The 279,432-nt window shown below is 43.9% G+C and overlaps 9 protein-coding genes and 3 gene segments (V, D, J or C); 7 read left to right on the forward strand and 5 right to left on the reverse strand.

Moving 5' to 3' along the window:
- The first annotated feature begins 465 nt into the window (after window positions 1-465).
- Window positions 466-10,054, forward strand: LOC108921004 (fatty acid desaturase 2-like). Of its 4 annotated transcripts, none has more exons than XM_018730187.2 (13): window positions 472-712; window positions 1,384-1,595; window positions 3,823-3,933; window positions 4,502-4,699; window positions 4,976-5,077; window positions 6,540-6,665; window positions 7,218-7,278; window positions 7,469-7,545; window positions 7,641-7,738; window positions 7,921-8,017; window positions 9,166-9,245; window positions 9,400-9,525; window positions 9,617-10,054. In XM_018730187.2, the coding sequence occupies exons 2-13, from the start codon at window positions 1,410-1,412 to the stop codon at window positions 9,666-9,668; spliced, it is 1,314 nt and encodes a 437-aa protein (XP_018585703.1). In that variant the 5' UTR covers window positions 472-712; window positions 1,384-1,409; the 3' UTR covers window positions 9,669-10,054. The 4 variants fall into 4 exon arrangements, with proteins under 4 accessions (XP_029102989.1, XP_018585703.1, XP_018585704.1 ...); XM_018730188.2 differs by having other exon boundaries at window positions 472-705; XM_018730189.2 differs by lacking the exon at window positions 472-712 and adding an exon at window positions 911-964.
- A 3,984-nt stretch (window positions 10,055-14,038) lies between these two features.
- ora6 (olfactory receptor class A related 6) lies at window positions 14,039-15,019 on the forward strand. Its single transcript, XM_018729880.1, has one exon. The coding sequence runs from the start codon at window positions 14,039-14,041 to the stop codon at window positions 15,017-15,019; it is 981 nt and encodes a 326-aa protein (XP_018585396.1).
- A 1,137-nt stretch (window positions 15,020-16,156) lies between these two features.
- LOC108920878 (galectin-5-like) lies at window positions 16,157-22,491 on the reverse strand. Of its 3 annotated transcripts, XM_018729940.2 has the most exons (6): window positions 22,416-22,426; window positions 22,052-22,147; window positions 20,678-21,057; window positions 20,095-20,183; window positions 18,309-18,480; window positions 16,157-16,762 (listed from the first exon to the last, which is right to left on the reverse strand). In XM_018729940.2, the coding sequence occupies exons 3-6, from the start codon at window positions 21,020-21,022 to the stop codon at window positions 16,604-16,606; spliced, it is 765 nt and encodes a 254-aa protein (XP_018585456.1). In that variant the 5' UTR covers window positions 21,023-21,057; window positions 22,052-22,147; window positions 22,416-22,426; the 3' UTR covers window positions 16,157-16,603. The 3 variants fall into 3 exon arrangements, with proteins under 3 accessions (XP_018585456.1, XP_018585455.1, XP_018585457.1); XM_018729939.2 differs by lacking the exon at window positions 22,052-22,147 and having other exon boundaries at window positions 22,416-22,491; XM_018729941.1 differs by lacking the exon at window positions 22,052-22,147 and having other exon boundaries at window positions 22,412-22,434.
- A 2,681-nt stretch (window positions 22,492-25,172) lies between these two features.
- Window positions 25,173-32,094, forward strand: aven (apoptosis, caspase activation inhibitor). The gene is made up of 6 exons (XM_018729925.2): window positions 25,173-25,513; window positions 27,540-27,717; window positions 29,286-29,356; window positions 29,535-29,630; window positions 31,123-31,429; window positions 31,796-32,094. Exons 1-6 carry the CDS (start codon window positions 25,337-25,339, stop codon window positions 31,915-31,917), a joined length of 951 nt encoding a protein of 316 aa, XP_018585441.2. The 5' UTR covers window positions 25,173-25,336; the 3' UTR covers window positions 31,918-32,094.
- Window positions 32,095-34,043: 1,949 nt separating this feature from the next.
- On the forward strand, window positions 34,044-94,085 carry LOC108920977 (signal-induced proliferation-associated 1-like protein 1). The gene is made up of 22 exons (XM_018730141.1): window positions 34,044-34,169; window positions 72,404-74,037; window positions 75,483-75,613; window positions 75,774-75,962; window positions 76,817-76,991; window positions 78,085-78,188; window positions 78,620-78,777; window positions 81,373-81,952; window positions 84,179-84,453; window positions 84,811-85,095; window positions 85,188-85,340; window positions 85,561-85,694; window positions 85,775-85,872; window positions 86,891-87,282; window positions 87,821-88,033; window positions 88,505-88,634; window positions 90,120-90,342; window positions 90,624-90,776; window positions 90,902-91,016; window positions 91,586-91,667; window positions 91,862-92,011; window positions 93,929-94,085. Exons 2-21 carry the CDS (start codon window positions 72,579-72,581, stop codon window positions 92,003-92,005), a joined length of 5,193 nt encoding a protein of 1,730 aa, XP_018585657.1. The 5' UTR covers window positions 34,044-34,169; window positions 72,404-72,578; the 3' UTR covers window positions 92,006-92,011; window positions 93,929-94,085.
- A 9,020-nt stretch (window positions 94,086-103,105) lies between these two features.
- Window positions 103,106-106,115, forward strand: LOC108920833 (arrestin domain-containing protein 4-like). The gene is made up of 6 exons (XM_029247502.1): window positions 103,106-103,180; window positions 103,248-103,350; window positions 103,487-103,743; window positions 104,066-104,228; window positions 104,782-104,955; window positions 105,242-106,115. The coding sequence occupies exons 1-6, from the start codon at window positions 103,106-103,108 to the stop codon at window positions 105,340-105,342; spliced, it is 873 nt and encodes a 290-aa protein (XP_029103335.1). The 3' UTR covers window positions 105,343-106,115.
- Window positions 106,116-107,858: 1,743 nt separating this feature from the next.
- LOC108920837 (eukaryotic initiation factor 4A-III) lies at window positions 107,859-113,002 on the reverse strand. Its single transcript, XM_018729884.2, has 12 exons — window positions 112,753-113,002; window positions 111,704-111,776; window positions 111,286-111,352; window positions 111,006-111,068; window positions 110,477-110,609; window positions 110,283-110,363; window positions 110,019-110,160; window positions 109,785-109,923; window positions 109,182-109,297; window positions 108,767-108,874; window positions 108,421-108,548; window positions 107,859-108,154 (listed from the first exon to the last, which is right to left on the reverse strand). The coding sequence occupies exons 1-12, from the start codon at window positions 112,904-112,906 to the stop codon at window positions 108,138-108,140; spliced, it is 1,221 nt and encodes a 406-aa protein (XP_018585400.2). The 5' UTR covers window positions 112,907-113,002; the 3' UTR covers window positions 107,859-108,137.
- Window positions 113,003-118,947: 5,945 nt separating this feature from the next.
- Window positions 118,948-121,475, reverse strand: LOC114909275 (Ig lambda chain C region-like). The segment is given in 3 exon segments: window positions 118,948-119,528; window positions 120,936-121,056; window positions 121,446-121,475. Coding segments are annotated over 3 exon segments (447 nt in total).
- Window positions 121,476-138,747: 17,272 nt separating this feature from the next.
- LOC114909290 (immunoglobulin kappa variable 4-1-like) lies at window positions 138,748-147,853 on the forward strand. The segment is given in 3 exon segments: window positions 138,748-139,098; window positions 139,209-139,483; window positions 147,719-147,853. Coding segments are annotated over 3 exon segments (459 nt in total).
- A 33,464-nt stretch (window positions 147,854-181,317) lies between these two features.
- LOC114909291 (immunoglobulin kappa light chain-like) lies at window positions 181,318-190,755 on the reverse strand. The gene is made up of 6 exons (XM_029247503.1): window positions 190,698-190,755; window positions 190,166-190,389; window positions 188,869-188,941; window positions 188,408-188,730; window positions 183,054-183,105; window positions 181,318-181,898 (listed from the first exon to the last, which is right to left on the reverse strand). The coding sequence occupies exons 1-6, from the start codon at window positions 190,753-190,755 to the stop codon at window positions 181,582-181,584; spliced, it is 1,047 nt and encodes a 348-aa protein (XP_029103336.1). The 3' UTR covers window positions 181,318-181,581.
- Window positions 190,756-221,915: 31,160 nt separating this feature from the next.
- LOC108920835 (Ig kappa chain V-III region MOPC 63-like) lies at window positions 221,916-232,141 on the reverse strand. The segment is given in 4 exon segments: window positions 221,916-222,496; window positions 223,654-223,707; window positions 231,553-231,879; window positions 232,048-232,141. Coding segments are annotated over 4 exon segments (738 nt in total).
- Window positions 232,142-252,164: 20,023 nt separating this feature from the next.
- LOC108927512 (globoside alpha-1,3-N-acetylgalactosaminyltransferase 1-like) lies at window positions 252,165-270,301 on the forward strand. The gene is made up of 7 exons (XM_018740880.2): window positions 252,165-252,497; window positions 261,606-261,641; window positions 262,136-262,186; window positions 263,301-263,354; window positions 267,681-267,713; window positions 269,052-269,186; window positions 269,284-270,301. The coding sequence occupies exons 1-7, from the start codon at window positions 252,433-252,435 to the stop codon at window positions 269,972-269,974; spliced, it is 1,065 nt and encodes a 354-aa protein (XP_018596396.2). The 5' UTR covers window positions 252,165-252,432; the 3' UTR covers window positions 269,975-270,301.
- Window positions 270,302-279,432: the final 9,131 nt, after the last annotated feature.

Raw genomic sequence — 279,432 nt, forward strand, 5'->3', positions numbered from 1 at the left:
CGAGCGGGACTTGAACCCCAGACCCGCCAAACCTGCTGCGCCACCGCGGCCCCTCCATACGATTACTTTGTGTTAATTTTAATAAATGGACAACTTGACCTACATGTTCATGCCCTTGAAGTAAATTTTCAGTGCTTTTCGCAAAGATATACTGTAAGACATTTTGCTTCGGCTTATTTGTCAGTGAAAACGTACATGAACATTTAGCTCTGATAACTAGTGTGTGTCGTTTGGCTACAGGTGACGCACTGACACTGGCGCCTTGAACTGAGTAACTCAGTCTGAAGCGCACATGGACAGGCCTCAGTGACCCGTGAGAACGATTTCCATAAATCTCCTCTGAATCCCAGCGGAGCAAAGTACAGCGAAAAGCGCCACTTGGGAAGAAACGCGCGCCGTGACCTGGAGCCGGGCCGCGAGCCCTGGCTCGCGACACCGGCGGCGGCGGCGCGTCAGACTCCCCGCAGTTTATCTGGGAACGCGAACGGCGAGCGCGAGCAGCCTCCCCGCGGATGTCGGAAGAGCCGCGCGGGCCAATTGCGAGCGCGCGCGGAGCGGCTCGGGGGCGAGGATTGGACCGGGCCGCTCGAATGATCGCGCCGGGAACGAGAGCAGGTAGCGGCAGCGCGTGAACTTTGTTACGGAGCGCAGAAGCCGGAGCGGCGCCGACGGAAGCGGGAGGAAGGAAGAAGGAGAGCGGAGCAGGTCGGTGGTACGTGTTGTGTTCCCGCGGGATACAGCAGGATACAGTAGGATGCTTCGCTCTTTGTTGTCTCACATCAAACAGTAGCCGCTACGTCAGCCATTGCAGCGGCGGAAACAAAGTAACGCCTATTGCTGCAGATCAAAGCGGAACAGCGGCACCGGACGCAGAGAGCCGCGGAAGTGAAAAACACTGTAAAATGAAGGTTAATTCCAGCATCACCGCCGATACAGAAGGGAAAGGAAGGCTTCATACGATCATGTACATTTTTAAAAAGACAGAGTGAATTAAATGTGGTGTAGCTGTAGTATTCCAGTCTTTAAGTGCAGAAAAAAGGGGAGAGCGGAGCACAATGAATCTGCGGCATCGCGGTGCACTGACTAACTAGCGGCCCTTTGCTTTGGCTTTGCTTTGGCCCGCCAGGGCTTGAATGAAGCCCATTTTATTTCCCGATGATGTAGGGACTGTGCACATCTGTTTCATCTTTTTCACAGCCGTTTTACCTTGGCTACAGAACATTGCGCCACGCGGACTTAGTTAGTGCCTTTTCGCTGCTTTTTTACGTCCCTCGTTCGTTAATAATTGTTCAGTGCCAGCAGCAGGTTTCTGTAGAAGAGCAGCTCCTTTTACCGCGGTACACTGGGTGTAAACGCCTCCTTCGTCGCCGTTTGCCTTCGCAGGCGTTGCTCTGCAGCCGAGGAGCGCGATGGGCGGCGGGGGGCAGCACTGCCAGGGCAGCCGCCTCTACACGTGGACAGAGGTGCAGCAGCACTGCCAAAGGAGTGACCAGTGGCTGGTCATCGACAGGAAGGTGTACGACATCTCTGAGTGGGTGAAGCGGCATCCAGGTGGACATCGGGTCATCGGTCACTACGCGGGCGAGGACGCCACGGTAAATCGCTGCTTTGATTCTCACAAGTGGTTAAGGGAAGCGGGTGAGTGGACGTCTCACTGTCGCTCTCTCTCTCTTGTTAACCGCTGGTCTTGGTCATGATCACAGCGGTCTGGAGCCTATCCCAGCATCCCTGGGTGCAAGGCGGGGGGGTACGCTCTGGATGGGGCATCAGTCACAGGGTAGCCGCGCACACACACTTACGCTACAGGCAATTTATCTTCACCAGTTCACCTGAAACAGGTGTCTTTGGAGTGTGGGAGGAAACCAGAGCACCTGGAGGAAACTCAGACATGCACAGGGAGAACTTGCAAACTCCACATAGACAGAGCTGGATTCACACCTATGCCCAAATGGCTCAGGTGCTGTGAGGCAGCAGTGCTACTTCTGTACCACTGTGCCACCTTCGTAAATATCTCTGAAGCAAATTATTAAGATGTCTCTGTCCAGGGAGCACCCTGTATCGCACCCTGTGCTGGACAACATGTTATTCAAAATTTATTTTTCATAATGAAGGAATGAATTAATAAAAAAAGATGTAAATAATTTTGTTACAAATATTGTAAAAAATCTGTTATTGCGGTCATGCATAAAAATACCTATTATTTTGGTCCTTGAACCAACTATTTTTTTCTGTAATAAATAATGGTAATTCGAACCTCTCCCAGTGGGAATCGCCCAAATGAGGTGATTTCACTGAATGAATTAACCACATTATCCTTGTGATGAGTATATGAAACGGTAAGATGCAGCAGTGCAGTGCAATCCTTTGGGTCCAGCAGATAGATTTTGCTTGTTATTCAACATAGATAGTTCAGAGCATCATACAGTACTGCGGTATAACCTGGTATATCTGTCTTTTGGTTAAACTCAAGACCAAGTTGTTCAAAGTACTTCAGATCTGCTCCAACATTGTGGGCCATCCTTTTGAGCAGAGCATTTGGGCAGCTAACCAGAAGAACATTGGAAAACGTACAAGGCACCTCGCACCCGTGCCGTGTACCGAATATCTGGTTGTGCCTTCAGTGAGACGGTGTAGACTGAACAAGTTTAAGGATTCTTTCATTCTTGAATCAGTTAGGTTGCTCAACTATGACATCCAAATAGGAGACACTAAGAAGTTCAGAAGGAATACGAGCACTATTTCCATAAGCATCCTGTTCTGATAATGTAAGATACAGGCAGTCCCCGAGTTACGAACGTTCAACTTGCATACAACCCGTAGTTACGAACAACCCCCCGTATAGCCTATTATATTAAAAATTTGAGTTACAAACAATGATTCGTAATAACAGACAACGTTACTTTGCGATGAGCATCAAAACATTGCACATCTACAGCGGTTCGTCGGAACGTGAGCCCGAGGGATTACAGACTTCCTTCTTTTCAGTCAGATCATGTTGCTGTTAAGTATCTCGTGTTACTGTATTTGGCTTAAATTTTTTTGTCTTTACCCTCCTAACCACGTCAACGAAGTGTAAATGTGAAGCGATTGTGATGCATCAAAGAAAAGGAAAACGATCACGATAGAAACTAAAGCGGAAATAATAAAGCGATCGGAAAAAGGAGAAACGCCAACGAACACTGGAAAACGCACACACGCATTGTCTCTCCTCTCTCTCTATTATAAATATGGTAGAAACATTTATTATTATTATTACATTATTACATCACATTATTACTGTATTGTTATATGAAAGATGTTTTAGTTTATCTGGAAGTGTTTATTTAATGGGTTTTAAGCATAGAAAGGTGCACGATATACTATATACTAAGACAAACATTTCACTAACTGAGGTTAGATACCCGCCATACCTAACTATTGCGATTTACGTTCAAATCCGACTTAAAGACAGACTTAGGAACGGAACTCGTTGGTAATCCAGGGACTGCCTGTAATTGCAATATGGAAAATGTGGGTTTGCAGCGTATTGTAACGCGCGTTGTGTGTTGTCTTTGTGTCTCGTGTTTAGAGTGTGTGTCATATGGAACTGTGCGTTGTTTATCTATTTATTCATATTTTCTTATTCTTGTTTGTTCTCTCTGAAACCCTTGTGTGTTGCCCTGTTCTCTAATATGTCATCGCCGTGACGGATAGATCCTAGGATGCAAAACGAATGTCACAGAAGTCTGACAATAAATCGTATCGTTTGCAATCTGAGCGGAGTTGTGCGGATCAAAAGCGTCTCCACCTTTGTGTGTGTGTGTGTGCGTGCGTGCGCTGCAGGATGCGTTCGTCGCATTTCACCCGGAACTTGACTTCGTCCGCAAATTCCTGAAACCGTTGTTGATCGGGGAGCTGGACCCGTCGGAGCCCTGTCAGGATCACCAGAAAAATGTGAGCTCTTTCCCACTAAACAAATGAACGTTACCATGCAGATGTACACTTTAACTTATCCTCTTTCATGTTTAGTGTTGCTGTTATAATTTGTTTCTTTTTTTGGGTCTTCATCCTTGAGACTCTTTCTTCTGTTTGGCTTTGACATTTTTCAGGATCCATTTATTTTCACTTCCTTTGCAGTCATTGTTACAGGTTGGCTCACATGAAAAATGTGTAGCCTAGTTTTCATTGGATTTGATACTCAATCTTGATTAGGTTCTGTAGAGATTATTAAAAACATTGTAATGCAGATTATTAGTATTGAATTTGAACTGGCTGGTACTCAGTAGCACATGATTATGATAAGTTCATATTTGGCAAGAGTCCAGGGGCAACATTTACATCGACATTGACGTTGACATTTATTTAGCAGATGCTTTTCTCCAAAGTGATGTACATCTCGCACTTCTTTGGAATTTTCAAAATGTGAGGTCACGTGCGACTGAGTCACCTTTGGGCTGTGCTGCGATGATTTATGATCTCCTACTTTGCAGTTCGGCTCTTTTACCATTTCTACCATCCTCAGGCAGCAGTGACAAAAGATTTCCGGGCCCTTCGTGAGGTTCTGGAGAGAGAGGGTCTGTTCCGGACCAGTCCTCTGTTCTTCTGCCTCTATCTTGGGCATCTCTTGGTCCTGGAGATGCTGGCTCTCCTGGTGCTGTGGCACTGGGGAACAGGCTGGATCCCAACTCTTCTGTGCGCAGTGATTCTCACCACTTCCCAGGTATCTTCACCACAACAGCTGAGGGTCTTCTCCTTTGCCCAGGGACAAGTTCTCAGATAGAAGAGTCGCAGCCCATAAATCAGTGATCGTGCTAGTCTTCCATGGAAATAACTGTTACGTGAAGATGCATAGGGTGATGGAGAATAGGGGTTGGGTACCGAGAAAGTAAAAGAACTGCAAGGTATCTGGGTTGTTTATGGTTCAACCAGGTTACACCGGTGACAAGTTTAAAGTGTAATATTTACCTTGTAACAGATCAATACGCTTTGCTTCCAGGCTCAGGCGGGATGGCTTCAACATGACTTTGGCCACCTCTCAGTCTTCAGGAAGTCATTTTGGAACCACCTTCTGCACAAGTTTGTCATTGGACACCTAAAGGTTCATAATTCAATTAATTTTTATAGAGTGCTTTTCTCACACACACACTGCCGCCCGCGTAAGAGGAAAGAGGAGGTCTGTCTGTGTTTCCCTCAACTGTGTCGGGCTCTTCTCTGTGTTGAGCAACATTTCTACTAATTGACACTCATTAAATACCGTTGTTCAGCGTGTATCTCTAACCCTAATTTGTGTGGTTTTCCTCCAAAAGCTTCTCTGATTGTTTTTCTTGGCAGTTTTGCTCCAAAAACATTGTGAGCAATGAAGATAATGCTGTCAGAGCACAGAATGTGAAAAGGTGTGAGTTGGAAAGAGCTCCCAGTGGACAGTTATTATAAATGTTGACTGTTGACCTTCTTGGGGTTGAACTCATCTTCCCAGACTGAGACTTCACCATGCGAGTTCCCTGCCTCTTACTAGACAGCATCCAAATCCATGGGCCAGTTGAACGAATTCCCTCTGGAGAACCAGGGTTCCAGAACATCTTCACATTGTCCCAGTATGAATAAATAAATGCAGGTAAATAATGTCCTGTAGGTCCATAAATAACTGATACTGACTTCAGATGAAAGCAATTAAAATAACTGAGCTGGACAATCAGCATTGAGTTACTTCAGCAATATGTATGCTTTCCCTAAAAGTGGTGAGACCCCCAACAGCGCCTGATTGTGTAAAAAGCAATGGTGATGAAAGGTGTGACATTGTCACTTTTAACTCCCGAATTGAGAGTAATATAGTTCAGGAGTAGAGCTTCACTAGTTATTCAGTGGCTGCTGAGTAAATCACGTTCACTGTCAGTTGTAGACAGGTTAGTTGTATTTTTTTTTTTTTTTTTTTTTTAAAAAAGTAGGAGGGCAGGGATTCCTAGAGTTAGATTTACAGTTAATTCTCTGTCTCTGGGCTACTGGATTTGATGGATTTCCTTCAGCAGTTTTTGGTCTTAGTCCAAATATACTGGTTTTCTTTTTGAGGATTCTCCATCAGCAGGGGCCTTGGGTCAACCCAAGAGCTACTTGTCAGATGGTAAAGAGCCTTACAATTTAAGATCTGCAGTATTTCACGGATCTGGCTGCTGGGTACAAGCTGATGAGAGGAAAGGATCTTGCACAGTAGAGCCTGCGTTGAGGCACATGGGTTCAATACAACCAGAAACCGGAGAAGGTCAACAGTCAAAGAACAAGGTCCGTTATGAACTGGCCAACCAAGCGCAACTATCCAGTGATCAAGGTGATTTCGGAGCCCATTTGAACTCTTTCCACTCATTTATGATTTCACTTTCTATATGTTGGCAATATTAACTCAACTGGCAATGAAGCTTTCTCACCAAGATGCTGTTAAATTAGGTGGACAACTGAACATTAAACTCAACCCATTGATCTGCCAGTTTTCTTTAAGCTTTATCAAGTCTCTCGTATTTGAGCTGCTCGCTCTGAGTTTGTCGTACTTGTCTCGTCCCTATTTCCAGGGTGCCTCTGCCAGCTGGTGGAATCATCTGCACTTCCAGCATCATGCTAAGCCCAACATCTTCGGCAAGGACCCTGACGTCAACACGCAGCATGCCTTTGTGATTGGAAGCATACAGCCCATAGAGGTATTAATCTCTGCTGTACTGATACTTTGATAAATAGGGTCTGGGTGTCATTTGCATTCCTTTAATTAAATAGTGTGTTGTGGAAATCCATGGGGGATGACATATGTGAGATGTGCGTTATAGGAGCAGTACCTGAATGTTTTAATTTGTAACTACTTAATTCAAAAAGGTAATAAATTGTATTATTATATTATTTATATTTTCTCTCTATAGCGAAAGCTGGTGAAGTTGATGGTTGAAATTTAGAAAAATGAATTTGTGCTTGTATTATTACTCAGTTTACACAGGTAATTATAGTAACACATGCTTTATACAGTAGTGTATGCATAACACTGCTTGAAACAGTGGAAGTTACCTTTGTGCAACGAAATATTATCCACTTAAATTATGTCTTTGTTTAAAGAGTTGAGAAAATAAAGAGCAAACAGAGAAATTCAGTTTTTTCCCTTCACTGGCATTCCGGTAAACACAGTACAGTCGTATCTTCCAGGTCATTCTTTTACTGATGTCCTCAAACACATGTCCTGGTCTTTCTGTTGGTCTGTTTTTCAGTATGGAATAAAGAAGCTCAAGTATTTGCCCTATAATCATCAACATCAGTACTTCTTCCTCAGTGAGCACCTTTTCGCTTCACTTTAAAATAATTCATCTTACTTGTATTCCTTCTTGCTAGTAAAAGGTAGTGAAATTGTGGTATTGACATTAAATGATAAAACTGAATAAATGTACAGTTTTATTTATTTCTTTATTTTTTTTAAATATGAAATATTGTTGGGTATTATGCTTTTCTTTCCCTCTCCCAGTTGGACCACCCTTGATTATTCCAGTGATTTTCAACATGCAGAATGTGCGCATAATGTTGTCTCGTCGTCTCTGGGTGGTGAGTTCACAGATTTTTACTTCGTTTTCAGACCTTAATAATGTTTTTAGATGTTCGATATTCAACATAATCGAAGTGCCACCTGCCCGCTCCAGGACTTGGCATGGTGGTTCAGCTTCTACGCAAGATTCTTTTACAGCTACATTCCTTTCTACGGGGTCTTTGGCTCTCTGGCACTTATCAGCTTTATAAGGTGAGTTGTAAACTATAGTAATATTTGCTGTACAATCTTAATATGTGAACACCTGCAGTCCTTTATCTTGGATAAACTTGCACTGCAAGGCAAAAAATACACAAGTAGCCGCACGCGTATTTTCGAAGAGTGTATTTCCTGGAGTGAACGTCACAAATGATATGAATGATCATCTGGGCCAGGTTTCTGGAGAGCCACTGGTTTGTGTGGGTGACACAGATGAACCACATTCCTATGGAGATCGATCACGAGAAACATCAGGATTGGCTCACCATGCAGGTGCGTAGGACTTGTGTGCAAATTGCCCATCAATTACATGATGGCTTCTCAAATTCCACCGTGGTTCGGGGTTCATCGAAGGGTGTCATGTGATGACCTCAACTGACACGTTCAGAGAAAGTAATAAAATGATGAACTTCACCATCTCCAGAAAGAAAGTGTACAGTGAAGGCGTGCAGTGGAATTTGGGTTCCCCAAGGAGTGGAAAAAGATGGTTGTTTATTCCTCTTAATGGACATCTGTGAACACACAGCTTCACTAACATTTATTTGCCATTTCATGTTGAAACTTACAGTCTGAAGTCTAAGACTGGGTTTCCTGCCATTAATCATTGGAGTTTGGGCAAATGATGCAAATCTACACAAAGGAAATTACAACATGGAGGAACTTTAACATTTATTCCTTTAGTGACTGGTGAAATGAGTACAGACATGTCGCTTAACAACGGGAACACGTTCCGAGAGATGCGTCGTTAGGCGATTTTGTCGTTGTGCGAACATCATAGAGTACTTAAACCTAAATGGTATAGCCTCGATCATAGAGCGTACTTGCACACCTAGGTGGTATAGCCTCGATCATAGAGCGTAGTTGCACACCTAGGTGGTATAGCCTCGATCATAGAGCGTAGTTGCACACCTAGGTGGTATAGCCTCGATCATAGAGTGTACTTACACACCTAGATGGTATAGCCTCGATGCAGTAAACAAGAGATTTATGATGATGCTGCCGGAGTAACACAGCATACTATTTTACAATAAACTGTTTTATAAGTAGAGTACACTGTAAAATAAAAAAAGTATAGTAAATACATAAAGCAGTAACACAGGTGTTTATTATCATTATCAAGTATTATGTACTGTACATAACTGTATGTGCTATACTTTTATACGACTGGCAGCGCAGTAGGTTTGTTTACAGCAGCATCACCACGAACATGTGACTAACATGTTATGCTACGACGTAGCTATTCGATAAGAATTTTTCAGCGCTATTATCTTATGGGAACAGCGTCGTATATGGGGTCGGTCATTAAGCGAATCGTCGTTAAGCGGCGCATGACTGTACTTTGCTCAACGTTGCTGTAGTGGGATTCGAACCACCGTACTACCAGCTGCCCCATTAACCCTTGTTCTTTTTTCTTTTTAAAGTTGAGTGCCACGTGTAATATTGAGCAGTCGTTCTTCAACGACTGGTTCAGTGGACACCTCAATTTCCAGATCGAACATCAGTAAGTATGAAACACGGCAGCGTTCAGTCATTAATTAAGATCTATTAACAATTCCTTTTGCTGTGCATGGTGAGCCTGTCGACGGGGCAGGAGGCTTGACGTATTGAAACGTTGTAACGTGCCGCCCCTTCATCTGCTCACCGCTCGTTCGCAGCCTGTTTCCCACAATGCCTCGGCACAACTACTGGAAGGCAGCCCCAATGGTGCGTGCGCTGTGTGAAAAACACGGTGTTCGATATCAGGTGAAATCGCTGTGGCAAGGTTTCACCGATATCGTCGGGTAAGAACGACGCTCTACAGTGGATTTGTGAACTGCGGCCAAATTTAATGATGCACAGCAAGGCGTAACAGTGTCGATCTTCTCTTTTTAGCTCCCTTAAGAAGTCTGGAGACTTGTGGCTGGACGCATATCTTCATAAGTGACCCCTGGGTCACGGGAGGCTTGGCGTTAGGCTTCACGCGACAAGTTTTGCAAATAGAACATTTTAATCCTTGAGGTTTTATTGAATGTGACGATGTGACTTTTAAAAACGTGATCAGTTTTGCACTTGATCGGTATTATGAACAGCCATAATTTTGTACAGGTTTCCCCTCATATAACGAAGGCTCCTTTTGTAAAAACTCGGTTACGAGAAAATGAAATATGTACGCTGTCCTCAGCTTGAAAACACAAGTGGAACTGGAAGTTTGTTCCCTGATGCGCTTTTTTGTAATTCCAGAATCACCTTTACCCCAGGTTATCAATAAAAACTGAGGAATGCACTTAAGAGGTTAGGTTCTGTTTAAAAAAAAAAAAAAAAAAAAAAAAACACAGCTATATCCTTAACACTTTCATCAGTACTGTCCAGTGCAGGGTCACAGTGGCCCTGCTGTACCCTGGAAACAGGGTAAGAGACAGGGTACAATCCCACGAGTGATGCCATTACGTTGCAGTGTAACACTTTTATGACATAACATTAAAATTAAAGCTTGTTTAACAAAGCTGGGGGAAAAAAAAATCCTCCCACTAGATACGTTGACCTCATAGATACGTACCCAGTGGACATAAGGTTTGGACCACTTTTTTAAATTTCTTTAGCTACATGTTTACATTTATTAATTTAGCAGAAGCTTTTCTCCAAAGTGACACACAACTCGGAGTAAAAAAAAAAAAAAAAAAAGTGCATCTCACCAACAGACAGAGATACAGATGCAAACACATGATTCTCAAACAGCAATTAGTCCAAAACCATAATTTTTTAACCAGCTTGTTACACAGGCATCTGCATGTAGAATTTATCTGTTTATCATCTCCAGCTAGGATTTATCTGTTTATTATCTCCATGTAGAATTTATCTGTTTAAACGGATTGATATGGATATAGTGAATAAAAATTTTGAGGACATTTCACTTTGACATTTTTATTAACTTCACACTACTTTGAGCTGTAAACTTTGGAAGTGAGTGAATGAATGTGTCTGTGTTCCTTCTGAGTGTTTTACTACTACTCTGGGTGTTTTTACTCTTACTTTACTACTTTGCTTTAACTATTGCTACTAACTAGTGGTGGGATGTGGAAATGCAGCTTTTCATTTATTGCTCTACAACAGACACAATTGAGACAACAGAATGATGAGAAAAAGGCAATTAAAAATAGACAAAGTGGAAGACACTTTTCTCAAAAAAATCAGATGTTCATATCACAAGGAACTGCTGTACCCAAAAGTTGTTAGTGCCTGCAGGCAAACATCTTAGTTCTTCCTTTATAAAAATGAGTTCTAAAGTTGGGAAGTTTTAAAGAATGTGCTCAGAGTTGAGAAAGCAAAAGACCTAAAGTAAAACTCTGAGCCGTGGAATGCTTTACAAATTATTTATATTTACCTTTACATGTATTTACTTACCAGACACTTTTCTCTAAAGCGACTTACAATGAACTCTGTGTAGTGTTATGAGCCCACACACCTTATTTACCGCGGTGACTTACACTGCTAGATACATTACTTACAATGGGTCACTCATCCATACATCAGTGGAACACACACACTCTCTCTGTCACTCACACGCTATGGGGACCTGAACAGCATGTCTTTGGACTGTGGGAGGAAACCAGAGCACCCAGAGAGAACATACAGACTGAGCGGGGATCAAACCTACGTCACGCTTGTGATTTCATTTAGAGTACAATTCTTGTAACACAAATGATACCTTGCGAAGAGTTCAGCAGAACACTTACAGGCACAATGAGTGATTAGAGTGTACACACACACACACTGTCTGAAAGTGTTTGTCCCAAGTGGGGTCGTGGCGAACCGGAGCCTAACCCAGAAACACAGGGTGCAAGGCTGGAGGGGGAGGGGACACACCCTGGACAGGACGCCAGTCCATCGCAAGGCACCCCAAGCAGGACTCGAACCCCAGACCTGCCACCCTTGTGATTAGAGTAAATAATTTTAAAACAATACAGCAATAAAGCATAATCCTTAAAGTACGTTAACTAAATGTATGTCACACACATTGTAACGATCTGGCTAATGAGTTAGCCCAGATCCTCACGTGGATTCCAGAAAGGCGTATAATTATATAAACCCAGACGGACACGGAAAAAAGGAAGCTCTTCTTTTTAATATCTTGTAGGCAACTATGGATGACATATTTCACACAGCTGTCTTTACGATAAAATAAACAACATTAAAGTAAACTCCAAAACGTGCGAGACACAAAATGTGTACACGGCCAAGTATATCAGCCTGCGCGCGCGCGGGAGAGATGACCGAGGGGAGGAGCAACCCCTTAGTCTCCACCATAATACGTCATCATTACAACATGCACACAGGCACATTGGAGCCTCCAGTTCTCCTGAAACAGATGTCTTTGGACTATGTGAGGAAACCAGAGCATCTCAAAGAAACCTGTGTTAAAATGAGAAGACCAAGAAAACTGCACAGACTGAGCTGGGTTTGCACTTGTTACACGAGGGAATGCCTTTATTTTACAATTGAAATTGTTATGTAATTCTCTTTGCGGAAGTAGTGCCAACTCAATTGATATCTGCAGGACATCTGCTTTTTGGAAATGACACTTTGGAAACTGTACTAAGATGAACTGAAATATAAATACAGGCAGTCCCTGGATTACGACCGAGTTACGTTCCTCAGTCTGTCTTTAAGTTGGATTTGTACGTAAGTCAGAACAGTTCGGAACAGTGGGTATCTAATGTCAGTTTGTCAACTGTTTGTCTTATTATATAATATATCGAGTACCTTACTATGCATAGAAAACATTAAAGAAACACTTCCGGATACACTGAAACATCTTTCATATAACAATACAGTAATAATACAATGTAATGATAATGATAACAATAATAAATGTAACTACAGTATTTATAATGGAGAGAGAGGACGAGGAGGAGAGAGAGAATGTGTGTGTGTGTGTGTGTGTGTGTGTGTAGGTATAAAAAACATTAAAGAAACACTTCCAGATACTCCAAAACATCTTTAAAAGAATAAAGTCTTTGTCCTACCTTGGGCTCACGTGACCCCCCCCCCCCCCCATGAGGCAACGAACTGCTGTACATGCACAATGTTTTGATGCTCGTCGCAAAGTAGCTCCTATTTGTTATTACAAATCATTGTATGTAACTCGAATTTTTATTTTAATAGGCTTTACGGGGCGTGATTCGTAACTACAGGTTGTATGTAAGTCAGATGTTCGTAACTGGGGGACTGCCTGTATCTTACATGATCAGAACAGGATGCTTCTGTAAACAGTGTTGAATCCTTTTTAACTTTTTAGGGTATTGCACTTGGTAAGAAAACAATGTTTACTTTTTACAAAGAAAGTGATTTTTTGTAACGGGATGTAATAACATTGACCAGGTGTTGTGAGAAAGGCTGTAGTTTGACAGGTTGTACAACTAAAACAACTTTGTTTTACAGCATCTATACTAATATTTTTAGGCTTGTTTTGAAGATCTCAAACGGACGGTAGTTTCGTTGCTGGGACCTGTTTGCTGGACCTGATGGACTCATGGCACCTCTCTGCATTCACTCTACTCTACTGCCCATTGAAGGGCGTTTCTTAGTAGGAGAGACACCCCACGCAATATGAACCCTTGTTTGCACCATGTCAGAGTATAAAATTAGCAAACTAATTTCTTTGTCTTTATCTTTTATGGTGTAGGTGGTTTGTGGTGTCTACTTCCAAGCCCTGTATTGCCTTGTTGACAAGATGTACCCAAACGAATTGAAGTGAACTGAATTAAATTAATGAGCATTCGGAGCTGTTCCTCAGGGACCCGGCATTGCAAGCTCCGGTAGTTTGAAGAGACATTTCGGAATCAAAGCAACAGTGCGGAGTGCTACTTTGACCCTGAGGACCTTTCTCGTTAAAGAATCGTATGGTCCGGTATCCCAGAGTGACGCCGCAGCCGTGTCGGCGGTACATCCCACACTTAGGAGAACTCCAGGTTCACCGAGCTAATGTTCAGTTCACAATCTCTAAAGAAAAGGTAAAAAGTGGGAAAAAGAAATGAAAAATTCTAAAGTTGCCCAACACTTGTATGGAATCAGCTGGTGTTGAGGAGAACTTGCCTTTAGATGGCAAAATAACAGCCAGTAGGCGGCTGATCTTATGTCTTTTCTCTCGTGTAAAAACCATCTGCTAACAAATAAGCAAAGAGCCAATCAGGGCTGTCGACATGGTAACCGAAAAGCTTCCTGGCTTCAGATTGGGTTTGAGCTTGTAGTTCATTGCTTGCTCACTTCTGCTTTAGGTCTTATTCCCTTCGCAAAAGCTTCTGAGATTCTTTCGCCATGGAACCACCGGCGTTGAGAGAAGGCAACGGCAGCAGTGCTCTTTCTGCGAGACTGGAACAATACAGAGATAAACTCCTCGTTCTCCAGTTACTCATTTCATTCGTTGGCGTCGTCGGGAACATCATACTTGTCATATCAATCTTCTCTGCAAACCGCCTGAAGACTTTTGAGATCTTTCTACTGGGACTGGCAACCTCAAACCTGGTCGAGATTCTGGTTGTGGACGTCTACGACATCATAATCGTCCACTCGGGGTCATCGGCCCTCGTTTTGCACTTTTGCAGCACTCTTAGGTTTCTGAAATTGTCTGGGGAGACGGCGACGATGCAGTTCACGGTTCTGATCTGCGTTTTCCGCTATCAAAAGCTTCAGGATGCCCGGACTCGAGTGAAGCTGCCGGTAGCCCTGGACAGCATCGTCGTGGCCCGGACGCTCAGCGGGGCCAGTGTGCTGCTGGCCCTCATCCTTGGAATCCCCACCTACTTCATGAACCTCGACCAGAACGTGGAGAATACGACTCGCAACGAGAACTGCGCACTGGACATCTTCCAGTGTCCCAAGAGGAGCTGTCCCACGCTCCATGTCATATATAAGTCCATATTCCTCGTTCTTCTGACTCTACTGCCGTTTCTTATTGTCACGGTAACCAGCGGCCTCATTATTCGCATTTTACTAGTCCAGCAGCGGACGTCAGCGGTGCAGCCTGCGAGGCTTCCTCCACAGCAGCAGCAGATCCAAAGCCCATCGCTGTTCAGGACCTTCCACAGAAGTACGATTGCAGTCCTGGCAGCGATGGCCCTCTGTCAGGTGGCATGGGCTCTTTACCTGATGCTGCACCTGGTACTCGACCCGTACACGTTCCAGTTCTGGCCTGAGGCAGAATTCTACATCACCACTACGTACGCCACCGTCAGCCCCTATGTGTACGGTATAGGAAACAATCTTTTCTCTCTGAAATGCTGCGTCAAAGTAAACTAATCGTGTTCTGCGTTGACATGTACATTTTCACCCGTGTTCTAGCTTAGCGTATTTATGAAAAGATTTTACAAGTGTGGCAAGTTTAATTATTTCCGTAATCCTTCGTTGTATTTGCAGCTTATAAATGGCAAATTCATGAATAATTTATAAATGAAGGCATCTTTGAACCGGAGGCTCTCCGAATGGTGTGTCTCAGTAATGTTCTCCGTAATCAGTGAGGGACAATGCGAGGCTGTACGTGTAATTTTGCATTTTCGATCGCTTTCTAGTTCCCTGTAAGGTGTGCAATATTGAAATACAACTTGTTTAAACAATTTAAAAATGGAAGGTTATGGATTCATGCTGTTATGTATGAATACAAATATTTTCGCTATTTTATGATGCCATCCTTGGGCTGTTCTGCTCGAGGAAGAGCTTTGCATCAGTTTCCTTAACTAACTGTGGAAAGTTATCAAGATCTTTCATGGTTGGGTTATCCACTGAGCCACAAAAATAAGGTTTAAAACTGTGATTTAGGAGTAAATGTGAAGTTCACGAGGAAAGTTAAAGGGGATGTGGCTGCAGGGGGCTGTGCAAATTAAGAGTTTTATTAATGGGTTCCAGTTTAGGCTGGATTCTTCGGTGGGTGTGCATGAAGTCCGTTTCGTGTTTCCCAACGTTGTTAAGATTTGCCTTTTATTCACAAATTCTCTGAATTTTCCATTACCTTTGTGTAATTATCAGTTTTGTGTATTCAACATCATTTTAGTAGAGACACAATCCTTAATAAAATCACTGCCCACATAATGCAAAATAAAAATTTAAAGAATATGTCTGAAACAGGATATCACATATTCAAGCTTAAAAACAAAGTTACAGAAAAAAAATTAATTAAACCATCCAGCTCATACCCATACTTGACAATGACAATCAGCTACACTTAAGATTTAAAACATCTTATCAATATTGATCAGCTATAATGAATTCGACATTAGAAAGAAAGCAGTAATTCCATCAAAGATATTTTATAGATCATCATAGATAAGAAGCCTCAAGATATTGAAGTGCACAGAATTACAGGAGTGTTATAATGTGCATATAATAACAAAATACACAGATGGTTATTAATATATATCTTTTAGAAGTTTAATTTGCATTTTAAAGGGGTGTCTTAAAGGCTGAAAAATTGTAATAAAATGTATGCAGTTCTGTATTCACTGGAATGGAGAAGATTATTTGAGGGGTCAAATAAAGTATGTTTTCTACAGCTTTAGCTAAAATAGTTGAGAACATTGTATTTATACTGTTTCTTTGTAGAGTACATTTTGCATTTTGCCATAGCATATAATATATTCCAACCTTCCTCATATCTGAAAAGTTGTATTTCCAGTTCTTATGAGTTCCATTACGTCTCTGTTTAAACACAAGGGCAATCATCACCAAAGGCAATGTTTGTTTGCATAACAGAGCAGCATGGCTTACTGCCGTCTTGCATAGTCATATGTAATTTGTTCTGATCTATACGACATTTAAATGGAAATATTTTACATGAAGTAAGTGAGCGAAGTGCCGATGAAGGCCACTCGTCCCAGGAGAGCGTGGGACTTAAGGCAGGTTGTCCACACTAAGGGAAGCGAGAGTGATGTCACCAAAGATATTAATCCGGTTGATTTGATTCAATTCTTTTATGCGATGTTTGAACTCCAGCACTTGCGTGTTGTTGACCGCGACCTTGAACTCGTGGTAGGTGCACAGGATCTTCAGCTGAAATTAAAGCGAAAATTTGCGTTAGGAAAATAGTGTGGCACAAAATAAGTTCACCGGCTTCTCGCGTTCATGAGAACGTAAGTGCAACGCTGTTGCCGTGTTCAACCACAGTCTTTTAGAGGAATTCTTGAAACTGATCTTAAATTTTATCTGAAACAACAAGATAGACTATGAAATACATGTAACAATTTTGAATAAATGTATCCATGGTAAGTGTTTCTATTGTAAACCAGTTTGTTTGGAAATACATTCTTGCCCAGTTGTTGGTTTTATTTGTGTAAACAATTACAGGCAGTCCCCGGATTACGAACGAGTTCCGTTCCTAGTGGTTAGAGCTCCTGCCTTTGAACAGAAAAGTAGCAGGTCTGATCCCCACCTCTGGCTGTAGTACCCTTGAGCAAGGTATTTACCCTAAATTGCACCAGTAAAATAACCCAGCTGTATAAATGGGTAAATAACCATAGGTAGACTAACATTGTGAGTTGCTTTGGAGAAAATCATCAAATGAATGAATGGATGTAAGTCAAATTTGTACGTAAGTCTGAACAGTTACTGTTGGTACGGGTTGTATCTAACGTCAGGTAATCAAATGTTTGTCATAGTATATTGTGTACCTTTCTATGCATTAAAAAACATTAAAGAAACACTTCCGGATACACTAAAACATCTTTCATATAATAATAATAATAATAATAATAATAATAATAATAATAAATGTAACTATGTCCAATATTTATAATAGAGAGAAATAAATAAATAATAATAATAATAAGAAGAAGAAATGTTACTACAATATTTATAATGGAGAGAGAGGAGGAGACAGAGAATGTGTGTGTGTGTGTGTGTGTGTGTGTGTGTGTGTGTGTGTGTGTGTAGGTATAAAAAACATTAAAGCAACTTTAATGTTCACTTTTCCAATGTTTGTTAATGTTTGACTTTTTTCCGATCGCTTTATTATTTCCACTTTAGTTTCAATTGTGATCATTTCCCTTTTCTTTGATGCATCACCATCACTTGCATGACATTTACGCTTTGGTGCCATGGTTACCAGGGTAAAAACCAAAAAATTTGCCAAATGCAGTAACACACAAGTCACTGTTAACAGCAACGTGGTGCGACTGAAAGGAGTGAAGTGTTTGTTCTACCTCAGGCTCACGCATCAACGAACTGCTGTAGACATGCAATGTTTTGACTCGTCGCAAAGTAGCAACATTTGTTATTATGAATCATTGTTTGTAACTCAAATTTTTTATATAATACGCTTTACGGGGGTGGTTTGTAACTACGGGTTGTACGTAAGTCAGACGTTTGTAACCCAGCGACTGACTGTAATAAGGACCCTGATCTTCAACTAGAGTTTATCTCAATTTATTTCACCATTGCTACATTTTTTTTGGGATTCTAAAGACAATAACAAAGTGATTACGCTGAGAACTGAATACATATAATGTTTGGGTTTCAGAACACTTTACAAAGTGCTTGGATTAAAAGTGCCAGGCCCAAGCCTTATTTTAGAGTGATATTAACATTTTCACACACTGACCTCGAATGGCTGTCCTTTCATAAATGGGAACGGACTCTGCAGGTCCCGCTCCTCTTTGCCCCACTGGTTCGCCACTTTGTGGTTTCTCACGATCACCTGCCCAGCAGCCTCATTGAAGCGGGGGTTCAAGTGCAAGGCAATGTCATGTCCCCGAAGGAGGTCGACTGCAAACCTGCACAGCAACAAATATTCACACCGCTCTTGTCGGTGAAGAAATGAATAAGATGAAACGTCCGTGCGCTTTCGTGCACCCGAATGTCGAACATATTTGGAGTGCGGTATATTATTATAGGATGCGGAATGGCCTGTTTTTTTCCATCAATATTTATCAGTAAATGCCATTCGCAGAAGTTTAATTTTTAATCAGCTTAAGGTGCATATTGACGCTAAACAGACTGAATATGAGAGTAAACATTGTAAAAGTGAACTCATCGTTTCTAAATATCATGCCATCCTGAGCACAGATGCAGCCCTGCACACCTCTTCGCAATAAAGAGCATCATGTCTGGAAACTTTCACTGCTTCTTTGTTGTTTTTTATTGCTTTTTCTTTCGGAACGTGACTTTAGTTTCAGTAAATCTCGGCTCCTTTTGTTTCTCATATAGCTGAAGCCAAGCACTGAAGCCTCTGGAGGTCAGATCGCACCACTTGAGATATAGTTGTCATTACTACTTTTCAGGTTTATAGAGGAAGCAGTGATTTTCACTCAAATTTGACATACTGATGATAAACCATTTGGTTATGGTCAACAAATGAAATTTAGCTAAATGCTCCTACTTGCAACATGGAAGTCTGCTTTTGCAATATTAAAATGCAAGATTAAAAAGGCTCTTAAGTGCAAAATACACTACACTTCATGTTATGAACACATTTGAGACCATAAGTCTGTTTTTTTAACTCTTTAAATTTTTTTTACTTTTTACGTCACAATTAATGAAAGCTAATAATATGGCTGAAGCCCTTGATTATGTACAGGTTAACTAACTTCTGTCATAAACATCAGACAAAACTATAGCGAATTAAAAATCTGTCGTAATATTTATTTTCGTCAACGGCTCAGACAGTCCAGGGTCTCAGCACCCCTCCATACTGCAAACATTGGCCACGAGGCAGAGTACGACATGGAAAGAGCAGCAGTTTATTTTATTACCTTATAATAACATGAAGAAACATTAAACCTGTCTATTCTAAAATGACGGAAAATAAAAAATTATTTATCTTCACATCTCACACACACACACACGAGAGACAGTGCCATGTTCCTCCATCAGGTGACACAATGGAGTAGAGAAAGGTCAATGAGTTGCAGCGTAATGGAAAGTCATGAGGGAAGAAAGGCTTAAAAAGTGTTTCACTTTAAATTCCGACTGTGTGTCTTGGTCAGCTTCACAAAACTGCTAAGAAGAAGAGACCTGATTGTAGGGTTAGGGTATCTCTTAGTGTGTATTCACACACACACACACACACACACACACACACATTCTCTGAACCACTTGTCCAATGTGGGGTCACGGCAAGCCGGAGCCTAACCCAGCAACACAGGGCGTAAGGATGGGACACCACTTCATCACAAGGCACCCCAAGCAGGACTCGAATCCCAGACCCACCGGAGAGCAGGACCTAGTCAAACCCACTGCACCACTGCACCCCCCCCCCCATCCTTAGTATGTATTGATGCTTCTAAATACTTCTACAGGATGTATATGTCAAATTGGCATGAGTGAAACCTTTGAGTCTATAATGATGGTGAGATATGAATTCATTGTAAAAATTAAGTTGTACTGACTTGTTAGCGTTGGGTTTGACTGCTCCGTTCATGGTGATGAGCATCCTGTCATAAAACCCTCTGGGAAGGTTCATGTTGTATGGGACTGCCTACAAGAGGAAAAAAAAGGAAATATATTTAATTAAGAACCAACAGATTAATGATTTGTTGATGATGGTGAGAACTGAAAAGATTGCATCATTTCTTGAAATGGAACACCTGCCCCTTAATATTAATAATGTAAAGTTCAGTCATTCACAATTCACATTAACACCCACTGATGTCCACAAACAAACCCCAACCCCTCCCTGACTTCTTTGGTCTAGCAGTGTCCTGGTGGGGGGGGGCTTGCCAACCTCACTTGATGGCCTGTGTGAGCCCTCCAAGGTACCCTAAGCCCAAATGGAAACTCCACCAAGCATCTAATCAAATGCACCACCGGTGTAAAACCTTCAGCTCCTGAGAAGAAGGGTGGCTGGACCATGAAACCATCAGCCAGTTTAGCACAGACCTAATGTCCTCTGTCTACTGCTGGGTCTTGATGTTACACTAGTGTGTACGTATACAGCAGAAAGCATGAAGGTTCAGATGTGGAGCTCCTCACCAGAGGTCTAGTAGGTGGGCAGGGCCACAGCTGAGCTGAAGCAGAAGAGCCCTGGCCAGGCCATACCGAGGTGCCGGGGTGAATGGCCGGTCCCCCAGGCTGACCAGGCCAGACTGATTGTCCTGGGTTTAGAAGCCATCCCAGTTGCTTTAGTGGGTTCAGCTGTCTTATAGAGGGTATCTGTCCAGCTTGGCCAGCAGCTTGTCCTGAGAAACACTGCTGGTCTGGTTGTCCAGGTTGTTGCCCACAGCTGGAGGGTGGGATAATCTGCTGGCCAGGAAAAAATGGTTGACCAGGCTCCTCGGGCCACGATGGTCCCCCAGACTGCGGGCTGCCCTGCCACATCCCAGAAATGTTCGCTGGCGGACTGTTGCTCGAAGCTTCGCAGACGGGAGATGGAGAAAGCGAAGCATCGGTCTCAAATACACAGAGAGCGATTCACAGAACAAACACGCACACACAGCTCCGCGCACAAATATTATGTTTACTCACTCACACGGACATTCAGAGAAAAACCCACAAAGAGATAAATGCAAAGTCGTACTGTGACACACTTTTCAATAACAGTCCTCATTTCAAGCACCTTTGTAAAAACACCGAGTGACTCACACAGACACAACAACCCCTACAATCACAGATAAAAACGGATTAATACAATCTGACAGTAACAGCCGTCATTTCCAATATCTCTACATAACGCAGGGATTTTACAAAATTAAGGCAACTCACAAAAAATATTGAACTTTTAATGCTTACTTATCTGTGCTTGTATACACATTTATGCTCTATGTGTGTATGGTGTACACTGAATTTCCTTCTGGGATCAATCAATCAATAAAACTTTGAATTAAGTAAACTCTTAATGCTTACTACAAAAGATCTGCCGATTTTAGCCCTTTATTAATAATCAGAACTCATTAGCATTTATAAAACCAGTCACAGGATACAAACTTACCGTACTTGTAATTTGTACGATAAATAACTGTACAGTCAACGATTCAGTTTTACCGCCTCTAAACTGTGTTATAGTCCACCAGACAAAGTGAAGTACGCTTCTTCAATGCATGCGGGACTACAGGTGAGGCTTACCGCTTTTTTTTTACTCAGCATACTCAGGTTGTGTGGTAACTGTGTGCATTTGTGCTGTTCCTCTCACTGAGCACAAGTACACATGAGCACATCAAGTTCACATGGAGGAATTTTACGAGGTTTACATTTGCAGGTCCTAAGTTCCTGCACTACCTGGAGCTGCAGGCTCATACTTCGCCATCAGTCTCATATCCCTAACCCTAACCCTAACCCTAACTCTAACTGTAACCCTACCCTAACCCTGGAGCTGTAGACTCATACTTCACCTTCAGCCTCATAACTGACCTTCAAGGTTTTTTCTCCTTTCTCACTTGCAGCAAATTTTTCTTCTCAACTACTGCCTTTTGCATTACCTTCTATTTTGTGCTGTGATGCAACATGCTAGGAAAAGTTTCATACAGAAAGAAATGAATTAATTTGATAGTACACTCACATTTATTCATTTAACAGGCACTTTTCTCCATGCAACTCCATGCAAATTACATACAACTCGTAGTGAAACCTTGCTGATTAAAGCATTTCTCGCTAAAGCCTTTACTAGAATGTAACGCTAATCTGGTCAATACATTAATATAGCATGTAACACAAAAATTAATTGAAATCATTAATTTTTTATTTAATTAAAAAATAATACTGATAATTTACCCACTTGTCAAAGCTGATGTCTTCAGTTAAGATGAAACTGTAAATGAATCCAAGTGCGGAGTCTTATGTACTGTCCTCACATTCGGTCACGCCTTTTTTTTTTTTTGCAGTGATACTTTGTGTGGAAACACACCCACTGGCAAAAAAATGGAGTAATTATAAATGAGCAAATGTGGTAAAACACAGTCTCACTTGTACAAGGTCATATGTTTTGGAGTACAATGTCCTATCTGTACAGCAAACAGTGTAGAGCTCCCAGCACCGTGAACCGGCTTCTGACCTTCTCCATGAACGCACGCAATTTAATTTATTAATCTAATGAAGAATGATAACCAGTAGCACCATCGCTCTGAGAAATGAGTAGGTAATTCCTGGGTATGCAAACTGAAAACAAGAAGGAACAAAGACAAATGTGGAATAAAGTGGCCATATGGAAGCATCTTCTAGAACAAATGTCAAATAACATTCTCTTTTTATTATAGTTCATGCTTGTTTGACTGACAATGTGGTAAAATCCCCAGGAATATTACAAATGTGTTGCCCGTTGTGGCATTGTGCAGTCAAATCAGAAAAAAAGCAAAATGTAAAGAAACATATTTACATTTATTTACTTATCTGATGCTTTTCTCCAAAGCTGCTTACAGTTAAGCTTCTTGCAAGGATTTATCCTTTTTCACAGCAGGGTAATTTTTACTTGAACAATTCAGGGTACCTTAATCAAGGATACTACAGCAGGAGCTGGGGTTCAAACCTGGGTGCTACGAGTGGAAGGCAGCAGATCTAACCAGTAAACCACCTGCTTCCCTTCATGTAAACTGTATATGCACTATGCTGTATGCTCCATGTACGTACATCATTTTTACAGTGTATGGATCGATATTTCAGATACATCCTTTCCCTTCGAACCGTGTCCCAGAGCTCCAGTATATTCGTTCTCAGCTTAAGGGAAGTAATGCAATTTGGCTTAATTCCGTCATGAGACTCTGACTCATGGCTAAAAACATCGCTGTGATCGTAACTATTGCCCTTGTATCATCACCATAGTTACCTGTAGTGTTTGCGGTCGGTTTGTTGGTTCTGAATAAGTGACCCTTTTCTCTGCTGACTCAGAACTAATGCACACAGAGGTGTCCTCTACTAAATAATAGTTCCCATGCTGTTATTTATTTTCCATTTCTTTTAAGGTGGGTTACCATATAACGACTAGCATGGGACTGCATTAAGTCTGGTTTTAAAAAATATGCACTCTTTTTAAAAGGAAAACACGACGACTGCATAAAACAATGTTTAAAGATTTTCGATGGGAGTGGGGCACAACGAGCCTCCGCTGCCCGCCGCACACACACTTTACTGCAAGTGGACCCTTTGGTTCTTGACTACTTAATGAGTGGAATCCGCACACCTGCAGGAAACTGTTCACAGATACACTGATTTTAGGGTCACAGCTGTGTCGCCGCCCACCTCACTGGTGTTTCAGTCCCATTGCAATTTGATGGCCGGTACGTATGTAGATCTCGGGTGTTTCTTGGTGACAAACGTTGGCGACGGCGAAACGTTTTCATCGCTCATAATATTATTAATCATCTTTGTAGTTTTCTTTGAGCTCTGTAATAAATTTGTCCTGCCCAGATTCATGCAGCGCACCGATTGTGAGGTGGCAGTCGGTCCTTTAATACTCGGTGGAGAGTTGGGTACCTGGACGAGATGCTCCCACCTTCTTGACATGAAGCTCAATTTGACTGGCAGGAATGTTAAGAAACATGAGCTCCAGGAGCAACCGGAGGTCATTTGTACCAGGAGCCGCGAGGCTCTAAGGTTCGGGGTGAATGGGTGAATAACCTCTAATGACCGAGTGGCACTGAGCTGCTTTTCCCCCCAACCCCCCCCAGCACCACCTCGACTTCACTCCTCCCATCATGCATTCAAACATGTTTGCCCGTTTATTCACTCGCTAACATTGATTTTTCTTCATTTATGTCCGTTCCGTGACTTCGCGGACCGCACTTGGGTGCAAATGGGTGGGCGTCGGACCGGTGGACTGTAAGGTGGCGGAAGGGTGTTACCTGCGAAAGAAAGAGCAAAACACACAAACAACGCACATCACGAAGGGACCTCTACAAGTTTTATTGTCACATATAAATGTCCCTGCAGCAATTTGTAAAACAAATACATACACACAGAAACTGCTTGTCCCCAGCAGGGTCACAGCAAGTTGAAGCCTAACCCAGCAATACAGGGTGCAAGGTTGGAGCGGTGGGGACACGCCCAGGACAGGACGCCAGTCCATCACAAGGCACCTCAAGCGGGATTTGAACCCCAGACCTCCTGGAGACCAGGACCCCATCAAACCAGCTGTGTCACCACACCCCCCAAAACAGATCCGAATGAAAATGTATTGCTCTGGGATATCTATAGTATGAGACAAATTTGACTCAGCTCACACCCTTCTTCTACCAGCTGATGATGATGTGGGCGAAAATCATGGCCCATGGGCCCTTTTACATCTGTAGTGTTATGCAGCTTCGGAGAACGCAACTTTTTTTTAAAATGGAAAAAAAATAAACAATGTAAAAACAGCACACGTAGAAGGTATCAAATGACAGGGAACACAAGCTCAGATTACTGTACGCAAATTAAAATACGTACATACCTCAGCGCAGCGACCGCCTACTCTTCCTCGCTCCGCGTCACGTGCCACCAACTAACGGTCTTTTTCCGACTCCCAGCACGAACTTTTATTTTGAAATGTTTCCGCCGGAAGTTGTTTTGAAAGGCAGAAGCACGAAAGGCTTTTCCCTCAGGCACATCGCGGACAGTAGGGGGGCATTTATTTTGAAATATTCCCACCCCTCGGTAGTGGAAATGAGAGGGAAACGGGTTTTTTCCGCCGCCTTCGCCGAAAGACCAGCTGTTAACTGAGGCCCGATGGATGCGAGGAGGAACAGAGGGCCGGCGCGCGCCTACGGCAGAGGCGACGCGCGGACAGGCGCCGAGCGCAGGGGTAGAGGAGGAGCGCGCGGCGGGCGCCACCACCGCGGGAGGTTCGCGAGGGAGTTCGAGCGCGGCAGAGGGCGGCGCGGGCCGCACGCGGAAGCACCGCCGGTGAGAGCGGCGCGAGCGCGCACGGATTTCGGTGTAACCACATAAGTCGGATGGAAGTGCAGCCGCCTGTGTGTTTGGAAACGGTGAAAGTAGCACTAAGTGTCCCAAATGTCACTTTACGTAGCGCGGACAGCTACACTTGGACAGTCTTTTTCATGATATATGCACCGGCATTTATGGCATGGCATGACTTGGCCAGTGAGGTGACGCTGTTGTATTTGGTTTATCATATGGACACGTCATGAGTCATGTCTTTATTTTTGACGCACGTCACACCGTACATCTTAAGGCTCTTTCCTTACGGACGTCTGTGGTCGTTTTATCTACTACTAGCCTAGGCTTTCCTTCGCTTTTTTACTCTCATTACTGTTCTTATGCTTAGAATTGGAAGGAAGCGTCGAGAGCCGTAGAGCAACGACTTTTTTTGTGACGTGCTTGTTTTGTGTCCAAAACGGTAGCAGCGGTAACGGGTAAGCAGTTAGGTACCGACTGTCCCCCCCTCAACGCACACACAAGCACACGGCCTGTGCCCACAGAAACATGTACTAATGCAAAATAATAAATGAGGAAACACACCAGCAGAATATGAGAATGCTCAGTGCAATTGGGTATAGTAGTGTCACTGTGTGTGAGAAAGAGAGAGAGAGCAGTGTGGCACAGTGAAGAAGAATGGTAAAGAAACACGAATGACATCATGTATAAAGTATTACATGATTAAACATTAAGAGTTGGTCCATTTCCATGGGTAACGGAATGAAGGTAGAGTTCTGGGGTCTTCTGGAATAGCATGAACAGTGTTGCTGCCACCTATTTTATTATTCATTTGTTATTAGTGCCACGTCACGATCCCTCCAAACCTCCTCCTGACAGGTTCTCCATAACCTCAAAACCTCCTGTTAGCTTTGTACCAGGACGCAGTTTGTACGAATAATATTTGTGCTGGAATATTTCACAAGTCCTGCTTTGAGAGAATACTAATAATAAACACAAATTTATTTACGCGGTTTAAGTGCCCTGAGTGGGAATAAGAGGCTTCGGCGTCTCAATCTGAGCGAACGAGGCCTCGAATAAGAAGCAAACTTGAGCGTCGCCTGCAAAACTAACAGGGTTCGTGTGGAAAGAAGGTCTAAATTCATTATCCAGCGAAGACTGAGTGAGCGAAAGGCAATGAGATACAATTTTACACCTAATACACATTATACAGGCAGTCCACGGATTACGAACGAGTTCCGTTCCTCGGTCTGTCTTTAAGTCGGATTTGTATGTAAGTCGGAACAGTTACTGTAGTTACGGCTCGTGTCTAACGTCAGTTAGTCAAATGTTTGTCTCAGTATAGTATTTAGTGTACCCATCTATGCATTAAAAACATTTGATACACTGAAACGTCTTTAATATAACAAAGTGATGATGATAAATGTGACTACAGTATTTATAAGAGTGAGAGAGAGAATGTGTATGTGTAGGTATAAAAAAGAAAGAAACTAATGTTCGCTTTTCCAGTGTTCGTTGGCGTTTCACCTTTTTCCGATCGCTTTATTATTTCCACTTTAGTTTCGTGATCGTTTTGCTTTTCTTTGATGCATCACTTGCATCACGTTTATGCTTTGGTGCATAGGAGGGTAAAAACAAAAAAAAATTAAAGGCAAATACAGTAACGCACACGGAAATGTCAACAACAACGTGGTCTGATTGAAAAGAAGGAAGTCTGTCCTCCTTCAGGCTCACGAGCCAACGAACCGATGTAGGCGCTCAATGTTTTGATGCGCGTCGCAAAGTTGTGCCATTTGTTATTGCAAACCATTGTATGTCACTCTAATTTTTTAATATAGTACGCTTTATGGGGGTGTGGTTTGTAACTATGGGTTGTACATAAGTCAGATGTTCGTAACCCGGGGATTGCCTATACTTTGAAATTGTACATATGTTGCCAACTTGGGTCTAAAATGACAGAAAGCCAGTTGATCCAAGTCCTCTGAAGGAAATATTCAGAGAGTGTGTGTGTGTGTGTGTTTGTTTGATGGCTCAGAGCCAACAGTGTGAAGAAAACCTCCACGAAGACCTTGAGGATGAGGTGCCGGACGTGTTCTCGAGGAGGAAGGTGGAGTCCAACTGGAGCCGCTACGAGGCAGCCGAGCAGGAGGAGCGCAGCGAAGAGCAGCCCACGCGGAGAGGAACGGACTACCACGCTCTGCTCGGCTCCGCAGGTCCGAACGCCTTCCTCCACTTACTTAACTCCTCTTTTCAGGCTCTGGTCCTCAAGGATTTGGGAAGTTTCGCCCGGTTTGTCGCGTTACACAGAGCTCCTGAACAAAATGTTGGTTTTGTGGCGCTATGACTCGCTCGTCCTTCCTCCAGTTTTCGGTAAAAAATAACTTTGAGCAAGTTAACACATTCAGATAGTTTCAGAAATCTGAATTTCGAGTTGTTTCCCCCTCGATCCAAACAGGAATTTATTTTGGGAAGAGGCAGTGTTATTAAATATTTGACTGAAATTACAGTCAGCAAGTTAATACACCGATGAGCCACACCATTAAAACCACCTGCCTATATCGTGTAGGTCCCCCTCGTGCAGCCAAAACAGCTCTGACCCATCGAGGTGTGGACTCCCCAAGACCTCTGAAGGCGTCCTGTGGTATTTGGCAACAAGATGTTAGCAGCAGATCCTTTAAGTCCTTAAGTTGCGAGGTGGGGCCTCCATGGATCGGACTTGTTTTTCCAGCACGTCGTACAGGTGCTCAATCAGATTGAGATCTGGGGAATTTGGAGGCCAAGTCAACACCTTGAACTCTTTGTCATGTTCCTCAAACCATTCCTGAACAATTTTTGCAGTGTGGCAGGGCCACAGCCATCATGGAATAGCATTGCCGTGAAGGGGTGTATGTGATCTTCAGCGTAGGTGGTACGTGTCAAAGTAACGTCCACATGAATGCCAGGACCCAAGGTTTCCCGGAAAAATGTGGACCAGAGCCTTTACCTGTCAGTGGTTTTAATGTTTCCGCTGATCAGTGTATGAAATCGTGTCAAATTTTTCCTTTCAAACTGAGAACAGCAGAACAAATAAATATGAGTGGAAAAATAAAATGATTCTAGAAGTGGTAATTATCGTTGAGTGAAAATGGTTGAAAACGCTAAATATGTTTACGTGTTTTCCATCTACCTTCTACGTTGGAGTATGAGCAAAAATCGCAAATACGAATGTGGAAAGGAGACATAAGCATGAAAGCTTATAGTTGTCCCTGATTGCTTAAAAAGTGAGAAAAACGACAATACATTTTGTCTTTGAATATTATTCAGCATCAGAGATAAATGTTACCTTATTGACCTTACCTTATTTACCTTATTTACAGACATAACACTACATAGAGTTCATTGGAAGTCGCTTTGGAGAAAAGCATCTGCTGAATAAGTAAATGTAAATTGTTTTGTTTTTAATGTAAATAAATGAGTGCCATTACTGCGTACGCCACGTAACCAAAATGTGTAAAGTTTGTAACCATACTGCATATGGTTGTTATTGCCTTCTGCAGTTTGAGTTAAACACAGATGCATATTTAGCATCTGTGTCTTGTAATTTGTAATCAACACTATTTAAATAGTGCTACTTTTAAGTTCATAATGTCATTGTGATTTTTTTTTTTTTTAATATTGCCAGGCACTAGTTTTTTTTGTAATTCAAGTTTCATAAGTGTTGATATGGTTTTTTAATGAAAACCACATAAAAAAATACTTTTATTTTAGTTTTTAATTGTAACTTTTTTTTTTCTCCTGTCAGGCAGTTCCTTTACTCAGTTCCGTTTAGCTGAAGAGAAGGACTGGCTTACGGAGTCATTTGCCACCTGTCAGGTAAGAGTTTTGGGAGAAGTCTAGGAAATACTCTTAAATATATTTGTTTGCTGTAGTGGATAGACATGAATTGTTGGGTATCAAGGGGAGTTGATGTGAGGCTTGAACCTGCAGCCGGTGCCTTTCTGCTGTCAGTTGTTATCACTTCCTCATGCTTTGATGGTTCATGTTTTGGCAGATGTCCGTTGTGTCTGTGGACCTTCAGGAACTGGCGCAGTCTCTCCAGCACCTTCCGCTGGCCCTCAAGCTGAACTTTGAACAGGAGCAGCTACAGGTACTAATGCAGAAACCTGTTTTTTTTTGGGCTTTTGTTTCTGGGGACAGCTGGTGGTGTAGTGGTTAAAGCTACTGCCTTTGGACCCAAAGGTTGTAGGTTCAATTCCCACCTCTGAGTTACTCTAGTAAAAAAAAAAAAAAAAACTTACCCAACTGTATAAATGGGTAAACAGTTGTAAATACTGTAAACACTGTAAGTTGCTTTGGAGGGAAGCGTCAGCTAAATGAATAAATGTAAATGTATTAAATTTTCAGGGGGCGCGGTGGCGCAGTGGGTTGGACCGGGTCCTGCTCTCTGGTGGGTCTGGGGTTCGAGTCCCGCTTGGGGTGCCTGGCGTCCCGTCCTGGGTGTGTCCCCTCCCCCTCCGGCCTTACGCCCTGTGTTGCCGGATAGGCTCCGGTTCCCCGTGACCCCGTCTGGGACAAACGGTTCAGAAAATGTGTGTGTGTGTGTGTGTGTGTATGTATTAAATTTTCAAAAGAACTTAATTGTTAAATTGATAGGCAATGAATTATCATTGTCAATCAATCAATTTGTGTTTGATTTGCCAAAGCGTTCCCACATTTCTCCCCTACTCATTTCTCTACACTGGCTTCCTATATCCGCCCGAATCAAATTCAAGACCCTGATTATTGTCTACAAATAGAACTGCTCCCAGCTATTTACAGGACTTGATCAACCGCTACACCCCAACCAGACCCCTTTGCTCGTCTGCTTCTGCTCACTTGGTGGTCTCGCTCACAAAAGGTAACGCAAGGAGATTCTTGGTTCTGGCTCCTTTGTGGTAGAATGACCTTCCCCTCTCACTTAGAACTTTGGAAACTGTCTACATTCAAGAAGGGTCTGAAAACTCAGCTTTTCCGGACCCATTTCGCCCAGGATCTCTCCAGCTCATGTATGGTGTAAATGTTCATGTACCGTAACTTCATGAGCATCCCCAGATAAGCCTTTATTCAGCCACCACTCCGGCATTGTATGAGATTGTTTGTGTATCTTTAAAAAAAAAAAAAAAATCAGTAGGAGGTTGTGAGGATTCATCTATCCTGTGTTTTATGCACCTACTTGACCGATGAACATCGGTGCATCAAGTGGAAGGCAACAAACTAGGTTTATTTGAGTCACATGTCTGCAGCCATCTCTCTTTCTCTTAATGTAATGCATAAATTGTACTTTTGCTGAGATTTACGTCACTTTGGACTAAAGCGTCTGCTAAATGAATAAATGTAAATGTAATTAGCACTAAGCCTTCACTTGCTCTAATCTCGCTCTTTTTACTGGAAATTTTGTCCAAATAGTTGAAACTTGTTTGGGTAAGTATTGAACTGAAGATGTTTTTCTGCTCCTTTCAGGATACATAGTAATGATGTATGTGATCATGAGGTTGTTGTAATGTTTTCTCAGCCTAATGATTCTTTTAATGTTATATAACACTCTATTATCAAAAACACAGATGTATTAAGTACAGCTGTTCACACTCTTGGGGCCTTAGGTTTCTTTCCCAGTGGCGCTTCCTACTACATCAAGAAAGATGAACCCAGAAGGTGCTGTAATCGGTCAGGTCAAACCCAGCGAGAAGGTGCAGATGGAAAGCCCTGGATACCAGCTGACTGCCCCAGCTTCACACGACATCTCGCACTCAGGGGAAAATGTTCCTCTGCAAATCTCCACCAAGTCCACGTCTCTGGCAGAGGATTTAAATGAGGAGCTGGATTTTCTCCTCACTTCGAACACTCCTATGAAAAATATGAATGAGTCCCCAGCCACTGACTTTAGTAAAGGAAAGATGTGTGTCCCAGGTACGTGTTCGTCGTGTGAAATATTTACACACTCCCACACAGACCAGAATAAAGTGTTTATGCACAATTCTGGCCATAAATGTAGTGTATCTGCTTATAGTTCAGATAATCAAGTTTACAAATGTGGTGGTGTTAACATGCCGAAGTGAGAACTACTCGTAATATATCATATATGTGGCAATAAGCTAAATCTCCAGTAGCTGATTCAGGTTTTCATTAGAATGAATTTCCAAGGCAATAAAATGTACTCAACAAGAGCAGTCAGCATCTTCATTTTAGAGCCAATGACAATGTATAGAGAGGTGTGGGTCACTGCTCATAGCTAATAGTCTAATGATGCCCTTGCACGTGTTTTTACGGCACTAGATCCGGTGGGGGACTCGAAACTGCAGCCCTTCGCGGATGACCAATTCAAGTCAGATCCGGGGACAAGAACGGAGGCAGCAGAAGAGGACTTAGAAGACTGGCTGGACTCTATGATCTCTTGAAGGCCTGAACTGCGTTTACTTTGCTTGACTCAACTGTACGACCTCTTCAGTCTGTTATGCCAACATGGACTACCAAGCAGATGTTGCGTTCATCCTCTTATAACCAGTGGAATGATTGTTGGCAAAGACCGTAAAGGATGCTTTATGCAGAATTAAACTAAAGGCTTATGCTGAAAACATGAGTTTCTGAGAGCACTTGCTTGAATCTGGTCTCAGAATGGGCCAGAAGGTTGTCTTTCAGTTAAAGGATAAAGGTTTCAGTCCTGCTCCTGGTGCAGTACCTTTTCACAGCTGTATAGATGGGTAAGTCATTGTATATATTGTGGCCAGTGATGTGGTGGAGGTGGAATACTTTACCTTTCCATCGATGGTGACTTACACTGTACAACACACTACCTACAGTCACTCATCTGTACTCCAGAGCAACACACTGTCACACTCACCTACACCATGGGCAGTTTATAATCAGCAGTTCACTTGAAACACCTGCTTTTGGACTATGGAGAAAAAAACTCACGTGAACATGGAGAGAACGTGCGAACTCCGCAGGGGTCAAACCCATGTCCTCTTGCACCATCCAGTGTTACTCGCTACACCATCCCAACAAAAAAGGTGTTTTTCTTCCAAATGATCAAACCAAAAACAGGAATATGTCCCCTTCGTGGGGACATCACAAAACCATATGGTGAAAGGAACTCCACACTTGAAGCTCTGAAACCAGCTGCTTTTAAGTCATGATTCCCCTGTATTGACAGTAGCTGGTCCTCATGGCTTTATTAGGGCCTGGCAAGGGTGAGCAGTGGGGGGCTGTGAATCAAGCTGTCCGTTGGCTGGATGGACCTCTCCTCCAATAGAGCTAGGCAGGAGAGAAGAGCGGGAACAAGCAACCAGCAAGGGTTGCCCTGGCTTCTGATAGTCATCGCTGAGACCCCTTGGGTTGTGAGATCTGGGCACTCCTAGTCCCCCTCACCAGGTCCTGGCTTCTCAGATATCTGGGTCCCACACTGAACATTTTCCCAAATTGCTGTTCCTTTGGTTCTCTCAAAGCACCTCCAGCTTTACCTGCTACTCGGAAGGCCCACGCAATACCTGTGGCCACAGCATATCCCAACATTGTTGAGGTGTAGGCTCACTCCTATTGAGCTGAGCTTCCCACTGCTCACCTTGGATCACCGTGTGGGACGCAGTTTGGTGACGTGTCCATGTGTTCCACGATAAGGACAGACTAACACTGCCAACCAGACAAGCCTTTCTGTTCTTACCACCAGTGGTTCACCACACCCCAGCAGCTTCCTGACCCACAACATTTCGTCCTTCCCCCATCCGCTCTTGAACCACCATATCCTTCGGCGACCTTGGAGCTGTGTGGGGGGTTGTCGCCCAGATTCCAGCTCCACCGGGACCCATCGGGAAAGTAACGCTCCTCTTCGATGTCCCTTGGAAGGCACGCCTGTGTCACCTGTATCCCTCCTCTTTTCGCACGAGAAGGGAAATCGGTGTTACTAAACCATGAGGCAGTGGGTACGGTGGGACAGCTCCATTTTGGAACTTCACTACAAGGTTTACATGCAGTATATGACAGTACCAGTGAGTGAGAACATGATCTTGCTGGAAAGATTGACTGGTCTTCAGCTCTGTTTTCCTGTGCAGAATGTATTGTAATACATACATAAAACTGGCAGCTTTAAACAATGATTTTGACTGAGTAAAAAAAACAAAGAAACAAAAAAAACAGTTACATAATGGTACATTCACGTAGATACTCCGCAAGACCTGAGATTCCGTCCAACGTGTAGTTCACGCGCGGTCTTGTTTGCTCCTTTTGTTCGCCGTGTCTCGCGATAGCAACGCGGGCACGCGCCGCAGCGAGCGCGCGCGCTCCGTTATCTGCAGAGGGAGGCGGAGTTGCAACTTCGTGGGAACTTCGGAATCGCGCACGTTCCCAAGGCGACGGACAGCGCGCCACGTCGCGCGGTTGTTGTGACACGAGAATGTATGTGATGGGAAGAAAGAAGAAAACGGAAAGAGCCGTATAGAGGTTTTCTTCGTTTATCCGGCTGCAGATCTGAATGTCTGCTGGTGTGTGTGTCGGCTTGCGTTGCGCTGAAACTGGAGGTAAGTCGCACAGACACACACACGCACACACACATGCAACACACACGCGCGCGCGCGCGTGCGCCGTTTGAGCCGCAGCGCCAGTTGGAGACGCACTGACTTTCTCACTACATGGTGCTCCGTTACCCGTTCGCCAGGTAATGATGTACCACATTTTAACATCTCTTACTGCATGTTGACGCCGGGATGGACTTTGCTCCGCTAAACGCGTTATTATTGAGTTTCGTCGCGATAAATGAGCACACGTGTGATTTTGCAAGGAGTGTTTTGTGCAATAGTACAGTGCTTTTATAAAAATAATGGAATTATATCCACTGATGGACTCGGTACCGCTGCTCACGTACCCGTTCCGGCGTTCCTTCGCGCTCCGTCCACACACACACACACACAGATTTATGTGCTCAGCGCCGCGTTGCCGGTGTTTGCCTTATTGTTCACGTCACTGCATTTTTGGAGGTGGACTATATAATAATAATTAAGTTTCATTGATCAGGCAGTCGGGAGGAGGGGGGGGGGGGCTTGTTGGTTTCGTGCAGCTTTGGGTTCCGTGACGCGCTCGGGCTCCTCAGCACGCGTCTCGGTGAGGTGACGTGTCCGCCGCGTACTTTCCACATCCACGCTCTGTTCCGACACGCGTGTCTCTTCCCTTGTGCGCGGCGAGCGCTGTCCACCGGCACACACGCGCTGCTGTCCGCTGCGAAAATGCGGCGAAGTGGCGCCGCGGCGAGAGCGTTCCGTGCGCCGCGCGTGGGCTGGCCGCGCGCCCCTGCTGCCGCATCTGTGCGCTTCCGCGAGCGACGATCGCCTTTTTGTTTATTATATACGTCGATCCCCATTAATGGCTCGATCGATGTGTGTGTGGCACCGAGCGCCTTTCTGTGAGAAAGAAACACGAAAACCGCGACCTTGTTTGTTCGAGGCTGCGGTGACAAAAGCTCGAGTCTTTTCCCGGTTCCAGTCCAGGGTCCGAATCCTTCCTGCTTATTATGGACATCAACATGATCGTTTCCTCTCCGAATCGCATAAAAAAGAGCGATCGCCGGGCTACCCGGAGTTGTACTGTCTTCCTTCTCACCAATTTTAAAGCGCCTACAGTAATTTTTTTTTTTCATTTTCTGGGGAATTGATTTTTATGTACACATCTAAAATCTGAAATTGAGGCAATTCAGCATAAATGCTCTGCATTATGAATGAATAAAGATGTATACGTTATGATTAGACAGCTCGTAATAATAATAATGTATCTTTTTCATCCACGCATGTTTGTGTTTATTTTCATTAAATTATATATATGTGTTTAAGTAATAGCCTTGCTTAAAAGTGGCAGTGATTTTCTGGCCGCTCCTGTCGGTCTCCTGCCGCTTCAACAGCAACAGATTAAGATGTGTTTTGCACATATGGCAACGAAATAAGTAGCTTCGGGTTTTTAAATTGTATTATTTTCGTGATTAAACCTGGTACTTTTACTTCTCTTCCCCATCGAACTGAAAATAACGCATTCATTAAATAGCGGCTCTATGTGTTCATATGAAGCCTGCATTTTGTATCGCTGCCCTATGAATGTTTTTACCTGACTTTTTTCCTAATGGCAGTTTTCTCCTGTGGGCCCTACTGAAAATTTACTAGTTTCTGCTGTTTTGACAAAACAAATGTGTCCCATTTCTCATCAGTCCATTTAAACCCCAACCCACATTGAGAACCCATCATTTGTGCTGAAAGAGACACAGATGTGGACACATGGACACATGGACTGCGTTGTGCAAGGAGCTCAAATATGAATACATGTTATTCCTTAACCACTGAATTACCCTTCAGTTCAGTTCAGTAAAGCGCTCATTTGGAACTTCATCAGTTGTACGTTTTTTTCCCCCTTCGTGAATTTGAATTTTCCCACTTTATATCTCTATATAAATAGCAGTACCATGTAGACCTCAGAAAAACTGAACATTGTAACAGTCCAGGGAAAAAATGTTTAGCTTATGTAACAGCAGAAAAAAATCTGTTCTTCTTTCCCTGCCTCCAGCTGGTTGTCATTTCAGTCACACTGCCTGTGATTTTTTTTTTTTTAAATATGATCAATACACGAGTAGTGCTGGTGCCTGAAAGTGCATGCATTCTGCATTTGGGCATGGGATTCGAACCCATCTCTTCCTGCGTGGAGTTTACATATTCTCTCAGTGTTTGTGTAGGTGCCCTCTGGGTGCTCTGGTTTCCTCCCACAGTCCAAGTACTTGTATTTAAACTGCCCTTAGAGTGTGTATAATGTCCCTGTGATGCCGGTCGCCCTGTGCCTTGCATTACGACAAGTGGTTATCGGTAATGAATTAATGATTTTCACACTTGACCTGTGTTGCTTCCAGTGTCATGTAGCTAATTTATAGTGAGTTCTCAGTAATGGAGCAACAATTAAAACATTCAGACGTGAAACATCAGCAAAAGGGGGAGGGTTTTCCTTTTGGGCTGTTTTAGTAAACATTTTTCAAGATATTGTGCCATACCGACGCATCTGTTCGAAAGAGCTGTGAGACCTCATGCACCATCTGGTCAACTTAATAGGTTTTAACCTTCCTGTTTGCAATAATGACAAAATTAATTCTCCTGAAATAAACAACAATCCTTCAAGAAACCCTTTTGGGTCAAAGCAAAACAGAGCAAATGAAAAACATGAAGTCAGAAGCCCAAAACTAACATCACACATTTGTCTTTTTCAGTCACTTCAAATTAAATAAATAACTGAAAATAATAGTAAATGTAAATGTACTTCATTCTTCTTTCTCCTCTTTTTAAGAGTTTCTTCCAACGAAGTCAGCCGAGGTTGTCACTCCAGGAGAGGGATGTGGACTTGGCTACTGCCCACCACAGACTTACTTTTAAATGTCAAAACAAACTGCCAATATACTTTTACGCTTAATTTTTCAGGTTTTGATAGTGTCATTTGTTACTCAATAAAAAGCCACATTAGATGTTATTTTGGATCACGGTACAAATTGTCATTGAAAATGCTAATTTTTACTGTATTTTACATAAAACTGCTTTAGTCTTTAAGAGGACATATTGAGCAAAACGAGTGGTACAGAGTGCTAATAAAGGACATTTTAGTCGGTATAGCTTGTTTCTACAATGTACATCCCAGAGATGTTGGAGCAAATTCTCCTGCACTGTTGTCCCAGGTTTCATCCCATACTTGCAAACTTCTGGGCAGCATGTGAGACTGGAAATGCGGAGGGGGGTGGGGGAGGAAGCCGACGTGATGATAACATGCCTCCACGGAGACTCGGAACAAGGGGGTGGGGGGTGGAGCTTAGGACCCTGACAGTGACTGCCCCCACAGTTTATAATTTAACATGTACTTATCGCCACTTGCAAAAAAATAAATATATGTTCAGTGGCCCCTTGTGTTACACTCAAGTTACAAATCGTTGAAGGTCATCAGTTTATTTTCAGTTGTATTTCCTTCATTATTTTGCTTTCTAAACTTTAAATCAGGTGCAGAGTGAAAGAAACTTGCACTTCCCATTCAGCAGTTAGCAGTCAGTAAAATTCAAAGTGTAGGACTGACTTGACTCAACTTGCTTCCACAGTGTTTACAACTCATGTGTGTTGTGTTCCAGAGTGCAAACACTTTCAGATTCATCCCATAAGCATTTGCAGAGTTTGTCATCTTCTGGCCAGTTTCAACTATATAGTCAATGAAAACTTAATAACTTCGGTATTGTAAAAATTTGTTACTGTTATAATAAGGTTATAATGCTATATATATAAAAATTATAGCTATAATAAATAAAAATAATTTGTAAAACATTCTAGTTGAATTAAATGACCAAAAATTAAAATACCTGCATGTGGCGCATTCCTCATCTTATTACTGATCATTATTAGAGTCTTTAAAAGTTTAACAAACCAACATGTACAACCCCTTGTCCCGAGCGGGGTCACGGTGAGTCGGAGCCTAACCCGGCAACGCAGAGCGCAGGGGGCACTGGCTAAACCTGCCGTGCCACTGCCCCCCCCCCCCCCACCCTTTAAAAAATTTATTAGAACTTTATTTGAGGTTTTTATTGATTGTGACTTTGCAATTGTGAACAAAGTTATAGACTTCTAGTCCCACTTGTGTTTGTAAATTGAGGAGCCAGTGTGTATTTATGTATAATTTTATTCTGCTGTAATCATAAATAAACTAATAGTTACTGTAATAAATACTAGTGACAACTGGTTTTGAAAAACTTGCTTTTTTTAAATCGGCATGAAAATGGTACATTGCAGCAGAGGAGAAGAAATAAAAACTCAGGGTATGATCCAGGAAAAAATGGCCACAGCCAAGTGACTGTCCAGCTGGGCTTGCTGACTTGGTCAAACCGAAAAACTTAACTGAAAAACTGAAAATTGTGTAGGTGGTGTGTAATTAGGTGGTAGGTGGATTTCTGCATTGTTTGACAGCCAATGTTGGTGCAGGGGGTCATCGGTAGTGGCACTGCTTCTAATCTCTGATTCCAAAGACTATAAATCTCACTCAGCCATTGTTTAGGGCCGTCGGCAGTATTCGCTGAGAGTTTGTACTGAGACAAAAACAGAGCCACTGGAAGGTTGGAACATAGTTACAGTGGAATCAAATAAAAATTTTAAGCTTATGTAAATCTTAAGCCTTGGTTACTTAAGATGTGTTTCACTTACCGTTTCCTGTTAAATCACTGTAGCAATATACTGGAGAAGTCAACCGAAAAATATGGTTCACAGCGTCAAAAGCCGACTGGTGCAACCAGGCAAGGATATAGATATTTTTTAGTCATTTCGTACATTAGAGTGTAGTCGTATTGTGAGCGAGCTTTTCTAGACCTTAATGTCATTAATACGGCACAATTTATTCTTAAATAACATTCTATCCTGAAAACAGACCAGAGTGTGTTCACAGGGTTAGAGGTAAATTAAATTACAGTCCATGATCACATATAACATATTTGCAGAAGACCCTGTATATTAAAGTAATAAGCATAACTAGAATATTGAAAGCAAAAGTAAACAAGTGACTAATTTTACAATAAATATAACAGAATCATTAACAATATATTTTGTGATGATGAAGTGGCCAACCGAGGTAAGGACAACAATTTGTAATTTTCTGGTGCTTGTTCAGTGATTTCTTGAGGTCTGCCAGGTTATCAGTGCAGATTAAAAGTCTCCCATGTCGCTTTTTAGCATCTGGAGCATTCTGCCATTCTAGGTTGACTGTGGGTTTAAGTGTCACGTCAGGGTTCTGAAAACAAGAATAAATACTACTGCTGTGTTACAAAAAACAAGTATGTTTAGTCATGCCAAAAACTGTAAAATGTATATATTGAAATAAGAAAGTAGTCTTAAACCTGGATTTAAAGGCTAAGACTGAAAAATAATCCCTTATATGAATCGGCAGACTATTCCAGAGTTTTTGTGCTCTGTACATAGAGGGGTAACATCCTTCAGAAGATTGTTGGCTAAATGGGAGTGCAGTTTTTGTGGAAAAGCATTTTCATGATGTTTGAGGTGAGGGGTAAATTGAAAACTGATCTACAGTGACTGAAAACATATGGGTCTGGGGTACGTATTTTAAGTGGTTTTGCAACTGAAATCCTCCAGGAAACCCAGTTTTCGTGAGCTTTGTCAGCCTCTAGAGGGATTGTGATTGCATGCCCTGGCTTATTCTATGTGCTGCACTATTATTGGATCCAGAGCACCTTCTGGATGCCACGTGTCTTCTGCAGGCCATGGTTGTGTCAACATTTCTGGCATTAAGTTAGACTCATTCAGCAGAAGTATTGGACTCCATCAAGGATGGGTCTTCTTTCCTGACCAAGACACGGTCAGTATTTGGAGGGTATCCCAAGTAAGAGATACCAGTGTTTCATTGCTATCCGCAGATGATACAGTCCTGTTAGGTTCATCAAAGTCTAATCTTCAGCATGCAATTCACGACTGGCTGTGGTGCAGTTGGCATGAAGTTCAGCACCACCATATCTTAGGTGATGGAACTCAGCAACTCCATATTTTAGCTCATGGGTCTCACCAGAAATGAGGTGGGCAGTTTTCTCAAGCAGCCGGAGTGGATGATTTGAAGGAGTTCATCATTTCACCGTTGACAGCAGGGGGAGTCATGACATCCATTGTGACATCTCCATCCACCAGCACCATCGTTGCCGCAGGATTGCAGATGCTGTACAGAACTGTCATCTTGAATCAGCGCTTTAATCCTCAGATAAAGCTTTTCAATTACCACTGAACTTATGTCCCCATCTTCTCCTGCAGTCCAAATTTCTTTTGTAGTGACCAATAAAAATGGAGGGAAGCATTTTAAAGTAGTTTGGGCATCTACTTACCTGTCCCCGAGTGCCTGCTGCAGAAGGTGTACCAGGTACATCTCATTGAGAGGGGGCCCCAGGCTAGATCCAGCTCATGCTGGATAGATTACACCTCCAGGCTGTTTATTGTCTGAGGATCCCCAGCTGGAGTTGGAGACTTGTTGTATAAAACGAAATATGATTTGTCCTGCTCGACTTGTTGCCACCATGGTTTGAAGACGGATGGATGAACAGTGTGTATAGCAGGTTCACCACTGAGATGCAGTATATGTTTGGTAATGCTAATTTTTGGTACCTTGGCAGTTATTTCCCTAAAATCATTGTGAGGTCAGAATATAATAGCATAGAACTGGCTGGCATTTAATTCTTTGGTTAATTACTTAGGCACATGTAATGAATTCTAAAAACTTGAAATGTGTCTTTGTCTTTGCACATTTGTTAACTGTGTTAAGAGTTGGCACTTTCAATGTTTACCTTTAAGCCAAGAGCAGATTTGAATGGAATCTCATGTTTTTTCTATGGGAACAAAACATATAATACATGTCACACTACCAGAAAGGTTTAATCATCTTTTTCACCTTGATAATGGAGTTAGTAGAGGTGTGATGTCCTTTAAGATGCCGTGTTATATAGCTGTGAAAGTGAGTTAAATCTCTTTTGCTGACTGATTGTCTTGGTCAGGACTGGGACAGACCTGAGTCTTTCCCAGAATCAGTGGATGCAAGGCTGGGTAGGGGGGGGGGCTTGGAGGTATCCTTCACAGGACACGAGTCCATTGGATGGTAGCAACACAGACACACACACACACGCACGCACACACGCACGCACACACGCACGCACACACAACAAACAGTTTAGAGTGTCCATTTCACCTGAAATGCATATGTTTGAATTGTGGGAGGAAACCAGAGCACGCGGGGGAAACCCACACATTCTGATCTGGATTTCAACCTATTCCCAAGGTTCTGTGAGGTTGCAGGACTACCTGCTCTGGCACCGCTCTAACTGTGAATTAAGTCTACATTAAAAATAGTCAGTGGATTTACCGTGTGCATTTTTCTAGTTTATTGTGACCAGGAGTTCCATTTCAAATGGCATTTACTTTATATGCAGAGTGGGAAAGTCCCGAGTTTAAGCCGTGCTGCAACCAGGGTTAAGAAAAGAAATATAGGAACGGAGTGGGGTGGTTGGCAGACGGGAAGGTTTCCGGAAAATCTACAAAATTTGGGCAAGAAAGGGTCTTTATATGATGGTATATGAAGAGAGGCACTACAGATATCTTTTGTCTTCCATTATGCCTGTTTTTTTTGCAAAATAATTTGCAAGCAAAAATGTCTCCAACCCACAGTGTAAAAGAATGCAGTGATTTGGAGGCAGTGTGCAGTTCAGTATCAAGTACCTTACTGAGAGGGAGTGTGTGGGAGGAATGCACATGTTGTGCAACATGTATAAAAAAAGAAAGGGTAAAAAAAAAAAAAAAAAGCCTTAGAGCTGGTGATTGACAGCCGAAGGGCTTTTTAAGTGACGAGAGTCTAGAAATTCTATTGGTATTCTAGGTTAAAGTGGAAATGGTATAAAGGCTATACGTTCCTGACGAAAATTATTATGGCTTTGTGTGGTTAAAGATTTTTCAGGTAATTTTTCATATAGTGACCTTTGTGCCTTCTTAGAAAATGAGAGACGTTTGGTAAAATTAGGGATGAAATTACATGGCTGCCCGTACAATGTACAACGTAAAGGACTTTACTGGAAAGAACAAGCGTAATAAACTGGCCCCCAGAAAGTGCAGAAATGTTATTCTCAGCCGAGCCTCGCATTTTTCTGCCTTGCCAGCTTTCTTGAAATCCCAGTCGGGGTTAAATGTGAATTTTCATTCTCGAAAATTTCCCAGCGTACATAAGGAGGAAGCACCTGAATCGCTGCTTCCTCCTTATGGATAAAGGTACTTTAATGGTACCAGTGCAGCAGTTTTGCAGGCGTGGTAAATCCTTTTGCTCGTTGCAGCTGATCATTTAAACGGTGTATAGAGGGATGGTGTTCAGAGGGGCCTTCGCTCTATGTTGTTTTGGAGGTCGGACACATTTTCACTCAAAATTGAAAACTGTAAAGAAAAATAAAGTTTTTTTTTTGTGCTGTTCACATTTTTAAGGACAGACGCCCCTCGACTTATGGAAATAGACCGTTCTTCAACCCCCTACGTCAGTCAAAAGTTACGTATGTCCGATTCCCCCTCCTCCCCCACCATACAACACAATAACATTAATAATTTTTCCATCTCACTAATTGCACCTTGACGTTTCTTCATTATTACTGTTGTTTTCATGCTAGCTGTTCCTTCCACGTGTCTTTTATACATGCAGCATCCTTCAGTTTCGTATTCACGGTCGATACGACCGAACCTGGTTCCCGTGCTATAGACGATAATCTTTGTCCACCTTCATACTTCCTTATTATTTTCAGTTTCATTTTCAGATTGATTGCCGGAGGCTTGCGAGACGCTTCTCGTTTTCCTTCAAGCGCACGTTTACCATCAGGCCTTGTGAATAATGAAAAGGGTAGAAAATATAGGAAAAAAGCACTACACTAACAAGAGGAGATGTGTTCATGGCTCAAAAGTCACGGAAACTGGGAAGATGCAGCTTCCTGCCTTGTCTGGTTATGCCGACTTGCGCTTAACGCATTTCAGATGTTTTGCGTAAAATAAAAGTGCTATCTGTAAATAAGGTGTATGCCAGGAATTTTTTATGGAAATCTGGATTTTACATAAGTACATTTTTTCATTGAGCTGACACTTTTCTCCAAAGCAACTTACAATGTTAAGGTTACAATTATTTACCCATTTATACAGCTGGGTAATTTTACTGGAGCAATTCAGGGTGAGTACCTCGCTCAAGGGTACTACAGCCGGAGGTGAAGCTCAAACCTGCAACTTTCAGGTCCAAAAGCAGTTGCTCTAACTACTACGCTACCAGCAGCCCCGGTAGAGGGGTGTCTGCACTTAAAAATATACTTTAAAAGTATTATGTATGTTTTCTGTAGCGGTTATTACACCCTGCTACTACTGCACTAATTTCTCTGTGCGACACAAATGCACCTTGAAAAAGTACAAAAAGGCACAGATTCCCCGACTTACACTTTTGAGTAAAGAACTTTCTGCTTATACAATCTCTTTAGAGAAGTAGTTAGTATTTATTTTTTCATAAAAGCATACCAATTCAAATTGCATTCTAAAGCCTCAGCAGGTGGTGATGTAAGTACACACACACATTTTCGGAACCGCTCGTCCCATAGGGGGTCACAGGGAACCGGAGCCTAACCCGGTAACACAGGGCGTAAGGCCGGAGGGGGAGGGGACACACCCAGGACGGGACGCCAGTCCGTCGCAAGGCACCCCAAGCGGGACTCGAACCCCAGACCCACCGGAGAGCAGGACTGTGGTCCAACCCACTGCGCCACTGCACCCCCCGTGATGTAAGTAAGGACTTGGAAATGCTACAGATTAGAATGTGAAGAATAAAACAAGTCGAAATACGGTCATTTCATGCATAACTTCAAAGTTAGCGAGTAAAATGTCGCTTGGAGCCGCATTCTTCTGCTGACCGTATTACACCGTTTTTGACTGCAGACGGAAGGTAACCAGATACTGTATGATAAACTAGTCCCATCCTCCTGGCCGGTAAAAACGAGGTGAAACCCTTTTTACCATTAACCTTTATACGTGGCTCCTGACACGTATAAATAAAACAAAGTAGTAACGCGGCACTGTCTCGCGTATAGAAAGCAGAGCACAGCACACTGCATTGGGGGTGGTGAACATACCAAGTAGCAATATATATTTTTTACATTTTATTCAACAGCCTTTATTATTGCTTCATGTTAATAAACGGTAATAAGTACACCGACGCCCAGTCTACGGTGTTCGCAGAGTTTCCAGGGTAGAGGAACACTGAGGTCCTGCACTGTATGAGCTGTTGATGAAAACAAAATAAATAGAGTTTTTAAAACTCATTATAGATTTATTTTATGTTTTTTTTTTAAACAGGACCAAACTCATGGCTAAATTGATGGATCGGGCTCTTTTCTTATTAAGTTTTTATCAGTTGTGGCGTAGTGGTCTGACTTACGAACAGTTTCCAAGTTATGAACAGACTTCCGGTCCCAGTTGTGTTCGCAACTGAGGTACAAGTATACATTATAGCGTATTGTAATGTAGCGTGGGGGACTGTTTTTCTCCATGATTCATTGCTGCCTTTGTCCTTGCGCGAAGTTGAGTGATATTTGATGTTGCCGCTGTATTGTTTGTGCGCATATTTATTGAGTGTTCTACTTTACTCTTATAATTTGTATGGAATTATTGGTTTGCGTTTGTGTAATGACCACTGGAGGAATTGTGTTGTCGACACCCACACTGTTCTATGTGTTCGAGAGCTTCTGCCCCGCGTGTCCACACATATTGCAGAGATTGCTGCTGAGACGTAGCGCAGTTTAATAAAAAGCGATTTGCCGGAGAATGGCAACATGCTTTCGGTCTTTATTCAAAAATAATTGAAGATCGTCAGTATGTATTCGTTGTATCGCTGAGCTGTGTTGTCTGTGCGGGGACCAGTATTGGTGGTGGGTCACACAGGTTTGGTGCCAGACGTGAGCATCAGCGAACATGTGATTGGGAGTGTGGCCAAGTGCGTTAACCGTTCAGCGACACTAAATACGGAAACTGGAAAATGTCGCCGTCTTCATCTTCGGAAATGTGAGAACAGAGTGTGTAAAAATACACTGAACCGAGCTGAAAATCCGTCCCTAAGGCAGGGGTTATGGTACCAAGGAGGCTGTTTCCTTTATTTCCTACTGGAGAATTTTATTTTGTTTCCAAACTACCGAGTCTCTTCAAGTTACATAAAATATGCACAAAATTAATAATAGTATTCAGTTACCATATCACTGTATCATAGAGAAGAGGTGGCATCACGTAGTGCTGTGCTCACAGCTCCTGGGCTGTGGGTTAGGAAATGGGTTTGAATCTGATGCAATCGCTGTGGAGTTGGCACGTTTGCGAGCGTTTTCTTCAGGTGCTCTGGTTTCCTCCCACAATTCAAAGATGTGTGTTGTTTGAATTGGTGTTTATGAACTGCCCTGTGTGTGTGAGTGTATATGACTGCCCTTCCATGGACCCTGTACCCTGCTTCATGCCCTGTTTCAGAGATAAGCTATGAACCACCATATGGATATAGTGGATCATTTCAACACAAACTTCGATGGTGTCTGTTCCCAGCATCCTTAGCCTAACTGCACAGCTGTTTGTGTGCCTGTAACATCCACATAATTAGTATCCATACCACAAGTGCACATGTCATATGAGATGGGTGAATGTGGTTAGTGCACAAAATGACAGACAGCACCACGGACAGCGCAGCGACACCAGCAGCTTTGCTCAAGAGTATGATTTAAAAAAAAAAAAGTAGGGGGGCTTGAGCTGATTGTCTGAACAGCCTTTTCATTTGTTAAGTGAAAAATTATGTAGCGCTAAAGCGCAGTTTCAATGGGAGGGGGCAGCTTTACATTTACATGTATTCATTTATTAGACACTTTTCTCCAAAGCGATGAACATCTCATAGAAAATACAATGTGTTCATTACATGAGCAGGAAGAGACACTTAAATGCAGATGTGCGATTCTTAAGTGCAGTTAGTTTGTTTCTTTCCACCATATGAACCGACGTTCATCACGTGAGTAGCTGCACAAGACTTTATCCCACACACACACACACACACACACACACACACACACACACACACACATTTTCAGAACCGCTTGTCCCATACGGGGTCACGGGGAACCGGAGCCTACCCGGCAACACAGGGCGCAAGGCCGGAGGGGACACACCCAGGACGGGACGCCAGTCCGCCGCAAGGCACCCCAAGCGGGATTCGAACCCCAGACCCACTGGAGAGCAGCACTGTGGTCCAACCCACTGCGCCACCGCACCCCCTCGACTTTATCCCAATATCCACAAATCCTGATCACACACATTTCTGAACCACCTGTCCCATTCAGGGTTGTGGGGAGCCAGAGCCTAGCTTGGCAGCACAGGGCATAGGGCTGGAGGGGGCACACCCAGGACAGGATGCCAGTCCGTCACAAGGCACCCCAAGCAGGACTTGAACCCCAGACCCCCCCGAGAGCAGGACCCAGTCCAACCCACTGCGTCACCACACCCCCCGTTTTTGTTTACCTTCCTAGTAATATATATATTTTTGAGAAATATATATAAACATTTACGTTACATTATATGAGTAGCTGTGTAAAGGTTTATCTGGGCATCATCAAAGTTACGGTTCACGAACATTTACACCTTACATAAACTTAAGGGATGATGGGTGAAGTGAGTCTGGGAGAGGTGAGTTTTCAGACCCTTTTTAAACATGGACAGAGATTCAGCAGTTCTGAGTGAGAGGGGGAGGTCGTTCCACCACAACGGAGCCAGAACCAAGGACCTTCGCACTTTGCCTTTCATGTGTGGGACCACCAAGCGGGCAGATGAGGAAGAGCGTAGCAGTCTGGTTGGGGTGTAGCACTTGATCGAGTCTTGTAGATAGATTTAGCTTTTTTATTGCTGACAGTTGAAAAATGGTTTTTATGAGCTACAACCCAGAAAGGTAGAAGACACTCCAACTCACAATACAGAACAAAAGAGTCCAGTGATTTTGCTGCATGACTCCATAAATAATAAATACAGTGGCAAAGAACAGTACAGGGTTCCACACAAAAGAGACAAGCAGGTGGACCGGAGCACAGTCCTGTGCAGTTGCCACCCATTGTGTTTGGAATGCCACGAATTTGCCTTTTGAGCTATGCTTTGCATAAGTGATGTTTAAAACACTTTCTGGATCAAGATATTAGGCTGTGTGTGGATCACCTGTGGAGGTGTTTGAAGCTCCACAAACCTCCTTGCCCTACTTGAGTACCTTGTGGTGCTGCTTCTATCTCCCCCGTGCAGTGTGTCTCTGGTGGATGTTGTCTTCTTAGAATCTGCTGCCAGTTTCTCCTCTGGTGCTTCTCACACTTTGGGACGCACGATAGGCGAGCTGCTCCGCCAGCGTCTCCGCCAGGGCCTGGCTGCCGAGACATCTGCGAGCCTCTCCGCTGTTCTGTCCGTGATGCCACCTTGCCTGGAGTGAGCTTCGTAGCGTCTGCACCCACTGTATCCACAGCCACCCCTCTTCCCTTCTCCTCCTTCAGCGTGCTCCCGCTTCACTACACCCCCCTGCCCCATCACACATAGATCTGCCTCCAGCATGCGCATGATTCTTTGGGAAGATGATATCAGTTTCTCCCCACGGGCCCAGAAGGATCCGTGTCTTCCACCTTTACCGCCTCCCTCTTACTTTTATGCCTCTCCACGCACCTCTTCCTCTGCTGCGACCCCCTTTTTCAGTTTGATGAATGTCCATTACATATGATACGTACAGTGCTGTGAAAAAGTATTTGGCCCTCCCTGATTTTTTATTTTTTTTTTACATATTTGTCACAGTTAAATGATTGAGATCATCAAACAAATTTTAATATTACACAAAGATAACCCGAGTAAATACAAAATGTTGTTTTTAAATGATGATTTCATTTATTAAGGGAAAACAGCTGTCCAAACCTACCTGGCCCTATGTGAAAAAGTAATTGCACCCCCCCTTGTTAAATCATGAATGAACTGTGATTAACCACATTTTTTGGAAAGCTGAGTTAAATTTCACTTGCCACACCCAGGCCTGATTACTGCCAGACCTGTTGAATCAAGAAATCACTTAAACAGAACCTGTCTGACAAAGTGAAGCGCACTAAAAGATCTCAAAAAGCAACACATTATGCTGCGATCTAAACAAATTCAAGAACAGATGAGAAACAAAGTAATTGACATGTATCAGTCTGGAAAGGGTTACAAAGCTTTGGGACTCCAGCGAACCACGGTGAGAGCCATTATCCACAAATGGAGAAAACTTGGAACAGTGGTGAACCTTCCCAGGAGTGGCCGGCCTACCAAAATTACTCCAAGAGCGCAACGACGACTCATCCAGGAGCTCATAAAAAAACCCAGAACAACATCTAAAGAACTGCAGGCCTCACTTACCTCAGTTAAGGTCAGTGTTCATGATTCACCTATAAGAAAGAGACTGGGCAAAAATGGCATCCATGGGAGAGTTCCAAGGCGAAAGCCACTGCTGACCAAAAAGAACACAAAGGAAAATAACAAATTTGGAAATTTAAAAAAAAAAAAAAGATCAGGAGGGGGGCAAATACTTTTTCACAGCACTGTAAGTGCATTGAACTTTTCATCTCTTCATGAATCTCATGCTTCTGCTGTCTTGGAGTTTAGAAAATTCACTTAATAACAGGTGTGAGCCCTCCAGCAGCTTCCAAGTATAAATAAATTACCCCAAGGCTCTATTAAATTACCCTACTGCTGCTGCAATGTTCTCCTCCTTCTAATGACTTAAACGAGTCTTAAATATTTAAGTCCAATTCACTTGATTTTTACGTAGTACTCCACTTGACAAGGTGACACAATGCCGAACTTGAGGGCCCATTTATAGGTGTTAATGTAGAAAAACGGTCGTTTTAATCAAAATAATATCATTAATATAATATGTACAGACACCCCTGTACTTACGTAAATTTGACTTGCGTAAATCCAGGTTTATGTAAAAAGTTCCCGGCATACATATTATTTTCGGATAGCGCTTTTACGCAAAACATCAGAAATACGTTAAGCGCAAGTCGGCGTAACCAGACAAGGCAGGACGCTGCATCTTCCCAGTTTCCGCATGTTTTAAGCTATGAACTCATCTCCTCTCATTAGCGTACTGCTTTTTTCCCATATCTTTTACCCTTTTCGTTAGTGACGGTGCCTGCTGGTGAATGTGCACTTGAAGGAAAACAAGAACCGTCTTGCGAGCGTACAGCAATCGATTTGGAGATGAAATTGAAAATAATAAGGAAGTATGAAGGTGGACAAAGATTATCGTCTATAACACGGGAACCAGGTTTAGTCGTATCGACTGTGAATACGATAGTGAAGGATGCTGCACGTATAAAGGAGCACCTGAAAGAAACAGCTAGCATGAAAACAACAATAATGATGAAGAAATGTCAAGGTGCAATAACTGAAATGGAAAAATTATTATTATTAGCCTATGTTGAATGGTGGGGGAGGAGGGGGAATCCGACGTACGAACGGTCTTTGCATAAGTCAAAGGGTGTCTCTATGTTAGAAACATCTGAAGTCACTGGTTTCCAGAGGTGAGTTTTCAGAGACAGTTCTCAAGCAAAAGTAATTTCATTAAATAGAAAAACTTGAGTAAAAATACTTTTCCAAAAATTTTACTAAAGCAAAGCTAAAAAAAGTATCAGGTACAGAGAAAAACAAATTCAACTAAGTGTTCCTTTCACTTGTATTTAAATGAGGCCTTCTCATGTTCTGAGTCATTAGCAATAATCAGAGCTTAAATATACAGTTTAAAGAAATAGAAAAATGTGATTTTTACATTTGTTTTCAATAAATAGATCTGTTTTTCCAAATTAATTAGTTATTTTCCATCCATCCATCTTCCTCCGCTTATCCGGGACCGGGTCGCGGGGGCAGTAGTTTAAGCAGAGCCCCCCAGACTTCCCTCTCCCCGCAAACCTCTTTCAGCTCCTCTGGGTTAACCCCAAGGCGTTCCCAGGCCAGCTGGGAGACGTAGTCTCTCCAACGTGTCCTGGGTCTGCCCCGAGGCCTCCTCCCAGTGGGACATGCCCGGAACACCTCCCCAGGGAGGCGTCCAGGAGGCATCCGGAACAGATGCCCGAGCCACCTCAACTGGCTCCTCTCGATGCGGAGGAGCAGCGGCTCTACTCCGAGCTCCTCCTGGGTGACTGAGCTCCTCACCCTATCCCTAAGGGTGCGCCCAGCCACTCTGCGGAGGAAACTCATTTCTGCCGCTTGTATCCGCGATCTCATTCTTTCGGTCATGATCCAGAGTTCATGACCATAGGTGAGGGTAGGAACGTAGATCGACCGGTAAATTGAGAGCTTCGCCTTACGACTCAGCTCCTTCTTCACCACAACAGACCGGTACAATGACCGCATTACTGCGGACGCCGCACCGATCCGTCCGTCAACCTGCCGCTCCATTTTTCCCTCACTCGTGAACAAGACCCCGAGATACTTAAACTCCTCCACTTGAGGGAGGAGCTCCCCCCTAACCCAGAGGGGGCAATCCACCTTTTTCCGACTGAGGACCATGGTCTTGGATTTGGAGGTGCTGATTCTCATCCCCGCCGCTTCGCACTCGGCTGCAAACCTCTCCAGTGCACGCTGTAAGTCTTGATTCGATGAAGCCAACAGGACCACATCGTCCGCAAAAAGCAGAGACGAGATCCTGCGGCCACCAAAACAGACACCCTCCGTTCCCTGGCTGCGCCTAGAAATTCTGTCCATAAAGATAATGAACAGAATCGGTGACAAAGGGCAGCCCTGGCGGAGTCCAACATGCACCGGGAACAGGTCTGACTTACTGCCGGCAATGCGAACCAAGCTCCTGCTCCGGTCATACAGGGAACGAACAGCCCGTGGCAACGAGCCCCGAACCCCATAATCCCGAAGTACCCCCCACAGGATGCCACGAGGGACACGGTCGAATGCCTTCTCCAGGTCCACAAAACACAGTTGGACTAGTTGGGCAAACTCCCATGAACCCTCCAACACCCTAGTGAGGGTATAGAGCTGGTCCAGTGTTCCACGGCCAGGGCGAAAACCGCATTGCTCCTCCTGAATCCGAGGTTCGACTATCGGTCGGATTCTCCTTTCCAGTACCCTGGCATAGACTTTCCCAGAGAGGCTAAGGAGTGTGATCCCCCTATAGTTGGAACACAATCTCCGGTCCCCCTTCTTAAAAAGAGGGACCACCACCCCGGTCTGCTAGTCCAGAGGCACCGTCCCCGAACTCCACGCGATGCTGCAGAGGCGTGTCAGCCAAGACAGCCCCACAACATCCAGAGACTTGAGAAACTCGGGGCGGATCTCATCCACCCACGGAGCCTTGCCACCGAGGAGTTTTTTGACTACCTCAGCAACTTCAGCCAGGGTAATGGACGAGTTCCCCTCCGAGTCTCCGGCCTCAGCTTCCTCTACGGAAGGCGTGTCGGAGGGATTGAGGAGATCCTCAAAGTACTCCTTCCACCGTCCAAGGACATCCTCAGTTGAGGTCAGCAGCGCACCACTTCCACTGTAAACAGTGTTGGCGGAACACTGCTTCCCCCCTCTGAGTCACCGGACGGTTTGCCAGAATCTCTTTGAGGCCGACCGAAAGTCTTCCTCCATGGCCTCACCGAACTCCTCCCAGGCCCAAGTTTTTGCTGTGGTGACTGCCAGAGCCGCGCTCCGTCTGGCCCACCGGTACCCGTCAGCTGCTTCAGGAGTCCTATGAGCCAGCCAGGCCCGATAGAACTCCTTCTTCAGCTTGACGACATCCCTTACCTCCGGTGTCCACCACCGTGTTCGGGGATTGCCGCCGCGACAGGCGCCGGGGACTTTATGGCCGCAGCTCCGAACCGCCGCCCCGACAGTGGAGGTGTGGAACATAGTCCATTCGGACTCAATGTCCCCAGTCTCCCTCGGGACCTGGTTGAAGCTGTCGGAGGTGGGAGTTGAAGACCTCTCTGACAGGGGCCTCCGCCAAACGTTCCCAACAGACCCTCACTATGTGTTTGGGCCTGCCAGGTCTGTCCAGCTTTTTCCCCCGCCATCGAATCCAACTCACCACCAGGTGGTGATCAGTTGACAGCTCAGCCCCTCTCTTCACCCGAGTGTCCAAGACATATGGCCGAAGATCAGAAGAAACGACTACAAAGTCGATCATTGACCTCCGACCTAGGGTGTCCTGGTGCCAAGTGCACTGATGGACACCCTTATGCATGAACATGGTGTTTGTTATGGACAAACCGTGACTAGCACAGAAATCCAATAACAACTCACCGCTCGGGTTCAGATCAGGGAGGCCGTTCCTCCCAATCACGCCCCTCCAGGTATCACTGTCGCTGCCCACGTGGGCGTTAAAGTCCCCCAGTAGAACGACAGAGTCCTCAGTGGGAGCGCTTTCCAGCACGCCCCCCAGGGACTCCAAAAAGGCCGGGTACTCTGCACTGCCGCTAGGCGCATAAGCACAAACAACAGTGAGAGACCAATCCCTGACCCGAAGGCGTAGGGAGACGACCCTCTCATTCACCGGGGTAGACTCCAACACATGGCGGCTGAACTGGGGGGCTATTAATAAGCCCACACCCGCCCGCCGCCTCTCACCCTGGGCAACGCCAGAATAGTGGAGAGTCCACCCTTGGTCGAGAAGAGTGGTTCCAGAACCCAAGCTGTGAGTGGAAGTGAGCCCGACTATATCTAGACGGTATCTCTCAACCTCCTGCACTAGTTCAGGCTCCTTCTCCGCCAGTGAGGTGACATTCCAAGTCCCAAAAGCCAGAGTTGGCGTCCGAGGTTTGGGTCGACCAGGCACTCGGCCCCGACCACTGCCCAAATCACAATGCACCGGCCCCTTATGTCCTCTCCGGCAGGTGGTGAGCCCACCGAAGAGCGGCTCCACGTCTTGGCTTCGGGCTAAGCCCGGCCAGGCCCCGTGGGCATAGACCTGGCCACCAGGCGCTCACATGCGAGCCCCCCCCTAGGCCTGGCTCCAGGGTGGGGCCCCGGTGACCCCATACCGGGCGGGGTGAACGAGATCCTTGATTTAATAGTCATAAGGGGATTTTGAACATGAGTTATTTTCAAATAGTCAAATCATTACAGCAAACAAGACCACGATCTGCTAGGTATGTTTTTTTAACCATTATAACGTGAGGTGTGTACACTAAGCTACTTACAGTAATACGGATGGATAATTTCTCCTGGAGTAATTCAGGTTGGGTACCTGCAGGAACTGAGATTTCAACTCTTTTTTTTGTTGCACGGTGAAAAGTCAAACCATTATGCTGCCTGCTGCCCCAGATTAAGTTAATTCATTTGCCACTGAGCTCTTATCTTTAATCAAGGCTATTTACTACTATTTACCCTTTTATACTGCAGTGGAGCACTTCAGGCTAAATACATTGTTGAAAGAAAATACAGGAGTGGGTAGGAGTGGGACTCAAATGTTATGTACTCAGTGGATCCCTACTTGGTTCATTATTCGTAATGCAGAGAACTGATCAATGTACATTTATTCATTTATCTGATGCTTTTCTCCAAAGAAACTTACTATTTACCCATTCCTAAAGCTGGGTAATTTCACTAGAGTAGTTTTTGGGTAAGTACCTTGTTCAAGAGTACTAGAGCAGGTAGTGACATTTGAGTCCAAGCATAGTAGTTAGTGTTGCTACCTTTGGACTCAAAGGTCACAGGTTCAAATCTCACCTCTGGTTGTAGTACCTGGGAACAAAGTAATTATCCTAAATTCCTGCAATGATGTTACCCAGCTGTATAAATGGGTAAATACCGGTGGTCCCTGATTTACGATGCTTCAACCTGTGACTTTTTTTTCGACTTTATGATGGTGAGCTGGCGATAGACATTCAGTAGAAACCGAACTTCAAACTTAGAATTTTGATTTTTTTTTTTTTCTGGGAAAGCGATATGAAGAGCGATACCTCTTGAGATGCTGGGCAGTGGCAGCGATGTGCATTTCCCAGTCTGTCACACACAGGTGTGTATTGGGTGTAATGCATCTTCGACTTAGGATATTTTTGACTTATGATGGGTTTTGTGGAACGTAACCCCATCGTAAATCGGGCACCACCTGTAATTGAATAGCTTAACACTGTAAATCGCTTTGGAGAAAAACTTCAGATGAATGTGAAATGAAAAGTTGGAATCACCCCCAGAGCATTAAATGTAAGCTTTTTATGTCATATTGAAATCACAGGATGGTTGTCGGATAGGTGTTTTACAGAGTTCTGGTGATATTTGGGAAAATTGGTTTGGGGCTTTTTGGATGGGCTACAAACGCATTATTTTCCCCCATGCACAATAATGGGAAATAGACTTTTGCTGTTCAAAATTTCAATATCCACACTGTTCTCAGGAACATGTTAACTTAGTAAATTGAGGGATGCCTGCATTAGAAGATGTTCAAACTGAAGGGCTCTTTGCCAGGACTCTGACACAGAAGTCTATTTTACTTTATTAAATCAGGGGTTCTTCGCCTGTTGGATGTGACCCCCCTACGGGAAGTGCAAACGGGATACAGCGCGGGTGTGAGGTGCTGTCCACAAAATTTGTCTTGATCCCTCGATTTAGTTGGGGAGGTATTAGGTTTAGTTTCAGGTGAGGTCTGAAGGTGAAAAGATTAAGAAAACATGTTGTATAGCAGGGGGTGCGGTGGTGCAGTGGTGCAGTGGGTTGGACTGCAGTCCTGCTCTCCGGTGGGTCTGGGGTTCAAGTCCCACTTGGGGTGCCTTGCGGCGGACTGGCGTCCCGTCCTGGGTGTGTCCCCTCCGGCCTTACGCCCTGTGTTACCGGGTAGGCTCCGGTTCCCCGTGACCCCGTAAGGGACAAGCGGTTCTGAAAATGTGTGTGTGTGTGTGTGTGTGTGTGTTGTATAGCATATTAAAGTGGGCTCTGACTCATTCTCCAATTGCTCTTAAAGCACTGGTGAATATTTTGCCCTTCCTATTTTAATACCATTTTTCAAATGTAGTTTCACCAATTCATACATTCATTCATTAGGTCTCTATTAAAACTGTTGCCCCGAAGGCAGGGTCACCGTGATATGGAGCGTATCCTTGAAGCACAGGGAGCTGAGCTAAGCAGGGTACACCAGTGGTGTAGCTAGGGGGGGTGCAGGGGGTGCGGAGTGCACCGGGTGACGCCAAAATGAGAAATTTTTGTGAAGCGTTTCAGCAGAAATTTATTTTTTAATACAAATATCCCTGTAGTTAATTATAAGAACAAAAACACACACACACACACACACACACACACACTTTCTGAACCGCTTGCCCCATACAAAACATTTTTCGTAATAAAGCCTGGTTTACATGTATCAATATTCCTACATGGATAAAACTCTGTGCTCATTTACTTTTTGAACCTTCCAATGCGGTCCACTCAGAGCTCTTATTATTATTCAATTACAGTTACTATTACAGTGACGCTTCCAATCACATGGTTTTGTCTCCACGCGCTACGGTCATGCGCTCTTGTTTCCGTCACCACTGCTGCTTTTATAGTCGCCAATTTTGTCACATTTTCCGGTGTTTTAGCTAGAATATTGTGGTAATTAGTATTTGTGAACCTACATCACACACACACACACACACACACACACACACACACACACACATTATCGGAACCGCTTATCCCATACGGGGTTGCGGGGAACCGGAGCCTACCCGGCAACACAGGGCGTAAGGCCGTTGGGGGGAGGGGACACACATAATATTAAAATTAACATAATTCTGATATAGCTGTTAAACATTTTTACTTTGAATTCTGTTGTTTTCTTACCGAATTTTCGCTTTAACCACAAGAAAATACACACACACACACATTTTCAGAACCGCTTGTCCCATACGGGGTCGTGGGGGAACCGGAGCCTACCCGGCAACACAGGGCGCAAGGCCGGAGGGGGAGGGGACACACCCAGGACGGGACGCCAGTCCATCGCAAGGCACCCCAAGCGACTCGAACCCCAGACCCACCAGAGAGCAGGACTGTGGTCCAACCCACTGCGCCACCGCGCCCCCGCGCCCCCCTCCCACAAGAAAATATGTAAATGTAAATACCTTAAGGCTGTGTGTATGATATTGTAATTTAAAGGTGTAATTTTAATTTTGCTACTTGTATATGTCACTACTATTGCCATTACATTCAGTGATATAGGGGAATTACGATTTATGAGTAACATTAGTACAAAAAACATTACTAAGGATTCTGTGCGGTCTGGTACGGGGGAGGTGGGTATTAACATCATGAGTTACTGCACTGGGTGACATCAACCCTAGTGATGCCACTGGGATGCACCTTGGAAGGGAAAGCCATCCATCCAAGACCTCTAATTCAGATTTTATTAATGGTTTCCACTCTGTAAAATTGGATACCTTCTTGATATAGTGTTTTCCACTGAATTCAAATGTCGCTCAGATGGTAATGTGATGCTGAGCAGCATTCAACAGAGTTGAGCAGGCATCCCTAATTGCAATGTTTAAAAAAAAAAAAGAGTACACGCCTCCCACTAACACATGTCAAGGATGCTCATTACATTTATTCATACAGCCAAAGCTTTTCTCCAAAGCGACGTACAACTATTTACCCTTTCATGCACCTCCGCTGTTTTTACTGGAACAATTTAGGGTAATTACCTTGCTCAAGGGTACTACAGTAGTCGGCTAGAGTTGAACCTGTGGCTTTTGGATCAGCTGTCACTGCCCATTGTCTCCACTTTTGTTTGCCTGGTCTTACCAACAATGCAGAAAATGCATCATATTTGAATACCAGACTGCATTATATGCAAATTATTGCTTAACTTTTCTGAGCCCGAATTTACTGAAATCTTTTTCTAGTATTTTATGTAATATAAGTTTTGAGGAAAAAACTGATCTCGGACAGACATTTAAAATGACAAATATCAGACATAGAACCGCTCGAAATCTCGAAATGGCCGCACTAAGGGTTAGGGTTAGACGTTTTGAATCTTTCAACATCAGACACCCTTACCCAGGACAAACACTTTACAGCCCCATGTCACTTCACCGATACATCGAAATGCATCCGAGAATGTCCGATATAAAGTAGCCCTCTCGCCAACAACCCTTTTCCATCAAAAGTTCCGCAAAACTTATTGTAGTATTCCCACAATGACAAAGACGATCTCACAACACGGAGTGTTTATGGCATATCATACTTCTACATATGCTGGCCCTACATTAGCCAGTCTGAACTAGTGCTTAAATGGTTTGACTCTTGTTAGTTACTGTTCTCACTGTGGAGATTTCAGTTAAATTGGCCTCATCACAAATGCCTCTAATTACATGCGGTTTGCATGGTTCTGTACTGGGACCAGTGCTGGTTACTCTTAGAATGCTACCACTGAGGTCATTTCAAAGCTTCTTACTCCTGAGATGATGTGACTATTCATAAAGATGGCCAAAAGACTCTCTGGAGCTACTATAGCAAACTGTTTTCATGAGATTAATTATAGGATGAATTAAATTCTTGAAGTATGTTTTCAGCATATTGGTAGCTGAATTCCTGCATTGTCAGAATATTGTAACAGTAGAGATCCTGCTCACACTTAAGGCAGCAGGCACCGTAGCGATTAGAGCTGCCTTTTGCGCTCATATGACGCAGGTTCGAATCCCACCTCCTGTTGCCGGACCCTTGAGCAAAGCACTTACCCTTAGACTTGTAAGACCTGGAGAGGAGTGTCAGCTAAGTAAGTAAATGTTAACTCACGATACAGAAAAGCAGTTATTTTCCAGCCAGTGTCAGAGAAGTGCATCCCTTCAGGTAAAACCTTTAAATCCAGGTTTAAGGCCACGATTGTTTCTTAGCACCCTGATTAAAACTGCTGGTGCTGCTTTCCATTGCAGTCTGTGTGCTGCTTTCTATGTTGCAGTCTCTCTGTGCTTCTTTGTGCTGTGTTGGTCATGTACTGTAACCATATTTATCTGTTCTTCTCCCAAACAACACCCCCGGGCACCAGCACCTGGGGTGTACTTCTCCGGTTTGAGACCTGTAAAGCCCTCACCGTTGCACTCCTGACCCTGACCCACTGAAGACCACCAGATTAACAGAAGAGCTGAGGCTGCAAGACCACGTGACCATTCCAGAATCTACTTTTTAAACACTTTGTCATGACAGCACAGTGTTAGCCTGGCCAGGGGAGTTGGGGGGGGGGGGGGGGGGGGGCAGCAACGTTCCTTTGGACCCCACCAGGTTTTATTTTCTCCTGTAATTACATTTGGAGTTTGCTTTCTGCTGCTCCATCCCCTTTTGGGTTTCTTGTCAGTATCTTTAAATGTAAATTGTGGTTGTTATTACTCATGTTACTTTTTGCATGTCTCTGTGCTTTTTATATCTAGACTTGAAATCTCTGTTAAGTGGCCCAAGGCAATTTTTTCTGGAATGACGCTATACAAGAATAAATTGCATTGAACAGAATGGACTTGGTTACATGTAAATTTGGCTGAATAACCCACACTTGAAAATTAAACACACACCATAGAGCCCTGCTACCCCACCTTGTGCTTACCTTAATACCAAGGGACTATGCAGTAATCACCCTCACACACGTTCCACATTTCTAATTTCGTGGAGTCATACTGTCTCTGCAGGCTGCGTCCCGGACATTTCGCTAAATACCTTCATAGCGCACATTTGCATTTGTCATCTGCTGTAAATGCCTACATGTCTGCGTCGCTTCATTGCGTTCTTTAGAGCATCGCTCATCTCATTCTTCAATTTTGTCTGCGCCTGCTTCACTTTGGTGATGTCTGCCTCTGGAGTTTGAAGTTCAGAATTGTATAAGAGCATTTCTAATATCGCATTCTGCTGTGCCATCTGTAACGCAGAAAATATGCCTGTGTCTATTGCTGGCATTTCTGGCGTTGGAGCCATTTTTCAGCAACCTCCATGAGTCAGATGTGGATCAGACATCGCATTCACGGCTGAATCACCAGCAGTAATCATCCGAATCCCCGGAATCACATCTGCTTTAAACTACTTCACTAGTAGTGGGAGAAATGTAAGCCTACAAAATTTACTCACAAACTGTCAAATTATATATTAATGGGATGAATAAGGCACTGACAACCGACCAATATGTCTCTCGAGATGTACTCCAGCTTGTCATGTGTAAAGTAGACTCTTCGGCGCACATTTTCAAAGCAAGACTGCAGTTTCATTTTAGGTGGGTATTGATATACACCTGAATAATTGTGTACCAGTAACCCTAGAGTTATGAGCAAATGTAATTTGTGCTGGAAAATCCGAGGTATCAGATTTTACGAGAAGGAAGTAAGAAGCAGCAACATTTGAATTCAAAATAGATGCCTTGGATAAGCCATGAACTTTCTTAGCTGTAGTAAAAATAAGCCTTAAAGCGAGAATTTCTTAAAGTGCTACAAACTGGAGAAGGAAAGGAAAGGTCACACTTTCGGTAACCGGTTGTCCACAGTTTGGTTGGGGGGGGGGTGATGGATGAAATCACAGCATCCAAGAGCAAAGGAACAATGTCAGTGGCAAACCCATCTTCCAGTCATGACTGTTCAACTATCAGGATCACCACACTACCCCACCCCACCCCACGCCCTACCTCCGTTTTGCGCTGATGACGGCATCTCAATCGACACTGAAACGTCCGTAAACAAACCACTCAGACCTGTGTGCATCTAAGCATCAAACTAATTCTGTGCGGCTACCGGTCTTTTCCCTCATCTCTGATTCCATTTAACTACTGTATTCATTTACTACAAACAATACCTTATGAATAGCTCACCAGAGAGGGATTTCAAGCGATTATAATAATTATGAGAATTGCCTGGTTTGCTACTTTAACAACAATCGTCTTTCATATAGTGCAATGAAAAGCTGTTTCTCAAAGCGCTTTACAATATGAAGTAGAAATATACAGGTTGCAATTGTAAAGCAATTTACAAAAAATATTTGTACTTAAGGGGTGCGGTGGTGCAGTGGGTTGGACCGCAGTCCTGCTCTCCGGTGGGGCTGAGATTCAAGTCCCGCTTGGGGTGCCTTGCGACGGACTGGCGTCCTGTCCTGGGTGTGTCCCTTCCCCCTCCGGCCTTACGCCCTGTGTTACCGGGTAGGCTCCGGTTCCCCGTGACCCCGTATGGGACAAACGGTTCTGAAAATGTGCGTGTGTATTTGTACTTATTCAAAACATACTGTATTCATTCTCAATAACCACTTGTCCATTTGAAGATTCACGTGCACTTGTGCACATTCACTCATACACAGTTTAGAGTTCACCGGTTCACCATCTTTTTAGACTGTGGGTGGAACCCCATGCAAACATGGAGAGAACATGCAACATCCACACAGACTGAGCCACGTTCAGAGTCACAACCCAAGGCTGTGAGGCACCAGTGCCATGTCCAGTAGTACGAAAGTGAGATAAATGATGAAAGGGAAATAAGCAATACGTATTAAAAAGGAACAATTCTTTTAGTGATTTTGAACATGAGGGTCTTAAGCCTGGATTTAAAGGTAGCCAGAGCAGTTAATATGTTCTGAAATTAGTTTTGAGTGAGGTTTTCTCTGTCTTTAAAAGACATGCTAAGAATTTTGATTCTTTGATGCTTAATAGGGGGTGTGGTGGTGCAGCGGGTTGGACCACAGTCCTGCTCTTCGGTGGGTCTGGGGTTCGAGTCCTGCTTGGGGTGCCTTGTGACGGACTGGCGTCCCGTCCTGGGTGTGTCCCCTCCCTCTCCAGCCTTACGCCCTGTGTTACCGGGTAGGCTCTGGTTCCCTGTGACCCTGTATGGGATGAGCGGTTCTGAAAGTGTGTGTGTGTGTGTGTGTGTGTGTGTGTGATGCTTAATATTGCTCAGATGTCTTCTTTTCGTTTGACTATGCATGCATCACATGTCCAAGCTGCCACAGCACAGCAGCCGCACAATTTACCTAGAGTTTACTTTGAGCCAAGGACCATTAGGACAGAAGGGAAGGAGAGCCCAGAAAATGCAGCGTGACCGTAGACAGGTGAGCAGGAGACTGCAAAAATGACAAGGAGAAAAGAACGAGATACGGAGAGCAGGATCCATGGAGACAGCAGAGCCAGACAGGTGGAAAAGGAAAGGGTTCAACCAGGTTCAAAACAAGAGGAAGGCAGAAGGTGAGGAGATCTGCGTAACACAGCCAGGAACTACAAGGAGACACCACAGATGCAAAGATGAGTCAGCTGCCCCAAAGACAAAAAAAAGGTGGTGAGAAACGAGGAAACAAGGGTGACCCACAAGGGCCGGTTGCTCGGGGAGATGCACACAGCAGCAATCTTCAGAGAGTGAAGTCTTCCCAAAGGCAGAAAAGATGAGTAAAAGAGGGAAACCGGCCACAGTTTGGAGCGAGAAGGGTTGGGCTCAATATCTGGGATGCAATCGGCAGAACACATGCCCTATAAATCAATTTGGGATGAATTAATTCATTAATCAATTAGTTAATACATTTTTTTAGTTTGTTTCTTTCTCAGGGAGCGACGTAGGGCGCATATGTGTAGACATAAACGAAAAAGTCCGAATAAACATAGAAGGCACATTGTTAATGGTCTTCTCGTAAATAATACAATTTGTCAAAGAAAAATAGGAAAAAGCTCCTATATTGGTGGAATGGACAAAGAACAAATATCTCAGGTCCTGTTACCATTGTAGCTTATTGTTTTATATTCAGTGACAGAAATCGTGCAAGAAGGAATCAGATAAAGGTGCAACTTTACCAGCAGTGTCTGAAAGCAGAGAACAAAGTCAACCGAATACGAGAAATTAATACCAAGATTCAATTAAAGTACGAGGGAATGATCTAGAAGCAGTACAATGACAGGCCAGAATGACAATGGGCTCGAAGTGTTACTGTACATATTAATTAATCAATTCCCAAGCCTGGGAATAGAAACAATGACAGAATTATCTAGAAGAACCCACCCCCCCCACCAAAAAAACACCATTTATAAATAAATCTTAACCATTAGTTACATTTACTCCCCTACTTGTACTTTTCAGAGTGATTTTTAGCCTTGACAGTTTCTATAGGTTCAAATCTCACCTCTGGCTGCAGCACCATTAGACAAGGTACTTACCCTAAATTGCTCCAGTGAAATTACCCAGCTGTATAAATGGGTAAATAACTATAAGTAGCTTAACACTGTAAGTTGCTTTGGAGAAAAGCATCATCTCAACGAATGAATGTAAATGTAAATGTTTACTCTGTTAGATTTGTAAAGAAAAAATGTATTTTTTCCCGTTAAATTTCTGCAGCCTTATTTGTTACACTTGAACTTTTCTAATTTCATTTTATCCGTTTCTTTCCTCAAAACCAGTTGTTTCGTGTATTGTGAACCAGTGTAACATCTCCTTACTGTCAACTGTTCTTCTCCAATCAGTTTATTGCCAAATTTTGTGACAGTTGAATGTGATCGGGGGGTGCGGTGGCACAGCAGGTTTCATTGGGTCCTGCTCTCTGGCAGGTCTGGGGTTCAAATCCTGCTTGGGGTGCCTTGTGATGGACTGGCGTCCCGTCCTGGGTGTGTCCCCTCCCCCTCCAGCCTTACGCCCTGTGTTAGCGGGTTCGGCTCCTGTTCACCACGACCCTGCTTGGGACAAGTGGTTTCAGCCACTGTGTGTGCTGTGTGTGTGAATTTGACCAGAGTTATTAGTTTGTCTGAATTGTTCTTAAAAGGAGCTAGTGGATGTCACTACAATTGTGTTAATTCAACATAACCATATGGACTGTGGTAACAGAAGTGGATATTTTTGTGTTACTAACATATAAATAACAAGTGTTTCAGAAGAACTGTGAAAACATATTCAGGTTGAAGTGCTGGAACTCATTTAATTATAGTATTATTTGTCACAAGTATTTCTGTGTGGTGAAAGAGTATGTAATGCAGGGGCCTCGTGGTCACACATGGGTTCGATTCCCGTCCGGTCTGTGCGAAGTCCATGTTCTCTCCGCGTTAACACAGCTTTCCTCCTACAGCCTAAAGACACGTGTTTCAGGCGGACTGATGACTCTGAATTCCCCACAGTTTGTTTGTGGATGTGTGTAACTTTGCTCCGGTGTAAAGATGGGTGAATGAATGTAGGTGTCAGGCGGAACTGAGGACGTGGGAACGGCTGGACCCAAGCGCAGGATCGTTTGTCAGGTACCGAGCGGTTAGGCGAGTTCTCGTTGTCGGGGACGGGAACGAGAAGTCGGTCAATCGGTGGTCGGAGTGGGAGCGAGGATCCGTGGACGCAATCAGGAGATGAGGCGACTGGTCAGAAGCCGGGAAACGAAGGACTAGGACCGGGACTGGGACTAGGACCGAAAGAGATCTGGACATGAGCTCAAATGGGACAGTTGCCTCAATGAGATTCCGCAAGTGTGAAAGAGCTGAGGAGGGTCTTATAAAGCCATGTGCTCCAGCTGTCATCAGGTGCTTGACTGGCGGCAGGTGCTGTTGACTGCGGTGTGGGCGTGGACGTGACAGTAGGTGGTTTCGTGCAGTGTGTCCAGCACTGTAAGGATAAAGGAATCAGGTAAATACCACACAGTAATCATTGTAATTCACTTTGGAGATGAGCGTCTGCTCTTAGTAAATGTCAGAGTAAACTTGCACAGGCAGTTCCTGGGTTACGAACGTCTGACTTAAGTACAACCAGTAGTTATGAACCACTGCTTGTAAGGCCTATTATATTAAAAACTGAGTTATATACAGTGCTTTGTAATAAGAGATGGGCGCTACCTTGTGACAAGCATCACATCATTGCGTGAGCCCAAGGTAGGACAGGCTTTGTTCTTTTCAGTAGCACCACATTGCTGTTAGTGTCTGGTGTTTTACTGTATTTGGCTTTAATTTTTATTATTTTTACCCTTATAACCATGGCACCAAAGTGTAAATGTGATGCAAGTGATGGTGATGTGTCAAAGCAAAGGATCACGTGTGAAACTAAAGTGGAAATAATAATAAAGTGATCAGAAAAAAAGTGAAACACCAATGAGCACTGTAAAAGCGAACATTAAATCTTTAATGTTGGTTAATGTCTTTAATTCTTACATCTTTAATGTTTTTTATACCTACACACGCACACACACACATTCTCTCTCTCCTCCTCCTCTTCTCTCTATTATACATACTGTAGTTACATTTCTTCTTATTATTATTCTTATCTTATTATTATTACTATTACTGTATGTTATATTAAAGATATTTTAGTGTATCTGGAAGTGTGTCTTTAATGTTTTTATGCATAGAAAAGTCACGATATACTATATGCTAAGACAAACATTTCACTAACTGACGTTACATACCCACCATACCTAACTGTTCCGATTTACGTACAAATCTGACTTAAAGACAGATTTAGGAACGGAACTCGTTCTTAATCCAGGGACTGCCTGTACTAGGGTTCAACATTTATTTTACAACTGACTTCTGTAAAGTTTCAATAGGTATGGTAATTTTTATTAATATGTTGATTAAAGGTCAATAATATGCAAAATATGAGTAATGGTCAGCATATTGCTTTTATGTCATTTTGGAAAATCATAAAATATAAATATTTATATATTTATATTATATATATTGTCATGAGAGCATGACATATATAATAGAAAATAAATATATTTTCTTTTATTAGAAAGGCTACACTCAAGGTAATGGTAATGACCAATATTGACCTATGATAATGATAATGTGACAAACATTTCAGTTCTAATTCTGGGATCTTACTTGCCATTTATAATTATTTAATACTGAATGTAACTTCTGAATTCTCTGACTGTGCTTTGTAGTAAGGATATGTACTTTTTTCCCTATTAGAACACCACTACCTCCCATTACAATTAGCAGTCTGGTTAAGTGTGCGTTATCCACCCTAAAAGGTACACTACTTACACACCCACCTACACTTCTCATATGTGCTGTCATCGTTCTCTGCCAAAGAAAACGAGTCTCATTGTATGTATCATATTGCAACTTCATGTCAGCTTGAAAAAGCACCATTAAGTTGTTGCTTTTCCCCTTTAGTGTAGCAGGTTTTTTAACTTTCCACTTAACTATTCGATGATTAATATGTCTGTGCTGTGATTTTCTACCAGAAAATCAGTACAATACAATAAAATACAATTTGTTCTTATACACTGGTCTGTCCTGAAAAGCACTTTCACCAGTTTACAGCTAGAAAAAAAGAAACAACTGTTAGAATTGTATAATTTATATAATTTAAAAGCTAAGTTAGACAACATTTCTGCTCACGGTAATAAACTAGCTATATAAATTGTGTCCAAGCCAGTGCTTGCTGCTGTCTAATTTTGATACTGTGGCCCAAACAGATCTTTCAAATATTATCAAACTATTAAGGATCAACTATCAAATCAGCTAGACTGACTGAGTAAAGGAAGTTCAGAAAATGTGGCGATAGGGTTTTACCTTATTTACTGGATCAGGACTGACTGAGCTGTTTTGATTTGCTAGTTATTTGACTGGTGTCACTTTGTGTTGAGGTTTTCTCACTATGGGACAGTGAGGACTTACAGTGACTTGCAAACTAGAGGTTGTCTGTTTGAATCCCAATCTTGCCACTGATGTGTTGCTTTTGAGAGAAGGATTTATCCTGAACTGCTCTCCTACAAATACCTTGCTGTTTATTCTGGTCAGTGCTAAATCACTCATAACGGTATCAGCTACATGGCAAATTAATTAAATAATGTGATCGTCAGTGCTTGAGCAGTTTTTTATTGGATCTCTTTTGTGACCTTTGATGTTTCGCAATAGTGCAACAGCGGCATCTACAAACATCGATGATTTTCCCCGAGTTTGGTGCTGGAAGCTTTTAATAATTCGAGTCTTAAGCAAAAAAAAAAAAAGCAGTGTAAAATGGTGCAAAATTTGTCAGTAGCTGCAAATCCTGCACTACTGGAACGATCACCTTTGCCAGAACATTAAGTGCATTGAATTCATCTGCAGGGTTGGAGTCTTTTAAGAACTGATAGACCCAAAATTCACTTTGAGAGGTACATAACTAGAGTCATACTCATTGATACACTCTTTCCTACACAGAGATTTCCTTGGGGTGCTCTGGTTTCCTCCCACAGTCCAAAGACATGCTGTTCAGTGTGTGAGCGACAGAGAGAGTGCGTGTGTGTTCCACTGATGGATGGATGAGTGACCCAGTGTAAGTAGTGTATCTAGCAGTGTAAATCACCGTGGTGAATAAGGTGTGTGGGCTGGTAACACTACATAGAGCTCATTGGAAGTCGCTTTGGAGAAAACAGTCCGCTAAGTAATTAAATGTAAGAGTACAAGACAATTCATGTGGCTCCACAGTCTTTCCGGGTCTTGTGTTACATTTAGTGATGAGGGATTCCTTTAGTGACACAAAAGGTTCATACATTTTTGAGGTGTCCACAAGAAACTTATTGAGGAGAAGATAAAGCGCAATCAGCAGAAGAAAGCTTGTAAAGGTGTTCATTTGACATGTAGCATTGTGTTAATGTGTAGGCGAGTGTGGGTGGGTTGGACTTTTCCACAGAAGCATAAATAGGCTTACACTGAAAAATCTACCTTCCTGCTTAGAGAAAATGACACATGCAAGCCCATCTGGGATAAAACCAAAAGCCTTTATGTAAATGTGATTTGTGATTTGCATGGGGCGCTAAACCTTCAGCTCAATTAATTCAATACTTATCTCTCCTTTTATGTATGATGCCTTGTGGGATATTAATAGAAAATAAACATTTTAAATATCGAACATGGCATGAACTCCACATTTTCTTTCTGACAATTTGTCACATACCACAGTATACACCAGTATACGTTACAAGAACAACTCTATATAAACCTTTTAAAATTACTAATCAGGTAACGTAGTACACGTGCGTGAAGCACTTAGGAGATCAGGGGAGAAGTGAATCTAATCTAAAAAAGGTGAGTTTTGAGCTCCTTCTTGAATATTGTGAGGGATTCAGCAGTTCTGAGTGACACGGGAAGCTCATTCCACCACACTGGACCCAGAACCGAAAACCTTTGTGGTTTTGATTTTTGACCTCTTGCGTGTGGGACCACCAAGCAGGCAGGGCTGGAGGAGCAGGTCAGTCTGGCTGAGGCCTGGCGGGTGATGAGGTCTTATAGACACTGAGGAGCAGATCTGTTGATGGCTTTGTGATAGTCTCTCGTAACCAGACTCTTGGGTTTGATCCGGGCAGCTATAGGAAGCAAACGGAGGGGGATACATGGGAACGCTTTGGTAGGTCAGACTCTACAGGCTGAAGTAAGACAGTTCTTGCACACTGGGGGATCTTCTTGTCCTGCAAGCCCTGTCTTGGGATCCGAGCAGAAGGCAGCATAGCAGTTAAAGACATGGGCTATTCTGACGGCGCTGCTCTTCCCTATTACAATGCCAATGTACTTGTGTCTGCTAATGGATGGGAGAGCATACGCCGGCCTGCCGAAATGCTGAAGAAGGCACGCGATTGAAACGCACCCATCACGTGACCAGAAACTGAACATTTTTGGCAATCCCATGTGCGTTCTCCCATCTTTGCTTCTGTTTTCATACAGACCAGGGGGTTCTGAGCAGCAATGCCCTTAACCGGATTCCCGCACGTCTTCTGTGTTTTCTGTGCAAACTAAGAAAATGTGCCTTATTACAGATATTATGCAACATAACATTGCTGAATATTAATTTCTCACTGCAGCAAATATTTTATTCTGAAACATGTTTTCTCATCTTAATTTCTCAGGGCAAAGTACCATTCATACCCCCCTTTCACACAATTATTTTCTTGACTGTTTACAGGCACCATTCTCTAGTTTAAAGGGCAACCAGAACACATTTGTGTAGCTGCTAAGAAAATGACAATATACAGTATATGCATAGTTTTATAACTGGGATATGAACCTAGATGTGAAGGAAACACCGAGTGAAATGCACACACGCACACATTTTCTGAACCGCTTATCCCATACGGGGTCGCGGAACCGGAGCCTAACCCGGCAACACAGGGCGTAAGGCCGGAGGGGGAGGGGACACACCCAGGACGGGACGCCAGTCCGTCGCAACCGAGTGAAATGTTGTATAAGAATTAACAGTCAGACGAGTGTGACCATGTAACATTGTTCCAGGAGTTTCCATGTTCATGTCTTGGATGCTGATGTGTTAACGTTCTCGTTTGTTCAAAAATGTTGGTGTTAAAGTGCCACCTGATGGTGGACCAATGAAAAGGTGCATTGTTCCTATTATTGTTTTTTTTGTTTTATTATTCAATGGAAGTTTTGCTGTAGAGAAGAGGGAGGGATGCAGTTGTGGATTGAAGGAAGGCATGTTCCCCCAAAGCAGGTTCTTTTTATTCTTCTTGTGAGCTGGAGGGAAGCATAAGCGTGGACTGCGGTGGGATGACACCTTAAAATCAGCTCAGCCGTGCTTTGCTCATCGTGATTCTCAGATAAAGCCTCAAACCCAGAACCTCTCCCCTGTCCAGACAGTTAATATTCTTTAAAATTCTTTCTCTCGTTGCCTCTAACCCACCCACATGGCCAGCTACTACGATCATTGTTGGCAGTGGCAATTTTTTTTATCATGTTCCCGTGTTTCCATGACTACCCCGAGTCCACGCGACCAACACTTACTGAAACGACTTCACCGAAACATTTGCTTTATGAACTGGAGGCGATCCCAAATGCTGTAGAGGAGCCCAGTATCGATGAAGAAAACTAGGTAGCGATCAAACATACTGTAAATCCTGTGGAAGTGGTGCTGATGGCTGATTCCCTATCAAATCCCACAGCTGAGGACATCACTGTAATATGAAGGTGTAGGTGCTGATGGACGATGGCCCTGCCGCGATTCGGCGTCTGAGACTACGGCCTAGCATGCGACCGGTTTGCATTCTTGCGTCCTACGATGTTATGAAAAAAAGCCTGTGGTGACAGAACTGAAAATGACATTTAAGTCCTTTTTGAATTTCTCCAAAATCATGATGACAGCTTCCGTGTTTCTGTATACAATATATCAAAATATCCTGCCGGTTAACACAACTGCACTTTACTCATTTCGTCATCAGTTCGAGCTGCTGCCTTTGGACCCAAAGGTCACAGGTTCGAATCCCCCCTCCAGCTGCAGTATGCTTGAGCAAGAAAATTTTTCCATGCTGAGGATCACAGTGGCAACAGGCTAAGTAAAGCAGACCATATTTCCATTTTCGGCACAAGAGCCTTCAGCTTCCTCTGGGGGATTTCCAGGTGTTACCAGGTGTTCCCATGTGTTCCCAGGCCTTTTGGGGGATATAATCCCTCCTCTGTACCCTAGATCTGCCTGGGGGAAGGGGAGTACAGGATGTGCCTGGGACACCCCCCCACCCCCCCCAAATGATCGAACCACTTCAGCTGCCAGGTGTTGATCTCATGGTGCAGTGTCTTTACTCCATCATCACCAAACTCTTTATCCTCTTCATCTTATTGCAGAATGTGAGCCGCCGTGCCGAGGAAATGCTTTTCCGTGTCCTTGTAACCGTAACCAATAACCGGGAAGAGGAGTTGTATTCTTGAGAACCACCCGCTGCGGCTGTACTGTGTGTTGCATTTTGTGAAGGTGGCACTGAGGACATAAAGGAAAATGTCACATTTTGAATGATACAATTTTAATTTTATACTGAGTTAGTGGGACCGCTGTGTGAAAATAGGAATATTTTTTTCATAAACCGTTGCACTGGACCCCATTATACGAGAGCTGAATGTTTCTATACATTATCTATAGATAATTATCTTAGATACTCTATACATAATATTATTAACATTACATATTATTAATAATACATATTATAATTATTGATTGCATTACAAATAGTGCATAATTATTAACATTACACATTATCTATACATAATGTTAATGTGGAAGCTTAAATGTTTTTTTTTTCTTTCTTTTTTTTTGTCTTGGAACGACGGGATGGTAGCGATGCAAAGGTGAATATATGAGTCAGTAGTGAGCCATTTCGTGGGAAAAAATCCGTAGCTGCATGGTGTGCGTTTCCTGTCAGCTTCTCCACCAGTCTTAATTACAGTGTTTTCAGTGCTATTTCTGTATCCACATGCTTGCTGTTTAATCAGCGTTGCTAGGATATGGAGGACTTGCACCAGTTCTTTTCCTCAGTAATAACAGACAATACTTTCGTTGGGCGCCCTCTCGAACAGCGTGATTTGCATACAACACATGCAGCACATTTATCGTTTCTATCTGCGCTGTGTTTGAGACATCTTCACAAGTGCCGCATCACTCTAGTTCTGGCCTGCAGTAAAAGCAAATCCTCAATAATAACGCATTTCACTGATACTTTAAAAAAAAATCTTTTTTTTTATCAAAACAAATTTTTGGAAGTTTTATTTTGCGTACGGACACCCCTCGACTTACGCAAATAGACCGTTCTTCAACCCCTTACGTAATTCAAAAGTTACGTACGTCGGATTCCCCCTCCTCCCCCACCATTCCATATAATGACATTAATAATTTCTCCATTTCAGTGATTGCACCTTGACGTTTCTTTGTTATTACTGTTGTTTTCATGCTAAATTTCCTTTCACGTGCTCCTTATACGTGCGGCATCCTTCACTATCGTATTCACACTCGATACAACTAAACCTGCTTCCCGTGCTGTAGACGATCATCTTTGTCCACCTTCATACTTCCTTTTTATTTTCAGCTTCGTCTTCAAATCGATTGCTGGAGGTTTGCAAGACGGTTCTTGTTTTCCTTCAAGTGCATGTTCACCACCAGGCATTGTGAATAATGAAAAGAGTAAAAAATATGGGAAAAAAGCATTACGCTAACAAGAGGAAATGTGTTCACACTCAAAACACGCGGGAACTGGGAAGATGGAGCTTTCTGCCTTGTCTGGCTACGCCGACTCGTGCTTAACGTATTTCAGATGTTTTGTGTAAAATAAAAGCGCTGTCTGTAAATTATGTGTATGCTGGGAATTTTTTTGCGTAAATCCGGATTTACGGAAGTCGAATTTACGTAAATAGAGGGATATCTGTAGTTCGTAGGCAAATTAAAGTTATCTGAATAGTTTCGTTAATGTTTAAAGTAGGTAAAACGGCACAACATTATGATTCCAGCATTTGGCCTGTTTAATCTTCAGGGAATCGCTCGTCACTTCAGTTAACGCGATGCATTACATTTAAATCTACTTTGATTCATTTAGCAGACACTTTTTTCCAAAACGATGTATACCTTAATGAAAAGACTGTGGCATCTGAATCTTCCCTTGCTCAGCCATCAAACTCGTCCCTTTTCTCAATTAGTTCTCTAACCTGATGGTTCAGATATGCGACTGGCTATGCAGACTCTTCACTTGTACAAACACTTGTAAATGCTGCTAATAATTAAATCCAACTAACATTTCTAGTTGGAAGGAACGACTGAGTGCTCTTGGCTCCATCCATCTGACAGTTTTCCTGCATATTGCTCAAGTCTCATAGTCTTAAAATAATTGGCGACTGTAAACTCTTGAAATGCTCGACCTTTCTGCTGCGGAGGCTCTGGCTTGCTTGCAGTGGTTACAGCCCATAATTAGCGAACTATGTTGCCCTGTTGGGTCGATGTTCTCCAGTAACAAGCGTACAAACCAGAGAAACCAAATCTGCGTGAAATGTGCAGCAGGTATGAGTAGACTCTTTTCCGAGCTCTCAGTCGAAGAACTCAAGTAGCTCAGTGAGTGAACACTGAAGCTTTGTGTGATGCTCCCTTCTAGAAAGTCACCTTGACAACTGGCCAAAGGACAACAGCACTGAAAAACCCCCCAAAAAACTAAACTAAAATGCACTTTCTACAAAATACTACATGCGCAATTTGTTGATCCTCAACCCGATTCTTTTGCAGCAAAGCGCATGTACATGTTGATATATACTAGCTAAATAATTAACAGTAAAAAAGGGCCACTAGTAAAAGAAATAATTATATAGCTCAAATATTTGGTAAAACCTTCAAGGGTGTTTTTTACACACACAGTCTGAACCGCTTGTCCCGTAGGGGGTCGCAGGGAGCCGGAGCCTAACCCGGCAACACAAGGCGTAAGGCTGGAGGGGGAGGGGACACACCTAGGGCGGGACGCCAGTCCGTCGCAAGGCACCCCAAGCGGGACTTGAACCCCAGACCCACCGGAGAGCAGGACCCGGTCCAACCCGCTGCTCCACCACACCCCCTAACCGCACACACACCCACACACATACTACATGTACAGTATAATGCAATGGTTAAATTACTGTCTCCTCAAAGAAAGCCTTCAAATCTCTTTCTTCTTTTCCTCGAATTTCCTTTAGGTGCTGAAAGCCTGTGGAGCGCTGAACCGTCTCAGAGGTGGCGCAGCCTGGTTCTTGCGGCAGACCAGCGTCATATGTCAACCTGATGGTGCTGCGGTGCACTTTTCAGCCCGAGCAGCAATTAGCCTAAGAGTTGGCTGTGCTTCTCTGCTGATCATCCCAACAACTCGAGACCATGACTAGTCTGAAGCGTTCTCATACAGAGCGCTCTGTCGGGGGGTCTGTCCCTGCCACCGATGAGTTTTACACCCGCCGTCTCCGCCTGCCTAATGGAGGGGCACCACCCCCCCGCAGCGAGAGTGCTCACCTGTCAGGTTGCACGACCGGTGTTCCGAAAATGGGCGTGAGAGCTAGAGTGGCCGACTGGCCTCCCCGCAAGGAAGGAGGAGGACTGTGGCACATTACCGTGGAAACTGACTCGCCCAGCACGGTTGGGGGGGCGCAGAGTAACGTTCCTGCAAAGCTAGGCCACCTGGTCAGCCCCCAGGACTCCTCCGTGCTGCGCAACATTCACAACACGCTCAAGAGCAAGATGCAGAATGCCAGCCGGGGTAAGGACAACCGCTTTCTGTCTCCTGATGGCTACCCTGGCTCCCCTCGCAAAGGAATGCGCCGCATTCGTCAGAGAAGCAACAGCGATATCACTATTAGTGAGCTGGATGGGGATGGAGCTGAGGGTTGGTCCTTTTCAGGGTGGGCTCCCATGCACAGGGAGTACGGCAGCACTTCTTCCATTGACAAGCACGGCAGTTCTGGAGAGAGCTTCTTCGACATGGTGAAAGGTTACCACGGTGACCTGTCCAGTCGGCGCAGTCCTTTATCGGAGAAAATCGGGGACCTGCTCACTGTTGCCCCCAAACTAGCAGGACTGGATCTCAGCGAAGGACCTATTGGGATTCATCGCAGTAGTCCTGCGAGTCGTTTGAAGGACCGGGAAAAACCCCTCAAGAAGCGATCAAAGTCCGAAACGGGGGGCGAATCAATATTTAGAAAGCTACGCAGCACACGAGGGGAGGGTGGTTGTGATTCCCGAGCGGGGTCTGATGCGGAGGATGGACGTTCTGAAGATGGGGGCCCGCCTCCCAAGCCATGGACCTGCCAGAAAGGATTTGCACACTTCGACATTCAGAGCCTCCTGTTCGATCTGAACTTGGCGGCTCAGAGCGGGCAGTCGGCAAACAGGCGCAAGAACATCACTACGGGTGCCTCAGCTGCCGCAGCTGCCTCTGCCTCTGCTCCCTCTTCCCTCTCGTCCTCCCAGACTGGGGCATACAGCTCACCCTGTGGCAGCCAGGAGGAACTCAGCACGAAGGACAGCCCAACCTTGGACCCTGGTGACGACAAGAGTAATGAGCTCGTGCTCAGCTGCCCGTGCTTTCGTAATGAGATTGGGGGTGAGGGCGAGAAAGACATTAACTTATCGAAGCTGGGCAGCATTGGCAGCGGAGGATCCACAGGAGGGGAGGATAGCTTATTTGAAGCCTCCCTTAGCATGCGCTATCCCAATTCCGCAGTGGCCATCTTGGAGGTACCAAAGGACAGTCAGGGCATACACAATGATCTGAGCAAACGTTACTTCTTGGAGCATGTGGACCTGGGTTCGTGTTACTACAGGAAGTACTTTTACTTAAGAGGTGAGTTGTATTTTGTGAAAGGATGGATACAGATTGAATGGGACAGATTCAAATACAGCCGGAAATGAAATGCAGATGTTTTCATATAAAAGCACGTATAGTAGGTCCTCAACTTACGAACACAACTGGGAGCAACAGTCTGCTTATAACTTGATTTGTTTTTACCTTCAACATTGCTATCATCATACTGCAGTCGATAAATGTTGCATAATACATACTGTACACCCATCCACTTTTAATAGGTTTGTGTTATGCTATTCCCCTGGCGCGGTTGTGTCGGACCCAAGTGCGGGGCACAGGAAGCTTGATCAAGGGGCGGTTCAGTAGACGTTGTCAGGGAACAGGCAAAGGGTCACCGATGTACAAGTAGAATCCAAAGGGGCAAATCCAAGAACCGTAATCCAAGAAACAGGCGAGTGATCAGGCAAACCAGTGAGTCGGAGACGAGGAGCAGGATGAGGAGCGAGGAGCAGGGCGAGGAACGAGGATCGAGGAGCAGGACGAGGAACGAGGAGCAAGACCAGGAGCGCAAGTGATCGATAAGGCTGAACAAGGTTCCGCATCGGGCTGTGTTCCGCAGCCCCTTTTTAAGCTTGTGCTTGCTAATTCGAAGTAGGTGTTTCCTGTTGCGCGGCCGGGGGGGTGACAGTTTGTTTCTGCATAAAATCCCAGACAAATCTATAATAAATAAAAAATACTTCATTACACTTCCATCCATTAGTCTGGTATTCAGCACCGTTTGTTCAGAGGTTCAGTAGACTAGTTGCAGAGCTCTGCCGTATTATGTAACCATATGGCATGATAACAACCCTTGAATTGACACAATATATTGTAGTGTAACATTTTTATTCTTTTTTAATTCGCTTAAGACTGCATTATAATGAATGATTAAACTACATTAAAATTCTGATTCATTCCATAAACATACACAACATTTCATCTCTATCACTCAGGATCACCAGACTCATCCTTTAAACGCTGTAATGACCTGTACTATGATTCTACTCTGTCTTAGTGTGTTTTGCTGCCAACTAATGGCTGGATGCAGAAATGTGTTTCGTTTTTGCTCTCCAGCAATCAGAAACTCATGTGTATGAGCAATATCTTATTCTTCATATTACTGAAACGTTTCGGCATAACAAATGATGTGTTTAATAAAATGATGTTGAATAAAAATAACACAAAAAACAAATAGGATACAGAAACCGACATGCCATTAAGAAGAAGAGACAAGCATAAACAATACAAAATGTTGCTGCTAATCATAAAATAATAACTCAAATACAGGCTTTGAGACAAAACATTTTTAACAAAAAGTGAGTGATATATACATCATGGTCCTTTATTTCAGTTTGAGAGAGACTACCGTGTAACCATATTTATTCATTAGGCTTTTCTGTGTTACTTTTCATTTGTATTTTTTTCTTTCTCTATTTATTTCTTAGAGCACTGGAATTACTTTGGAGTAGATGACACACTGGGGCCTGTGGCCATCAGTCTGCGAAGGGAAAGACTAGAAGACCACAAGGATCATGGCCCACAGTACAATTACAGGGTCATTTTCCGCACTAGCGAGGTAACTTCACCGCTCTTTATTAATTTGAAGTACCGGCAACAGGTGCCCGGAATTCCACTATCAAACACATGATTAAGCCGAGTACTTCCATGAAGACTTCTTGTATCCCCAGCTAGGATTCAATAGATCCCTACAACCAAGTGCCTCTGTCCCTCTCCAGCTAACTACACTACGGGGTTCAATCCTTGAAGATGCCATACCAGCTACGGCCAAGCATGGTATGCCACGTGGGCTGCCCCTCAAAGAGGTTTTGGAATACCTCCTACCTGAGCTGAACACTCACTGCCTGCGACTGGCTCTCAACACGCCTAAGGTCACAGAGCAACTGATGAAACTGGATGAGCAAGGGGTATGTCAGCTATGCACTCATCCTTCCATGGTCTCTTAAATGATGTTCTTTCCCAAATGTGTTTGGGTATACAGACGGTCCCCAACTTATGATGGGGTTACGTTCCGATAAACCGTAAGTCGTATTTTCCTAAGACGAAAATACATTTAATAGACCTAACCTACTGAACATCATCGCTTCTTTTCCTTTAAAATGGTCAAGATTGTTGATTGTGAAACTCCAAATTCACGTGTGATGGCCATTACGGGCTTACCACCTTCATGCTGGCCAATTTATTTTGAGTTTCTCCTCAAGAATAATTGCCTTCCTCTTCTTCTTCTCACCAGTAGCAGGAGACACAGATGGGTGTTTCATAGACATGATGGCTGCACAACACACAGACTAGATATGGGGGGTATCCAAAAAAAAACACTGGCCACACAGAACACTGTAGAGTATCGGTTTATACACTGGTGACTGCGTGGCAGACTGGGAGATGCGAATCACTGCTGCTACCCAGCATCACGAGAGAGTTGAGTACCGCATATCGCTTGCCCGGGAAAAAATCTAAATTCAAAAATCGAAGTATGGTTTCTACTGAATGTGTATCTCTATGGCACAATCGTAAGTGTCGAAAAATCGTGAGTGTTGTTTTTCCCAAGTGTACACCTAAGAGCTGCTGCTGACTAACACATTCTATCTAGTAAACGTCCTTCTTTCTTCCCTCCCATAGCTCAAGTACATGTCGTAAAGAAGTTTCTGACTGATGCTTTCCACTTATTATGTACCCATCCTTGGCCATGGTCGAAGGGTACAGAACAGAGATGGTATTACGCTATTTGTAACTAATTAAACAACCTTCTTCCCGGCTACAGCTCAGCTTCCAGCTCAAGGTGGGAGTCATGTACTGCCAGGCAGGCCAGGGCAACGAGGAGGAGATGTATAACAATGAGGCTGCAGGCCCGGCCCTGGAAGAATTCCTTCAGTTGTTGGGAGAACGTGTGCGCCTCAAGGGTTTCACCAAGTACCGCGCTCAACTTGACACACAAAGTAAGTGCTTTGGTTCGAACTGGGGAGGTCTGCAGCATGAAGAGAATAGCTGCAAATGCTGTGGAGTTAATTCAGACTCCGAAGTGTGTTTGACAACACTCATGCAATCATCATATGTTTGCATTCTCGAATTGTGAGAAGTTCAAAACTCGAATTTTCCTAAAACGATTTTTTAGTCTGATAGCAGTCCCACGGTAGTTTTACTCAATTTTTATCATGATATTATTACAGTCTGTTGTTATTCCCTGACAACGACAACAATCTCAACATCACGAAAACAGCACAGGATGAAGAAAACCTTAAAAACATCTAAAAAAAAGTCACGTTAGAAAGAATGGGGGTTGGGGCATTAAAATTAAATCTGAAGAAAACAAAAAATTCAAGAGAACTGGAGCCGCGGCAAACTTTAGTGCTCATGGTAAAAACGTAGAAGTCATTGAGAACTTCTGCCTCTTGGGATCAGCAATCAGTTACAGTCTAATCCGATAACGTGCCATAATTCATATCGTTCTCTGTCCAATGTTTTTTTTTTTTTTTTCTGTTACACGAAATTGAGTCACATGACATTATATAAATAAACAGGTAATATACATTTCATTAACGTTTACCCTCACTGACGAAGGCCTAAGTCTGAAATGTGTTTGTATTTCAATTTCACATAATTAAATTTCATAGGGTAATAAAAACGGTCACAGCTGCGAGTGCTGTCCTACATTTACTTTATGTATGTAGTGATTCAGGAGTTTGAAGTATTAGACCTTGGGTGTGCCTCTCGAGAACATGGTATACCTTCCACCTGGGGCTTAGAGTCCGCTGGAGGGCTTGTACCTGCTGTCGAAGGAGGTTCTTGAGCCCCTCCACCCAAATGGGAGGGGAGAGGTGGAAATGGGGAGGCGGTGGGCTGCATGACGCACCAGAAGCGTTGAGGTTTGTGGGCATTTATAGCTGTTCTTGTGAGTGACATGTGTCTCGTTCTAGTACTTCTCTGCCAGAATTATGTTTTAACAAACTTCAATAAACTGTAGGTCTAAACTGGAAGATTCTGTAAAAGGGATCCTCACCCTGAAATGCACTGCTGTGAATATTTTTCCAGCTGATTCCACTGGCACCCATTCTCTCTACACCACCTACAAGGACTATGAGATCATGTTCCATGTATCCACCATGCTGCCCTACACACCCAACAACAAACAACAGGTAAAGCTCGAAAAGCATTGTTTTTCACCTGTTACAGGTTTTGTAGCAATGATTTTGTCTAGCTGGATAAGCTGATAGTATTTAAATGCTAGGCAAATTTTTATGAGACAGCTGGTAGTGTAGTGGTTAGTACTATTACCTTAGGACCCAAAGGTTGTAGGTTTGAGTTTCACCTCTGGCTACAGTACCCTTAAGCAAGGTACTTACCCTTAATTGCTCTAGCAAAATTGCCCAGCTGTATGAATGGGTCAACAATTGTAACCTCAACACTATAAGTTGCTTTGGAGGGGGGAAAAAAAGGTGTCAGGTAAAGCCTTCACAGAAATTATATTAATTAAATGCCACGACTGAAAAATCCTAACAATGTTTTGCACTGATTTGGTCTAAGTTCAGCAGTAACTTGCTGTTCGCTGCTTTTTTGTCATTTGTAGCTCCTGCGGAAACGGCACATTGGGAATGACATTGTGACCATCGTGTTCCAGGAGCCTGGCGCCCAGCCCTTCACCCCCAAAAACATCCGTTCCCATTTCCAACATGTTTTTGTTATTGTGCGTGCACACAGCCCGTGCTCCGACAGCACCTGCTACAGGTGAGGAACCTGATACAGAGCTGGAGTTAGAAAGTGCGCCTGTCTCACACTTTGGAGTCAATGTTTACAGCATTGGTAAAGCCTGGCTTTTATGAATCCGTCATAAAATTCATTGTATGTCTTGGTAATCTCTCATAATATCATTTAAACATCATTCACGTTCTGTAGAGGTACTAGTCACGAGTGTCTACTCTCCCCCATCCTTTTTCAGTTTTTTTCCATATATAGACACAAAGGAATTTTTCAAACTATAATAATTATGAAAAAACCCATAAAATAAGTAACCTTTGAGATGATTTTTTAGTATATGTACAAAATCCATCATTACCTCATTACCATATCACTCACCTAATTACCATAAATATTCTGACCTATGAAAATATTAAAAAATTGTCTTCCTTTGCTTACAAAGGTAATATATATCCAAGGAACCCGTTGTAATATTAAGTCTCATAACTTAAAGACCTAGTACGGGACAGCTGGTAGTGTGATAGTTAGAGCTGCTGCCTTTGGAGCTAAAGGTCACAGATTTAATTCCTACCTCCAGCTGTAATACCCTTGAGCAACATACTTATCCTAAATTGCTCCAGTAAAATTACCCCACTGTATAAATGGGTAAATAACTGTAAGCTTCTGATGAATGTAACCTTAACATTATAAGATGCTTTGGAGAAAAGCATCAGCTAAATGAATAAATGTAGTTATCATCAAATTGTAGAAGATCTTATGTGTTCCTGAGCCCCAGAAGTGACTCTCATTTGGGCTAGAATACCACTAAATCTCATTAAAATGAGCAGAACAGCTGTTGTGGGTGAACGTGATGTTTGAAAACTGAAACAAATGCCTTGAAAGTTGAAGGAAAGTCAAATTTTATCAGCTATTTCATGATGTAATAGAACATTCTAAGATCCTGCGAGAAAAAATCCTTTTGACTTTTCATCAGATAATATTTGCTGGGACTGATATTTCTACCACTCTTTTTTAGTAGTGTACATTATTATTTCACCTTGTGCAAATAAAATGTTCACTATGATACCTGTTTTACTTCAAACTGGAATGGCTAATAACTGGTTCTGTTGGACAAACATAAAATATAAAACAAATTAACACACACACACACACACAGAACCGCTGGTCCCATACGGGGTTGCGAGGAGCTGGAGCCTAACCCAGCAACACAAGGCATAAGGCTGGAGGGGACACACCCAGGACGGGACATCAGTCCATCACAAGGCACCCCAAGTGGGACTTGAACCCCAGACCCACTAGAGAGTAGGACCTGGTCCAACCCACTGTGTCACCACACCCCCAACAAATTAACAGTGAAAAATGAAAAAATAATAAAAGAAAACCTTACAACTGAACATTTTACAACCCTAAAAATCCTAGAACTTTGAAGCCTGGTAGCCAAGTCCTCACCATTACCACTTAGTAAACCAACCCCCCTGTCCAACTGTACAATTTCCTTAGTAAAACCTTTTTTTAAATCAAAATAAGTGATTAATTTAGAGCGAAACCTACCCAAATCAGCTTGTTCTTTTTGAAAACATACATTTTAGATGGCTTTGAAGGGATTAAATTAATTTAAATAACATCTGTGAAGTGTTCTTAATATAACAACTTTCCCTTTACAGAAGTGGGTGCTTTAAGCCTGGTTTGTAATAAGCTTCCTAAAACCTGCCCACATATGCCTATGTAAGAGGAGAATTCACTACTGCAAACTGATTTTGAAAGGCTAAATTGAATCGAAAGACTCAGCTCTCAAATATTCCTTGCAGGCCAACTCTGTCTGTGATAATAAGCAGTTTTCGTGTCTGTATTGCACGCAATTTGTAGGGAATATCTATATGACAACCTACCCATATGTGAAAACTCTCAAGCTAGTTTCTTTTTCACTGAACCTGCCATGTTTGTGAACTTCATTGCTCTGCAGATTCTGTGCATGTGTGGATTACTGGAAAATGACAAACCAATATAAAATCCTACGCATTGTAATACGAACATACAATGAAATTCGAACATGCGATGAAATTCGATTAATTTTCATCGAGCGCTTTTCTCGCAGTGACACAGAGCGCTGAACAAAGGATCAAAAGAGACATAGTAGTAACATTGTATCAAATTATAACAGATATAAAGAAAGCCTATCGATAAGAAGTCAGCTATACATATAGTAACAACTATACTAGCTACTAAACCTGTAAAGCATGGACAGTATAAAGTGTGGTCATGGATGATCCATCCATCCATCCATCCATCCATCCATCCATCCATCCATCCATCCATCCATTTACAAGCTAATTTTCCCTTTGAGGGTCTCTGTGGCACCAGGCGATTTGTAATAAGTTATAACAAAGACATCAGTGAGCAGAGCCTCATCCTTGCAACTAGTTATATATCCTTCTGTCTCCTGTATGCGCATATAAGAAATAAAATTAATGTGATTAAAGTGGTATGGTGGAATAAAATGTTTCAAATCTCACCATTATAAGATTCTAGAATCACCCTAGGATAGGATTCCCGTAGTACCGCCAGACAGTGTTTCAGGATGTACGCTGAACACGAGAATATTCATACTTTTGTCTCTCTTTGTAGTGTTGCAGTCGCACGCTCTAAAGACGTACCCCCTTTTGGACCCACGATACCAAAGGACACAACCTTTCCAAAATCAGCCGTTTTCCGGGACTTTCTGCTGACTAAGGTCATTAATGCCGAGAACGCTGCCCACAAGTCAGAAAAATTCCGAGCCATGGCGATGCGCACGCGGCAGGAGTACCTGCGAGACCTGGCTGAGCGCCATGTAACCAGCACACCTATCGACTCCTCGGGCAAGTTTCCCTTCATCTCTCTGGCCCACAAACGCAAAGAGAAGAGCCGACCCTATGCTGGGGCAGAACTCAGGAGCATAGGTGCCATTTCCTGGCCTGTGCATGCAGAGGATCAGGCTACAGGGAGCCAGCTGGACTGTCTGCTTGCCATCTCAAATGAGTTTCTTGTCCTCCTGGATATGAATGCTAAATTAGTGGTGTTCAATTGTCAAGTGAAAGATGTCATTGGCTGGACACTTGGCAGCCCCATCTTCATGAAAATTTTTTATGAGCGTGGGGAGAGCATTGTTCTGCACTCTATCAACAACAGCACAGAAGACTTTCGTGAGATTATCTTACGCCTGGAGGTAAGCAAAAAATTGTTACCTTATTATATTATTGTATAATATACAATTACTCTTATTCATTCAAGAGATGTCTTTTTTTCCGAAGCAATAACCAGTTAATATAAAATTAGCTATCAAAGCGTGGTTTGTCTGATACCGCCATTTTTTTCTGCCACACATATCTCATGTAACTGCCTGCAGAAATCAAATGGGAAGATGATCGTGGTAGATATGAAGTACATTTCTAAGAACCGGGTCCAACAGACAAGCTGTTCTAGATCCTTTCTGAATTCTGGAAGGGATTCAGCAATTCTGAGAGAAGGAATTCAGTCAACCATGTTGGAGCCAAAATCAAGAACCTATGAGCCTTCGATTTACATTTAAATTTATTCATTTAGCAGATTATTTTCTCCAAAGCGATAAGCAGCCCAGAGAAAACAAAAGTACATCACACCAACAGGTTGAGGGATATCGATACAGACACACACTTCTCAAAGTACAGACAGCTTGTCCAATCCCGCTGTTTAAACCAGCCTATGTTGCCCAGGTACCTGTGTATAGAATTTGCAAAGAGTACATTTTTTAAAACAGATTTTTTGCAGTAGACAGGAGACTGGGAAAGAAGTGAGACTGAAATAGATGTGTTTTGAGATCCTTCATGAATGTTGGGAGGAATTCAGAAATTCTAAGAGAAAGGACGAAGTCATCGGATCACATTTGAGCCCGATCTGAAATTCAAGGACTTTTCGGCTTTTGGTTTTAGACCTCTAGTGTCCAAAAAGATAAAGTCCAGATAGGGACTACCAGTTGGCCAGAAGTGGAGGAGCTTAGCAGTCTGGCCGGGTTGTAGTAAGTGATTAGGTCCTGTGAGTATTGGGTGGCAGATCCATTGATAGTCTTGTACGTCATTATCAGAGTCTTAAACTTGAAATGGGCAGCTATAAGCAACCAATGGTGAGAGACAAGGAGGGGGATACACAGGAATGCTTTGGCTTGATAGGTTTGGTTGTACAGGCCAGGAGGGCAGACAGGAGAGAGTTGCAGTTGTCCTGGTGGAGCATCACTATGGCCTTGACCAGAAACTGTGTAGAGAAATGCTCATGTTATACAGTTTGGATCTGCAGAACCCAGTTATGGCATCAGTGTGTTGGGTGAAGCAGAGATTTGATTTAATCATTACTCCAAGTCTCTCAACCGACGAAGCAGTTGAAATGAGCAAGTCATCCAGTTTGACAGAACATTCCTGACCAGGACCAGCTGGGAGGTGGAAGATCTTGACTTTGTTGTAAATGGTGATCGGTCACCCAAGCAGACACGCCCTAGTGAGTATTTAATACTCAGCAACGCTTAAGACAGCAAACACTATGCAACCACTCAGGGTGTATATAAACACCAGGAATTAAATGCTGTAACCTTTGGAGGATCCTTTGAAAAATAAGGACATTCTATCCGGTAGGTATCTAGTAAGGGTCAAGCAATTTAATACAAAACCATTAATGTATGGTATTTATTAAATCATGCTTAAAACCAAGATAAGTCCATCCCAATGACCAGTTCTAGTCTTGTGTAACACATGAGAAGACAGAGCTTAGCTACCAGCTATTCATATGTTACTCAGTAAAGCTCGGTTCCTGGAGAGACATTTTGGTATGTTGTAGTGTGTTATAAAATAAGAAGGCAATGAGAGTTCAGTGACATTGTAGCTTCTAGTTACTGCCACAAATTTATATTCTCACCATATTTAATATGCTTCAAAACTTCATTGTTTTTCATTTATTTCATCTGACTTATGTAGCTGATGCCTTTGTCCAAGTCACTGGATCTCAACCCAGTTGAGTACTTACTGGAAATAGTGGAGCAGTCTGTAAAATAGTATTTTCCACCACTGTCTTGAAAATACCAAATGATCGAAGATGTCACATCCCCCAGTACTGTACCAAAGAATTGTCAAATCTATGATGGGGCTCACCGAACCTGTTCAGGAGACTCATGGTCGCCCACAGTATTCGACAAGTAGAACCATCAACAGCAGAGGATAGCAGTACATGACCACGCTGCTGCAAGAAAGGGAAGAATAAGATGTACAATGCAAGTCAAAACGTTTTAGATGAGCTGGAACCGTATGTTTACAGATGAATGGCTCGTGAGCATACACTTCAGCCACAACATGTTCCAGTTCACTTGCATTTTTTGTGATCTGCGGAGAATTAATTTCTTTCTGACTCATTGTGTGCTCCTGTTTCCCAGTTACTGACAAAGGGCTGTGCAACCATGGATTTGACGCTACACAGGAATGGCTTGGGCCAGCTGGGTTTCCATATCAACTATGAGGGCATTGTGGCTGAGGTGGAACCCTATGGCTATGCCTGGCAGGCGGGTCTTCGCCAGGGCAGTCGCCTGGTAGAGATATGCAATGTGTCAGTGGCTTCACTCTCCCACGAGCAGATGATTGATCTGCTGCGCACATCGGTGACGGTCAAAGTTGTGGTCATCCCCCCATATGAGGACGGCACACCACGCAGGTAAAAAGGCTGATTTGTTGTAGGCACCCATGTGATCTGTCTCACATGCAGATGAGCTCTGAATTTTGTTTGTAGTCATTGACCTAGGGAACAATAAATGATAATTCTTCACAGTTCTCTCTAGTTCTTTATAAAGATGCTCCAAAATGCTGATATGGTCATCCGTGACCAATTCAAGCATTTTTATAGAATTCAGTTTATTTTTCTCTTTTTGCCAGGGCAACACAGAGTACTGGACATATCCATGACTTGTAATTTCTGTAAACTTCTCTGTTTATTCACTGACACTGTCGTGGCATGTTTTGCATGGGACTCCTTGCATAAATAGTGATCTCTGAATATGTTCGCCAACTGCAGGGGGTGCACCGAAGTTGCCCGCACTGCGGGGGAGCAAAAGGGCAGTATAGAGGGTATCCCTCATGAATCCAAGTTCCCCTTCCGCAGCAATAATAAGTGGCAACGCACAACTACCAGTCCTCAGCAGTCCCTCACAGCCTCACCACAAAGTCATGGGGGAACTCCGAGCAGGACTGTAAGCCTGGGGAGCAGCATGGGCAAAGCACTGTCTGCTGAGAGGCCCGAGAGGGTAGCTGCCATTCCCCGCAGTGTGTCTAGTGATGGACGGCCATTTGAGGGTAAAAGGTAAAAATCAGAGCCAAAGCAGAGGATCTGAAGGTCTTTAGTTTTGCTTCTCTTCTGCTGCCTACTTATTATGGCTTCTTCCTTCGTTAAAGGATGCCTGCAGGATCTGATACCTATGCGCTTTCTCCTTCCATGATCACAAGCCGATCGTCACACAACCGGCTGTCCCCCAGCAGCCTTTCCTTCTCCACCGATACAAGCTCTGCGAGTTCTTCCCATCGTCGCCAGAAGTCAATGCCAGAAGGGTAAGATCTCTGGCAGGATGACAGTTGCCATTGAGCAGCTCTCAGCGTATCAACCATTAACATCTTCTTGCCTCAGAATATATGGCTGTGTCTCTGTCTCTGGATATTACAGGACCTGAACAGGGAAGAATTTAACTGCAAATATCCGTGCCATAACAACACGGAGTCGACTGTGTGAAAATGCATTGTGTTTCCATGTTCATGTTCGTTTGTCACCTAGATTTGTGATGAGACCTTCTTCACTTTGTGTGGATCCACAAAGCACCAGGGACACAGGCAGCGCCAATAAGCCGTCATCCAGTAGGCTTCGGACAGAGGATGGAATTGGTGAGGGAACAGAAAAAGCCCCAGCAGGTGAGATGAACTGATCAAATTTGCAGATTCCACGGTGTTCCTGCAGATGGGTGCCGTGACTTTACTCCTCTGTCTTTCAGACGTTTCGGTCACCAAATCAGGCCAGCCGTTTTCCAGCGCACCTCGCATTCAGAGGCAGGAACAGGTTATCCATTTGTCCCCCAAGAAGAACATCCAGGTCAGGTAGCACACATGGTGACCACTTGACATGGGAATGTGCTCTGCAGAGTGCATTTTTTTCTATGTCTTGCAGTGAAATACAATCTGTACAAGTGTAGAGTGACACATTAGGATCTATATTTTTATGGCTTTAAAAACATGTAAGCCGAGTAATTCCTGGGCTTCTGCTTCGCTAAGAGTCTGTAAAACAGTTGAATCCTGGTTGAATCCTTTGAATATCTGTCTTTATCCTTATGAGCGACGTGGTAACGCATGTTTGTCCTGTTGTAAGCACACTGTGCTGTTATTTGAGCAGTATATATTGTTTTTTATTCATTATTCACTCTCAGATATAGCTATAATAAATAGAAATATGCTGTAAGGTTTATTATAACATTGTAAACTGAATTTGTGTTATTCAAAGAGCTTCTGTGGCAGAAAAAGAACGATCAATGATGCTTCTTGAATAGGGGTTGTCATTACTTCCAAGCTGTAGTACGTCACATAATCATAATGGGCCTCCTGCTTTTTTTGAAACCTCCCTCACAGTCGTTCTATTCCTCTTCAGCCGTCCAAGGGTCTTCTGCAAACTTGTTTGCGTACTGTGTCATTACAAGACATCAACTGTATCACTCTCTGTCTAGAGCAATCAGTCCATTTGTGTTTCTTTTCTGTACAATGGGTCATTCAGCATATTTTGGCAGTAAAATTCTGTAACATACAACACACAGTAGCATACTTTAACAGTAACACACTGTAACAAACTGTAAGAGTAACAAACTATGACGTAGGGCGTTCGGTGGGAATCTCGTGATGATTCAACCCGCGGTTACACACAGGTATGTGTCAGCTCACCTGTACTTCAGCTCACAAACACAGTTGGTAACTCTAACTGTTATCATGGTTTATTTAAAGAAGAGCAGGTGAACTGGATGTTAGAGGCTTTGCAAGAGGTTATATTTTGCTGGGTGATTGTACTTTATTATTCATGTATTTAGAAATGGGTCTGACTGCTTTCTGTTGTCCTGCCTCTTTAGCCTGATGCTACTTGCTCTGGTCACTCCAGCAGTAACACGCTGTCCAGCAGCACTTCCAGTAGTACCCACAGTGATGAAAAATGGTATGAAACCAGCAGCAAGGGAGAGCAGCCTGATGCAGAGCACAGCAGATGTGGGGCTAATGGGCTGCAAGGCACATCCGTGGACAGTGGTGCAAACAACACATCGAGTGGCAGTTCCAGCACCATCCTGGTTGTTGGTCCTGCAGTTCCCAGAGAGAAACACACTTCAATCTGGCAGTTCACCTCCGTAGAAGCAGGCCGTCGCCAGCTGGAGAGGTTACCACAGGTTGTTGAGGCCACCATCCCGCCTGGGACTGAGACGCCCTCCAGAAGTTCCTCTGGCCTCATCAGCATGGCTTCCCATTCAAGGTGCCTAACCTGCACATGGTTACGCTGAACCATTCAACTGAAAATTTGTTGGATGTAAAGAATCAGGCTTTTCATGTTGTATATATTTTGCAGAAATCAGATGAATAAAGAATCAGGCTTTTAGAATGATGAAGACAATGCTCACGACTGAGCCCCATTGAGATTTTGTAGCTCGACTTTAAGAGTGGTGTTCATGAACAGAATTGTTCCAGGACGTGTTGAATGTTAAGACTTGATTAGGACTAGCTGTTAGATTGTTAGTTACATCATCGCATATAAAACCTGTAGAACTAAAAGTGGTTGAACTTTTTCACGTTTCTTGGCATGAAGAGTTAAAAATCAGGGCAAAACTCAAACACAAACCAATACATCTAAAAATGTTAAACAAAGCACAAAATAGAAATTAAAAACAATTCAAATGATGACCATGAATAATACAATATTAATATAATAATAATATAATGATAATCCCAACCAGGTATGTCTTTACAAATAATTTGCAATGTAATCAAAATAGCCCTTGTCCCGTCTTTTCTAGTTCACGAAGATGTGGGAGTCCTCTGGTGTTGAGATCAAGCCGCAGTGCTCCTCATGAAGATTCTTCCTTGGCTACCTCCTCCTCGTCACAGAGCTCCGCCCTTCAAGGGCCCAAGTCCTTCTACCCTAGGCAAGGTGCCACCAGCAAGTACTTGATTGGCTGGAAGAAGCCAGGTGGAACCATCAATTCTGTGGACTTTGGGGACACGTGCAAGTAAGAGAGGATGCTAGGAAACTCGATTTAATTTGTAAATTAAACTGCATGATGCTGGCGAATTAGCTCTTTGGTCTTCACCAAAATTTTTGTACTTGCGAAGAACTGCCGTAAGATGATTGACCTTTAACGAAATCCGTTTTGTATTACATTTGTTCTATCACATAATTCACACATGGCATTTACACCATTAAAATCTGAAGATACTTAATTTCTGCTGCTATACTTCAAAGTGCTATGCAATGAACCCCTCTGTATTAAATGAAATTCAATTTTCTCTGGATTATTTGTTGGCCATTTGCACACAAGTACAATGACCTAATGAACACATCGGGCCAGTGATAAAAACAGTGCTACTAAAATCCTGAAAAAGTATTACCCAGGTATACTCAGTTTTTACTAGTACTATAGCCCTGCTCATCCTTTCCATACCTCCTTGCTGATGTAAGAGTGGACATTTCCGCCCTGCAGGCGACCCCAGAGTGATGGGAAAGATGGAATGCAGTCACAGTCAATGGCCTCTGCAACTGACCAGGCCTCACCTGCAGCGGAAGAGAATTTCACCCCCCTGGAAACACTGTCAACAAGGGACAAACAAAAAGTACTCTAATTCTTACATTTCAGGGGCAAACACAACTATTTCAGCTATCGGGGATGAGAACAGTTACTTGGGGCTTTAGATTTGATCTTTTCACATTTAGTTTTGTTCATATCGATTGTTTTCAAAATATAAATTATGCTGATTTGCATATGATTCCATAGCTTCACATCAGTTGCAGCTGCTTCTCATGAAAAATTCCACAATTCTGAATTTTATTTGAGAGGAGATCTAATTTGGGGCTGAAAAAATTTGACTATGAAGGATATCAGTACATTGATAAACTACAGTTTGGAGCAAAGAAGTGAAGTTAAAAGTAAAGGGTTGAGAGAAAGGTGAATTATAATAATAATTATAAATGTAAGATTGTATAATAAACAACACAATAAAAACTGTGCCAGTAAAACAGGGTGTCTGAGAATCCCGCCTTGGGGTGTCATTAAGCCTAGCTGGGTTTAGGTACGTTCTGAAGTAACAGCTTAAACATTTATTTAATTTACAAGAGCCTTTACACTTTTTTCAGGTCTTTGCTGCAGAATCTGTCTGAAATTTATCCTATTATTACAAACAACGCAATACAGCAATTTCAGGCTGTACTAATTTCTAAGATCCGATGTGTGAAATGTTTCGTCTTTACAATCTTATTATTTACTATTTATGCTCTCTAAATACTGTAGAACTATTGTTTTTATCAATTAGTTCCACATTCCAGCAATCCAGATCCATTATTTTTGAAATGAGTGGATGTATCATTGCACGCATAGACACCCCTTGACTTATGCAAATAGACAGTTCTTCAATCCGGTACGTAAGTCAAAAATTGCATATGTCAGATTCCCCCTCCTCCCCCATCATTCAATATAATGACATTAATAATTTTTCCATCTCAGTTATTGCGCCTTGATGTTTCTTCGTTATTATTGTTTTCATGCTAGCTGTTAGTTTCACATGCTCCTTTATATGTGCAGCATCCTTCACTATCGTATTTATAATCGATAGGGCTAAACCTGGTTCTCGTGCTATAGATGATAATCTCTGTCCACCTTCATAATTCCTTAATATTTTCAATTTCATCTCCAAATTGATTGCTGTATGCTTGCGAAACGGTACTCGTTTTTCTTCAAGTGCCCGTTTACCACCAGGCGTTATGAACAATGAAAAGGGTAGAAAATATGGGAATAAAGCACTACACTAACGAGAGGAGATGAGTTCATGGCTCAAAAGTCACGGAAACTGGGAAGATGCAGCTTCCTGCCTTGTCTGGTTTGCCGACTTGCGCTTAATGTATTTCAGATGTTTTGGATAAAATAAAAGCGCTGTCCGTAAATAATGTGTATGCCGGGAATTTTTTACGTAAATCCAGATTTCTGTGAATTGAATTTACGTAAGCAGGGGTTTATCTGTATGTCTGATTAAAAATGAAACCTATTGCTCAGACTACTGGTCAAAAGCAGTCACTCACATTGATGTAAATACCCATCTTCCCAGCCTTCGTCCTCAACATCCTCCCCGGCCCGCCACTCCCTGCATCGCACACTATCAGACGAGAGCATCTACCGAGGGTTGCGTAGGCCAGCTCCCGGCAGTCCGCTACTGGAGCCGGAGTCGCCAAGCGACGTGCTCTTCAGCTGTTCCACATTGCCACGCTCCCCCACTACTCGAGGACCCCCCCTGCGGCGACCTTCCTACAAGATGGGTGTCAAGTTGCATGGTGAGGCTACGTTATAAATCACACTTCTGGATAAATAGGGAAATAATTGTAAGTAGCCTAGTATACAAATTCAACACTGTAAGTCACCTTAGGCGTCAGATGAATAATGGTCATGCCGGGTTAGGCTCCGGCTTGCTGAGATCCCGCTCGGGACAAGTGGATTCAGTCAATGTGTGTGTGTGTGTGTGTGTGTGTGTGTGTGTGTGTAAGTACTATTATGTACTCATTTAGCTAACACCTTCATTTATGCTATAATGTAGTAATATCTTTGTCCCTGGCAGGTGACTTTTCGGCCTCGGACACATCTTTGGCAGATCTACAGGATCGCCAGGGCCAGTTGCAGCAAGGCTCATTATTGATGCCTCTTCCAGACAGTCGTTCAAGCAGTTACCTGGGATGGAATAGTCTGGTGGATGCTCCGGACGCCTTTGAAAGTAAGGAGAGAACAGCACATTTAACATATTATTTTGAGCTGTTAATATTAAACTGATACACTAATATTTAGCTACTGTTGCGCTGTTTTCCATTTTAGTGGTGCTGTCTGTTTGTCTCTCTCCAGTCCAGACTTCCACGTTCTTTCCAGCAAAAGATGGAAAGATTAGAGTTGAAACACCAACCTCTAGTCCAAAGCATGCTGAACAACAACTCAGCCTGCAGACCAGATCTTCTCCCAGGTTTGCCTGCACAAGACCTGACACATTTTAACTTTTTCACTATCGGAAATACCTGAAAATAATCCTTTATGCTGAGCTTAACACTCAAAGTCACTTTGACGGTTTCAAGATGGGACAGTAAAATGTAAAAAGCTGCCCTGAGACCCAAGTAAATTGGAATGGAAAGGGAACCTGAATGTTCAATGTTCAGCCGTCAATAGCTCATTAACAACCTTTTCTAGGACACCTTTTGGCTGTGCAGTTGTCTGAAAGGAGACTGGAAGGTGCAATTTAATGTGTCATAACTACTCATTCTAAGATTTTTGCACAGATAGGTAATATTAAAATTTTTGTTCTGATTTCATTTTGCTCATTTTTATCTTTTTTGGGCATGACTAATGCTGTGTTGAAAGCTGTGGGTACAGCTGCAGTGGGTGATAGCACGGTTCTTAAGAGGACCTGGATGAGAAAGAGTTGCCAGGAGAGCCATGGTTAAAAAATACATCTTTTTCGTTGAGAGAAGCAGAGATTGGGAGAGTGGACATTGTGCTCAGGACATAACCTTTCCTTTTTGGTGTGTTTGTTTGTAGCATTGAGACTCATGATGGGCTTGCTGGAAAGGTCATTCAGCTGGAGTCTATGGTAAAGCGCCTTCAAGAAACCCTGAAGAAGGTAAGGCTAACATCAAGTAGGCTTTACAAGTAAAGAACTGTGAATACACTGAGGATTATAGAAGTTACGACTGGTTTCGTGCCGTCATTGTACTGTGTTCTTACATAATGCTGACCCGTTAGAAAGATCTTGTAGAAGTGTAGGAACTCGTTGGTGGGCTTGCGTGGAAAACATGTCACTTAATTTATTTCTAGGAGAGAGAGGAAAAGGTGAAGCTACATGCCCAGATCCAGAGTCTACAGCAAGAAAACCAACGCTTGTTGCAGGAGTCCCAGAGTGCTTCAGCCAAACTCAAGAAGTTCACAGAGTGGGTCTTTACCACCATAGACATGAGCTGAGTGACAGTAAGTGACAGACCATTTCTCGTACCCCCAGTAAAGGCCTTAATGGAGCTTATTGAGTAAAGAACTCCTCAGTCGTCATCCAGAGAATGTGGCCCATTATTTTTTTCATGTTTTGAGACATTTCCTAAATTCTCCCAAATTGTATTCAATGTTGGAAGACATTTAAAACCATTAGTTGTAATTGCAGGTTTAAGATGACACATAAGCAGTACTGGCCTCCCGTCCCCATCATGCAGGTGTCCACGGAACAGTCTTGTATATGGAGACAATATGAGATGCAGTGTGCATGTTTGAGACGTATGAATGAGCACTTTTAAAAAATGTACGTGTCCAGCTTTACAAACAGGTTTTCCCCACAAATAGCAGATCAGTCTTTACATGTTATGCTTCTGTTAATGTTTTAAGTACACTTTAATGAATATGCAATGTATTTTGCCAGATTTAATTGATCGTACACAGCTTCTCAGGAAGGCAGCCATAGCGATTAGGCAACTCCTGATTTTTCATGTAGATAGTTTAAAGTTTAAAAATAACTCAGGAAATACAAACTAATTTCTGTTCATTCATTGCAGCAAAGAAAATATCCTTTTGTCTGTGTTTTTTTTTTGGCTTTTCACATGTGAAATTTGTGAAAACCTACATTTTTTTTTGCCTCGGGTAGTGTAGATGACTGTAAAATGGGGCAAAATAGCAGGAATGATAGCCATAATCACCCACAAACACATCTAAATATAGTTTTTTCAGGAAATAAAATGAAAATAAATGTGGTTTACCATATTTCATACTAACAAATTAAGCATCTTTCAGATAATCCTAGAGGCAAAATTACTCATGAGCAAGGAAAATTTCACATAACATAAAATGTGCTTTCACAATGGGTGTAGTCTGGGCAATTAATGTTAAGTCTTCCTAAGCTTTTACCTTTATTATGCTTGGACATTCATATTAATAGTTGGGCCATAAGTTTGTTAAATTGTCAGTAAATATTTTTAGTGCTGTCATAATCAAAATTTAAAAATATGGGGCAGTGCAACATTCTTTCAGCCATCTTTGAAAGCCTTAGAATGAAATAACGGGGCACTCCGATAAAAACAAAAATTGTGCTAAAATCAATGAAGTTACAGACAAAAGACACTGAACCTGTTTATGAATTTTGCCTTGCTGATAAACAATGAAAAGACTGAGAAGATGTGGTCTTTCAATTCTGGACCGCTTGTGAATGGGAAGGAACACAGTTTTGATGTAAGGAGTGATCAGGTTCAGTTTGTTTTGGGGTTCTGACCCCTTGACTGTCCCTTAGTCTCTAAACAATGTCCTGAATGTGATGTGGCAGCTGCAGGAAGTCAACAAAGAGACGTGAGGTGAAATGTATGGGGATGCTTTGGCATGTCAAACCCAACTTTTCTTTCAGTTCTCAAGGCTTCTCCAGGCAAGGTTTCACCATAGCCTGGACCACTGGCTAGGTAAAGCATGGTATGAGCTGAGGGAGGATTCTAGGAATGTTGATGATGATGATGTGTCTGCAGGCTCAGACTGTGGTTTCAGCATGCTAGCAAAATCAAAGAAGTCAGTCAAATGTTATCCTCAGGATTTCTGAAGGATGATAAAGGTAATGGAGATCCCTACAGGAGGAAGGACAGGCAGGGAGACTGAGGGCTTCAATCACGTAGGTGCGGATGGTGATGGTCATCCAGGTGGTGAATGACACTACAAGAAGGACAGTCTTGGTACAGAAGCTGGAGGAAGACAAAGGCTCTATGTCACATTAAAAAAATGAACTGCTGGAAAAATTAAAGCACGGTGGCACAAAACAGAGGGTGCAAACGAAAGTGAAACTATAGATTGCCAGAACACAACTGAGGATGTGTGTGTATCCTTGTGAAAGTAATTCTATCTCATTTGCCTTTTGTCTTGCAGGGAGTGATTTACAGTTCAGAGGAGATAAGTTCATTCAACAGACAAGGGCTTTGACATACAAGCTCACAACTGACAAAAGTTAGTTTGCTTCACATGCTATTCCGATGGTACTGATAATAAACCGAATTAATTTGAAGCGCATCGGATACACTGAATATCAACGGCATCTTAAACAAGACATGAAAAGGTGCTTTGTTTTGGACGTGACAGTTTGGCACTTCTGTCCTTTAAATGTTTGCAGACACCTGCCTCTAGAATGGGACAAATATGTTGCATTTACAAATAGCATTTAACACTTGGGTAGTGAGTGTGTGTGTTAGAGCTGTGTGTCACAATGCAAGGTTTTTTTTTTTACAAAGTGGAAAGACAGGTTTCTTTTAATGAAAATTATTTATATAAGTTCATCAAGTTCAGTTGGACTACTGAGCCAGTAGGGGGCACCACTCTGAACCATTGCATCCAGAAAGGCTTGATACTCCATCCAGCTGTTGGCATGTAACTCTCTCATCCATGGGAATGATCTCCACCCATGGAGACTAAGTCCACTGCTAGGTGCTGCATCGGTGGAGATTATTCCCATGGATGAGCGATTTACTCCTCACATGAGATGTTTTACATTCATTCATTTAGCTGACACTTTTTCTTCAATGCAGCTCATAACTATTTACCCATTTGAACAGGTGGGTAATTTTACTGCAGCAACTGAGAGTTGACCAAGTACCTTGCTCAAGGGTATTACAGCTGGAGGTGAGGCTCAAACCAGCAACCTTTGGGTGCGAAGGTAGCAGCTCTAATGTTACGCTACCAGGTGCTGGAGGGAGACCACCCTCAGCCGAGCAGTCTTGTTACACAGCTGATACTGTGCGTGGACGTCACACCAGCTACATGCAGCTGGTACTCTCCGCCTCCTACACCATCTCTGGCTCCTTCCCTCCCAGTGTAGTGATGCTAAATATCCCAAGAACCATGTCCCAGTTTAGACTGCAAATAACAATTAATGAATAGTTAAAGAAAACAAAATTACCACCTGTATCATATCCTCCCTCTGAGCATCTTTTTGTCCCTCTTTAGACAGAAATTAATATTCATTATGTTCATCACAAATGCATCTTTTTGCCCAGTTGGTAATGAGTTACCAAGATTCCTTATATGGTGTTATACTGTTCACCATGACAGAAAAACTGGATGAACTCCAGTACCGTGCTGTTGTTACACCTCCTGCTATTTCACTCTCTTTTACTGTGTCTCAGTAGTGGACAAGTTGTTGACCTTTTTACTAAATGCCTTTGCTTTCAGTTTTACACTTTTATCGGTGACATTGTATAAAAATTAAATGTACATTTTCAGTTTATTTTTCAATGATTTATTGTGTACTTTCTGAACTGATGCTTTAGTGCAGTACTTGGTCTTGCCACAGCCCTTATTATAAACATTATTATAGTGAAAGCCTTAGCTGAGGACTCACCATAACTGTCCAAGATGTAGTGAAAAAGCAGATGCTAAATGCATTATTTTTTAATATTTTTATGAACAGCAGTGGCTCACAGCAACATAGAGGCAAAAACTGTGCACCAGGATATTGCAAATATGCCTCATACATAGAGCAATGGCAAAAGGCCGAAAGGTTACGATCTTTCACAGGCATGATCATGTAGCACCATATAAGCTCCAGAAGAGAGTCCAAACATTCCGGAACACCTCTGAAATGTCATGCGGATGAAATATTAATTTTTCACACAGAAGAAAATAAAACACTTTAGTCATCCAGATCTTTACAGAGGGAACTTATAGTGTTGATCACAGCATTAAAATACCTTCCCTTGCAAAGTGTGTAATTCTAATCAGCCCATGTTCCATAAATTTACCAAAAATGAATTTGTGTTGTGGATTAACAAGAAAATACAGTGGGACAATCAGATTTTTCATTAAAGTTTCTTGAATGATTGAATGAACCCCGTTCGGTGAAGCGTGTATCCTATCACATTCCCCACATATTACAAAAAATGTAATTTCAGTTAATATATTTTCATAACTCTTTGATTAATGAAGTAAATCAGTTACTAAGTTCAGTCATTAGTTTTTTGTCAGCATAATTTATTCGGAAATATAAATTAAAAATTAAACTGAATGTCTTTATGGGAGCAAATATTAAGTGGCATAAATTAGATTTAATAACGATATAATTATTCACTTAATTTAATGAGCAGCTCAGTCATGTAGTGTAACAGCTTGGGTGGTACAAAAAAGCAGCACACAGAGGACTGTACCATTTCATATATGTACAATTACTTCAGGAACGCCCATTATATCTGCAAAGGCAACTGTACATTTTGAATTATTACTGTGCTTGGGTATTTTGTGTTGCTGGTGTCATCATGGGTTTGACCATAAATGTTTTTTAATTCAACTCCACATGCTCTAACATGGGGAATAAAGCCCATTTCTTAGTAAAGTTACACTGCAAAGGTTAGAGTTATACATTCATCCATTATTTTGTTTTATCTGCAGTTCAATTACAGTGCAATATATTTGAACAGAAAAAGAATGTATAATAAAATGTAACCTTTTTTTTATTTTTACATGAGGATTATGAGAAACATGGTATAGGTTTACCTAGATGGTATAAATACTTGTATGAAATGGGCCAGCTGCACATATTTTGTTTTGCCTCTGAGCCGACAGGAAGAAGCTATAAAACACGACTTATGTCACCTCTTAAAATTTTCGTAATTTTAAGCAAATCAGTGATCATATGTTACAGAGCATTTGTTGATGGACGAATTCAGACACCAAGGGACGAGTTTCTGCTGTGCGATGGTCGAAACGAGCAAAAAGCTTTTTTTTTTCCAGCGAAGGATATAAATGGGGTCGTTTTCCCGGTCATGTTTCTTGCAAAGGTAGTTTTTAAATACTGTCTTTTTCTGGAGAGTAATCTTTTTACATTTTGCTAGTGTAAAGTTAATTTGTCCTTAAGCTGTTAGTAACAGATTATTTTTTAAATCTTCCTTTCATGGCTGACATAAATTTGATGTTGGTAGATTCTTTGCATACCTGCAGTTGCTCTTTGTGTTTCGTTTGGCTGTTCTGTATAATTAGCTGAAATGGCCAGGACAACATGACATGTGTATGTTTTAGCCCATTTTAGTTCACTTGCACTTAGTCTTTTCTTATTACAGAAAACACTTGTGTGGAAACATTTAATATTTTATTCACCGGTTCTCCGCGGAGTGGATGGTATGGACGAGATCGACTATTTCTTGTGTTTGCTGCTAAGATTTGTCGACACAAAAGTACTTCAAAGGTTTGAATAGTGCATATTTAACACAACAAATTATCCTAAATATGCTGTATTTTATAAATTTTAGAGTTTAAAAGTTTATATTTAACAACGATAAATGTATTGTCTCTTTGAAATAAAATGTTCTCAAGTGTTGTAATTTTTGAGGTGTATATGTGTGTTTTGAAGAAAACTTGTGTTTGCTACTTGGTATGAAGAGTTTCCTGCCATTACCAAGTGAAATAAATGAATAAATCCTAGGAAATTGACTTTTTTTTTTGGGAGAATTCTTCTTAAATGATCTAACCTTTCTGTATGCCAGAAGCGCAAATGAAAATGGAGGGAAGGCAAAAATGTGTCGGCATCCCCAGACTGTATGGAACCAAAGGGGATTTGCTCAACGCTCCTGTTACAAAAACACTTTTGTGAACGGACTTACTCTTAGAAGTTTATTGTCACATGGACCAGAAATGCAACACAGTTCAGTTGGACACCTAGAATAAATCAACTAGCGGTAAAGCTTCACTCGATCCAGAGAGAGTGAGAGACACGAGCAAAAGAACCCTAAATCGGAAGTGCACAGGCTGAACTAGAAGGGAGCCAAGACGGTCCCTTGAGAGCTTCTTACCGCATGTGACCATGTGTGAGACACTGCCCTGCATCCTCACGAACCGCTCCACCAGCCAGGTGGTCCAAAATCCAGGACACGATGGATGTGTCCACCTGCACGGCCTGAAGCTTCTCCCCCAACAGCCCCGGCTGTGTGGTGTCAAATGAAGAGCAGAAGTTAAAGCATGACCCTCAAAGTCCAAGTAGGAGTAGATGACAGTAGGTAGATAACGGCATCATCCACTCCCATGTGGTCCTGGCAAAGGAACTGGAGAGGGTCTAGTGCCGTCCTGACCCCATGTTCAAAGTCTAGAAGGACCATTCTGGCAATGGTTTACAAGACATGAGAGGTCAGAACAACCAAACTTCAGTCATTCAGAGTTGAGAGCCTCCATTTCTTGGTAACTGACACCAAGCAAGGAATTTTTTCACCCGGACCCTTTCCACAGTCCAGAGACCCAGACTGAGCATATGAGTAAGTGCTAATCTGATACCTTAGTTACGTCCGATGCAAATGAGTGATTGAAGGCATCTAGGTGTGTGTGAGAGTGTGTGTGTGTTAATGCACAATTACTGTTTTTTTAATACTGGAAAAAATAAAACAAAAAATGTGCAAAAATTTTGGCACCCGCTCATTCAGTGCTTAGTTACTCCCCATTTCAGAGCATCACTGGGCACAAGATAAAGGGGGGTATGGCCTGGATGGGGTGCTAGTCCATCACAGGTTATCTGGAGACACACACACATACACACACATTTTCAGAACCGCTTGTCCCTTACACGGGGAACCGGAGCCTACCCGGTGACACAGGGCGTAAGGCCGGAGGGGGAGGGGACACACCCAGGACGGGACGCCAGTCCGTCACAAGGCACCCCAAGCAGGACTCGAACCCCAGACCCACCGGAGAGTAGGACTGTGGTCTAACCCACTGCGCCACCGCACCCCCTGCTATCTGGAGACACATCACGGGTAATTTATTGCATCAAATGAAGTCAAACTGCATGTCTCTGGAATGTGGAAAGAAACATGAGCACCCAGAGGAATCCCACACAGACACGGGGAGAATACGTAAACTCCACACAGACTTGGAAATGAGAGCTGAACCACCCAGTGCTGCTTGCTACCGCCCTCAAACAAACAAGCCAACAAAAAACACAAACAAATGAATAAATAAAGAAACAAACATAATTAATTAAAAATCACCCAATTAACTTTTTATTGGTGTCCATGACGACAACAATGTGGTTGTCAAAAAGTTCTGGCAACATCCATGACAACAACAACAAGATGATGACCAAAGAACTTTCTGGAAGTGAAGCCATGTCTGCACCTGCTATGCTGGTAAGCCTCTCTTATATGATTTCATATTTATTTCATGTACCGCTCTGGTGCAATAACTATTTTTCACAGCAGTATCACTACATCACATTTTAAAGCAATATACGGAAAGAAAACTGATCATCTCCACAACTATTACATTCCTTTTTTTCTAAAATAATATAAGGGAGGAAAATAATTTCAAATACAAGAAACTTTTTGTCATCAGTGAAATATTTGGCAGATTAAGACCTATAAACAATGAACTATATATTTTTATCTTTTATTGTATATTAAACAAGCAGGTAACTATGCATTATGTTTCCTTAACTTTATTGCTTTTATTTCTTCTCATGTTATTGCATTATCTATATTTCTTATATAGAGGTATTATAAATATTTAGGTTTTTGTTTTGTAACAAACAATATAACCATGGAAAATAATTTCAGATGTCACAGGTATTTTACTGTTGGTGACATATTTTGAAAATTAGGTATACACTAGATATATTATAAAATAAGGTTGTACATATTATCTGAATTAATTGGTATGTTGTAAACAAGCAGGAAATAACGCAGTGCTTCCTTACATTTTATTAATTAGTTGATTTGTTTATTGTCACCTAGCAACATATGTCTCTCCAATATTCCATTCAGATTCCAAAGCCACTTTTCGCTTTGCATAATATGAAAGAGAAAAGAGACACAGATTGCTGAGCAGACTTCTATTTACAACAACAATAGTGGTGTGAACTAAAGGTTGAAAAGAAACAGGAACTGAGGTAATACTGCTTTATAACTGTTTTCTTCTGTCTAGAAGGTCTCAGTACTGCTAGTTCATAGACTTCATATTCATACTGCTAGATTATAGAGACTCATCATTTTTCAAGTTTCCAAGTGTGGTACGAGAACCTGTTTCACCTCACTGTCATTCTTTTGCCCCTCGGAGGTCCACAGATGTGATCGAACAGCAGCGTTAGATAGACTCTAGTGTTTCAGGTTATTGCTTTGGGGCCCTGAACTCTACTTACACAAGTACATATGGTGACCCTTGTTCTGTAAGTGAACCTTCTAGAACGTTCTAGTTCTTTAGCCAGGTTAACGGCCATGATTTTCTATTGTGGAAGCATCTGAGCTGGCATTGCTTATTAAAACTGTTCATTTACCGTGTGCAGGTTCAGGTTCAGTATAACTCCTGGTTGCTGGATTTCAGGAGACCTGTGAAGACGTGAAACCCCACCATGAATGACAAAATGAAAATGCTCGACTTGGTGCTTGAGGAGCAGAGGACGGCGTTTAGCAATGGCGAAAGTGTGTGTGGACGTGTTCTGCTCCAGGTGCCCCATGTCATTGATGTACGGGCTCTGGGGGTCTTCGCCGGGGGATGTGAGCTGGTCAGCTGGCAGCGGTCTCGGCTCCTGCCGCTGGCCAAGCAGGAGAGCGATGAGGTTCAGTTCTACAGCGACGCTCAGCACCTCCTGGGAACAGCAGGTGCGCTATGCTTGTGTGGTACCCTAGTCCAGGGAATCGGTGTAACAGCTGTTCAGTCACCGGAACAACAACCAAACACCACCGAACTGCTCAGTAAAGTAAACCAGCAAGAAAAATCTCAGTGGAAATAATTTTATATCATTGTTTCGTAAATGCGAAGTATTTTATACTGCTGAAAATTATTATAGATTATGGGAGGAAACTGGTACAATTGATTTTTGCCCATGTCATGGGTTAAAAAGCAGCTTGTCTCATTGAAATAAATATTAAATTGCTTAATATAATAGTAACATTGTATGATCATCTCTCCAATTTCAGGATTTGCTTATTAATTGCTTATATTGACTTAATGCCAATAATGACCCACTACCTGGAGTCACAAGGGGTATAAAGTGGGGAATGACTCAGATGAGCTGTCAGAGCTACTTAGTGAACCAATACATTTGCTGTGATTCATCATTTGGTGCTTTTTGGGTGAACTGCTTGGTCTAGGACAGAATCCGGAGAGTAGAAACTGCAGCCCTGGGACTTTGAGGTGACCGTATTGAGACCTCAATGTTTCATGCTTTCTGTTTAGATAGATGGTGAGCAGGACATCTCACTACAAGCAGGAAAACATGAATTTCCATTCCAGTTTGAGCTTCCTTGCAAGTACGTGACTTTGAAAGTATGCTGTTGTAACATAGTGTAACATGCCAATTTTAATTGATCGATTCAATCGATTTTTGACTCGATGCAATGATTCTGAGGCAGTGAAATGTTAAACTCACTCTACATGCATTTCTATAACGTCGGATTCTATGTCTTCTTTTTCAGACCTTTGCCAGCATCCTTTTCTGGAAAGTATGGTAGCGTTCATTACTGGGTGAAAGCAGTTTTGCAGAGACCCTTAAGTCCCGATCAAGTGGTTTGTAAGGAGTTCCCAGTTATTAACAACATTGATGTCAGCGCCCCAGCTTTGCTGGTGAGTTTCCATCGCTTAAATCTGGAAAAATGAACCCAGTGCTGGTGGACACTGTATTACTTGGGTTATCATGCACGTACGCCGTTTCCTGTTCATTTACAAGACTTGATCAACCGCTACACCCCAACTAGACCCTTTCGCTCGTCTACTTCTGCTCGCTTGGTGGTCCCACGCAAGAAAAGTAAAGCGCGGAGGTTCTCAGTTCTGGCTCCTTTGTGCTGGAATGACCTCCCCCTCTCACTCAGAACTGCTGAAACTCTGCCTACATTCAAGAAGGGTCTGAAAACTCACCTTTTCCAGACCCCTTTCGCCCAAAATCTCTCCAGCTTATGTATGGTGTAAATGTTCATGCACCGTAACTTAATGATCATGCCCAGATACACCTTTACACAACCTGTATTGTTAGTAAATGTTTCTGTACCTTTTTAAAAATAAAAAAAAAAATAAAAAATTGTAGGTAGGTGATCTGGATTAGACTATCCTGAGTTTTGCGCACCTACCAGTGCGATGAACATCGGTGCATAAAGTGGAAAGAATCACACCTCTGCAACTATGTCTCTTTCTCCTAATGCAATGAACACGTTGTATTTTCGCTGAGATGTACGTTGCTTTGGAGAAAAGCATCTGCTAAATAAATAAATGTAAATGTAAGTGTAATTTCCTCCAAGAATTTGAAAGACTGTGCTGTGGTTTTCTGGATTGTTCCACTCATAGAAAGACAGAAACAACACAGGTTGTGTTTGAATGGAAATTCTGGGAGCTAAATACAGGAATTCCTCAATTCACTAATTTTCTTCATCCAAAATTTCGGTACAGCCGTGTTTGGTTTTCGATATCCAACTTTCGATTTCCGAATCGAAAAATCAGTGTAACAAAAGCTATGTGAAAGTGGCACATCATGCGGGGAAGTGCATTAAAGGTTACAGTATAGTACGGTAATGTACTGTAGCTGGCGCTAGTGCATCATCACATCAGCCGTTTCCTTTTGGTTTCCGGGGTCGTGTTTGCTGTTTCCATGTGTCTCTGCAGTTTCAGTACAAGAATGTTTTCTTCACTTGGTGAGTACAATAACTGCTAACTAAAGGATCAAATTTATTTTACACAATTTTTTTAACAGAAATTTCATTATTTAATTTGTTTTTGAAAATGTGCTGCCAAGAAACAGACATTAATAACCTCATTAAGTGTTTGATAATAGAGGGGGCGCGGTGGCGCGGACCAGGTTTTGCTCTCTCGTGGGTCTGGGGTTCGAGTCCCGCTTGGGGTGCCTTGCGGCGGACTGGTATCCCGTCCTGGGTGTGTCCCCTCCCCCCTCCGGCCTTACGCCCTGAGTTGCCGGGTTAGGCTCCGGTTCCCCACGACCCCGAATGGGACAAGCGGTTCCGAAAATGTGTGTGTGTTTGATAATCATGAAATATAGGTGTTTTACAATCTTTTGTGTTATTTGGGGAAACTGGGTGAGAGTTTTTGGATGGGCTTGGAACGCATTATTACTTTTTCCGTTTAAAACAGTGGGCAATGGGCTTTTGCTATCCGTACCGTTTCCGGGAACGGATTAATTTCGGAAATCGAGAGATCGCTGTACGAGTGGGGGTGAGACCCCCAGCCAGCGAATGCCTCTGAGATGCCACCTCACTTCTGTTCTTCCTCTCTCTTCTAGTGTCCTGTTTCAGCACACAGTGAGAAGTGGGTTCGACGGTCAATATTTTGCGAACAGCTCGTTTCTCTGAGAGCCAGTATTAATAGAACAGGCTACTGCTCTGGTAATTCCTTCTTCCTCTGATTTTACTACGTAAAATAGAAGGAATGGTCAAAATGCCATTAATTTTTTATTGAAAATATTTTTGTTTTTAAGCTGTTGCTTACAGATAGACTGACCCAAACCAATCTTTCATACAGGTGAGACGGTCCCCATCTGTGCAAAGTTTGAGAACTATTCCTCATGCTTCGTTGTGCCAAAGGCCTGTATTTACCAGACTCAGACCTTCCTTGCCAAAGGCAAAAGTAAAACATACAAGCAGGAAGTAGCGAGCGTGAGGGGCATTCCCATCCCTCCGTTCAAGACTCAGAGGTGGAACCCAAACGAACTGAAGATCCCGTCCATCACAGCCTCCATCCTCAACTCCACGATCATCCGTGTGGAATATTCTTTAGTTGTAAGTATTGCAACATGACAACGTTATTTTTAACCTTTAATGTGTCTCTATATGTTAAGGACTGCACTACTGGATTCTAGTCCATTTTAGTGCTTAATTGCTTCATTATTCATCTGAACAGTAAATCACAGTCTTTTTTTTTAAGAAAAATTTCTGCTGTGTTTTTGTGTCTAGGTCTCCGGTTCTTTAGTTCAATAGTTTTGAAATCCTGGCCAGATTTACTGAATTTGCGTTGCATTTGTGGAGGCACATAAATTTCTCTTGAACTCATTTCAGTTGAGGTCAGAATTCAACGTATGTGTATGTGCTTCCTCTTGCCTAGACGTTGCTTGAAATTCCAGACTCAGGTTTGGCTGTGGATCTTCCAATAGTCATTGGTACCATACCTATTCAGCAGTCTGGATATGGTACCGGCTCGAACGCGAGTGGCCAGTACAGCGCGGACCTGAGCCCGCTCACACTAGCGCTGCCCCAGCCCCTCAAAGGTACGGAAAAGCCACTGATGCAGTTCCCAGTTTAGTAATCGTGGTACGGTAGCGCAACGGCTAGATTTTGGGTAGAGTTCGCATGGTTTCCCCGAGTCGTCCCTCAGAGTCCTAAATTCCTGCATTTTGTGAAAGCGTGCATGTGGGATTGACTGGTTCCCAGTGTAGTGTGTACCCTGCTTCAACCCGCATGCCTCCATGATAGACCACAGACCACGACGGCCTTGTGTGAGGACAAGTGGTTATTGATAATAAATGACTTAATTTAACAGAGATCCTGATTTCTAGTCCATATGAAAATATTGTTCCTTGTCATTACCTGATGCTTTTCTCCATAACAACTTATAATGTTAAGGTTACAATTATTTACCCATTTATACAGCTGGGTAATTTTACTGGAGCAACTCAGGGCAAATACCTTGCTTAAGGGTACTACAGCTGGAGGTGAGGCTCAAACCTGCAACCGTGGGGTCCAAAGGCAGTTGTTCTAAACCACTACGCTACCAGCTGCCCTGCTTTCTTCCTATTCCCACATTTTCCCGTTGTTTCCCAGCCCCTCCCACCTATGAAGGGACAGTGTCCGGAAGGGAGTGCGAGCCACATGCTGCTTCTGCCAGCCACTTGGAAAAGCTGGAGAGAGAGTTTGGAGGACAGCTGTTTTCTTACATCGAGGGAATGAGGTTTCAGCCTCCACCGCGGTTCTCTGAAGTAGGGCTGTTTGCTGCAGGTAAACATTGAAATTCACGCACTGTCCTTTTCCAGTCTGTCCCACAACCAGAAGCGATGAGTAAAATGTTTCCCTTTTAACGCTTCGGACATAGTGGCGCAAAACCTGCAATGACTTTGATTTTATGTTTGGGAGGCAGATGTGCCCTATGCAACTTATCTGAGCAGCATATAGCAGCCAAGGGGTCAGATCCTGGTGTGAGTGGAATTATGTGGTTTTAAATATTTGTTGTTGGTCAGTTTTATGCCTTTTAAAGTCTGTTTTGCGCTCTCTCCCTGCAAAAAAGAGCTCCAGCCGGATGTGCGAAGGGGAAACGGAGTTCTGCTCTGTCGGCAGTTGAAGAGAACCGACGACAACTGCCCAACCATTATTAACCATTATTATTAACCGTTATTAACTACTATTTACCTGACATCAATGTAACTTGCAATGCTAGGTTACTCATTTACTCAGCTGGGTCATTTTTAAAGCTTCTTGCTGCTCCAGAATTTAGTTCCATGCAACAAAACAAATGGACATTTAAGAAGAAAAAATTATGCTTATTCATGTTAATCTTATGCCTTTGTCCATAACTTAAAATGATAGGTGTCTATACTAAACAAGTACCTTCAGCCATACATACAGGTGTATACATTTTATTATTTCAATTAAGGCTAAGTACCTGGATCAAGGGGACTACGAGCGATACGAACCCACAGCCTTCTGACTGCAGCGACAGCTTTAACTGTTATGTTACCTACTGAGAAACAACATCCTGGATCAAGAGGACTACAGAGGATTTGAACTCACCGTCCTCTGACTGCACTATGGGAACATTGACCATTTTCCCACCTACTGAAAAAACAACCTGGATCAAGGAGAATATAAGCGGTTTGCACCTGCAACCTCGAGACTGCATGCCGGCAGCTTTTAACCATTGTCACCTAGTGTCCCTGACAAAGGAGCAGACAGCAAGGATGAAGCACAGCAGCCAGTAACATAAGACATTGTGTGCTTTGGTTTCCCATAGCTGCCCGGATCAAATTTAAGACCCTGGTTATCGTCTACAAATGTATCAATAGAACTGCTCCCAGCTATTTAGACGACTTGATCAACCGCATCACCCCAACCAGAGTGATTTCTACTTCTGCTCGCTTGGTGGTTCCACGGACGAAAGGTAAAGCACGGAGGTTCTCGGTTCTGGCTCCGTTGAGGTGGAACGACCTCCCCCTCTCGCTCAGAACTGCTGAATCTCTGTCCACATTTAAAAAGGGTCTGAAAACTCACCTCCTCCAGACTCAATTCGTCCCTGATCTCTTAAGTTCATGTAAGGTGTACATGTTCATGCACCATAACTTTAAGATGATGCCCAGAAAAATCTTTACAGAGCTACTCCCGTAACGTAATGCAAATGTTCATATATACCAAAAAAAAAAATTTTAAATAATTACTAGGAAGGTGATCAGGAATTGTGGCTATTCTGATTGTTTTATGCAGCTACTCGTGTGATGAACATTAGTTCATATAGTGGAAACTAAACTACTTAAGAATCACACATCTACATATAAATGTCTCTTTCTGCTAATTGTAATGAACAGATTGTATTTCCTATGAGATGTACATCGCTTTTGAGAAAAGTATCTTATAAATGAATAAAATAAACAGCTTTGATTAGATGATTTAATGGTTCAACTGTCTGGTCTTGTACTCATCTTTAACATTTAAAAAAAACATCCCTGGACTAGTGCTGCACTTTGTGTTTTTATTTCACCTGCTTAAAGATAAAACTTGTTTGGTTTTCCACTCCCACTGAATCCCATGTGGTCTGTTTTACTGTTGAAAAAAGACTGTTGAAGCGAACTTCATCATACCTAACGCTCAATTTTAAACGTTTCGATAAATCTGCACGTTGCCTCCTTAGCACCCTGGGGACAGGTGAACGTTTTCCTGCTCCATTGTGGGAACAGTAGAAGCTTCCTGCCCATGCAAATATCAGTCTCAGCCCAACGGTCCTCTGTGCAGTTTCACTGCCTAAAATACCCCGGGCTGGGCCACATGTGTCAGGGAGGTACATGTATTAGTCATCATAATTATAAAAGATGTGGAAATATGAGACTGAATAGAAATTAACATTTTTGATTTTCAAGTTACACAACTTGAGTCATTGAATATAAAAGTTGTTACTGGAATTTCTATCAATTACTTGCAAAAAAGACAGCATCCAATAATTTCAGCTGCAATTATCTAGGACACAAAGGCGAAGGCTACTCTAAGAGATTATCTTTTTGCTGAAGCTCGTTTCAGAAAAAATGTGGGATTCAAATCAAGAACTTACCCAGGAAAACTGAAAACAGTGCAAAGCCAAAATGTGATATGGATTATACAAATCACATTGAAACACAACTAACAGGAATTAGAATTTAGGTCGTGACTTAACTTTTCAAAGCTCATTCGAGCTAGAGTTCTCATAGCTCCTATACCACATTCTATAACCCCTGTAGAATGTGCACATACTAGACCAGAGGTCAAGCAGTTATTTTCAAAGGCAGCTGCTCTTGCCCATGTTAAAGCACTCAACAGAATTAGGCAGCAACTATGGACCTGTGACCCATTATTTCCACATGGGTATGAAGACCAGTTACATTATTTATAGAGTTGAGTGACAAAAAATCGTAAAGGACTCTGTAGTAGAACACAGCCAAAAAGTTTATCATGTATCCCACAGGAAAGCTACCCTGAGACAACGATAGACAAATGTTCCAAGGCTGTGATGTTATGCTCATGAGTGAAGCCAAGAGGCAATTGTGTAACAAATCACTGCATTCCCCTGACACATCCACCAGTATTAGAAACACAAATTAGACAAAATTCTCAATGATACTCCAAACTACATAAAGTATTTCATGGACCCAGAAGTCCCATAACATCAAATTTATTTACATACTGCAGATACCTATTGTGCCAAACAAAACATTTTAGTAGAGGACAAAGCTTTTTTTATTGACAATAGATATAAACAGTAAACAGTTTATATACAAATTAGAAACAGAAAAATCTAGATTCCACAAGACAAGATAAAAATTTCACAACTTCCAGAACTTATGCAAACTAAAAATGAAGTTATTCCTGCCAAAAGGCATCACTTCCAACTACAGAGAATACAGAAGGGAAGTCAGAAGCCAGATGTCTTCTAGCACCTTCCGTTAGATGAGGTCAGCCACTAGCAGGGAGAGAGTTCAACGTTAAGTTAAATTCTAAGGACAGCAGCACATTGGTCTTTATGCTATGCACCTCTCAAAACAGAACATATGGCACCTCGAATCTATGGCACCTCCAAAGATTTATAACTGAAAATATGGCTACAGTATCAGTCATTAGCAATTAGTAACTACTGTAAGAAAAACATGACAAACTGCGCCTGCATCTGAAGAGCTGCGAGTATCTTAACGGAATCTGCTAAAGGAATAAAAGAAAGTCTGAAATTACCATTCATCGGCATTTCATCAATTTGTGTTGAGTAGTATTGTTCAATGTCACGAAGGATGCGGATGTCATCGTTTTTTACAAAGTTGATGGCAACACCCTTGCGGCCATACCGACCGGACCGGCCAATTCTGTTAGGGAGGGAGGGAACAAAAGTTCAATATCCTGCCATTAAAAGCTGCTTATTGAAAGTCATGGAGATATTTTGAACTGCATGAATACAGGGCTAAAGGGCAAAACTGTAAAACCAAAGGATTCATATAAGAATGTGAATGTAAAGCTCTGATGAAGACAATAAGTGGTGTAAACAGTGTAAGACCTTCTGAGCTACAAAGAAGAGAAGGCATACCTGTGAATGTACAGCTCTCGGTTATTGGGCAGGTCATAGTTGATGATGAGGGACACCTGTGGAACATCCAGGCCTCTGGCCCACACATCTGTGGAGATGAGCACGCGGCTGCAGGAGACACAACGTCACTTACACAAGGTAACCAATACAACTTGTGTGTTGCTGACAGACCAAAACGCGGCCAAAAAGCGTTACACAGCCAAACATGCAGTGACACAATTCGGTGCCATTCTCAGTAAAGTGTTCATTCCATTCAGATGCTGACCAGTCAAAGCATGCATTTCCAACAAACAATAAGCTAGACTTGTCCAATACTACAAAGCATGCTAGAATGTTCAAGTTGCAGATAAAATTAAAATCAATAATTTGCAAAAATTAAGCAATACTTCACATCTCCTTCCCATTCTTTGCACACCTGGCTCCAGATCTGAACTCCTTCATGATGGACTCCCTCTCCTTCTGGGGCATGTCTCCATGCATGGAGGACACAGTGAAGTTGGCCTCCCTCATCTTCTCAGTCAGCCAATCCACCTACAGAACAAAGGAAAATACTTCCTTAACCCCTTAGTCCTTCTGCGAGGACATTAACCGAATGCTTCCAGAATCACCACAAATTCTAAATCAAGATTTTTTTTTTTTTTTCCCTACAGACTTTTCTGCCTGCCTGAAGACTTGGGTGTTTCTGAGAGACACCACTGGCTTTTTAAATTTTAAGATGTGTAAAATTCAAGAAAAATTCTCTGAAAATCATGCAAAGTAGCCTCTAATAACCTGTAATTTTATACATCTGACAACTTGCAACTTAAGGTTGGATATTCTCACTCACGAGTACGAGAGCAGGAGAAAGGATTCAAACTGGGAACCTCTGCATTACAAGGCACCCTAAGCTCCATGTTACTCAGTGGCCAAACAACGACAGATGTTCATCGTTGGTTCAGTATCACGTGGCTGCCAGGTTGAAAACTGTTAGCCACATGTGTGACATTTGACATGCAGCTCAACTGCAGCAACAACCAACCTTCCTCTTGGTGTTACAGAAGATGACAGCCTGTGTGATGGTGAGTGTGTCGTACAGGTCACACAGTGTGTCGAACTTCCATTCCTCCCTCTCCACAGCAACAAAGAACTGTTTGATGCCCTCCAGCGTCAACTCGTCACTGAAATCACACGTTTGGCAGTCAGCCGTCTCAGGGTTTAAACTCACTAACAGTCATTTAACACATCTTACCCTGGTTCAGGCGGCGGCCCTTACCGTTTCACCAGGATGCGGATAGGGTCTGTCATGAACTTGTTGGTCATCTCCAGGATCTCGTGGGGCAGGGTAGCGCTGATGAGAACCACCTGTGTAGCAGGAGGCAGGTACCTGTACACATCGTAGATCTGCTCCTTAAAACCTGGAAAGAAAAAGTCATTTATAGAAAGCCATTTGGGAAAATCCATGTTACTCCTGAACAAATACAAGTTGGTGTTTCCATTACAGTGTACCAGGACAGGTGACATAGTGAAAGTACTGTACCTTTGTTCAACATTTCATCTGCCTCATCCAGGACAAGCATCTTGATAGCCCGGGTCCTCAGACTCCGCCTACGGATCATGTCTGAGAGGAAAACAAATTCAGCAGCTTTGTGGAAATGACAGTCTAAAGCCTAGTGAGAGTAAAGTTCCACCAGTATTAACAGCAAATTTGTATTCAGAACCCAAACTCCTTACCAAACACACGGCCTGGCGTACCGGCCACAACGTGCTGACCATAATCCAGCTTCCTGATATCCTCTCCTACATTTGTCCCTCCAATGCAGGCATGGCACTGGACATTCATGAAGTCACCCAAAGCGAGAAGAACCTGATGCAGGGAGAGAGAGCCAAAAATTACACTAATGAAAACAGCATATTGGTTAGAGCTACTCCTTTTGAATCTAAAATTGCAGGATTCAAATCCCTCTTATTACTGTAGTGCAGTTGAACCAAGTACCAACCTCAAACTGCTCTAGTAAACATACTATACAAACAGATAAGTCACTGTAAATTGCATAACATTGCAAGTCACTTTGAAGAAAAGCATCAGCCAAGTATAAACAAAACTCTGGGGAGGCAGAAGGGGGGGGGGGGCCCGCAAAACATTCTTTTTGACATGTATTATAACATGTAGCCGTTACCTTGCTTAGCAAGAAACTGAAAAGAAAAGTATTCTTATTGTGTCCATTTAGGGACCTCATGAACCACAAGAACTACAACATACCTTTTGAATTTGCACGGCCAGTTCTCTTGTTGGTGCCAAAATAAGTGCTTGGGTTTCTCGAACCTATGGCACATTTTAAGTGGAAATTATACCATGTACAATAAATACAAAAGCTGGTGTACTGAGGGGGAAAAAAAAAAAAAAACATTTAAAATATCATGGCTAGAATCACAAGTATTATACCTTGCCTTTTTCTTACATTGTTATATTTCAAATAATCACTTCCCCTCTATTATTTACCATACTCGTATGTGCAGACATAACTTTGAAAGGGAGTTACCTGGATGTCCAAGCACTGGAGCACTGAGACACAGAAGGTGGCAGTCTTCCCTGTGCCAGACTGAGACCTGAAAAAAGAGAATGAATTTAATTTAATTTATAGCGCTCTTCTAACAACAGAGGGCACAGGACTGACACGTGTGACACCAAAAAGACAGCAGAGACAATATAAAAGCATGAAAACAAGAAGTAAGAACAAGAAAGCAGTTTGTTAATGTACTGATGGGGGGGAAAAAGCCATCTGGCAACTAAGGGGAGGAAAACAAAACAACCCCAGATCAAATATGTGAGAAAGATAAACCCTTGAGGATCTTAGCTTACACCCATGGACACGGACTGTGAGGTGGGCTCAAGACCCTTAAGGACAGATGCCGTATTGCTTCGGACAAAGAGCAGCAGAGACACTGAAAGGGACTCACTGTGCGATCACATCTCTGCCCTTGATGATCTGTTTAATGGCTCTTTGCTGAATTGCAGATGGTTTCTCAAAGCCTGCGATGGGAAAGAAGACATTCAAAACACACATCTATAACAACTCTTAAAATTTGCTGAAATGATGAACTCTTATCCCTGGCCAGCCACCCTATGCATAAACAAAATCACTGATTCCTTGGTCCCCTGAATCCGCAGAGCTTCCCAAAAGAACCCACTGTCACAAAGGCTCACAATAATTTTTACAGAACCAATATATTCACTGCTGTTTAACTCTAAGGATGCAAAAGACACCGGTTCGAATCCCACCTCCTGCTGTATTGTACCCTTGATCAAAGCACATATCCTCAAGTGGCCCGGGTGGCAAGGCAGCTCAGTGAGTAGCACTGGAGGGGGAGTGGTGCGAAGGCGTGGGTTCAATCCCCCACTCAGTCTGTGTGGAGTTTGCAAGTTCTTTGTGTGGGTTTCCTCCGGGTGCTCTGGTTTCCTCCCACAGTCCAAAGACATGCCGTGCATGGTGTGCGAGTGACAGGGTCCGTTCTACTCACGGATGTATGGATGAGACCGGTAAGCAGTAGTGTATCTAGCAGTGTAAATCACCACGGTGAATAAGGTGTGTGGGCTGGTAACGGAATTGGAAGCCGTGGAGGAAAGCTACTAAGTAAATAAATGTAAATATAAATCCAGTATATAAGGTGATGCAGTTAAAAACTTATCCTGTGGCAAAAATGTGTAAATAACTAGCAACTCTGGAGGAAAGTGACAGAGTGTGATTTGAAACATTAAATAGGGGATCATCATCATGCGACTGCGAGGCCTCCTCCGACTAGGCCGCAGGCAGAAGTCGGTAACAACAGAAACAAACAACCGTCCCTCGCGGAAACCAACCGAAACTAAGCGCTTCGTTACCCTAAACACCGGAGCAACGGGGACACGAACCGAATCCGTCACTTTCAAAGTTATCTTATAATAACGTGTTCGGTTTAACTACAGCGCGAAGCGGCCGAACAGCCCCACTCGACTCCCACTCACTCACCGTACGCGTAAATCCCACGCAGCAGGTCCTCGCGCAGCCCCATCGTGTCGAACGTGGGCGTCACGTCCACCTCCTCGCTCGTTTCAAACTCCACTTTGGTCATGTCTTCGTCCTTCAGGAGACGCTTCTTCACGGGCACCGCGGCCGCCGCCATTGCCGCAACGCAAAAAAAAAGAGAAGAAACCGAGCACAAAGAAAGCGAAGTAAGCGGATGCAGGCGCGCGCCACAGTCCGTCTTGATGACGCGTTAAACGTGCGACGCCGTGACGACTTCGATCTTTGGCGACATGCGGAGCAGGACGTGTGGTTGCAGCGCCCCCTAGTGGCGAGGAGGACTGCGCAATTGCCGCTGCGACGCCCGAGTGCGCATTATTTACATTATTTACATTATTTACATACACACACACACACACACACACACACACACACACACACACACTTTATCAGACTGAATTCTTCTTTCAGACTCGGAAGCTGAGGACAATAACACCTTAGGCCTCCCGTTAATAGTGTAACGGGGCTGAGGAGATTGCTGTACATAGCTGTGTGAATAGCTGAGTGTGTGTTTGTGCGAGCAGGGGGTGCGGTGGCGCAGTGGGTTGGACCACAGTCCTGCTCTCCAGTGGGTCTGGGGTTCTAGTCCCACTTGGGGTGCCTTGAGACGGACTGGTGTCCCGTCCTGGGTGTGTCCCCTCCCCCTCCGGCCTTACGCCCTATGTTACCGGGTAGGCTCCGGTTCCCCGTGACCCCGTATGGGACAAGCGGTTCTGAAAATGTGTGTGTGTGTGTGTGTGTGTGTGTGTGTGTGTGTGTGTGTGTGTGTGTGTGTGTGTGTGTGTGTTTGTGCGTCTACGTAATCCTACACGATTCAGTCAGTGTGCCCTTCCTCTGATTGGCTGTAATATTGTTTAGGCCGGGGCCGCCTCTAAGGTATTCTGGGAACCTGAATGAGCAGCTAACAACCGTGATGGGGAATGCTGAGGCCCTAAATTGAAGGAGAAAGAAAAAAAAAAAAACACACCTTTAAGAAAGGAGTTTTATTTTGTTTTTGTGCTTGTTGATGTGATAGGATGCTACAAAACACATGAAGGTAGCATGTAATTTAGCAACCCCTACTTTTTTGTATGAAGATACACCACATCTAAGATATTAACATAATTTTGAAAAAACATTTTGGTTTCAGTTTCATTTTTTTCAAAAGAGCGTAGCCACAACATAAAAGAACACAGACTGTTCCTCCTACAGTTACTGCACCTGAAATACGTGATAGAAAAATTAAAAATTAAGAAAAGGCATGGTGTTCCCAGTAGGATCCACTTACAACCCTTTACAATCTCTGTGTAGGTACATTCACAGGCAGTGGTTACTTTCCAGGCAGCTTGTTCCACCTCCTGCCTTAGTTCCAGCAATGCTGTGTGTCTGCTCATCCTCAGCCTGCCCTGTGACCCACTCCAGCAGTGCTGGCAACTGGATACTGATGAGCAGCTATGCAGGCGGTTGCTTTTGATCAAATGAATGAGGCAGCAAAAAGCCCTTCCTCAGTACTTCTGTCTTCATCCTTCAACCTGAATCAGACTTTCTCAAATGCACTATAGAGACATGTCAGCGTCTTACAGCAGAGAGCTGGTTCAAGCCCATCAATAAAGTACAGACTACACTCACTCTAAAAGCCAGAATCTACTTAAAACCAAACATGCTGCTGACGTTAGAAATCTTTCAGTACATTATTGCATATATGAATTTTGTTGCAAATAATTTTTAATTGTAAGTGGGGAATGTGCCAACAAGGTAGTAAATTTATAGTTTACCACTCGAAAAATTTCTGAGACCAAGTTGCAGAGTAAATGTAACTAGTTACGACAACCTCTGGAGATGTGACATGTTGTATTATATCCTATGTTTGAATGTCTAGTGATAAAGTCAGTATTACCAGAGTAATTTGTGAGTTTGGCACAAGGAGGCCAATGCAGCTCCACCACATCTCAGGGCATTTGCATAGAGCAACTCTTTGCATTGGAAGCACATGCTCCAGTGCTCTGGGAATGTTTATAGTCCTCAGGGTTGTGCACTTTGTCACTGACAGCTGTCCGTCGTGGGTGATACTACAGCAACGATGGTCACTGTGATGATCTTTGCGCTGCTCTGCTTCCAAGGTATTACTCTTCATACAGTGTCAAAAAATGTCAGCATCAATATCTAGTGTAACAACATTACTGTGTTTCATTCTGCAAACTCCAAGTACATGTAGAAATTGCACAGTTACTCTTATTTGAAACATGTTCACTTTATGGACTCAATCTTTGTTTCTCGCTCTTTCAGGATCCAGGGGTCAAATCACTGTGACTCAGAGTCCTGAAGCGACAGCTGTTCTCGCAGGACAGACAGTCAGTCTGAGCTGTAGAACCAGTACTGCTGTTCGCAATGACTGTTACTATGCTGGTTCAGGTGGTAAGCAGTGTTTACACTGGTACCTCCAGAAACCGGGCGAAGCTCCTAAACTCCTCATCTACTCAGGAAGTTACCGTCACTCAGGGATTCCAGGTCGATTCAGTGGCAGTGGATCTGGATCCGACTTCACTCTGACCATCAGTGGAGTCCAGGCTGAAGATGCAGGACATTATTACTGCCTGAATTGGCACATCATCAGCAGTAGCTGGGTGGCCACACAGTGTTATAGAGCTGTACAAAACCCCCTCAGTGACACTGTACATTTACCGCACCACTGCACCAAGGGACCCACTGCAGTTGATATGGGGAGGAGGGGTGGTAAAGACATCACCATTATAAAGCAGATGAGGGCTATAAACAGCTTTGTGGACATATTAAAGTTGACAGAAATGATCTATTTCCATTAAAGAAGCAATGGATCCACTTTGCACGCACAGCACATATAACTGAAAACTGAAATGCCTGTGAATGTACAGTATCATGGAGGTTCGAGAGGGACTTCAGAGACACTATTCGATCCACAATGACACAAGAAGTGCAAGAGGCTGTTGGGTTCGCAGAATAACTGCTCTCTCAACACTCAGACAGGAATGGAAACACTTGTTGTTCCCTGAGTCTCTCCTGATCCCAGAGCGTCTCGCTGATACCAGCATGACCAAGTACATTGAGTTGAACAAGGTCCTACAGTCCATCAGTGGCACCTTCTTAAAATGTGAAAAGCACAACAGAAAGTAGGTGTTGATGGTAATCATTTCTTCCTTTATGAAAAAAACACAGTAATTTAATAAACAATATTAAAGTCAAATTCAACAGAAAATGAATTTAAAATAACAACACAAACCACTACATTATTTTTCTGATACCTGCTCAACCTGAGGGGGGTGCGGTGGCGCAGTGGGTTGGACCGGGTCGTGCTCTCCAGTGGGTCTGGGGTTCAAGTCATACTTGGGGTGCCTTGCGATGGACTGGCATCCTATTCTGGGTGTGTCCCCTCCCCCTCCAGTCTTACGCCCTGAGTTGCTGGGTTAGGCTCCGGCTCCCCGCGACCTCGTATGGGACAGGTGATTCAGAAAATGTGTGCGTGTGTGTGTGTGTGTTCGTTCGTTCAACCTGATCACTCGGTACGTCCCGGCCAGACTTCTACCTTCCTCCTCCTCACACACTCTTCCACACACAAGGGGTCCAACATCAATGGCCCAGAGGTTCTTAGTTCTGAATCCAATGTAGTGGAATGACCTCCTTTGTCACTCAGAACTGCTGAATCTCTCTCACCATGCAAGAAAGGTCTCAAGACTCATCCTTTTTGGGATCATTCCTCCCCTGATCTCCTATGTGCTTGATAAATATGTGCTGTGCTGTCAGTTCTTGCAAAAACATCATGTATTAAAATAATTGCAAACAAGAGAGACAAAAGCAAGCTTTTGAGAAAAAATTAAATATACACATACATACGTGTACAGTGCTGCTTGAAAGTGTGTGAACCCCTTGTGTACACACATGGTTCTACCATGAAATGATAATTTAATGAAAATCAGTGTTTCTCGTGTGACGTAATAGGTGTATAACGACCAATTCCACATGTTCCTTCAAAGGAAATCGTATGCAGTAGAAACACACAAGTAGTGCAGGTGTAAAAATAAGCGAAGCCCCAGTTGAACTGGGTAAACCGAGTAGATAAGTAGAATCAGGGGTTTAAATCATACTCATTTATTCGTTATACATTTATTTTAATATTTTATTCCAGAGTAATGACTGTCCCATTAGGGTTCACATTCTTTCAAGCAACACAGTGCCTGGACACACTCACCAAGTTACAAACAGTTCACACAGAGAACAATACAGTACTAAAAAGTGTTAAAATGTATTATTTGTTATTTTTAATCCTTGATTATGTAGCATGCTCTGTTTAAATTATGTACTTAGATGAAACGACACTATTACGCTCTTAGCTTTTCATTAGCTGGCGCAGTTATTAAATGTTATTAATATTGGTACTTTGTGCTGTGATCCTCTTCTCAGAGTAACACACTTATTTAGGAATATTTAGCGTTTAAAAACTCACCAGACATCAAGAAAGTGGAAACAAACTGAGTATAAAATCCAGCCTTTATCTATCCTTAATTTAATTGTCTAACATTAAAAAAATACTCCCGAAGTTAATAATGAGCATATGTTAAATAGTACTGAAATTATACAGCTCCCTGTGGCAAAATAGTTTGAATGATGTATACTATATTTGTATGATATTCACTGTAATGTGTAAATATAATATGAATCTGTGAAACTAATTAAAAGCAAAGACTCTATTAATAATTTGTATCGAATAAGAAAGAAATTAATGAGGGAGTGTCACACTCTAAGTATCAGTACTGAGATCCCCGACAGCCTCCCCCCCACCTCCTCCTCCCCCACACATCTGCCCCAATCCGGGGTATTTTAGGTAGTGAAACTGCACTGTGAACCGTTGGGGTGAAACTGAGATTTGCATGAACAGGACGTTTCTGCAGCTCCAAGAATAGAGCAGGCAGATGTTCTCTGCTCCCCAGGGTGCAGGTGGGGGGTGGGGGGGGTCTTTCAGCAAACCAAGAAGCCTCAGACAACGAGAATTACACTTATATTTGTCTAATTAGCTGCCATTTTTCTCCAAAGCAACATAGTGTAAACTTCTTACAGCAGTTTACCTCTTTAAATAGCACGGTAATGTTTACTACAGTCATACACAACAATTACCTCGTTCAAGGACACTAGAGTATTAGGAAGGATGTGAACCTGGGTCCTTCAAATGAAAGGCGGTGTCTCTAAGCACTAAAGCAGCCGCTGCACGATGACACGGAGCTTTATTTTACTGTACTTTTCATCTGTACTTAATAGAAAACACGGTATATCATAGTTAACCCGAAAGTGACTGCGATACATTACCTGCTACCTTCAGCGTGAGTGGAGGTTACATCCGGCAGGCGCTTCATGTTCTCCGTACGATTCCTACGCTCCTCACGTCACTGCAGGCTTTTCCTCATCTTCTCAAGGATCCTCTCATGCTCTCTGATATCGACACCACAGACGTTGTCTTGTAGAGATGTGGCTCTATTTCCACATCTCCTCTACTGACCAGTCCTTTGTGGGGTCCGGCCTCTTTCCTCTTCTCACAGCGACACCGATTCTCCACAGGTGTGACGGCGAAGGAGCCTCTAACCATCCTGGGTCACTCTTATGGTCCATGGAATGAGCTCACAGTCATTTGTGTCTCTGCTCCCAAAACACACACTGAGAACATGACCTGCTCCACCACTGACTGCTCCCTTCTTTCAGACGCACAAATGTGGTAAAAACCCTTTGCTCGCGATGAGTCGCTGGTGCTTTGGGCAGCGGGTGTTACCGTAGTACAGAGCGATGGTCCTGTGCATGTCTGAATTCAGCCACAGGCAACATGTGCTTTGGAGTCTTTATTATGCATGTTTTATGTTACCTTTAAAGAAATCACACTGTCCAGTGAGTCCAAATTAATTATTAAAACATTTGCTGGAAGGAAGGTAAAAATATGTGAATAATCCAATTTTTTTTTCCTTTTATTCTCTTTTTGATTTTTTTCTGTGTCCAGAGAAGTGTGGAAGTGCCAGACAATTTTTATACCTTGTTTCTTAATAAAAATGACCGCAGCAGCTCGGCGCCCCTTGTTTGAAAAGAACACCTGTTCAAACATTACAGTTCATGTGACACGGCAAATATTAATAAGGACAAGAACTTGTGTGTGTTTGATTGAAAAAATCTTTATTATTCTCAGCTGCATTTCAGATATTATTGAAGCACAAGATCACACAGCGTAACACAGACAGTCTGATGTCAAAGAGAAGCAGAGGACACACTAGATAATAGTGACAAGCTGAGGGTGAAGGGTTTCACATGTAAGCAAAGCACATTATTAACCTCTGTGTTGTTAGTAAAACAGGTGAGAGTGGAACACGGAACAGAGTAAAAACAGAGTAAAAACAGAGTAATCGGGCGGGCGCCCGTCTACGCGGAACAGTCGGATCTCCTGAGCGTCTCGATGACGGGAGTCTGGGAGTCCCGAGTGGCCTTGCAGCTCACCGAAACCACCTTGGACCACTCGCCCGCAGAGAGGCTCAGCGTGTTGCTCCAGCTGTACTTGCCGTCCTTGTCCAGGATTCCGTGGCTCATGTCCCCGGTCCTGGCGCTGCCGTCCACCGTCCACTGCAGCTTCCAGTTAGAGGGGAAGCCCTTGTTGGCCAGACACGTCAGCGTGGCCTCGTTCTTACCGGACACCTCTTGACTAGAGGGGGGCAGGACCGTGAGGACGGGGGTAGCATCGCCTAGGAGACGGCAGAGGTCAGAGGTCATCGGAGGTCATGAGAGGTCAGAGAGAGGACAGCGAGTGGACAGAACGTCTTCAGCAGGGAAGGGATATTGTGTACGATCACCTACGTACGGTGAGGACGAAGAAGAGCTGTTAGTGAAACCCCAGAGGAGGAATTTAGGAGCAGTTTGTGATCGCAGCCCACAGTATGAATGAGGTCTATGATAATAATTATGTCCATAAACACAGCGGAACAGATCCTCGGTCATTTTTACCTCCGCGGCTCAGGGGTAAAAACTATTTTCTACTCTTCTGTACATATTGATACAGACCTTCTGGACACTGATTTTATTCACTTTAGAATCGATAGATTATAAAAACTGTACGAGTGACTAAAATCAATTCCAGTTGAAGGACATGGACATATTGAAATGAAATTGTATATTTATAGAATATATAATATATACAATGAAATACATAATGAAATATATATAGACATACACAATGAAATAATATATATATAAAATTTCATTAATGACCACTAAAACCTGATAACTAACACAGACAAACTGCATGAATTATGAATTATTCTACATTTATGCCTATTTACCCTTTTACTGACATCTTTAAAATAAATATAAGCTTGGAAAGGAGCAGCTGGTATTATAGTTATTAGAGCTGCTACCTTTGGACCTAAAGGACGCAGGTTCCAATCTCACCTCCAGCTCTTGTACCCTTGAGTAAAGTACACACACACACACACATTTTAGAACCGCTTGTCCCATACAGGGTCACGGGGAACCGGAGCCTACCCGGCAACACAGGGCGTAAGGCCGGAGGGGGAAGGGGACACACCCAGGACAGGACGCCAGTCTGCCGCAAGGCACCCCAAGCGGGACTTGAACCCCAGACCCACCGGAGAGCAGGACTGCGGTCCAACCCACTGCGCCACCGCACCCCCTCTCTGAGTAAAGTACTTATCATGAAATTGTTCCAGTAAAATTACTCAGCTGTATAAATAGATTAACATTGCAAGTCGCTTTGGAGAAAAATGTCAGCCAAATAAAGAACTGTGATATGAATTAATAACCTCCAAAGAATTACAGGAAGAAAATGCACTTTAAAACGGTAAAAAAAATTCCGCAGTAAACAAACATGTTAAAGATGCATCTTATCGCTGTTATGAACTCATTAGGAGTTTTGACATTTATATCATCATTTACCTTCATAATTTACCATCATTATTAACCATGATTTGAAGCTGTTTTCTTAAACCAAAGTTCAGTGTAACAACTTCCACTGAAACAGCTGAAAACACTCAATTCAGACACTGAGCAGGAGAACAGAATGTGCAGGTTGAATAAAATCATTTACATTAATTATTGTACAGTGTTCAGGGTATAACAGAGTAAAAAGCTCTTACTTCCAACCTCCAGCCTGGTTCCTCCGCCGAACGTGACCCACAGTGATTCAGAGTCTATTTGTGCTCGTACAAAAACCTCCTCAGAGGCTCGATGTACCGTGAATGTACTGTGTTTACCTGGCTTTCATGGTAAATTTTAATTTACTCTCCTGACTGGTGGGTAAAAGAGAAGAATCACATCTGTGCGTCTATTTTTGTTAACATGATGAGCTTTTAAAATAACATATGAACTGGGTTATCCACTTATTCCTTGACAAACTTTCTTCTTCAAATTATAAGAAAACTGTTCTCATCTGAACAAATTAACTGCAGAACGACGGGAAAAAGTAGAAAATTCTAACCTAAAAGATAACAATCCTTATTTATTTTAAAGAAAAGTGAGAAGCGACACTAAACCAGGTGTATTAAAACAAGACACAGTGCTGTATAGAAGGAGAAGGTGTGTAAAAAGAGCTTTCCTGCCCTTTCATGAAAGAGATTTGCTGTTAAAAGATATTTAGAAATACTTACTGCCAACATCGATCCGGGTGCCGCTACCAAAAGTCCACCACAGTGAGTGAAAGTGGTTGAGGAGCCGCACAAAAACCCCCAGTGCGTCTCTGAGCGCTCCCTGCGCTTCCTGACCCTCATTTAACACTCATTTTACCCTCATTTAACACTCATTTTACCGTCACATTACCCTATGAGTCTCACAACACTGCATCATGTAAAAGAAATTTATTTGTACTCTAATTAATTTTTCATTTATATTAAATATAATTTATTTAACTATTTATACTCTCATCAGTTTATACTTTATGTATATTTATTCATAATTTATTTATACTCTCATGTTTGTATACTCTGTAAATATGTTATTTTTTTATTCTGTAATTCTGTGTCAGCTGTTTGTTGTCTGTAAATACTGGAAGCATCTAGAACCACAGCAAATCCTACGTGTGCATCAGGACACTTGGCCAATAAAACTTATTCTGATTCTGATTCTGATTCAGATTCAAAAATACTCACATTCATACACGTCATGTGTTTGTGACATTTCTGTTAATATGAATTTCACAAAAATCATTTACAGATTTATGACAAAGAAGATCCTTTTAAAAAGTGGTCTTTAAACCTGTATAATTTAACTACAGAAGAAAAAGAGCAGTTTTTGTGTTTCCTTGTCCTGTCCTTACAAATTAAACGAGATATATTGTTTAAAACAGTTGTTTCTCCAGAGCTCTGAACTTTGTGAGCTTTTTATTCATCCCACAGTCTCTCCTGGAGCGCTGACTGCTCGTCGCTGCAGTTCATCCCTGTGGCCAGAAGGCGGCGCTATTCCAGAAATCAGAATTTCAAAATGAGCTTCATTGCCAAGTATGTTTCACACATACAAGGAATTTCTCTTGGTGACATAAACGTTCACAGCACAGACAGAATGACAGTGACAAGACACAGATAATAAAAACAGAATAAGTGAATAAAAATGTAAAAATACACAATCTACAAAATAGATACTAGACGTTATGTGTATGTACAGGTATGTTATATAGAAATGTAAGGGAATGTAAATAAGAGGTATGGTGTGTTAAATAAATATAAGTATAAATAGTGTTGTGTATGGCACATGTTTATTGCCCAGTGGGGGCATTTAACTGTTCATGAGGTAGATGGCCTGAGGAAAGAAACTTTTCTTGTGCCTGGCTGTCCTGGTGCTCAGTGCTCTGTAGCGCCGGCCAGATGGCAAAGGTTCGAAGAGGAAGTGGCCTGGATGTGAGGAGTCTAGAATGATTTTGCTCGCCCTTTTACTGACTCTGGACGAGTACAGCTTTTGGAGAGCTGGGGGGGATGTGCCGATGATTCTTCCAGCAGTCCGAACTATCCGCTGCAGTCTTCTGATGTCTGACTTCGTAGCTGAGCCGAACCAGACAGTTATAGAAGTGCAGAGGACAGACTCGACGACTGCAGAGTAGAATTGCATCAGTAGCTCCTGTGGCAGGTTGAACTTCCTCAGCTGGCGAAGGAAGTACAACCTCTGCTGGGCCTTCTTCACAATGGAGTCTATGTGGGGCTCCCACTTCAGGTCCTGTGAGATGGTGGTGCCCAGGAACCTGAATGACTCCACTGTTGCCACAGTGTTGTTCATGATGGTGAGTGGGGATAATGCTGAGGTGTTTCTCCTGAAGTCTACAATCATCTCCACCATTTTGAGCGTGTTCAGCTCCAGGTTGTTATGACTGCACCAGACAGCCAGCTCTTGGACCTCCTGTCTGTAAGCAGACTCGTCGCCAACCCGGATGAGGCCGATGAGTGTGGTGTCATCTGCAAACTTCAGGAGTTTGACAGAGGGGTCTTGTGCGGTGGAGTCGTTGGTGTACAGGGAGAAGAGCAGTGGGGAGAGCACACATCCCTGGGGGGCTCCAGTACTGATTGTGCGAGTATTGGATGAGAATTTTCCCAGCCTCACTTGCTGCTGCCTGTCTGTCAGAAAGTTGGTGATCCACTGACAGATGGAGGTGGGCACAGAGAGTTGGGTTAATTTGGACAGGAGGAGGTGTGGGATGATGGAGTTGAAGGCTGAGCTCAAGTCCACGAACAGGATCCTCACATAAGTCCCTGGTTTGTCCAGATGTTGCAGGATGTAGTGCAGTCCCATGTTGACTGCATCATCCACAGACCTGTTTGCTCGATAAGCAAACTGCAGGGGGTCCAGCAAGGGTCCAGTGATGTCCTTCAGGTAGTCCAACACCAGTTTTTCAAGTGACTTCATGACCACAGATGTTAAGGCGACAGGTCTGTAGTCATTAAGTCCTGTGATTTTGGGTTTCTTTGGGATGGGGATGATGGTGGAGCGTTTGAAGCAGGAAGGAACTTCGCACATCTCCAGTGATCTGTTGAAGATCTTTGTGAAGATAGGGGCCAGCTGGTCAGCGCAGGTTTTTAGGCAGGCCGGTGAGACACCGTCTGGGCCTGGTGCTTTCCTTGTCTTCTGTTTGCAGAAGACCCGACACACCTCTTCTTCACAGATCAAAGGTGCAGGAGGGGGTTACTGGAGGTGTTAATCGATGTGTGGAGAGAAGGTCAGAATGGGTGTTGGGTGTGAGACAGGGTTTTTCAAACTTGCAATAGAACTCATTCAAATCGTCGGCCAATTGTTGAGTTGACACGGTGCTGGGGGATGGCGTCTTGTAATTGGTGATGTCTTTCAGGCCTTTCCACACCGATGCAGCATCGTTGGCTCAAAACTGTTTCTTCAGCTTTTCAGAGTAGTTTCTCTTAGCCACTCTGATCTCCTTTGCCAGTATGTTTTTGGCCTGTTTGTACAAGACTCCGTCCCCGTTCTTGTAGGCGTCTTCTTTGGCCCGACGAAGCTGTCTGAGTTTTGCAGTGAACCACGGTTTGTCATTGTTGTATGTTAGATGAGTCCTGGTAGGATGCACATATCCTCGCAGAAACTGACATATGATGTTACAGAATCTGTGAGCTCATCCAGATCGCTAGCAGCAGCCTCAAAAACACTCCAATCGGTGCACTCGAAGCAGGCTTGTAAGTCCTGCACTACTACTTGTTAGTCCATCTTTTAACAGTCTTTATTACAGGTTTAGCTGATTTCAGTTTCTGCCTGTAGGTCGGTATAAGATGAACCAGGCAGTGATCAGAGAGCCCCAAAGCTGCCTGTGGAACAGAGTGATATGCATCCTTTACTGTGGTGTAGCAGTGGTCCAGTATATTACTGTCTCTGGTAGGACATGTAACGTTGTCCGGAATGGCTTCATTCAGCCAAGTTTCCATGCGAGTTATTTCAATACACACGTTCCCTGTGTTCCACTGCAGGATCTGAACATTTTCCTCCCCGCTGGACCACAAAAGAACCAGCAAAGAGGAGTTGAGCTCCCGTTGATATCTCACACACACACACTCACACAAACATTTTCTGAACCGCTCGTTCCATACGGGGTCATGGGGGACCGGAGTCTACCCGGCAACACTGGGGGTAAGGCCGGAGGGGGAGAGGACACACCCACGCCAGTCCACTGCAAGGCACCCCAAGCGGGACTCGAACCCCAGACCCACCGGAGAACAGAACCTGGTCCAACCCACTGCACCCCCGCATCCATAGATATCACTTTACTCCCTTTTACCCTCATTAACTATGCAAATCAGTGAATTTTTTTCTGTTGCTGGTAGTATAGTGGTTAGAGTAGCTGCATTTGGACCCAAAGATTACAGGTTCAGATCCCATCTCCAGCTGTAATACCCTTGAAGAAGATACTAATCCTGAACTGCTCCAGAAAATCACCCAGCTGTATAAACGGGTAAAAATGGTAAGTAGCTTAAAGCTGTAAGTTGATTTGGAGAAAAGCATCAGCTAAAAGAGGAACTGTAATGTAATTCTGACTGGACAAGGTAAAACAAGGTGATTTTAGAGGGAACTGTTCCTATACAAGCACAAAAAAAAACCCCTCTGCCCTTCGGAACTGCTGAATCCCTTAACCACATTAAAGAAGAGACTCAAACCATATTTCTCTTGGATCAACTTCTATTCTGATTTCCTAACTGCTCCATAAATTTGCACCATCTGTCACAATCACCTCTGTACCTCCGATCAAGAGTTGGTTCCTGTGTAAAAGTAACAATAAGGGATTTTTTCTCCTTGTTTTATGTGGAAATTCATTTTCTGTTGAATTTGACTTTAATATTGTTTATTAAATTACTGTGTTTTTTTCATAAAGGAAGAAATGATTACCATCAACACCTACTTTCTGTTGTGCTTTTCACATTTTAAGAAGGTGCCACTGATGGACTGTAGGACCTTGTTTGACTCCATGTACTTGGTCATGTTGGTATCAGCGAGACGCTCTGGGATCAGGAGAGACTCAGGGAACAACAAGTGTTTCCATTCCTGTCTGAGTGTTGAGAGAGCAGTTATTCTGCGAACCCAACAGCCTCTTGCACTTCTTGTGTCGTTGTGGATCGACTCCTGTCTCTGAAGTCCTTCTAGAACCTCCACGATACTGTACATTCACAGGCATTTCAGTTTTCAGTTATATGTGTTGTGTGTGCAAAGTGGATCCATTGCTTCTTTAACAGAAAAAGATCATTTTTCTCATCTTTAATATGTCCTCAAAACTGTTTGTAGCCCTCACCTGCTTTAAAATGGTGATGTCTTTACCACCCCTCCTCCCCATATCAACTGCAGTGGCTCTCAGCTGCAGCAGTGCAGTAACTGTACTGTGTGTCTGGGGGGGGGGGGGTTTGTACGGCTCTATAACACTGTGTGAACACTGGTTTGCTACTGACGGAGTGTAAACTCTGACAGTAATAATGTCCTGCATCTTCAGCCTGGACTCCACTGATGGTCAGAGTGAAATGAGACCCAGATCCACTGCCACTGAATCGACCTGGAATCCCTGACTGACGGTAACTAGCGCCACCGATGAGGAGTTTAGGAGCTTCTCCAGGTTTCTGAAGGTACCAGGCTAAACACTGCTTACTCCCCGATGAACCATAGTAACAGTTACTGTGAACAGCAGAACTGGTTCTACAGCTCATACTGACTGTCTGTCCTGGGAGAACAGCTGTCGCTTCAGGACTCTGAGTCACAGTGATTTGACCCCTGGATCCTGAAACAGCGAGAAACAAAGAGTGAGTCCATAAAGTGAACATGTTTCAAATAAGAGTAACAGCGCAATTTCTACATGTACTTGGAGTCTGCAGAATGAAACACAGTAATGTTGTTACATTAGATATTGATGCTGACATTTTTACTGACACTATATGAAGAGTAATACCTTGGAAGCAGAGCAGCGCAAAGATCATCACAGTGACCATCGTTGCTGTAGTATCATCCATGAAGGAAGGACAGCTGTCAGCGACAAAGTGCACAACCCTGAGGACTATAAACACTCCCAGAGCGCTGGAGCATGTGCTTCACGAGTTACAAGAACTGACTTTATAAAGGATTTTTCAGGAGCATGTTGTCGTCGTCATGTGGGGGGAGGATATAGTTTGCATGAGGACGTACTTTGCATTGACAGCACATGCTCCAGCGCTCTGGGTGTGTTTATAGTCCTCAGAGTTTAGCGCTTCATCACTCACAGCTGTCCTTCATGGCGAAAGAGTTCACAGCAACAATGGGATTCATGGGCATCTTCATGTGGACCTTGGCTCTGTGGATTCAAGGTATCTTCTTTACCATGGTCCTTGTTTTCAGCTTCTGTATTCAAGGTACCTCTGAAAACAGTGTGAAATTGTGTCATTTCTCTACTTATATATCGTGTTTCATTATTTCTACAGTAGAAACTAAAACCAGTCCTGGTGCAGTTAGAAGGTCAAATGACCTGAAATGTTGAATCTTTTTATTTCCAGAGTCCAGCGGACAGTTGACTTTGACACAGTCCCCTCGTGTGGAAAAGAAACTCCCTGGACAGTCAGTGACTCTGAGCTGTAAAGCCAGTGGCCCTTTAAACAGCTGTAGTAGCTGCCTATCATGGTACCTTCAGAAACCTGGAGATGCTCCTAAACTCCTCATCTATGGTGTTACTTCCCGTCAGTCTGGGATTCCAGATCGATTCGGTGGCAGTGGATCTGGGACCAACTTCACTCTGACCATCAGTGGAGTCCAGGCTGAAGACACAGGAGATTATTACTGTATGGGATCTTACTACAGCAGCAGTAGCTGGATGTTCACAGAATGTTATAGAGCCAAACAAAACCCCCCCAGACACACAGTACAGTTACCACACCATTGCACATGGGACCCACTGCACTTACTGATGGGACATTAACTGCTGTGTTCCAGTACGCAATATACAGTATTTATGTCTGCTGTGATTCAATAACACACACAGAGTCAGGAGATGTTGGTTGGGACCGACACTGTTTTACCCCTTTCTTACCATGTGGGAAACGACACACAACACCCTCATTACATGTAACTTTGCCAATACCTAAAAAGTTGAGGAGACTGTTGAGGCAGGATTTGCTGTTCATTTCAGGCAAAATGGATATTTATTACCTGTCATTTTGCATTATTAATATTTGTGGTTAATGATGATGAGGATGGATAGTTGCATTGATATGGTCATTTGCAGTGTATAAAATCCTCCTGCTCCTCACACCACACTTTTCCCAGCCACTGTTCCAGGCCATGATGATCTCTCCTCTGAACTACTGCAGTGCCTCCTGACTGGTCTTCTAGTCTCTACTCTCAAACCTCTCCATCTAATCCAGAATGTCAGTGCACGTCTTGTGTTTGACCTGCCAGAGCATCACCAAGTGCTCACCCCCTCTTGTCTTTCTTCACTATAGTGGCCTGTATCACATCCAAGATGCTGCTTAGGGCTGACAAGGATCAGCACCCTGGTACCTACAAGACCGATCAATCCCAACAGTAGCACTAACACCCCCCACCTCTCGCCACTTGCTTGTTCCACTCAGAAGAAGCTAAAAATCCAAAGTGCTACTCGACACTCAGTGAGAGACGTTGAACCAAACAGTTCAAAAATGGTGTCACTTCTGACTGCTCCTCGAGTTTCTCCTGCTCCCAGGAAGAGAAAAGCAGAAGTTTGAAAATGATGAGTCTTATAAGTAGGAACATGGAGCCACGTTTACATTTACATTTACATCTACATTTATTCATTTAGCAGATGCTTTAGTCCAAAGCGACGTACATCTCAGCAAAAATACCATTTGTGCATTACATTAAGAGAAAGAGACATGGCTGCAGACATGTGACTCTTAGGTAAACCTAATTTGTTACCTTCCACTTCATGCACCGATGTTCATCGCTCGAGTAGGTGCATAGAATGCAGGATAGGTGAATCCTGATAACCTCCTACCAAAATTTTTATTTTTTTAGAAAAATAACAAGATACACAAAATCACATGTAATGCCGGAGTAGCAGCTGAATAAAGGCTTATCTGGGGATGCTCATGAAGTTATGGTGCATGAACATTTACACCATACATGAGCTGGAGAGCTCTTGGGCGAAATGGGAGGGGCAAGTCATTCCAGCACAACGGAGCCAGAACCGAGAACCTCCATGCTTTACCCTTCGTGCGCGGGACCACCAAGCGAGCAGAAGTAGACGATTGATCAAGACCTGTAAATAGCTGGGATCAGTTCTACTGACACATTTGATCTTGAATTTGATCCTGACAGCTGTAGGAAGCCAGTGCGGAGAAACGAGCAGAAGAGATACATGGGAACGCTTTGGCAAATCAAACACAACTCGTGCAGCAGCAACATTCTGTATCAGCTGTAGAGGTTCGATGGCGGTAACAGGAAGGCCACACAAGAGAGAGCTGCAGTATCCAGATGGAAAGTCACCATGGCCTGGACAAATAGTTGGGTGGAGTCAGTAGTGAGGTAGGGACGGATCCTGTGAACATTATGCAGTATGTATCTGCAGGACTGGGTTGTGGCTTCGATGTGCTGAGAGAAAGACAGACTTGTGTCAGTTGTCACTCCCAGACTCTTAGCCAAGGAGGTAGGCGACATGAGTGAATTGTCCAGCTTGACTGATAGATCGTGACAGGAGGACAGGCCGGGTGGCAGGTGAAGAATCTTTGTTTTGGAGAGGTTGAGTTGGAGGTGGTGAGATGTCCAACAGGCAGGCAGCGATGTGTGTGGAGATGTCTGACGCACCAGATGGAAAGGAGAGGCACAGCTGGGTATCATCAGCATAACAGTAGTATCTGAATCCATGGGAGGCTATGACTGGACCGAGGGAGGAGGTGTAGATCGAGAAGAGAAGAGGACCCAATACCGAGCCCTGCGGGACACCAGTTGAGAGAGGCAGAGGAGAAGAACGAGAGCTCCGCCAGACCACTTGATAGGATCTATCAGAGAGGTAGGACTCAAAACAACACAACATCTGTGTTACATGTTCCAGTGGAGGGGACACACATATTTACATTTGATATCCCCGTGACCCCGTAAGGGACAAGCGGTTCTGAAAATGTGTGTGTATCCTCTTTGCAGTTATTACTTTGGCCATAGTGGGGGGTGTGGTGGAACAGCAAGTTTGGTTGGATCCTACTCTCTGGTTGGTCTGGGGTTCAAGTCTCGCTTGGGGTGCCTTCTGACAGACTGGCGTCCCATCCTTGTGTGTCCCCTCCCCCTCCAACTTTACACCCTGTGTTGCCAGGTTAGGCTCTGGCCATGGTGTGTGTGTGTGTGTGTGTGTGTGTGTGTGTTTGTGTGTGTGGTAAAAACTTGACAGAGTGATTTGTGCACAAGTGCCAGCAGTGATGAGGCAAAGGACCAGAATACCAGTATATTTTGTGGAATTTATGAGGAAGAAACACGTGTCACTCTTCGCATCAGTGTAAATATTGAAGAGCAGCAAGGTTGTGTTCACACCACCGCATGTGTGACAGTGTGTGTTCACATGGATTTGCATAGAGAAACACTTTGCATTGACAGCACATGCTTCAGCGCTCTGGGAGGGTTTATAGTCCTCAGGGTTGGACACTTCAACACTGACAGCTGTCCTTCATGGCAAGAGAGTCACCAGCAGTTATGGGTTTCATCACAACCTTCATCTGGACTCTGGTCTTCATTCAAGGTCAGTTGGAAGGAAAAGAGTTCAAAATACACTTTAGGTGAACTGAACAATTCTGTGAGCAAACATAAGATACAGTTCGATCAATAATCAAATATACTGCATTTTTCATTTGTCAGTATAACTTTTTGTTCTGTTTCAGGATCCAGGGGTCAAGTCACTGTGACTCAGAGTCCTGAAGCGACAGCTGTTGTCCCAGGACAGACAGTCAGTATGAGCTGTAGAACCAGTACTGCCGTTTACAGTAGCTGTTACTATGATGGATCAGCTAGGCAATGTTTAGCCTGGTACCTCCAGAAACCGGGCGAAGCTCCTAAACTCCTCATCTATGGTGCTACTATCCGTCAGTCAGGGATTCCAGGTCGATTCAGTGGCAGTGGATCTGGGTCTCACTTCACTCTGACCATCAGTGGAATCCAGGCTGAAGATGCAGGACATTATTACTGTCAGAGTTACCATAGCAGTGATGTGTTCACACAGTGTTATAGAGCCGTACAAAAACCCCCCAGACACACATTATAGTTACTGCACCGCTGCACCTGAGATCCACTGCAGTTAACTCTTATGTTATACATTTACATTTCTTACAATATATTAACTTTTTGATCACAGAAATATGTTAAATGAAAATTAACATACATCTCAAGAGTTGCCATAACATTTGCAGTTAACAAATACATGTATGAATGAAAATTCAAAGTGAGCTACAAGTCATTAGAAACACATGTTGGTGTTTTAATAGATTAAATTTTTTTTGTTTTTTGGGTGATATATTTCTCATTCTTAAGAAATCATTGTAATCCAGTGCCCTCATAGTTTTTATTTCCTGTCGGACTCCATATTCTACCACAAGACATCTGAAGATGTCAAACTGATGATGAAAAATGACCAAGTGAGACAGGAGGCCAAGAGTGTTTCCCGGCACTGTTCCTTTGTCTCATCTGTTACCCGACACCTTCGGTCCCCTTCATTCAGTGCCTGTGCCATTCTAGTGTTGGTTTCTCATTCTCCAATTCGCTACATTAACTGGAAACGAGCTGAAACGTGTCCAGGAACGGCTGAGAGAAAACTAAGATCACAGTTGTGACAATGAGGAGCTGCAGTTGTTCCATCACCTGATGTCTCACAACAGGAGGCATGAAACATTACTGTGCAAAACCCTTTTTTTACACGACACACGTTCCTACAACGTCAGTGTGATGTGCAGCAGCGTCGAGAGTCCAGACAGAGATCAGGGATGGTGCCGGAGGGTTTATTATGTCTTTATTATAACTGACAATAAGAGAGCAGAGCTCCAGCAACAAACAGCAAATGAAAGTGGTCTTTTGGGTCCAATGAAACCAGCAAAAGTGAAGTTTTGCAAAACAAACCAAAATGTTAAAATATCAGGCATTCCACCAACTGAGTGATAAATAGTGCAGAGCTTTATTTCCACTCCTTTTTCCAGGAATCATTTTCTCTTTTAAAGAAACCTGTAATGGAGTGAAGTGGCTGCACCTGGTACTTGTTTCCTCTTAAAGTGACCCGAGCAACAAAGAAAACCGGATGAGGTTCGAAATGAGAGAAGAGGGAGCCTTTGGAAGGTCTGGACACAAGTGTTTGGGGCACAGGGAGCAAATATCTGCACATTTCTGGAAGCTCAACAAGTGTGAGATCAATTCTAGCTGAGCTACATCCTTTTCCTGGGTTGAACATCGATGGAACTGTTACTGATTGTTATTATAGATGCAATTAAATGCTTTGGAGAAAAGCATCAGCTCAACTTATTATTTCAGCCTTTAAATATAAAGTAAGAATAAATGAATGAAAAAGGTGCATGAACTTGGCAATAGAAGGAATTCCCTCTCGCTGATCAAGCTGACATGGTGGGAAAGTCCAAAGAGGGGCTTCATTACAGAATTATAAGAGGTGAAAGTGGAGCTGGAAATAAAGACTACGTGGTGGCGTCGACTGAGAGTTGTTGTGCTGATTATATCATCTTTTCAACACGAACCTGAATTTTGGCCAAGTGGAATGATGATAGAGTGAACAATTACAATAAAAACAATTAAAGTAATTTTAGTTATTAATACATGAAAAAAGAATGTTCTCAATGAAATACACACATTCATGTTTAGTTGCATTTAATTTTACTTATTTTAATGTTATTGAAATTAATATAATTACATTTATTTTAATTAACTAATTTGCAAGGTTGAAAAAAGGCATTACTTTCAAACTCTTCCCTGTTGTCACAATCCCATGTATTGATAAACTGCAAAACTGAGAAACCCAAACATGTTGTTCTAAACGATGCTGGGAAGTGCAGAGTAAAAACAAAGCAGCAAACTTTTAAATCACGGAAATTGACAGGTTTTCGTAAGTGTTTTGCATGAGGAGGTACTTTGCATTGACAGCACATGCTTCAGCACCCCGGTGGTGTTTATAGTCCTCAGGGTTCGACACGTCGTGACTGACAGCTGTGCTTCGTGGCGACAGAACAAGAAACTACAATGTCCTTTATCGCCGTTTTTATTGGGATACTTGGATTTTTCATTGATGGTAAGGAGCAAAGTATGACTGACATCTCTGTCATTTTCTCTCGTCATGAACATGTTTTCAGAACTTTAATACCTGTACAGTAACAATTTAATTTCTCTCACATTCCTTAGAATCCAGAGGTCAAGTCACAGTGACTCAGACTCCTGAGGTCAAAACTGTTCTTCCAGGACAGACGGTCACAATCAACTGTAAAACCAGCCAGGATGTTTACGCTAAGTGTGGTTCATCTAATTCCAACCCTTGTATGGCCTGGTACCTTCAGAAACCTGGAGAAGCTCCTAAACTCCTCATTTACTATGCTGCTACCCGTCAGTCAGGGATTCCAGATCGATTCAGTGGCAGTGGATCTGGGTCCGACTTCACTCTGACCATCAGTGGAGTCCAGGCTGAAGATGCAGGACATTATTACTGTCAGAGTTACCATAGTGGCAATGTGTTCACACAGTGTATTAGAGCCGTACAAAAACCCTCCCAGACACACAGTACAGTTACTGCACTGCTGCACCTGGAACTTTTTGCAGCTGCTGATTGGAAAACTGGTTCAGAAGTTTTTAAAATGATTTATTTAATATTATTACGATATATTGTCAATTTTTCATCTCAGAAATTCCTAAACTGCACTTTGGGAGCTGGAGAGGAGGATGATCATTATTGTGTAAACTGGTAAAGCACAAGAATAGAAACAATCATTTACTGCTCAGCTGTTTTGTCTTTCAGAACATGGTAGCATTTATATCGTTTACATGGTTTTAGATAGATAGATAGATAGATAGATAGATAGATATACTTTATTGATCCCACAAGGGAAATTATTATGTTACAGCAGCAGAACACAAGTCAGATAAATACTTGCAATATATATTTTAAAAAACATATAAAACAAGTGGAAAAATTCAAGTTAAAAATACAAGATAGAAATATAAGTATGTACAATTATGTATACAGTTGGAAGAATAAAAGAATAAAAGGTATATTAACTAAATAAATTAAAACAGTATGTAGTGCAACAGTAAAGTGCAAGTTGTACAAAATGGTAATATAATCATTATGAAGTATTAACAAAATGAACTAAGAAAAGTGCTGAATAGTTTATCTGTCACACAGAGGTGAGCTGCTGTACAAAGTTATTGCGAACGGTAGAAATAATTTCCTGAACCGTTCTTTACGGCAGTGAAGCTGAATGAGTCTTTTAGAAAATGAGCTTCGCTGTCTCTGCAGCAGGCTGTGAAGTGGGTGGGATGGAGTGTCCATGATGGAGAGCAGTTTGTTCAGTGACCTCCTATTCCTCACCGACTCAAACGTCTCCATGTTCTGTCCAATGATGATACCGGCCTTACGGATGAGTTTGTTCGCCCTGCCTGCATCTCTGGCATTGATGCTGCTCCCCCAGCAGACCATATATTTCTGAGATAACACACAAGTTAAGGACATAAAGTGTGATCAGCGGGGGGTCCAGGAGAACTCGCCAACTTGTCCAATGCCGGTCACATCTCCATCAGGGAAATGTGGTCAAGTGTCTGAAATCTGTGAAATGACTGCAGAAGTGATTCGACAGGAGAAAACAGAAGGGGACTTCTGGACTGGAGGGGAACCTTTCGTGGGCTTCGTTTTGTCAGGTTGCAGTAAATTGTGTATCTGTGTGGTAGAAATACAATAGAGTGTCGATGACCTGAACTAATCGAGCCCAAGATTGGTTTGGGTAATAAAATGGTTTGGAAAATAAAACATACATGATAATACCCAGTTTGTATGAAACAAAGTGTAAATAGGCCTGTAACTAGTTGTACACAAAGTTATTACTACAGTTTTTTGAAACGTCAGGTATAATTTAAAAAGTGATCTCAGAAATGGTTTGTGAATAATAACCAAAACATTATTCAATATTTATTTTGAACTGACTGAATTATTTCACATGGTTTCCACTATAATTCACACTTTTTTACATAAACAGGAATAAAGACAACTGCACACTGAGCACAGTACTGCAATTTTTTTGGGGGGGGAGGGGATTGCAGATCTGATGACTGACGGTTGGGATGATTGAAATTCAGATAATAGACCCTTTACTGCATGTCCAACACACAGGGCTCTGTCTGATACATATTGTACATATTATTTTTTTCGGTCTATTATTCTCAAAGGAAGGAAAAGACACAGACACATCCTCGGAACCGCTTGTCCCATACGGGGTCGCGGGAAACCAGAGCCTAACCCGGCAACTTAGGGCATAAGGCTGGATGGGGAGGGGACACACCCAGGACATGACGCTAGTCCGTCACAAGGCACCCCAAGCAGGTCTTGAACCCCAGACCCACCAGAGAACAGGACCCGGTCCAATCCACTGCACCACCGCACCCCCCAGGAAAAGGCACATTTAGTCTAAACAAGTGAAACTGAAACACCTTTCTGATCACCTGACAAGGAAAGATCCCAAGTACCAAGGTTACCAGAACGGAAGTAAAAACAACAAAGATGAATTGATACTCTACTGTAATATGAAATACTTCAAGGATATGAGTGTATATGTTATATATTTAAATATATATTGTTATAAATATATAGACATGACATATTGCTGCATCATTGGTCTTTCAAAGAGAACTTCATTTGCTCTGATGTCTCCAAGGTGACTTGAACCATCTCACCATGGTTTTTCAGAGGATGGTTGATGGTTGAATCTCCCAGGAATGGTGTTTTTCTTCATTTGAACAACATACAGGTGGTCCCCGATGGTTCAACTTGCAATTTTACAATTGACTTTACGATGGTGAGCTGGTGATAGAACGTCAGAAGACTCTGCATCTCGCAGTCAGACATACAGAGGTGTGTATTATCTGTATTTAATGCATTTTTGGCTTATGTTGGGTTTCAGGGAACGTAACCCCATCGTAAATCGGGGACCACCTGTATTCAGTAAACATGGTCATCACATTCTTCTAGTTGTCGTTCCCTCTGTTCTGTTTAAGTTAAAAGGCACATACATACTCTCAGTTGTTGATGGAAGATATCCATCCATCCATCCATCCTCAGGATCATCTTCTTCAATGCACCCATCTGTCCCATCTGTCCTTCCTCCTGTTCTCTAAAAATGTGTTTATTCTTGATACCATCAAAATTTTTAACACCACTGTGTTTCTCAGAGTCCACGGTTTCTGGCTGGTTCAGCAGGGTCTTTTTCCCCAAATCCTTCTTTCTTGCACCATGGTAATTCTGACACCATTCCAGATATAGTGAGTCCTGGTGAAAATGGATGTTTCGTTGGCAAGTAGTTACAGACAGTAGTTACACAACACCGCACTTGTCATAGTGTGTGTTCACATGGATTTGCATAGAGAAACACTTTGCATTGACAGCACATGCTTCAGCGCTCTGGGAGTGTTTATAGTCCTCAGGGTTGGACACTTCAACACTGACAGCTGTCCTTCATGGCAAGAGAGTCACCAGCAGTTATGGGTTTCATCACAACCTTCATCTGGACTCTGGTCTTCATTCAAGGTCAGTGGGAAGGAAAAGGGTTCAAAATACACTTTAGCTGAACTGAACAGTTCTGCGTGGAAACTCAGATACAGTTTGATCAATAATCAAATATACTGCATTTTTTATTTATCAATATAACTATTTGTTCTGTTTCAGGATCCAGGGGTCAAATCACTGTGACTCAGAGTCCTGAAGCGACAGCTGTTCTCGCAGGACAGACAGTCAGTATGAGCTGTAGAACCAGTTCTGCTGTGTACAGTAGCTGTTACTTTGCTGGATCGTGGGGTAAGCAGTGTTTATACTGGTACCTTCAGAAACCTGGAGAAGCTCCTAAACTCCTCATCGGTGGCGCTAGTTACCGTGAGTCAGGGATTCCAGATCGATTTAGTGGCAGTGGATCTGGGACCGACTTCACTCTGACCATCAGTGGAGTCCAGGCTGAAGATGCAGGACATTATTACTGTCAGAGTTTACACGCCGTCAGTAGCAATGCAGTGCTCGCACAGTGTTACAGAGCCGTACAAAAACCCCCCAGACACACAGTACAGTTACCGCACCGCTGCACCTGAGATCCACTGCAGTTGACTCTTTAACTTATACTTTACATTTTTTACTTTTATTCAATACATTTTTAATTTTTTGATCACAGAAATACATAAACTGAAAATTAACATGCATTTCAAGGGTAACCATAAAATTTGCAGTTAATGAATGAATTAATTAAAATTCAAAGTAAGTTACAGATCATTAAAAACACGTTGGTGGTTTGAAACATTAAATGTTTTTAGTTTTTTGATGATGTTTGGGTGACATATTTCTCATCCATAAGAAATCATTGTAATTCAGCGCCCTCAAAGTTTTTATTTCCTGTCGGACTCCATATTCTACCACAAGACATCTGAAGATGTCAAACTGATGATGAAAAATGACCAAGTGAGACAGGAGGCCAAGAGTGTTTCCCGGCACTGTTCCTTTGTCTCATCTGGGACCCGACACCTTCAGTCCCCTTTAGCCCCTTCAGTCACCTTCAGTCAGTGTCTATTCCATCCTAATGTTGGTTTCTCATTCTCCAATTCGCTCCATTCACTGGAAACGAACCGGAATGTGTCCAGAAATGGTTGAGAGAAAACTAAGGCCACAGTTGTGACAATGAGGAGCTGCAGTTGTTCCGTCACCTGATGTCTCACAACAGGAGGCATGACACATTACTGTGCAAAACCCTTTTTTTACACGACACACATTCCTGCTACGTCAGTGTGATGTGCAGCAGCGTCGAGAGTCCAGACAGAGATCAGGGATGGTGCCGGAGGGTTTATTATGTCTTTATTATAACTGACAATAAGAGAGCAGAGCTCCAGCAACAAACAGCAAATGAAAGTGGTCTTTTGGGTCCAATAATACCAGCAAAAGTGAAGTTTTGCAAAACAAACCATAATGTTAAAATATCAGGCATTCCACCAACTGAGTGATAAATAGTGCAGAGCTTTATTTCCACTCCTTTTTCCAGGAATCATTTTCTCTTTTAAAGAAACCTGTAATGGAGTGAAGTGGCTGCACCTGGTACTTGTTTCCTCTTAAAGTGACCCGAGCAACAAAGAAAACCGGATGAGGTTCGAAATGAGAGAAGAGGGAACCTTCGGAAGGTCTGGACACAAGTGTCTGGGGCACAAGGGGAAAATATCTGCACATTTTTGGAAACACATGAAGTGAAAGATCAATTCTAGCTGAATTCCTTTTCCTGGGGTGAATATTGATGGAACTGTTACTGATTGTTATTATAGATGCAATTAAATGCTTTGGAGAAAAGCATCAGCTCAACTTATTATTTCAGCCTTTAAATATAAAGTAAGAATAAATGAATGAAAAAGATGCATGAACTTGGCAATAGAAGGAATTCCCTCTCGCTGATCAAACGAACATGGTGGGAAAGACCAAAGAGGGGCTTCATGACAGAATTTTAATAGGTGAAAGTTGAGCTGGAAATAAAGACTACGTGGTGGCGTCGAGTGAGATTTGTTGCGCTGATTATATCATCTTTTCAACACGAACCTGAATTTTGGCCAAGTGGAATGATGATAGAGTGAACAATTACAATAAAAACAATTAAAGTAATTTTAGTTATTAATACATGAAAAAAGAATGTTCTCAATGAAATACACACATTCATGTTTAGTTGCATTTAATTTTACTTATTTTAATGTTATTGAAATTAATATAATTACATTTATTTTAATTAACTAATTTGCAAGGTTGAAAAAAGGCATTACTTTCAAACTCTTCCCTGTTGTCACAATCCCATGTATTGATAAACTGCAAAACTGAGAAACCCAAACATGTTGTTCTAAACGATGCTGGGAAGTGCAGAGTAAAAACAAAGCAGCAAACTTTTAAATCACGGAAATTGACAGGTTTTCGTAAGTGTTTTGCATGAGGAGGTACTTTGCATTGACAGCACATGCTTCAGCACCCCGGTGGTGTTTATAGTCCTCAGGGTTCGACACGTCGTGACTGACAGCTGTGCTTCGTGGCGACAGAACAAGAAACTACAATGTCCTTTATCGCCGTTTTTATTGGGATACTTGGATTTTTCATTGATGGTAAGGAGCAAAGTATGACTGACATCTCTGTCATTTTCTCTCGTCATGAACATGTTTTCAGAACTTTAATACCTGTACAGTAACAATTTAATTTCTCTCACATTCCTTAGAATCCAGAGGTCAAGTCACAGTGACTCAGACTCCTGAGGTCAAAACTGTTCTTCCAGGACAGACGGTCACAATCAACTGTAAAACCAACCAGGGTGTTTTTGATAAGTGTGGTTCATCTAATTCCAACCCTTGTATGAACTGGTACCTTCAGAAACCTGGAGAAGCTCCTAAACTCCTCATTTACTATGCTGCTACCCGTCAGTCAGGGATTCCAGATCGATTCAGTGGCAGTGGATCTGGGTCCGACTTCACTCTGACCATCAGTGGAGTCCAGGCTGAAGATGCAGGATATATTACTGTCAGAGTTACCACTACATTAATAGTGTGGATCTGTTCACACAGTGTATTAGAGCCGTACAAAAACCCCCCAGACACACAGTACAGTTACCGCACTGTTGCACCTGGAACTCCTTGCTGCTGCTGAGCAGGAAGGTAACAACTTTATAATGGTAAAGTAGATCAAGTAAAATAAAAAACAACTTTCTTTGAAGGTCATATTTAAGATAATAAAAAGTATGTATTTTTATGAAAGAAGCAGTTTATCCATTCTGTATGCACAGAGCACTGAATTGAAGACAGTGTTCATGCCACGCCCACGTCGCCAGAGCAACGAGGTACACCTGGGGCTCGGCGCAGACAGACGCATGAAAGGCTGCGGCAGAGCAAGATCTAGCACGGAACCTTGCTGAGCCTTAGCATCTTCCTTACCCTCACGTCCTCTTCCCGGTTCCCTTGTCCCACTCCTTTGTCCTCCTCGACTCGTTGTGATTTGTGATCATCGACCTGTTTATCGACCTCACCTTTCGGCTTTCCCGTTCTGTGAGGATCGTGCCTCGGAGACTTTGCCTGTCCCGTGACAACGATTCTTGGATTTTCTATAATAAAGCCCTTTTGCTAAGCACTTGGGTCCGTCAACTTCCTTCCGGAACACACCACGGCAGTTCCTATAGTAAAGTTACTGGAAGTGCAGACATTCCACAAGCACACATAGGAAGGATTTACTCCTTTTTATAAATAACTGAACAAATTTTTTCCTGACAATGATGCTGTTTTAACATATAGATGATGTCAATTTTTTGATGTTCTCAGTGATGAAGTTCTTATTGACCACATAAGGAAGTTACACATCCACTAAATCAGGGGTGTCAAACTCAATTTCATCCCAGGCCACATCAACATCATGGTTGCTCTCAAAGGGCCGGTTGTAACTGTAAGACTATATATAGTATATGAATGTATCTACTCTTATTACATTGCATAATTACCTCTGCATTCGATTACTGCTGGTTTTGGTAAAAACTCAGTTAATACCTAGCTTTGAAAGTAGAAGCCCAGGACAAATAATGACAAAGTGTATTCAAGTGTACAACTATTGTACAGTTTATTTAAAAAATAAATGTGGTAACAAAAACACATGCTTGTGCTTTGAGCACACGATTTCTCTGTGATATTCTAAATTAAATTAATTCATGAAGTTAAGAAAAAATCGTTACTTATACATCAAAGATCATTTCATTCGTAAAATTTCATTTTACTGATGGACTTCACTTCTCCACCGCAGTGTAGATGTCCCTCCCTGTTGTCGTTCCGTGCATAACGACCACATCCAAGAGCTCCTGACAGACAAGTCTGCCTTCACACCTCTTAAAAAATGGCTAGATGCGCCGTATCTATCAGTAATGTCGGTACCTTCGCTTCGTCAACAGCTAACGAAAACGCCAGAAAACTACACTGTGATATTAATTAATAATGTAAAACATTTAATTTTGGATGTGGTGACACTGGGAGACTGTTTACTAGTGATGCATATGTATGTGTGTATGATGAGTCTTTTCTCCCCTCGGGCTTTGCTATAGGCTGGAATCTGTACATGCGCACTGGAGCGCATCAGCAAGTCTTCTTATAAGTTATACACGTGTGTGTGGCATCCAATAAAGATTTCGAAGGTGTTGGAAACCAACCCGGACGGACGGGCACCGTTTGTTATTTTCTGAAGCCCTAACGGTCTCGGCGAACCCGACAAGAATGCTCGGTTACAATAACCTGCAAAGAATTAGAGGAAGGAAATGCACTTAAAACGGTAAAAAAAATTCCGCAGTAAACAAACATGTTAAAGATGCATCTTATCGCTGTTATGAACTCATTAGGAGTTTTGACATTTATTTATATCATCATTTACCTTCATAATTTACCATCATTATTAACCATGATTTGAAGCTGTTTTCTTAAACCAAAGTTCAGTGTAACAACTAACTTCCACTGAAACAGCTGAAAACACTCAATTCAGACACTGAGCAGGAGAACAGAAATGTGCAGGTTGAATAAAATCATTTACATTAATTATTGTACAGTGTTCAGGGTATAACAGCGAATAAAAAGCTCTTACTTCCAACATCCAGCCTGGTTCCTCCGCCGAATGTGACCCACAGTGATTCAGAGTCTATTTGTGCTCGTACAAAAACCTCCTCAGAGGCTCGGTGTACCGTGAATGTACTGTGTTTACCTGCTTTTCATGGTAAATTCTAATTTACTCTCCTGACTGGCGGGTAAAAGAGAAGAATCACACCTGTGCGTCTATTTTTGTTAACATGAGGATTTAAAATAACATGTGAACTGGGTTATCCACTTCTTCCTTGACAAACTTTCTTCTTCAAATTATGAGAAAACTGTTTTCATCTGAACAAATTAACTGCAGAACGACGGGAAAAAGTAGAAAATTCTCACATAAAAAATAACAATCCTTATATTTATTTTAAAGAAAAGTGAGAAGCGACACTAAAACAGATGTATTAAAACAAGACACAGTGCTGTATATAGGAGAAGGTGTGTAAAAATACTTACTGCCAACATCGATCCGGGTGCCGCTACCGAAAGTCCACCACAGTGAGTGAAAGTGGTTGAGGAGCCGCACAAAAACCCCCAGTGCGTCTTTGAGTGCTCACTGTGCTTCCTGACCCTCATTTTACCCTCATTTTACTGTCACATTACGAGTCACACAACACTGCGTCATCTAAAAGAAATTTATTTATACTCTCTAATTAATTTACACTATTTCATTTATATTATATATATTTTATTTAACTAGTTATACTGTAATAATGTCACTCCCCTGGGCCTGGGAACGAGCGAAGCACCTGCGGTTAATTGAACCACTGGGATATAAGGAGCTCTGAGTCCATGCTGTGATGCGGATTCTTGCAAACACCTTTGTGGTTTTGCAGTATCAGCGTCTTTGCCGCTTGTTCCCGTGTTCCTGGTTTCTGACTCTCGCACGTTCTCCCTGACTACTAACTTTTGGATTGCCTGTATTGTGACGTTCGTGCCTTGCAAGACCTTCGCCCGCCTGTCCTTGATTTCATTTATGTCCAGTCCTACGAACCTTGCTGAAAGATTAAAACCAACCTGCAACTGAGTTCACTACCTACCTGTCTCTAGCCTGCTTGTGTCAAACATAACAAATAAATTTATACTTTATGTATATTTGTTTAAAATTTATTTATACTCTCATGTTTGTATACTCTGTAAATATGTTATTTATTTATTCCGTGAGCAGGGGGTGCGGTGGCGCAGTGGGTTGGACCACAGTCCTGCTTTTCGGTGGGTCTGGGGTTCAAGTCCTGCTTGGGGTCTCTTGTGAGGGATTGGCGTCCCGTCCTGGGTGTGTCCCCTTCCCCCTCCGGCCTTATGCCCTGTGTTGCCGGGTAGGCTCTGGTTCCCCGTGACCCCGTATGGGACAAGCGGTTCTGAAAGTGTGTGTGTATATTTGTTTAAAATTTATTTATACTCTCATGTTTGTATACTCTGTAAATATGTTATTTATTTATTCTGTGAGCAGGGGGTGCGGTGGCGCAGTGGGTTGGACCACAGTCCTGCTCTTCGGTGGGTCTGGGGTTCAAGTCCCGCTTGGGGTGCCTTGTGGCAGACTGGTGTCCTGTCCTGGGTGTGTCCCCTTCCCCCTCCGGCCTTACGCCCTGTGTTGCCGGGTAGGCTCCGGTTCCCCGTGACCCCGTAAGGGACAAGCGGTTCTGAAAATGTGTGTGTGTGTGTGTTTATTCCGTAATTCTGTGTCAGCTGTTTTTTGTCTGTAAATATTGGAAGCATCTAGAACCACAGCAAATTGTATGTGTGCATCAGGACACTTGGCCAATAAAACTCATTACGATAATGATTCAAAAGACAAGCAGTTTCAGTCAATGTGTCTGTGTGTGTGTGTGTGTGCTGAGCTCCTCTAGATATCACTTTACTCCCTTTTACCCTAATTAACTACATTATAATAATAAGGTTGCAGGTTTAAATCCCACCTCCAGCTGTAACACCCTTGAGGAAGGTACTAATCCTGAACTGCTCCAGTAAAATCACCCAGCTGTATAAATTGGTAAAAATGGTAAGTTGCTTGAAACTGTAAGTTTATTTGGAGAAAGTGTCAGCTAAAGGAGTAACTGTAATGTAATTCTGACCGGACAAGGTAAATCCAGGTGATTTTAGAGGGAAGAGTTAATGTACAAGACAGTCAGAGGATGCAGGATGCACCCCTTTCACCTCAACATGACCACTATTTCCCTCCACCTGGCTGCTTTGTGGTCTCACACACAAGACATCGAAAATCGAAAGCCAGGAAGGTCTCAAAGCTTTTGGCACTGATGCAGTAAAAACAAAAAACCCTCTGCCCTTCATAACTGCTGAATCCCTTTCACCATTCAAGAAGGGACCCAAACATATCCCTCTTGGACCAACTTCTCTTCTGATTTCCTAACTGCTCCATAAATTTGCACCATCTGTCACAATCACTTCTGTACTTCCTATCGAGGGTTGGTTCCTGTGTAAAAGTGACAATAAGGGATTTTTTTCTCCTTGTTTTATGTGGAAATTCATTTTCTGTTGAATTTGACTTTAATATTGTTTTATTAAATTACGGTGTTTTTAGAGGGGGTGCGGTGGCGCAGTGGGTTGGACCGCAGTCCTGCTCTCCGGTGGGTCTGGGGTTCAAGTCCCGCTTGGGGTGCCTTGTGGCGGACTGGCGTCCCGTCCTGGGTGTGTCCCCTTCCCCCTCCGGCCTTACGCCCTGTGTTGCCGGGTGGGCTCTGTGACCCCATAAGGGACAAGCGGTTCTGAAAATGTGTGTGTGTGTGTGTGTGTGTACACTGTGTTTTTTTCATAAAGGAAGAAATGATTACCATCAACACCTACTTTCTGCTGTGCTTTTCACATTTTAAGAAGGTGCCACTGATGGACTGTAGGACCTTGTTTGACTCCATGTACTTGGTCATGGTGGTGTCTGAGAGACGCTCTGGGATCAGGAGAGACTCAGGGAATAACAGTCAAGTGTTTCCATTCCTGTCTGAGTGTTGAGAGAGCAGTTATTCTGCGAACCCAACAGCCTCTTGCACTTCTTGTGTCATTGTGGATCGAATAGTGTCTCTGAAGTCCCTCTAGAACCTCCATGATACTGTACATTCACAGGCATTTCAGTTTTCAGTTATATGTGCTGTGTGTGCAAAGTGGATCCATTGCTTCTTTAATGGAAATAGAACATTTCTGGCATCTTTAATATGTCCTCAAAAGTGTTTATAGCTCTCATCTGCTTTATAATGGTGATGTCTTTACCACCCCTCCTCCCCATATCAACTGCAGTGGCTCTCAGCTGCAGCAGTGCAGTAACTGTACTGTGTGTCTGGGGGGGGGGTTTTGTACGGCTCTATAACACTGTGTGGCCACCCAGTTACTGCTGATGATGTGCCAACTCGGACAGTAATAATGTCCTGCATCTTCAGCCTGGACTCCACTGATGGTCAGAGTGAAGTCGGTCCCAGATCCACTGCCACTGAATCGACCTGGAATCCCTGACTCACGGTAACTTCCTGAGTAGATGAGGAGTTTAGGAGCTTCTCCAGATTTCTGAAGGTACCAGGCTAAACACTGCTTATCATATGATCCAGCATAGTAACTGCTACTCTCCCCATCAGAACTGGTTCTACAGCTCATACTGAATGTCTGTCCTGGGAGAACAGCTGTCGCTTCAGGACTCTGAGTCACAGTGATTTGACCCCTGGATCCTGAAACAGAACAAATAGTTATATTGATAAATGAAAAATGCAGTATATTTGATTTTGATCAAACTCTATCTCATATTTGCTCACAGAACTGTTCAGTTCAGCTAAAATGTATTTTGAACTCTTTTCCTTTCCACTGACCTTGAATGAAGACTAGAGTCTCCATGCTCCTACTTATATGACTCATCCTTTTCAAACTCCTGCTCTTCTCTTCCTGGGAGCAGGAGCAACTCAAGGAGCAGTCAGAAGTGACACCATTTTTGAACCGTTTGGTTCAACGTCTCTCACTGTGTGTCGAGAAGCACTTTGGATTTTTTGCTTCTTCTGAGTGGAACAAGCAAGTGGTGAGAGGTGGGGGGGTGGGGGCTGAGTGCTTCCGGTTGGGATTGACCAGTACTGTAGGTACCAGGGTGCTGATCCTGGTCAGCTGTAAGCAGCATCTTGGATGTGATACAGGCCACTATAGGAAACCAGTGAAGAAAGACGGGTGGAGGGGATGGGACACTTGGTGATGTTCTGGCAGGTCAAACACAAGATGTACACTGACATTCTGCATTAGATGATGTCACAACCATTCCCACACCTCAGCCTGGAGCACCTGGCATCATCAGTCAAACCACTCAGCTATAGGAGACACTTCTCAGCCTCTTCCCAGTTGCGGAATCTCATTGAGACAACCATCCTGTCTGCACACTACAACCTACCTCGCCCTTGTTTTCCCATGACCTGTTCCTCATCGGTTCCCAGTCCCCTTACATGTTTCCTTGGTAACGACTACAAGCCTTGTCCCCCGACCACGATTTTGGATCCTCACCACTGTCCAGTTCGCCGGTCGACTGAACATTCGCCCGTCCACAACCATGAGAACACGTCTCATACCTTGGTTCTGAATAAACGATCCTGCACTTGGGTCCAGCCTCCTCCGTGTCCTCTGTTCTCCGTAGTACATGGAGAGGTTTGAGAGTAGAGGCCAGAAGGATAGAAGGCGAGTTTTCAGACCCTTTATACATGTGGACAGAGTTTCAGCAGTTCTGAGTTAGAGAGACCCACAAGGTGGAGACATAACCCCCCAAAAATTAACAACATATCCTCTAACAACACATGGGAATCTTGCTCTACCTTTCAAACACAGCTGGACATGCCATACGCAAACACACATACACAACGGTTTTACACACCTCCCACCAACACTCCTTTAACCAGCAACACACCACCACACACAAACACACTTAAAACAAAAGGGATATGTTACAACCTGGAGGACAGAACGGTGTTGCCAGAGCAACCAAAACACAATTGTGTACACAAAGCCCATAATTGTCCTCAACCTAGCCCTAACCTGAACTTAACCTAACCAAACCAAACCCTAACTCCAACCTTAACATAAACCCTAATCCTTACATGACCCTGACCCTCACCCCGAACCCGTAACCCTAACCTGCCGGTAAACTACAGCCATCTTGCCATGGCTGTTATCTGTCAACTTTTCTGGGGTGAGGCCAATGCTCGGGAGAGGGATGAAGAAGAACAAGGAGGGTTGCTGGACACCTGTCCACTGCCCGCCACTGTCCAACCACATTAATGACGTCCAGCTTCTGCCAGTTATCAGTGTGGACATGTGAGCAGCTGGTCTGAAGGACTGGAGAGATTTGGGGAGAACTCCTATGGTGGGACAGTCACACTGGTGGTTTATCACAGAATATTTTCTGGTAACTGATGATTTTTTTTTTAATTTAAAACAGCCTTCTTCCTATTTTTGTTTGGTTTTCTCCATTTCTTCTGCTGTTCTGTGGCTTTCTTTTTCCTTCTTTCTTTCTTTCTTTCTTTCTTTCTTTCTTTCTTTCCATTTGTCTGTCTGTCTTTTATAGTATATAATTTCAAAACTGTATAATTTGCATGAGGAGCCACATGCTTCAGTGCTCTGGGAGTGTTTATAGTGCTGTGAATTTCACACTTTGTGACTCACTGCTGTCCTTCACACCAGCAGGACCTACAACAACAATGAGTTCTTCCAGTATCTTCATCTGGGCAGTTTTGCTCACACTCTGCATTAAAGGTCGTTTTTTTCTTTTGGTTTCAGATATTCATGTAATTTTTTCTGTTTATTTTTTAATTTTACAATTGTACTACAAATGTACAAAATGATAGAATGTTGATTTAGCAATATGGTCCAATATTAATAACCTGTCTTCCTTTCAGATTGTGGAGGTCAAATCACTGTGACTCAGAGTCCTGAAGCGACCGCTGTTCTCCCAGGACAGACAGTCAGTATGAGCTGTAAAGCCAGTACTCCTCTGACTGGGTGTAGCCCACCATGTCTCTCCTGGTACCTTCTGAAATCTGGAGAAGCTCCTAAACTCCTCATCTATCGTGTTACATCCCGTGAGTCAGGGATTCCAGATCGATTCAGTGGCAGTGGATCTGGGACCGACTTCACTCTGACCATCAGTGGAGTCCAGGCTGAAGATGCAGGACATTATTACTGTCAGAGTTTTCATTACCCTAATAATGTCCGTGTGTTCACACAGTGTTATAGAGCCGTACAAAAACCCCCCCAGAGACACACAGTACAGTTACCGCACTGCTGCAGCTGAGAGCCACTGCAGCTGCTGATTGGGAAACGGGTTGAAAACTTTTTAAATAATTTATTTAATATTATTACCATATATTGTTCAATTCTTAATCTCAGAAATTTATAAACTGCACTTTGGGTGTTGCTGAGGAAGATGATCATTATTGTGTAAACTGGTAAAGTGCAAGAACAGAAACAATCTGCTCAACTGTTTTGTCTTTGGGGGGCGTGGTGGCGCAGTGGGTTGGACTGGGTCCTGCTCTTCAGTGGGTCTGTGGTTTGAGTCCTGCTTGGGGTGCCTTGTGATGGACTGGTGTCCTGTCCTGGGTGTGTCCCCTCCCCCTCTGGCCTTATGCCCTGTGTTACTGGGTAGGCTCTGGTTCCCTGTGACCCCGTATGGGACAAGTGGTTCTGACCAGCGGGGGGTCCAGGAGAACTCGCCGACTTGTCCTTCGCCGATCACATCTCCATCAGGGAAATGTGGTAAAGTGTCTGGAATCTGTGAAATGACTGCAGAAGTGATTCGACAGGAAAAAGCAGAAGGGGACTTCTGGACTGGAGGGGAACCTTTTGTGTGCTTCGTTTTGTCAGGTTGCAGAAAATTGTGTATCTGTGTGGTAAAAATACAGTAGAGTGTCTATTACCTGAACTAATCGGGCCCGAAATTGGATTGGGTAATCAAATGGTTTGGAAAATAAAACATACATGATAATACCCAGTTTGTATGAAACAAAGTGTAAATAGGCCTGTAACTAGTTGTACACAAAGTTATTACTACAGTTTTTTGAAACATCAGGTATAATTTAAAAAGTGATCTCAGAAATGGTTTGTGAATAATAACCAAAACATTATTCAATATTTATTTTGAACTGACAATTATTTCACATGGCTTCCACTATAATTCACACTTTTTTACATAAACAGGAATAAAAACAACTGCACACTGAGTTGGATTCAGTGGTGCGCTGCTGACCTCAGCTGAGGATGTCCTCGGGCGGGTGGAAGGAGTACTTTGAGGATCTCCTCAATCCCTCCGACACGCCTTCCGTAGAGGAAGCGGAGGCTGAGGACTTGGAGGGGGACTCGTCCATTACCCTGGCTGAAGTTGCTGAGGTAGTCAAAAAACTCCTCGGTGGCAAGGCTCCGGGGGTGGATGAGATCCGCTCCGAGTTTCTCAAGTCTCTGGATGTTGTGGGGCTGTCTTGGCTGACACGCCTCTGCAGCATCGCGTGGAGTTCAGGAACGGTGCCTCTGGACTAGCAGACCGGGGTGGTGGTCCCTCTTTTTAAGAAGGGGGACCGGAGATTGTGTTCCAACTACAGGGGGATCACACTCCTTAGCCTCCCTGGGAAAGTCTATGCCAGGGTACTGGAAAGGAGAATCCGACCGATAGTCGAACCTCGGATTCAGGAGGAGCAATGTGGTTTTCGCCCTGGCCATGGAACACTGGACCAGCTCTATACCCTCACTAGGGTGCTGGAGGGTTCGTGCGAGTTTGCCCAACCAGTCCATATGTGTTTTGTGGACCTGGAGAAGACATTCGACCGTGTCCCTCGTGGCATCCTGTGGGGGGTACTTCGGGATTATGGGGTTCGGGGCTCGTTGCTACGGGCTGTTCGTTCCCTGTATGACCGGAGCAGGAGCTTGGTTCGCATTGCCGGCAGTAAGTCAGACCTGTTCCCGGTGCATGTTGGACTCCGCCAGGGCTGCCCTTTGTCACCGATTCTGTTCATTATCTTCATGGACAGAATTTCTAGGTACAGCCATGGAACGGAGGGTGTCTGTTTTGGTGGCCAGCAAGATGTCGTCTCTGCTTTTTGCGGACGATGTGGTCCTGTTGGCTTCATCAAGTCAAGACTTGCAGCGTGCACTGGGGAGGTTTGCAGCCGAGTGCGAAGCGGCGGGGATGAGAATCAGCACCTCCAAATCCGAGGCCATGGTTCTCAGTCGGAAAAAGGTGGATTGCCCCCTCTGGGTTAGGGGGGAGTTGCTCCCTCAAGTGGAGGAGTTTAAGTATCTCGGGGTCTTGTTCACGAGTGAGGGAAAAATGGAGCGGCAGGTTGACGGACGGATCGGTGCGGCGTCCGCAGTAATGCGGTCATTGTACCGGTCTGTTGTGGTGAAGAGGGAGCTGAGTCGTAAGGCGAAGCTCTCAATTTACCGGTCGATCTACGTTCCTACCCTCACCTATGGTCATGAACTCTGGATCATGACCGAAAGAATGAGATCGCGGATACAAGCGGCAGAAATGAGTTTCCTCCGCAGAGTGGCTGGGCGCACCCTTAGGGATAGGGTGAGGAGCTCAGTCACCCGGGAGGAGCTCGGAGTAGAGCCGCTGCTCCTCCGCATCGAGAGGAGCCAGTTGAGGTGGCTCGGGCATCTGTTCCGGATGCCTCCTGGACGCCTCCCTGGGGAGGTGCTCCGGGCTTGTCCCACTGGGAGGAGGCCTCGGGGCAGACCCAGGACACGTTGGAGAGACTACGTCTCCCAGCTGGCCTGGGAACGCCTTGGGGTTCCCCCAGAGGAACTGGAGGAGGTGTGCGGGGAGAGGGAAGTCTGGAGGACTCTGCTCGGACTGCTGCCCCCGCGACCTGGTCCCGGATAAAAGCGGAGGAAGATGGATGGATGCACACTGAGTACAGTACTGCAATTTTTTTTTTTTGGGGGGGGGGGGGGGGGGGGGGGGATTGCGGATCTGATAACTGACGGTTGGGATGATTGAAATTCAGATAATAGACCCTTTACTGCATGTCCAACACCTAGGGCTCTGTCTGATACACATTGTACATATTATTTTTTTCTCTCTATTATTCTCAAAGGAAGGAAAAGACACATTTAGTTGAAACAAGTGAAACTGAAAGACCTTTCTGATCACCTGAGAAGGAAAGATCCCAAGTACCAAGCTGACCAGAACGGAAGTAAAAACGACAAAGATGAATCTATACTCTACTGTAATATGAAATACTTCAAGGATATGAGTGTATATGTTATATATTTAAATATATATTGTTATAAATATATAGACATGAGATATTGCTGCATCATTGGTCTTTCAACTTGCAATTTTACAATCGACTTTACGATGGTGAGCTGGTGATAGAACATCAGAAGACTCTGCATCTCGCAGTCAGACATACAGAGGTGTGTATTATCTGTATTTAATGCATTTTTGACTTATGTTGGGTTTCGGGGAACGTAACCCCATCGTAAATCGGGGACCACCTGTATTCAGTAAACATGGTCATCACATTCTTCTAGTTGTCGTTCCCTCTATTCTGTTAAAGGTAAAAGGCACTTACATCCTCTCAGCTGCTGATAGAAGATATCCATCCATCCATCCATCCATCCATCCATCCATCCTCAGGATCATCTTCTTCAATACACCCATCTGTCCTCCCTCCTATTATCCAAAAATTTGTTTATTTTTGATATCATGAAAATGATTAACACCAATTTGTTTCTCAGAGTCCACGGTTTCTGGCTGGTTCAGCTGTGTCGTTTCCCAAAATCCTTCTTTCTTGCGCCACAGTAATTCTGACACCATTCCAGATATAGTGAGTCCTGGTGAAAATGGATGTTTCGTTGACAGCTAGTTACAGACATTGTATGGCTCAGTTTATGGAGCATCTGTTTCAGTCTTTCCATGGCCAAGTGTACAATGTGTTCTCAATGTGTTCTCATACAGCCGTGTGTCAAGATGTCAAGGTTGTGTTCACAGCACCGCATGTGTGACAGTGTGTGTTCACATGGATTTGCATAGAGAAACACTTTGCATTGACAGCACATGCTTCAGCGCTCTGGGAGTGTTTATAGTCCTCAGGGTTGGACACTTCAACACTGACAGCTGTCCTTCATGGCAAGAGAGTCACCAGCAGTTATGGGTTTCATCACAACCTTCATCTGGACTCTGCTCTTCATTCAAGGTCAGTGGGAAGGAAAAGGGTTCAAAATACACTTTAGGTGAACAGTTCTGTGTGTAAACATGAGATGCAGTTTGATCAACAATCAAATATACTGCATTTTTCATTTGTCAGTATAACTTTTTGTTCTGTTTCAGGATCCAGGGGTCAAGTCACTGTGACTCAGAGTCCTGAAGCGACAGCTGTTCTCCCAGGACAGACAGTCAGTATGAGCTGTAGAACCAGTTCTGCTGTGTACAGTAACTGTTACTATGCTGGATCAAGTGGTAAGCAATGTTTAGCCTGGTACCTCCAGAAACCTGGAGAAACTCCTAAACTCCTCATTGGTGGCGCTAGTTACCGTGACTCAGGGATTCCAGATCGATTCAGTGGCAGTGGATCTGGGTCTGACTTCACTCTGACCATCAGTGGAGTCCAGGCTGAAGATGCAGGACATTATTACTGTCAGAGTTACCATAGTGGCAATGTGTTCACACAGTGTTACAGAGCCGTACAAAAACCCCCTCAGCGACACAGTACAGTTACCGCACCGCTGCACCTGAGATCCACTGCAGTTAACTCTTATGTTATACATTTACATTTCATACAATACATTAACTTTTTGATCACAGAAATATGTTAAATGAAAATTAACATACATCTCAAGAGTAGCCATAACATTTGCAGGTAATGAATAAATGTATGAATGAAAATTCAAAGTGAGCTACAAGTCATTCGAAACACATGTTGGTGTTTTGAAACATTAAATGTTTTTAGTTTTTTATGATGTTTGGTTGACGTATTTCTCATTCTTAAGAAATCATTGTAATCCAGCGCCCTCATAGTTTTTATTTCCTGTCGGACTCCATATTCTACCACAAGACATCTGAAGACGTCAAACTGATGATGAAAAATGACCAAGTGAGACAGGAGGCCAAGAGTGTTTCCCAGCACTATTCCTTTGTCTCATCTGGGACCCGACACCTTCAGTCCCCTTTAGTCACCTTCAGTCCGCTTCAGTCAGTGTCTATTCCATCCTAGTGTTGGTTTCTCATTCTCCAATTCACTACATTCACTGGAAACGAACCAGAATGTGTCCAGAAATGGTTGAGAGAAAACTAAGGCCACAGTTGTGACGACGAGGAGCTGCAGTTGTTCCGTCACCTGATGTCTCACAACAGGAGGCATGAAGCATTACTGTGCAAAACGCTTTTTTTACACGACACACGTTCCTGCTACGTCAAGTGTGATGTGCAGCAGCGTCGAGAGTCCAGACAGAGATCAGGGATGGTGCCGGAGGGTTTATTATGTCTTTATTATAACTGACAATAAGAGAGCAGAGCTCCAGCAACAAACAGCAAATGAAAGTGGTCTTTTGGGTCCAATGAAACCAGCAAGATGTGAGGGGGTGCAGTGGGTTGGACCACAGTCCTGCTTTCCGGTGGGTCTGGGGTTCGAGTCCCGCTTGGGGTGCCTTGCGATAGACTGGCGTCCCGTCCTGGGTATGTCCCCTCCCCCTCCGGCCTTACGCCCTGTGTCACCGGGTAGGCTCCGGTTCACCGCGACCTCGTATGGGACGAGCGGTTCTGAAAATGTGTGTGTGTGTGTGTGTGTGAAACCAGTAAAAGTGAAGTTTTGCAAAACAAACCATAATGTTAAAATATCAGGCATTCCACCAACTGAGTGATAAATAGTGCAGAGCTTTATTTCCACTCCTTTTTCCAGGAATCATTTTCTCTTTTAAAGAAACCTGTAATGGAGTGAAGTGGCTGCACCTGGTACTTGTTTCCTCTTAAAGTGATCCGAGCAACAAAGAAAACCGGATGAGGTTCGAAATGAGAGAAGAGGGAGCCTTTGGAAGGTCTGGACACAAGTGTTTGGGGCACTGGGGCAAATATCTGCACATTTCTGGAAGCTCAACAAGTGTGAGATCAATTCTAGCTGAATTCCTTTTCCTGGGGTGAATATTGATGGAACTGTTACTGATTGTTTATATAGATGCAATTAAATGCTTTGGAGAAAAGCATCAGCTCAACTTATTATTTCAGCCTTTAAATATAAAGTAAGAATAAATGAATGAAAACGATGCATGAACTTGGCAATAGAAGGAATTCCCTCTCGCTGATCAAGCTGACATGGTGGGAAAGTCCAAAGAGGGGCTTCATTACAGAATTATAAGAGGTGAAAGTGGAGCTGGAAATAAAGACCACATGGTGGCGTCAAGTGAGATTTGTTGCGCTGATTATATCATCTTTTCAACACGAACCTGAATTTTGGCCAAGTGAAAAGATGGTACAGTGAACAATTACAATAAAAACAATTAAAGTAATTTTAGTTATTAATACATGAAAAAAGAATGTTCTCAATGAAATACACACATTCATGTTTAGTTGTATTTAATTTTTAGTTATTTTAATGCTATTGAAGGGGGTGCGCGGTGGTGCAGTGGGTTGGACCGGGTCCTGCTCTCCGGTGGGTCTGGGGTTCAAGTCCCGCTTGGGCTGCCTTGCGACAGGCTGGCGTCCCGTCCTGGGTCTGTCCCCTCCCCCTCCAGCCTTACGCCCTGTGTTGCCGGGTAGGCTCCGGTTCCCCGCAACCCCGTATGGGATAAGCGGTCAGAAAATGTGTGTGTGTGTTAATGTTATTGAAATGAATATAATTACATTTATTTTAATTAACTAATTTGCAAGGTTGAAAAAAGGCATTACTTTCAAACTCTTCCCTGTTGTCACAATCCCATGTATTGATAAACTGCAAAACTGAGAAACCCAAACATGTTGTTCTAAACGATGCGGGGAAGTGCAGAGGAAAAACAAAGCAGCAAACTTTTAAATTACGAAAATTGTCAGGTTTTCATAAGTGTTTTGCATGAGGAGGTACTTTGCATTGACAGCACATGCTTCAGCACCCCGGTGGTGTTTATAGTCCTCAGGGTTCGACACGTCGTGACTGACAGCTGTGCTTCGTGGCGACAGAACAAGAAGCTACAATGTCCTTTATCGCCGTTTTTATTGGGATACTTGGATTTTTCATTGATGGTAAGGAGCAAAGTATGACTGACATCTCTGTCATTTTCTCTCGTCATGAACATGTTTTCAGAACTTTAATACCTGTACAGTAACAATTTAATTTCTCTCACATTCCTTAGAATCCAGAGGTCAAGTCACTGTGACTCAGACTCCTGAGGTCAAAACTGTTCTTCCAGGACAGACGGTCACAATCAACTGTAAAACCAGCCAGGATGTTTACGCTAAGTGTGGTTCATCTAATTCCAACCCTTGTATGGCCTGGTACCTTCAGAAACCTGGAGAAGCTCCTAAACGCCTCATTTACTATGCTACTACCCGTCAGTCAGGGATTCCAGATCGATTCAGTGGCAGTGGATCTGGATCCGAATTCACTCTGACCATCAGTGGAGTCCAGGCTGAAGATGCAGGACATTATTACTGTCAGAGTTACCATAGTGGCAATGTGTTCACACAGTGTTAGAGAGCCGTACAAAAACCCTCCCAGACACACAGTACAGTTACTGCACCGCTGCACCTGGAACTTTTTGCAGCTGCTGATTGGAAAACTGGTTCAGAAGTTTTTAAAATGATTTATTTAATATTATTACGATATATTGCCAATTTGTCATCTCAGAAATTCCTAAACTGCACTTTGGGAGCTGGAGAGGAGGATGATCATTATTGTGTAAACTGGTAAAGCACAAGAACAGAAACAATCATTTACTGCTCAGCTGTTTTGTCTTTCAGAACATGGTAGCATTTACATCGTTTACATGGTTTTAGATAGATAGATAGATAGATAGATAGATAGATAGATAGATAGATATACTTTATTGATCCCACAAGGGAAATTATTATGTTACAGCAGCAGAACACAAGTCAGATAAATACTTGCAATATATATTTAAAAAACATATAAAACAAGTGGAAAAATACAAGTTAAAAATACAAGATAAAAATATAAGTATGTACAATTATGTATACAGTTGGAAGAATAGAAAAAAGTATATTAACTAAATAAATTAAAACAGTATGTAGTGCAACAGTAAAGTGCAAGTTGTACAAAACGGTAATATAATCATTATGAAGTATTAACAAAATGAACTAACAATAGTGCTGAATAGTTCATCTGTCACACAGAGGTGAGCTGTTGTACAAAGTTATTGCGAACGGTAGAAATAATTTCCTGAACCGTTCTTTACGGCAGTGAAGCTGAATGAGTCTTTTAGAAAATGAGCTTCGCTGTCTCTGCAGCAGGCTGTGAAGTGGGTGGGATGGAGTGTCCATGATGGAGAGCAGTTTGTTCAGTGACCTCCTATTCCTCACCGACTCAAACGTCTCCATGTTCTGTCCAATGATGATACCGGCCTTACGGATGAGTTTGTTCGCCCTGCCTGCATCTCTGGCATTGATGCTGCTCCCCCAGCAGACCATATATTTCTGAGATAACACACAAGTTAAGGACATGAAGTGTGACCAGCGGGGGGTCCAGGAGAACTCGCCGACTTGTCCTATGCCGGTCACATCTCCATCAGGGAAATGTGGTCAAGTGTCTGGAATCTGTGAAATGACTGCAGAAGTGATTCGACAGGAGAAAACAGAAGGGGATTTCTGGATTGGAGGGGAACATTTCGTGGGCGTCATTTTGTCAGGTTGCAGTAAATTGTGTATCTGTGTGGTAGAAATACAGTAGAGTGTCGATGACCTGAACTAATCGAGCCCAAGATTGGTTTGGGTAATAAAATGGTTTGGAAAATAAAACATACATGATAATACCCAGTTTGTATGAAACAAAGTGTAAATAGGCCTGTAACTAGTTTTACACAAAGTTATTACTACAGTTTTTTGAAACGTCAGGTATAATTTAAAAAGTGATCTCAGAAATGGTTTGTGAATAATAACCAAAACATTATTCAATATTTATTTTGAACTGACTGAATTATTTCACATGGTTTCCACTATAATTCACACTTTTTTACATAAACAGGAATAAAGACAACTGCACACTGAGCACAGTACTGCAATTTTTTTGGGGGGGGAGGGGATTGCAGATCTGATGACTGACGGTTGGGATGATTGAAATTCAGATAATAGACCCTTTACTGCATGTCCAACACACAGGGCTCTGTCTGATACATATTGTACATATTATTTTTTTCGGTCTATTATTCTCAAAGGAAGGAAAAGACACAGACACATCCTCGGAACCGCTTGTCCCATACGGGGTCGCGGGAAACCAGAGCCTAACCCGGCAACTTAGGGCATAAGGCTGGATGGGGAGGGGACACACCCAGGACATGACGCTAGTCCGTCACAAGGCACCCCAAGCAGGTCTTGAACCCCAGACCCACCAGAGAACAGGACCCGGTCCAATCCACTGCACCACCGCACCCCCCAGGAAAAGGCACATTTAGTCTAAACAAGTGAAACTGAAACACCTTTCTGATCACCTGACAAGGAAAGATCCCAAGTACCAAGGTTACCAGAATGGAAGTAAAAACAACAAAGATGAATTGATACTCTACTGTAATATGAAATACTTCAAGGATATGAGTGTATATGTTTTATATTTAAATATATATTGTTATAAATATATAGACATGACATATTGCTGCATCATTGGTCTTTCAAAGAGAACTTCATTTGCTCTGATGTCTCCAAGGTGACTTGAACCATCTCACCATGGTTTTTCAGAGGATGGTTGATGGTTGAATCTCCCAGGAATGGTGTTTTTCTTCATTTGAACAACATACAGGTGGTCCCCGATGGTTCAACTTGCAATTTTACAATTGACTTTACGATGGTGAGCTGGTGATAGAAAGTCATTAGACTCCGCATCTCGCAGTCAGACATACAGAGGTGTGTATTATCTGTATTTAATGCATTTTTGACTTATGTTGGGTTTCAGGGAATGTAACCCCATCGTAAATCGGGGACCACCTGTATTCAGTAAACATGGTCATCACATTCTTCTAGTTGTCGTTCCCTCTGTTTTGTTTACGTTAAAAGGCACATACATACTCTCAGTTGTTGATGGAAGATATCCATCCATCCATCCATCCTCAGGATCATCTTCTTCAATGCACCCATCTGTCCCATCTGTCCTTCCTCCTGTTCTCTAAAAATGTGTTTATTCTTGATACCATCAAAATTTTTAACACCACTGTGTTTCTCAGAGTCCACGGTTTCTGGCTGGTTCAGCAGGGTCTTTTTCCCCAAATCCTTCTTTCTTGCACCATGGTAATTCTGACACCATTCCAGATATAGTGAGTCCTGGTGAAAATGGATGTTTCGTTGGCAAGTAGTTACAGACAGTAGTTACACACCACCACACTTGTGATAGTGTGTGTTCACGTGGATTTGCATAGAGAAACACTTTGCATTGACAGCACATGCTTCAGCGCTCTGGGAGTGTTTATAGTCCTCAGGGTTGGACACTTCAACACTGACAGCTGTCCTTCATGGCAAGAGAGTCACCAGCAGTTATGGGTTTCATCACAACCTTCATCTGGACTCTGGTCTTCATTCAAGGTCAGTGGGAAGGAAAAGAGTTCAAAATACACTTTAGGTGAACTCAACAGTTCTGTGAGCAAACATGAGATACGGTTTGATCAATAATCAAATATACTGCATTTTTCATTTGTCAATATAACTTTTTGTTCTGTTTCAGGATCCAGGGGTCAAATCACTGTCACTCAGAGTCCTGAAGCGACAGCTGTTCTCCCAGGACAGACAGTCAGTATGAGCTGTAGAACCAGTACTGCTGTGTACAATGACTGTTACTTTGATGGATCATGGGGTCAGCAGTGTTTAGCCTGGTACCTTCAGAAACCTGGAGAAGCTCCTAAACTCCTCATCTACGGTGCTACTATCCGCCAGTCAGGGATTCCAGATCGATTCAGTGGCAGTGGATCTGGGACCGACTTCACTCTGACCATCAGTGGAGTCCAGGCTGAAGATGCAGGACATTATTACTGTCAGAGTAGTCACTACATCAGCAGTAACTGGGTGGCCACACAGTGTTATAGAGCCATACAAAAACCCCCTCAGAAACACTGCACAGTTACCGCACGGCTGGTTTTGAAGTCGAAGATAATAATGTCACACAGTTTCTCGACAATTTTGGAATCGTAGCGTTTTATTTATTTTTATAGCAGTTAGCTGTATTTCTGTAAATAGTCTGTTTCAGTCACTACCTATATGCTCACTGAAAATATGTCAACATTTATATTATTTTTATTTCCTTTATATTGTTAGGATGAGTTTTAACTGCAGTGGTCTTTGTATTATAAATAACATTTTAGACTGAGATCTTTTAGCATCTTAACTTGTTTCCGTTATCTCTAAAAAACAGCCCATTTCATTTTATGATTCGATGACATTCAGAAGAGCTTTTCTCAAAAACATATTACTGTGACTTTGTGTTTCATCCTTTTTGTTGTCAAATCAATGACAGAGATACATCTGTTCCATGTTTAGTTTAAGACGCTCAAATTATTACGTTATATTACGGTATTTCATGGAAAAAGTCCAACCCTCGTCCTGCTCCACTGGCGGTTGAATCTCTGTAATAAACATAATTACAAAAACTTTCACGTTTGTGTGAATAGAAATACAAAAACAGACTCTAATAGACATTTTGACTAAAACAATTATGAAAGTAACATCACACACACACACACACACACACATTTTCAGAACCGCTTGTCCCTGACGGGGTCACGGGGAACCGGAGCCTACCCGGCAACACAGGGCGTAAGGCCGGAGGGGGAGGGGACACACCCAGGACGGGACGCCAGTCCATCACAAGGCACCCCAAGCGGGATTCGAACCCCAGACCCACCGGAGAGCTGGACCCGGTCCAACCCACTGCTCCTACCAGAAAATATTCTTTGAAAAACCACTGGTGTAACTGTCCTACCATAGGAGTTCTATCGAAATCTCTCCAGGCTTCAGACCAGCTGCTTACATGTCCACACTGATAACTGGCAGAAGCTGGACATCATTAATGTGGTTGGGCAGTGGCGGGCAGTGGACAGGCGTCCGACAACCCTCCTCGTTCTTGTTCATCCCTCTCCCGAGCATTGGCCTCACCCCAGAAAAGTTGACAGATAACAGCCATGGCAAGATGGCTGTAGTATCCCATCAGGTTAGGGTTAGGGTTAGGGTTATGGGTTAGGGTCAGCGTCAGGGTAGGATTAGGGTTAATGTTAAGGTTAGGGTTATGGTTAGGTTGGTGAAATTTATGGGCTTTGCATCCACAATTGTGTTTCGGTTGCTCTGGCAACACCATTTTCCCCCCTTTGTTTTATGTGTGTTTGTGTGTGGTGGAGTGATGCTGGTAAAAGCAGTGTTGGTGGGAGGTGTGTAAAAGCATTGTGTATGTGTGTGTTTGCATATGGAGTGTCCAGTAGTGGGAGGAAGGTGGAGCAAGATTCTCATGTGTTCTTAGAGGATATTTTATTTTTTGAGGGTTATGTCTCCACCTTGTGGGTCCCTCTCACTCAGAACTGCTGAAACTCTGTTCACATGTATAAAGGGTCTGAAAACTCGCCTTCTATCCTTCTGGCCTCTACTCTCAAACCTCTCCATGTACTACGGAGAACAGAGGACACGGAGGAGGCTGGACCCAAGTGCAGGATCGTTAATTCAGAACCAAAGGTATTAGACGTGTTCTCATGGTTGTGGACGGGCGAATGGTCGGTCGATCGGCAAACTGGACAAAGGCAAGGATCTGAAATCGTGGTCGGGGGACAACGCGGGTGGTCGTTACCAAAGAGACGTGGAAGGGGACTGGGGAGCGATGACAAACAGGACATGGGAAAATCAAGGTGAGGTAGGTTGTAGAGCGCAGACAAGATGGTTGTCTCAATGAGATTCCGCAACTGGGAAGAGGCTGAGAAGTGTCTCCTATAGCTGAGGGCTTTGATTGATGCCAGGTGCTCCTGGCTGAGATGTGGGCATGGTTGTGACATCATCTAATGCAGAATGTCAGTGTCCGTCTTGTTTTTGACCTGCCAGAGCATCAACAAGTGTCCCCCCCACCCTCCCAACATTCTTCATTGGTTTCCTATAGTGGCCTGTATCATATCTAAGATGTTGCTTACAGCTGACCAGGATCAGCACCCTGGTACCTACAGGACTGGTCAATCCCAACAGTAGCACTAACCCCCCCCCACCTCTCGCCACTTGCTTGTTCCACGCAGAAGAAGCAAAAAATCCAAAGTGCTTCTCGACACACAGTGAGAGATGTTGAACCAAACAGTTCGAAAATGGTGTCACTTCTGACTGCTCCTCGAGTTTCTCCTGCTCCCAAGAAGAGAAGAGCAGGAGTTTGAAGAGGATGAGTCATATAAGTAGGAGCATGGAGCCGTGTTTAAACAAGACAACATCTGTGTTACATGTTCCAGTGGAGGCGACACACATATTTACATCTGTTATCCTCTTTGCAGTCGTTAGTAAGGTGATTCCATGGAAAAAACTTGACAGAGTGATTTGTACACATGTGCCAGCAGTGATCAGGAAAAGGACCAGAATACCAGTGTATTTTGTGTAATTTATGAGGAAGAAACACATGTCACTCTTCACATCAGTGTAAATATTGAAGAGCAGTAAGGTTGTGTTCACACCACCGCATGTGTGACAGTGTGTGTTCACATGGATTTGCATAGAGAAACACTTTGCATTGACAGCACATGCTTCAGCGCTCTGGGAGGGTTTATAGTCCTCAGGGTTGGACACTTCAACACTGACAGCTGTCCTTCATGGCAAGAGAGTCACCAGCAGTTATGGGTTTCATCACAACCTTCATCTGGACTCTGCTCTTCATTCAAGGTCAGTGGGAAGGAAAAGGGTTCAAAACACACTTTAGGTGAACAGTTCTGTGAGCAAACAGTTTGATGAATAATCAAATATACTGCATTTTTCATTTGTCAATATAACTTTTTGTTCTGTTTCAGGATCCAGGGGTCAAATCACTGTGACTCAGAGTCCTGAAGCGACAGCTGTTCTCCCAGGACAGACAGTCAGTATGAGCTGTAGAACCAGTTCTGCTGTGTACAGTAGCTGTTACTATGCTGGATCATATGATAAGCAGTGTTTAGCCTGGTACCTTCAGAAACCTGGAGAAGCTCCTAAACTCCTCATCTACTCAGGAAGTTACCGCCAGTCTGGGATTCCAGGTCGATTCAGTGGCAGTGGATCTGGGTCTCACTTCACTCTGACCATCAGTGGAGTCCAGGCTGAAGATGCAGGACATTATTACTGTCAGAGTTACCATAGTGGTTATGTGTTCACACAGTGTTATAGAGCCATACAAAAACCCCCTCAGTGACACTGCACAGTTACCGCACTGCTGGTTTTGAAGTTGAAGATAATAATGTCACACAGTTTCTGGACAATTTTGGAATTGTAGTGTTTTAATTATTTCTATAGCAGTCAGCAGTATTTCTGTAAATAGTCTGTTTCAGTCACTACTTATATGCTCACTGAAAATATCATATGTCAATATTTATATTATTTTCATTTCCTTTATATTGTTAGGATGAGTTTTAACTGCAGTGGTCTTTGTATTATAAATAACATTTTAGACTGAGATCTTTTAGCATCTTAACTTGTTTCCGTGATCCCAAAAAAACAGCACATTTGATTTTATAGATCGATGACATTCAGAAGAGCTTTTCTCAAAAACATATTACTGTGACTTTGTGTTTCATCCTTTTTGTTGTCAAATCAATGACAGAGATACATCTGTTCCATGTTTAGTTTAAGACGTTCAAATTATTACATTATATTATGGTATTTCATGGAAAAAGTCCAACCCTCGTCCTGCTCCACTGGCGGTTGAATCTCTGTAATAAACATAATTACGAAAACTTTCACGTTTGTATGAATAAAAATACAAAAACAGACTCTAATAGACATTTTGACTAAAACAATTATGAAAATAGCAGCAAAATATTAAATATGCTGCAATTCTGTAACTGTCTGTAAGATGTAGATTTATTACCTTCCTTTTCAATACAGTGCGGTAACTGTACTGTGTGTTGGGGGGGGGGGGGGGGGTTTGTATGGCTCTATAACACTGTGTGAACACAGTCACTATGGTAACTCTGACAGTAATAATGTCCTGCATCTTCAGCCTGGACTCCACTGATGGTCAGAGTGAAATGAGACCCAGATCCACTGCCTCTGAATCAATCTGAAATCCCAGACTGACTGGTCCTAGTATAGTAGATGAGGAGTTTAGGAGCTTCTCCAGGTTTCTGAAGGTACCAGGAGAGACATGGTGGGCTACACCCAGTCAGAGGAGTACTGGCTTTACAGCTCATACTGACTGTCTGTCCTGGGAGAACAGCTGTTGCTTCAGGACTCTGAGTCACAGTGATTTGACCTCCACAATCTGGAAGGAACACAGGTTATTAATATTGGACCATATTGCTAAATCAGTATTCTATCAATTTGTACATTTGTAGTACAATTGTAAAACTGAGAAATAAACAGAAAAAAATTACATGAATATGCGAAACCAAAGAAAAAATGAAAAACTGACCTTTAATGCAGAGAGTGTGAGCAAAACGGCCCAGATACTGAAGATACTGGAAGAATTCTGTCATGGCTGGGTCTGGAAGGAAGCGGCGGACCCAAGTGCAGAGCAGTATACTTGGAGAAATACTTCAGCAAATGAGAATGCTGAACAAGGTTCCACATCAGCTGCTGGTCTGACGCAGCCTTTTATGCCCCAGTCTGTGTTGCATCCCAGGTGTTCCGTGTCGGCTCGGAGGTGTGGGTGTGGCAGTACCCCCCCGAGGAGCGGCCCCGAACACCCGAGGGCGACCAGGGGGACGGCCTCGAGGCCGGGGTGCGAGCCGATCCGGATGACTCCTGTGGAAGTCGGCGATGAGGCTCGGATCTAGGATGTCTCGTGCCGCCACCCAGCAACGTTCCTCAGGCCCGTATCCTTCCCAATCTACCAAATACTGAAGGACCCCTCCACGGTGTCGGGAATCCAGGAGTGCCCGTACAGCATAAGCGGGTGCGCCACCGTTGGGCAGGAGTATTGGAGCTGGAGGCGCGGCAGCTGGCTGGTGTAGTGAGGTGGCCAAGGGCTTGAGGACGGACAAGTGGAACGTTGGATGTGTTCGTAGGTGTTGGGGCAGTTGCAGGCGATACGAGACCGGGGCTACTTTGCGGGTAATCTTAAAGGGTCCTATGTACCTTGGGCTGAGTTTCTTCGACATGTAGGGTCCTTGGAGACCCCGGGTTGATAGCCATACCCTCTGTCCGGGTGTAAGGGAGAGGTGCCGCCGATGTCGATTGGCTTGGTGTTTGATACAGGTTTGCGATTCTTGGAGATGTCGTCTGACAGCTGCCCATACCTCGCTGCTGGTTCGGTACCAAGAGTCCACAGCAGGCACATCGCTGGATCCCGGTTGCCATGAGAACAGCAGCGGCTGGTACCCTAGGATGCACTGGAACGGGGAGACACCTGTAGAAGTATGGGTGAGCGTATTGTGGGCATATTCTGCCCACGGAAGATATCGAACCCACTGAGTTGGGTGTTCAAGACAGTAGCTTCTGAGGTACTGACCAATATCTTGCTGTAGCCGTTCTACCTGCCCATTGGCTTGAGGGTGGTATCCCGATGTCATACTCACCGTGACTCCGAGTTTTTTCCAAAAAGCCCTCCAGACCCGTGATGTGAACTGAGGACCCCGGTCGGACACTATGTCTTCGGGTATACCGTAGAGCCGGAATACATGATGAAACAGCAACTCTGCGGTCTCCAAGGCGGAGGGGAGCTTGGGCAGAGGAATCAAGCGACAGCCCTTGGAAAATCGATCGATTACCGTCAATATGGAGGTCTTACCCTCGGACAGAGGGAGGTCCACCAAGAAGTCTAATGCTAGGTGAGTCCAGGGACGGTTGAGTACTGGCAGGGGTTCCAGGAGCCCCGCCGGACTCTGATTTGAAGCCTTGGACTGAGCACAGACTGGACACACCCTGATGTAGTCCTGTACGTCCTCCCGGAGGGACGGCCACCAGTAGAGCTGCTGTATTCTTGCCTGGGTCTTCCCAAACCCTGGGTGCCCCGTGGCTGGATGGTCATGCACCCATTGTAGGAGTGTGGTTCTCAGACCTGGGGGAACGTATTGTTTTCCGGAAGGTTTACCTGGTGGTTCGGGGTCTGCTTGTTGTGCTTGGGCCAGGTCCTGGGTGAAGTCCCACTGAACAGCTGCCACAAAAAGGATCTGGGCAGAATGTAGTCTGGTTCCGGTTTCTCCTGCGTTTCGTCATGAAGCCGGGAAAGGGCGTCCGCTTTGATGTTTTTTGGACCTGGTCTGTAAGTGACAGTAAAGTTGAATCGAGAAAAGAATAGCGCCCACCTGGCCTGATGTGTATTGAGACGCCGTGCTGTCTGCAGATATTGTAAATTCTTATGATCAGTTAGTACCAAAAAAGGGTGTTGTGCCCCTTCCAGCCAATGTCTCCACTCTTCTAGGGCTAACTTGATTGCTAGCAGCTCTCTATTCCCTATGTCGTAGTTTCATTCGGCATCAGACAGTTTCCTGGAAAAAAATGCACAAGGATATAATTTCATGGGCTTACCTTGCCTCTGTGAAAGAACAGTGCCTACCCCTGACTCTGAGGTGTCCACCTCAACCACGAATGGCAACTCTGGATCGGGTTGATGCAGGAGGGGGGCTGTAGAAAACTTGTGTTTGAGGGTCTCGAAGGCTCGTTGGGTTTCTTGGTTCCACGGGAGACGAGGGGTTTTACTCGCTGTAAGCGCTATCAGTGGTGCGACGATCATGCTGAAGTTCCTGATGAACCGGCGGTAAAAATTGGAGAACCCCAAAAATCGCTGGAGAGCCTTAGTGGTGGTCGGGCGAGTCCATTGCTGGATGGTCTGGACCTTACCAGGATCCATAGCAATGCCGTCTCGGGTGAGTATGAACCCCAAGAAGGAGACTTGCTGCTTATGGAATTCACACTTCTCCAACTTCACATATAATCTGTTTTGCAACAGTCTCTGGAGCACCTGTCGGACTGTCAGTACATGCCTGGGCGACGTATCAGAATAAATCAGGATATCATCAAGATATACCAGGACGCCATTGTTGATCATGTCCCCGAGCACATGATTTACAAACGCCTGAAAGACACTGGGTGCGTTCGCAAGACCAAAAGGCATAACCAGGTATTCGTAATGACCCAGGGTGGTACTGAAAGCAGTCTTCCATTCGTCACCCTCCCGGATACAGACTAAATTGTATGCACTTCTCAGGTCTAGCTTTGTGAACCATTGCGCCTGCTGGATGTTCTCAAGGGCGGCTGTGATCAAAGGCAGAGGGTGTGGGTATTTCACGCAAATGCTATTCAGCCCCCGATAGTCAATACAGGGGCGTAACCCCCCATATTTCTTTTCGATGAAGAAAAACCCGGCAGAGGCGGGGGACGTGGATGGCCTTATGATTCCTGTTTCTAAGGCTTCGGTGATATAGGTCTGGAGGGCTAATTGCTCGGGTCTGGACAAGGGATAAATGCGACTACGAGGAGATGTGGTACCTGGCAGGAGATCAATTGCACAGTCCCACAGGCGATGCGGTGGGAGCTCGGATGCGTGTCTTTTGCTAAAAACCTCAGCAAGGTCCTGATACTCGGGAGGAACTGGCACCTGTAGGGCAGATTCTGAGCCTTCTATGGATGTAGCTTGGCAGGGTAGCTTGAGGCATGTCCTCTCACATTGGGGTCCCCAAGCCACCAACTCCCCAGTACTCCACTGAAAAACCGGGTCATGCTGGGAGAGCCAAGGGAACCCTAGAATCAGGGGAAACTCCGGAGAAGTAATCAAATAGAAACTCAACATCTCTTGGTGACATACACCCACACTCAGTTACAGGGGCTGTCTGGTGGTCCACAAAACCTTTCCCGAGGGGCTGGCCATCTAGAGCTTTCACTTTGAGACACCTCCCAATGGGTTTGGAAAGGATACTATGAGTCCGAGCAAAACCAATGTCCATGAAGCACCCTGCTGCTCCCGAATCCACCATTGCTTGCGTCTTTACCTGTCCTGCGCCCCAGGATAACATAACAGGTACAACGAGGCGGTTACAACATAGGGTGCCACTCACCTTGGCCTCAGGGCGGACAGGGCACTGGAGACGGAAGTGACCAGGGTCACCGCAGTAAAGACATAGGTGTTTTTGCAGTCTTCGCTGCCGTTCTGTGAGGGACAGGCGCCCAAGCCCCAGCCGTATTGGCTTTGCTTCCTTCTGAGCGGGACAGCATCTTTCTGGGGCAGGTTCTGAGGCTGGTTCCTGGGTTCTGATCTGGTGATCTAAGGCAACAGCGGTTTCTATGAACCGATCTAGGGTCCATCTTTCTCCTCGGAACGCCATTTCTCTGCGGACGTGTGGGTTTAGACCACGGCGAAAACCAGCCAACAAAGCTTTCTCTCCCCAATCGCTGCGCTCTGCGAGAGTACGGAATTCTATGGTGTAATCTGCCACGGGTCGGTTACCCTGTTGTAGATTCCTGAGTTTTTCACTCAGCTGTTCTTCTGGGTGAACCAGTCTGAAAATGGCGAGGAACCGGATCTTGAACTGCGCATATGTGCTGGGTGAGCCATTTGCCCAGAGTGCTGTCGCCCAATCAAGCGCTCTGCCAGTGAGCAGAGAGAGGATGTAGGTGATCCGGCTCTGTTCGGTGCTGTAAACAAGGGGCATACTGGAAAAAACGAGTTCACATTGAAACAAGAAACCTTCACATTGCGCTGGGGTCCCATCAAAGCGGGTCGGGGGAGACAAGTGGAAACCGCGTGATAGAGACGGAGTTGCGTTCGACGAGTCAGGTGCTGCAGGACCGGCTGCGCGTTTCTCAATGGGCTGTGTGAGAGCCCGCGACATATTCAGCACGCTTACCACCTGGTTGTAGGAGGTGATGAGGTTGTGGAGCGTCTGTTCCATACCGGCCAAGCGTGCTTCGCGAGAGCCCAACTCCGCCTGTAGACGGTTCAGCTCCGCTGGGTCCGTATACGTGGCGGAACCTTCTGTCATGGCTGGGTCTGGAAGGAAGCGGCGGACACAAGTGCAGAGCGGTATACGTGGAGTATTCGGGGAAATCCAAGAGAGGAGGTCAGAGAACAGGCGATGGGTCTTCGAGGTGCGAACGTCGTAACAGGGAGAATCCAAAAGGTGAGGTCGGTGCACAGGCAAGAGGTCGATGATCATAAAGAGGTACAGGATCGTAGGAACAAGGGACGGGATCGGAGAAGGCGTTCGGGAACAGGAATTAGCTAGGAGGTCACAAATGAGAATGCTGATCAAGGTTCCGCATCAGCTGCTGGTCTGACGCAGCCTTTTATGCCCCAGTCTGCGTTGCGTCCCAGGTGTTCCGTGTCGGCTCGGAGGTGTGGGCGTGGCAAATTCATTGTTGTCGGTTCTGTTGGTATGAAGGACAGCAATGAGTCACCAAGTGTGAAACTCACAGCACTATAAACACTCCCAGAGCACTGAAAATTATGCAGTTTTGAAATTATATACTATTGTTGGCGCAGCCATCTCTGCGTTTGAGAAGTGGTAAATAGATTATACTTAACGGAGGTAACAAAGTACACGCTCACACCATCGGTTTGCTTAAACCGGAAGGGGAGAACATTTATTTACATACGTGCTTCATCAGAACACATCACGCACAACAAAGGTCATGTGATCGATACTTCACCAACATGAGAGCACACTGAATAGAATCTCCAACACCCCCACTTGCTCTCATTCTCTACAGGTTCATTTACAATACAACAGTTACATTCATGTATCAGCAACATTTATGCCCCAAACATAAAGCTTTCAAACTTTTCTTTCTTATACTTCGTCATTGGTTTAGTCATCACATCAGCAACCATTTCTGTTGTTGGACAGTACTCAATTGTTATTTTACCATCACTAATTGCTGATCGAATGAAGTGGTACCTAACGTCAACGTGTTCACATCTTTGTCGACAAACAGGGTTTTTGGAAAGAGCAATTGCACCTTGGTTATCCTCAAAGATTTTTACCGGTGCATACTGACATCCATTTTCCAGTCCATTCATCAATTGTACAAGGTACAGACTTTCTTGTGTGGTCGCAGCCAGTGCCATATATTCCGCTTCGCATGTTGACAAAGCAACTGTAGGCTGCTTCTTTGACTTCCAGGAAATGAGGGGACCATTTTTGGTTAGACTGAAACAGTATCCAGTCGTACTTCGTCTGTCATTTGGATCTGATGCCCAGTCAGCATCGCTGTATGCCGTAAGTTTCAGCTTCTCGGTACTCTTCTTGTACGTCAGTTCTTGGTTTACTGTACCTTTCAGATACCTCATCACATGCTTCACTGTACACCAGTGTTGTTCATTTGGTTTTGACATAGATTGAGACAATTTACTCACAGCCCAACTAAGATCTGGTCTAGTACATGTCATTAGATAGATCAAACTACCTACTGCTTCACGATACTTTGTGTGGTTTACAGAGTTTCCATCACCGTTATACTCTAGCTTTTGTTCACATGGGGTCGATCTGGACTTACTATTCGACATGTTGAACCTTTCCAGTATTTTTAAGATGTACCCCTTTTGATTCATTTTCACAACTCCATCCATTTGCTCAAAATCAATGCCTAGGAAATGTTTTAATTTACCAAGGTCTTTCATCTTGAATTTAGCTGTCAGCATCCTTTTCACATCATTTAGTAACTCGTTGGTACTAGAAGCAATAATCAGATCATCAACCCAGATTATTAGCATCACTCTCTCTTTTCCAGTTTGTCTGCTGTAGACACAAGAGTCTGCAGGATTTTGCATAAAGTCATTTTCACTCAGGTAATCATGCAGTAACTTATTCCAGTTTCTACCTGACTGTTTCAGACCATACAATGACTTGTTCAGTTTACAGACAAGTTTTTCACCAGTATTCGATTTTACCTCAAAACCTTCTGGCTGTTCCACATAGATCTCACAATCAATTGGAGCATGTAAGTAAGCCGTTTTCACATCCATCTGATGTAGAACAAGGTCATATTGTGCTGCCATTTGCATCAAGACACGAACTGATGTGATATTTGCTGTCGGAGAAAAGGTTTCCTTATAGTCTCTTCCCATTACTTGACTATAACCCTTAGCAACATATCTAGCCTTATACGTTTCATTGTTATCTGCATTGTTCTTGATTGCATAGACCCATCTACCCCCCACTGCATGTTTGCCTTCGGGTAGAGCCATCAATGTAAAAGTTCCATTTTCTTTTAGAGAATCCATCTCTTCTTCCATGGCTTTAATCCAGATCTGTGATTTGGTTGAACTCATGGCTTCCTTGAAGGTTTGTGGTACATTACACATTCTGTAGCAGTAGTCAATATTAGTAAGTATCTGATCATCGTCTTCAATATCAGTTACATAGTCAGATAAGTATTGGGGAGCTTTCCTGTTCCTTTTGGGGTTGCATCTATTCTGAATATTTTCAGTCTGATCATCATTTTGAAGATCTGTTTTGTCTCCACTATCTTGAGACTTCCCTGAACTCTGTTCAGTGATGTTTGTTGTTACCTTAGATGGCAAATAACTTCCCCCATAAACATCCTCATCTGGTATTTGTGGGTCAGTTTGAGTTTGCTGCTCGACAGCACATTTCTTGAAGAATTTGACAAGCCTGTGTTTAAGGACTCTTCCAGTGTCTGTGTAATACACTAGGTATGAAGGGCTATTCTTGTCATACCCAACAAATATTCCCTTCTCACAACGTGAATCTAGCTTCTTTCTGTCGTGTTTGTATGCATAGCACATGGATCCAAAAACTCTCATCTTTGAAAGGTCCGGTTTTCTTCCTGTCAACATGTAGTATGGAGTCTGCTTTACTCTGTTATTAATGCATCTGTTGCGAATTACTGCAGCAGTCATCACAGCGTAAGTCCATAACTCTTTTGGTAATTTACTCTCAAGGAGCATGCATCTGGCCATTTCAAACAATGTTCGCCAACTTCTTTCAGCAGTACCGTTTTGGTGGGGTGAATACGGTGCAGAGGTCTCATGTTTAATGCGATTTTTGCTTAGCAATGACCGAAAATTTGTTGCTGTGAATTCAGTGCCATTATCTGACCTAATGCACTTTACAGTACCATAAGGAGCAGTGTCTGCTAGGAATTTTTCCGTAGCCTTTACAGTGTCACTTTTCGCTTTCAGGAAGTAAACAAATATTGTGCCTGAGAAATCATCAACAAATACAAGTGCATACCTGTGACCGTCTTTAGCCTCTGGTTGAATAGGACCAGCCAAGTCTGTGTGCACAAGTTCAAGTGGGACTTTGGCACGTGCATCGGGTTCTCTGTTCCTGCTTTGCGCAAATTTGCCTTGTGTGCAGACTTCACAGTGCAGTTTGGACTTGTCAATCTTTCCTTTGATTTCCATTCCTTCCACAATATCTGGCAACTTGGAAACATCATCATAGTGGCAGTGGCCGAGGATTTCGTGCCAAGTTTGAATGTCATAAGAGCCGTTACAATAATCTCCTCCCTTCTATAGTGTTTAGATAGTACAGTCTATTATACTCTTTTATTTCAAATCTCGTGCCATCCTTGTGGATGAGCTCGTCATGTCCTTGTCGAAAACGAACAGAAGCCCCGTTGGCAGTCGCTGCTTTAACAGAGAATATGTCTTGTGGATATGAAGGAATGTACAGTGCTTTCTTTAGCGTTGTACTCACTTGCTTTCCTTCACTGTCAATCAAACATCTCTCTCCGCGTCACCTCTCTTCAGCGCAACGCCACTCGCTCTTGTCCCGTCCGCAAGCTCAATGAAATGTTTGCCCGTTTGGAAAGTCTCGTCAAATTTCTTAAACTTTCCGATGTCGGTAATTATGTGTGATGTTGCTCCCGTGTCAACCATTAGTCCTTTATGTTTCAGCCCATCTAGCTGATAATCACACGTTTTGAAGACAAATGCATGTTTATCTGCGTCCTCTTCATGCGTCGCTTGTTCTGCGTCGTCCCTTCTTTTGCATCTGCAAGATGCGTCTTTGTGTGTTGAGCTTTTGCAATAGCTACACCACTGTTTTTGACTTTTACGACGTTCATTTGGACATCTCCAGGCTTTATGTCCTTTTTGACCGCAATTATAACATGTAATATTATAAGGGTCTGCGTTTTTCTCTCTCTCTCCTCTTCTCTCAGAAGCTGCACCACTCGCTTTCATAACGTTGTCGTCATTTGACCTAGCATACTTTTCAGTGTTTTCAAAACTTCTGAGCTTTGTCTTAAATTCTGCAAAAGTCATAGTTTCATCACTCTGTGTTACATGAACTGCGAATGGTTTAAACGATTCTGGCAAACCTTTAAGAATCATTGCAATCAACAGTCCGTCACTGAGTGTCTCCTCAGCATTCCTCAGAGCGGTAATGGCTGTTTCTGCCCGAATAATGTAATCCGTAACACTTTCCTTTGCAGTTTTCTGAAGGGATGTTAATCCTGTGTACAGGTTAATAATTCGCGGCTTCCCTTTTCCTGCATAGTAGCCCCTCAGTATTTGCAGCGCCTTTCTTCCGTCATCTGCGGCTTCTCTCATTATAAGGGAAAGACTTTTATCATCCAAAAACTGGATCAATTCCGCGTAGACTTCTTCATTTTTATCAGTGTCGTCAATCTCATCTTCGTCCGCGCTGTCTCTATCGCTCGGTGTGGGGACTTTCAATATGGTCTCTTTCAGTCCCAGCAAACGCAGGTGCCCCAAAAACTTTGTCTCCCAAAGTTCGTAATTCTTTTCGTCTCCGTCGAAACACAGTCTACTCAGTCTATTACCTACTTCTCTCCTGGGCCCATAACCTGTTGGCGCAGCCATCTCTGCGTTTGAGAAGTGGTAAATAGATTATACTTAACGGAGGTAACAAAGTACACGCTCACACCATCGGTTTGCTTAAACCGGAAGGGGAGAACATTTATTTACATACGTGCTTCATCAGAACACATCACGCACAAGAAAGGTCATGTGATCGATACTTCACCAACATGAGAGCACACTGAATAGAATCTCCAACAACTATAAAAGACAGAAAGAAAGAAAAGCCACAGAACAGCAGGTTTCTAGAACCGATTAGGTTTTATTGTTAAGAAGAAAACCAAACAAAACAGGAACAAGGCTGTTTTGAATCAATACAGAAGAAAAAAAAACTTCATCAGTTACCAGAAAATATTCTTTGATAAACTACTGGTGTAACTGTCCCACCACAGGAGTTCTCTCCAAATCACTCTAGTCCTTCAGACCAGCTGCTTACATGTCCACACTGATAACTGGCAGCAGCTGGACATCATTAATGTGGCTGGGAAGCGGCAGGGAGTGGACAGGCATCCAACAACCCTCCTCGTTCTTGTTCATCCCTCTCCCAAGCATTGGCCTCACCCCAGAAAAGTTGACAGATAACAGCCATGGCAAGATGGCTGTAGTATCCCAGCAGGTTAGGGTTAGGGTTACGGGTTCGGGATGATGGTCAGGGTTAGGGTCAGGGTCAGGTTAGGATTAGGGTGAATGTTAAGGAAAATTATGAGCTTCACCATCATCTGAAACCGCTTGTCGCATACAGGGTCTCAGGGAGCCATAACCCAGCGGCACAGGGCTAGAGGGGGAGGGGACACAGGGACACACGCAGGACGGGACACTAGTCCGTCACAGGGCACCCCAAGCAGGACTCGAACCCCAGACCCAGTCCAACCCACTGTGCCACCACGCCCTCCTAATTATGAGCTTTGTATGCACAATTGTGTTTCGGTTGCTCTACCAACACAATTTCCCCCCCTTTGTTTGAAGTGGAGGAACAGGTCATGGGAAAACCAGGGTGAGGTAGATGGTAGTGCGCAGACAGGACGGTTGTCTCAATGAGATTCCGCAACTGGGAAGAGGCTGAGAAATGTCTCCTATAGCTGAGGGCTTTGATTGATGCCAGGTGCTCCTGGCTGAGGTGTGGGCATGGTTGTGACATCATCTAATGCAGAATGTCAGTGTCTGTCTTGTGTTTGAGCTGCCAGAGCATCAACAAGTGTCCCCCCCACCCTCCCAACATTCTTCACTGGTTTCCTATAGTGGCCTGTATCACATCTAAGATGCTGCTTATAGCTGACCAGGATCAGCACCCTGGTACCTACAGGACTGGTCAATCCCAACAGTAGCACTAACCCCCCCCCCCACCTCTCGCCACTTGCTCGTTCCACTCAGAAGAAGCAAAAAATCCAAAGTGCTTCTCGACACACAGTGAGAGACGTTGAACCAAACAGTTCGAAAATGGTGTCACTGCTGACTGCTCCTCGAGTTTCTCCTGCTCCCAGGAAGAGAAGAGCAGGAGTTTGAAGAGGATGAGTCATATAAGTAGGAGCATGGAGCCGTGTTTAAACAACACAACATCTGTGTTACATGTTCCAGTGGAGGCGACACACATATTTACATCTGTTATTGCCATGTTCTCGTCCGGAAGTAGGAGGCGGACTCAATCGCGGAGCACTCAGGAGTTAGCGGGGTAAGACAGAAACCGTGGTCGGGGACAGGCGTGGGTCTTCGTACGGCAAACGTCGTTTATCGGGCAATCCAGAGTCGTTGTCGGTGAATACAGACGATAGGTCAAAACACGAAAACACGGATCAAAACACAGGAAGATGGGGGTCACGGGAGAGGGAGTCGGGCTGTGGACTGGGGACGAGGATGAAAGCGAGGAGCAGGTTGACTTAAACAAGGGCGCTGGCTGGGTCGGCGAATCAAGGTTCCGCGTCCTTCTCGGTTCGTTTTCGCCTTTTATCTTGCCAGGTCCAGGTGTATCCGATTATCGCGATGGCATGGGTGTGGCAGTTATCCTCTTTGCAGTCGTTACTAGGGTGATTCCATGGAAAAAACTTGACAGAGTGATTTGTACACAATTGCCAGCAGTGATCAGGAAAGGACCAGAATACCAGTGTATTTTGTGTAATTTATGAGGAAGAAACATGTATCACTCTTCACATCAGTGTGAATATTGAAGAGCAGCAAGGTTGTGTTCACACCACCGCATGTGTGACAGTGTGTGTTCACATGGATTTGCATAGAGAAACACTTTGCATTGACAGCACATGCTTCAGCGCTCTGGGAGTGTTTATAGTCCTCAGGGTTGGACACTTCAACACTGACAGCTGTCCTTCATGGCAAGAGAGTCACCAGCAGTTATGGGTTTCATCACAACCTTCATCTGGACTCTGGTCTTCATTCAAGGTCAGTGGGAAGGAAAAGGGTTCAAAACACACTTTAGGTGAACAGTTCTGTGAGCAAACATGAGATGTTGCATTTTTCATTTGTCAATATAACTTTTTGTTCTGTTTCAGGATCCAGGGGTCAAATCACTGTGACTCAGAGTCCTGAAGCGACAGCTGTTCTCCCAGGACAGACAGTCAGTATGAGCTGTAAAGCCAGTACTCCTCTGACTGGGTGTAGCCCACCATGTCTCTCCTGGTACCTTCAGAAACCTGGAGAAGCTCCTAAACTCCTCATCTATGGTGCTACAACCCGTGAGTCTGGGATTCCAGATCGATTCAGTGGCAGTGGATCTGGGTCTCACTTCACTCTGACCATCAGTGGAGTCCAGGCTGAAGATGCAGGACATTATTACTGTCAGAGTGCTCACATCATCAGCAGTAACTGGGTGTTCACACAGTGTTAGAGAGCCGTACAAAAACCCCTCCAGTGACACAGTACATTTACCGCACTGCTGTTGAAGTCGAAGGTAATAAATCTACATCATGCAGACACAGAATTACAGAATTGAAACATTTTAATGTTTTTATGTTACTTTCATAATTGTTTTAATCAAAATGTATATTTTTGTCTGTTTTTATATTTTTATTCACACATGCTTAAGTGAGCAAGTTTTCGCAATGATGTTTATTACAGAGTTTGAACCACCAATGGAACAGGAGAAGGGTTGGACTTTTTCAGTGAAGTATTGTAATAAAATGTCATAATAACTGTTTTACACTTGAAACGGAACAGATGTATCCCTGTCAGTGACTTGAAAAAACACAAAGAAGAAACCTGAAGTCTCTGTTATCTTTGAGAAAAACTCAACGATCTATCAAATCAATTGTACTGTTTGCTTTTTACAGATAACAGAAACAATCTAAGATGCTAAAAGATGTAAATCTAAGACATTATTTTATAATACATAGGGGTGCTGTGGCGAAGTGGGTTGAACCACAGTCCTGCTCTCCGGTGGGTCTGGGGTTTTAGTCCCGCTGGGGGTGCCTTGTGATGGACTGGTGTCCTGTCCTGGGTGTGTCTCCTCCCCCTCCGGCCTTATGCCCTGTGTTGCCAGGTAGGCTCCAGTTCTCCATGACCGCGTATGGGACAAGCGGTTCAGAAAGTGTGTGTGTCTGTATTCTCAAAGGAAGGAAAAGACACATTTAGTCGAAACAAGTGAAGCTGAAAGATCTTTCTGATTACCTGACAAGGAAAGATCACAAGTACCAAGGTTACCAGAAGGGAAGTAAAAACGACACGGATGAATCGATACTCTACTGTAATATGAGATACTTCAAGGATGTGAGTGTATATGTTATATACACACACAATTTCTGAACCGCTCGTTCCATACGGGGTCGCGGGGGACCGGAGCCTATCCGGCAACTCAGGGCACAAGGCCGTAGGGGGAGAGGACACACCCAGAACGGGACACCAGTCCGCCGCAAGGCACCCCAAGCGGGACTCAAACCCCAGACCCACCGGAGAGCAGGACCTTGTCCAACCCACTGCACCACCGCGCCCCCTAGCTGTTACTATGATGGATCAAATAGGCAGTGTTTAGCCTGGTACCTCCAGAAACCGGGCGAAGCTCCTGAACTCCTCATCTCCGGTGCTACTATCCGTCAGTCTAGGATTCCACATTGATTCAGTGGCAGTGGATCTGGGACCGACTTCACTCTGACCATCAGTGGAGTCCAGGCTGAAGATACAGGACATCATTACTGTCAGAGTTTACACTCCGTCAGTAGCAAACCAGTGTTCACACAGTGTTATAGAGTCGTACAAAAACTCCCCAGACACACAGTACAGTTACCTCACTGCTGCAGCTGAGATCCAGTGCAGTTGACTCTTATCTTATACATTTACATTTTATACTTTTATTCAATACATTTTTAACTTTTTGATCACAGAAATATGTTAAATGAAAATTAGCATACATCTCAAGAGTAGCCATAGCATTTGCAGTTAACAAATACATGTATGAATGGAAATTCAAAGTGAACTACAGGTCATTAGAAACACATGTTGGTGTTTTGATACATTAAATTTTTTTTGTTTTTTATGATTTTTGGGTGACATATTTCTCATTCTTAAGAAATCATTGTAATCCAGTGCCCTCATAGTTTTTATTTCCTGTCGGACTCCATATTCTACCACAAGACATCTGAAGACGTCAAATTGATGATGAAAAATGACCAAGTGAGACAGGAGGCCAAGAGTGTTTCCCGGCACTGTTCCTTTGTCTCATCTGGGACCCGACACCTTCAGTCCCCTTCAGTCCCCTTCATTCAGTGCCTATGCCATTCTAGTGTTGGTTTCTCATTCTCCAATTCACTACATTCACTGGAAACGAACCGGAATGTGTCCATAAACGGCTGAGAAAAAACTAAGGCCACAGTTGTGATGATGAGGAGCTGCGATTGTTCCGTCACCTGATGTCTCACAACAGGAGGCATGAAGCATTACTGTGCAAAACCCTTTTTTTACACGACACATGTTCCTGCTACGTCAGTGTGATGTGCAGCAGCGTCGAGAGTCCAGACAGAGATCAGGGATGGTGATGGAGGGTTTACTGCATCTTTATTATAACTTTTTTCTGACAATAAGAGAGCAGAGCTCCAGCAAGGAACAACAAATGAAATTAGCAAAGTGGAGCTGGAAATAAAGACCACACGGTGGCGTCACCATCAGGTCTGAGTGAGAGTTGTTGCGCTACCTGGAGGTTACATTCAGCAGGTACTTGATGTTCTCCATACGATTCCTACACTCCACACGTCACTGCGGCCTTTGCCCTGATCTTCTCAAGGATCCTCTCGTGGTCTCTGATGTCTTCAGCAACTGTCCCAATGACACTAACAATGTTCTAAGAATGTGTGTTTTGAGCCCAGAGGCAGAAATGACTGTCAGCTCATTCTATGGCCCATAGCCCTAACCCGGTGAGTCTCTGGTGACTATTTGACCTGGTGACTATTTTGAAGGATAAAACTAATTTGGTTTTCCACTCCCACCGTATCCCATGTTGTCTTTTCTCTGCTGAAAAAAGACCATTGAGGTGAACTTCATCATGCTGCACATTGCACTAACAAAGAAATTAAATTCTAACCTGACATTTGATAAATCTGCACGTTGCCTCCTTAGCACCCTGGGGACAGGTGAACATTTTCCTGCTCCATTGTGGGAACAGCAGAAGCTTCCTGCCCATGCAAATATCAGTCTCACCCCAACGGTCCTCAGTGCAGTTTCAACGCCTAAAATACCCCAGACTGGGCCACATGTGTGAGGGAGGTACATGTATTAGTGATAATAATTAGAAAAGATGTGGAAATACATGAGATTCAATGGGAATTATTAAATCTCCTTTCGACATTCAAGTTCCACAACTTCAAGTCACGTAGGCTTCCGCGACGACTATAAAGACCGAACTCCTCAATCAACCTACTAGACTACATCAATGATCGGTGAAGACGACGTCTAACGGTTTACGATAAAGAACCCTGAGGATGTTTCCAACATAGGAAACGAAACGTTGGGATTAGTTTCTATGACGACGCGGTCTGCTCCGGAAGATGCTAAATTCCAGTTACACGACTTCGTCAGTTCATTCATTCACACACATTTCCAGAACCGCTTGTCTCATACAGGGTCGCGGGGAGCCAGAGCCTACCCGGCAGCACAGGGCGTAAAGCCGGAGAGGGAGGGGACACACCCATGATGGGACTCCAGTCTGTTGTAAGGCACCCCAGGCGGGACTTGAACCCCAGACCCACTGGAGAGCAGAACCCTGTCCAACCCACTGCACCACCGTGCCCCCTGGTCAGTTTACTCAATATTACAGAAATTATTAAAAAAAAATTTTTTCTGGGACAATTTACACTGAATTTACTCATATGTGCCATGTGCATAGTTACAGACCAGTGATAACTGATACCATTTTTGTCATGTATTTATATGGGGAAATAAATAACACTGAGAGGAGGATCAAAGTGAAAAATACCAAAATATGCCTAAATATATACAATCATAGTGACGCAACACTATCCCCGTTGTTACAGCAAGTTTAAAAAATTGTAGCTCAGGTTGTAACACACAAGGAGTGTTTTAGTGTTATTTCACATATACTTGCAGTGGAAACAGAACATTGACCAGAAATACGGAAGAGACTTAAACCAACAGTTTTAAAGTTTTGCGCTGCAATATCCTTTATTAAATCTTTTCTTATTATTTAATAATTATTGTGTATGAATGGGCTCATGTGCGTTTCTTCTCAAATTGGTCGCTTTTATGTCCATTTGCAATAACAATATGAGTGTAATGGTTGCAACGCAATTCATCAGTGTTCTGGAAGGGAAACACTTTGCTAAAAGTATTAAAAATGAAGAACCCAGCGAGTCTGTGACACACCAGGGACGGTGAGTTTTTATTTCCTGTCTTAATGAACACAAAATCACACACACACACATTTACAGAACCGCTTGTCCCATATGGGGTCACGGGGAACCGGAGCCTACCCGGGAACACAGGGGCGTAAGGCCAGAGGGGGAGGGAACACACCCAGGACGGGACGCCAGTCCGTCGCAAGGCACCCCAAGCAGGACTTGAACCCCAGACCCACCGGACAGCAGGACTGTGGTCCAACCCACTGCGCCACCACACCCCCCGAACACAAAATCAAATGAAGAATATAAAAAGTCATTAAACTTCATCCGAAGATCCACGGAAGATCCATATTTATTATATATATATCTCAAAAAAATGAACTAGGAAGATCACTTGGAATCATGGGTATTAGGATTTAGCCGACACTTTTCTCCAAAGCAACTTACAATGTTAAGGTCACAATTATTACATGCTTACAATCATTTACCCATTTATACAGCTGGGTAAATTTACTGGAGTCACTTAGGGTAAGTACCTTGTTCAGCCCCCACCCCCCACCTCCTCCCCTCCGCACATCTGCCCCAATCCGGGGTATTTTAGGTAGTGAAACTGCACTGTGAACCGTTGGGGTGAAACTGAGATTTGCATGAACAGGACGTTTCTGCAGCTCCAAGAATAGAGCAGGCAGATGTTCTCTGCTCCCCAGGGTGCAGGTGGGGGGTGGGGGTGGGGGGTGAGGGGGTCTTTCAGCAAACCAAGAAGCCTCAGACAATGAGAATTACACTTATATTTGTCTAATTAGCTGCCATTTTTCTCCAAAGCAACATAGTGTAAACTTCTTACAGCAGTTTACCTCTTTAAATAGCACGGTAATGTTTACTACAGTCAAACACAACAATTACCTCGTTCAAGGGCACTAGAGTATTAGGATGTGAAGGATGTGAACCTGGGTCCTTCAAATGAAAGGCGGTGTCTCTAAGCACTAAAGCAGCCGCTGCACGATGACACGGAGCTTTATTTTACTGTACTTTTCATCTGTACTTAATAGAAAACGCGGTATATCATAGTTAACCCGAAAGTGACTGCGATACATTACCTGCTACCTTCAGCGTGAGTGGAGGTTACGTCCGGCAGGCGCTTCATGTTCTCCGTATGATTCCTACGCTCCTCACGTCACTGCAGGCTCTTCCTCATCTTCTCAAGGATCCTCTCGTGCTCTCTGATATCGACACCACAGACGTTGTCTTGTAGAGATGTGGCTCTATTTCCACATCTCCTCTACTGACCAGTCCTTTGTGGGGTCCGGCCTCTTTCCTCTTCTCACAGCGACACCGATTCTCCACAGGTGTGACGGCGAAGGAGCCTCTAAGCATCCTGGGTCACTCTTATGGTCCATGGAATGAGCTCACAGTCATTTGTGTCTCTGCTCCCAAAACACACACTGAGAACATGACCTGCTCCACCACTGACTGCTCCCTTCTTTCAGACGCACAAATGTGGTAAAAACCCTTTGCTCGCGATGAGTCGCTGGTGCTTTGGGCAGCGGGTGTTACCGTAGTACAGAGCGATGGTCCTGTGCATGTCTGAATTCAGCCACAGGCAACATGTGCTTTGGAGTCTTTATTATGCATGTTTTCTGTTACCTTTAAAGAAATCACACTGTCCAGTGAGTCCAAATTAATTATTAAAACGTTTGCTGGAAGGAAGGTAAAATATGTGAATAATCCAATTTTTTTCCTTTTATTCTCTTTTTGAGTTTTTTCTGTGACCAGAGAAGTGTGGAAGTGCCAGACAATTTTTATACCTTGTTTCTTAATAAAAATGACCGCAGCAGCTCGGCGCCCCTTGTTTGAAAAGAACACCTGTTCAAACATTACAGTTCATGTGACACGGCAAATATTAATAAGGACAAGAACTTGTGTGTGTTTGATTGAAAAAATCTTTATTATTCTCAGCTGCATTTCAGATATTATTGAAGCACAAGATCACACAGCGTAACACAGACAGTCTGATGTCAAAGAGAAGCAGAGGACACACTAGATAATAGTGACAAGCTGAGGGTGAAGGGTTTCACATGTAAGCAAAGCACATTATTAACCTCTGTGTTGTTAGTAAAACAGGTGAGAGTGGAACACGGAACAGAGTAAAAACAGAGTAAAAACAGAGTAATCGGGCGGGCGCCCGTCTACGCGGAACAGTCGGATCTCCTGAGCGTCTCGATGACGGGAGTCTGGGAGTCCCGAGTGGCCTTGCAGCTCACCGAAACCACCTTGGACCACTCGCCCGCAGAGAGGCTCAGCGTGTTGCTCCAGCTGTACTTGCCGTCCTTGTCCAGGATTCCGTGGCTCATGTCCCCGGTCCTGGCGCTGCCGTCCACCGTCCACTGCAGCTTCCAGTTAGAGGGGAAGCCCTTGTTGGCCAGACACGTCAGCGTGGCCTCGTTCTTACCGGACACCTCTTGACTAGAGGGGGGCAGGACCGTGAGGACGGGGGTAGCATCGCCTAGGAGACGGCAGAGGTCAGAGGTCATCGGAGGTCATGAGAGGTCAGAGAGAGGACAGCGAGTGGACAGAACGTCTTCAGCAGGGAAGGGATATTGTGTACGATCACCTACGTACGGTGAGGACGAAGAAGAGCTGTTAGTGAAACCCCAGAGGAGGAATTTAGGAGCAGTTTGTGATCGCAGCCCACAGTATGAATGAGGTCTATGATAATAATTATGTCCATAAACACAGCGGAACAGATCCTCGGTCATTTTTACCTCCGCGGCTCAGGGGTAAAAACTATTTTCCACCCTTCTGTACATATTGATACAGACCTTCTGGACACTGATTTTATTCACTTTAAAATCGATACGTTATAAAAACTGTACGAGTGACTAAAATCAATTCCAGTTGAAGGACATGGACATATTGAAATGAAATTGTATATTTACAGAACATATAATATATACAATGAAATACGTAATGAAATATATATAGACATACATAATGAAATAACCACTAAAACCTGATAACTAACACAGACAAACCGCATGAATTATGAATTATTCTACATTTATGCCTATTTACCCTTTTACTGACATCTTTAAAATAAATATAAGCTTGGAAAGGAGCAGCTGGTATTATAATTATTAGAGCTGCTACCTTTGGACCTAAAGGACGCAGGTTCCAATCTCACCTCCAGCTCTTGTACCCTTGAGTAAAGTACTTACCATGAAATTGTTCCAGTAAAAGTACTCAGCTGTATAAATAGATTAACATTGCAAGTCGCTTTGGAGAAAAGTGTCAGCCAAATAAAGAACTGTGATATGAATTAATAACCTCCAAAGAATTACAGGAAGGAAATGCACTTTAAAACGGTAAAAAAAATTCCGCAGTGAACAAACATGTTAGAGATGCATCTTATCACTGTTATGAACTCATCAGGAGTTTCGACATTTAATATCATCATCTACCTTCATAATTTACCATCATCATTTACCATGATTTGAAGCTGTTTTCTTAAACCAAAGTTCAGTGTAACAACTTCCACTGAAACAACTGAAAACACTCAATTCAGACACTGAGCAGGAGAACAGAATGTGCAGGTTGAATAAAATCATTTACATTAATTATTGTACAGTGTTCAGGGTATAACAGAGTAAAAAGCTCTTACTTCCAACCTCCAGCCTGGTTCCTCCGCCGAATGTGTACCACAGTGATTCAGAGTCTATTTGTGCTCGTACAAAAACCTCCTCAGAGGCTCGGTGTACCGTGAATGTACTGTGTTTACCTGCTTTTCACTGTAAATTCTAATTTACTCTCCTGACTGGCGGGTAAAAGAGAAGAATCACACCTGTTCGTCTCTTTTTGTTAACATGAGGATTTAAAATAACATGTGAACTGGGTTATCCACTTATTCCTTGACAAACTTTCTTTTTCAAATGATGATAAAACTGTTCTCATCTGAACAAATTAACTGCAGAACGACGGGAAAAAGTAGAAAATTCTAACCTAAAAAATAACAATCCTTATTTATTTTAAAGAAAAGTGAGAAGCGACACTAAAACAGAGGTATTAAAACAAGACACAGTGCTGTATAGAAGGAGAAGGTGTGTAAAAAGAGCTTTGCTGCCCTTTCATGAAAGAGATTTGCTGTTAAAAGATATTTAGAAATACTTACTGCCAACATCGATCCGGGTGCCGCTACCAAAAGTCCACCACAGTGAGTGAAAGTGGTTGAGGAGCCGCACAAAAACCCCCAGTGCGTCTCTGAGCGCTCCCTGCGCTTCCTGACCCTCATTTAACACTCATTTTACCCTCATTTAACACTCATTTTACCCTCATTTAACACTCATTTTACAGTCACATTACTGTATGAGTCTCACAACACTGCATCATGTAAAAGAAATTTATTTGTACTCTAATTAATTTTTCATTTATATTAAATAGAATTTATTTAACTATTTATACTCTCATCAGTTTATACTTTATGTATATTTATTCATAATTTATTTATAATCTCATGTTTGTATACTCTGTAAATATGTTATTTTTTTATTCTGTAATTCTGTGTCAGCTGTTGGTTGTCTGTAAATACTGGAAGCATCTAGAACCACAGCAAATTCTTTGTGTGCGTCAGGACATTTGGCCAATAAAACTTATTCCGATTCTGATTCAGATTCAAAAATACTCACATTCATACACGTCATGTGTTTGTTACATTTCTGTTAATATGAATTTCACAAAAATCATTTACAGATTTATGACAAAGAAGATCCTTTTAAAAAGTGGTCTTTAAACCTGTACAATTTAACTACAGAAGAAAAAGAGCAGTTTTGTGTTTCCTTGTCCTGTCCTTACAAATTAAACGACAAATATTGTTTAAAACAGTAGTTTCTCCAGAGCTCTGAACTTTGTGAGCTTTTTATTCATCCCACAGTCTCTCCTGGAGCGCTGACTGCTCGCTGCTGCAGTTCATCCCTGTGGCCAGAAGGCGGCGCTGTGCAGCTATTCCAGAAATCAGAATTTCAAAATGAGCTTCATTGCCAAGTATGTTTCACACATACAAGGAATTTCTCTTGGTGACATAAACGTTCACAGCACAGACAGAATGACAGTGACAAGACACAGATAATAAAAATAGAATAAGTGAATAAAAATGTAAAAATACACAATCTACAAAATAGATACTAGACGTTATGTGTATGTACAGATATGTTATATAGAAATGTAAGGGAATGTAAATAAGAGGTATGGTGTGTTAAATAAATCTAAGTATAAATAGTGTTGTGTATGGCACATGTTTATTGCCCAGTGGGGGCATTTAACTGTTCATGAGGTAGATGGGCTGAAGAAAGAAACTTTTCTTGTGCCTGGCTGTCCTGGTGCTCAGTGCTCTGTAGCGCCGGCCAGATGGCAAAGGTTCGAAGAGGAAGTGGCCTGGATGCGAGGGGTCTAGAATGATTTTGCCAGCCCTTTTTCTCACTTTGGATGAGCACAATTCTTGGAGAGCTGGGGGGGGGTGTGTGTGCCAATGATTCCTCCAGCCATCCGGACTATCCACTGTAATCTTCTGATGTCTGATTTTGTAGCTGAGCAGATCCAGACAGTTACAGAGGTGCAGAGGACAGACTCGATGACTGCAAAGTAGAACTGCATCAGCAGCTCCTATGGCAGATTGAACTTCCTCAGCTGGCGAAGGAAGTACAACCGCTGCTGGGCCTTCTTCACAATGGAGTCTATGTGGGGCTCCCACTTCAGGTCCTGTGAGATGGTGGTGCCCAGGAACCTGAATGACTCCACTGTTGTCACAGTGCTGTTCATGATGGTGAGTGGGGATAATGCTGAGGTGTTTCTCCTGAAGTCTACGATCATCTCCACCATTTTGAGCGTGTTCAGCTCCAGGTTGTTTTGACTGCACCAGACAGCCAGCTCTTGGACCTCCTGTCTGTAAGCAGACTCGTCGCCAACCCGGATGAGGCCGATGAGCGTGGTGTCATCTGCAAACTTCAGGAGTTTGACAGAGGGGTCTTGTGCGGTGGAGTCGTTGGTGTACAGGGAGAAGAGCAGTGGGGAGAGCACACATCCCTGGGGGGCTCCAGTACTGATTGTGCGAGTATTGGATGAGAATTTTCCCAGCCTCACTTGCTGCTGCCTGTCTGTCAGAAAGTTGGTGATCCACTGACAGATGGAGGTGGGCACAGAGAGTTGGGTTAATTTGGACAGGAGGAGGTGTGGGATGATGGAGTTGAAGGCTGAGCTCAAGTCCACGAACAGGATCCTCACATAAGTCCCTGGTTTGTCCAGATGTTGCAGGATGTAGTGCAGTCCCATGTTGACTGCATCATCCACAGACCTGTTTGCTCGATAAGCAAACTGCAGGGGGTCCAGCAAGGGTCCAGTGATGTCCTTCAGGTAGTCCAACACCAGTTTTTCAAGTGACTTCATGACCACAGATGTTAAGGCGACAGGTCTGTAGTCATTAAGTCCTGTGATTTTGGGTTTCTTTGGGATGGGGATGATGGTGGAGAGTTTGAAGCAGGAAGGAACTTCGCACATCTCCAGTGATCTGTTGAAGATCTTTGTGAAGATAGGGGCCAACTGGTCAGCACAGGTTTTTAGGCAGGCCGGTGAGACGCCGTCTGGGCCTGGTGCTTTCCTTGTCTTCTGTTTGCGGAAGACCCGACACACCTCCTCTTCACAGATCAAAGGTGCAGGAGGGGGGAAGGTGGGGGTTACTGGAGGTGTTAATCGATGTGTGGAGAGAAGGTCAGAATGGGTGTTGGGTGTGAGACAGGGTTTATCAAACTTGCAATAAAACTCATTCAAATCGTCGGCTAGTTGTTGAGTTGACACGGTGCGGGGGGGGGGGGGTGGTGTCTTGTAATTGGTGATGTCTTTCAGGCCTTTCCACACCGATGCAGCATCGTCGGCTGAAAACTGTTTCTTCAGCTTTTCAGATTAGTTTCTCTTAGCCACTCTGATCTCTTTTGCCAGTGTGTTTTTGGCCTGTTTATACAAGACTCTGTCCCCGTTCTTGTAGGCGTCTTCTTTGGCCTGACGAAGCTGTCTGAGTTTTGCGGTGAACCACGGTTTGTCATTGTTGTATGTTAAACGAGTCCTGGTAGGGATGCACATATCCTCACAGAAACTGACATATGATGTTACAGAGTCTGTGAGCTCATCTAGATCGCTAGCAGCAGCCTCAAAAACACTCCAATCGGTGCACTCGAAGCAGGCTTGTAAGTCCTGCACTACTACTTGTTAGTCCATCTTTTAACAGTCTTTATTACAGGTTTAGCTGATTTCAGTTTCTGCCTGTAGGTCGCTATAAGATGAACCAGGCAGTGATCAGAGAGCCCCAAAGCTGCCTGTGGAACAGAGTGATATGCATCCTTTACTGTGGTGTAGCAGTGGTCCAGTATATTACTGTCTCTGGTAGGACATGTAACGTTGTCCGGAATGGCTTCATTCAGCCAAGTTTCCATGCGAGTTATTTCAATACACACGTTCCCTGTGTTCCACTGCAGGATCTGAACGTTTTCCTCCACGCTGGACCACAAAAGAACCAGCAAAGAGGAGTTGAGCTCCCGTAGATATCTCACACACACACACACACACTCACACAAACATTTTCTGAACCGGTCGTTCCATACGGGGTCATTGGGGAACAGAGCCTACCCGGCAACACAGGGCGTAAGGCCGGAGGGGGAGAGGACACACCCAGCACGGGACGCCGGTCCGCCGCAAGGCACCCCAAGCGGGACTCGAACCCCAGACCCACCGGAGAGCAGGACCTGGTCCAACCCACTGCACCACTGTGCCCCCATCCATAGAGATCACTTTACTCCCTTTTACCCTCATTAACTATGCAAATCAGTGAATTTTTTTCTGTTGCTGGTAGTGTAGTGGTTGGAGCAGCTGCGTTTGGACCCAAAGATTACAGGTTCAAATCCCATCTCCAGCTGTAATACCCTTGAAGAAGATACTAATCCTGAACTGCTCCAGAAAATCACCCAGCTGTATAAACGGGTAAAAATGGTAAGTTGCTTAAAGCTGTAAGTTGATTTGGAGAAAAGCATCAGCTAAAGGAGGAACTGTAATGTAATTCTGACTGGGACAAGGTAAAACAAGGTGATTTTAGAGGGAACTGTTCCTATACAAGCACAAAAAAAAACCCCTCTGCCCTTCGGAACTGCTGAATCCCTTAACCACATTAAAGAAGAGACTCAAACCATATTTCTCTTGGATCAACTTCTATTCTGATTTCCTAACTGCTCCATAAATTTGCACCATCTGTCACAATCACCTCTGTACCTCCGATCAAGAGTTGGTTCCTGTGTGAAAGTGACAATAAGGGATTTTGTTCCCATTTCTCTTGTTTTATGTAGAAATTCATTTTCTGTTGAATTTGACTTTAATATTGTTTATTAAATTACTGTGTTTTTTTCATAAAGGAAGAAATGGTTACCATCAACACCTACTTTCTGTTGTGCTTTTCACATTTCAGGAAGGTGCCGTTGATGGACTGTAGGACCTTGTTCGACTCCATGTACTTGGTCATGTTGGTATCAGCGAGACGCTCTGGGATCAGGAGAGACTCAGGGAACAACAGTCAAGTGTTTCCATTCCTGTCTGAGTGTTGAGAGAGCAGTTATTCTGCGAACCCAACAGCCTCTTGCACTTCTTGTGTCATTGTGGATCGAATAGTGTCTCTGAAGTCCCTCTAGAACCTCCATGATACTGTACATTCACAGGCATTTCAGTTTTCAGTTATATGTGCTGTGCGTGCAAAGTGGATCCATTGCTTCTTTAATGGAAATAGATCATTTCTGTCATCTTTAATATGTCCTCAAAGCTGTTTGTAGCCCTCACCTGCTTTAAAACGGTGATGTCTTTACCACCCCTCCTCCCCATATCAACTGCAGTGGGTCCCTTGGTGCAGTGGTGCGGTAACTGTACTGTGTGTCTGGGAGGGGGGGTTTGTACGGCTCTATAACACTGTGTGGCCATCCAGTCACTGCTGATGATGTGCCAACTCTGACAGTAATAATGTCCTGCATCTTCAGCCTGGACTCCACTGATGCTCAGAGTGAAGTGAGACCCAGATCCACTGCCACTGAATCGACCTGGAATCCCTGACTCACGGTAACTTCCTGAGTAGATGAGGAGTTTAGGAGCTTCTCCAGATTTCTGAAGGTACCAGGCTAAACACTGCTTATCATATGATCCAGCATAGTAACTGCTACTCTCCCCATCAGAACTGGTTCTACAGCTCATACTGAATGTCTGTCCTGGGAGAACAGCTGTCGCTTCAGGACTCTGAGTCACAGTGATTTGACCCCTGGATCCTGAAACAGAACAAATAGTTATATTGATAAATGAAAAATGCAGTATATTTGATTTTGATCAAACTCTATCTCATATTTGCTCACAGAACTGTTCAGTTCAGCTAAAATGTATTTTGAACTCTTTTCCTTTCCACTGACCTTGAATGAAGACTAGAGTCTCCATGCTCCTACTTATATGACTCATCCTTTTCAAACTCCTGCTCTTCTCTTCCTGGGAGCAGGAGCAACTCAAGGAGCAGTCAGAAGTGACACCATTTTTTAACCGTTTGGTTCAACGTCTCTCACTGTGTGTCGAGAAGCACTTTGGATTTTTTGCTTCTTCTGAGTGGAACAAGCAAGTGGTGAGAGGTGGGGGGGTGGGGGCTGAGTGCTTCCGGTTGGGATTGACCAGTACTGTAGGTACCAGGGTGCTGATCCTGGTCAGCTGTAAGCAGCATCTTGGATGTGATACAGGCCACTATAGGAAACCAGTGAAGAAAGACGGGTGGAGGGGATGGGACACTTGGTGATGTTCTGGCAGGTCAAACACAAGATGTACACTGACATTCTGCATTAGATGATGTCACAACCATTCCCACACCTCAGCCTGGAGCACCTGGCATCATCAGTCAAACCACTCAGCTATAGGAGACACTTCTCAGCCTCTTCCCAGTTGCGGAATCTCATTGAGACAACCATCCTGTCTGCACACTACAACCTACCTCGCCCTTGTTTTCCCATGACCTGTTCCTCATCGGTTCCCAGTCCCCTTACATGTTTCCTTGGTAACGACTACAAGCCTTGTCCCCCGACCACGATTTTGGATCCTCACCACTGTCCAGTTCGCCGGTCGACTGAACATTCGCCCGTCCACAACCATGAGAACACGTCTCATACCTTGGTTCTGAATAAACGATCCTGCACTTGGGTCCAGCCTCCTCCGTGTCCTCTGTTCTCCGTAGTACATGGAGAGGTTTGAGAGTAGAGGCCAGAAGGATAGAAGGCGAGTTTTCAGACCCTTTATACATGTGGACAGAGTTTCAGCAGTTCTGAGTTAGAGAGACCCACAAGGTGGAGACATAACCCCCCAAAAATTAACAACATATCCTCTAACAACACATGGGAATCTTGCTCTACCTTTCAAACACAGCTGGACATGCCATACGCAAACACACATACACAACGGTTTTACACACCTCCCACCAACACTCCTTTAACCAGCAACACACCACCACACACAAACACACTTAAAACAAAAGGGATATGTTACAACCTGGAGGACAGAACGGTGTTGCCAGAGCAACCAAAACACAATTGTGTACACAAAGCCCATAATTGTCCTCAACCTAGCCCTAACCTGAACTTAACCTAACCAAACCAAACCCTAACTCCAACCTTAACATAAACCCTAATCCTTACATGACCCTGACCCTCACCCCGAACCCGTAACCCTAACCTGCCGGTAAACTACAGCCATCTTGCCATGGCTGTTATCTGTCAACTTTTCTGGGGTGAGGCCAATGCTCGGGAGAGGGATGAAGAAGAACAAGGAGGGTTGCTGGACACCTGTCCACTGCCCGCCACTGTCCAACCACATTAATGACGTCCAGCTTCTGCCAGTTATCAGTGTGGACATGTGAGCAGCTGGTCTGAAGGACTGGAGAGATTTGGGGAGAACTCCTATGGTGGGACAGTCACACTGGTGGTTTATCACAGAATATTTTCTGGTAACTGATGATTTTTTTTTTAATTTAAAACAGCCTTCTTCCTATTTTTGTTTGGTTTTCTCCATTTCTTCTGCTGTTCTGTGGCTTTCTTTTTCCTTCTTTCTTTCTTTCTTTCTTTCTTTCTTTCTTTCTTTCTTTCCATTTGTCTGTCTGTCTTTTATAGTATATAATTTCAAAACTGTATAATTTGCATGAGGAGCCACATGCTTCAGTGCTCTGGGAGTGTTTATAGTGCTGTGAATTTCACACTTTGTGACTCACTGCTGTCCTTCACACCAGCAGGACCTACAACAACAATGAGTTCTTCCAGTATCTTCATCTGGGCAGTTTTGCTCACACTCTGCATTAAAGGTCGTTTTTTTCTTTTGGTTTCAGATATTCATGTAATTTGGAGTCCAGGCTGAAGATGCAGGACATTATTACTGTATGGGATCTTACTACAGCAGCAGTAGCTGGAAGTTCACACAGTGTTATAGAGCTGAACAAAAACGCCCCCAGACACAGAGTACGGTTACCGCACCACTGCACACGGGACCCACTGCACTTACTGATGGGACATTAACTGCTGTGTTCCAGTACGCAATATACAGTATTTATGTCTGCTGTGATTCAATAACACACACAGAGTCAGGAGATGTTGGCTGGGACCGACACTGTTGATGGGTGGATAGTTGCATTGATATGGTCATTTGCAGTGTATAAAATCCTCCTGCTCCTCACACCACACTTTTCCCAGCCACTGTTCCAGGCCATGATGATCTCTCCTCTGAACTACTGCAGTGCCTCCTGACTGGTCTTCTAGTCTCTACTCTCAAACCTCTCCATCTAATCCAGAATGTCAGTGCACGTCTTGTGTTTGACCTGCCAGAGCATCACCAAGTGCTCACCCCCTCTTGTCTTTCTTCACTATAGTGGCCTGTATCACATCCAAGATGCTGCTTAGGGCTGACAAGGATCAGCACCCTGGTACCTACAAGACTGGTCAATCCCAACAGTAGCACTCAGCCCCCACCCCCCCCCACCTCTCGCCACATGCTTGTTCCACTCAGAAGAAGCTAAAAATCCAAAGTGCTACTCGACACACAGTGCGAGACGTTGAACCAAACAGTTCAAAAATGGTGTCACTTCTGACTGCTCCTCGAGTTTCTCCTGCTCCCAGGAAGAGAAGAGCAGGAGTTTGAAAATGATGAGTCATATAAGTAAGAACATGGAGCCACATTTACATTTACATTTACATTTACATTTATTCATTTAGCAGATGCTTTAGTCCAAAGCGACATACATCTCAGCAAAAATACCATTTGTTCATTACATTGAGAGAAAGAGACATGGCTGCAGACATGTGACTCTTAAGTAAACCTAGTTTGTTACCTTCCACTTCATGCACCGATGTTCATCGCTCGTTTAGGTGCATAGAATGCAGGATAGGTGAATCCTGATAACCTCCTACCAAAATTTTTGTTTTTTTAGAAAAATAACAAGATACACAAAATCACATGCAATACCAGAGTAGTCGCTGAATAAAGGCTTATCTGGGGATGCTCATGAAGTTATGGTGCATGAACATTTACACCATACATGAGCTGGAGAGATCTTGGGCGAAATGGGAGGGGCAAGTCATTCCAGCACAATGGAGCCAGAACCGAGAACCTCCATGCTTTACCCTTCGTGCGTGGGACCACCAAGCGAGCAGAAGTAGACGAGCAAAGGGACCTAGCTGGGGTGTAGCGGTTGATCAAGACCTGTAAATAGCTGGGATCAGTTCTACTGACACATTTGTAGACAATAACCAGGGTCTTGAATTTGATCCTGACAGCTGTAGGAAGCCAGTGCGGAGAAACAAGTAGAAGAGTTACATGGGAACGCTTTGGCAAATCAAACACAACTCGTGCAGCAGCAGCAACATTCTGTATCAGCTGTAGAGGTTCGATGGCGGTAACAGGAAGGCTACACAAGAGAGAGCTACAGTATCCAGATGGAAAGTCACCATGGCCTGGACAAGTAGTTGGGTGGAGTCAGTAGTGAGGTAGGGACGGATCCTGTGAATATTATGCAGTATGTATCTGCAGGACCAGGTTGTGGCTTCGATGTGCTGAGAGAAAGACAGACTTGTGTCAGTTGTCACTCCCAGACTCTTAGTCAAGGAGGTAGGCGAAATGAGTGAATTGTCCAGTTTGACTGATAGATCGTGACAGGAGGACAGGCCGGGTGGCAGGTGAAGAATCTTTGTTTTGGAGAGGTTGAGTTGGAGGTGGTGAGATGTCCAACAGGCAGGCAGAGATGTGTGCGGAAATGTCTGACGCGCCAGATGGAAAGGAGAAGCACAGCTGGGTATCATCAGCATAGCAGTAGTATCTGAATCCATGGGAGGCTATGACTGGACCGAGGGAGATGGTGTAACTCGAGAAGAGAAGAGGACCCAATACCGAGCCCTGCGGGACACCAGTTGAGAGAGGCAGAGGAGAAGGACGAGAGCTCCGCCAGACCACTTGATAGGATGTATCAGAGAGGTAGGACTCAAAACAACACAACATCTGTGTTACATGTTCCAGTGGAGGGGACACACATATTTACATTTGATATCCTCTTTGCAGTTATTACTTTGGCCATAGTGGGGGGTGTGGTGGAACAGCAAGTTTGGCTGGATCCTACTCTCTGGTTGGTTTGGGGTTGAAGTCTCGCTTGGGGTGCCTTCTGACAGACTGGCGTCCCATCCTTGTGTGTCCCCTCCCCCTCCAACTTTACACCCTGTGTTGCCAGGTTAGGCTCTGGCCATGGTATGTGTGTGTGTGTGTGTTTGTGTGTGTGCTACAAACTTGACAGAGTGATTTGTACACAAGTGCCAGCAGTGATGAGGCAAAGGACCAGAATACCAGTGTATTTTGTGGAATTTATGAGAAAGAAACACGTGTCACTCTTCACATCAGTGTGAATATTGAAGAGCAGCAAGGTTGTGTTCACACCACCGCACTTGTGACAGTGTGTGTTCACATGGATTTGCATAGAGAAACACTTTGCATTGACAGCACATGCTTCAGCGCTCTGGGAGTGTTTATAGTCCTCAGGGTTGGACACTTCAACACTGACAGCTGTCCTTCATGGCAAGAGAGTCACCAGCAGTTATGGGTTTCATCACAACCTTCATCTGGACTCTGGTCTTCATTCAAGGTCAGTGGGAAGGAAAAGAGTTCAAAAAACACTTTACGTGAACAGTTCTGTGAGCAAACATGAGATACAGTTCGATCAATAATCAAATATACTGCATTTTTCATTTGTCAATATAACTTTTTGTTCTGTTTCAGAATCCAGGGGTCAAATCACTGTGACTCAGAGTCCTGAAGCGACAGCTGTTCTCCCAGGCCAGACAGTCAGTATGAGCTGTAGAACCAGTTCTGCTGTGTACAGTAGCTGTTACTTTGCTGGATCGTGGGGTAAGCAGTGTTTACACTGGTACCTTCAGAAACCTGGAGAAGCTCCTAAACTCCTCATCGGTGGCGCTAGTTACCGAGAGTCAGGGATTCCAGATCGATTCAGTGGCAGTGGATCTGGGACCGACTTCACTCTGACCATCAATGGAGTCCAGGCTGCAGATGCAGGACATTATTACTGTCAGAGTTTACATTACCCTAATAGTGTCTGGGTGTTCACACAGTGTTATAGAGCTGTACAAAAACCCCCCCAGACACACAGTACAGTTACCGCACCGCTGCACCTGAGATCCACTGCACTTGACTCTTATGTTATACATTTACATTTTATACAATACATTAACTTTTTGATCACAGAAATATGTTAAATGAAAATTAACATACATCTCAAGAGTAGCCATAACATTTGCAGTTAATGAATAAATGTATGAATGGAAATTCAAAGTGAGCTACAAGTCATTCGAAACACATGTTGGTGTTTTGAAACATTAAATGTTTTTAGTTTTTTATGATGTTTGGGTGACGTATTTCTCATTCTTAACTAGGATGGAATAGGCACTGACTGAAGGGGACTGAAGGTGTCGGGTCCCAGATGAGAGAAAGGAACAGTGCCGGGAAACACTCTTGGCCTCCTGTCTCACTTGGTCATTTTTCATCATCAATTTGACATCTTCAGATGTCTTGTGGTAGAATATGGAGTCCGACAGGAAATAAAAACTATGAGGGCACTGGATTACAATGATTTGTTGGTTTCTCATTCTCTAATTCACTACATTCACTGGAAATGAACCAAAACGTGTCCAGAAACGGCTGAGAGAAAACTAAGGCCACAGTTATGATGACGAGGAGCTGCAGTTGTTCCGTTACCTGATGTCTCACAACAAGAGGCATGAAGCATTACTGTGCAAAACGCTTTTTTTACATGACATACGTTCCTGCTACGTCAGTGTGATGTGCAGCAGCGTCGAGAGTCCAGACAGAGATCAGGGATGGTGCCGTAGGGTTTATTATGTCTTTATTATAACTGACAATAAGAGAGCAGAGCTCCAGCAACAAACAGCAAATGAAAGTGGTCTTTTGGGTCCAATAATACCAGCAAAAGTGAAGTTTTGCAAAACAAACCATAATGTTAAAATATCAGGCATTCCACCAACTGAGTGATAAATAGTGCAGAGCTTTATTTCCACTCCTTTTTCCAGGAATCATTTTCTCTTTTAAAGAAACCTGTAATGGAGTGAAGTGGCTGCACCTGGTACTTGTTTCCTCTTAAAGTGACCCGAGCAACAAAGAAAACCGGATGAGGTTCGAAATGAGAGAAGAGGGAGCATTCGGAAGGTCTGGACACAAGTGTCTGGGGCACAAGGGGAAAATATCTGCACATTCTTGAAAACACATGAAGTGAAAGATCAATTCTAGCTGAATTCCTTTTCCTGGGGTGAATATTGATGGAACTGTTACTGATTGTTTATATAGATGCAATTAAATGCTTTTGAGAAAAGCATCAACTCAACTTATTATTTCAGCCTTCAAATATAAAGTAAGAATAAATGAATGAAAAAGATGCATGAACTTGGCAATAGAAGGAATTCCCTCTCGCTGATCAAGCTGACATGGTGGGAAAGTCCAAAGAGGGGCTTCATTACAAAATTTAATAGGTGAAAGTGGAGCTGGAAATAAAGACCACATGGTGGCGTCAAGTGAGAGTTGTTGCGCTGATTATATCATCTTTTCAACACGAACCTGAATTCTGGCCAAATGGAAAGATGATGAAGTGAACAATTACAATAAAAATGATTATTAATGTAACTTCAGTTGTTAAGACATGAAAAAAAGAAAAAGAATGTTCTCAATGAAATACACACATTCATGTTTAGTTGTATTTAATTTTTAGTTATTTTAATGCTATTGAAATGAATGTAATTACATTTATTTTAATTAACTAATTTGCAAGGTTGAAAAAAGGCATTACTTTCAATCTCTTCCCTGTTGTCACAATCCCATGTATTGATAAACTGCAAAAATTAAAAAACCCAAACTCTGACATGTTGTTCTAAACGATGCTGGGAAGTGCAGAATAAAAACAAAGCAGCAAACTTTTAGATTATGAAAATTGTCAGGTTTTCATAGGTGTTTTGCATGAGGAGGTACTTTGCATTGACAGCACATGCTTCAGCACCCCGGTGGTGTTTATAGTCCTCAGGGTTCGACACGTCGTGACTGACAGCTGTGCTTCGTGGCGACAGAACAAGAAGCTACAATGTCCTTTATCGCCGTTTTTATTGGGATACTTGGATTTTTCATTGATGGTAAGGAGCAAAGTATGATTGACATCTCTGTCATTTTCTCTCATCATGAACATGTTTTCAGAACTTTAATACCTGTACAGTAACAATTTAATTTCTCTCACATTCCTTAGAATCCAGAGGTCAAGTCACAGTGACTCAGACTCCTGAGGTCAAAACTGTTCTTCCAGGACAGACGGTCACAATCAACTGTAGAACCAGCCAGGATGTTTATGATAACTGCGGTCCATCTGGATATTCCTACCCTTGTATGGCCTGGTACCTTCAGAAACCTGGAGAAGCTCCTAAACTCCTCATTTACTATGCTACTACCCGTGAGTCTGGGATTCCAGATCGATTCAGTGGCAGTGGATCTGGGTCTCAGTTCACTCTGAGCATCAGTGGAGTCCAGGCTGAAGATGCAGGACATTATTACTGTCAGAGTTACCATAGTGGCAATGTGTTCACACAGTGTTAGAGAGCCGTACAAAAACCCTCCCAGACACACAGTACAGTTACTGCACCGCTGCACCTGGAACTTTTTGCAGCTGCTGATTGGAAAACTGGTTCAGAAGTTTTTAAAATGATTTATTTAATATTATTACGATATATTGCCAATTTGTCATCTCAGAAATTCCTAAACTGCACTTTGGGAGCTGGAGAGGAGGATGATCATTATTGTGTAAACTGGTAAAGCACAAGAACAGAAACAATCATTTACTGCTCAGCTGTTTTGTCTTTCAGAACATGGTAGGATTTACATCGTTTACATGGTTTTAGATAGATAGATAGATAGATAGATAGATAGATAGATAGATATACTTTATTGATCCCACAAGGGAAATTATTATGTTACAGCAGCAGAACACAAGTCAGATAAATACTTGCAATATATATTTAAAAAAACATATAAAACAAGTGGAAAAATTCAAGTTAAAAATACAAGATAAAAATATAAGTATGTACAATTATGTATACAGTTGGAAGAATAGAAAAAAAGTATATTAACTAAATAAATTAAAACAGTATGTAGTGCAACAGTAAAGTGCAAGTTGTACAAAACGGTAATATAATCATTATGAAGTATTAATAAAATGAACTAACAATAGTGCTGAATAGTTCATCTGTATAATGGGGGCGTGGTGGCACAGTGGGTTGGACCACGGGCCTGCTCTCTGTTGGGTCTTGGGTTCGAGTCCCGCTTGGGGTGCCTTGCGACGGACTGGTGTCTCGTCCTGGGTGTGTCCCCCTCCGGCCCTGTACCCTGAGTTGCCGGGTTAGGCTCCGGTTCCCTGCGACCCCCTATGGGATGAGCGGTTCCGAAAATGTGTGTGTGTGTGTGTAGTTCATCTGTCAGACAGAGGTGAGCTGTTGTACAAAGTTATTGCAAACGGTAGAAATAATTTCCTGAACCGTTCTTTACGGCAGTGAAGCTGAATGAGTCTTTTAGAAAATGAGCTTCGCTGTCTCTGCAGCAGGCTGTGAAGTGGGTGGGATGGAGTGTCCATGATGGAGAGCAGTTTGTTCAGTGACCTCCTATTCCTCACCGACTCAAACGTCTCCATGTTCTGTCCAATGATGATACCGGCCTTACGGATGAGTTTGTTCGCCCTGCCTGCATCTCTGGCATTGATGCTGCTCCCCCAGCAGACCATATATTTCTGAGATAACACACAAGTTAAGGACATAAAGTGTGATCAGTGGGGCGTCCAGGAGAACACGCCAACTTGTCCTATGCCGGTCACATCTCCATCAGGGAAACGTGGTCAAGTGTCTGGAATCTGTGAAATGACTGCAGAAGTGATTCGACAGGAGAAAACAGAAGGGGATTTCTGGACTGGAGGGGAACATTTCGTGGGCGTCGTTTTGTCAGGTTGCAGTAAATTGTGTATCTGTGTGGTAGAAATACAGTAGAGTGTCTATTACCTGAACTAATCGAGCCCAAGATTGGTTTGGGTAATAAAATGGTTTGGAAAATAAAACATACATGATAATACCCAGTTTGTATGAAACAAAGTGTAAATAGGCCTGTAACTACACACACACACACACACATTTTCAGAACCGCTTGTCCCATACGGGGTCACGGGGAACCGGAGCCTACCCGGCAACACAGGGCGTAAGGCCATAGGGGGAGGGGACACACCCAGGACGGGACGCCAGTCCGTCGCAAGGCACCCCAAGCGGGACTCGAACCCCAGACCCACCGGAGAGGAGGACTGTGGTCCAACCCACTGCGCCACCGCACCCCCCTGGCCTGTAACTAGTTTTACACAAAGTTATTACTACAGTTTTTTGAAACGTCAGGTATAATTTAAAAAGTGATCTCAGAAATGGTTTGTGAATAATAACCAAAACATTATTCAATATTTATTTTGAACTGACTGAATTATTTCACATGGTTTCCACTATAATTCACACTTTTTTACATAAACAGGAATAAAGACAACTGCACACTGAGCACAGTACTGTAATTTTTTTGGGGGGGGGGGGATTGCGGATCTGATAACTGACGGTTGGGATGATTGAAATTCAGATAATAGACCCTTTACTGCATGTCCAACACCTAGGGCTCTGTCTGATACACATTGTACATATTATTTTTTTCTCTCTATTATTCTCAAAGGAAGGAAAAGACACATTTAGTTGAAACAAGTGAAACTGAAAGACCTTTCTGATCACCTGAGAAGGAAAGATCCCAAGTACCAAGCTGACCAGAACGGAAGTAAAAACGACAAAGATGAATCTATACTCTACTGTAATATGAAATACTTCAAGGATATGAGTGTATATGTTATATATTTTAATATATATTGTTATAAATATATAGACATGAGATATTGCTGCATGGGGGCGCGGGGGCGTGGTGGCGCAGTGGGTTGGACTGGGTCCTGCTCTCTGGTGGGTCTGGGGTTCGAGTCCTGCTTGGGGTGCCTTGCGACGGACTGGCGTCCCGTCCTGGGTGTGTCCCCTCCCCCTCTGGCCTTACGCCCTGTGTTGCCGGGTAGGCTCCGGTTCCCCCGCGACCCTGTATGGGACAAGCTGCTCAGAAATATTGCTGCATCATTGGTCTTTCAACTTGCAATTTTACAATCGACTTTACGATGGTGGGCTGGTGATAGAACGTCAGAAGACTCTGCATCTCGCAGTCAGACATACAGAGGTGTATATTATCTGTATTTAATGCATTTTTGACTTATGTTGGGTTTCGTGGAACGTAACCCCATCGTAAATCGGGGACCACCTGTATTCAGTAAACATGGTCATCACATTGTTCTAGTTGTCTTTCCCTCTGCTCTGTTTAAGTTAAAAGGCACATACATGCTCTCAGTTGTTGATGGAAGATATCCATCCATCCATCCATCCATCCATCCATCCATCCATCCTCAGGATCATCTTCTTCAATGCACCCATCTGTCCCATCTGTCCTTCCTCCTGTTCTCTAAAAATGTGTTTATTCTTGATACCATCAAAATTTTTAACACCACTGTGTTTCTCAGAGTCCACGGTTTCTGGCTGGTTCAGCAGGGTCTTTTTCCCCAAATCCTTCTTTCTTGCACCATGGTAATTCTGAAACCATTCCAGACATAGTGAGTCCTGGTGAAAATGGATGTTTCGTTGGCAAGTAGTTACAGACAGTAGTTACACAACACCGCACTTGTCATAGTGTGTGTTCACATGGATTTGCATAGAGAAACACTTTGCATTGACAGCACATGCTTCAGCGCTCTGGGAGGGTTTATAGTCCTCAGGGTTGGACACTTCAACACTGACAGCTGTCCTTCATGGCAAGAGAGTCACCAGCAGTTATGGGTTTCATCACAACCTTCATCTGGACTCTGGTCTTCATTCAAGGTCAGTGGGAAGGAAAAGAGTTCAAAACACACTTTAGGTGAACTGAACAGTTCTGTGAGCAAACATGAGATACGGTTTGTTCAATAATCAAATATACTGCATTTTTCATTTGTCAATATAACTTTTTGTTCTGTTTCAGGATCCAGGGGTCAAATCACTGTGACTCAGAGTCCTGAAGCGACAGCTGTTTTCCCAGGACAGACACTCAGTATGAGCTGTAGAACCAGTTCTGCTGTGTACAGCAACAACCGTTTAGCCTGATACCTTCAGAAACCTGGAGAAGCTCCTAAACTCCTCATCTATGGTGCTGCTATCCGTCAGTCAGGGATTCCAGATCGATTCAGTGGCAGTGGATCTGGATCCGACTTCACTCTGAGCATCAGTGGAGTCCAGGCTGAAGATGCAGGACATTATTACTGTCAGAGTTTTCATTACCCTAATAGTGTCTATGTGTTCACACAGTGTTACAGAGCCGTACAAAAACCCCCCAGACACACAGTACAGTTTCCGCACCGCTGCACCTGAGATCCACTGCGGTTGACTCTTATGTTATACATTTACATTTTATACAATACATTAACTTTTTGATCACAGAAATACGTAAACTGAAAATTAACATGCATTTCAAGGGTAACCATAAAATTTGCAGTTAATGAATAAATTAATTAAAATTCAAAGTAAGTTACAGATCATTAAAAACACGTTGGTGTTTTGAAACATTAAATGTTTTTAGTTTTTTGATGATGTTTGGGTGACATATTTCTCATCCGTAAGAAATCATTGTAATTCAGTGCTCACATTGTTTTTATTTCCTGTCGGACTCCATATTCTACCACAAGACATCTGAAGATGTCAAATTGATGATGAAAAATGACCAAGTCAGACAGGAGGCCAAGAGTGTTTCCCGGCACTGTTCCTTTGTCTCATCTGGGATCCGACACCTTCGGTCCCCTTCAGTCAGTGTCTATTCCATCCTAGTGTTGGTTTCTCATTCTCCAATTCGCTCCATTCACTGGAAACGAACCGGAATGTGTCCAGAAACGACTGAGAGAAAACTAAGGCCGCAGTTGTGACGACGAGGAGCTGCGGTTGTTCCGTTACCTGATGTCTCACAACAGGAGGGTTGAAGCATTACTGTGCAAAACACTTTTTTTTTACACAACACACATTCCTGCTACGTCAGTGTGATGCGCAGCAGCGTCAAGAGTCCAGACAGAGACCAGGGATGGTGCCAGAGGATTTATTGTGTCTTTTATTAGAACTTAGAGAAATTAGAGGTACTTGTGGTGGGTGGTGATGCCAAAACTCTCGACATAATCACTCCAATCTTTACAACAAATGGTATTAGCTTTAAGCATAGTGATTGTGTCAAGGATTTGGGTGCCCATACTAGACTGTATCCAGGCTACAGTTGGTACAAAATGCTGCTGCGAGAATTGTCACCAGAACTTGAAAGTTTGACCAGATAACACCGGTACTTAAATCCTTGCATTGGCTCCCGGTCGCTTATAGAGTTGATTATAAAATCCTGCTTTTGACCTATAAGGCAGTACATGGCATTGCTTCGGTTTACCTTTGTGAGATTATTGATTCTTATATCTCAGGATGATATCTTTGTTCATTGGATGTGGGTTATCTGATCAGTAAGACCTCAGTAGGTGTCACGTCTACGCCCACAGCACAAGCACCCGACTCCGCACTAACTCACACGTAATCACTCACCGTATGAAGACCCTCTTCAGCTCCTGTACCCCTGCGGAATCTCGTCAGGGACAACCGCCCTTTCCCGTGACGCTTGTGCACACGCATCGATTCGTTTCACGTCCTCCGTTTTTTGACTCTCGCTTCGTTTCCCGACCACGTCCACGGATCCTCCTTCCTGTCCTGTTCGCTGTTCGACCGACCCTTCGCTACGTTTCTCGACCTCGTCCATGGATCTTCGCTCTAACCCTGACCGTCAATCGACCGACCCTTTGCCTGTCCCCGACGCCGGAAACTTGCCTCATCCCTTGTCTCCGGACAAACAACGCTGCACTTGGGTTCAGCCATCCCGGCTCCCTGTGCTCCACGTGACAGTAGGTGGTTGCGTCTTCAGCTATAGACCGTCTAGACTATGGAATAGTCTACCAGCAGCTGTCAGAAATGCCCCGTCTGTTTCTGTGTTCAAATCCCGACTAAAGACTTGCATGTTCGCTCAGGCATTCCACCTAGAAATGTCATTTCACCTGCCTTGGTTGTGTATCACCTCTATAAAAATGCATTTTAAATTTAGTTGAGTAACAAATTACTAACTCTGTCCTATCTTCTCGCTGAGCACTACCTCGCTACATAAGACCTGAGGAGGCCGACCAGTGGTGACAGACGAATCCCGTGCTGACAGAGGATGATGACCATCTGCCGTGACGATCGAGACGTTCCATGCCGAGCTGGGGATCCAAGATGCCATTTACCAACATTATCATTACTTGTTACACACTGGCTTACAAATTGTTACTTTCTAGAATACCCAGGAGGGATGGGCAATCACTGGCCCGTGGACCCCCAGAGGTTTTTTTCTCCCTCAACCTTCAGCTGGGAGTTTTTGTTCCTTCTCCCGGTGGCCAGTGGGCATACTTATAGCTCTATAAAAGTGCTTTATTATGGTAGCCCTTAGTCGACTGTCTTCTTTGTATCTTTTTCTTGCCTTATGCCTGTGTCAAAGCGCTCTGTGCCACTATGTGAGAAGAGTGCTCTATAAAAATAAATGGAATTAAACCGAATTGACAGGGAGTGCAGTGGGTTGGACCAGGGCATGCTCTCCCGTGGGTCTGTGGTTCGAGTCCCGCTTGGGGTGCCTTGCGACGGACTGGTGTCCCGTGCTGGGTGTGTCCCCTCCCCCTCCAGCCTTATGCCCTGTGTTGCGGGTTAGGCTCTGGTTCCCCGTGACCCCATATAGGATAAGCGGTTCCGAAAAGTGTGTGTGAATTGAATTCAATTGAGCTTTTCTCTGACAAGAGGACTGAGCGACGAAGGAAACTGGATGACGTTTGAAATGAGAGAAGAGGGAGACTTTGGAAGGTCTGGACACAAGTGTTTGGGGCACTGGGGCAAATATCTGCACATTTCTGGACGCTCAACAAGTGTGAGATCAATTCTAGCTGAGCTACATCCTTTTCCTGGGTTGAACATCGATGGAACTGTTACTGATTGTTATTATAGATGCAATTAAATGCTTTTGAGAAAAGCATCAGCTCAACTTATTATTTCAGCCTTTAAATACAAAGTAAGAATAAATAAATGAATGAAAACGATGCATGAACTTAGCAATAGAAGGAATTCCCTCTTGCTGATCAAGCTGACATGGTGGGAGAGACCAAAGAGGGGCTTCGTTACAGAATTATAAGAGGTGAAAGTGGAGCTGGAAATAAAGACCACATGGTGGCGTCGAGTGAGATTTGTTGTGCTGATTGTATCATCTTTTCAACACGAACCTGAATTCTGGCCAAATGGAAAGATGAAGTGAACAATTACAATAAAAATGATTATTAATGTAACTTCAGTTGTTAAGACATGAAAAACGGAAAAAAATGTTCACAATGAAATACACACATTCATGTTTAATTGTATTTACACACACATTTTCTGAACCGCTTGTCCCATAGGGGGTCGCAGAGAACCGGAGCCTACCCGCTAACACAGGGCGTAAGGCCGGAGGGGGAGGGGACACACCCAGGACGGGACACCAGTCCGTCGCAAGGCACCCCAAGCGGGACTCGAACCCCAGACCCACCAGAGAGCAGGACTGGGGTCCAACCCACCGCGCCACTGCACCCCGTAGGTGTACTTAATTTTACTTATTTTAATGTTATTGAAATGAATATAATTACATTTATTTTAATTAACTAATTTGCAAGGTTGAAAAAAGGCATTACTTTCAATCTCTTCCCTGTTGTCACAATCCCATGTATTGATAAACTGCAAAAATTAAAAAACCCAAACTCTGACATGTTCTTCTAAACAATGCGGGGAAGTGCAGAGGAAAAACAAAGCAGCAAACTTTTAAATCACGGAAACTGACAGGTTTTCATAAGTGTTTTGCATGAGGAGGTACTTTGCATTGACAGCACATGCTTCAGCACCCCGGTGGTGTTTATAGTCCTCAGGGTTCGACACGTCGTGACTGACAGCTGTGCTTCGTGGCGACAGAACAAGAAGCTACAATGTCCTTTATCGCCGTTTTTATTGGGATACTTGGATTTTTCATTGATGGTAAGGAGCAAAGTATGATTGACATCTCTGTCATTTTCTCTCATCATGAACATGTTTTCAGAACTTTAATACCTGTACAGTAACAATTTAATTTCTCTCACATTCCTTAGAATCCAGAGGTCAAGTCACAGTGACTCAGACTCCTGAGGTCAAAACTGTTCTCCCAGGACAGACGGTCACAATCAACTGTAAAACCAACCAGGATGTTTATGATGACTGCGGTCCATCTGGATATTCCTACCCTTGTATGGCCTGGTACCTTCAGAAACCTGGAGAAGCTCCTAAACTCCTCATTTACTATGCTACTACCCGTGAGTCTGGGATTCCAGATCGATTCAGTGGCAGTGGATCTGGGTCTCAGTTCACTCTGAGCATCAGTGGAGTCCAGGCTGAAGATGCAGGACATTATTACTGTCAGAGTTACCATAGTGGTGGAGTGTTCACACAGTGTTACAGAGCCGTACAAAAACCCCCTCAGACACACAGTACAGTTACCGCACCGCTGCACCTGGAACGTTTTGCAGGTGCAGATTGGGAAAACTGGTTCAAAAGTTTTTAAAATGATTTTTTTAATATTATTACCATATATTGTCAATTTTTCATCTCAGAAATTCCTAAACTGCACTTTGGGAGCTGGAGAGGAGGATGATCGTTATTGTGTAAACTGGTAAAGCACACACACACATTTTCAGAACCACTTGTCCCATATGGGGTCACGGGGAACCGGAGCCTACCCGGCAACACAGGGCGTAAGGCCGGAGGGGGAGGGGACACACCCAGGACGGGACGCCAATCCCTCACAAGGGACCCCAAGCGGGACTCGAACCCCAGACCCACTGGAGAGCAGGACTGTGGTCCAACCCACTGCGCCACCGCACCCCCTCACTGGTAAAACACAAGAACAGAAACAATCTGCTCAGCTGTTTTGTCTTTCAGAACATGGTAGCATTTACATCGTTTACATGGTTTTAGATAGATAGATAGATAGATAGATAGATAGATAGATATACTTTATTGATCCCACAAGGGAAATTATTATGTTACAGCAGCAGAACACAAGTCAGACAAATACTTGCAATATATATTTAAAAAAACATATAAAACAAGTGGAAAACACAAGTTAAAAATACAAGATAGAAATATAAGTATGTACAATTATGTATACAGTTGGAAGAATAAAAGAATAAAAGGTATATTAACTAAATAAATTAAAACAGTATGTAGTGCAACAGTAAAGTGCAAGTTGTACAAAACGGTAATATAATCATTATGAAGTAGTAACAAAATGAACTAAGAAAAGTGCTGAATAGTTTATCTGTCACACAGAGGTGAGCTGCTGTACAAAGTTATTGCGAACGGTAGAAATAATTTCCTGAACCGTTCTTTACGGCAGTGAAGCTGAATGAGTCTTTTAGAAAATGAGCTTCGCTGTCTCTGCAGCAGGCTGTGAAGTGGGTGGGATGGAGTGTCCATGATGGAGAGCAGTTTGTTCAGTGACCTCCTATTCCTCACCGACTCAAACGTCTCCATGTTCTGTCCAATGATGATACCGGCCTTACGGATGAGTTTGTTCGCCCTGCCTGCATCTCTGGCATTGATGCTGCTCCCCCAGCAGACCATATATTTCTGAGATAACACACAAGTTAAGGACATAAAGTGTGATCAGTGGGGCGTCCAGGAGAACACGCCAACTTGTCCTATGCCGGTCACATCTCCATCAGGGAAATGTGGTCAAGTGTCTGGAATCTGTGAAATGACTGCAGAAGTGATTCGACAGGAGAAAACAGAAGGGGATTTCTGGACTGGAGGGGAACATTTCGTGGGCGTCGTTTTGTCAGGTTGCAGTAAATTGTGTATCTGTGTGGTAGAAATACAGTAGAGTGTCTATTACCTGAACTAATCGAGCCCAAGATTGGTTTGGGTAATAAAATGGTTTGGAAAATAAAACATACATGATAATACCCAGTTTGTACAAAACAAAGTGTAAATAGGCCTGTAACTAGTTGTACACAAGATTATTACTACAGTTTTTTGAAACGTCAGGTATAATTTAAAAAGTGATCTCAGAAATGGTTTGTGAATAATAACCAAAACATTATTCAATATTTATTTTGAACTGACTGAATTATTTCACATGGTTTCCACTATAATTCACACTTTTTTACATAAACAGGAATAAAGACAACTGCACACTGAGCACAGTACTGCAATTTAATTTTTTTTTGGGGGGGGGGGGGCAATTGCGGATCTGATGACTGACGGTTGGGATGATTGAAATTCAGATAATAGACCCTTTACTGCATGTCCAACACATAGGGCTCTGTCTGATACATATTGTACATATTATTTTTTTCGTTCTATTATTCTCAAAGGAAGGAAAAGACACAGACACATCCTCGGAACCGCTTGTCCCATACGGGGTCGCGGGGAACCAGAGCCTAACCCGGCAACTTAGGGCATAAGGCTGGATGGGGAGGGGACACACCCAGGACATGACGCTAGTCCGTTACAAGGCACCCCAAGCAGGTCTTGAACCCCAGACCCACCAGAGAACAGGACCCGGTCCAATCCACTGCACCACCGCACCCCCCAGGAAAAGGCACATTTAGTCAAAACAAGTGAAACTGGAAGACCTTTCTGATCACCTGAGAAGGAAAGATCACAAGTACCAAGGTGACCAGAACGGAAGTAAAAACAACAAAGATGAATCTATACTCTACTGTAATATGAAATACTTCAAGGATATGAGTGTATATGTTATATATTTTTATAAATATATAGACATGACATATTGCTGCATCATTGGTCTTTCAAGGAGAACTTCATTTGCTCTGATGTCTCCAAGGTGACTTGAACCATCTCACCATGGTTTTTCAGAGGATGGTTGATGGTTGAATCTCCCAGGAATGGTGTTTTTCTTCATTTGAACAACATACAGGTGGTCCCCGATGGTTCGACTTGCAATTTTACAATCGACTTTACGATGGTGAGCTGGTGATAGAACGTCATTAGACTCCGCATCTCGCAGTCAGACATACAGAGGTGTGTATTATCTGTATTTAATGCATTTTTGACTTATGTTGGGTTTCAGGGAACGTAACCCCATCGTAAATCGGGGACCACCTGTATTCAGTAAACATGGTCATCACATTCTTCTAGTTGTCGTTCCCTCTGTTCTGTTAAAGGTAAAAGGCACATACATCCTCTCAGTTGTTGATAAAAGATATCCATCCATCCATCCATCCTCAGGATCATCTTCTTCAATGCACCCATCTGTCCCATCTGTCCTTCCTCCTGTTCTCCAAAAATTTGTTTATTTTTGATACCATGAAAATGATTAACACCAATGTGTTTCTCAGAGTCCACGGTTTCTAGCTGGTTCAGCTGAGTCGTTTCCCAAAATCACTCTTTCTTGCGCCACAGTAATTCTGACACCATTCCAGACATAGTGAGTCCTGGTGAAAATGGATGTTTCGTTGGCAAGCAGTTACAGACAGTAGTTACACACCACCGCACGTGTGACAGTGTGTGTTCACATGGATTTGCATAGAGAAACACTTTGCATTGACAGCACATGCTTCAGCGCTCTGGGAGTGTTTATAGTCCTCAGGGTTGGACACTTCAACACTGACAGCTGTCCTTCATGGCAAGAGAGTCACCAGCAGTTATGGGTTTCATCACAACCTTCATCTGGACTCTGGTCTTCATTCAAGGTCAGTGGGAAGGAAAAGAGTTCAAAAAACACTTTACGTGAACAGTTCTGTGAGCAAACATGAGATACAGTTTGATCAATAATCAAATATACTGCATTTTTCATTTGTCAGTATAACTTTTTGTTCTGTTTCAGGATCCAGGGGTCAAATCACTGTGACTCAGAGTCCTGAAGCGACAGCTGTTGTCCCAGGACAGACAGTCAGTATGAGCTGTAGAACCAGTTCTGCTGTTCACAGTAACTGTTACTATGGTTCATCGGGGAGTAAGCAGTGTTTAGCCTGGTACCCCCAGAAACCGGGCGAAGCTCCTAAACTCCTCATCTATGGTGCTACTACCCGTTACTCTGGGATTCCAGGTCGATTCAGTGGCAGTGGATCTGGGACCGACTTCACTCTGACCATCAGTGGAGTCCAGGCTGCAGATGCAGGACATTATTACTGTCAGAGTTACCACTACATTAATAGTGTGGATCTGTTCACACAGTGTTACAGAGCCGTACAAAAACCCCCAAGACACACAGTACAGTTACCGCACCGCTGCACCTGAGATCCACTGCAGTTAACTCTTATGTTATACATTTACATTTCATACAATATATTAACTTTTTGATCACAGAAATATGTTAAATGAAAATTAACATACATCTCAAGAGTTGCCATAACATTTGCAGTTAACGAATACATGTATGAATGAAAATTCAAAGTGAGCTACAAGTCATTAGAGAAACATGTTGGTGTTTTAATAGATTAATTTTTTTTTGTTTTTTGGGTGGTGGCGCAGTGGGTTGGACCCCAGTCCTGCTCTCCGGTGGGTCTGGGGTTCGAGTCCCGCTTGGGGTGTCTTGTGACGGACTGGCGTCCCGTCCTGGGTATGTCCTTGCGCCCTGTGTTGCCGGGTAGGCTCCGGTTCCCCGTAAGGGACGAGCGGTTCTGAAAATGTGTGTGTGTGTGTGTTTTTTGGGTGATATATTTCTCATTCTTAAGAAATCATTGTAATCCAGTGCCCTCATAGTTTTTATTTCCTGTCGGACTCCATATTCTACCACAAGACATCTGAAGATGTCAAATTGATGATGAAAAATGACCAAGTGAGACAGGAGGCCAAGAGTGTTTCCCAGCACTGTTCCTTTGTCTCATCTGTTACCCGACACCTTCGGTCCCCTTCATTCAGTGCCTATGCCATTCTAGTGTTGGTTTCTCATTCTCCAATTCGCTACATTAACTGGAAACGAGCTGAAACGTGTCCAGGAACGGCTGAGAGAAAACTAAGATCACAGTTGTGACAATGAGGAGCTGCAGTTGTTCCATCACCTGATGTCTCACAACAGGAGGCATGAAGCATTACTGTGCAAAACGCTTTTTTTACACGACACACGTTCCTACAACGTCAGTGTGATGTGCAGCAGCGTCGAGAGTCCAGACAGAGATCAGGGATGGTGCCGGAGGGTTTATTATGTCTTTATTATAACTGACAATAAGAGAGCAGAGCTCCAGCAACAAACAGCAAATGAAAGTGGTCTTTTGGGTCCAATGAAACCAGCAAAAGTGAAGTTTTGCAAAACAAACCAAAATGTTAAAATATCAGGCATTCCACCAACTGAGTGATAAATAGTGCAGAGCTTTATTTCCACTCCTTTTTCCAGGAATCATTTTCTCTTTTAAAGAAACCTGTAATGGAGTGAAGTGGCTGCACCTGGTACTTGTTTCCTCTTAAAGTGACCCGAGCAACAAAGAAAACCGGATGAGGTTCGAAATGAGAGAAGAGGGAGCCTTTGGAAGGTCTGGACACAAGTGTTTGGGGCACAGGGAGCAAATATCTGCACATTTCTGGAAGCTCAACAAGTGTGAGATCAATTCTAGCTGAGCTACATCCTTTTCCTGGGTTGAACATCGATGGAACTGTTACTGATTGTTGTTATAGATGCAATTAAATGCTTTGGAGAAAAGCATCAACTCAACTTATTATTTCAGCCTTTAAATATAAAGTAAGAATAAATGAATGAAAAAGGTGCATGAACTTGGCAATAGAAGGAATTCCCTCTCGCTGATCAAACGGACGTGGTGGGAAAGTCCAAAGAGGGGCTTCATTACAGAATTATAAGAGATGAAAGTTGAGCTGGAAATAAAGACCACATGGTGGCGTCGAGTGAGATTTGTTGCGCTGATTGTATCATCTTTTCAACACGAACCTGAATTTTGGCCAAGTGGAATGATGATAGAGTGAACAATTACAATAAAAACAATTATTAAAGTAATTTTAGTTATTAATACATGAAAAAAGAATGTTCTCAATGAAATACACACATTCATGTTTAGTTGCATTTAATTTTACTTATTTTAATGTTATTGAAATTAATATAATTACATTTATTTTAATTAACTAATTTGCAAGGTTAAAAAAGGCGTTACTTTCAATTTCTTCCCTGTTGTCACAATCCCATGTATTGATAAACTGCAAAACTGAGAAACCCAAACTCTGACATGTTGTTCTAAACGATGCTGGGATGTGCAGAGTAAGAACAAAGCAGCAAACTTTTAGATTATGAAAGTTGTCAGGTTTTCATAGGTGTTTTGCATGAGGAGGTACTTTGCATTGACAGCACATGCTTCAGCACCCCGGTGGTGTTTATAGTCCTCAGGGTTCGACACGTCGTGACTGACAGCTGTGCTTCGTGGCGACAGAACAAGAAGCTACAATGTCCTTTATCGCCGTTTTTATTGGGATACTTGGATTTTTCATTGATGGTAAGGAGCAAAGTATGACTGACATCTCTGTCATTTTCTCTCGTCATGAACATGTTTTCAGAACTTTAATACCTGTACAGTAACAATTTAATTTCTCTCACATTCCTTAGAATCCAGAGGTCAAGTCACAGTGACTCAGACTCCTGAGGTCAAAACTGCTCTTCCAGGACAGACGGTCACAATCAACTGTAAAACCAGCCAGGATGTTTACGCTAAGTGTGGTTCATCTTATTCCAACCCTTGTATGGCCTGGTACCTTCAGAAACCTGGAGAAGCTCCTAAACGCCTCATTTACTATGCTACTACCCGTCAGTCTGGGATTCCAGATCGATTCAGTGGCAGTGGATCTGGGTCTCATTTCACTCTGACCATCAGTGGAATCCAGGCTGAAGATGCAGGACATTATTACTGTCAGAGTTTACACGCCGTCAGTAGCAATGCAGTGCTCACACAGTGTTACAGAGCCGTACAAAAACCCCCTCAGACACACAGTACAGTTACCGCACCGCTGCACCTGAGATCCACTGCAGCGGCTGATTGGGAAACTTGTTCAAAACTTTTTAAAATTATTTATTTAATATTAAGGGGGCACGGTGGCGCAGTGGGTTGGACCGGGTCCTGCTCTCCAGCAGGTCTGGGGTTTGAGTCCTGCTTGGGGTGCCTTGCGGCAGATTGGCGTCCCGTCCTGGGTGTGTCCCCTCCTCCTCCGGCCTTACGCCCTGAGTTGCCGGGTTAGGCTCCGGTTCCCCATGACCCTGTATGGGACAAGCGGTTCAGGAAGTGTGTGTGTGTGTGTGTGTGGTCTGGATGGAATTTCAGAGTGAGTTTTAAAAACGTGCAGTGAGCAACTGGCTACTGTCTTCACGGACATATTTAACACCTCCTTCAAAAGCTCAACTGTACCCACTTGTTTCAAAAACACCACCACCATCCCTGTTCCTAAGAAGAGCAAAGCGAGCTGCCTTAATGACTATTGCCCGGTGGCACTGAACCCCATTGCAATGAAATGCTTTGAGAGGCTTGTACTGGGACACATTAAGGACACCATCCCAGACTCTCTGGATCCACTGCAGTTTGCCTACCGCCACGACGGATCCACTGAAGACGCAATATCACACACTTCACACCATTCTGTCTCACCTGGATAATAAAAACTGCTATGCAAGGCTATTGTTTGTAGACTATAGCTCAACATTTAACACTGTCATCCCAACCAAGCTCATCCACAAACTACTAGGGCTGGGACTGAGTGCCACATTCTGCAATTGGATCCTGGATTTCCTCACCAACAGAACCCAGCGTGTGCGGATTGGCAGAAACACCTCCTCCCCACTCATCCTCAATACTGGCACTCTACAGTGAAGTGTCCTGAGCCCGGTGCTGTACTCCTTGTTCACACGTGACTGTGTGGCCGGTCACAGCTCCAACACCATCATAAAGTTTGCTGAGGATACCACCGTTGTGGGTCTGATCACCAACAACGATGAGACGGCCTACGGAGAGGAGGTGAGGCTCCTGGCAGAGCGGTGCCAGGACAACAACCTGTCTCTCAATGTCAGTAAAACTAAGGAGCTGGTGATTGACTTCAGGAAACAGGAGATGGTCCATGCACCCATCTACGTATGAGGGGACATTGTAGAGAGGGTCAACAGCTTCAGATTCCTAGGGGTCACCCTCACTGCAAAACTCACATGGACTGAGCACACAGCATCAACTATCAAAAAGGCCCATCAATGCCTCTACTTCCTCAGGCGTCTGAAGAAAGCCAGGATGTCCACTACAGTCCTCACCACTTTCTACAGGTGTGCTGTAGAGTCCATCCTCACAGAGTGTATTACATCCTGGGGTGGCAGCTGCTCCATACAGGACAAGAAAGCCCTACAGAGGGTGGTCAAAACAGCTCAGGGAATCATCGGCACGCAGCTACCAGCGGTCGAGGACACCTACACCACAAAAGCTGCCTCAGAAAGACGATGCGCTTCATGAAAGATCATAGTCACCCCGCACGGGCACTTTTCTCTTCCCTGCCATCTGCAAAACGGCTCAGGTCTATTCGAACCCGGACAACTGGGTACAGGAACAGCTTTTACCCCACTTCTGTAAGACTATACAACACTGATCAATGTACCACCTTTAGTAACTAGAGTTGGACTGCTCCACCCAAACACATTGGTAAATTACGCTGTCACTTTAAGCATTCCCATTCTCTTGTTCTGAGTTCTCTGACTTACCATTATTGTTACTACTATTACCATTATTTATTGTTATTGCTGTCATTGCTGCTATTGTTACTTGCTGTCATTGACACTGTTTTGTTTGTGCAGTTTTTCTATTGTCTTTGTCCATAGTCTGTGGAGAAGCATTCAGGAAGATTTTCATGATACATGTACACGGTACTTGTATCTATGACAATAAACTTGAACTTGAACTTGAACTATATTCTTAAATTTTTTATCTCAGAAATTCCTTAACTGCACTTTGGGAGACGGTGAGGAAGATGATCATTTTTGTGTAAACTGGTAAAGCACAAGAACAGAAAGTCATTTAGTGCTGAGCTGATGTGTGTTTCCGAACATGGTAGCATTTACATCGTTTACATGGTTTCCCCCCATATATTTCTGACATAACACACAAGTTTAGGACATAAAGTGTGACCAGTGGGGGGGTCCAGGAGAACACGGCAACTTGTCCTCCGCCAATCACATCTCCATCAGGGAAACATGGTAAAGTGTCTGGAATTTGTGAAATGACTGCAGATGTTATTTGACAGGAGAAAACAGAAGGAGACTTCTGCACTGGAGGGGAACCTTTTGTGGGCTTCGTTTTGTCAGGTTGCAGTAAATTGTGTATCTGTGTGGTAAAAATACAACAGAGTGTCGATTACCTGAACTAATCGGGCCCAAGATTGGTTTGGGTAATAAAATGGTTTGGAAAACAAAACATACATGATAATACCCAGTTTGTACAAAACAAAGTGTAATTAGACCTGTAACTAATTTTACACAAGGTTATTTCTACAGTTTTTTGAAACATCAGACATAATTTAAAAAGTGATCTCAGAAATGGTTTGTGAATAATAACCAAGACATTTTGAAGAATCAGTGTATTTTAATATTTATTTTGAACTGACTGAATTATTTCACATGGTTTCCACTATAATTCACACTTTTTTACATAAACAGGAATAAAGACAACTGCACACTGAGTACAGTACTGCAATTTTTTTTTGGGGGGGGGGGGGGGGGGGGGGAATTGCGGATCTGATAACTGACAGTTGGGATGATTGACATTTGGATAATGGACCCTTTACTGCATGTCCAACACATAGGGCTCAGTCTGATACACACAGACACACACACATTTTCCGAACCGCTTGTCCCATACAGGGACGCAGGGAACCGGAGCCTAACCCAGCAACTCAGGGCATAAGGCTGGAGGGGGAGGGGACACACCCAGGACAGGATGCCAGGCCATCGCAAGGCACTCCAAGCACGAGTTGAACCCCAGACCCAGTGGAAAGCAGGACCCGGTCCAACCCACTGCGCCACTGTGCCACCGCACCACTGCACCGCCGACTCCCATCTGATACATATTGTACATATTGTTTTTTTCTGTCTATTATTCTCAAAGGAAGGAAAAGACACATTTAGTCGAAACAAGTGAAACTGAAACACCTTTCTAATCACCTGACAAGGAAAGATCACAAGTACCAAGGTTACCAGAACGGAAGTAAAAACGACACAGATGAATCGATACTCTACTGTAATATGAAATACTTCAAGGATATGAGTGTATATGTTATATATTTTAATATATATTGTTATAAATATAGAGACATTACATATTGCTGCATCATTGTTCTTTCAAGGAGAAATTCATTTGCTCTGCTGTCTCCAAGGTGACTTGAACCATCTCACCATGGTTTTTCAGAGGATGGTTGATGGTTGAATCTCCCAGGAATGGTGTTTTTCTTCATTTGAACAACACACAGGTGGTCCCTGATTTATGATGGTTCGACTTGCAATTTTACAATCGACTTTACGATGGTGAGCTGGAGATAGAAATTCAGTAGAATCCGCATCTCACAGTCTGACACACAGAGGTGTGTATAATCCGTATTAAACGCATTTTCGACTTATGATATTTTCGACTTATGATGGGTTTCGGGGAACGTAACCCCATCGTAAATCGGGGACCACTTGCATTCATTAAACATGGTCATCACATTCTTCTAGTTGTCTTTCCCACTGTTTTGTTAAAAGTAAAAGGCACATACATGCTCTCAGTTGTTGATGGAAGATATCCATCCATCCATCCATCCATCCATCCATCCATCCTCAGGATCATCTTCTTCAATGCATCCATGCAGTGGTCCAATCTGTCCCATCTGTCCTCCCTCCTCTTCTCCAAAAGTGTGTTTATTTTTGATACCATAAAAATGATGAACACCAATGTGTTTCTCACAGTTAACTGTTTCTGGCCGGTTCACCTGGGTCTTTTTCCCCAAATCCTTCTTTCTTGCACCACGACACCATTCCAGACATAGTGAGTCCTGGTGAAAATGGATGTTTCGTTGGCAAGTAGTTACAGACAGTAGTTACACAACACCGCACTTGTCATAGTGTGTGTTCACATGGATTTGCATAGAGAAACACTTTGCATTGACAGCACATGCTTCAGCGCTCTGGGAGTGTTTATAGTCCTCAGGGTTGGACACTTCAACACTGACAGCTGTCCTTCATGGCAAGAGAGTCACCAGCAGTTATGGGTTTCATCACAACCTTCATCTGGACTCTGGTCTTCATTCAAGGTCAGCTGGAAGGAAAAGGGTTAAAAACACACTTTAGGTGAACTGAACAGTTCTGTGAGCAAACATGAGATGTTGCATTTTTCATTTATCAATATAACTTTTTGTTCTGTTTCAGGATCCAGGGGTCAAATCACTGTGACTCAGAGTCCTGAAGCGACAGCTGTTCTCCCGGGACAGACAGTCAGTGTGAGCTGTAGAACCAGTTCTGCTGTTCACTATGACTGTTACTTTGATGGATTGAGGGGTCAGCAGTGTTTAGCCTGGTACCTTCAGAAACCTGGAGAAGCTCCTAAACTCCTCATTGGTGGCGCTAGTTACCGTCAGTCAGGGATTCCAGATCGATTCAGTGGCAGTGGATCTGGGTCTCACTTCACTCTGAGCATCAGTGGAGTCCAGGCTGAAGATGCAGGACATTATTACTGTCAGAGTTACCATAGTGGTTATGTGTTCACACAGTGTTATCGAGCCGTCCAAAAACCCTTCCAGTGACACAGTACAGTTACCGCACTGCTGTTGAAGTCGAAGGTAATAAATCTACATCGTGCAGACACAGAATTACAAAATTGAAACATTTTAATGTTTTCATGTTACTTTCATAATTGTTTTAATCAAAATGTATATTTTTGTCTGTTTTTATATTTTTATTCACACATGCTTAAGTGAGCAAGTTTTCGCAATGATGTTTATTACAGAGTTTGAACCACCAATGGAACAGGAGAAGGGTTGAACTTTTTCAGTGAAGTATTGTAATAAAATGTCATAATAACTGTTTTACACTTAAAACGGAACAGATGTATCCCTGTCAGTGACTTGAAAAAACACAAAGAAGAAACCTGAAGTCTCTGTTATCTTTGAGAAAAACTCAACGATCTATCAAATCAATTGTACTGTTTGCTTTTTACAGATAACAGAAACAATCTAAGATGCTAAAAGATGTAAATCTAAGACATTATTTTGTAATACATAGGGGTGCGGTGGCGCAGTGGGTTGAACCACAGTCCTGCTCTCCAGTGGGTCTGGGGTTTGAGTCCTGCTGGGGGTGCCTTGTGACGGACTGGCGTCCCGTCCTGGTTGTGTCTCCTCCCCCTCTGGCCTTATGCCCTGTGTTACTGGGTTGGCTCTGGTTCCCTGTGACCCTGTACGGGACAAGTGTGTGTGTGTGTGTGTGTGTGTGTGTGTGTGTGTGTGTGTGTGTGTGTGTGTGTGTATTTTATAATACAAAGACCAGTACGCTGACAAGTCACCCTATGTTATTGAAGGGGTGGGCGGTGGCGCAGTGGGTTGGACTGGGTCCTGCTTTCCAGTGGGTCTATGGTTCAAGTCCTGCTTGGGGTGCCTTGCAACAGACTGGTGTCCCGTCCTGGGTGCGTCCACTCCCACTCCAGCCTTACGCCCTGTGTTGCCGGGTAGGCTCCAGTTCTCCATGACCGCGTATGGGACAAGCGGTTCAGAAAGTGTGTGTGTGTGTATTCTCAAAGGAAGGAAAAGACACATTTAGTCAAAACAAGTGAAGCTGAAAGATCTTTCTGATTACCTGACAAGGAAAGATCACAAGTACCAAGGTTACCAGAAGGGAAGTAAAAACGACACGGATGAATCGATACTCTACTGTAATATGAGATACTTCAAGGATGTGAGTGTATATGTTATATACACACACAATTTCTGAACCGCTCGTTCCATACGGGGTCGCGGGGGACCGGAGCCTATCCGGCAACTCAGGGCACAAGGCCGTAGGGGGAGAGGACACACCCAGAACGGGACACCAGTCCGCCGCAAGGCACCCCAAGCGGGACTCAAACCCCAGACCCACTGGAGAGCAGGACCTTGTCCAACCCACTGCACCACCGCGCCCCCTAGCTGTTACTATGATGGATCAAATAGGCAGTGTTTAGCCTGGTACCTCCAGAAACCGGGCGAAGCTCCTAAACTCCTCATCTACAGTGCTATTATCCGTCAGTCTGGGATTCCAGGTCGATTCAGTGGCAGTGGATCTGGGACCGACTTCACTCTGACCATCAGTGGAGTCCAGGCTGAAGATACAGGACATCATTACTGTCAGAGTTTACACTCCGTCAGTAGCAAACCAGTGTTCACACAGTGTTATAGAGCCGTACAAAAACTCCCCAGACACACAGTACAGTTACCTCACTGCTGCAGCTGAGATCCAGTGCAGTTGACTCTTATCTTATACATTTACATTTTATACTTTTATTCGATACATTTTTAACTTTTTGATCACAGAAATATGTTAAATGAAAATTGACATACATCTCAAGAGTAGCCGTAGCATTTGCAGTTAACAAATACATGTATGAATGGAAATTCAAAGTGAACTACAGGTCATTAGAAACACATGTTGGTGTTTTGATACATTAAATTTTTTTTGTTTTTTATGATTTTTGGGTGACATATTTCTCATTCTTAAGAAATCATTGTAATCCAGTGCCCTCATAGTTTTTATTTCCTGTCGGACTCCATATTCTACCACAAGACATCTGAAGATGTCAAATTGATGATGAAAAATGACCAAGTGAGACAGGAGGCCAAGAGTGTTTCCCGGCACTGTTCCTTTGTCTCATCTGGGATCCGACACCTTCAGTCCCCTTCAGTCCGCTTCAGTCAGTGTCTATTCCATCCTAGTGTTGGTTTCTCATTCTCCAATTCGCTACATTAACTGGAAACGAACTGAAAGGTGTCCAGAAACAGTTGAGAGAAAACTAAGGCCACAGTTGTGATGATGAGGAGCTGCGATTGTCCCGTCACCTGATGTCTCACAACAGGAGGCATGAAGCATTACTGTGCAAAACCCTTTTTTTACACGACACACGTTCCTGCTACGTCAAGTGTGATGTGCAGCAGCGTCGAGAGTCCAGACAGAGATCAGGGATGGTGATGGAGGGTTTATTGCGTCTTTATTATAACTTTTTTCTGACAATAAGAGAGCAGAGCTCCAGCAAGGAACAACAAATGAAAGTAGCAAAGTGGAGCTGGAAATAAAGACCACACGGTGGCGTCACCATCAGGTCTGAGTGAGAGTTGTTGCGCTACCTGGAGGTTACATTCAGCAGGTACTTGATGTTCTCCATACGATTCCTACACTCCACACGTCACTGCGGCCTTTGCCCTGATCTTCTCAAGGATCCTCTCGTGGTCTCTGATGTCTTCAGCAACTGTCCCAATGACACTAACAATGTTCTAAGAATGTGTGTTTTGAGCCCAGAGGCAGAAATGACTGTCAGCTCATTCTATGGCCCATAGCCCTAACCCGGTGAGTCTCTGGTGACTGTTTGACCTGGTGACTATTTTGAAGGATAAAACTAATTTGGTTTTCCACTCCCACCGTATCCCATGTTGTCTTTTCTCTGCTGAAAAAAGACCATTGAGGTGAACTTCATCATGCTGCACATTGCACTAACAAAGAAATTAAATTCTAACCTGACATTTGATAAATCTGCACGTTGCCTCCTCAGCACCCTGGGGACAGGTGAACATTTTCCTGCTCCATTGTGGGAACAGCAGAAGCTTCCTGCCCATGCAAATATCAGTCTCACCCCAACGGTCCTCAGTGCAGTTTCAACGCCTAAAATATCCCAGACTGGGCCGCATGTGTGAGGGAGGTACATGTATTAGTGATAATAATTAGAAAAGATGTGGAAATACATGAGATTCAATGGGAATTATTAAATCTCCTTTCGACATTCAAGTTCCACAACTTCAAGTCACGTAGGCTTCCGCGACGACTATAAAGACCGAACTCCTCAATCAACCTACTAGACTACATCAATGATCGGTGAAGACGACGTCTAACGGTTTACGATGCAGAACCCTGAGGATGTTTCCAACATAGGAAACGAAATGTTGGGATTAGTTTCTATGACGACACGGTCTGCTCCGGAAGATGCTAAATTCCAGTTACACAACTTCGTCAGTTCATTCATTCATTCACACACACATTTCCAGAACCGCTTGTCTCATACGGGGTCGCGGGGAGCCAGAGCCTACCCGGCAACACAGGGCGTAAAGCCAGAGGGGGAGGGGACACACCCATGATGGGACTCCAGTCTGTTGTAAGGCACCCCAGGCGGGACTCAAACCCCAGACCCACCGGAGAGCAGAACCCTGTCCAACCCACTGCACCACCGCGCCCCCTGGTCAGTTTACTCAATATTACAGAAATTATTAAAAAAATTTTTTTTCTGGGACAATTTACACTGAATTTACTCATATGTGCCATGTGCATAGTTACAGACCAGTGATAACTGATACCATTTTTGTCATGTATTTATATGGGGAAATAAATAACACTGAGAGGAGGATCAAAGTGAAAAATACCAAAATATGCCTAAATATATACAATCATAGTGACGCAACACTATCCCCGTTGTTACAGCAAGTTTAAAAAATTGTAGCTCAGGTTGTAACACACAAGGAGTGTTTTAGTGTTATTTCACATATACTTGCAGTGGAAACAGAACATTGACCAGAAATACGGAAGAGACTTAAACCAACAGTTTTAAAGTTTTGCGCTGCAATATCCTTTATTAAATCTTTTCTTATTATTTAATAATTATTGTGTATGAATGGGCTCATGTGCGTTTCTTCTCAAATTGGTCACTTTTATGTCCATTTGCAATAACAATATGAGTGTAATGGTTGCAACGCAATTCATCAGTGTTCTGGAAGGGAAACACTTTGCTAAAAGTATTAAAAATGAAGAACCCAGTGAGTCTGTGACACACCAGGGACGGTGAGTTTTTATTTCCTGTCTTAATGAACACAAAATCAAATGAAGAATATAAAAAGTCATTAAACTTCATCCGAAGATCCACGGAAGATCCATATTTATTATATATCTCAAAAAAATGAACTAGGAAGATCACTTGGAATCATGGGTATTAGGATTTAGCCGATACTTTTCTCCAAAGCAACTTACAATGTTAAGGTCACAATTATTACATGCTTACAATCATTTACCCATTTATACAGCTGGGTAAATTTACTGGAGTCACTTAGGGTAAGTACCTTGTTCAGCCCCCACCCCCCACCTCCTCCCCTCCGCACATCTGCCCCAATCCGGGGTATTTTAGGTAGTGAAACTGCACTGTGAACCGTTGGGGTGAAACTGAGATTTGCATGAACAGGACGTTTCTGCAGCTCCAAGAATAGAGCAGGCAGATGTTCTCTGCTCCCCAGGGTGCAGGTGGGGGGTGGGGGGGTCTTTCAGCAAACCAAGAAGCCTCAGACAATGAGAATTACACTTATATTTGTCTAATTAGCTGCCATTTTTCTCCAAAGCAACATAGTGTAAACTTCTTACAGCAGTTTACCTCTTTAAATAGCACGGTAATGTTTACTACAGTCAAACACAACAATTACCTCGTTCAAGGGCACTAGAGTATTAGGATGTGAAGGATGTGAACCTGGGTCCTTCAAATGAAAGGCGGTGTCTCTAAGCACTAAAGCAGCCGCTGCACGATGACACGGAGCTTTATTTTACTGTACTTTTCATCTGTACTTAATAGAAAACGCGGTATATCATAGTTAACCCGAAAGTGACTGCGATACATTACCTGCTACCTTCAGCGTGAGTGGAGGTTACGTCCGGCAGGCGCTTCATGTTCTCCGTACGATTCCTACGCTCCTCACGTCACTGCAGGCTCTTCCTCATCTTCTCAAGGATCCTCTCGTGCTCTCTGATATCGACACCACAGACGTTGTCTTGTAGAGATGTGGCTCTATTTCCACATCTCCTCTACTGACCAGTCCTTTGTGGGGTCCGGCCTCTTTCCTCTTCTCACAGCGACACCGATTCTCCACAGGTGTGACGGCGAAGGAGCCTCTAAGCATCCTGGGTCACTCTTATGGTCCATGGAATGAGCTCACAGTCATTTGTGTCTCTGCTCCCAAAACACACACTGAGAACATGACCTGCTCCACCACTGACTGCTCCCTTCTTTCAGACGCACAAATGTGGTAAAAACCCTTTGCTCGCGATGAGTCGCTGGTGCTTTGGGCAGCGGGTGTTACCGTAGTACAGAGCGATGGTCCTGTGCATGTCTGAATTCAGCCACAGGCAACATGTGCTTTGGAGTCTTTATTATGCATGTTTTCTGTTACCTTTAAAGAAATCACACTGTCCAGTGAGTCCAAATTAATTATTAAAACGTTTGCTGGAAGGAAGGTAAAATATGTGAATAATCCAGTTTTTTTCCTTTTATTCTCTTTTTGAGTTTTTTCTGTGACCAGAGAAGTGTGGAAGTGCCAGACAATTTTTATACCTTGTTTCTTAATAAAAATGACCGCAGCAGCTCGGCGCCCCTTGTTTGAAAAGAACACCTGTTCAAACATTACAGTTCATGTGACACGGCAAATATTAATAAGGACAAGAACTTGTGTGTGTTTGATTGAAAAAATCTTTATTATTCTCAGCTGCATTTCAGATATTATTGAAGCACAAGATCACACAGCGTAACACAGACAGTCTGATGTCAAAGAGAAGCAGAGGACACACTAGATAATAGTGACAAGCTGAGGGTGAAGGGTTTCACATGTAAGCAAAGCACATTATTAACCTCTGTGTTGTTAGTAAAACAGGTGAGAGTGGAACACGGAACAGAGTAAAAACAGAGTAAAAACAGAGTAATCGGGCGGGCGCCCGTCTACGCGGAACAGTCGGATCTCCTGAGCGTCTCGATGACGGGAGTCTGGGAGTCCCGAGTGGCCTTGCAGCTCACCGAAACCACCTTGGACCACTCGCCCGCAGAGAGGCTCAGCGTGTTGCTCCAGCTGTACTTGCCGTCCTTGTCCAGGATTCCGTGGCTCATGTCCCCGGTCCTGGCGCTGCCGTCCACCGTCCACTGCAGCTTCCAGTTAGAGGGGAAGCCCTTGTTGGCCAGACACGTCAGCGTGGCCTCGTTCTTACCGGACACCTCTTGACTAGAGGGGGGCAGGACCGTGAGGACGGGGGTAGCATCGCCTAGGAGACGGCAGAGGTCAGAGGTCATCGGAGGTCATGAGAGGTCAGAGAGAGGACAGCGAGTGGACAGAACGTCTTCAGCAGGGAAGGGATATTGTGTACGATCACCTACGTACGGTGAGGACGAAGAAGAGCTGTTAGTGAAACCCCAGAGGAGGAATTTAGGAGCAGTTTGTGATCGCAGCCCACAGTATGAATGAGGTCTATGATAATAATTATGTCCATAAACACAGCGGAACAGATCCTCGGTCATTTTTACCTCCGCGGCTCAGGGGTAAAAACTATTTTCCACCCTTCTGTACATATTGATACAGACCTTCTGGACACTGATTTTATTCACTTTAAAATCGATACGTTATAAAAACTGTACGAGTGACTAAAATCAATTCCAGTTGAAGGACATGGACATATTGAAATGAAATTGTATATTTACAGAACATATAATATATACAATGAAATACGTAATGAAATATATATAGACATACATAATGAAATAACCACTAAAACCTGATAACTAACACAGACAAACCGCATGAATTATGAATTATTCTACATTTATGCCTATTTACCCTTTTACTGACATCTTTAAAATAAATATAAGCTTGGAAAGGAGCAGCTGGTATTATAATTATTAGAGCTGCTACCTTTGGACCTAAAGGACGCAGGTTCCAATCTCACCTCCAGCTCTTGTACCCTTGAGTAAAGTACTTACCATGAAATTGTTCCAGTAAAAGTACTCAGCTGTATAAATAGATTAACATTGCAAGTCGCTTTGGAGAAAAGTGTCAGCCAAATAAAGAACTGTGATATGAATTAATAACCTCCAAAGAATTACAGGAAGGAAATGCACTTTAAAACGGTAAAAAAAATTCCGCAGTAAACAAACATGTTAAAGATGCATCTTATCGCTGTTATGAACTCATCAGGAGTTTTGACATTTATATCATCATTTACCTTCATAATTTACCATCATCATTTACCATGATTTGAAGCTGTTTTCTTAAACCAAAGTTCAGTGTAACAACTTCCACTGAAACAACTGAAAACACTCAATTCAGACACTGAGCAGGAGAACAGAAAAATGTGCAGGTTGAATAAAACCATTTACATTAATTATTGTACAGTGTTCAGGGTATAAGAGAATAAAAAGCTCTTACTTCCAACATCCAGCCTGGTTCCTCCGCCGAATGTGACCCACAGTGATTCAGAGTCTATTTGTGCTCGTACAAAAACCTCCTCAGAGGCTCGGTGTACCGTGAATGTACTGTGTTTACCTGCTTTTCACTGTAAATTCTAATTTACTCTCCTGACTGGCGGGTAAAAGAGAAGAATCACACCTGTTCGTCTCTTTTTGTTAACATGAGGATTTAAAATAACATGTGAACTGGGTTATCCACTTATTCCTTGACAAACTTTCTTTTTCAAATGATGATAAAACTGTTCTCATCTGAACAAATTAACTGCAGAACGAGAGAAAAAGTAGAAAATTCTAACCTAAAAAATAACAATCCTTATTTATTTTAAAGAAAAGTGAGAAGCGACACTAAAACAGAGGTATTAAAACAAGACACAGTGCTGTATAGAAGGAGAAGGTGTGTAAAAAGAGCTTTGCTGCCCTTTCATGAAAGAGATTTGCTGTTAAAAGATATTTAGAAATACTTACTGCCAACATCGATCCGGGTGCCGCTACCAAAAGTCCACCACAGTGAGTGAAAGTGGTTGAGGAGCCGCACAAAAACCCCCAGTGCGTCTCTGAGCGCTCCCTGCGCTTCCTGACCCTCATTTAACACTCATTTTACCCTCATTTAACACTCATTTTACCCTCATTTAACACTCATTTTACAGTCACATTACTGTATGAGTCTCACAACACTGCATCATGTAAAAGAAATTTATTTGTACTCTAATTAATTTTTCATTTATATTAAATAGAATTTATTTAACTATTTATACTCTCATCAGTTTATACTTATGTATATTTATTCATAATTTATTTATAATCTCATGTTTGTATACTCTGTAAATATGTTATTTTTTTATTCTGTAATTCTGTGTCAGCTGTTGGTTGTCTGTAAATACTGGAAGCATCTAGAACCACAGCAAATTCTTTGTGTGCGTCAGGACATTTGGCCAATAAAACTTATTCCGATTCTGATTCAGATTCAAAAATACTCACATTCATACACGTCATGTGTTTGTTACATTTCTGTTAATATGAATTTCACAAAAATCATTTACAGATTTATGACAAAGAAGATCCTTTTAAAAAGTGGTCTTTAAACCTGTACAATTTAACTACAGAAGAAAAAGAGCAGTTTTGTGTTTCCTTGTCCTGTCCTTACAAATTAAACGACAAATATTGTTTAAAACAGTAGTTTCTCCAGAGCTCTGAACTTTGTGAGCTTTTTATTCATCCCACAGTCTCTCCTGGAGCGCTGACTGCTCGCTGCTGCAGTTCATCCCTGTGGCCAGAAGGCGGCGCTGTGCAGCTATTCCAGAAATCAGAATTTCAAAATGAGCTTCATTGCCAAGTATGTTTCACACATACAAGGAATTTCTCTTGGTGACATAAACGTTCACAGCACAGACAGAATGACAGTGACAAGACACAGATAATAAAAATAGAATAAGTGAATAAAAATGTAAAAATACACAATCTACAAAATAGATACTAGACGTTATGTGTATGTACAGGTATGTTATATAGAAATGTAAGGGAATGTAAATAAGAGGTATGGTGTGTTAAATAAATATAAGTATAAATAGTGTTGTGTATGGCACATGTTTATTGCCCAGTGGGGGCATTTAACTGTTCATGAGGTAGATGGGCTGAAGAAAGAAACTTTTCTTGTGCCTGGCTGTCCTGGTGCTCAGTGCTCTGTAGCGCCGGCCAGATGGCAAAGGTTCGAAGAGGAAGTGGCCTGGATGCGAGGGGTCTAGAATGATTTTGCCAGCCCTTTTTCTCACTTTGGATGAGCACAATTCTTGGAGAGCTGGGGGGGGGGGGGCGGTGTGCCAATGATTCTTCCAGCAGTCCGAACTATCCGCTGCAGTCTTCTGATGCCCGACTTCGTAGCTGAGCCGAACCAGACAGTTATAGAAGTGCAGAGGACAGACTCGATGACTGCAGAGTAGAATTGCATCAGTAGCTCCTGTGGCAGCTTGAACTTCCTCAGCTGGCGAAGGAAGTACAACCTCTGCTGGGCCTTCTTCGCAATAGAGTCTATGTGGAACTCCCACTTCAGGTCCTGTGAGATGGTAGTGCCCAGGAACCTGAATGACTCCACTGTTGCCACAGTGTTGTTCATGATGGTGAGTGGGGATAATGCTGAGGTGTTTCTCCTGAAGTCCACAATCATCTCCACCGTTTTGAGCGTGTTCAGCTCCAGGTTGTTATGACTGCACCAGACAGCCAGCTCTTGGACCTCCTGTCTGTAAGCAGACTCGTCGCCATCCCGGATGAGGCCGATGAGTGTGGTGTCGTCTGCAAACTTCAGGAGTTTGACAGAGGGGTCTTGTGCGGTGGAGTCGTTGGTGTACAGGGAGAAGAGCAGTGGGGAGAGCACACATCCCTGGGGGGCGCCAGTACTGATCGTGCGAGTATTGGATGAACATTTTCCCGGCCTCACTTGCTGCTGCCTGTCCGTCAGGAAGTCGGTGATCCACTGACAGATGGAGGTGGGCACAGAGAGTTGGGTTAATTTGGACAGGAGGAGGTGTGGGATGATGGTGTTGAAGGCTGAGCTGAAGTCCACGAACAGGATTCTCGCATAAGTCCCTGGTTTGTCCAGATGTTGCAGGATGTAGTGCAGTCCCATGTTGACTGCATCATCCACAGACCTGTTTGCTCAGTAAGCAAACTGCAGGGGGTCCAGCAAGGGTCCAGTGATGTCCTTCAGGTAGGCCAACACCAGTCTTTCAAATGCCTTCATGACCACAGACATTAGGGTAACAGGTCTGTAGTCGTTCAGTCCTGTGATTTTGGGTTTCTTCGGGATGGGGATGATGGTGGAGCGTTTGAAGCAGGAAGGAACTTCGCACATCTCCAGTGATCTGTTGAAGATCTTTGTGAAGATAGGGGCCAGCTGGTCAGCGCAGGTTTTTAGGCAGGCCGGTGAGACACCGTCTGGGCCTGGTGCTTTCCTTGTCTTCTGTTTGCGGAAGACCCGACACACCTCTTCTTCACAGATCAAAGGTGCAGGAGGGGGTTACTGGAGGTGTTAATCGATGTGTGGAGAGAAGGTCAGAATGGGTGTTGGGTGTGAGACAGGGTTTTTCAAACTTGCAATAGAACTCATTCAAATCGTCGGCCAATTGTTGAGTTGACACGGTGCTGGGGGGTGGTGTCTTGTAATTGGTGATGTCTTTCAGGCCTTTCCACACCGATGCAGCATCGTCGGCTGAAAACTGTTTCTTCAGCTTTTCAGAGTAGTTTCTCTTAGCCACTCTGATCTCTTTTGCCAGTGTGTTTTTGGCCTGTTTATACAAGACTCTGTCCCCGTTCTTGTAGGCGTCTTCTTTGGCCTGACGAAGCTGTCTGAGTTTTGCAGGGAACCACGGTTTGTCGTTGTTGTATGTTAAACAAGTCCTGGTAGGGATGCACATATCCTCACAGAAACTGACATATGATGTTACAGAGTCTGTGAGCTCATCTAGATCGCTAGCAGCAGCCTCAAAAACACTCCAATCGGTGCACTCGAAGCAGGCTTGTAAGTCCTGCACTACTACTTGTTAGTCCATCTTTTAACAGTCTTTATTACAGGTTTAGCTGATTTCAGTTTCTGCCTGTAGGTCGCTATAAGATGAACCAGGCAGTGATCAGAGAGCCCCAAAGCTGCCTGTGGAACAGAGTGATATGCATCCTTTACTGTGGTGTAGCAGTGGTCCAGTATATTACTGTCTCTGGTAGGACATGTAACGTTGTCCGGAATGGCTTCATTCAGCCAAGTTTCCATGCGAGTTATTTCAATACACACGTTCCCTGTGTTCCACTACAGGATCTGAACGTTTTCCTCCCCGCTGGACCACAAGAGAACCAGTGAAGAGGAGTTGAGCTCCCGTAGCTATCTCACACACACACATTTTCTGAACCGCTCGTTCCATACGGGGTCGTGGGGGACCGGAGCCTACCCGGCAACACTGGGGGTAAGGCCGGAGGGGGAGAGGACACACCCACCCCAGTCCACCGCAAGGCACCCCAAGCGGGACTCGAACCCCAGACCCACCGGAGAACAGAACCTGGTCCAACCCACTGCGCCCCCGCATCCATAGATATCACTTTACTCCCTTTTACCCTCATTAACTATGCAAATCAGTGAATTTTTTTCTGTTGCTGGTAGTGTAGTGGTTGGAGCAGCTGCGTTTGGACCCAAAGATTACAGGTTCAAATCCCATCTCCAGCTGTAATACACTTGAGGAAGATACTAATCCTGAACTGCTCCAGAAAATCACCCAGCTGTATAAACGGGTAAAAATGGTAAGTAGCTTAAAGCTGTAAGTTGATTTGGAGAAAAGTGTCAGCTAAAGGAGGAACTGTAATGTAATTCTGACTGGGACAAGGTAAAACAAGGTGATTTTAGAGGGAACTGTTCCTATACAAGTACAAAAAAAACCCCTCTGCTGTTCAGAACTGCTGAATCCCTTAACCACATTAAAGAAGAGACTCAAACCATATTTCTCTTGGACCAACTTCTCTTCTTATTTCCTAACTGCTCCATAAATTTGCACCATCTGTCACAATCACCTCTGTACCTCCGATCAAGAGTTGGTTCCTGTGTGAAAGTGACAATAAGGGATTTTGTTCCCATTTCTCTTGTTTTATGTAGAAATTCATTTTCTGTTGAATTTGACTTTAATAGTGTTTATTAGGGGGCGCGGTGGCGCAGTGGGTTGGACCGGGTCCTGCTCTCCGGGGGGTCTGGGGTTCGAGTCCCGCTTGGGGTGCCTTGTGATGGACTGGCGTCCTGTCCTGGGTGTGTCCCCTTCCGCCCTGTGTTGCCGGGTTAGGCTCCGGTTCTCCGCGACCCTGTAGGCGGCAAGCGGTTCTGAAAATGTGTATTGTTTATTAAATTACTGTGTTTTTCTCATAAAGGAAGAAATGATTACCATCAACACCTACTTTCTGTTGTGTTTTTCGCACTTTAAGAAGGTGCCACTGATGGACTGTAGGACCTTGTTCGACTCCATGTACTTCTTACTTTAAATATAAAGGCTGAAATAATAAGTTGAGCTGATGCTTTTCTCCAAAGCATTTAATTGCATCTATATAAACAATCAGTAACAGTTCCATCGATGTTCAACCCAGGAAAAGGATGTAGCTCAGCTAGAATTGATCTTACACTTGTTGAGCTTCCAGAAATGTGCAGATATTTGCTCCTTACGCCCCAGACACTTGTGTCCAGACCTTCCAAAGACTCCCTCTTCTCTCATTTCAAACGTCATCCAGTTTCCTTCGTCGCTCAGTCCTCTTGTCAGAGAAAAGCTCAATTGAATTCAATTCACACACACTTTTCGGAACCGCTTATCCTATATGGGGTCACGGGGAACCAGAGCCTAACCCGCAACACAGGGCATAAGGCCGGAGGGGGAGGGGACACACCCGGCACGGGACACCAGTCCGTCGCAAGGCACCCCAAGCGGGACTCGAACCACAGACCCACCGGAGAGCATGCCCTGGTCCAACCCACTGCACTCCCTGTCAATTCGGTTTAATTCCATTTATTTTTATAGAGCACTCTTCTCACATAGTGGCACAGAGCGCTTTGACACAGGCATAAGGCAAGAAAAAGATACAAAGAAGACAGTCGACTAAGGGCTACCATAATAAAGCACTTTTATAGAGCTATAAGTATGCCCACTGGCCACCGGGAGAAGGAACAAAAACTCCCAGCTGAAGGTTGAGGGAGAAAAAAACCTCTGGGGGTCCACGGGCCAGTGATTGCCCATCCCTCCTGGGTATTCTAGAAAGTAACAATTTGTAAGCCAGTGTGTAACAAGTAATGATAATGTTGGTAAATGGCATCTTGGATCCCCAGCTCGGCATGGAACGTCTCGATCGTCACGGCAGATGGTCATCATCCTCTGTCAGCACGGGATTCGTCTGTCACCACTGGTCGGCCTCCTCAGGTCTTATGTAGCGAGGTAGTGCTCAGCGAGAAGATAGGACAGAGTTAGTAATTTGTTACTCAACTAAATTTAAAATGCATTTTTATAGAGGTGATACACAACCAAGGCAGGTGAAATGACATTTCTAGGTGGAATGCCTGAGCGAACATGCAAGTCTTTAGTCGGGATTTGAACACAGAAACAGACGGGGCATTTCTGACAGCTGCTGGTAGACTATTCCATAGTCTAGACGGTCTATAGCTGAAGACGCAACCACCTACTGTCACGTGGAGCACAGGGAGCCGGGATGGCTGAACCCAAGTGCAGCGTTGTTTGTCCGGAGACAAGGGATGAGGCAAGTTTCCGGCGTCGGGGACAGGCAAAGGGTCGGTCGATTGACGGTCAGGGTTAGAGCGAAGATCCATGGACGAGGTCGAGAAACGTAGCGAAGGGTCGGTCGAACAGCGAACAGGACAGGAAGGAGGATCCGTGGACGTGGTCGGGAAACGAAGCGAGAGTCAAAAAACGGAGGACGTGAAACGAATCGATGCGTGTGCACAAGCGTCACGGGAAAGGGCGGTTGTCCCTGACGAGATTCCGCAGGGGTACAGGAGCTGAAGAGGGTCTTCATACGGTGAGTGATTACGTGTGAGTTAGTGCGGAGTCGGGTGCTTGTGCTGTGGGCGTAGACGTGACACCTACTGAGGTCTTACTGATCAGATAACCCACATCCAATGAACAAAGATATCATCCTGAGATATAAGAATCAATAATCTCACAAAGGTAAACCGAAGCAATGCCATGTACTGCCTTATAGGTCAAAAGCAGGATTTTATAATCAACTCTATAAGCGACCGGGAGCCAATGCAAGGATTTACGTACTGGTGTAATCTGGTCAAACTTCCAAGTTCTGGTGATAATTCTCGCAGCAGCATTTTGTACCAACTGTAGCCTGGATACAGTCTAGTATGGGCACCCAAATCCTTGACACAATCACTATGCTTAAAGCTAATACCATTTGTTGTAAAGATTGGAGTGATTATGTCGAGAGTTTTGGCATCACCACCCACCACAAGTACCTCTAATTTCTCTAAGTTCTAATAAAAGACACAATAAATCCTCCGGCACCATCACAATCACCATCTCTGTCTGGACTCTCAACGCTGCTGCACATCACACTTGACGTAGCAGGAATGTGTGTCGTGTAAAAAAAGGGTTTTACACAGTAATGTTTCATCCCTCTTGTTGTGAGACATCAGGTGATGGAACAATTGCAGCTTCTTGTCGTCACAACTGTGGCCTTAGTTTTCTCTCAGCCGTTTCTGGACACGTTTTGGTTCGTTTCCAGTGAATGGAGCGAATTGGAGAATGAGAAACCAACATTAGGATGGAATAGACACTGACTGAAGCGGACTGAAGGTGACTGAAGGGGACTGAAGGTGTCGGGTCCCAGATGAGACAAAGGAATAGTGCTGGGAAACACTCTTGGCCTCCTGTCTGACTTGGTCATTTTTCATCATCAATTTGACATCTTCAGATGTCTTGTGGTAGAATATGGAGTCCGACAGGAAATAAAAACAATGTGAGCACTGAATTACAATGATTTCTTACGAATGAGAAATATTTCACCCAAACATCATCAAAAAACTAAAAACATTTAATGTTTCAAACCACCAACGTGTTTTTAATGATCTGTAACTTACTTTGAATTTTATTAATCTATTCATTAACTGCAAATTTCATAGTTACCCTTGAAATGCATGTTAATTTTCAGTTTACGTATTTCTGTGATCAAAAAATTAAAAATGTATTGAATAAAAGTAAAAAATGTAAAGCATAAGTTAAAGAGTCAACTGCAGTGGATCTCAGATGCAGCGGTGCGGTAACTGTGCAGTGTGTCTGGGGATGTTTTTGTACGACTCTATAACACTGTGTGAACACCGGTTTGCTACTGACGGAGTGTAAACTCTGACAATAATAATGTCCTGCATCTTCAGCCTGGACTCCACTGATGGTCAGAGTGAAATGAGACCCAGATCCACTGCCACTGAATCGACCTGGAATCCCAGACTGGCGGTAACTAGCGCCACCAATGAGGAATTTAGGAGCTTCTCCAGGTTTCTGAAGGTACCAGGCTAAACACTGCTTACTCCCCGATGAACCATAGTAACAGTTACTGTGAACAGCAGAACTGGTTCTACAGCTCAGACTGACTGTCTGTCCTGCGAGAACAGCTGTCGCTTCAGGACTCTGAGTCACAGTGATTTGACCCCTGGATCCTGAAAGAGCGAGAAACAAAGAGTGAGTCCATAAAGTGAACATGTTTCGAATAAGAGTAACATCACAATTTCTATATGTACTTGGAGTTTGTAGAATGAAACACAGTAATGTTGTTACATTAGATATTGATGCTGACATTCTTACTGACACTATATGAAGAGTAATACCTTGGAAGCAGAGCAGCGCAAAGATCATCACAGTGACCATCGTTGCTGTAGTATCACCCACGAAGGACAGCTGTCAGCGACAAAGTGCACAACCCTGAGGACTATAAAGACTCCCAGAGCGCTGGAGCATGTGCTTCACGAGTTACAAGAACTGACTTTATAAAGGATTTTTCAGGAGCATGTTGTCGTCGTCATGTGGGGGGAGGATATAGTTTGCATGAGGACGTACTTTGCATTGACAGCACATGCTCCAGCGCTCTGGGTGTGTTTATAGTCCTCAGAGTTTAGCGCTTCATCACTCACAGCTGTCCTTCATGGCGAAAGAGTTCACAGCAACAATGGGATTCATGGGCATCTTCATGTGGACCTTGGCTCTGTGGATTCAAGGTATCTTCTTTACCATGGTCCTTGTTTTCAGCTTCTGTATTCAAGGTACCTCTGAAAACAGTGTGAAATTGTGTTATTTTTCTACTCATTTATTGTGTTTCATTATTTCTACAGTGGAAACTAAAACCAGTCCTGGTGCAGTTAGAAGGTCAAATGACCTGAAATGTTGAATCTTTTTATTTCCAGAGTCCAGCGGACAGTTGACTTTGACACAGTCCCCTCGTGTGGAAAAGAAACTCCCTGGACAGTCAGTGACTCTGAGTTGTAAAGCCAGTGGCCCTTTAAACAGCTGTAGTAGCTGCCTATCATGGTACCTTCAGAAACCTGAAGAAGCTCCTAAACTCCTCATCTACTATATTAGTACCCGTCAGTCTGGGATTCCAGATCGATTCAGTGGCAGTGGATCTGGGACCGACTTCACTCTGACCATCAGTGGAGTCCAGGCTGAAGATGCAGGACATTATTACTGTATGGGATCTTACTAGAGCAGCAGCAACTGGGTGTTCACAGAATGTTATAGAGCCAAACAAAACCCCCCCAGACACACAGTACAGTTACCACACCATTGCACATGGGACCCACTGCACTTACTGATGGGACATTAACTGCTGTGTTCCAGTACGCAATATACAGTATTTATCTCTGCTGTGATTCAATAACACACACAGAGTCAGGAGATGTTGGCTGGGACCGACACTGTTGATGGGTGGATAGTTGCATTGATATGGTCATTTGCAGTGTATAAAATCCTCCTGCTCCTCACACCACACTTTTCCCAGCCACTGTTCCAGGCCATGATGATCTCTCCTCTGAACTACTGCAGTGCCTCCTGACTGGTCTTCTAGCCTCTACTCTCAAACCTCTCCATCTAATGCAGAATGTCAGTGCACGTCTTGTGTTTGACCTGCCAGAGCATCACCAAGTGTTCACCCCCTCTTGTCTTTCTTCATTGGTTTCCTATAGTGGCCTGTATCACATCCAAGATGCTGCTTAGGGCTGACCAGGATCAGCACCCTGGTACCTACAAGACTGATCAATCCCAACAGTAGCACTAACCCCCCTCCACCTCTCGCCACTTGCTTGTTCCACTCAGAAGAAGCTAAAAATCCAAAGTGCTACTCGACACTCAGTGCGAGACGTTGAACCAAACAGTTCAAAAATGGTGTCCCTGCTGACTGCTCCTCAAGTTTCTCCTGCTCCCAGGAAGAGAAGAGCAGAAGTTTGAAAATGATGAGTCATATAAGTAAGAACATGGAGCCACGTTTACATTTACATTTACATTTATTCATTTAGCAGACACTTTAGTCCAAAGCGACGTACATCTCAGCAAAAATACCATTTGTGCATTACATTAAGAGAAAGAGACATGGCTGCAGACATGTGACTCTTAGGTAAACCTAGTTTGTTACCTTCCACTTCATGCACCGATGTTCATCGCTCGAGTAGGTGCATAGAATGCAGGATAGGTGAATCCTGATAACCTCCTACCAAAATTTTTATTTTTTTAGAAAAATAACAAGATACACAAAATCACATGTAATGCCGGAGTAGCAGCTGAATAAAGGCTTATCTGGGGATGCTCATGAAGTTATGGTGCATGAACATTTACACCATACATGAGCTGGAGAGATCTTGGGCGAAATGGGAGGGGCAAGTCATTCCAGCACAATGGAGCCAGAACCGAGAACCTCCATGCTTTACCCTTCGTGCGTGGGACCACCAAGCGAGCAGAAGTAGACAAGCAAAGGGACCTAGCTGGGGTGTAGCGGTTGATCAAGACCTGTAAATAGCTGGGATCAGTTCTACTGACACATTTGATTTTGAATTTGATCCTGACAGCTGTAGGAAGCCAGTGCGGAGAAACGAGTAGAAGAGTTACATGGGAACGCTTTGGCAAATCAAACACAACTCGTGCAGCAGCAGCATTCTGTATCAGCTGTAGAGGTTCGATGGCGGTAACAGGAAGGCTACACAAGAGAGAGCTACAGTATCCAGATGGAAAGTCACCATGGCCTGGACAAGTAGTTGGGTGGAGTCAGTAGTGAGGTAGGGACGGAGCCTGTGAATATTATGCAGTATGTATCTGCAGGACCGGGCTGTGGCTTCGATGTGCTGAGAGAAAGACAGACTTGTGTCAGTCGTCACTCCCAGACTCTTAGTCAAGGAGGTAGGCGAAATGAGTGAATTGTCCAGTTTGATTGATAGATCGTGACAGGAGGACAGGCCGGGTGGCAGGTGAAGAATCTTTGTTTTGGAGAGGTTGAGTTGGAGGTGGTGAGATGTCCAACAGGCAGGCAGCGATGTGTGCGGAAATGTCTGACGCGCCAGATGGAAAGGAGAAGCACAGCTGGGTATCATCAGCATAGCAGTAGTATCTGAATCCATGGGAGGCTATGACTGGACCGAGGGAGATGGTGTAACTCGAGAAGAGAAGAGGACCCAATACCGAGCCCTGCGGGACACCAGTTGAGAGAGGCAGAGGAGAAGAACGAGAGCTCCTCCAGACCACTTGATAGGATCTATCAGAGAGGTAGGACTCAAAACAACACAACATCTGTGTTACATGTTCCAGTGGAGGGGACACACATATTTACATTTGATATCCTCTTTGCAGTTATTACTTTGGCCATAGTGGGGGGTGTGGTGGAACAGCAAGTTTGGTTGGATCCTACTCTCTGGTTGGTCTGGGGTTCAAGTCTTGCTTGGGGTGCCTTCTGACAGACTGGCGTCCCATCCTTGTGTGTCCCCTCCCCCTCCAACTTTACACCCTGTGTTGCCAGGTTAGGCTCTGGCCATGGTGTGTGTGTGTGTGTGTGTGTGTGTGTGTGTGTGTGTGGTAAAAACTTGACAGAGTGATTTGTACACATGTGCCAGCAGTGATCAGGAAAAGGACCAGAATACCAGTGTGTTTTGTGGAATTTATGAGGAAGAAACACGTGTCACTCTTCACATCAGTGTAAATATTGAAGAGCAGCAAGGTTGTGTTCACACCACCGCACTTGTGACAGTGTGTGTTCACATGGATTTGCATAGAGAAACACTTTGCATTGACAGCACATGCTTCAGCGCTCTGGGAGTGTTTATAGTCCTCAGGGTTGGACACTTCAACACTGACAGCTGTCCTTCATGGCAAGAGAGTCACCAGCAGTTATGGGTTTCATCACAACCTTCATCTGGACTCTGGTCTTCATTCAAGGTCAGTGGAAAGGAAAAGAGTTCAAAATACACTTTAGGTGAACTGAACAATTCTGTGAGCAAACATAAGATACAGTTCGATCAATAATCAAATATACTGCATTTTTCATTTATCAATATAACTTTTTGTTCTGTTTCAGGATCCAGGGGTCAAATCACTGTGACTCAGAGTCCTGAAGCGACAGCTGTTCTCCTGGGACAGACAGTCAGTATGAGCTGTAGAACCAGTACTGCTGTGTACAATGACTGTTACTTTGATGGATCATGGGGTCAGCAGTGTTTAGCCTGGTACCTTCAGAAACCTGGAGAAGCTCCTAAACTCCTCATCTATGGTGCTACTATCCGTCAGTCAGGGATTCCAGGTCGATTCAGTGGCAGTGGATCTGGGTCTCACTTCACTCTGACCATCAGTGGAATCCAGGCTGAAGATGCAGGACATTATTACTGTCAGAGTTTTCATTACCCTAATAGTGTCCGTGTGTTCACACAGTGTTATAGAGCCGTACAAAAACCCCCTCGGTGACACTGCACAGTTACTGCACTGCTGGTTTTGAAGTCAAAGATAAAAATGTCACACAGTTTCTGGACACTTTTGGAATTGTAGTGTTTTAATTATTTTTACAGCAGTCAGCAGTATTTCTGTAAATAGTCTGTTTCAGTCACTACTTATATGCTCACTGAAAATTTGTCAATATTTATATTATTTTTATTTCCTTTATATTGTTAGGATGAGTTTTAACTGCAGTTGTCTTTCTTTGTATTATAAATAACATCTTAGACTTAGACTGAGATCTTTTAGCATCTTGAATTGTTTCTGTTATCTATAAAAAAAAACAGCACATTTGATTTTATAGATCGATGATATTCAGAAGACTTTTTCTCAAAAATATATTACTGTGGCTTTGTGTTCATCCTTTTTGTTGTCAATTCAATGAAAGAGATACATCTCTTCCATTTTTAGTTTAAGACATTCAAAATATTACATATCTCTCTAATCAACATGTAGCCCCTACGCAATCTGTTCTCATGTTTGTGCATTTGGTGTGTAAAGTTATTGGTGTAAAATAGTTGTATAAATCTTGAGAGATTATGGTTTTGTAATTTGATGTTTTTTATTGTAAGTTTTTTTTTTTTTGGTGTTTATTGGCAGGAAAAATGTCATTTAGGGGCTGCCCAATCGGTGCTGGTTGGGAAAATGTGCGCGACCTTTGTGGGGGGAACTTCCGGGGGAAGAGGAAGGAGTGGGGAGGAGTCGTTGGAAAACCGCGTAGGGAAAAACTGAGTTTCTTTTCTGAGGAGAACAGCGAACGAGGCGGTTTGGTTTCGTTTTTAACTCCGCTGTTCTGGGATGGCGTCCCGTCCTGGGTGTGTCCTGGGTGTGTCCTGGGTGTGTCCTGGGTGCGTCCTGGGTGCGTCCCCTCCCCCTCCGGCCTTACGCCCTGTGTTACCGGGTAGGCTCCGGTTCCCCGTGACCCCGTATGGGACGAGCGGTTCTGAAATGTGTGTGTGTGTGTGTGTGTGTGTGTGTGTGTGTGTGTGTGTGTGTGTGTGTGTGTTCTGAGAAGCTATGCGAGCCGAACAGCTAGCTGACGTGCGGAGAGAGTCGCCAGGACTCGCCATCATCGCTCCACCCACCCTTTTGCCGGCGGAGAGAGAAACTAGTAGTTTAACTAAGATGTGAGGGGAGGACAGGAGGTCGCTGTCGCGCTGACGCCGTCGGTGGTGGACGGAGCTGCTCCAGCAAGCGCGCTAAGCCTTAGGAGATGGTACCGGAGACTAAGTCATAAAAACAAAAAAACTCCGGGTACGAGTGTTCGTTTTCTATGGTTGAGACTACTGACTGTAATGTTTATAAGTGTGGATTAGTTAGTTTTATATTAAATGTTCTTTGGGTTTATATTTACCTGAGTGTTGTGACATTCTGTGTGTGTGTAAGGGGTTTTTTTAAGTGTGGTGATCAGTTGTTGTTTCTGTTATTACCTATAGAGGGCAGAAGTGTTCCGTAGGTACAGGAAGGATACCTAGGCAGCAAGGAAGCAGATTTAGCGGAGATAAGAAGAAAAAAAAAAAAAAAACAAAGCACATGTTGTGAAAACCCAGCTTGGACATGATTAATTCGAGGCTACGTGCCAGTTAACAAAATCATTCTCTGTGTGTTTATTGAGTAAACAAAAGGGCTGAGTCTGCTAAGTGTGATGCATGATGGGAGGTTTGCACGACGCTACTGGGCCTCTCCTCACCCACCATAGCGAGAGTCATACAGAACAGTTGAGTTGGTTGGGGAAGCAACAGTAGACGCATCCTCAAAGTTGGTTGTTGTAGACACCGCCTCCCTGGTAGTAATGTTAAGAAAACATCAGAATTGAGTGGGTGGGCTACAAACATAATTATGAAAACTTTCAAGTTTGTGTGAATAAAAATACAAAAACAGACTATAATAGACATTTTGACGAAAACAATTATGAAAGTGACAGCAAAACATTAAAATGTTGCAATTCTGTAACCGTCTGCAAGACGTAGATTTATTACCTTCCTTTTCAACGCAGTGCGGTAACTGTACTGTGTGTCTCTGGGGGGGTTTTGTATGGCTCTATAGCACTGTGTGAACACATTGCCACTATGGTAACTCTGACATTAATAATGTCCTGCATCTTCAGCCTGGACTCCACTGATGGTCAGAGTGAAGTCGGTCCCAGATCCACTGCCACTGAATCGATCTGGAATCCCTGACTGACAGGAGGTAGCACCATAGATGAGGAGTTTAGGAGCTTCTCCAGGTTTCTGAAGGTACTGGGAGAGACATGGTGGGCTACACCCAGTCAGAGGAGTACTGGCTTTACAGCTCATACTGACTGTCTGTCCTGGGAGAACAGCGGTCGCTTCAGGACTCTGAGTCACAGTGATTTATGCTCCACAATCTGAAAGGAAAATAGGTTATTAATATTGGATGATATTGCTAAATCAATATTCTATCATTCTGACAATTGTAGTACAATTGTAAAACTGAGAAATAAAGAGAAAAAATTACATGAATATGTGAAACCAAAAAAAAAAAAAAAACTGACCTTTAATGTGGAGTGTGAGCAAAACTGCACAGATGAAGATACTGGAAGAACTCGTTGTTGTTGTAGGTTCTGTTGGTGCGAAGGACAGTAGTGAGTCACCAAGTGTGAAATTCACAGCACTATAAACACTCCCAGAGCACTGAAAATTATGCAGTTTTGAAGTTATATACTATAAAAGACAGAAAGAAAGAAAAGCCACAGAACAGCAGGTTTCTAGAACCGATTAGGTTTTATTGTTAAGGAGAAAACCAAACAAAAACAGGAATAAGGCTGTTTTAAATCAATACAGACGGGAAAAAAAAAAAAAGTTAATCAGCTACCAGAAAATGTTCTTTGATAAACTACTGGTGTTCTCTCCAGTCCTTCAGACCAGCTGCTCACATGTCCACACTGATAACAGGCAGCAGCTGGACATCATTAATGTGGCTGGGCAGGGGCGGGCAGTGGACAGGTGTCCAGCAACCCTCCTTGTTCTTCTTCATCCCTCTCCCAAGCATTGGCCTCACCCCCGAAAAGTTCACAGATAACAGCCATGGCAAGATGGCTGTAGTATCCCGGCAGGTTAGGGTTACGGGTTCGGGGTGATGGTCAGGGTCAGGTTAGGATTAGGGTTAATGTTAATGTTAAGGTTAGGTTGAGGAAAATTATGAGCTTCACCATCATCTGAAACCGTTCATCCCATACAGGGTTGCAGGGAGCCAGAGCCATAACCCTGCAGCACAGGGTGAGGGGACAGACCCAGGACGGGACACTAGTCCGTCACAGGGCACCCCACGTGGGACTCGAACCCCAGACCCAGTAGGGAGCAGAACGTGGTCCAACCCACTGCGCCACTATGCCCTCTTAATTATGAGCTTTGTATGCACAATTGTGTTTCGGTTGCTCTACCAACACCATTTTCACCCGTGTATTTGTGTGTGGTAGAGTGTTGCTGGTAAAAGGAGTGTTGGTGGGAGGTGTGTAAAAGCATTGTGTATGTGTGTGTTTGCGTATGGGGTGTCCAGCTGTGGGACAAAGGTAGAGCAAGATTCTCATGTGTTCTTAGAGGATATTTTATTTTTTGAGGGTTATGTCTCCACCTTGTGGGTCCCTCTCACTCAGAACTGCTGAAACTCTGTCCACATGTATAAAGGGTCTGAAAACTCGCCTTCTATCCTTCTGGCCTCTACTCTCAAACCTCTCTGTGTGCTACAGAGAACAGAGGACACGGAGGAGGCTGGACCCAAGTGCAGGATCGTTTATTCAGAACCAAGGTATGAGACGTATTCTCATGGTTGTGGACGGGCGAATGTTCAGTCGACCGGCGAACTGGACAGTGGTGAGGATCCAAAATCGTGGTCGGGGGACAAGGCTTGTAGTCGTTACCAAGGAAACATGTAAGGGGACTGGGAACTGATGAGGAACAGGTCATGGGAAAACAAGGGCGAGGTAGGTTGTAGTGTGCAGACAGGATGGTTGTCTCAATGAGATTCCGCAACTGGGAAGAGGCTGAGAAGTGTCTCCTATAGCTGAGTGGTTTGACTGATGCCAGGTGCTCCTGGCTGAGGTGTGGGCATGGTTGTGACATCATCTAATGCAGAATGTCAGTGTACATCTTGTGTTTGACCTGCCAGAACATCACCAAGTGTCCCATCCCCTCCCCCCGTCTTTCTTCACTGGCTTCCTATAGTGGCCTGTATCACATCCAAGATGCTGCTTACAGCTGACCAGGATCAGCACCCTGGTACCTACAGTACTGGTCAATCCCAACAGTAGCACTCAGCCCCCACCCCCCCACCTCTCACCACTTGCTTGTTCCACTCAGAAGAAGCAAAAAATCCAAAGTGCTTCTTGACACACAGTGAGAGACGTTGAACCAAACAGTTCAAAAATGGTGTCACTTCTGACTGCTCCTCGAGTTTCTCCTGCTCCCAGGAAGAGAAGAGCAGGAGTTTGAAAAGGATGAGTCATATAAGTAGGAGCATGGAGACTCTGGTCTTCATTCAAGGTCAGTGGAAAGGAAAAGAGTTCAAAATACACTTTAGCTGAACAGTTCTGTGAGCAAACATGAGATACAGTATGATCAATAATCAAATGGACTGCATTTTTCACATTTATCAATATAACTTTTTGTTCTGATTCAGGATCCAGGGGTCAAATCACTGTGACTCAGAGTCCTGAAGCGACAGCTGTTCTCCCAGGACAGACAGTCAGTATGAGCTGTAGAACCAGTTCTGATGTGGAGAGTAGCTGTTACTATGCTGGATCATATGATAAGCAGTGTTTAGCCTGGTATCTACAGATACCTAGAGAAGCTCCTAAACTCCTCATCTACTCAGGAACTTACCATGAGTCAGGGATTCAGGTCGATTCACTGGCAGTGGATCTGGGTCTCACTTCACTCTGACCATCAGTGGAGTCCAGGCTGAAGATGCAGGACGTTATTACTGTCTGAGTTGGCACATCATCAATGGTAGCTTGGTGTTCACACAGTGTTATAGAGTCGTACAAAAACCCCCTCAGACACACAGTACATTTACCGCACTGCTGCACCAAGGAACCCACTGCAATTGCTATGGGGAGGGGGGAGAGGTAAAGACATCACCATTTTAAAGCAGGTGAGGGCTACAAACAGTTTTGCGGACATATTAAAGATGACAGAAATGTTCTATTTCCATTAAAGAAGCAATGGATCCACTTTGCACACACAGCACATATAACTGAAAACTGAAATGCCTGTGAATGTACAGTATCATGGAGGTTCTAGAGGGACTTCAGAAACGGGAATCGATCCACAACGACAGAAGAAGTGCAAGAGGCTGTTGGGTCCACAGAATAACTGCTCTCTCAACACTCAGACAGGAATGGAAACACTTGACTATTATTCCCTGAGTCTCTCCTGATCCCAGAGCATCTCGCTGATACCAACAAGACCAAGTACATGGAGTCGAACAAGGTCCTACAGTCCATCAGTGGCACCTTCTTAAAATTTGAAAAGCACAACAGAAAGTAGGTGTTGATGGTAATCATTTCTTCCTTTATGAAAAAAACACAGTAATTTAATAAACAATATTAAAGTCAAATTCAACAGAAAATGAATTTCCACATAAAACAAGGAGAAAAAAATCCCTTATTGTCACTTTTACACAGGAACCAACTCTCGATAGGAAGTACAGAGGTGATTGTGACAGATGGTGCAAATTTGTGGAGCAGTTAGGAAATCAGAAGAGAAGTTGGTCCAAGAGAGATATGTTTGGGTCCCTTCTTGAATGGTGAAAGGGATTCAGCAGTTATGAAGGGCAGAGGATTTTTTGTTTTTACTGCATCAGTGGCAAAAGCTTTGAGACCTTCCTGGCTTTCGATTTTTGATGTCTTGTGTGTGAGACCACAAAGCAGCCAGAGGTGGAGTGAAGCAGTGGTTATGTTGAGGTGAAAGGGGTGCATCCTCTGACTGTCTTGTACATTAACTCTTCCCTCTAAAATCACCTGGATTTACCTTGTCCAGTCTGAATTACATTACAGTTACTCTTTTAGCTGACACTTTTCTCCAGATCAACTTACAGTTTCAAGCAACTTACCATTTTTACCAGGTGATTTTACTGGAGCAGTTCAGGATTAGTACCTTCTTCAAGAGTATTACATCTGGAGATGGGATTTGAACCTGTAACTTTTGGGTCCAAACACAGCAACTCTAACCACTACTCTACTAGCAACAGAAAGAATGCATTGATTTATATAGTTAATGAGGGCAAAAGGCAGTAAACTGATATCTACAGGAGCTCAACTCGTCTTTGCCGGTTCTTTTGTGGTCCAGCGTGGAGGAAAGCGTTCAGATCCTGCAGTGGAACACAGGGAACGTGTGTATTGAAATAGCTCCATAGCACCTCCTCCTGGCCACAGGGATGAACTGCAGTGACGAGCAGTCAGTGCTCCAGGAGAGACTGTGTCTCAGTGAGATTCCGCAACTGGGAAGAGGCTGACACACACAGTGTTATAGAGCCGTACAAAAACCCTCCCAGACATACAGTACAGTTACCGCACTGCTGCACCTGGAACTCCTTGCTGCTGCTGAGCAGGAGGGTAACAACTTTATAATGGTAAAGTAGATCAACTAAAATAAAAAACAACTTTCTTTGAAGGTCATATTTAAGATAATAAAAAGTATGTATTTTTATGAAAGAAGCAGTTTATCCATTCTGTATGCACAGAGCACTGAATTGAAGACAGTGTTCATGCCACGCCCACGTCGCCAGAGCAACGAGGTACACCTGGGGCTCGGCGCAGACAGACGCATGAAAGGCTGCGGCAGAGCAAGATCTAGCACGGAACCTTGCTGAGCCTTAGCATCTTCCTTACCCTCACGTCCTCTTCCCGGTTCCCTTGTCCCACTCCTTTGTCCTCCTCGACTCGTTGTGATTTGTGATCATCGACCTGTTTATCGACCTCACCTTTCGGCTTTCCCGTTCTGTGAGGATCGTGCCTCGGAGACTTTGCCTGTCCCGTGACAACGATTCTTGGATTTTCTATAATAAAGCCCTTTTGCTAAGCACTTGGGTCCGTCAACTTCCTTCCGGAACACACCACGGCAGTTCCTATAGTAAAGTTACTGGAAGTGCAGACATTCCACAAGCACACATAGGAAGGATTTACTCCTTTTTATAAATAACTGAACAAATTTTTTCCTGACAATGATGCTGTTTTAACATATAGATGATGTCAATTTTTTGATGTTCTCAGTGATGAAGTTCTTACTGACCACATAAGGAAGTTACACATCCACTAAATCAGGGGTGTCAAACTCAATTTCATCCCAGGCCACGTCAACATCATGGTTGCTCTCAAAGGGCCGGTTGTAACTGTAAGACTATATATAGTATATGAATGTATCTACTCTTATTACATTGCATAATTACCTCTGCATTCGATTACTGCTGGTTTTGGTAAAAACTCAGTTAATACCTAGCTTTGAAAGTAGAAGCCCAGGACAAATAATGACAAAGTGTATTCAAGTGTACAACTATTGTACAGTTTATTTAAAAAATAAATGTGGTAACAAAAACACATGCTTGTGCTTTGAGCACACGATTTCTCTGTGATATTCTAAATTAAATTAATTCATGAAGTTAAGAAAAAATCGTTACTTATACATCAAAGATCATTTCATTCGTAAAATTTCATTTTACTGATGGACTTCACTTCTCCACCGCAGTGTAGATGTCCCTCCCTGTTGTCGTTCCGTGCATAACGACCACATCCAAGAGCTCCTGACAGACAAGTCTGCCTTCACACCTCTTAAAAAATGGCTAGATGCGCCGTATCTATCAGTAATGTCGGTACCTTCGCTTCGTCAACAGCTAACGAAAACGCCAGAAAACTACGCGCTTCTTCAGCCAGCTGCGTCGTCAGATTTCCCGGCGCCAGTTCCCTGACTCGGTCCGCAATAGGATTCCTTGACAAGCTGACATTGTTAAACGCCAGGCTGTTTCTGGTCTGGGCACACCTGACCTGCTCACATAGGATACACTGCTTTAAACGCACCTTCTTAAAAACACTTGGAAGCCCGGGCGATTTCTTCAGCCACAATAAACTGGCTTTCACTGCTGCATCATTTTTTGCAGAAACGTTTGCAAACAAATTCTGCTGAGAATGCAGGCTGTTTTTCAATTCTTATTTTTTTGTTGCTTTTCTTGGTAGCTAAGGTTAGCATATTTAGCTCCGTGTCGAAGCGCTGACGTAAAATTGTTGTATTCCTTGAGCACGGCCACGGCCTCGTAGCAAAGACGACACACCGGCTTGTTTCCATGAAGCACAAACACGTATTCGCTTTCCCATCTCTCATTAAATAGCCTTCCCTCTGCATCAACTTCTCTTTTCTTCGACATGATGGGTCTATTCGTTTTTTTTTTTTTTACTAATCCTATCACTCCACTAGAACGCCGCTGAAGGAAAAAACAGATATCCAGACACTGCCGTCTACTGGCTAGATGCCTTCATCACGCAGGTGATAAAATTAAGATGCATTTTCAGGTCCCGAAAATAAAATTTATAATAACAATAAAATAATTTGTAAGCTCTCGCGGGCCACATTAAATGAGGGGGCGGGCCGGATTTGGCCCGCGGGCCTTGAGTTTGACACCTGTGCACTAAATGTTCCCTTAGTCTCCTCTTTTCCAAAAGAAAGAAAAGCAGGGTTGGAAAAACCTCAGTGACACTAATATAACCAGGCAAATGGAATGAAGATGCTCTGCATCCACACAGTGAACAGCTGTCATCATCTGAATCAAAGAAAAATGCCAATAAATGTTGTTGTTAATAATAATAATAATAATAATCATCATACACAAACACATTGTCTGAAACCACTTGCCCCAAGTGGGGCCACAGCAAGCCAGAGCCTAACCCGGCAGCACAGGGCGTAAGGCTGGAGGGGGAGGGGACACACCCAGGACGGGACGCCGGTCCATCGCAAGGCACCCCAAACGGGACTCAAACCCCAGACCCACCAGAGAACAGAACCCGGCTGTCGTGCCCTCGGTTGGGCACTCATCACCTGCACCTGCCCGCGATCTCAGCATCGGGCAATGACAGGAGCTGCCTGTTGGAGGACAGATTGCGGAACCTCCTTTGGATGTCGCCCTCCTACCGCCCCGCGCTCCTTGCATTAACTTCTTTAATGACACCTTTTCCCGTCCCAGACCCCCTCGGCGTTTCCCTCGACTCCCTGACCTTTGCTCTCGCCTCCCTGGCTCTGAATCCCGGATTACCCCTTCGGACGACGATCGCACCTCGACTGACCCCTCTCTCGTCTAACCCTAAATAAAACCCGCACCTGCACTTGAGTTCGGTCTCCTGTCCTGTCCTTGGGGAAGCATGGCACCGGCCAAACCCACTGTGCAACCGCACCAACCCAGAATAATAATAATAATAAGTATTAGTATCAGTATTGTTGTTGGTATTATTATTGCAGTTTCTTCATTCTTGTATTTATGAATTCACCAGTCTCATCTCCTGCTTCCAACATCCAGCCTGGTTCCTCTGCCGAAAGTGACCCACAGTTATTGAGAGACTATTTGTGCTCGTACAAATACCTCCTCGCTGTACCGTGAATATACTGTGTTTACCTGCCTTTCACGGTAAATTTTAAATTACTCTCCTGACTGGCGGGTAAAAGAGAAGAATCACATCTGTGCGTCTATTTTTGTTAACATGAGCTTTTAAAATAACATGTGAACTGGGTTATCCACAAACTTTCTTCTTCAAAATTATGAGAAAACTGTAATGTTCTCATCTGAACAAATTAACTGCAGAACGACGGGAAAAAGCAGAAAATTCTAACCTAAAAGATAACAATCCTTATTTATTTTAAAGAAAAGTGAGAAGCGACACTAAACCAGATGTATTAAAACAAGACACAGTGCTGTATAGAAGGAGAAGGTGTGTAAAAATACTTACTGCCAACATCGATCCGGGTGCCGCTACCAAAAGTCCACCACAGTGAGTGAAAGTGGGTGAGGAGCCGCACTGAAACCCCCAGTGTGTCTCTGAGCGCTCCCTGCGCTTCCTGACCCTCATTTTACCATCACATTACTGTATGAGTCACACAACACTGCATCATGTACAAGAAATTTATTTATTCTCTAATTAATTTATACTAATTCATTTATATTATATATAATTTAACTATATATACCCTAATCAATTTATATACTCTGTAAATATGTTATTTATTCTGTAATTCTGTGTCAGCTGTTTGTAAATACTGGAAGCATCTAGAACCACAGCAAATTCTTTGTGTGCATCAGGACACTTGGCCAATAAAACTCATTACGATTCTGATTCAGATTCTGATTCAAAAATACTCACATTAATACATGCCATGTGTTTGCAACATTTCTGTTAATATGAATTTCACAAAAATCATTTACATGTTCATGACAAAAAACGCGGAGTATGGTGGCGCAGTAAGTTGGAACACGTCCTCTCCGGTGGGTCTGGGGTTCGCGTCCCGCCTGGGGTGCCGTGCAGTGGACTAGCATCCCGTCTGGGATGTGTCCCCTCCCCCTCCAGCCTTGTGCCCTGAGTTGTCAGATTAGGCTCCAGTTCCCTGCAACCCTGTATGGGACAAGCAGTTCAGAAAGCGTGTGTGTGTGTAACAAAGAAGTCCCTTTAAAAAAGAGGTCTTTAAACCTATATAATTTAACTACAGAACAAAAGAGCAGTCTTTGTGTTTCCTTGTCCTGTCCTTACAAATTAAATGACACATATTGTTTCAAACAGTTGTTTCTCCAGAGCTCTGAACTTTGCGCGCTTTTATTCATCCCACAGTCTCTCCTGGAGCGCTGACTGCTCGTCACTGCAGTTCATCCCTGTGGCCAAGAGGAGGTGCTATGGAGCTATTTCAATACACACGTTCCCTGTGTTCCATTGCAGGATCTGAACGCTTTCCTCCACGCTGGACCACAAAAGAACCGGCAAAGACGAGTTGAGCTCCTGTAGATATCAGTTTACACCCCTTTGCTCTCATTAACTACATAAATCAGCTCATCAGTTCTACAGCTCATACTGACTGTCTGTCAAGGGAGAATACCTGTAAAACCAGTTCTGTTGTGGAGAATTACTGTTACTCTGATACAGATGGTGATAAGCAGTGTTTATACTGGTACCTTCAGAAACCTGGAGAAACTCCTAAACTCCTCATCGGTGGCACTAGTTACAGAGAGTCAGGGATTCCAGATCGATTCAGTGGCAGTAGATCTGGGACCGACTTCACTTTGAGCATCAGTGGAGTCCAGACTGAAGATGCAGGACATTATTACTGTCAGAGTTACCACTACCCTAATAGTGTCTGGGTGTTCACACAGTGTTATAGAGCCATACAAAAACCCCCCAGACACACAGTACAGTTATCGCACCGCTGGTGTTTTACCCCAAATTCACAATAAGTAGTGCCACCAATAAGAAGTTTAGGAGCTTCTCCAGGTTTCTGAACATACCAGTAAAAACACTGCCAACCAAATGACTCTTCACGGCAACTGTCACGCCCACAAGCCAGGTACCCCCATCAGATGGTAATCAAGTTCAGGAATGAAGGCAGTGCCATCCTGGCACAATTTTGTGGAATCTTGCAACGCCCTGGCTTGCAAATTCAGCGTTTCATCTTTTGCACCCTGTTCCTCGTTCTTGTGTTTACCTGGCTTTCGATCGCTGTTTGCTTTCCCTCGTTCCGAGTACTGTCTTGCCCTCTAAACGACGTTTGCGCCTCGATCGATCGACGCCTGTCCCTGACCACCGATTTCATCTGCCTCTGTGTGTTTGATTGGATCTGGGATGACCTCAGCTGCGCTTGGGTCCAAACCACCTACCTCCTGCCTCCTGTCCCTGACTGTGACAGTAACAGTTACTGTACACAGCAGTGCTGGTTCTACAGCTCATACTGAGTGTCTGTCCTGGGAGAACAGCTGTCGCTTCAGGACTCTGAGTCAGTGATTTATGCTCCACAATCTGAAAGGAAAACAGGTTATTAATATTGAACCACATGATTTTTTCTTGTATAATTGTGCACATTTTTATTACAGTTGCAAAATTCACAAATAAACTGAAAAAATGCATGCATATGTGAAACAAAAAAAGAAAACTGACCTTTAATGCAGAGTGTGAGCAAAACTGCCCCGATGAAGATGCTGGAAGAATTCATTGTTGTCGGTTCTGTTGGCATGAAGGACAGCAGTGAGTCACTCACAGCACTTTAAACACTCCCATGTGCCTCCTCGTGTAAATTATGCAGTTTTGAAATTAAAAAGTATAAAAAATGAAAGGCTCATATCTTACTTATATGATACAATGAAGCCAAAATTATTTTAAAAAATATATCAGTATATGTAGAAATGAATGTTCAGATTTTTTTTTTTTTTAACTTTAGGCCTCAGTAGACCCATTAAAATGTCCATATTAAATATAATTCTTGGTTGTTTTTTTTGCTGTTTAGTCAAGATCTTGCCATGGATATTTTGTCACACTTTTAGACTGCGACCAATAAAATGCCTTTGTCAGGCAGATGGGTTGGAAACAGGAGGTACGGTAATGGACCCAAGTGCGAGTCGGCTTAATTTCAGGAAGGGAACGCCGGGGCGGACGAAAACGATGGTCACGGACAGGCGAAGGTTGTTCGAGGCGCAGACGTTGGTACACGGGCAAAGCAAGTCTCGGTAGTTGGGCGAACACACAAGGGTCAGGAGCCAGGAGATCAGAATATGAAGTCCAGACTTAAGGCAAGGCATAAACACTGATACTACACAACCACAAGGGAAGGCATTTGCAAGAATCCACAGCCCTGGGGCATTACGGAGCTCCCTTTATACCTGGCCGGGTTAACTAACCACAGGTGCGGTCGCTCAGCTTGAGCCCATGGGCGTAACAGCCTTAAGTGAGGTCTTGTTGTGGATATTTGGAGTTTACCTTCCTGTGTAGCAATTTAGCAATTTTATTTGTACAGCAGATTTAAATTATTGGAAAAGCAAGTCTGAAGTGTATTTTAGTTATTAACATCACTAGTGATTCAGAACACTTAAAAACTTTGTTTATATTAATTACATTTAGCTGACACTTTTCTCCAAAAGGACTTACAGTGTTTAATGACTATGAATTACTTTCCTATTTATACAGCTGGGTCATTTTACTGCAGCTATTTAAGGGTAAATACATTGTTCAAGGTACTGCAGCCAGAGGTGGGATTCAAACCTGCAGCCTTCAAGGTCCAAAGGCAGCAGCACTACTCACTGTACCCATGGAAAGTAGTGCAACTAAAGTCCTCAAGTAACTTTCTGACCTGATACTTTTTTAATTTCACTCAAGTAAATTGTTACGGGAGAATTTTCCCTACACTTCGAATTTTTTCAAAGTAGCAGTACTTTTACTCCAGTACTGCGTTTGGGTTCTCTACCCGCCTCGGCTGATGTCTGAAAACACGGAGCCTGTTCGCCGACAGGTGCAGTCCGTGCAGGACCTGCTCACCACCATCACCGGCAGCACGCGTCTAAGGAGGTTCAACCAAAAGACGTCCTGGGAGCCCTGCCCGGTGCGGCTCGCCACAAACGCAGCTGTACCAGAGACTCGGTTCACGTCTCCCCGCGTGCAAAAAAAAGGTGCCTGAGGGGTGAGGTGAGTTTCCACCATCCCTAACGCTCCTCTGGCCAGAGGGTTCATCTTGAATCCCGTGTGACGGCCGTTGTTCTGGACCAGGGACAAGCCACTGCGTTGCACCCAAGGGACTCCATCTGCTCCCTGCCGTGGACCAAGTGGTCAGTAAAGGACCTTGCAAAATAACGTCTTAATGCAGAAAACCCATAGCCATATAAACCCTTCAGATGCGTCCTTGTGCTCGGTGGGCAGCGTGTTCCTCTGAGCTCCGATGGAACGCTCTGGAAGACGTGACGGTCCCACGGAAGTCCTACACTCGCTCCACTCGCCCTGCTTTTTACGTCACTGCTGACCAAAGCTGGGATTTAATGGGACGCAGATGCGCCTACAGGGACAAAATGCGACATCTGACACATTACCACACCCCGGCATCATATTTCAACTCTTTCTGCTCTCTGGCTCAAAGTTATTTCCTGAAAAGGAAACCTGTTGTTACCATAGTACCGACCCCACCGTAAACGACCCAGGGATCGGGGAAGGTGAACATTATGGCGACTGTTTTCATTACCCTGTGGTATCTGACTACACACTGTGTGACACTCCTGAACAAAATGTCTGCATCTTTTAAGAAGGACAAAACACTTTAGTTAAATCTCTCAATTCACTGCGGTGTTTTCTGAAAAATAGTTACACTTCAAGCACACATTCGCAACATGGTAAATGTGTGCGGAAAGTGGGTATCCTGGGCTGCCACCCAGATGGGTGGTTTCTTAAGTTACTTCCTCCTGTGACACATTGTTCCCAAATATGTGAAACATACAAGAACTTGTTGTGGGTTTCAGTAGCGTGTCGTGGCAAACAAAGAAGTATTTGTTATATATGTGTTGCTGTAGCTGCTAATTACCATAATATACACAATAATTAAGCATGAGAAGGTGAAGGACCTGACTGAGCTGAGCATTTTAAGCAGGCTACTTGGGAAATCAGTCCTGCTGCTGATGAGCCATTGAATTGGTTTCCTCCTGGACTGCGGGTGGTATAAAGGGCTTCTTCAAAGTGCATGCATGGTAATGTCACTTTTCATCACCTACTCGTGGGACCAAATTCACGACGAGTCTTAATTCAAGTGTCAGGTTTCAAGTTTATTCTCATAGGTACAAGTACTGCGTACAAGTATCATGAAATCCTTTTCTTGAATGCTTCTCTGCAGACTCTGGACAAAGACAGAGACAATAGAAATCCTGCACAAACAAAACAATGAGAATGGCAATGACAGTAATAATTTAGTAACTCATGCCACCATAAATGATGGGAACACAGAGGATGAATACCGTATGTCCACATGGCCTCAGTCTTTGCGTGATGAATTTTACTCGACCATACGCTCCACCCCAAGTGAAATTCCTCAGGCAGCCTGGCAGTAGATGGTATGCAAATAATTTTTTTATTTAGAGACTGACAGGCCAGTTTGGGGGACTGGTGCATTTACTGCGATGAGACCTCCCGGAGAAACGAAGACGACCAAACGGATATTTTCAGAAATTTTAAGCAAACAGCCAGATTTTGCATCCGTGTAGCAGACGCCGAAACATTAACAAAACTGCTTGGTTGATCAACATAAATGCTACTTTTTTTTCCTCGTATTGTCCGAATTTTAAATGAGTAACATATGGAATGAAAATTCAGTGCTCTGTCAAGCAGCAGGCCTCAGGCAATAAAGTGTAGTTATTGCCATGAAAACTGTAGTGTTTCTAGCAGTTGTGCTGAGGTAAACATCTCACAATTTCATTAGCGCCTCCCAGTCCGTAATTAACATGTCTGTTTTTGATGGGTGCAGGCATGTGACAGCAGAGGCGTCAAAGTGAACACATAGTTTTAGTGTTCTTTTGAAACATATTATTAAGTGACACTTTCTACTTATTATATGACTATTTTCTCAAAGCAGGGCTGTGGCGTGGAGCCTCTCGCAGAAGCATGTAGTGGCAGTTCGTCACAGAGCACACACACACACACACACACACACACACACACACACACGTTAATTCAAATCACCACTCAACCTGAAACATGGGAGGAAACAGTTCCAGACGTGAGGAGAGCACTCGAAATTCATCCACGCTGAGCAGAGACTGAACGTATGTATGTCCAGCAGCTACACAGTAAGACACTGGTACTACCCGCTGCACCACTGTGCCACCCCACTTTAAGCCCCATAAAGGCAGTTTGCTCTTATTCATTTCTCTTCTCCAAGCGAGCACACGTTAATGTAAGAAACAAATTACCACAAATCACTGCTTTCTGCTTTTCTTCACATTTGACACGCCGGCGTCCCAACTTTTTCGGAGAAGGGCTTGTTCTTCTAACCTGGCCTGTTCCACCAGGTCGCGAGACCGACTCTGTCCGAAATGTGCTAGGGGGCGTTTTTTCTCCTCCGCTCCGCGCGCTCCGACTCTCACACACCTCGCATTACGCTTGGCTGGCAGCAGCAACATCACCCGGGGATCAGCTCCAGTCCTCCTAGAAGCTGGATGTGAGGTTCCCTTCGCTAGAGCAAATATTCCTCATATCAGGTGTATCTTGTCGGGGGAGAATCTGCAGCGCTTTGATCTTTTCTGGAATCGCGATGCAGCTGAATTCATTTTTACGCATCGGCACTTTGGTGCTGTGCGCGCTGATGGCCCTGCTGGGGTGAGTAACTGTCTGTGTGTTCGTGTCGTGTGTACAAAATATAATAATCTATACACTTGAGTCTCACCTTGCCCTTTGCTGCTTTTTGGTGCTACAGTTTAAGAAAACATGGTTCATTTTGCTATACTAGTAGTTGGTGGTAAGAAGCAGTGTAGAACTAAGCTCTCAGTTCCGGACCAGTTAAACACACAGCCAGCCCCGTGAGTAGCACTCGCCTCGGCCCCTTCCTGTTCTCCTCGACGGCCCCCTGCGCCCTTGTGATGTTGTTCCCAACGCACAGTTTGCCGTCAGACGCGCGTCGCCTAACGACGACGGGGATCCCGATCCCACACACACACACACGCACACACTGACTGTCTGAAACCGTTTGTCCTGAGCGGGGTCGCGGCTAACCGGAGCCTAACCCGGCAGCGCAGAGCGCAGGGCTCGTGGGGGGAGGGGGCACACCCAGGACGGGACGCCAGTCCATCGCAGGGCACCCCAAGCAGGACTCGAACCCCAAACCCGCTGCGTCACCGCGCCCCCCACACCCAGATCCCGATCCGTTCTGAGAAAAAAAAAAAAGGAAAAAAAATTGCGTAGTTCGGGGATTCGGTCCCTCCCTGTGCTAACAATGGATGGATGGATCATCAATCATGATCAGAGAAGAGGAGAGGTGCGCGGCTTGACGGTCAAAAGTCCCATTCGTCCCGCAAAAGAAATTTCTTTTACTGGGTATATTACTGAAATCTTGAAAATATCTCTCACACACACACACACACACACACACACACACACACACACACACACACACACATTTTCGGAACCGCTTGTCCTACGGGGTCGTGGGGAACCGAAGCCTACCCGGTAACACAGGGGGTAAGGCGACACACCCAGGACGGGATGCCAGTCTGTCACAAGGCACCCGAAGCGGGCTCGAACCCCAGACCCACCAGAGAGCAGGACCCGGTCCAACCCACTGCGCCACTGAGCCCCCCTTAATATCACCACATTCAACTAGTTTCTCCCTAACATTAATTATGTCACTTTTATTTTAAAATGTACGCGCACACAACACAATGTAACCGCACGCGATCGCGCGACTCAAACCGCGTCGTTTAATCATGACTCAGCTGCGCTTCTCTGACATTTATGGCTGCAAGAAAGAGCGATAGCTGGGATGCAGCAGCCTCCTGAGTCCCGCACCTGACAAAATGTGTGTCTGAGTCTGAGTTTTGTGCACCTACTCGTGCCATGGCATGAACATCCGTGCGTAAAATGGAAAGAAACCAAGTTTACTAAGAATCACACGTCTGCAACCTGTGTCCCTCTATCCTAATTTAATCTGCACAAATTGTATTTCTCTGAGATGTAACTCGCTTTGGAGAAAACCATCTGTTAAATGAATTAATGTAAATATAAAAGGTTGGTGCAAAGTGCAGGATATTAATCAGCAATGGTTTGCCCAGACAAGGAGTCCAACTAATGTCTACAACCGCTTTTCCCGAGTGGGGTCGCGGCGGACCGCAGCGTGACCTGGCAGCGCGTGGCACAGGGCCCGGGGGGGGGGGGGGGAGACAAGCCGCACGCCCTGGATGGGGCACCAGTCCGCCACGAGGCACCCCAAGCAGGGCTCGAACCCCAGACCCGCCACGTAGTGGTCACAGGCCAAAGCCATCACGCTTTCTTTGAAAAAATAACTATCGCTTTCGAGACGGACTCTAACGAGGCCGCTTGAGGAAATGGCGGCAGATGTGGAGCAGCAACTGAGAAGCATTTGGAACAGTTTCACTTACTGCTCGGTGCTACCAGTTAAGCACGTAGTAACTACAGCACTACATGTGTAGTCCAGATCCTCTCTTACAGATGAACATGTGTCAGCTGTGTTACACATGGCTACAACAGAAATGACACCTGACTTTAATTCACTTGTTCAAGCTCATCAGAGACTTTATTCCTGCCGCTGAGATGGGTCGTTGTCGCAGAAAGCCGATGTTCTGACTAGTACGCTTGTGCAAGTCCAGTAACCGATAACTGAGGAGGGGTCGTTGTATCTCTAAACTCCTACTTGTGTTTTTATTGTTTCTGTTCAGAAAATGTATTTCTTTCAGTGAGTGCTGTAAAGTGTCAGTGTAAGTCACCGCGGTGAATAAGGTGTGTCGGCTGATAACACTACATAGAGTCCATTGGAAGTGGCTTTGGACAAAAGTGTCTGACAAGTAAATGAATTTAAATGGAATGTGTCACGCCATGACCTCATCGGGAAACGACCGCACCTGCCACTGTTCAGCAAAACTAGGTATAAGAGGAGCATTGACACTTGATTGTGAAATCTTACAATGTGACCTGTCTGGCTTGTGGTTCAGCGAGCTACTCCCAGGTCCCTATTCCCCGTAGTGCTATTGCTTTTCCTGGTTTCTGACCCCTGCTTGTTCCCTCGGTTACTGAGATCCGCGTTGCCCTGGATAACGACGCTGCGCCTCGGAAGACCCGCGCCTGTCCCCGACCTCCGTTCTCTGCCTTATCCCGTGACTGCCCCAGAATAAACGTACCCGCACTTGGGTCCAAACCCCTACCTCCTGTCTCCCGCCCCTGCTCGTGACATAATGTAAATGTAAGTGGCAGAACAGGCTTACTGAAAGCCTAATGACGCAATAAACTAAGTAACCAGGTTCAGTTTGACAAGTTTTTGTTAAACTGAAATTCATGTGCTATGTAGAATATGATATTTTCAATGACAGAGCTCACAAGATGTATGGTATCTGCATGTGTTTGGTCCTTGATGCCATGGCAGATTTCTGATGTGGCCCTCTTTAAAAAAAATGATTGCCCACCCCTGTCGTAGTCTGCTTTTACACACCTAGGTAGTATAGCCTCGACGCAGTCAAGAGACGCGGTAAACATGAGATTTATGACACTGCCCCCGGTGTAACACAGCATAATGTTTTACGGTGTGTTGTGTTTTATGATGAACAGATGATACTGTTCAGACAGTAAGTGTATATATGTGTGTGTGTGTGTGTGTGTGTGTGTCCACCCTCCTCTTCACTGCTCTTCCGGCTTGTTCGTTTCTGTTGCATCTGTAACTTGGATGTTGCTGTCAATACTTCAATTTTTAACACTGAATTGTAATAAATTACTAATACCATATACCAGGGATGAATAGAACATGCTGGACTCATTTAAAGGTAGACACCTGGTACTGTACTGGCGAGAGCTGCTGCCTTTGGACCCCAGGATTACAGGTTCAGATCCCACCTCCTGGTATAGTAGCCTTGAGTAAAGTACTTACCCAAAACTGCTCCAGTAAAGTTACCCAGTTGTATAACTAGGTAACTAATTGCAAGCAGGTTGATGCTTTGTGGCCTTGGCTGCTCGTGTGACACAATGTATAGATCTTGCCTTAGTTGACATGTGCAAATGATGTCTGCTGTGCAACTGCTCAGTTCCATTTTGGGAGCAGCTGGTACCATAGTGGTGAGAGCTGCTGCCATTGGACCTAAATGTTACAGTTGTAACGCCCGGATACAATGCAGACACAGGCATGCATTTCCGGAACGTGAAAGTGCGGTGACCCCATGTGCCGGGTGTATTTACATTTATTCGTTTAGCAGATGCTTTTCTCCAAAGCGATGCACATGTCAGAGAAATACAATTTGTGCATTACATTAGGAGAAAGAGAGACAAAGTTGCAGATATGTGATTCTTAAGTAAACTTGGTTTTTGTTTCTCTCCACTTTATCCACTGATGTTCATCGCACAAGTAGCTGCATAAAACTCAATAGACGATTCCTGATCACCTTCCTTCAATTTTTTTTTTATTCATATTAAGGTACACTAACATTCACGTACAATACAGGAGTAGCGGCTGTATAAGGGCTTATCTGGGCATGATCTAAGGGTTATGGCGCATTAACATTTAAGCTTGACATGAACTTAAGAGATGACGGGCGAAGTGAGTCTGGAAGAGGTGAGTTTTCAGACCCTTTTTAAATGTAGACAGAGATTCAGCAGTTCTGAGTGAGAGGGGGAGGTCGTTCCAGCACAACGGAGTCAGAACCGAGAACCTCCGTGCTTTACCTTTCGTGTGTGGGACCACCAAGGGGGCAGAAGTAGACGAGCGAAGGGGTCTGGTTGGGGTGTAGCGGTTGATCAAGTCTTGTAAATATCTGGGAACAGTTCTATTGATGCATTTGTAGACAACAACCAGGGTCTTAAATTTGATCCGGGCAGCTATGGAAAGCCAGTGCAGAGAAACGAGCAGAGGGAAGGCTTCGGCAAGTCAAACACAACTCGTGCAGCAGCAGAGTTCTGTATCAGCTGCAGAGGTTTGATGACGGTAGCAGGAAGGCCACACAGGAGAACATTTACAAATGTACTTTGTCATGGAGAAAGTACAGAGTAGAGGTGAGACGACGAACACGGGACGAAGAGACACGGTCTATTTTTGCACCAATCCGTGAGTGGGACTTAAACAGAGAGATGTGGGACCTGGGCAGGAGTAGACAGGACAGGCACTTGGGACTGGCACATAAACACCTATGGAGCAAGACGTTGGAATTAAGTAACAAAGGTTCACTAGGAAATCGCACTAGAACTTTGACTGCAATTCTGCCTCGGTTGTTCGTTCCTTTTATACACCACTGATCAGCAGGTTGCGAACAGGTGTAGGGCTCTGGACTAGTGGCACTGAGTACTGTCCCTATGGGTCATGACAACAGGTTCAAATCCCATCTCCAGCTCTAGTAGCCTTGAGCAGGGTACTTACCCTGAATTACTGCAGTAAAACTACCCGGCTGTATAAATGTGTTAATAACCATATGTAAATATTTACCTTGACGTTGTAAGTCGCTTTGGAGAAACGCATGAGATAAATGAATAAATGTATTGTATATTTGAGTGTGTTGGGTCACGATTTCAAAGTGCTTCAAAGCAGCATCAAGAGCAGGAAGTCAGTTGAGCTGTGCTGAGGCGCTACACGTGACGATGAAAAGCGTAACGTTTCCTGGACCATTTCTGCAGCTAAAGAGCATTAAGCACAAGTTCCTTCCTGTCAGCACTTTGTCTCCCACAGCAGCAACTCATTTCAAGAGCTCAGAACGCACAGCGCCCTCCAATGCACCTTAAGGCCGAAAATGATTTCATGAGCTTATATTGAGATAGATACTACATTGCAATGGAGTCAAGTGAAACAGCATAAATGTGTTTTCTGATTCGTAACTGAAATTTGTATCAACAGCAGGTTGTCGATTTGTGTGATACGGCGGTTTAAATCGGCAGACGTTATTACTGCGCATGGAATGGGCGGAGTACAAAAAATTTAAATGGGCAACAATAACAACAAAAACGTGATGTTAGTAGCAGCTTTTGTAATTGATGGGAAACACAAAAGGTTTCTGAGAAATGAGACCACGGAAATGTATGAAGTAGATGGCTCATCTGGGCAGAAGTGAGTCTGAAATAGATTGTTTCGAGGGTTTCGAGAGCCTTTTTTGAGTGTTGAGAGGGGTTCAGCAGTTCCGAGGCAGAGAGGGAGGTCCTTCCACCACACTGGAGCCAAAAGTAAGAACCAGTGGACTTTTAGTTTTGGACTTCTTGTGCGTGGGACCATGGAGTGGCCAGATGAGGAGGATATATCAGTCTTTTTAGGGCGTAGGGGCTGGTCAGCTCCTGTAGGTATGAGGAAGCAGATGCGTTGATGGTGCTGTGATGCCAAAAATGAGCCTTTGCTGGCACCAGTGCAAGGTGGACAGGTTCAGTAACAGCCTGGTTAGGTTTGTCACCTTGCAGTATGACAGGTTCTGCTTCAAATCAATCTTATCTCTTGGAAAAATTGCCCAGGATCCTGAGCCAGAACGTTCGCGCTGGCTGTACCCTGCCGTATAGATGGGTAAATAACCGTATGCTGCTTAATACTCAAAACTAACTGTACACTTTGTGTCTCACAAACATGTTCACCGAAATATTTTAACAACTCAAATGGACATGCCGAAGCATGTTGACAAGTGTGAAAGAAGGTGTCGTCATAGTTTTCTGCCAGCGAGTTAAACTCGGTTCCTCTTGGCAAACCCACACCGAGTATGGCAGCGAGTCCAGGCCAGGAACGTAGTGGGTGTGAACATGCAAAAATGAAATACAGGTAGTACCCGGGTTACGAACCACTCCCTTGCTGACCGAAGTTTGTTTTTTTTGTCACACGTTTCATCAGTAACATCAAACGAAAACTTCATAATTAACCCTACGATATTAAAAATTCGAGTTACATACAATGGTTCGTAATAACAATCGGGCGCTACTTTACATCAAAATATTGCGGTTCGTTGGAGCGTGAGCCTGAGATGTCACACAACTTCCTTCTTTTCAGTCGCACCATGTTGCTGTTAAGTGTCTCGTGTGTTACTGTATTTGGCTTTTTTAGTTTTTACCCTCCTAACCACGGCATCAAAGTGTAAATGTAATGCAAGTGATGGTGATGCATCAAAGAAAAGGAGACGATTACGACTGAAACCGAAGTGGAAATAATAAAGCGATCAGAAAACAAACATGGGAAAAGTGACCATACACACACACACACACACACACACACACACACACACACTCTCTCTCTCTCTCGCTTTCTCTGAGAGAGCACTTGATTGCGTATAAAGGACACTTCTCAGCCTCGTCCCAGTCGTGGAATCTCACTCACATTTACATTTATTCATTTAGCATATGCTTTTGTCCAAAGCGACGTACATCTCAGCAAAAGTACAATTTATGCATTATAATAAGAGAAGGAGACATAGCGGCAGACATGAAAGTCTCAAGCAAACCTAGTTTGTTCCCTGCCACTTGCTGCACCGAGGTTCAAGGTTCGAGTAGGTGCATAAGACACAGGATAGACAATTTAAAATAGACATCTTTTTTTTTTTTTATTAAATATTATAAGATACACAAATGAGCAAGGACAATGCCAGAGTAGTGGCTGAATAAAGGTTGTATCTGGGGATGCTTCTGGAGTTATGATGGGTGAACAGTTACACCATAGATGATCTGAAGAGATCTTGGGCGAAGTGGATCTGGAAAAGGTGGGTTTTCAGACCCTTTATGAAAACAGACAGAGTTTCCGCAGTTCTGAGTGACAGGGGGAAGGTCGTTCCACCACAACGGACCCAGAACCGAGAACCTCTGAGCTTTACCTTTCGTGAGCGGAACCACCAAGCGAGACTCGACACAGCTGTCCCCTTTCTTAAACCTCCCTCACTTTGCTCTTCCAAGCCCTGTCCCTCATCGGTCCCCAGTCCCGTTCCACGTCTCTTTGATAGCGAGCGCCCGCCTCGTCCCCCGACCACGATTTCGGATCCTCGCCTCCGTTCGGTTCTCCGATCGACCAACCGACCGACCGTTCGCCCGTTCGCCCGTCCCCGACTACGAGAACACGTCTAGTCCTTTGATTCTGAATAAACGATCGTGCGCTTGGGTCCAGCCTCCTGCATGTCCTGTTCATCATCACAGTAGTAACATTTATTATCTCCTTCTATGTCTCTCTCTGTTATAAATACTGTCGTTACTTTTATTATTGTTATCATTATTATCATTACATTGTATTATTATTGGAGTGGGGGTGCGGTGGCGCAGTGGGTTGGACCATAGTCCTGTTCTCCGGTGGGTCTGGGGTTTGAATCCCGCTTGGGGTGCCTTGTGATGGACTGGCGTCCCGTCCTGGGTGTGTCCCCTCCCCCACCACCCTTATGCCCTGTGTTACCGGATTGGCTCCAGTTCCCCGCGACCCCGTATGGGACAAGCGGTTCTGAAAATGTGTGTGTGTGTGTGTGTGTGTGTGTGTGTGTGTACGTACCTATCTATGCATAAAAACATTACTTCAGATACACTAAAACATGTTGAATACAACAATACACACAATGACACACGCTGTCTGAAACCGCTTGTCCTGAGTGGGGTCTCAATGAACAGGAGCCTAACCTGGCAACGCAGGGCACAAGGCTGGGGGGGGGGGAACACACCCAGGATGGAATGCCAGTCAGTCACAGGGCACCCCAAGAAGGACTTGAACCCCAGGCCCACCAGAGAGCAGGACCTGGCCAAACCTGCTGTGCCACCATGCCCCCCATAACAATACAGTAACAATAATAATACACACACACACACACACACACACATTTTTAGAACCGCTTGTCCCAGATGGGGTCACAGGGACCCGGAGCCTACCCGGCAACACAGGGCGCAAGGGGACACCCCCAGATAGGTACACACACACACACACATTTTCAGAACCGCTTGTCCCATACGGGGTCACGGGGAACCGGAGCCTACCCGGCAACACAGGGCGTAAGGCCGGAGGGGGAGGGGACACACCCAGGACGGGACGCCAGTCAGATAGCTACACTGAATACTATATACTAAGAGAAACGTTTGACTAACTGACGTCAGACGCGAGCCGTACCTACAGTAACTGTTCCGACTTACATACAAATCCGACTTAAAGACAGACCGAGGACACGGAACTCGTTCGTAATCCGGCGACTGTCCGTATGACTCAACTGGAGGCAGAGGTTAGCAGAATGTTGTCAGAACGGTTGCAGGTGACGTGTATCCGCTGCAGAGGTTATGCACCAAGGTCGGTCATAACGGTCAATGAACGTGCCAATATGCAGAATATTACACGTAACCATTGTTGACCGTAATGACCAACCTTGGTGTATAACTTCTGCTTGACTGGCAAACTGTGTGTCTGTCCATTAGTTATATAGTTTATACTTAACTGAATATGCACACGTTTGTTTTTTTTTGCTTGTGATACTCTGATAAAATATCGATATTAATAGCGCCATCAATTTACACTCCGTCATCTGACTCAGAGCAGGAGTGGGTGTGACTGAATTTACAAAAGAATTTAATATCTACTGCTCTATTTAACTATTTAATAAAACAATTTTGTAGCCAAATGTGTGGTTGGTAGAAGCATTTATTTATTTATTTATTTATTTTACTATTTTATTTGCTGTCTTAATATTTTAATGTTTATTTATGGGTCACATTTAATAAAGATATTTTTAAGCTGACATCTTTTAAAGGCTGTAACAAAAATTTTGTCAGAGAAATGCTGAACCCTGTTTCCTTCTCCCCAAGGATCATCATCTTTGGCTTTTACACTTCAACATTAAGGTAAGATGAGTGGCTCTAGTCCATCATTTCATCACATACAGTGTATGTTCAGTGCACTAACGCCAATAAAGGTGTGAAAGAACTCTATGCATCGCTGTGGAACAGCAGGTAGCCCTGGTTTCTCACGGCTCCTGGCCTCTGGGTTTAAATGGAGCTTTGTGTCCAGCTCTGGTGTAGAGTTTGCATCTTCTTACTTTTTTTTGCAAAAGTTTCTTTCATGTGCTCTGGTTTCCTCCCACAGTCCAAAGATGTGTGTCTGGTGTGTGGCCCTAGTGTGTGACTGTGTGAGAGTGCATTTCGTTGCTCTGCTCTATAAATGGCTGAATGATTTTTAGTATTTCAGTATAGTATAAGCAGCATGGTAAACTACACTGGATAAAAGAGCAAGCAGTAAAACATTTACTTATTTTAATGGATGAGAAGAGGAAAGTCTGTGAAAGATTGACCTGTGTGCTCGTATTTGTGCAAAAATTAATGGCTCTCTTAATCACCAGCTGTTCCATCTCACTCTCAGCTTCTGGAGGAAGGAGTCCCTCTTCGCCCATGTAAGTTACATAAAAGAAATACTCAGTTATTAAAATGGCCACGTGGGCAGACAAACAAAGGGCCATGTTATTAAACCCATTATTAAAATGAAAAAAAGACACACATACTGTATACAAACACACACACAGATGTGTCATGTATGCTGCTGCCTGAAAGTGTGTGAACCCTTGTTGCCCTTAGTTTTCCATGAAATAGTGATTTAACGAGAATCGGTGTTTCTCATGTGGCATAATAGGTGTGTAACGACCAACTCCATATCAAAATCATCATGTGTGTAGTAGAAACACGCAAGCAGGGCAGGCGTAAACATATGTGAAGCCCCAGTGGAACTGGTTACAGCAGGTAGGTAAGTAGAGTCAGGTGTGAAAATCATAATCATTTATTCATTACAAAAGTGTTTTTTGATGGCTTGTACTAGAAAAATAATAACAAACCTGTCAGGGTTCACATCCCTTGAAGCAGCACTGTACATGTGGAGAAGCTGGTCATCTACTCATACTTTCATAACGTCCCTTATACACACACACACGTTTTCTGAACCGCTTGTCCCATACGGGGTCGCGGGGAACCGGAGCCTAACCCGGCAACCCAGGGAGTAAGGCCGGAGGGGGAGGGGACGCGCCCGGGACGGGACGCCAGTCCGCCGCAAGGCACCCCAAGCGGGACTCGAACCCCAGACCCACCGGAGAGCAGGACCCGGTCCAACCCACTGCACCCCCCTTATAATGCCCCTCTTCTTGGTTAATTCTGAACACTGTGCACATCTGGGGGTGTGTGGTGGTGCAGTGGGCTTGGCCAGGTCCTGCTCTCTGGCGGGTCTGGGGTTCAAGTCCTGTTGGGGGTGCCTTGTAATGGACTGGTGTCCTGTCCTGGGTGTGTCCCCCTCCTCCTCCAGCCTTGTGTCCTCTGTTGCTGGTTTAGGCTCCAGTTTGCCATGACCCTGCTCAGGACAAGTGGTTTCAGCCTGTGTGTGTCCACAGCCGCTTGTCTCTATAGTAACTGCTGATACACTTTGACCCAGTAAGCGATTAGTTTTGCGGAAAGCCCTGCTCAGTGTGCCATGTATGTGTTCCTTCGTGTTTCCTATGTGTTCACTAATACATCTTTCCCTAGCCAGGAGAAGGCCCTTTGTAAGAACAGGAGTCGACAAATTGCTTCTCCTCAGGGGTACGTGTCCTCCTCTCCCGTAGCACCCCAACACCTCTGGCCCACCGTGTAGAAAATGTCTGAGAAATGTAATAAAACTAGTTACTATGTGCTCCCATCCTTTTCCTAATGCGGTTCATTTGTTTTGTGAAATCAACACAAATTCCCAGTATTATGGGGCTGCATTACCTTTACTTTGTGAAGAAAATAATACCGCCATCAATAAGGTGGATATATTAATATGCTTGCAATGAAGAATAATACGCAAAATAAATTGTATTTTTTGTGCATGACCATGAAAACACAAACATGTTTTATACTTGTAACAAAAATTATTAAGGTCCATCGCTTATTATCTTTTATTATTTATTTATTTATTATTGGTTGTGGGGGGGTGCAGTGGGTTGGACCGGGTCCTGCTCTCTGGTGGGTCTGGGGTTTGAGTCCCGCTTGGGGTGCCTTGCGGCGGACTGGCGATCCCGTCCTGGGTGTGTCCCCCTCCCCTTCCAGCCTTACGTGCTGGGTTAGGCTCCGGTTCCCCGCGACCCTGTGTGTGTGTGTGTGTGTGTGTGTGTGTGTGTGTGTGTGTGTGTGTCTGTGTGTCTGTGTGTGTGTGTGTATATATTATTGGTTGTTGGAGTTTCGGGAACATAAAGCATGACTTGGTTCATAGCTGCTGAGGAGGTGAGCAATGAGAGGTGGTGCCTCACCTGTCGCTTGAACACCTTAGAGGTGAACAGCAGTATCTAGAAGCGACGTCTCCATGCGACTGGTGGCCAGTGAAGAGGTGGAATGACTGGAGTGGCAGAAGTGGCACTATTTGTGGGAGCTGGTGACAATTCTGGCTGCACCAGTTGGATGGGCGACGTGACCTAAACAGGACATCCAGACAGAAAGATTTCAAGGACGGTCAATCCTGCCGGAAATGAAGGCGTGAGCCGGGGTCTCGGTGTCCGATCCAGAGAGGTTCTCACCATCTCTGGCTCAACTTCTCCGGGACCGAATCAGTCTTGAATCTAGGCTCAGAATAGATGGTTGCAGTTTGTACCTTCCAGAGGTGCTGGGGGGAAAGGGAGAGAGAAGAGAGACTGGCCTGTCATTAGAGGACACCTTCAAAGGCAAATGGGAAGAAACCAGAGCAATGGAAGATGGAAGTAATAAATGGGAGGAACTGGCCTCTCAGAGAGAAGGGATGGGATCCAAAGAGCGGGTTTTGGCTTTGCTGGGCATCCCAGCGTGGATGGGGCAGGAGGGTTTTGAGAACTGGCTCAGGTTCAGATGTGCTGGTCTATAAGTTAGAGGACGGGGAGAGTGGAGAGGAGCAGAGAGTCGAGGGGAGTTCATCGGAGGCGTCGTGCGGATGGAAGGGACAGCTGAACGGGACGGATGTTCAGCTGGAACACATTAGATCAGAGGCACTGAGTTTGTACCTTCAGTGAACCTTTTTCCCACCAGTTCTCCCATGAGGAAGAACTTCCTCCAAGGCTTCCTGTTCGAGCGCTCAGTCAAGGCGGCGAGGAGACGTCACGCACTCCAGCCACTCCAGCCTCCAGCTTTGTTTGCGCGTCCTGTTGCCGAGACCTCTTTGTCATGCTCTCGCTCACCGAAATGGATCCCTTTTCGTGAATTGTTTTCTTCTCCTCAAATTTTATTTGCTTTAGTGAGGATACCATGGAGGAGGGGGAGTGCCTTATTTACGTGGGCAGTCCATTACTCATTAAACAAGCGGAGAGAAAAAGAGTATAGTAGAGGGCTTGAGAGGGACGTCCTCCTGCATTTCTTCATGTGTCCAGGTGGTGTGTTGGAGTTCCCTCCACATGCTGCTGCTTTGGATTCCTCACTCTGTGTGACAGTCAGCGAAGGACATTGTCATCATCTGCCATTCTGTATTTACATTTTCATTTGTTTGTTTAGCATAGACTTTTGTCCGAAGCAACTTCTAATGAACTCAACCCACACACCTTATTCACCGTGGTGACTTACACTGCTAGATACACTACTTACAATGGGTCACTCATACATACATCAGTGGAACACACACACTCTCTCTAAATAAAATCATTATGGGGGAGGGGAGGGGGCATCCAGCTTTTGGTTACTGACTGCTGAAAGTGTCAGAGCGAGCAGTAAAAGGAGAAGCCAAGTGCTCAACAAAAGCGGCAATGTGAGAAGCACCAGCTATTTACTTACATACTGACCACATGAAAACCAGTGTGGTCAAATGGGAAGCAATGTGAAAATGCGAGAACTATTTCCGCATTAGTTCATAGAACGGAGTTCCAGCTTCTCTGGACCTGTTTGTCCTCCTTTCTTTACTGCTCTTTATCTCACTGGGTCCATTCTTTCTGTTGGCATTGCTTTTGACTGCGGTTTCTTTTTGATAAGAGGAGCCCAGTGTGTTACCCAATGGAATAACCTGTTCCAGCAGCACAGTGGTGCAGTGAGCAGCGCTGTTGTCTCGGGTGGGTTCGATCCCTGCTCAGCCTGTGCAGAGTTTGCATGTTCTCCCCGTATTCACATGGGTTTTGCTGTTGGTGCTCTGGTTTCCTCCCGCTCCCTAAAGATGTGTTTCAAGGGAATTTCTTGACTCTAACTTACATTTACATTTATTTATTTCGCAGACACTTTTCTCCAAAGCGACTTCCAATGAATTCTCTGTTGTGTTATGAGCCCACACACCTTATTCACCACGGTGACTTACACTGCTAGATACACTACTTACACTGGGTCACTCATCCATACATCAGTGTCACACACTCTCTCTGTCACTCACACACTATAACTTGAACTTACCCATAGTGTGTGTGGGTGTGAGAGAGAGTGTGTTACATTGCCCTTGTCTGTAGATGAACAATAGCACTACAGTGTACCTAGCGCTGTTAGTCACCTTGGATGACTGTGGTGTTGGGTAAATACTACAGTGTCTGTTGTGAGTCACTCCAGTAAATGGAAATCTATGATCAGGATTACATCATTATTTGTTTCTGTTTAAACTTACTACCCGCATTGTCATGGTCGTCAAGGAAAGTAGGATTTAAATATTCTTAAATCAAATTAACAACAGCTGCTCACCACTTGTTACGGTGGAGGCTGGAGGTAGGACCCAGGTGCAGGAGCCAGGGGTTCGAACAGCAACAGGCAAGGCGATACTAGTAGTCGGGGACGGGCGCGGGTCCGAGGCGAGGCACGAACGTGGTTCCAGGGATGATCCAAGGTCGTGGTCAAAGGAGCGAGGCGGACGTCAATGCCATGGATGACTGGGTACAGGGAACAGGAAGTGGGCGAGGGAGCAAGGTGGGGAGGCAGAGGGCAAGTAACGGGCAAGGTCAAGAAGAAGCTCAAGCGTGTAGGTTGGGAAGGTTGTCTCTAGAAGATTCCGCAGTTTGGAGTGATCGTGGGTGTAACACCGCTCCAGGGTGTTTACTTCTTCAGCTTTTACAGTAACAGTACTCTGTTATATTTCCATTTACATCAATTTGTAACTCGTTTTACTGATTGACGGACTATTTTCTGCACTGCGACCCTCTCCGGGATGAGACGAAGGAAACTGACATCCTTATTTCCCACATTGTTTCATTGATTGCTTTTTTTTCATTAAGTCTTTCTTTGTCAATTGGTTTCATGGTTAGTGTGTTACCTGTTTGCTTTTTACGCGATGCTCCTCGTCCTCCATCACTTGGTGATACCAGCCTACAGCCTACAACATCTCCACCTTGAGATGGACCACAGTCCCATCCTGGCTGTATAGATGCTTAAAAAGGTCATTTGGTGATGTGTTAGAGGTGGTTAGCTAGGTGTAAAGGGCAAGGCGGTGCAGCAGGCAGGAATCCGGTTCAGGGTTTGTAGGGTTTGCACCTTCTCCTTGTGTTTGGAACTGAAAGAAGGCGACGTCGCTACACCGCTTGAGTAGCCTCCCTTACCACGAGGACCCCGCGAGCGAGTGCTGTGAGTTGAATTTGACTGGACAGCATTAACCGGATCTGTCCTAGGTGCTGTATATTTCAAACCTATAAGCAAATGAAATGAGATCAAAATCTTGACTTTCCAAATAATAGTAATGCAATTACTACATTAACACACACACATTTTCAGAACCACTTGTCCCATACGGGGTCACGGGGAACCAGAGCCTACCCGGCAACACAGGGCGTAAGGCCGGAGGGGGAAGGGGACACACCCAGGACGGGACGCCAGTCCGTCACAAGGCACCCCCAAGCGGGACTCGAACCGCAGACCCACTGAAGAGCAGGACTGTGGTCCAACCCACTGCACCACCGCACCCCCTACTACATTAACACTGACCATCAAATCTAAAGGAAGAGAAAATAAATGTCCTTTCCTTTTCAGGTTCTCTTCCAAGCAGCCCAGTATCATGGGAGGGTAAGTACTCATTATGAGATACATACTTTGTTAATCCACTAAATAATACAGTAGAGTTATTCAGCAATGACTTTTGCAAGTAGTGGTGTGAACTGCTGCACAAGTGGTGGGAATTCAAAGGTTCATCGCACACTTGCAAGCAAGTCCCACGAACAAAACACTAGGAGGAGAAGTAGGCCATTGGTCTACATCTGTACGCACTGAACAAAGGGTTTGGTCTCCCTAACTGTACTCCCTTGGTCATATATCTGAAGTTTACTGTCAGAAGTTGGTTTAGTCTATGAATTATGAAAAGTTGCTTTCTTGTTTGCACGTGCTTATGACTTTGGGGTATATAAGGGCGAAACCCAGATCCTTACAAGTGAGCAGTCAATTTTGAACTCCTTGCTGACTTGAGTAGCAGCCAACGGAATGACCTGAGAATTGTTGCAGTCATACTTCTCATTGCCTCCAAATTTAATTTGTTCAGAAAATTTCGCCTGTAAGCTGACTGTCCGGATACTTTGGACATTCCCATTGTGGAGAAGAACTGGAATCCAGTCCTGGACCGTGAACAGTTTACTGAAGAATGACCCCAATATATAAACGACCACCTGTAACATTTTACATGCATTATGAAGGAGGCCTTTCTTGTCAAACTAGTTTCCCCGAAAATAAAGCTTCATATTTCGCAATATTTTCCGGTCACACTGAAACAGTAGCACACGACTAATTATAGCATAATTTATGTGGAGGATCAGTGGAACATTGAAATTCAGGAGACCACACCATGGGCACAGGGGGAGGACTTAGGCTTCCATGTGTCAAGTTAGGACATAAAGAGACGAGCAGCTTCTACAGCATTTTGCATCGCAGGTTACAGCTACCATCATCACACTGGATACTCCTCAAATTATACACTTAAATTTCATTGTTTAGCCGACACTTTGCCTGAGGAGAATTGTACTGTTAGCAAATGGTTGGTTACCCTTTCTTATCTCATGATGATGCAACATCATGTAACTTCTCTGTGGAAATAATTCCATGTGGGATCATTGTTATCCTGGATGATCCCACTGCCATCAGCATAAAAAGTCTTGCCGGTTGAACGTTGCTTCGTATTCAAAGAAATGGATCAGGGATGGATGATGGATAAGTGAACTGAGACGATTTCAGAGGATCTGTCACTGGCAAGGGAACATGGTAGTAGTGCCACACCTTTATTGTCTAAGCATGAGGTTTTCTGAAGGTGCCAAACGGGGGTTCCGGTTTCTGTCTTGGTGCAAGTCTTTGTGTTGGTTTCAGTGACACACATGGGTGCAAGTTTGAGCTTCATCTCCTCTGTGTTTGTGCTCTCAGGAGGTCTGATGTGGTAACAGTCACACCGTGGTTGGCGCCCATTGTCTGGGAGGGTACCTTTGACCCCTTGCTCATCGATGCCATTTACAGGCCCATGAACTTCTCCATTGCAGCTACTGTGTTCGCCGTTGGAAAGTAAGCAGAATTTTGATGTTTTTTTTCCATAACGTTCATTAAGTTGTGCTTCCTTTTCCTCTCGCTGCACCGGTCTAAGTTTGGTGTTTTCTGAAAGGTACATCAGGTTCCTGAAAGACTTCCTGGAAACCGCAGAGGAGCATTTCATGGTTGGTTTCAAAGTGCACTACCACATTTTCACCGACCAGCCGGATGAAGTGCCACAAGTCAGCATGGGAGACGGGAGAAACATCTCTGTGCATCATATAGCAAAACTCAACCGCTGGCAGGACATATCGTCTTCGAGGATGCGCATAATCCAGAACCTCATTGAGGAGCAAGTTCACCGAGAGGCAGACTACATCTTCTGTCTGGACGTGGACACCAAATTCCACTTCCGCTGGGGAGCCGAGGCACTGGACCAATTAGTGGCCCAAATACACCCGTGGTTCTACGATATGTCGCGCAATCAGTTCACGTACGAGCGGCGCCCGATCTCTACGGCCTACATTCCCCAGGACAAGGGGGACTTCTACTACATCGGGGCCATGTTCGGTGGCATGGTGGAGGACGTCCACAGACTGGTCCAAACGTGCTGCAGAAATCTGGAAGCAGACAGCGCCAATGGGATCGAGGCAGCCTGGCAGGAAGAGAGCCACCTCAACTGGTACCTGCTGTACAATAAACCCTCCAAGGTCCTGTCCCCAGAGTACCTGTGGCACGACCAGAGGGGAAGGACAGAGGTGATGAAGGTCATTCGCCTTTCTCAGATCATCAAGAACAACGCTGAAGTGAGAGAAAATGTGTAGTTCTTCCCACTGTGATATTGTGCACAGTCCTGGGAGTCATATGAGGGCTAATATATGGGTTATATGGGCTAATATCTCAGTAAGGTGCCTTGGACACGGGTTCGTTTAATAAGTAGCTGAGCGATGAGGATGTTTGACGTTATGCTCTACGCCGTCGGGACTCTGCAGCAACACCTCAGTGCTCGGAAATGTAGGAAATTCTCGTAAAGGGGCTGTGCAGCTGGGGACAGCTGGAGGTGGGGAGTTGAACCTGCAATATTTAGATTGAAAGGCTGCCTTTGAATCTACAGATTGCAGGTTCAACTCCCCACCTCCAGCTGTAGTACCCCTGAGCAAGGTACTTACTCTAAATTGCTCCAGTAAAATATACCCAGCTGGATAAATGGGTAAATAACTGTGACCTCAAGATTGTAAGTCATGTTGGATAAATCTAATATAATTATTACATGGGGGTAAATTGAAAGGTGTCCGCAGTGGTGTTTCATACCCTTTACTATTTCTAATTTCAGTTGTTTTTTAATTTGTGTGTTTCTAAGTTTTTATTCTTTGTTTACTCCATGTTCTTGGTGAGTTTATAAGAGTGAATCAGTACACCAATCCCTCACTATGTGATTTTATTTTGTTTTATTATATTTTATAAATCGGAGAATAAACTAGAATAAAGCATTTGGCCGTCTGGGTTGGAGGGAAGACATTCCTACCTGGGTGACGCTTTCTTTCTGAACTTTCCGCTCAGTTGCTGCTAACTTGTCCGTGTCTGATGTGTCTCAGAGCAGCTTGATGACTTGTGCCAGTACTGTGTCTTTCTGGAACATTTTTGTTCCCGGTCCACAGATATGTCTCACGTGCGGTTAAAGTGGCCACATCTGAGCCGCTGTCGCTCCACATGTCTTGTGCTGCTGTCAAGACAGACACACACACACACACACACACACACACACACACACACACACACACACACACACACACACACACACACACACACACACACACATTTTCAGAACCGCTCGTCCCATACGGGGTCGTGGGGAACCAGAGCCAACCCGGTAACACAGGGCGCAAGGCGAGAGGGGGAGGGGACACACCCAGGACGGGATGCCAGTCCATCGCAAGGCACCCCAAGCGGGACTCGAACCCCAGACCCACCGGAGAGGAGGACTGTGGTCCAACCCACTACGCCACAACACCCCCTGTCAAGACACCCGTTTGGTTGTTTTTAGAATGTTCTTGCAAGCATATTTATACACTCAACAGCAGCTGGTTATTTCAGAGGTATCCGAGGTGCAGGCTTCCCATTTTTACCATGTTTTTTATTTGCTTTGTACATTACAATAAAGCATCGGTGGTTTTCACTTGTCTTGTATCTGTGCTTCTTCCACAGATACAAAGGACTTTTCGCACAAAACCATTGCCATGAGTGGGTAACACAGTCAATATTTATACAGTTGTATAAATGTTACAGTTACTGTGGACCCAACTTTTATAAAAATTTTCTACAGGAATGTACTTTAGTTAAAATGGGGAATCTTTAATAAAGTAAGTCATCATAAGACACAATAAGTCACAAGTGCACCCTTTGCCACCATATATAGTCATGTGGAAAAGAAAGTCCACCCTCTTTTGTGGGTTTTATATATCAGGGCATAAATAGGAACTGATCCTCAACAACTCCTCAGACTGGAGAAATTCAGTGTCAGGTAACAGACAACATGTTTCACAGTGAACACGTTTCACAATGCCATCGTGCATTCAACAAAATTCAGGAACCACAATGGAAAAATCAAGTACAAGTTCCTGTTTCGACACAATGGGAATGGTTATTTTACAAATGGAGAATGTTCAGTTGACAGTTGCCAGTTTTCTCAGGAGGGGGCATCCCAACAAATTCCCCCCAAGATCAGATCCTGCAATGTTCAGAGAAATTACAGAAAACCCAGGAGCTCCGTCCAGGCATCTACAGACCATCTTAAATGATAAAGTTCATGAGAGTATGATCAGAAAAAGACTCAACAAGGAGAAAGCAGCCAGGAGAGAGGCCCTCCTCTCCAAAAAGAACAGGGCAGCATGGCTTAGGTTTGCAAGGCCGCATCTGAGCAAACTACAGAGTTTCCGGAACAATGTTCTTCGATCGGACGAGACCAAAGTGAACATGCTTGGTCATTATGATGAAATGTTCTCATACCAGCTGTAAAGCACAGTGGTAGAAGGGTGACGATTTGGGCTTTTTTTGCAACCGCAGGACTGGACTCCTTGCAGTCATCAAGCTGACCACGAACATCTCTTCACACCAGACTATTCTACAGACAAATGTGAGGCAATCTGCCCCACAGCTAAAGTTCCTAAACCTGGCTCGTGCAGCAGGACGCTTATTCCAAGCAACCAGCAAATGTACAACTGAATGGCTAGAAAAGAAAAGAGTGGAGATGCTGGGGTGGCCAAGTCAAGGTGCAGACCAGATCTTAGTAATTTGCTTAGGGTAAAATATAGTTTTATATGGCTCTGTTCGAAGTGAAGGTGTGAGCTGATTGTAAAATGCACTTCACGTTCCAGCAAAAAAGCTTTTCGGCCATCAGGTGTGCTACTATTTGTGTCCAGAATGAAGAGTTGGGCCTCTTCTTGTGGTTCAGTGAGCCCACACTGCAGAGGATGGGAACTGTTGGGCTTGATGTCTTCGGAGCTGCCGCACGAGTCCTTGGTAGGGTGTCTGCAGCCGTACTCCATCTCCATCACGGTGTGGACAGTTTGAAACACACACAAACACTGAGTCAATGACCTGAATGATGGACCACAGGGGTCACAGCAGCAGTTCAACTCATCTCAGCTCCTCTTTCCACTGACATCCAGCAGAGTTTTCTGCATTTCCCTCACAAACTGACATTTTAGAAAATAGAGGTTAAAATCATGCAAATAAAAAGAAATATGAACATGATCTGGCTCAGAGAATAAAATGTAAACAAATGCAAATATGAAGGAGAGAAGGACGGGACCGATGGGATGAAATGCCAAGGGTTGTGGTTGACCCTTTGTCTATTAACAGCCTCTTCTTCAGCTCCTCCTGACAGGTCCCCTGTTTCCTCTCTGTTTTTTTTTCTTGAGCATTAAAATACACACACACATTTTTCAGAACCGCTTGTCCCTTACGGGGTCACGGGGAACCGGAGCCTACCCGGCAACACAGGGCGTAAGGCCGGAGGGGGAAGGGGACACACCCAGGACGGGACGCCAGTCCGCCACAAGGCACCCCAAGCGGGACTTGAATCCCAGACCCACCGGAGAGCAGGACTGCGGTCCAACCCACTGCGCCACCGCACCCCCCATATTCCGCATTAAAATATATTTTCTCAATTACGTGGCCCGTACCCTTAGCGTTCCATGTAACAAATTTAGGTAGGAAGCTCATGTAGCCTTACCGTAAAATAACAGCGTAACCGCAATAACACCATGTGTCCTGTGAGGAAAAACAAGGTGAACATGTGAATCCAGTAAAAGAGGAGGCCAAAAAAGCATCGAAGCAATGTCAGATCCCTGGGATGTCCAGTCGCTCAACCTTTACACTGTGATCACCTTGATGGTACCTTGGAGGTAAAACTCAGGGCGGAGAGACGGACGGGCGATGGCGATTAAACATGCATGAGGGACCGGTGCTGTAAGGCAGGGCTTGGTGTGAAAGCTGTCAACTGCTCAAGTTTCACCTTGGTGTAAGAATAGCTGCGTGAGTCGAAGATCAAATGGGAGCGACGACATCGGGTCGCGCAGAACCTTCTTGAGTCGAGAGTAGCCCTCCGGAGCCCAGAGGATACAGAAGAGAAGCGCAGGTGAGGCTCTCTTAATCCCTAAAGCATTCAGCTTCAGTAGGGTATTACAACTCAGAGCTCAGAACCCTTCATCGGCATTAAATAGCATACTGGACCTGGCTGTACAATATAACAACATGCAAATACCGTGAAATATGTATTATAGAGCTGGAATTGCTAAATTACTGACTTCTGTGAAAAGTGTCACAGCACACATGAGATATGCAGTGCAGTATATTCAAACCTGAGTAACTCGACAGTAGGAATGTTTTTTCCTTCGTTTATAAGCACTGAGCATGATGAAGTGGCAGAGAGCACTTATCGTGTATAGCTTACAGCCCATGGATGGAAGGGGGGTTACCCTGTTACTGTGAGCATAGCTATGGTGCCTTCCAAGTTCCTGTGTTTATCATCATCATAAAGTGCATCCTTTATGATCCCCTTATTGTTTACATTTATTGATGTTTCTATTAATTTATTTCACTGTTTGCTTTTGCCCCTAATATTTTTAGCTGTTGCTTTAATGAATGAGGTGTGTCGCAAATGTGTTTTACAGTGATGATCTGTCATTTGTTTTATCCATAACCTTGACAACCTGTCTGTCTTCAGGTCGCAGTGATATTTAAGCATAAGATCATCATAATGATGGGCTGCATATTTGTATTGAACAATCCGTCGGTTTCCTCCCTCGAACTCAAGCACGGACCTGCTCATAGTCACACAAGTGTGAATTTGGCCCTACTGCAAATGACATCATAAAACTATTGATACTTAAAAAAAATCTCTGAGGGTTTTTCTATTTGCAGATTTTAACATTTATACACTGGTTCATCCTGCCGTGGGCTCCTAGTCCAGGGGCGCCATTCCTCCACGGAATGGATCATGTGACCGGTGTCTCGGATACAGCGCTGCTTCTTTGATCTCTCAGCAAGCCATGACTGGTGTGCTGCTTCTGCCATTAACAACAGCCTCTGTTGCCTAGCAACCAATGCCTCGCAACACAAAAACAAAACAGAGATGTAAATAGGAGGACCACATGTCAACAGTCTTTACTGTCCCAGGCGCTGTGGACTTATGCAGTGATCTCACATTTAAACTTCTTTCACACCAAGAGTCGCGATATGCCAGCAAAGTTTAAGTAATACCGTGGTATTTTGCTTTCGCACTCGGAAAAAAGCCTTCGTTTCCAGACACGCTGCTGGATGTCATATCCATTGTGTTTCAAGAACATGCGATATATACAGACCCTCATGTCGCTTTGTTCCATTACTTTTTTAATCCCACTTTATTTGTATTATTTAACAAGTTCCTTAATTAAAGTCATAGTGTATCTTACCTTAAACGTTAAGGTGATTAAATAACCATGTTTAACTGCAGCCGTGATTCAGCGTTATTTCAGGACAGCTGGTAGCGTAGTGTTGTTCGGAGGCTGAAGAGGGCCGAACTCCCTCCTCCCATCCTCACTATTTTCTGCAGAGGGACGATAGAGAGCGTCTTTACCAGCTGTCTCACCGTGTGGTACGGGAACTGCACCGTCTCTGACCGCAAGACCCTAGAGCGAGTGGTAAGAACAGCTGAAAAGATCATGGGAGTTCCTCTTCCCGCCATCGACTCCATATACAAAAACCATTGCATCGGCAAGGCAAACAGTATTGTGGACGACCCCTCTCACCCCTCTCATAGACTCTTCGTCCTGTTGCCATCTGGCAGGAACAGGAGCATCCGTGCAACCAGCAGCAGACTCCGCAACAGTTTCTTCCCTGAGGCAGTCAGACTACTCGACACCCTGCTGCCTCCGGACGCTCACCCGGCTCCGTCGAACAATTAACTCTGCACTACGCTACGCCACAGCTGTCTACAGCTCGCAGCCATATCCGCGTCCACGTCCTGCACTGTGTATTTATTCATTGTATTGCACCATGGTCTCCGAAGAAAGGACGTTTTGTTCCACTGTACACAAGCTGTATAGAGGAGAGACAATAAAAACAACTTGAACTTGTTGTTGGACCCAAAGGTCACGGGTTCGGTTCCCACCTCCAGGTGTAGTACCCTTGAGTATGGTACGACAGTAAAATTACCCACCTGTATAAATGGGTAAATATAAATATTATTTTAAAAAAAATTGGTAGGAGGGTATCTGGATTTGTCTGTCCCGTGTTTTATGCACCTACTTGAACGGTGCAGCAAGTGGGAGGTAAGAAACTAGGTTTGCTTGAGACTTTCATGTCTGCAGCTATGTCTCCTTCTCTCAATGTAATGCATAAATTGTACTTTTGCTGAGATGTACGTCGCTTTGGACAAAAGCGTCTGCTAAATGAATGAGTGTAAATGTAAATGACTGGAAGCATCTTAACAATTTAAGTTGCTTTGGGAAAAAAAGCAACTGCTCAATGAATACATGTAGCGATTCAAGCTGTTGTACCTGAGCGTGTCGATGCTGCCCTGAGGAGGTTACAGGAACGCGTTGTCACGTCGTGGTGACATTACGAAGACGTCGCTTTACTAACTGTGTCACCATGTGTGCAGGGATCGCAGACACAGGAGCTTTCCGGAGACGCGCCGGTGCAGAGCCATGGATTTCTGTCAGGAAGAGGCTGTGAGACGTCTGCAGTGGGAAAACAGGTTGATTCTCCAGGATCTGCTCCGCAGGGGGCTTCAGGTAGGGCGCAAACAGCTCGTCGCGAGCGCTGTGTACGTGTGATGGGCCGCGAGGCTGTTTGGTGCGCGACGCAGGAACGTAAAGTTCTGAATTAAGGTGTTACGTGCTCCATTAAGTAATTAATTATGTTAATTATTATTTATTAATTACGGTTAAGGTCTTGATTGCTCCGATTGTTGTTCATCTTCGCAAGATACGTCACAGCAGATGTGCGAGAGAAAAAATATGAATGAATGAATGAGCTTTATTGCCAAGTATGTTTACACATACAAGGAATTCATCTTGATGACAGGAACTTCCACAGCACAGACAGAATGACAGTGACAAGACACAGATAATAAAAGTAGAGTGGGCTAATAAAAGATAAAAAAAAAACCATAAGAGTATAAAGTACACAATTAACAAAATAGACACTAGACATATGTTTGTACAGGTATGTTATATAACATCTGCACAAGTGAACCCTTGAATTTGCTGTTAATTTCAGTGCCATTAGGTGCCAAAAGGAGTAAGTACCTTCATCAAGGGTACCGGAGCTGGATGTGGGATTCAAACCTGTGACCTTTGGGTCCGAAGACTGTAGCTCTAACAACTCCTGCTGCCCCCTCTTATAGTGGAATGTAAAATAATATAATTTATTCTCACATGACAAGACCCCCATTAGTCGTGGTCAATCCAACACATCAGATCATCTGTCTTTACTCATTTTGACAGGATAGTGATCAACTACTCTTCAAAAACAATCAGCTGCTGCATTAAAAAAAAAAAAAATTAAAAAGTTTAATTTAATTTCATTAAAAAAAATACTTCAGTCATTTAGAGTTGCCTGCTTGGAAAATAGTTTGACTATAAGTGAATATAGAATAATTGAATATACAAGATGGCGTCGCGCATGCTGGATGTAGCGTCTTGGTACTCCCGTAAAAGATCTGTTTTTGTTCTTTATTTTTTACGGTAAACTTGCGGCACGCTTACTGTAACTGTATAGTGTATAGCCGTGTCCATTTTCTAAGTATTGGAACCACACGCAGTCACCTCGAGCTTGACTGTAAACAAATACGAGCGGAGGCCACACCACCAGGGATCGAGCGTTTACGAGAAGCATGCTTTGGAGCAGTAATTTGTACGGTTTAGTTTGGCTTGTCTTGTTTTAGCTTGGCTTAGTTTAGCTTTATTTTAGCTTGTAGCCTCGCTCTCTTCCCTCGCCCGCCGCCGCCTCCTGCTGGAAGTGACCCAAACTGATACCGCCGGGGCTTTCCAATAAGATGGACGAGCTACAAGGGTAACGACGCAGCGAGGTACTAAGAACTATTGTATCCTCATCTTGACGGAGACATGATGATGCTTAAACCACAACATTCTCTCTCGACTCTGCGCTGGAGTTAGCAGCTGTACGTTGTTTCGCGCCGACAAGATGAGTTGCTGCTGGCGCCGGCAAGAAAATAGAAGGCGGACTATGTATAATATTGCAGCGCTCTGGGTTCGGACGACGGGGCAAAGAAGGACGCACAGGCAGCGTTCATCATGTGGAACGTTTATTTGAACACCGGCGGCACACAGGGAAACAATGCTGTCCGCCCGAGGCTCAGCCTCCGCCCATCCCGGGGCTCTCTTCTTTCTCCTCCGGCAGACGCAATGACACCCCCGCCATGTTCCCCGTACGTCACCAAATTCAACCAATCACAAAGGACGCGTTCCTCGCTCAAATTCAAGAGTATAATTACGTGAGCAACGCTTTGCGCACGAACGCAGGCGGCTATGGACAGACTCTGTACTGGTTGATTCCCAAAGGAGTGGGATTCATAAAAATTCTGGACAATAAGACGGACCGCTATCTCGTCTGCAATTAAAGACAATAACAACTAGGACAAGTGTAGCAGACCGCGCGAGGACATCCAACTCGCTTCGCTCCTCTCATCTGCCACACATGCGCACTCCCACCCCTCGGGCCTCGCGTCACACGCAGTCCCTGAACCGCGCCGTAATGTTAAGAACACCATAAAGCGCAACTATTTACGATTTAATAACAAGTAACACCGCAAGGTATTGCAGTGTTATGGTGAAGTGCAGGCCTCTCTATCTTCCTAGGGAATTCTGTGTGGTTTTTTTGTAAATGCAGTCTACATACCACCGCATGCTAATGCTAAGCTAGCACTTGAGTTACTGCACTCAGCTATTAGCAAACAACAGAACTCACAGGAGTTATTATTGTAGCAGGGGATTTTAATCACGGTGGCATAGCGAGTAGCGCTGATGTCTCACAGTGCCTGGATGGTGCGAGAGGACATGGGTTCAATCCCCGCTCAGTCTGTGTGGGGTTTGCATGTTCTCCGCATATCTGCGTGGGTATCCTCTGGGTGCTCTGGTTTCCTCCCACAGTCCAAAGACATTCTGTTCAAGTTCACCCATAGTGTGTGAGTGACAGAGAGAGTGTGTTCCACTTGATGAGTATCTATGGATGAGTGACCCAGTGTAAGTAGTGTATCTAGCAGTGTAAGTCACCATGGTGAATAAGGTGTGCGGGCTGATAACGCTACATAGAGTTCATTGGAAGTCGCCTTGCAGAAATCGTCTGCTAAATAAATAAATGTAAATGTAATCAGGCAAACCTCAGGTCAGTTTATCCATAATTCCACCAGAACATTAAATGCTGAACCAGGGGTAGTAACACACTGGACCATGTTTACACAAATGTTGATAATGCATATAAAGCCCTGCCCTGCCCCCATCTAGGAGAGTCTGACCATCTTTCCTTGTTAATGTTGCCAGTTTACAAGCCACTCATTGACAGGATTAAACCAACGAGCAAAATGGTTAGAGTCTGGTCTGAGGGTGCAATGTTACAGCTAGAGGACTGTTCGGAGCGCGCAGAGTGGAGAGTATTTGCCGAAAACAACTCTCTAGAGCAATACACCTCATCTGTCCTGTCCTACATTAACGACCACATAGAGATCGTTACCATAGTTAAAAAAACCCATGTGTTCCCTAACCAGAAACCCTGGATG

The sequence above is a fragment of the Scleropages formosus genome, chromosome 21 (assembly GCF_900964775.1).
Source record: "Scleropages formosus chromosome 21, fSclFor1.1, whole genome shotgun sequence".
Taxonomy (NCBI): Eukaryota; Metazoa; Chordata; class Actinopteri; order Osteoglossiformes; family Osteoglossidae; genus Scleropages; species Scleropages formosus.

Bases quoted from the DNA above. Each gene is read 5' to 3' on its own strand.
- LOC108921004 (XM_018730187.2), top strand. From the start codon at position 1,410: ATGGGCGGCGGGGGGCAGCACTGCCAGGGCAGCCGCCTCTACACGTGG. The intron at 1,596-3,822 runs GTAAATCGCTGC...CGTGCGCTGCAG, and splicing joins ACGCGGGCGAGGACGCCACG to GATGCGTTCGTCGCATTTCA. The intron at 8,018-9,165 runs GTGCGTAGGACT...TTCTTTTTAAAG, and splicing joins AGGATTGGCTCACCATGCAG to TTGAGTGCCACGTGTAATAT.
- ora6 (XM_018729880.1), top strand. From the start codon at position 14,039: ATGGAACCACCGGCGTTGAGAGAAGGCAACGGCAGCAGTGCTCTTTCT.
- LOC108920878 (XM_018729939.2), bottom strand. From the start codon at position 21,022: ATGTGGCAGGGCAGCCCGCAGTCTGGGGGACCATCGTGGCCCGAGGAG. The intron at 20,184-20,677 runs GTGAGGAGCTCC...TTCCTCTTGTAG, and splicing joins GCCCACCTACTAGACCTCTG to GCAGTCCCATACAACATGAA. The intron at 16,763-18,308 runs GTCAGTGTGTGA...CTTTAATTTCAG, and splicing joins TGAAAGGACAGCCATTCGAG to CTGAAGATCCTGTGCACCTA.
- aven (XM_018729925.2), top strand. From the start codon at position 25,337: ATGGATGCGAGGAGGAACAGAGGGCCGGCGCGCGCCTACGGCAGAGGC. The intron at 25,514-27,539 runs GTGAGAGCGGCG...TTGATGGCTCAG, and splicing joins CGCACGCGGAAGCACCGCCG to AGCCAACAGTGTGAAGAAAA. The intron at 31,430-31,795 runs GTACGTGTTCGT...TTACGGCACTAG, and splicing joins AGGAAAGATGTGTGTCCCAG to ATCCGGTGGGGGACTCGAAA.
- LOC108920977 (XM_018730141.1), top strand. From the start codon at position 72,579: ATGACTAGTCTGAAGCGTTCTCATACAGAGCGCTCTGTCGGGGGGTCT. The intron at 85,341-85,560 runs GTAAGATCTCTG...TTTGTCACCTAG, and splicing joins CAGAAGTCAATGCCAGAAGG to ATTTGTGATGAGACCTTCTT. The intron at 91,668-91,861 runs GTAAGGCTAACA...ATTTATTTCTAG, and splicing joins TTCAAGAAACCCTGAAGAAG to GAGAGAGAGGAAAAGGTGAA.
- LOC108920833 (XM_029247502.1), top strand. From the start codon at position 103,106: ATGGGCTTTTGCTATCCGTACCGTTTCCGGGAACGGATTAATTTCGGA. The intron at 103,181-103,247 runs GTGAGACCCCCA...TCTCTCTTCTAG, and splicing joins AGATCGCTGTACGAGTGGGG to TGTCCTGTTTCAGCACACAG. The intron at 104,956-105,241 runs GTAAACATTGAA...CCTGCAAAAAAG, and splicing joins AGTAGGGCTGTTTGCTGCAG to AGCTCCAGCCGGATGTGCGA.
- LOC108920837 (XM_018729884.2), bottom strand. From the start codon at position 112,906: ATGGCGGCGGCCGCGGTGCCCGTGAAGAAGCGTCTCCTGAAGGACGAA. The intron at 110,161-110,282 runs GTACAGTACTTT...TTTTCTTTCCAG, and splicing joins AGATGAAATGTTGAACAAAG to GTTTTAAGGAGCAGATCTAC. The intron at 108,549-108,766 runs GTATGCCTTCTC...CCTCCCTAACAG, and splicing joins CGAGAGCTGTACATTCACAG to AATTGGCCGGTCCGGTCGGT.
- LOC114909291 (XM_029247503.1), bottom strand. From the start codon at position 190,755: ATGAAGATACTGGAAGAACTCATTGTTGTTGTAGGTCCTGCTGGTGTG. The intron at 188,731-188,868 runs GTCAGTGGAAAG...GTTCTGTTTCAG, and splicing joins GACTCTAGTCTTCATTCAAG to GATCCAGGGGTCAAATCACT. The intron at 183,106-188,407 runs ATCAGCAGTGAC...GCACAAATAGAC, and splicing joins ACTGTCAGAGTTGGCACATC to TCTGAATCACTGTGGTACAC.
- LOC108927512 (XM_018740880.2), top strand. From the start codon at position 252,433: ATGCAGCTGAATTCATTTTTACGCATCGGCACTTTGGTGCTGTGCGCG. The intron at 262,187-263,300 runs GTAAGTTACATA...ATCTTTCCCTAG, and splicing joins AGGAGTCCCTCTTCGCCCAT to CCAGGAGAAGGCCCTTTGTA. The intron at 267,714-269,051 runs GTAAGTACTCAT...TTGTGCTCTCAG, and splicing joins CAGCCCAGTATCATGGGAGG to GAGGTCTGATGTGGTAACAG.